The sequence below is a fragment of the Lissotriton vulgaris genome, chromosome 7 (assembly GCF_964263255.1).
Source record: "Lissotriton vulgaris chromosome 7, aLisVul1.2, whole genome shotgun sequence".
In the NCBI taxonomy this organism is placed as follows: Eukaryota; Metazoa; Chordata; class Amphibia; order Caudata; family Salamandridae; genus Lissotriton; species Lissotriton vulgaris.
Genome location: NC_141695.1, coordinates 924,058,588 through 924,346,945, shown reverse-complemented (window position 1 = coordinate 924,346,945; position 288,358 = coordinate 924,058,588).

Here is a 288,358-nt window from a genome sequence, read left to right as displayed (position 1 = left end):
TAGTCCCTGCTAGATTTTAAAAGAAGCCTGAATTAAGAGGCAAACCAGAGGAGCTACTGGATAGCCAGCCTACAGGACAGGCATTGGGGGACTCTAGTGGCAGCATTGTAGCAGCAGTAACTGTTGCAGATGATAGTGCTGTGAATGTAGCAGTGGATTTGAACAAAGTCTTGAGCAGTGCCACTGTAGCAAATTCTGGGAATCCCACAGAGGAAATACTGAATGAACTGGAGTAAACTGGCTCTGGTGGGAAGTTCTATTCTATGTCTGATGTCTCTAACTTTTCAAAGAATGATATTGAGAGCGCAGTAGGTGATTGGGCTGATGAAATCAATTATCAGCAGGAGGAAGATTACCCTAGCTCTGATCTCTCTATGAATCAAGAAAGAGTATGAAAGACACAAGATTCTGGTAATCCTCTTTTGAAAGAGGATTCCGATTCCTGTTCCTGTTGGCCAACCTATTTGGAACCACTCACCCACATCTCATCCTGATGGTGAAGATGCTGGTGCTAGTTCTGGCCTAATGCTTGATGGTGACAGTGAAATTACGCTCAACTCCATATATAGGGTGATAATGGCTCAAGGGGAGGAAACTAAGGCTGAAAGCTTGCGGACCCAGGGTGCTGTCCGGAAGCTGCAGAATACGGTGCAGCAAATTGCTAAGTCATGCACAGAAATTTCAACAAGGATTATTGAGGTGAGGCAGAAGAAAGGATTTCTGCTTTGGAAGATCAGTTAGTTCAACAGAAGACAACAATTACAGTATTACAAAAAAATAAGGAGGACACTGATTGGAAACTAACTGACCTTGAAAATCAATCCAGACGGAACAATCTTTGCGTCTTGGGGTCCCAGAAGGCAGGGAGGGGAAGGATGTGAGACAATACATTACAGAACTGTTTACCGAGGCCTTCCCTGATTTAAAACAGTGGAACTGGGAGATCGAGATTATTAGAGCACACAGATTTCCTTTTGTCCAGAGAGGGACAGCAGGAGGGTCTAAGGAAAAACCTAGGGCAATATTGATCTGCCTGAACAACTATTTGTAATGTGAAGCCTTATATGATCTAGCAAGGCCAGATAGTAGGAGGTCTGCTAAGGGGTGTGATTTCTTTGTACGCCCAGATTTCTGGCAGGTTACAGTCCAACAGAGGTGGAGATAATGTCAGTTGATTTCAGCTTTTCAGGTTAAAGGGGGGCAGGTGTTCCTTTTGAATCCTGCAAAGTTAAAAGTGGTATATAAAGGGAAGACTCATTTCTTTGTATCAGAGATCGTGGCAGAAGAGTTTCTCAAGACAATGTTAAGTTAACATGTATTTAATCATTTTTTTCTGGGCTGTTCAGTACTGTCAGTATTGTTTATCATGGGTCATCGTGAGAAAAGAAGGCTTTTGGGAGGATCAGGGGGGGTCGCGGGGGTGTGCACTTCACAACTTTCTTTCCATCATTGAGGACATGGTCCTTATTCCTCATTTGGGGGGGCTTTGGGGGGTGAGGAAGCAGAGCTGGCAGGGTGGGGAGGGAGGGGAGGTGGGCACTGTGGACTGGTGTCGGGTGAGGTTGAGTAGAGGGGTTATGACTATGACATTACTTTGTTTTAGAGAGGAAATACTTTGTTATAGTTTGACGTGGCTTGAAAAAAATAGGTAAAATCTCTTGAATGAATACAGATGGGACGCTTCTTATTCTGCACATGGAACATCTGTGGGTTAAACGATAAAAGAAAAAGAGGTCTCAGGGGTATGATCTGTTATGCTTACAGGAAACCCATATAGCTTGGAATAATCGTAAAGTGCTACGAGATTTGGGAATGGATCTGTTAGGCTGCACTAAGCAAGGCTCTAATATTAGAGGGGTAGCAATTCTTATGAGATATGGCATAGGAGTGAAGAGGCGGGTAAAAGAGGACAGTTATGGATGGTGGGTCATTGTGGAACTGGCTATCAATGGCTTCCCAGTGACAGTTGGCGCTGTCTATGGACCTAATTTCGATGATCCGGAAGTTTTACATTATTTAAGTATTGAACTAGCAGAGTGGCCAACCCTTTTAATTCTATGTGGGAACTTTAATATTCATTTGGATTGGAATGTGGATATGGGGAGTAACCGTCCTTACATGGGGAAAAAGCCCAAAATCTTTAAAGCTATCAAAAGTTTAATTAGAGAGCTAGACTTGGTCGACAAATGGGCAAATCAAAAGACCAGCGACCCAGGGTATACATTCTATTCTGCTCCCCATAAGAAGTACGTCCGTTTAGATATTTTTTTTATTTCGAGGGAGTTGGCGGTGAATTCTAAAATAGAGATATTGCCGAGAATTATTTTGGATCACAATCCTGTGGTAATGGACTGTGGTTTAAAAGTCCAGCACCAGTTTAAATCATGGACCTTTGAACGTAATTTGCTGCTTGATCTGGAGTACTGTGAATACATGTGTATTTGGATTCCAGATTTCTTTAGAATAAATCAGGGCACAGTCTCAGTCTCGATTGTCTGGGACGCATTTAAAGCAGGTGTTAGGGGCGTAACAATGAGTTATTTAATTGGGAAGCAATGCAAAATAAATAAAGAAATTAAAGACCGAATGACGCAACTTAGGCCCTTAGAGATACAGCTTTCGGCTGAACTCTCCCATCAGCTGAGAATAGACAATACCCTAAAGGTAATATCTATTATGAACATGAGAATTCACCAACAGTTTTTAGAAAAAATGGCTAGTAAGTTATCTATCTATAAAGCGCAGGTTTATGAATTGGGTGAAGACGCCGGTAAGATACTAGCAAAAAGAATGCATCAAAGGGAAAGTATGAATGGGATATCTAAGATATGTGATCGAGGATAAGGTTGTGGAGTCGCCAACTTACATTTTTGGAGTTTTTGGTAGATTTTATACTGCATTATACACAGAGGACAAAACAACTAATACAGAAGGATATATGGAGGAATTCTGTATGAATGTAGGAACTAATAAAGTTTCAGAGGAGGACAATGTGGCTTTAGCAGCAGATGTTACATGGGAGGAGGTGGAATTGGCGATTTTAACACTAGCTAGGGGCAAAGCAGTGGGGCCTGATGGAATTCCCCTGGAATTTTATAGAACGTTTTGAAGGTAGAGCTTACGACTTTGTTTTGAAATGCCCAGCAAGGGTTGGCACAAGACTCATGGAGGAAAACTACGATAGTTGTTTTTTAAAAAAAGGGGAAGCCTGAGTTGTCACTCTCTTCGTACTGACTTATTTCGCTAATTAATTCTGACAGCAAAATATACTCCAAAATTCTTGCTTTACGTTTTGTGACAATTATTTCCCTGTTAGTAGCTAGTGTACAGCACGGCTTTATCCCAGGACGGGACACTGCAGACCATGTCAGAAGGGTTATTACCCTCCTGGATTGGGCACAAGCAACGGACTCTGCGCTAGGGGTGATCATGTTGGACGCAGAAAAGGCGTTCAACAGGGTCTCCTGGGGCTATTTATGGGAGGTCCTGCGGTGGAAAGGGCGTTGTCCAGTATTTATTCAAGCTGTTAAGACGTTATATATAAATCCTGTGGCATCAATATGGATTTCAGGGTTGTTGCCTGGCGAATGTTATATTAGTCGTGGCAAACGTCGAGGGTGCCCGTGCTCTCCCCTTTTATTTTCTTTATATATTGATTTATTTTTGTGTAAAGTTAATAGCCATGAAGATATTAAACCAATTAGAGTTAGCGGAGCAGAATATAGAGCGTTGGCATATGCCGATGATATTCTTGTAGTATCTGGGGATTTGGCGGTTGCTCTGTCAGTAATTAGAACGTTAGCAGCCCAGTTTGGCTCTTTTTCGGGGTATAACCTCAATGTTGGAAAGACGCAAATGCTGTATTCTAGGCCAGATCCCCCGGCCAGTGTGGTGGTTGTGTCAGAGGCTACTTATCTAGGAATCAAACTTACTCCTAAGGTGGACGAGATTCCAGCCCTGAACATCCTACCTGTCATAGAAAAGGTCAATACCACTCTGGAACGCTGAATCATTTGCATCTTTCTTTGCATGGCAGATGCAATGTTCTGAAGATGCTCGTCCTTCCCAAATTTTTGTACATGTTTCAGACTATCCCTTTGGAATTTTCAAGTTCAGTGTTTTTAAAATTAGACAGAGTATGTGCAAGATTTTTGTGGGGGTATCGTACAACAAGAAGGGCCCATAGGAAAATGATTCTTCCAAGAAATCAGGGAGGCTGGGGTGTCCCGCATTTTGTAATTTACTATTGGGCAGCCATGCTTCAGATTATGGGGCCATTGATTCTCGGTGATAAAGCACCTATTTTCTCATTTCACAGACCGTTAATCTATTATGGGTGAGCAAGCTAATGGCCTCGTAGTGACTATCGTAGAACCATCGTATTATAAGAAAACAAGATTTAAGACTCTTCAGCAGTTCACCGAGTGTGGGAACAAATTAAACTGGTATGTAAAATCCCAAAAGTGAATTTTTACACTCCATTTAAGGCTACAGGTCTTCTTCCTTCAATTTTCAGGGATCAGGTTATTTTTAAATGGGACAGAAAGGGCATTTCTTGTTTAGTCGATCTAATGGATCAAGGGGAATTGATGGTCTTTTCTGAGCTCAAAGAAAATTTGTTTTGGATAGGGGAGACTTTGTAAAATATCTGCAAATTCGGAGTTTTCTGGCTAAATACGGTTCGGATAGGGGATTGCAGTTTGGCAAAATTGAGTTAATTGAGAAAATGAGGAAGTAGACCCGGTTAGGGTAATATTATCAGTAAATGGTTGCTAACCTCCCAGATGATCTGTCAACTCAAATGGGAGCAAAAATTAGGGGTGGTTGGCCTTAATATTAATAGATCCCTGGAACTTGCTGATAGTGTTTTGGTTACAGGTAGACATCGCAGCCAGTATTATATGGCTTTGTGGGATTTATATTATTCACCTAGGAAGGTGTCTCGGTGGGAAAAAAAAGGCGGAGATAAGTGTAACCGCTGTGGGTTGCTGGCGGCCGACTCTATCCATATGTTTTTTTCATGCCCAAAACTGATCGGGCTTTTTCAGGATTCTAACTCTAATAGGGAAATTGTGATTTTGGGGGTGCGTTTGGAGGACTGTTCTACTGTAATGAGTAATGCTGAAATTGCACTTTTGTTTATGATGATGGCATTACTTGCGAGTGGATTAGCTCTGAGCCCCCAACCTTTTTGAATTGGAGAGCAAGATTGTTGGCTATGTTCAGTTTGAGACAGTAATTTAAAGAAGTAAAGGGAGGAGGAAGAGAAGACTTGGGGCTAAAATCTGGGCGCCTATACGAGAATGGATGTTGGGTGGGGCAGACGGGCTAAATAGTGGTTAGGTGAGGTCTGGGAACTACATATAATCTAAGGGTCTGAAAGTAATAAGTACAGTTAAAAAAAAGACGAGCTGGTCTTCACTTGTTTATGCTTATTTGCTGATTTCTTTATTGTAATTTTACTGCGACTTTCTTTTTCTTTTTGTTGATGCTCCATGTCTCTCTCTTCTCTCTTTCTTAACAACTAGTATATATCCATCAGGGTTTTTTGATCTTCCTCTCTGTTCTAATTTTTTTTATTTTTTTTGATAAATAATGTGTCATAGTCATCTCGATTTGATTGATATGTACAGTTCTCAATGTAGGGTTGTGGAGATGTTGTCGTTGTTGTTGTTCTCAAGGTGAAAGTTCCGGTCTCAGAGGAGGATGTAGTCGGTGGAGGTTAGGGCATGCGTGCTGATCAAGTCGGCGATTGAGTCGCTGTACTGAGGGCGGGGTCTGGGGGGGTCGGTAGACTAGGGTGCCTCTGAGGGTGGAATTAAGGTCTGTGTAGATCTGGAAATGCATGTGTTCGGCGGTGCTGATCCCGTCGTCGGTGCTAGTCGAGATGCTGATGCTGTTCTTGTGGACGATGGCGATTACTCCTCCGACTCCGTTGGTGCGGTCTCTGCAGGTGATCTTGTAACCGTCTGGGATGGCTATGGTGATGTTGGCTGCGGAGGAGTCGTTCTGTCGAGCAGGTCCCAGTGCTCGACGGCATGCTTGCGTGCGGAGCGGGTGTTCATTAGTATGCAACGGCGGTGGTTGGGGTCTTTCTTGGCGGGTGGTTTGTCGGCTCTGAGGCTGGTGTAGCTGCAGTTTTGGCAGGTGAAGGGACCGCGTGTGCGTTTTTGGGTGGCCTTGAAGCAGGTGTGGCTCCATCCGGAGTTGAGAGCGTGCAGAGTGCTGGCATCATAGTAGTGGAGGTCGTCGTGGCGGGTGCGGGGGCCAGGGGCTCTGGCGCTGGGTGCGGTCCAGGTGCGGAAGGGCGCAGACGAGCTCGCCTTAGGCGTGCCTTCGGTGCACCAGCAGCGCGGCCGCGCGGCGGCTGGCATATATGGGGAGGTGGGAGGGAGGAGGAGGTGGGAGGCGGGAGGCGGGAGGCGGGGGCAGCGAACGGGCAGTGGGCAGTCAGGGGGCAGGGCCGCAGGGATGCAGCAGCGAGGGTGGTGAGGGACAACGAAGGTACCAGGAGGAAGAAAGGGGCACAAAAATCTAGGGTAAAACGAGTGGCACCGAAGGCAAAAGGGCACAAAAAAACGAGTGGAACAGAAGGCAAAAGGGGCACAGAAACAAGGAAAAAACGAGTGGCACAGAGGGCAGAAGGGCACAAAAAACGAGTGGAACGGAGGGCAGAAGGGCACAAAAAACGTGGGTAAAACGAGTGCAGCAGAGGGCAGAAAGGCACAAAAAATGGGGGGAAAATGAGTGGAACAGAGGGCAGAAAGGCACAAAAAAACGAGGGAAAAATGTGTGAAACAGAGGATAGAAAAGCACAAAAAACGATGGAAAACGAGTGGAACAGAGGGCAGAAGGGCACAAAAAAATGAGTGGAACAGAGGGCAGAAGGGCACAAAAACCGAGGGAAAAACGAGTGGCACAGAGGGCAGAAAGGCACAAAAAATGAGGGAAAAAATGAGTGGAACAGAGGGCGAAAGGCATAAACAATGAGTGAAAATGAGTGGAACAGAGGGCAGTAAGGCACAAAAAACGAAGGAAAAATGAGTGGCACAGAGGGCAGAAGGGCACAAAAAGATGAGTGGAACAGAGGGCACAAGGGCACAAACAAAACAAGGGAAAAATGAGTGGAACAGAGGGCAGAAAGGCACAAAATATGAGGGAAAAATGAGTGTAACAGAGGGCAGAAAGGCACAAAAAATGAGGGAAAAACGAATGGCACAGAGGGCGGAGAGGCACAAAAAACGAGGGAAAAACTAGTGGAACAGAGAGCAGAACGGGCAGAGTGGCAGGGGGGCAGCGAGGGGAACAGAAGGGAAAAACCGGGCAGAGACACAGGGCAGCGAGGGGTACAGAAGGAAAGACCGGGCAGAGAGAGCAAGGGGACAGCAAGGGAAACAGAGGGAAGACAAAGGGGCACGGACCAGGTACAGGCAGCGGGGGAAGACAGACAACAGCAGTCACAGACACAAAAATGAAAATAAAGGGAATACAATAAAATCAATAAAGCGGAGGATGCACAAACCTACCTACGGCCTACCACTTGCCACCAGGGATGAGGCGCAGGTGACAGTTGCGGGTGGTGGAGGGCCTCGAACGTCCTCAGCAGCGGCAGCTGGGACAGGGAGGCACAGGCGATGCTGTGCGGACCTACCTGGTGGGGTCAAGGGTCACGAAGAGACTAAAACGTGGTTTAATGAGAGTAAAACTTGGTTTTGGACAGATAGTATTAGACATATTAAGAGCTATTTTTCCATCATAGGTTTGACTATGTATGATGTGAAACTTAGGTTTGTCAATGCTTGTGTGACGGCTTACTTCTTACTTCACTGGTGCTTTAAGCAAGATTATTTGTGAGTTAATCATGATGTGGGTGACATTTATGCAAAACTGTTTTACACTAAATATCTTCATGTAAAGGAAGGCAATAGTTGCGAGGCACTAAAGGTAAAATACTGCTCTACCTGATAAAAGTAGGGTTATTAATGCATATGTAAATTATTTTGCTAACATCTCTTGTAAAGTCCAAGCTTTAGAAGAGCATGGCTTGTGGAAAACAGTAGGTTTCTGGGTTAGTAAAATAGGGAAGTGTACTAGCAAGGTTAGTGAATGGTTTGATAGTCTGGGAGATAGGATCCAAAGACTAATTTCAAACCGTGTGTGAGACACTGGCTCAGTATATGATGTACACTTATGTAAGTGGACACCTTGCTCTGATCCAGACAACCCTTATGGTGATTTTAGCGGTCAACCTTAAATAGCTCTCTAAGTGGTAGCTGTGGAGAACTGCCTTAAGGCTTAGTCCAGAAGGAGGGTAAAGCAGCTTGTATAACAAGAACACAATCTTAAAGGTATAGATTAAGTGAAAATGAACCACACAGGGTAGTTATAAAAATATGTATTTATTATAAGACACTCACTAACAAATACAGATATCTCCTAGCCGGAGTTACACACAATGCAAACAATACTATGCAATAGAAACATATAAGTAGCACAGAATACATAGTGGTCACCAGGGGAGGGCCAAACCATATACTAAAATAGAGGTATGTGAACCATGACTTGAGTCAAGACAATAGTCAGAGGATGTAGAAGTGCTGGGGACTCAAGTAACCACCCATGGTGAGTATCTATGAGCCCCACAGAGGTTGTGTGCAATATAGGAACACAACTGTGATCTCCGCACAAATCAACGTGTAAGTCGTGGTTGCAATTTTAAAGAAGAAGGTTCCTTCCCAGTGGACCCTGAAGAAGCCACCCCACCCGAGGTTACCTTAGGAACCAGGATACCTGCACCAGGAGAGCCAGATGCATAGGTGCAAAATGTCAACGGAAACCATCGTCAAAACCAATGGAGGACTTCAGGAAGATGCCACCGCTGGAGAAGGTGAAAGTGTCCGGCATAACCCAAAGGTGGATTCAAGATGAGAAGTAGCTGAAAGCAGGGGGGACAGAATCTATGCCACTTGGAAGTGACTAGGAGGAACAGAAGATGAATGCCCACCAATGTCGGGTGTTGCAAGAGAGTTGACAGTGCCCTTGGAATTGCACCTGTGAGGACAGGCAAAGCTGTGGAAGCCCAGGATATACGTTCATGAGCTATCCCATGTTGGATGTCGAGAGTTGAGGGATCGATGTCTGGCAGGAGCACCAACAAGCCTTGGCAACTACAAACAATGTGGAAGTAGAAGAAGGAGCAATGTTGGAACCAGCAAGGCCCAGGAGACTCGCCACAAGCAGGGGAGTCAGGGTAGGGCCCGAGAAAACAGGGGAGCCCAAAAGTATTCAAAAGTGACCCTCAAGAGGACCCACAGGCCGAAAGCACTGGAGTCGCAGAGGACCTTGTTCAGCTCACCAAAGATGCAACCCCACGGTGAAAATGATGTGGTGAGGATGAAGATCTTTGTTGCTGGAGATGATTGAGGTTGGGGCTACTTAGAGCCCAAAGATATTGGTGGAAGGAAGCCAACAAGCCTTTGCAACTACAAGTCAATGCTGTGCACAGGAGTTCAGTTCCTGCAGCTCCAACGAGGAATACTGGCCTCAAACTTGGTGAGACAGCAGGGCAGGTCTCAAGGAATGTGGAGAACTACAACCTGTGTTGCTGAGCCTTTTGGAGTTTGTACGAGCCAGAATCAGCAGACCAATCAGCTTGGTTGCGGTGCCTGCAGATGAAGGGCGGTGACTCCTTCACTTCAAAGGAGATTCCTTCAGTTGTCTCGGATGTCCACAGGCCCTAAATAGGTTCCTGTATGGAGCACAGGCATGGACATTGCAGCAGACGAGAAGGGCAAAGAGATCAGGAGCAGCAGGAGTCTTCCCGGTTGCAGTCTTGATGCCCAGAGCAAAGTCCAGAGAAGTTGAGAGCTCCTAGACTGTCTAGGTTGAAGTGGTCTCTGAATTGTATTGTGTCCCACGACAAATCTAGGGACCCACCCACAGGTAAGCCCTTAAACATCCTACTGAAAGGTTGGGACAATCCAGGGGTCCCTCCCTAAGAAGGGGCTGGACAAGGGGGAGAATACTCTCCTGTCCTTTGTCCAGTTATGCTCAAGAGCAGGAGTAAATATGAGGGATAAAAACATGCTTGTTTGCCTCCCCTGATTTGCAGGGCGTCGGGGTGTCTCATGAGAGAAGAGAAAAAACAGCATCATAGGTGCCAAAGACGAAAGGAGAAAACCTGATTTGAGTACTCTGCCAGTGACAACATTAAATTCTGAATACATACTTACCAAAAGGTAACCTATTAATGATTGATGTGGGTGACACGCGATGAATTAGTTAAGGATATATGATATAAAGATATAACGGACAAAAAGAGATAAGCATAATAATATATATCTAATTTGGTTTCTGATAGGAATTTGCCAAAGGAAAAGTTTTTAATTTGCCAGTTTTGGAGGTTGCTGATAACGATGCAGTGATTGCACGTAAAAGCATATATCTTGGTAGGTTTAAAGATCTATCTTAGTGTTGAGAATAAAGCTGAATAAGGAATATGAGACCCAGAAGGATATTCTCTGTTTTTGTATTTATTAAAAAATAGGAGCTATCCTGAGTGAAGCCCTCCTGAAGATTTTAGTTTGGAGATTTCTTCCCCGTATCAACACCATACGCCCAGATCACGGTGGGTGGTTATTGTTATGAGTGTATATGCTAGAGTATAAATTGGTATATGAATGGACTAAGATGAGGCAGATTGATAATATAGAACACAAATATACGCTCAGGCAGAAAGAGATTTTTGTGTGGAGGACTATCCCCATTTTATAAACAAAAAAGTGTGTGTTCATTTAGAATAGCCTTAACTGTGATTATTAGAAGGACAGAGTAAATGGGTCCTGTAGGATGATGTCCATTTGAACGAATCAAGGGGGATAAACAAGGAGTGCCAAGTTTTGGAGTGGTATCCCCCTTTTGAGTATACAGATGTTGTGTGATACAGGAGTGGTGTGAGTTCTATAAAGCCAACAATCTAAATGTTTATGTTTATCTATTTATTGAGTATGTTTACTAAATGGTTTTTAATATAAAAATTGTAAAAATATTAATGTGTATGATTACACACACATATATACATATATATATATATATATATATATATATATATATATATATATATATATATATATATATATATATATATATATATATATATAAACAGAATATCCAGCTCCTGTGAAGAAAAACTCCGTGGAAGAAGGCACAGCACAAAGTGGTTTCAGGATTCGGCATCAATTTATTGCATCATGTCGCCCTCAATCCCAGGTGCAAGAAACGTTTCAGCCTTCACAGAGGCCTTTCTCAATCTAGTTTAGCGCCATTGATTGTGTATGTTAAATAGCCCTTCCCACTGGACCTCCCACTGGACCTTGCAATGGACATAGAAAACACCTTTTGGTGTGACCAATCGTCCCATAGCCCAACAAATGCAAGTGTGTATGACAGTACAATACAGCTGAATGATTGCAACATGTCAGATAAAACATCAGTTTCCTGCCGCTAAAGCGACGATAATTTTAACGCCGTTCCTTGATAATATTCCCCTTGTTTAATGCCTAACCACAATGTTCTATTAAAAAAAAACTATTAAAATAGCTTGACCTCAGAATGCTCAGTAACTCTCTGGCTTCATTTCTGTTCATAGTTTTAGCACTATGGGGCATATTATCAAGAAACAGAGTTAAGATTATCGCCGCTTTAGCGGCAGGAAACTGCCGCTAAAGCGGCGATAATGGGCTTGATAATATGCCCTTGTGAATTCCCATAGAAGCCCATGTTCTTGTGTGAACATGGGCTTCTATTGGAATTTTCTAGGGCATATTATCAAGCTCATTATCACAGCTTTAGCGGCAGTTTCCTGCCGCTACAGCAGCGATAATCTTAACTCCGTTCTTGATAATAAACTCCTATATTTTTCCATATGGCAAGACAAAGAATTATAGGCGGGTGATTGGGAATTACTTGGATGTTTTTCACTAAGAGCTCTTGAGTGACATTAAATAGTAAAGAGTGTACCTCACTGAATCGGCTGCCTCAGATTCCATCAAACATGAAGGGGCAAAGATTGAGGTAGACTTATGGAATATGTAACAAAAAGTGTATTAAAAAATCCTGGCCTCCTGCCACAAACCCCACCAGTTTCAACATATACCCTCTCCAAATAAAATAATTATATATGTCTGGACTCCTGACAACCACCCCACCATCCTTTGCGCAAACCCACCCCCTCCCAACCGAAAGCTGTGCTCCTTTCTCTTTCAATATGAGAAGAGACATGCCTCCGCCCTGACAGTGGGCTGTTTTTCATAACGGCTTAATTTCCACGCTCAGGTTAGGTCTGCATAGACCTGCGCTGACATGGGAGAAAGCAGCTGGCGGAGGCACAGCGCCGCCCATGTTCTCCCATCTCTCTCATGTCTCTGGAGCATTGGGATATGTAGGAGAAGCAAATGCTATTCCGCTACCATGCTTGGGTCTCTGGAGACCCAGGTGCTGCTAAAGAACAAAGGGAAAGCAAGCTCTTCACCTGGATGACTTTACTGCAGTGACAAACTGTATTCCGTTCCAGTAATTCACGACAGAATCTCCAATGGAATTCATATAAAACAAATAGCTCTTGTTTTAAAAACAACAACTTTGACTTGTCAATCAAGTTATTTAATGAAACTGCTATCTTGTGCGATAGCAGAGTTTGAAAACTTTGTGTAAGCGCAAGTTATCACTCGGATAATGTCAAGGAATATGCTTAATTCACCACATCCTTGTCAGGTGGTAGGACCCAATAGTGTTAGAATCCAGGGGCCTCATTTATGAAAAGTGACGCATCGCTGCGTGAAAACAGCGATGCGTCACTTTTCACTGCGCACTCCTTGCGACACCAATGATGCGTCATATTTAATGTATGACGCATCATGTCGCAAGGACTTACAGCTACGTCAGTATTTCTGACGCATCTGTAAGCGCAAAAGTGATGCATTGCTGGAGTGTGTCACAAAAGTGACGCATCTTCAGCAATGCGTCCTTTCACATGGGGAAAGCCCCATGTGAAAGGGCTTGCGTCAGTCTTACGCCTGCTGTGAGGCAGGCGCAAGATTTTGACGCAACCGCATCCTAAAAGTGACGCAGTGAAATCTCATAGATTTCACTGCGTCACTATTACGAGGCTTTTTGCGGGGGAACGCCCCCTTTGCATACATTATACCTGACGCAGGCATAATGTGGCGCAGGGGTTTAAAAAGTGACGCATCTACCTAGATGCGTCACTTTTTAAATATGGCGCAACAAGGCGCATGTTTTACGCCGCCGATGCGTCACAAAAAGTGACGCATCCGCAGCGCAAAACTGATGCAAGGCCTCATAAATGAGGCCCCAGGAGTGAGTTACAAATTTGGGTGTGTGGAATTCGCAAAATTTGCTTTTGTATACGTTTTAAAAATGTTTGCAAAATTATGCGAAAAGCAAAGCGGTCCTTTTGTTCTATATACATTAGCAAAAATTGCATTCTTGCGTCCATTCTTGTTGATGGGAGCACTTATTTGGGGCTAAAAATTGTGCAAAAAACTAACAACACCACGAACGACAGCTGCAGGTATTCTGTTGTTTCCATGCATTTGTAGCAAGTTGAATGATGCATTTTACCCAAGATTCTTGATGTAAATAACCAGTAATAAGCCAAATTACACCAGAGGTATTTAACCTTCACCCAGGCATAGTTAAAATTAAAACATTCTGCTTCAAATACTTACAGCCAGATTTCTAATTAAAGAGACACTACAACAACATCCCCCTTGTCCCACAAGACTTAACCTAACATAGAAAGACGACACACCAATTAGAGAATGGGAAAATGACAACCTACCAGGGTGGCTCCAAGATATAAGTGAAGCAAAATGAAACTACAAATGATAGACTATACTACTCTGTACAGAACTGTCTCAGTTTTCTTTAAATCCTCAAGCCATGACCTTTACACACTTAATCAATCCTTTACCAACACTTCTGGTAATCTTCCATCCCCTAATGGTTTGTGATTGCTCACATCGTGAGATCCAGGCTGTATTTTAACCACTCTCCTCATATTCAATCAGTCTCTTCCTTTTACATTGACAGCATTGCCTCTAGTGGCTTCGACCCTTATGGATGGCCTTAACCTAAACCGTCATTTCACCACATGAGAAGGATTGTTAATCTTCATTTATCTCTATCCTTCGGTTCACTTACACATTCCTTCACACAATGTCTGCTCTCAAATTCTTGTTTGAGCTTGTACAGGTATTTTTCTGCCCATTGTCCAATCACACTTCCCTAAGCCTTCTCGTGTTCCAATTTCTACCTCCATTATCTCAGCCAAGACAGACACATCCTTCACCACACCATCCTTCCTCACAGTACCCCAAGAGGGCTTTTGCTCTTCACTTTATTACGTGTGGTCCAGTAGGACAGTAGCATACCATACAATTCTTCCTGGACTTAAAATCATTTTTAGATACACTTGACCAAAGTACGGTTCATATGTTAAACTAAACTATTACCCTGGATGTTTTACAATGAAGTTCTATGAGGCTTTAAACTGTCTTGGCTAAAAGATCAATACATTTCTTTAGAAACAAATTAAACTCCATTGACTGATACCATCTCTTTGGGGATTCCTCTTTCATCAATACCTTCTCAAAACATTTGATGGCAGATCTTGTAGTGGGCTTGGGTAATATTTTAACTTCTAACCATTTACTATAGTCACCCAACAATACTACAGCAAATCTGTATTTGTTGGAAATTCATTAAAAGGTCCGATAAAATTAACAGATAATCCAGCAACTCTATCGGCTATAAAGGAGAAGTGCTGTTTTTAAAATGCTTTTCAGTTCTTAACATATCACGGTCACCAAAAAACAGCACATACTTTCCTTTGAGAACTAGTTTGATTATGATTACCCCCATGTTCAGATTCAATTATCCTTTCTTTCATCTATCTCTCACGTCTCATCAGCATTCTGTCTCTTTCCAGGGATAACTTCCCAGCAACTTTGTAGAAAGGCTAATTACTTGCAGGAACAGATCTCTCCTTTGGTCACTGTCTCCCCAATGACAATTTTCTATCTGCACAAGCTATAACACTGGCCTTCTTTCAAAACTTGAAACCACATCTCTTCAGAAAATCCACTTACATTACCTGCATCCAGTGCAGTGATCAAACACTCATCATCGTCATTGGGACATCACCCTCAGTCAATGCCACAGGTGATCTCTGAACCAGTAGCCTGCCCTGATATTCGTCGCATTAGGAATGTGTTGAATCTCAAAATTGTATTGAAGAAGCTGAAACTATGGGGGTCATTATGATCGTGGTCCGCGACCATAGAGGAGGAGGGAACCTCCGAATGGCCTGCGGAGTTCCCTCCTGTGCAATTACGATGTGATCGCCACCCCGGCGGTCACATCCTCTATTTTTAACATTGCGGCGGGTGAAAGCTGTGCATTTGCATGCACAAAGCGTCAGGCACCGCGCGGTGCCTGCCGCTCTGTGCACGGAAATGCAGGGGGGTACCATAGGTACCCCTCATGTGACCCCCCACTGCCCCCTGCACCCCTGGTGGCCCGCAACGACCCCCAAACAAGAATCCCTATGCCTTTGCACGGCGGACATGCCGCTGTGTAAAGGCATTGAAATTCAGACATCCTAATATGGCTGGCGGTGTCTGAGAGACACCGCCACCATATTAGGCCTTTTCCGCCGCATTTGTAAGCCAACCGCGGCGGAAAAGCAGCGGACGTAAACCAGGACCCACCGGCCATCCTAATGTGGCGGTAGGTCAGCAGAGGATTTTCCACATCCGCCGGGCCGGCGGTGGCTTCCGCTGGCCCGGAGGATGCGGAAAATCCTCCATCATAATATGCCCCTAAGTCTTGTGTTCAAGGGGATCCAATCTTTGAACGGACACCAATGGCTTATGGGCTGTCATAAGAATGAATTTCCTTCCCCAGCCAGGAAAGACACCAACAGCGTATGGTCAGTCATAACAGTGAATTTCCTTTCCCATAAAAAACACTCCTATCTTTAAATTACCCACAGCACTCCAAAAGGTCATTTTCAACAAAATGCTGTCAGAAGCCTGCAGGTACTCCGGTCCTGCCTAGTTCGCTGGTCTTGCGGGGCTACTCCAGTCCCTACATACTTTTTAAAATCTGATTGTGGTAGGCTGTGATTCTTTTAATATTTCCTCCGACGCCCACGCATTCTGAAAGGTGACTGTGATGTGCTGTTATTTGAACTTTTAAACTTGCTACCTTACATTTTAATTTGTGTTGTTTCTGCTCACCTGACTTCCAGGAAGCCTTTGTTTGTTGCGCACCCCGGTCCACCGTGGTTTTTACCGTTTGTGTGGAGGGTGCTTAGGTGGAGCCATTTGCTCCTCGGCCGGCTGGTCGAGGGCCGGAGACTGGGGGGTTAGCTCTCTAGTGCGCGGCCATTTCCCTCTATTTTAGCTGCATCCCCTGGGCTCCGCGCAGCGGACGAGCCGCCGGCGTGCCGAAGGCGCGCCAAAGGAAAGCACGTCTGCACCCGTTCATGACAAGTCAGTGCCGGGGGCCGGGGATGCTGCCTCTTTGCTACCAGAGCATGAGCCCAAATTAAGGTACTGAAGGGGGGATCAGGGAAGAGAAATTCGCCTCTTTGTATACACATCTTGAAAGAAGAAACGCTGGTCAAGAAAGGACCCTTCTTATGTTATTTGTGTGGGCTTTGCCTTAAGGGGCGAGAAGAGATTAGCCCCTCGTCTTTGCCCATCAAAGCCCCTTGCACGCAAAGGCAGATGTCGCTGCAGGACTTCCTCCTCAACACCAGGTCCCTGATTAAGAACAATATCGCCTTTAAAGACTTTGTCCTCCAGCACGCCCCTGACTGGGTTTTCCTCACAGAAACCTGGGCTAATGACTCTTCTGGCCCTGAGCTGGAAGAGGCTATTCCGTTGGGTTACTGCCTCACCAGACTGGACAGGGAGGGTCAACGCGGGGGTGGCCTTGGTATCCTGATTAAAGATACTTTCTCCTGTCGGTCAGAACCGCTGACCTCAGCTCTGAACCCCTATCAGGCACTATATTTCTCTATAAATTCCACTCCCACCGAAAGTTTCTCTGGGATTCTGTGCCACAGGCAACCTGGCCCAAGGGCTTCGTTTAGCTATGAGCTCAGCAACCTTTTAGAACCTTACCTTGAGCATATGAATTTCACGCTGCTCAGTGATTTTAATTTTCATCTAGAAAAGTACAAGAACCATGACACCTATACTTTGCTAGAATGTATGAGTGGCTGTGGCTTTCCACAATTAGTGAATTCCCCTACTCATATTGCTGGCCACACCCTTGACGGGATCTTTTTGAATGACGACCGAATCCTGGTGGGCGCGCCTCTTCCACTTTCATGGTCAGACCACTTTGCAGTACCGTTTGAACTGAGGGCCACTACCTTGGGTAGCCTTCATAGTGCGGTGTTGAAAACGGCTGAAAAACGAAATCTCAGCTTGATTACAAACAAAGCAGTCGCCACTGCTTTTGCAAATTTTCAGCAATCGGACCTTCATAATGTAGATATGGCTGCGGGAAACCTTTCCAAAAAAATTACTGCTATGATGGACTCTCTTGCATAACATACCCTTTGTTTGTACTCGCTGATTCCTATTGGACCCTATTATGTAAGCATAGCGCCGGGGCCCCCCGACTGTCAATAAAAGGGCGATTTAGTTTCGTGATCAAATGATAAGTAAGGCAAGTTTTGTATGACAATAAGGTATGAGTACTCCGGAAACAAAAGGTCAACGATGTATCACATTCTTGAAGGAAGAACCAAACAGGGTTACCATGAGCTGGCTCTCGTCGGGATCCAAGCATTCAATAGTATGTAAGCAGGAAGCATTACCAGCAAGACACTTCCACGAAATGAGCTAAATGCCCCAAGAATAATCGCCCCCTGTACGAGCGCGAAGATGGCACTCACCAATGGGGGGCAATGCAAATTAGTAAATCGGCTGACAACGCCGATCGGAAAAGAAAAGAACCGTTCCCTGCACGAGTACACCCTGCGTACTCACCAACGGGGGGCAGAATCCGATTCGGCCGACAATGCCGATCAGATAGGTATAACAGGAAGCTCCTTCTCCCGCACAAGCACCAAGACGGGCTCACCAATGGGAGATGGACGAGAAACACATTGGCCGAAAATGCTGATCGAAGAAAGCACAAAGCCGTCCTCTGCACAGACTCCTGGCCAGGAGCCCACCAACAGAGGGCAGAAACAGGAGGCGGCCGACAATGCCGCCCGAGCACCAACAGGACAAAGATCCCAGCACATGAACGTGAGGAAAAATCCTACGGCATTTCCTGTAAGGCGTCCGACTTTATGGGACGCCGTCGCACTCAACTGGTGCAATAGTCATGGGAATTTTAGTTTTGGCATGGGAGGAAGCCGAAATCTTCTCGAACGAGGGTGCTGTCAGCCACGTGTTGCGCACCACTGAACAGTTAACAGTACATCCCCCCACCCCCTCACCGAGGGCGCAACACAGGGCCAGGTTTGAAGGGGCTCTTCCTATGGAAAGAAGACACCGAGCCCGGCGCGTGGATACCCGAAGCGGGTTCCCAGGAGTTCTTTCTCCTCAGGGCCATATCCTTTCCATGCCACCAGATACCACAGCTTGCGGCCACGCCACTTGGAGTCACGTATACCCTTCACCTCATATTCTAAAACGTCTTTGACCAGAAGAGGAGGAGGTAATCTTTTCGCCAAGGACACTAAGAGTTTCAACAATAACACGTGGAATACATGATGAATACGCAAGTGGGATGGCAGCCTCAACCCCATGGACCCAGGTCTAAGTCATTGCACAATCTGATAGGGTCCGATATATCTGGGGTTGAATACACTGTGCCTACGGAAGAGTATATTCTTTGTAGACAACCAGACAGAATCCCCCTTGCGGTAAAGCGATCCCAGATGCCTATGTTTATCTGCCGTGGCTTTATAGGTGTCCTTCGCTTTCCTCAGAATGTCTTGCACATGCAGCAAGGTTTCCTTAATGTGCGCAACTCGCCTGGACACCTCAGGTAGTTGAGCGTCCTGCACCGGAAGAAGAAAAGGAAGAAAACGAGGATGAAGACCGTAGTTGCAGTAAAACGGAGATGCTCTTGTGGATCTGTGTGTAGCGTTGTTATAAGCCACTTCTGCCAACCATAGTAGATCCACCCACTCCTCCCGGCTATGGTCCACATAACATCTCAGATACTGCTTTAATGTCTGATTGAGAGGTTCCATTTGACCGTCTGTCTGCGGGTGGAAACTGGTTGACAGAGCTGTTGACACGTGTAACGAGGAACACCATTTCTTCCAGAACTGTGCTGTGAATTGTGAACCCCTATCTGAAACGATAACGTTAGGAATCCCATGTAAACATACCACATGAATCAGTAACAGTTTAGCCAGTTGACCGGCTGTGGGCACTTGTTCACAGGCGATAAAATGCCCCATCTTGGTGAGAACATCTATAGCAACGAGGATAGTGGGGCACCATTGATCCATTGGCAATCCTACTACGAAATCCAATCAAATGTTTTCCCACTGTAAGGAAGGGGTTGGAACAGGGTGTAACAACCTCTGGGGTTTTTTCAGTGATCCGATTTCATCATGGCACAGATATCACATTTGGAAACCCACTCCTTCACGTTAACTCTCAATGAAGGCCACCAGAATTGCCTATTGATGCAGTCAATCGTTTTTACAACTCCAAGGTGTCCAGCACAGGGTGATTCATGACACCACCGAAACACCTGTCTAGGGAGCTGCAACGTGGGTATCAACAACCGACGGTTGTTCATGGGAAAGCCGTTTTTCAGACACCATTCCTGGTGGCTTTGCAGCCAAGTCTTCCAATCAAAGGTATTGACTCCTTTCAAAATGCCATGAAGGAAAGCCTCAGGCTGTTTCACCCCTAGCACCCTGGAAGGGTGAATTATAGCACTAGTGGGTGAGGAAACTGGATCCTTTGTAGAGGACTGACAGGAGGGGGCATCAGCTTTCCTATTCTCTGCCCCTGGCCGGTACATGATGATGACATGGAAGCCGGAAAAGAAAAGCATCCACCTAAGCTGGCAGGGTGTGAGATGCTGTGCTGTCGTCATGAATTGGAGTTTCCGATGGTCCGTGTAAACAGTGACCATATGTCTGGCCCCCATCAAGAAATGCCTCCATTCCGTAAATGCCTCCTTTATCGCCAGTAGTTCCTTTTCCGCGATATGATAATTCCGTTCCGCTTCGTTCAATTTCTTAGACATAAAAGCCACGGGATGTAATTGTCCCGTGGTGGGATGTCTCTTTGACAGGATGGCTCCTAAGGCCACATCAGAAGCATCAGCTTCCACGATGTAGGGTTTCTCTGGATCCGGGTGAGACAAGACCGGTGTGGTCACAAAGGCAGCCTTCAAAGCCAAAAAGGCCTCCTTAGCATCAGGGTTCCACTCGAATTTCTGGGATTTTCTCAGCAACTGTGTGATGGTAGCCACAAGTTTAGAAAACTGATCAATGAAGCGCCTATAAAAATTGGCAAAGCCAATAAAGCATTACATGTCACGAACATTCTGAGGAGGCGGCCAATCCTTGATAGCAGCGATCTTTCAGCCATTTCCTGACCAGAAGGACTCAACATGACTCCCAGGAACTCGACAGATGTTACGTGAAAGTTGTATTTACTTAATTTGCAGAATAAGTGGTTCCTCTGCAGGATCTGGAGCATGGAGGTTACGTGTTTCATGTGTGCTTCCTCTGTTTCAGAATAGATGTGTATATCATCGATAAACACTATCACGTAGTGATCAAAGATTTCGCGTAAAACATCATTGAGAAGGCATTGGAACACCGCAGGGGCATTACATAGCCCAAAAGGCATCACCAAATACTCAAACAGGCCGAAGCTGTCTTCCATTCTTCCCCGCTCCTCATGCGTACCAAGTGATATGCACCCTTTAGATCAAGCTTTGTGTAGATCTTCACTTTTTTCACCTGTTCTAACAACACAATGATAAGAGGCAAGGGGTACCGGTTTTTAACTGTAATGGCATTCAATGCCCTGAAGTCCACACATGCCCTCAATTCGCCATTGGCCTTTGGAATAAAAAAAAAGCGGCGAGGCAGCAGGCGACTTGGAGGGGCAAATGAACCCAATCTTTAGGAGTTTGTCCAGATATTACTGCAAATGGAGATTCTCAGGTTCAGTCAAAGCATAAAGCCTACCTCTAGGAACAACAGCCCCTGGAACCAGGTCAATCTGGCAGTCATACTGCCTATGGGGGGGGGAGTTCTTCGGCCTGTATGTCATTGAACACACCCTCAAATCCTTTATAGGTAGAGGGTAGGTGCACCATATTTTCAGCCGCTGTGGCCACGCTTATACCCCCTTTCATAGTTATAGTTGGTAGTGGTATGCATATGATGCAGTGTTCCAAACAAAAAGGTGAGTTCATCACCACTGTCCTGGTGGCCCAATTGATTTCCGGGTTGTGTTGTTGTAGCCATGGCAACCTCAAAATGATTCTGTATTGTGGGGCTCTTATGCTGTTAAACGAGATAGATTCTTGGTGCCAGGGGTTTTACAATACTGGGACCTCCTCTGTATTATATCATATTGGTCCCGTGACTAGTTTCCTGCCATCAATAGCATACACATCTTCAGGTGTGTCTTTGGGTATCAAACTAATACCCAAATGCTTGGATACCCCAAAATCCATAAACACACCGGTAGCCCCTGAATCTACCATGGCAACCATAGGGACCCATTTGGTTTGGATCATCAACAACACATCTATGAATAGTTGACTGTGTTCCAAGTTATGAGTAGAAATAAAGAAGGGATATAAAATGGACTCCAAGAAGCCCCTTTGCTGTTCTTAGAGTCATCTAGTTTTCCGATTCCTTGTTCAAAGAAGTTGATGAGATTTTGCTGCTGCAGAAACGATTGGTCTTTGGTTTCACAGGACACTCTCTTACATAATGTCCCTTTTTACTACAGTAAAGACAGAGGCCCTGTTTACGGCGGGATGCTTTTTCAGCCCCAGTCAAGGCTGTCTTAATTGTTCCTACATCCATGGGTTCAGACCCTGACGAGGGAGGTGAGTCAGAGGTTTTTTGGTATGCAGAAGAAGGGAGGCCCTTATCCTTTTTCTTATGATCCCCCTTACTCTCAGTCTATGATCAAGATGAAGCACCAGATTAATCAACCTTTCGCAGGTGGTAGGCTGGGGATCAATCTGAGCTATTATGTCCTTTAATTCTTCTCTTAGCCCTTGATGAAACAGGGCGGCCTGTTTGGATTCTGGCCATTTGGTTTCAGCCACCAAACGCCGAAAATAATTCAAATACACTAGAAGTTCCCTGTTCCCCTGAAGGAGCTCTAACAATTCCCCATCAGCAGTATAAGAATCGGCCCATCTATCAAACACCCTCAAAAACCCAGCCTGAAATGCGTCCCAATCGTGGAGGAGAGGATCATCTCTGTTGACTAGAGGGACCGCCCACTGAGCTGCGTCCCCTGCCAAGTATGATATCAGAAAAGCCACCCTCGCCTGGTTAGTAGGGAAGGACTTTGGTTTGCATGAAAAATGCAATGTGATCTGTGTCAAAAACACCTGTACCGTGCTGGAATCCCCATGGTACCTTTCAGGGGTGGCCAAGGGTATAGACACCGGCATTTCCACCACGACTGCACCAGGAGGGGTAGAGGCTGACGCCCCTGCACTAAATGGGTTTCTCTGCAAGCCATCCAGCCTAGCCCCCAAATCAGCTGTTTCCTGTCTAGATCTGCTAACTCGACTTGCACAGTGGCAAGTGCAGCCAATACATCATGAAGAGTGGCAATTCTGCGCACACCGCGATCGGGAGGACCGTATATCGTGGGTCGGATTTTTTGTTACGTCGTTGGTCCTCAGGATCGGTGTGATGGCAGAAATGTCCACCTCTTGATCTAGCCAAGCGACCTGAAGCAACAAAGAAGAACCTATAAGTACCAAATACTCTATAATGACAATTTCCACTATATTAAATCATATGCTCTCATAGTACCTGTAAATAAACCAAAAAGCAGACAACTGTGCCTGAGCCCTGTTGCAGGCAATGCTATGATCCAAAGTAAAATTTTGAATGTAGAGGGAAAACATGAACACAAACATACATAAGTATCGTAATATCTATATGGTCTTACTCTTATACCCCCATAGATAAAAGAAGCCTGCATAACATACCCTTTGTTTGTACTCGCTGATTCCTATTGGACACTTTTATGTAAGCATAGCGCCAGGGCCCCCAACTGTCAATAAAAGGGCGATTTAGTTCTGTGATCAAATGATGATTAAGGCAAGTTGTGTCTAATAATAAGGTATGAGTACTCCAGAAACACAACAGGGTTAACATGAGCTTGAACTCGTCGGGATCCGAGACTTAAATAGTATGTAAGCAGGAAGCATTACCAGCAAGACACTTCCACAAAATGAGCTAAATGCCCCAAGAATAATCGCCCGCACGAGCGTGAAGATGGCACTCACCAAAGGGGGGTAATGCAAATGAGTAAATCGGCCGACAATGCCGATCGGAAAAGAAAAGAACTGTCCCCCGCACGAGTACACCCTGCGCACTCACCAATGGGGGTCAGACTCCGATTTGTCTGACAATGCCGATTGGATAGGTATAACAGGAAGCTCCTTCTCCCGCACGAGCACCAAGACGTGCTCACCAACGGGAGATGGACGAGAACCACATCGGCCAAAAATGCTGATCGAAGAAAGCACAAAGCCGTCCTCTGCACGGACTCCTGGCCAGGAGCCCACCAAAAGGACAAAGATCCCAGAACAAGAACGTGAGGAAAAATCCGATGGCGTTTCCTGTAAGGCGTCTGACTTAATGGTATGCCGTCACACTCAACTGGTGCAAGTAGTCATGAGAATTGTAGTTTCGGCATGGGAGGAAGCCAAAATCTTCTCGAACGAGGGTGCTGTCAGCACGTGTTGAGCACCACTGAACATGTAACAGTCTGTAGGCTCATCTGTACAGAGCGCCTTGATGCCCTTGGGCTTAGTTTGAACTTTACAAATTCCCATTCATTCATTCATTCATTCATCAATGAAATATGCTCTCTCATTTTGATGCAATGTCCTTGGCACAATCCCACCATACTTTCATGATTATCAATTCTTGAAAAACTAAAGCTCTCAAACCACACATACTGGAATCAACAGTCATTATGCATCCTTTACTAAGGACTAATGGGTACAACAATTTTCAAATGTGGTCTCATCCTTCCATGGCCTACATTTAGGGTCACACAAATCATACAGCATAAAAGCTTTCTATTTCTTTCAGCAAAGATCTTAAATTCTCTATCTTGTTGCAAAATGTTTAATACACCAGAGACCGTATTAATTAGGTGCCATTGTGCCTGATTTGTGCACCCTGGGGCACTTTGGTATTACTGAAGGGTCAGCAGACGCTTGTGCCGCCCCTTCTGCAATATCAATAGCGCTGGTGCACATTAAGCACCAGCGCTATTTTCAGAGGGCGTTCCCTCATTTGCATAGGGCCGTGCCCAATGCAAATGAGGGAATGCATTTGCCTCTGTGCTTCTGCTGTATTACAGACCCAGAGGCAAAAAGCTGGGGGCAGCGCATTCCATGTAATAGTGCACACTTTTCCTGTTTGCGCCTTGCACACCAGTTTAAGACGGGCCAGACCCAAACAGGGAAATTGCGCCCTTTACCTAATAGGGCCCGTGGAGTAAAATCCACACACCCCCCAGAAAGATGTCACCTGTTCTTTATCAATAGGTATAGGTGTCTGGACAATAGTGTCAACTTCGCAATCGCTGGTTCCACCCTTTTCGGATATTTTCAATGCTCCATACATACAATTGATGTTTTGGCAAAGTCTTATTCTTCTCTGTTTTCAAAATTACCAGCTTCACTCTATCTAAAAAGCTACATTTTTGATATCCCATCATTACATCAGTGTAATTGTTAGACATTGTCCTTTTTTCAGGGTGCTCCTTTTTGTTGGCTGTAGGACTCTGCACAATTTACCACTGCTAATTAGTGCTAAAGTGCTTGTGATCTCTGCTTAAAACAAGTGAAATTGGCTTATACCCAATTGGCATATTAAATGTACTTGTTAGTCCTTAGTAAAGTGCATTCCATATACCCAGGACATGTGAATTAAATGCTACTAGTGGGCCTGCAGCCCTGAGTGTGCCATCCACTTAAGTAACACCTTAATAATCTAAGGCTTACCATTACAGAGCTTGTGTGTGCAGTTTTAAACTGCCATTTCGACTGGGCAAAATAAACCTTTTAATACATATATCACCCATAAGGTAGGACCTGCACATCCCTGAGGCCCATGTGCACTGTATTAAAAAAAAGTGGGACATTTACTATAAAGTTTTACATCTCCTGGTAGTGAAAACTCTTGAATTTGTATCTCACTACCCTACTGGAAGGCCCACTTCTGCTCTAGGATAACTTTGGAGTTACTTTATTAAGTCTTATACATCTAATTTACAAATGGAAACCGATAACAAGTTCCTGTTTGGGGTCTCTGGAATCCTACTTTAAAATCTTAACTTATGGTGAAGTCGAATTTTAAATTGCAGTTCTGCAAATGCTACTTTTAGAAAGTTATAGCAATATACTGATTCGACTCAATAACCCTATGAAACAGGGTGATATTACTATATAAAAATCGAAGGTTAACTCTGGAGAAACAAAAAAAAAGATTAGAAAAGCAACCCAAGGGAAGCCGAAAAAGTGTAGGTATACAAAGAATAATGTTCCCTTGCAAAATGACTTCACACACACTGCAACCGTTTTTAAAATAAGGGCGTATTTGAATATACCAAAGGGTAATTATTCAAAGTTTCAAAATTTGTAAAAATGTTAAGCAAAAGAATCAAACAATAATCTAGACAATCAAGACAATAATATTATTATTTATTTTAGACAATCAAGACATTCTGGTGCAATTAAGACAGATTGTTATACAATATAGAATAATAGGCTGTGGTAATAGACTAAAACAAAATGATGTCCAATGATCTATGGCAAATATCACATATTCAATTGAGGATGTGCAGTTGTAGCTTAAACTAATTCAAACAGTCCATATAATGTGAAAGAAAGTCGTAGTTTCAACCCAAAGGTAAACTTGACTAGGACCATCATCAGGACATTGTGTCACAACGACATTTAGTAGAAAACATCCTAAGTAGTTCCATTGAGGATAAAAGAAAAATTATAATAGAAAGTTATAAGCCGAGGATAGGTCATGAAATTGCAGTGAACAATCACACAATAGAAAGCATCCATACAATGGTCAAGTCTATATCTAATTGTATTGTTCCAGAGCAACCTGGTAATGAGTCACTTGTATATAGAGGGTCCCTGACTGGTTCCCGGGTTGCCCTGCTACCCCAATTTTTCTGAGCACTTGCAGGTCTCCTTTGAGGTCCCTTCCATTGTTTGAGGCTCATTCTTCGTGGACTGGATTTAGATACCGTCCAGCAGAAATTCTTTATATTGAATCCCAAGTACTATTAGATTGTGGCTTGTTCTTTGGATGGACAATCACACATCTTCAATTGAATATCTGATATTTTAAATTGATCATTGGACATCATTTTGTTTTAGTCTGTCACTGCAGCATATTAGTCTGTATTGTGTATATTAGTATGTCTTGATTGCACCAATATTTCTTGATTTTCCAGATTATTGTTTTATTCATTTGCTTTAAATTTGTATTAATTTCGATATTTTGAATAATTATACTTACTTATATTGAAATAATCTCTTATGTTTTTTAAACAGTTGGTGTGTGTAAAGTCAGTTTACAAGGGAATATTAGTCTTCATGTGGGTACACTTTTTTGACTTACCTTGGGTTGGTTTTCTAATCTTTGTTATTTTTTTATATTTCCCCAGTGTACCTGTTTTTGATATAGTACTTTTAGAAAGTTGCCATTTTCTTGCCTTAGCCGTTTGGTCCTGCAGCCTTTCTCTGGTTACATGACTGGGTAAAATTGACAGGTGGGTTTTTTGTTTTCTTCCTATACATCCACACACTATGGGAGGTTAGGTGTGACTGGATGGGCCATCACTGACCTTGTGGGGGAGGAGCCGGGCCCAGCCTCATCTAAACCTGAAAATTCCCCACACAAAGGGCTGCATACCTCCTGTACTGAGACTTGAGCCACGGCCAGGAAGGCACGGCATCTGTGCACTTCAATCGCATGCCTCTAGATGCTACTCCCCACTTCAAAGACACAATTGTTTATAAAAGAAGGACCTCAGACACCACCACTTCAGTACACTTTTGGACCTGTGGATACTCTCCCAGGAAGAAGGACTGCTGCACTGCTACAAGGACTGTCACTCTGCTGAACTGCTGCTCTTATGGAACTGCTGCCTTGCTCTGCAGACCTGCTGCCTTCTGCCCTCTTGCCTGAACAAGAAGAACTGGACCTGCACCTAGGACCCCAGAGTGGCTCAATGGGCTAGTATACAGGCCTCCTGATCTTAGCCTCAGGGACATAAAAGACCACCCAACCATCTCCTGCATACAGCTGCAGCACGTTCCTGGCCTCCAAGGGGTGCCCCTAAGTTTATAGACCCTTGGTGTGACTCCGTGGGCTCTTAAAGAAAGCTTTTGGACTCGTTGTGACCACGAATGGGCCCGCTTGCAAAGGAAAAAGGTATTCCAAGAAATTCAGCGTGAGCTGCTGGAAGCCTATCTCTTTGGAGAGCAAGCATCGATCAACTCGGGAGGACAGTGAAGCTCCTGCCTGCCCATGACACCTGACATGAAACCTGACATGACACCGGACATGCTCTTCATAACAATGCCTACCACCACCCAGGACGCTCTACTTGCTCCCTGCGAACTGATCAAACAATTTGCTTTGAACTGAACTAATTCTTCCATTTGAAAGTCATATTTTTATTACTGTATTGTGGATTTTTGTTGCTTTGGTCTTGCTTGATTAAGATAAAGATTACTTATTTTTCTAAAGTAGTGTGGTGTCCATTTGTTACAGTGTTTTCACTGTATTACTGTATGTGTTCATAAATGCTTTACACACTGCCTCTGAGATAAGCCTGTCTACTGGTGCCAAGGGTGTGAGCCCAGGTTATTTTAGAAGTGTATCCCCCTTACGCTGACTAGTAAGAAGTGTCCCTACTTGGACAAAGGTACCTACCTCACTGGCATGCCTTACTTCGAGTCAATATTGTACTCTATTTGCCCTTATCTCCTGGCCAGCTCCTTTCTTGATTGCTATAAGGAGGTCACAAGAATTAAAATAGCAAGAGGAAGGGCTTTCTGCCTCTCCACATCCAAATTGTGGAGCTCATTTCCCAACCATCTTAGAGCTCAGCCTAATCTCATAAAATTTAGAAGATATCTAAAACTTGGCTTTTGTTTTTGCTCCTCTATCTAAATTCCCCACTTTGGCTTCACAATTTTTCTGTCATAACTGTCACTAGCATAAAGACACAAATTGGCATTCATATGCTTTACAAAACTATTAACATTGACATTTCTATTAGCCTCTCTGCAACACTGTGTAAACCACCCATTCACAGAACACCTCATAGGTGCCCTCTTGAAGTCTGAGAGAAAAAACCTTTAAACCCATCAAATAATTTGGAGTGCTCACCTACAACAATTTATTTTGTTGTTTGCCTAGTTGTTGAACATAAACTACATGTGCGAGTACAAATGAGAAAGTACCTTGGGCGAAGACCATATCGCCTCCCACTTCACATTTGCTTGATTATTCGTCGCCTCCAATTGTTGATCTTGCAGCTGAAGAAAATTGGATGAAAAGTGGAGGATCAACTCCTTCATAGTTCATACTTGGGTGTTATGATAGCTCTCGTCTCTCTCAAACATGTTCATATCATCCATTAGCCTCCATAGTTTAACATTTGAAATGATATAATCAATAGAGCTTACATATAACCGTCTTCTTATGTGGAAATAGGGATAGCATCAGAAGGTGAGGGACCATTGCAGGCTCTCTCAATCTATGGGCTAGAGTGAGGTCTGCTACTTGAAGATCAGCCCTTGTAAGGTTCCTCTCCACTGGTGATGTTATTTCAGTGAATCCCCACACTAGGCCCTCTTCTTGGCACAGGTCCTACGTTTTGCCATTGTATTTATATGGGAAATTTAAGTCATCTTCCATGATAACATGACAGGAATCTGAATGATGGGCCAAAAAGTCATCCAACAAACAAAGGGGTTTCTTGCCAATGACCAAAATTCTGATTATACAATTTAATTAACAGCTGAGATGTGCCCTTAGAGAAGAAGAAAATGTACCCTTGGATATCTGTCGATCCTGTTTGATATTCTACTACAGAGCAGAAAAGTGTGGTATTCACCCAGACAAGCAACCCATCAGATGTGCACCCTGCTAGGGACCTAATTGCAGGGAAAACAAAAAACTCTCGAAACTAATTCTGTGTACACGCTCAGTCGCTCAGGTTTCCTGGAGGAGACAGATGGCATTGTTGTAAATTGGCCCCATGCAGAATCATCAAGCTATGGTTTAATACCAGCAATGTTCCAAATAAGAACAGCTACGAAATTGGCTACCAAACTAGCAGAGGAAGTACAATTTTTAGGTAAAACCAGTGGCTGCTGGTCTAGGTTATCCAATTAAAGTCCAACAGTACCTGCAACCTGGGTACTCCAGTGGTTAATCAGTGATATTGCCCAATGACTGCTGATCGACTGCCTTGCTGTCCTTTATGTGTTAGTACTTTTTATTTTTAAAATGTATCTCTTTCAAAGTCTTTGGTTTCTGTTCCTTTTGTGAATCACCGCTTTGCTGTTGTCGAAACTTTCGACTTTACATATTTTTTCAACCGTGTCCTTTTATTTCTACATCTCATCTGTGCTCCCCTTGGATTTCTGCCCTTACTATTATTGTGAGGGATTCAGGAAGATCTCCAGCGAGGTGACGGTGTCAGAAGCATTGAATATCAAGCCTGTCAATCTATTGTCTGTCTTGAAAGTTTGGTATGACTCAGTGAAGAGAGTTTCAATAATGGGGTTAACTAATTCAGTTATGAATGTCTTTTTTGCTCGCTGAGACTCAATGCTCTGTGTAATTGAGCAGATTATTTTTGCATTCTGATTTATTTGACACGGTGTCTGCTAAATCCTTCTTTTTCCCATAAATGATGAAGTGTAATGCACGTTTTTTGAATGGTGATCATGAGTTCCTCAACCCCCTAGTTTACACAGACTATGGGGTATACATACAAGAATTGCCGCTAACTAACACTAACGTTAGTTATCAGCATTTTTCTTACTCCCACGTACCGCTGAAAACAATCTCAATGGTACTGACGTATTTACAATACGTTGCTATATGGCGATAGTTTTTCAAAGCAGTGGGTATTGATGACGTTAAGACCAGCGTCACAGTCTTTGGGATCCCACTCAGTTTAGGAAAAAACTCAAAATCTTCCTATTCAACTGAGTTGGTTCCACAGTCTTTTTTTCTGTTCGGTTTCTCTTGGGCTCGTGCCGGGACACTCTTCTGAGTAGCTGTGCGTGTTATAAATCGATGATAACATAACATAACAGCAGTAGACCAGTTGCCCCGGCTCTCATGATCTATGATGGTAAAGCTCTACCTCAAGCACTTTATGGGTCGGAATTATGGGGGTTTGAGAACATCAGTGACCTGGAGAAATCAGAGAATAAATTCTATAGAGGTTTGGTTTCTCTTCCGCTTTCTACCCCACTGATACCACTTCGTAAGGACCTGGGAAAGCGTTCCATCAAAAACATTGCAAGATTACGCCCGTTACCCTTCTGGGTTCGCTTGAAAAGCACCCCTGAATTGGCCATCTATGCCGCTGCATTGGATGAGATCATCAATTTAGATACAGGTAATAAGATCAAATGGATCTGTAAATTAAAGCAGTTGATTACATAAATTGGTTATGGGGAGGCATGGGCTAGCCAGTTTCCACCAGCAAAGCAAGTCATCGAAAAAGCATACTGGGACTGGGTGAAAGGAGAGGAAGGCCGCAAACGCAACTGAGGGATCCTTACTGAACAGTTCTTGAAGCACAAGCTTGATGACAAACTAGAGCAGTATCTCAACTTTATATAATCTCCACGAGATAGAATGCTCTATTTGAAGTTCAGGTTAGGTACCCTCCAGCTCAATGTCTTGGTAGCAGGCTGGAAAAAAACAAAGCGCAACATCCGCTAACTGCCCTGGGTGCCAGGCCCCCGAAGAATCCATTCCCCATTTCCTCTTTGCTTTCCCGGTTTATTGGGTTGCAAGGAGGAAATGGCGCAGACCAATTTGTAGAAATCTGGGTTTTGTGGATTACAGGGTGGTGGTACGTACTTTTATAACTGATGCCTCCTCCCTCGCCATGGTCTGTGGGGTAGCCAAATTTCTGGGGTGCGCCTGGTTGACGCGTACCAAGCTGCTAAAGCATAGTAAGAGTTAGGCCACTTAATGACCAATGCTGTATTGGTTCTGCTTTTATAGGAGGTGTGTATTATATGGTTTTTATTGTAAATAGCTTTTTAATGTATATTTCTATATTGCCACTTGTTGTATATAATGATGGATTTTGCTTTATTGATGAACTAAGCATGATCGTACTATTATGATATTTTATATCGAATACAGTATATACAACATAACATAACAGCAATACAAATGTCACCACTAACGTGAAAAAAGTGATGGCCGGCCAGTCAGCGGGCAGAAAACTATGGGCTACATGAACAAGCAAAGGGGCATATAGACTGGAGAGGTGTCAGAGTGTTGCATTAGCCTCCTTGGCTCAACACCACATTTAGCCAATTTGGAGACACAGGGCAGCATCTCATTGAGTTGAAGATTGTACATGTGCATGAAGGGGAAACTTACTGCACATACACAATCTTCCCCACAACACAGGCACCCCTGCACAATGGTGCAAGTGTGCATGCATCAGTGGTGGCCTTCTAACTTTTGCCCCAGAGCAGGGTGGTTTACGGGGCTGCATCATATTGTTGTCAATGAGATGCTGTTTCAAATTCCCAATTTGGCTGAATATGATGTTGAGCCAAGGAAGCTAATGTAACACTCTGCAACCTCTCCATTCAATATGCCACTTTGTTGTTTAAGAGATGCAGACCTCTGTTCCCAAAGTGACAAAGCATGGTGTGAGTCTTCTTGGCTTAAACACATGCATCACTTCTCCATTGTAAACATTCCCCTTGTGTCTAAAAGGTGCACATTCCATATTATCAAAAATGAACATACTGAAGGGCAAATGTGCTGTATGAGCAGAAGGGATGTGCAAAAGTATAGTGTAAGGACTCTGTACATCAGGAATGTGTCCCCTAAAACAACAATGTTTGTTCTGTGTGCCATGCTCACAGAACCACACATTCCCTGTTGTGTGCACGTCAAGTGAAGTATGACAATGAGCACTATTTTCAATGTTGCACTAATGCATGTCATTTTGCTACATGTCACCTTCAACCTATACATCAAAATGCAGTCATTTACATCAAAGTTTCTACATGTATTGTACAGTTGCCAGTATTGCATTGCTATCATGGTCCAGGTGTGGGATGTCCAAGACACATTGACATGCTTGGAAACTGGTCCTCAGGTAAAGTCAACAGTGGCAGTGAACACATGCATAGTCAGTGATGTCTGTAAATATCCTTACACAAACAAAGGCATCCAATTACCCTGAGTAGAGCAGCATGTATCATCTATGTGTCCAACAGAGGGGCATATTTACAAGCCCCCATCACCATGCCAATGTCACTTGCAGTGATCTTTGGATGGTGTTAGCCCTGGGGGTCTCTAATTGACTGAGGTAGGTACCTTAGTCCCATATAGGGATCCTTGCTTCTAGCCAGGGAAAGGAGGGACACACTCTTAGATAACCCCTGCTCACACTCCTGTAGCTTGACATGAGCAGCCAGGCTTATCTCCAAGGCAATGTGTTAAGAATTTGCAACCACAGTCCCAGAAACACAGTGATAACACCACAATCATTTAGGAAAATAGCGGTATCTTTATCAAGAAGAAATACGATGAGACCAAACAATAAAAATATCCAGCATATGCGTACTCGTAATATTTCACAGGGCTGGTTATTTGGCCAACAATCACTTGGAGCTTCTTGCGGTATTAATGAGCATTTCACAATGATCTAATGCAGTCCTATTGCAATGCTATGCCGTTCATAATGCAGTTCGTAATGTAGAAATAGGACAGTCCTAAATGCAAGTACTAATGCTGTTCATAACACAGGAATAATGCAGTTCATAATGCAAGAATAATGCAGTTGGTAATGCAAGAATAATGCGGTTCCTAATGCAAGAATAATGCAGTTCGTAATGCAAGAATAATGAAGTTCGTAATGCAAGAATAATGCAGTTCGTAATGCAAAAATAATGCTATAAGCCAATCTGCGCAATCAGCTCCAGCACCACTAGACCCCAACAACAGAGACAACGGTCGTAAACTTAAAGGGGAGGCCCAGGTACTGCTGAACAGGTACATGCCGCTCAGGGACTCAGCACGTCTAACGCGGTGCAGTGGGCGAGAGATCGCAGCACTCCTGTACTCCTCCTGCACACCTCCAAAGGCCAGTCACGCTTGTGGCTCCTGACCGGAGTCCAAGCCTTACCTGGGAGGGTGCCTGCATCTCTTTCTCTATCCCCCTACTCGTCAGATATCCTGCTGGGTGGTCCCGATGACGTTGCAGCTCTGGTGCTTGGCGACGCTGTAGCCAGACGGGTTATGGCGCTGCCTTCTCCTTCGTTGACGATCTTAGGCAGATTCCTCTTGGCTAACAACAATCACGATCCCTTTCACTCTGCAGCTTCCTTGGCTTCCAAAAATCCTTTAGCACGTTGTGGCTCGGGCCGGCGGCAGCGATCCTTACTCACAGCCTCAGTTACGATGACGGCTCGGGCCACAAACATCAATGCAGCAGCGTGGACAATGTTTGACGATGCGGTCACGGGGCACCTCCTAAACAGTACCACCACACGGCAGTCTCAGGTGTGCAAAAGCACCACACACCAACCGTCACTGAGACACGGTTGGAAACTTTGATGTGCCTGAGTTTCCACAGCAGGGGACCAGCTCTCCTCGGGCCCTTGGAGACAAGTTACTTCAGGGCACAGTACACAGCAAATTCCTTTCAAGCAGGGGGATACAACACACAGGGACCCTTGTCCTCCCTTAGTCAAATCAGCAAACTACAGGCCAGCCCTAGAACACACAACAAGGGCAGTCCTTCTCTTCTGTCTCTTCAGCTGTTCTTCTTTGGCAGAGGTTCCCCTTGGTCACAAAGTAGTTTCAATCTTTTTTCAGGCTTGAGTTCAGGAATTTCAGCTCTCACATTGCTACCCCTAAATGCCTTTGAAGTCTTTGTGTTAAGGTGGCTCTGAGCCCGGGACAAACCAGCCCTGGGTGTCTTCCTGCCAGTGCACACCCTCTTCCTTAGATAGTGAGGGTGAGGGTCTGGGCCCCAGACGCTCCGCAGGAGGTGGAACCATCCTTTTGTGGCAGCAACACAGCCCTCTTCACATCTAGGGGGCTACTCCTCCCCCACATCAAATGCAGGCCAGCCACTTGCTGTCTCACCTACTCCTCCCTGGGGTCAGGACACTTCCCAGACAGTCAATACACAACCAGGCAGAGGCATGCAGGATGGTTAGAACAAGAAACCAGCCACTTCTAAAAGCGTGGTTTCTAAACACACAATTCAAAAACCATCTTCACAAAAAGATGTGTTATTAAATTCTGAGTTCAGGCACACTAAAATCCATCTCTCCATCCTATGCCTATGGGTAGTTATGCTGGAAACCTGTGACACCGCCTTCCCCATTCTGGCCTATGGGCAAGATGGCCTTGCAACAGTGAAAAACAAATTTGGCAGTATTTCACTGTTAGGACGTAGTACACACCTCAGAAAATGTGTTCCTTTCACATACACTGCACTCTGCCCAGGGGGGTACCTTGGGCCTGCTATAGGGGTGTCTGATGTGCCTAAAAAGAGACGGGTAAGGACTGGCAAGTAGGAGCACTTGTCAGGACAACAAGGCAGTTAAACTACATGCAGGCACTACAGTGGCAGGCCTGAGATCTCTTTTTCTGGCTACTTTTGTGGGTGGCACATCTAGTGCTGCAGGCCCACTAGTAGCGTTTGCATTACCAGCCCTGGCACACATAGGGCACTTTACTAGGGACTTTACTAGTAAGACAAACATACCAATTATGGACAATCAATTACCATAACACTTTATACAGGGAGCACTTGCACTTTGACACTGATCAGCAGTGGCAAAGTGGCCAAAGCATCTAAGTAGGCAACATCATGTTAGAGAAAGTTCTAGGAGGAAGGCAAAACGTTTCAATAACTTTAGCGAAAAAGGGCCAAGTCCAACACCCCACTTACAAGCCAGTGTAAAGTGCTTCCTTGCAATCAAGGACCACTAACACACTTCACTTGGTGTAAAAGGGGAGGGTAATTGGTGTTGCGTTGGGTGTCCCCTCGCAACACCCATTGAAAAACACCCTGCCCTATATTCACAAGGGTGCTGTAAATGGGAGGCTGTTTAAAAATTAAGCCCAGAAAAAACATAATCTCAAACAGTCAAACAAATAGAAATGCTTCTTTTCTCATCAGTTTTGCTGCTGTTTCCATGTGTACTGCACTGTGCAGCACACATAGAAACAGCAAATTCTCATTCATAGTTAATGTGCCTGAAACAATCTTCCCCTGAACCCAGCCACACTTGCACTATGTTGCAAAGTTGCCTGTGTTGGCGCCACTTTGATAAGCTAAGCGCTAGTGCAAACTGAAACGCAGGGCTGCACCATAATCTTTTACCTATAGTGCAGGTCTGTGTAACTGAAGTGGAGTTGTGCGGTGTTAATCCCGTAAGGAGAAGGCCTCACTCTGTCACTTCATTGCAACTATGCCCTCTGTGATGCATGACAAGCGTATGCAGTGCAATAGGTGCCTAAAGGTTAGGCTGCGTTATCTGCGCTTCAAGGATTGCGCGTTTCTGCGCTTACGCGGTGATTTTAATACTGCTTATATAGCGCTGCTTTCTTTTCTTCGTGTATTTTAAAATTGAATTTACATCTACCTTGTTTACCTTAGCGCTTCGCCTGGCCCCTCACTTGCACGTAAAATTACCTTAGCACCGCTGTTTTGCGGGCCCGGTTCTGGGGTGGTGAGGGAGCGCCATATTGGTGTAGCAAAGGAAGCCTGACGCCGCCATATTGGTGCGGGTCGTGGCGCCTGATTCTGTTCACTTCCGCCGGCCTACTTAAGGCGGAACCTGCTCGACGGATCCTCCTGGCAACAGGTGCCTAAAGGTTAGGCTGCGTTATCTGCGCTTCAAGGATTGCGCGTTTCTGCGCTTACGCGGTGATTTTAATACTGCTTATATAGCGCTGCTTTCTTTTCTTCGTGTATTTTAAAATTCAATTTGCATCTACCTTGTTTACCTTAGCGCTTCGCCTGGCCCCTCACTTGCACGTAAAATTACCTTAGCACCGCTGTTTTGCGGGCCCGGTTCTGGGGTGGTGAGGGAGCGCCATATTGGTGTAGCAAAGGAAGCCTGATGCCGCCATATTGGTGCGGGTCGTGGCGCCTGATTCTGTTCACTTCCGCCGGCCTACTTAAGGCGGAACCTGCTCGACGGATCCTCCTGGCAATAGGTGCCTAAAGGTTAGGCTGCGTTATCTGCGCTTCAAGGATTGCGCGTTTCTGCGCTTACGCGGTGATTTTAATACTGCTTATATAGCGCTGCTTTCTTTTCTTCGTGTATTTTAAAATTCAATTTGCATCTACCTTGTTTACCTTAGCGCTTCGCCTGGCCCCTCACTTGCACGTAAAATTACCTTAGCACCGCTGTTTTGCGGGCCCGGTTCTGGGGTGGTGAGGGAGCGCCATATTGGTGTAGCAAAGGAAGCCTGACGCCGCCATATTGGTGCGGGTCGTGGCGCCTGATTCTGTTCACTTCCGCCGGCCTACTTAAGGCGGAACCTGCTCGACGGATCCTCCTGGCAATAGGTGCCTAAAGGTTAGGCTGCGTTATCTGCGCTTCAAGGATTGCGCGTTTCTGCGCTTACGCGGTGATTTTAATACTGCTTATATAGCGCTGCTTTCTTTTCTTCGTGTATTTTAAAATTCAATTTGCATCTACCTTGTTTACCTTAGCGCTTCGCCTGGCCCCTCACTTGCACGTAAAATTACCTTAGCACCGCTGTTTTGCGGGCCCGGTTCTGGGGTGGTGAGGGAGCGCCATATTGGTGTAGCAAAGGAAGCCTGACGCAGCCATATTGGTGCGGGTCGTGGCGCCTGATTCTGTTCACTTCCGCCGGCCTACTTAAGGCGGAACCTGCTCGACGGATCCTCCTGGCAATAGGTGCCTAAAGGTTAGGCTGCGTTATCTGCGCTTCAAGGATTGCGCGTTTCTGCGCTTACGCGGTGATTTTAATACTGCTTATATAGCGCTGCTTTCTTTTCTTCGTGTATTTTAAAATTCAATTTGCATCTACCTTGTTTACCTTAGCTCTTCGCCTGGCCCCTCACTTGCACGTAAAATTACCTTAGCACCGCTGTTTTGCGGGCCCGGTTCTGGGGTGATGAGGGAGCGCCATATTGGTGTAGCCAAGGAAGCCTGACGCCGCCATATTGGTGCCGGTCGTGGCGCCTGGTTCTGTTCACTTCCGCCGGCCTACTTAAAGCTCCACCTTTTTCAACGCGCAGCGGTGACGCGCAGGGTGGCGCCTTCTCTGTGCCTGAGTCGTGCCAGAGTCCTGCCCGTCTGCGCCCGTCAGCGTTCCGGCAGCAGACGGGGCAGAATGGCTGGCTGGCACTCTCTATTGGTTGGTACCTTACTTTTCTCAACTTTAGCTATGTGTTTCTCTTATTCGTCTGAGACCCTCTTAAATCTCCGCCCTCCGGTAGGTCGCTGCCACTCTGTCTTCCCGGGCCGTCGCGTCCTTAGAAAAGGTTGCACTGCTTGTGGTTGGCGCGTTCCTTTATGCAACAAGCCGAATTTGATCCATCAACCGATCACTACCACCTGCCTACTCCTTATTACACGCTCTCTAGGCTGTCACGCGCTTGATATATGGAATTTGCTTGATAATTCTGATATATCCTGCCTTTTTCTCACTGAAACATGGCTCAGTGATACCTCGGCCCCTGACTTGGTCAACGCCATCCCACCTAATTATTCCATCATTAGGAGGGATAGAACATCTGGGCGCCGGGGTGGTGTGGCTATTATAGTTAACAACCAGCTGCACTGCACTACCTTCCCGATTGACAATATTCAGGATACCGAGGCGCTCGGCTTCACTCTCCATTTGTCTCCCCATCAAGCATGTACCGGTATTCTTGCATATAGAACTCCCGGTCCCTTAGGCTCTTTCCTGGATGAATTACAGGTAGCACTTTCAGTCCCATGTCTTAAATCTGAACATTGTCTACTTCTAGGCGATTTAAACATACACATGGACGAGGCTACAAATCCTGACACAATGAAACTCATGGAGGTCACAACAACATTAGGACTCACTCCTTTCATTCATGATTCCACGCACAATAAGGGCCATATTTTGGACCAAGTCTTTTCCACCGTTCCCATTAATGTACTTGCTCCTCAGCCGGTACTCTGGTCGGATCATTATTTAATCACTTTTATTTTATCAAGCGTCCCTCCCCCTAGATCTAATCACACTTCCTCTGCTAAACGACTTTCCAGGCCTTTTCATCTGCTCTCTAATGAGTTGCTACTACAGGCCATGGCACGTTCACCTTGCACGCTGTTAGGTAATGTGGAAATCGATCTAGCTCATTACACTGAATGGCTCACAACTTTCTTGGCGGATCTCGTGCCTGAGAAAGCCGCCAAATCCGGATATAAACGTCCTTCCGCACCTTAGTTCACATCTCAGCTTAGAGAAGCCCGTCAAAACTGCAAGAGAGCAGAAAGAACCTGGAGGAAAGACTACAATCCTCTTGAGAAAGAAAAGTTTAAAAACTTAACTAGATCCTACCACAAGTTGATTTGGAGTGGAAAAAAATCCTATCTTGAACGTCGAATAGACGAATCTGAAAATTCCTGTAAGGAAATTTTTAAAATTGTTAAGGACTTCACTTCTCCGTCCCTAGGCATCTCCGCTCAGTCTCACTCCGAACCTTGGCTGAATGAACTTGCACATTATTTTGTAGACAAAATAACATCTATTCAAGCTTCTCTTTCTACTTATTCCAAACAGCCTCAGGATGCTGATCTTGATGCCCTCTCCTTTTCACAACCCACCCTCCGGGAATTCCCACAGCTAAGCCTTGCTGCTTCATTAGACCATCTGACAGGCTTGAAATCGGGCTCTCCTTTAGATCCTTGCCCGGTCTCCTGCCTCAACAAAATAGCCCCTGTGCTAAATGGCCCCATCAACTCCATTCTCAATTCCTCACTGTCTTCTGGCGTAGTCCCTCAGGCTCGGAAGAGCGCTCTCATCCTTCCACTAATAAAAAAACCAACTCTGGATCCCATCATACACGCCAACTATAGGCCTATCTCTCTCCTCCCTGCTCTGGCGAAGGTGGCGGAAAGACATGTGCACAGATCTATCTCTGACTTCATCGAGAATAATAACCTGTTGCACACTTCTCAATCTGGGTTTCGTGCGAATTATAGCACAGAGACCGCGCTACTTGAAGTCACCACCGCCATCAGGGAGGTCTTAGACACTGGAGGAAAGGCCATGTTGGTCATGTTGGATCTGTCGGCGGCGTTCGACACCGTTCCCCACGATACCCTCCTAACTCGACTCTGGGATTGTGGCCTCCGGAGGACGGTGTGGAACTGGCTTAAATCATTTCTAGCCAGCCGTCGACAAACGATCTGGGCGCCACCTCACTCCGCAGCTATGGCAACTCTGGAAGTGGGGGTCCCTCAGGGGTCTATCCTTAGCCCCCTGCTCTTCAACATCTTTATGGCCCCCCTTGCAGAGGTTGCGGAGTCGTTTGGCGCTCAGATCGTGTCTTACGCTGACGACACCCAGCTCTTGTTTACTTACAACAAGAATGAGGTGTTCGATGGGATCCGTATCAGAGGCTGCTTAGAAGCAGTCTTTGAGTGGTTCAAGAGACACGGCTTGAAATGCAACTCCGATAAATCGGAGCTGCTTTTTTTTGGATGTGTCTCTGAACCAAATTGGAAGAGTTGGTGGCCTCAAGACCTGTTTCCCCCTGCTAATGCTAGTACCAAGGCTAAAAATTTAGGTATCATTGTGGACAATGAGCTAACTTTTGGGCCCCAAATAGCCTGTCTTTTGGGGAAATGCTTTGGAATCCTGCGGATGCTCAGGAAATTCCTCCCCTTGATTTCTGTCAACCGTCGAAGGGTCATTGTCCAAGCGCTTGTCGGGTCGCGCTTGGACTATGCAAATGCCCTCTATCTAGGACTCCCTAAATATCTTGTGAGGAGACTTCAGGTAGTCCAAAATTCAGCCGCCAGGGCTATTTATGGACTCCCTAGACGAGCTAGTGCCTCTAACTTGTTGAAGGAACTGCACTGGCTCCCTATAGCCAAGAGGGTTCTCTTCAAAAGCCTGACGTTGACCTACAAGGCCCTTCATGACTCAGGCCCTAGGTACATTAGGAAGCGCCTTGCTCTCTACAAGCCGAGCAGAGCGCTGCGATCTGCTTCCTTGTCTAAAATGGTCGTTCCGTCCATCAAGCGAACCAGACAAGGGGGGCGTTCTTTTCACTACCTGGCCCTGCGCGCTTGGAATGAACTTCCTATTTCTCTTAGACAGGCCCCTAGTCTGATGTCTTTCAGAAAGGCATTAAAAACCTGGCTTTTTACTAGTTAATTTTGCTGTTTCCTTTTTTTTCTGCAGTTATGTTTCCTTTCCTTAAAGGACTTCTTCGCCAAAGCACCGGGACACTCCTATTGGAGTAGCCGTTGCGCTATAGAAGAACCCAAATAACATAACATAACAAGTGCAACAATGCACAAGTTTCATAAGCCTGACTAAGGGTCATATGTCCTCTGGCTTGCAACATATCACCATTGACAATGCACCAAAGCGCAAGGGTGACTGGGAAGAGGGAATAAAGGGCAATAAACAAGAAGATGTCCCCTCCCTGCATATCAACAAACATCAATGTGAATGACGTGTCAATGTGATTAGGCCACCTTCAAATACATAGACACTTGTCGGAGCATGGCAAATCAAGCACATCTACTTGTGATATCATGGGATACATCACATCAACCCTGATTTCAAGTGCATGATTGCCCTCCTCATGCCACACTAACAATTATGTGGCAGTACCATCATCAAGGTGGAGTGCCATCCAATCTACACCTCTAAAAGAAATTAATAAAAACATGTAAACTTGACTGAATAGGGGAAACTCACATGAATCAGATCTAATCAGCATTGTCAATAAGGTCATACAACCTACACCACTGTCACTACTGAACAGAGGATATAACAGGTGCAGTATATGTGTAGAAACAGGCCCCTCACAGTTGGCATACAGGGAAACTGCCAACAAACATTTCCAACCCAATTGTCACTTCAGTGATGTTGCAAAATGATTTACAAACCTACTTGTAATATGGGTAGCTCTTTAAAATAGTGCATGGATATTGTAATGCAGTCTGCCTGTAAACTGTTTGAATGCCTGACCAGAGTTGAGCTACACATACAACAGCATCTCACCTTTTCATTGCAGAAGAAGAAACATCACTTCCTGTTTGGAAGCCTGTCCCACTATTCAATGATAAAGAGGAAGAAGAAGACATCTCAACCATCGACCAAAACACACTCCAGGAGCTGCTCAACTTCATTGGCAGTCCATCTCCGTAAGCATAGCCATACAGCAGCGTCTTGGTTGCTCCACCAGCTGCTCAAAACACCCAGCAGCAAGCGACTACCACTGTAGATGTCTCCCAGGACTTTTAGGACCCACTGTTAGCATTTCAATGTAGTGGGGTAGAAGACCAGCATGAGATGGCTGGTCAGGTGCAGGAGGGCTTTGACAGTCCTGCAGGCAAAATGGATGGGATCCATGGGTGTCGCAGTCCAATTAGGGACCATCTACAGTCCATCAGAAGCACCTACAGCCTGCTTCATGGTCTCCAGAACTCCATGGCTGACATCGCTGGAGTACTAACTCATAGACAACAACAACTGTCCAGTCAAAGTGGTTCCAGATATGTCACCAAGGAGTTGTGTGAAATGTAAAAGATCATGGAGAGCATGGAGTGGATGCAGGTTTCACACTTTGCTGCCATGGCTGCCTACCACAGAGACGTTGATGGAGTATTGCAAGCTCTGCAGCTTATCATCACGGCAGTGATGCCTCATCATTTGGCACTGATGAATGCTGCCGCACCTTCAATATCCACCTCCTACCACATGATGTGTCACTGCCTCACAGTACTCCTGCCAATCGGCCATCAGGCACACAGGATGCACATGACACAACAGAGGAGGAAAATGTGGATGAATCAACATTCAAGTGAAAAGGTCAGCAGTATCATTCATCTGTGTGAAATGGACAGTTTCTGCTTGGAACATCAGCTTCCACTGTCCTCTAAATGACTCTGCTACACTCACCTTGGACTTTAGTACAGACTGTTAACTTTGGCCTTGTTCCAAATGACACTACAATCAGCCTGCTGACTGAACTATGCCTCTTCCTCAACATATCTCCGGACATGTTCCTCCCAAAGGACTCTGTCATGTCCTCCACTGGACATGTACACACTCGGGTTTTGTTGTTGTACAAAGAATTGGGCCAGTCTGATCCCTCAGTTAATGCACATGTAAATAAACTAACTTATGTCACTAAGATGTGTGTTGCCTGTGACCGTTTACATTTAAATGTGCCAACAATGCATGGTCAGTTTAGTCATCACTACATATCAAGGGACCTTTGGAAAATGGAATATGCGATGTCTGTGTCCCTGATAATGAATTTGGAAGGGCAGCTGCACTCTTTTCAATGAGTTTTAGGACGTTAATTCGGTATGTGTGCTGTGCTGGTATGTAGCCTGCAAACTATAAAGTATGAAGTATGTTTGGCCTGGTTGAGAACCAGGACACCAGTACGCACTACTCAATTTGTGTTTGAACGTTAGTACATTTATTTGGATTTTCATCGAAAAATCAACTTAAATCAGCATGACATTCATATTCATGTTTCATTTGTTAAAGCGCATGTTCATTTGCCAACATATACATGACTGTCTTCAAGCATATATCATACATCACAATGACAATACATTTAGGGCCATATGTAGGTGGCCAAATACCGGTCGGTAACGGCCGATTTCGGCCGTTACCGACTGGTATTCGTAATTCCAGATGTAGGGGGCCTGAAAATTACCGATTCTGTATATTTACCGAATCGGTAATTTTACCGAATCGGTAAAGTACCGAATCGGTAAATGTACAGAATCGGTAATTTGGGATGTAGGTGGCACTGGAAACAGTGCCACAGGCCCTTAGAAATTCGTTATTTACCATGAAATACAATGGCATCGTAAATAACGAATTTCTGTGTACATGCACATCTGTGCATGTACACCTGTGCCATGTGGCACACATACATGCCCTGAGGGCATGTATGTGTGTCACATTGCACACAAGCCAAAATCAGGGGTACAACAGGGTGTCAAAGTGACACCCTGTCCCCCTTGACAAATCGGTAAAATTACCGAATCGGTATTTACCGATTCGGTAATTACCGCATATTACCGATTCGGTAATATTTACAGAATAATTACCTACATGGCATTTACCGAATTGTAAATACCGAATCAGTAAAATTCGGTATTTACGATTCGGTAAATGCCTTTTACCTACATATGGCCCTTAATGTCCACCCAATGCATTTCGGGGCGCGAGCCCCTTCGTCAGGGGTCTGTATGTAGATAAAAAGAAGAAAAAGAAGAAAAAGGAATCTTATTACTATTGATGCACTGTCATAAATAAGAATAGATCTCTACGTTGTGTATGTATCTTACCGTGAACTAGGTGGAGTGTATTGAAAATTACACTTCTGGTTGGGTATTGATGTGATCTACGTAAAGGGGAGAACTACGTATAAGCATGGTGGGTTAATTAAACCGGAGTTATGTATTAAGAAACTCTAAATGGAGATTAGTGTTACCTGTGCGCTTGAGTTGATAGAGTCTGTGGGGACAACAAAGTGGTAGAAGGCGAGATTAGGGGTAAAGAGGGAGTGGGGAGTTTACATTGCATAAGCATAAAGCTGAATTAGTCATGAAGTTGTCATATATACGTAAGTCCTCACCTCATGTGTGCTGACTTTAAATCTAGGAGCCTATATGGGAACAAATAAGATTCCGATCAGTGGTGCGAAAAAAGCAAGAATGGCGGTAAGTGAAGACTCCATGAAGTATTGGAGTTTACCTGAGAGTCCTACCAGATAAACATCGGACTCAACGAGTGCTCGAGGAGGTAGTGTGATCTGCCAAGAAAATAAAGATAATATATCTTAAGGTGCTGGCCAGCGTGCGATTTGTTCAAGTCGCAGTTCAATTAAAAAGCTATATGGATGGTTAAGAGAAGATCCTTACAGGAGCAGAGTGCTCAGAGATCCCGTCTCGGCGTCTTTACGAGCGTCCTTGATAGGCATTGAGAAGCTCGGACAGGGGTGACTCTATAAAATGTTCAGATCTCTAACAGAACACTTTTTCAGCACCATAAAAACACTCTATACTCAGGAAGTTGATCATGACTTGGAACAATAATCAAGTCAGTATCAAGCCACATGAAAACAAAGAATACTCAGAACATGATCTCATTGTCAATGTGGTGGACCATGGTTGAATAGATGAGTGTCATGCCATGACACATGTGAAGATTGTTCCCTCAACATGTTACATATAACAACAAAGCTATCTAGTTGTAAGAAGAGGAATGGTGTAGGATAGCATATGTCAAAGTGTGTTTCTGGATCAAACCCTAGCACTGTTGTGCTGTAATGCACATCACAACACTCCTTGTCCTATACTTGTATGCAAAATAATTTCCAGTGTTGTCCACAATGTACAAGGCTTTGTTGAAATATGTGCAGAGGCGTTAGGATGAGTAGTAAATAATAGAAAACACATATCCCCTACACTCCCACATGGAAAGTGAAACTGTTGTGGGGGCCGGTGTTATCAAAGATGCCCCTAAGTATCCTAACAACCAACCTACAGCATGTAACCAATGCTGTGTGAGCACAATGCCTACAGTGCATCATGTGTATATCTGTACTTGCAAAATAGTCTTAAATGGATACTAATTCCGCAGACTACTCCAAAATATTCTTTAAAATTAACTTTGCTTCCCTACATATCAATCAGGTTGATTTACTCACATTCAAAATGTAGATTGACAGCAGCTTGTCCATTGAAGATGTTGTAATCACATTGGTAGACATTCAAATTGATTTTGTGGTTGATGCATCTATTGTAGCCAACTACAAATTCGACAGTAGATGTCAACAATCATAGACAGCCCAAACCATTACCAGTAGGAATTTAGTTTTTACAAAATACACACTTATCAAACTAAACTAAACATAATGACTTATCCTAAACTACACTAACCTAACTTGCACTAACATTAATCTAGACTAAACTAACTAGCTTACCTAAGACTATACACATAACAACATATAATATACATTAACCCACCTCTCCCTTAAGGCAAATCTAGGGATGTGGCAAAGGCATATTATCCAATACATGAACTAACTTAGCATACATACTAGACATATATATATTGTTTTCATTTTTATTATTATAACAAGTCCAAAATCACATTAACCCCCCCCACCCTAAGGAAAAGGAAACGTAATTAAAAGTACTAAGTAAAGAATCTGAAAAATCTACGAACTAACTACACCTAACACTATACTAGCCCTACACTAAAACTGCACTTATTACCAAATAAAAAAATATTGTCCAAAATTGATGGAAACTGGGTGAAGGAAAATGGGGGACTTTACAGATGAGCCCCAGGGCCCCCTTAATGTCCATGAGGTGTCCCTTGAATTTGTCATGGTCACGTTCCAGACGGGCCACTCAAACATTCAAATTGTACAGTAACCTCTAATCCCTCTATGTCAGGACTGACATCTGTTGGTGTCCTGCAGGTCTCAATGATGTGCCTGGTTGAGCACTCTGGGATGGGGCAACAATGGGTTGACTAGAGGTGGGTGCAGCACATTAAGCATGTGTGGATGGACCTGGAACTGTCGATGGTTGTGGATGTGTGCCACTATGTTGTACACCTGAAGGGCCAGGGATTGGCTGTGTCTGACTCTGGTGTGTTGAGGAGGCAGGCATAGTTGCATGGTTCTTGCTGCCTTTTTTGGTGTTGTCAGTAATCGACATCCACTTGCCAGAAACCCTCTCCTCGCGGTACCTTCGTGCCATGTCTTGAAAGCCCTTTGCCACACACCTAATGTGTAGGTACCGTTCCTTATGCAGTAGGAACTGCCCCTGTTCCTCCGGTGACGTGTTGCCTGAAAACAAAGAGAACATGTCATGTTCACTGACTCCCAAACAATTATGGCATTCTGCATAATTGGTGCAAACAAAAATCTCATAATATGTTCTCCAAACACCACCAGAACAATCAAGGTACATCACACATGCCCTGACAAATCCTAAGTAAATAATACCAGTAATCCTAATCTGATGTTGATGTTTGACTCCTGGGATGGGACAAAGCAAGCGCAGAGTGCAGTAACAACAGTTGTGGAATAGCTGTTTGCTATTATGCTGTGGCCACAAACAACGATTGAGTCCAACAGGGGAAGCTCAGTAAGGATTAAGTTTAACAGGCCTATAGCATACCATGAACATTACAACTACACAGAGACAGTAGACTGAACTGACAGCATTCATGGCAGACGACTAACCACAACATTGGTAGTTATGAAGGACATTTCAAGAAATTGAATTTCATTGTATTAGGAACACTTTGGAGGTGTCAACACAGCTACACATCCATAATAGATGATGTATACAATTAGTAGCAAATCTGTGTAAGCATGCACATAAATTTTAATTAATGCAATTAAAGAGGGCATATGTTGCATAAATCATTGTGTGGTGGTTTTAGCCTGCTCTGCACCTTGCTGTGCTATGACACAATGTAAGTAAGTAAGTAAGTAAGGTTTATTGTACAGTTAATAAAAACTCACAATGTAAAACATACAAATGTATAAAAATACAACCACGGTTACACTTGAAATATAAAAAGAGCAAGTAGGCTTGCTCATGAGATCATAAAAGTCACGCATAGAGATTAAAAGAACAAAGAACTCCAAGGGGCTTAGCACAGCTTTGGGTTAGCTAGTGCTTTTGGTGAGCCATATGTCCGTTTCATGAGTCTTATGGCCACTATATCCAAAAAATGTGTTAGTCTGCAGTATAACTGAGTTTCTACGGGATTAAAACACAGCATCAAGGCCTGCCTGCAACTTGTTATGCCCTTCTGGTTCCATAGGGCCCGGAGTGGAGATCTCCTTATATCCATAAGGTTTGAGCAGATACAGATTATATGAATAAGGTCCTCTTTTCCTGATGAGCAGGGTCTGCAGCTGTTAGCTGAGCTTTCCCTTTACCAAGGTGCCAAGTGCAGTAATATGGGTATGATACCAAAGCGTATGTTTAAGAACATATATTTTGTTGTCTATGACACAATGGGACAGCAAAGCTGCTGCATTTCCACATCAAAATTGAGCTGTACTGCTTTTTAACTAGTGACAATGTGAACCCCTTCATGGTAGTGCAAAAGAATACATCCTTGCTCAACAGTGCTATGGTGTTTGACTTGAGCCGATGATAGTAAATGTGATGGAAGGATCACTGTCAGGTACTTGATCAATCATTGAACTTTAGTGTTTTTCATGTGTGTCGCACTCAGATAAACAACTCGGAATATATGCATTGATGAACTGTTGAGCATTTCACATTTTATTTACAGTCTAAATTATTACGCACTCCACAATATTCAAGGTGCTCCTGTTGAAATGTTTCTGTGTGAAAATGAATGGGCTTAGCAGTGTAAAAATGCCCACCCTTCATCCCCTAAATGTTGTGTGAAAGGGTGTCTAATGCATGAGTTGACGTTGTCCTACATTGAGTTGATTATCACTGCTTTGGCACTGAGGCTGAGACAGTCTTGCCAAGACAATGTTGTGCCACAAAACTTTGCATTGGCCTTGGGATTTACATCAACATGGAAATGAATCACGAGAATCATTATCAAAATTGTAAGTAACATTTGGAACATATTTAGGTTACCTCAATCTGTGTTAATTTGGACAAGATTATTTTGCCAAAGTTGTTAAAGTTTTCTCATGTCAGTCAGCCATTTGTGAGACGTACTCACGTTGCAATTGTGGTTATGAGACCTGCTCTTTGGAGAACTAACTGTCAATGACAACTGTGACTCTAAAATAAACGACAAATGCCGACAGGCACATCAGTGTTGGGTGCCAATGGATTCCATGTCTGGTCATACACATCAACAACATTACTGAAATGTATCTTCTTAAGTATGTACACTCTAAAATGTACCTGCAATAGCTGGAGTGATGTACACATTTTGTATTAATGGGATCAGAAATACTGTATCTGAAACCATACAAAATATGACAAATAATCCCATGCTCAGTAAACATATCTATCTTGATGTAGCAGTGGACATGCAACATGTCCCAAGCTGACCTGTACACATTATACCATGTCAATGAGCCATTAACATTTGTAGATTTGGATGAGAATGCGCACAATACACCACAAAGGTGCTTGGCCATTGTTTACAACTGACATATTCCATTCAACATGACATGAGTACCCACAGCAACAGCTTACATTAAATCATTGAGTTCTGGTGACAAAGTTTTTACCATGGGGGAAAACATAATTTGGGACTGGATGTTCATAGCCAAAGTATGTAAATAAGGCTGCATTTTCATGTTTCTCCCAAGGTCATGTCAAGATTTTACAGCATGTAGCAAATGATACTCAACAACAGATGTGACATGATCAGGGGTAGAAACTTATCATCATGTACAACAGTCTACACTTGCAATGGCCAGCCCCACATTTCCCCCCTTGCGCAATCATGTCAGGGTGCATAGATGTTTGGGACGCTGCATGATCGGCTCAATGACATTGCAATGAAATCATCAAAATCATGGACTGTTTGCTTGTACGTGGCTGGGATTTTGTGAATCATGTGAGGAGTTGCAATATCAAGTCAAGAAGGGCAATGCTGTCTTCCATCAGCCCATGATGCTGATGTGCATAACTCTTGACTTGGTGCTGCATCATCACTCTAGAGGTGAGGTCCATGTGATGCACATCCAGACAGTGTATGACAACATACAGGGCCTGTGGCATGACATATATATGTCAAAACATGCAATTAAAAGGTATGGTCAATGCACTAACCACTTGTGGGTGCATGAAGGCAACCATCTCCCTGTGTGATCAAGGGTCTTGCAGCTGTGGAAAATGCATGGAAAGGAAGATAAATATCATTAACATCACATTTCACATGACTCACATACATCATTGAGGTCTTCTTGATTCAATTTCATTCACTGTAACAGTCAGGTTTGTGTCCATGTTAAATATATGTTGCAATGTGCTTTGCCTGTCTGACACCTAGCACATGTCAAGTTAAGCCAGGTGGCCTAATGGACATCCCTGACAGGATCAGTGGGACAAAACAGACTACAACTTGTTCCACAGGTTCATGAGTAACTTTTTCATCAACAACGTCAATAGACGTGAAGTTGTTAGGTCAAATGGGTCCATTTTACTCCTCACAGGAGTATCACAACCCTTGACATGTTGATAACCCACACTGTGTATCTCACAGAGCGTGACACTGACAGCCAGTTAATCATTTGAAGTGTACCAATATCAATACATGTAGTGATGGACATTAAACCTTGTGCAAGCAACATTTTAAAATCAGTCTAGCATACAGCAACAAGCATATAGTAGCTGGAGCCAAGGCCGCTGCACGTAAGAGCGGTGGGGCCGGCTGGGGGGAAGGGTATTTCGACAGATGACCACAAGAGAAAATTAAATAAATAATGAATTTTCTCTCCTGGTCGAAAAAACCCCAAGCTTGCCCCACCGCTCCTACCTGCAGCAGCAGGGGCTGAGTAGCTGTTATGGACAATGATTACAGCTGGACAGATATCAGTACAATATTATTGATGTTAGTGTGCCATCCCCTATTCTTTATCCCATACGGGCTACAAGAGCCTACAGGGACAACTCAGATAATGCATCGTTAAATGTGTGTGACAGATATCGGAATGGAGCCACCTACTCAAAATTATGCATAGGTCAACAAGCCCCACTGAGCCACGTACAAACATGTTGAAGAACCAGATTCACAGGTGAACATGATATTTTTCCTTTGGAACAGCAAAGCAGCACTTTGCATGTTACAAATAAGGCTGGTTGTAGTGGGCGTAGTGGGGCTAGGCGAGTGCCAAGGAGCTGAGAAAAAAATCTGTGAGGCTCCGCTTAGCTCCGCTACGCAACCTGCCTCCCACCTGTACGATTTACAATTAATACAACTTTTAGAAAACACCTATAAAATAAATCAAAATAACCTTACCTTAAGCTCCAGCATCCCCTGCAGCCCTTCTTGTCTTCATTGCGTTCTCGGCGAAAACTGTGCATGCGCGATGAAGACAAGGAGGGCTGCCCGGGTTCAATGCAGCTTAAGGTAAGGTTATTTTATAGGCATTTTTTAAAAGTTGAATTAATTGAAATAGGGCGGGTGGAAGGCGGGGGCTGGCCAGCTCCTCTCCGCCGCGGAGTGTGCAGAGATTTGCCTACTCGCTTTTTCTGCGAAATGCGGAGTAAGTATATCTCCGCACACTCTGTGGGCGGAGCGGAGCTCTCCGCCCACAGTTAGTTACAATCCTTGCAACTTCAAAGCTAGCGATGCCTGAAAGCACAAACAGTACGCATGGCCTGGAGACCATGCTGTAGTTTGGTATGATGTAATATCTACAATGGTTCTGTCGGGTTCACAACCTGATTTCTTAAAGTTCTGATTAAATCACTTTACATTTCATTCCATCATATAGGTAATCAGACCAGAGCTGCAACCATTCGAGCTCAATTCAAAGCAAATCCACAATATACAAAGGAGATTTCTAAATAGGGGTAAACATCCGTTTTTTAATTCATCAATTAATTATTCATTATTATTATTATTAAAGGGGTTTGTAAAGCGTCTGGTGACGCCTCCCGGCGTGTCCCCGCGCTTTGGAGAGAGAATGATGGGAGGATAGAACAGGACCACTACGAAGTAAATAAATGGGTTTTCAACATCTTTCTAAAAGAGGCCTCATTCGTTTCTAGCCTAATGTTCATGGGGAGGAGATTCCAGTTCTTGGCTGCCAGTGAGCGGAAGGACTTGCCTCCCATTCTGGCTTTTTTGGGGCGCGATGTTCTGAGCAAGCCCACTCCTTTGGATCTAAGGGATCTATTCGGCTCATACAAAGATGCAAGATCCGATAGATAGGACGGAGCTTTTTGGTAAATGATCCTGTGGCACCAGAGGAGTGCTTTGAATAAGATCCTCTTGTTAATAGGTAACCAGTGGAGGGAGGCCAAAGAGGGTCCGGAGGGGCTCTGCGGGGGAGTCTCAACACCAGGCGTGCTGCTGAATTCTGCAGGACTTGTAGCCTTCTGATGTTTTTTGCAGAAGTGCCCAGGAGCAACACATTCCCATAATCAATACGGGATGTGATAAGTGCCTGAGTCATGGTACGCCTGGAATTCAGAGGAAGCAAGTCCAGGGTACGATTGAGCGTTTTCATTACCCCGAAGCACTTACCGACTGTTTTCTTGATATGGCTGTCAAAAGATAGCTTATTGTCTACCCAGACACCTAAGTTTTTTGCTTCCAGGTTGGGAGTAGGTAAGGGACCTAGACAACTGGGCCACCATTCTTTCGTCCATTTTGTCTCATTTCCCCCTATAATAAGTACCTCCGTTTTTGTGCCATTCAATTTAAGACAGTGCTCTGTCATCCATGTGGCAAGCTTGCACATGCAAGCATTGAAATTGGCAGCTTCCAGGGAGGGGGCTTGTGACAGTGATATAAGAAGTTGAGTGTCGTCGGCGTAAGAGACAAGCTCTACGCCGAACGATTGCACTACTTCTGCCAGGGGAGCCATGTATAAATTAAACAGGGTGGGGCTCAGGGCAGAGCCCTGGGGCACTCCCTGTTCTAGCATCACACTGTCAGAGAGAAAAGTCCCTCTTTGGACTTGAAAGCTCCTGTTGATAAGAAAGGCGTTCAACCATCCCAGTGCCTTTTTGATGACCCCCGCTCTGTTTAGACACTGTAGCAGGATGGAATGCGCTACAGTGTCAAACGCGGCACTGAGGTCCAGCATGATGAGAGCCATGGTCTTGCCCTCATCAGCTCCCTCCCGTAGGGTTTCAGTAGCCCTCAGGAGCGCTGCCTCTGTAGAGAAGCATGATCTGAAGCCAGATTGAGATTTATGAAAAGCATTTTGGGCTTCTAGGTGGGCCATAAGTTGGACATTCGCAACTTTCTCGGCTAATTTTGCAAGATAAGGTAGCAAAGAGATTGGGCGAAGATTCTCCAATGTGTCCTGACTCATATTCGGCTTTTTTTTAATTGGTAGCACTATCGCTTGTTTCCATTCAGTGGGTAAGGTGTGTATCACTTACAACGCAACTATTACAACGTAATGCTGTTACAACGCAGCTATTACAACGCGGGATCCATTACATCGGATGCCATTACAACGCATGGCATTACATAGCAGATGGTATTACAACGCATACCATTACATCGTAAGTTTTGGTAAGTATATATATATTTTTTATTTTATTTAATATTATAAAATTGTTTTAATTATTATTAATTATAAATAAAAATATTTATTTAGGTTTTTAAATATTATAAATTAAATATATTATTTTAAGTAATTTTTAAATAAGTATGAGTATAGGAGTATATGTTTTGGGGTTTTGATGTATATGTTTTGGGGTGTTTGGGTATTTTTAGGTTTTAGGGCAGGGTTTGGGTTTTGGGGTACAGGGGTGTTTTTAGGTTTTAGGGCAAGGTTTGGGGTTTGGGGTACAGGGGTGTTTTTAGGTTTTAGGGCAGGGTTTGGGTTTTGGGGTACAGGGGTGTTTTTAGGTTTTAGGGCTGGGTTTGGGTTTTGGGGTACAGGGGTGTTTTTAGGTTTTAGGGCAGGGTTTGGGTTTTGGGGTACAGGGGTGTTTTTAGGTTTTAGGGCTGGGTTTGGGTTTTGGGGTACAGGGGTGTTTTTAGGTTTTAGGGCAGGGTTTGGGTTTTGGGGTACAGGGGTGTTTTTAGGTTTTAGGGCAAGGTTTGGGTTTTGGGGTACAGGGGTGTTTTGGGGTTTTAGGGCAGGGTTTGGGTTTTGGGGTACAGGGGTGTTTTTAGGTTTTAGGGCTGGGTTTGGGTTTTGGGGTATAGGGGTGTTTTTAGGTTTTAGGGCAGGGTTTGGGTTTTGGGGTACAGGGGTGTTTTTAGGTTTTAGGGCAGGGTTTGGGTTTTGGGGTACAGGGGTGTTTTTAGGTTTTAGGGCTGGGTTTGGGTTTTGGGGTACAAGGGTGTTTTTAGGTTTTAGGGCAGGGTTTGGGTTTTGGGGTACAGGGGTGTTTTTAGGTTTTAGGGCAAGGTTTGGGTTTGGGGTACAGGGGTGTTTTTAGGTTTTAGGGCAGGGTTTGGGTTTTGGGGTACAGGGGTGTTTTTAGGTTTTAGGGCTGGGTTTGGGTTTTGGGGTACAGGGGTGTTTTTAGGTTTTAGGGCAGGGTTTGGGTTTTGGGGTACAGGGGTGTTTTTAGGTTTTAGGGCAGGGTTTGGGTTTTGGGGTACAGGGGTTTGTGTTTTGGGTTAATTAAATTATATTTACCATTTTTAAATTAATTAAAATATATTTAATAAATTAAATTAATTTTATTTCATTAATTACTTTTTTAAATTAAATTAATTAAATTAAATAAATTATTTCAATTAATTTAATTTATTATCAATTATAAAAATATGTACTTTAAGTTAATTTTATTACTTTAATTCAATTTAATTATTCCCATTTTTTATTAAAATTACATTTATTAAATAGATATTATTTTATTAAATTAAACTAATGGCTATTTTAAAATGTATTTTATTTAATTTTATTAAATTAAATTAATTAAATTAACTTAATAACATTTTTTAAAAAAGGTATACTTACCTATACTTACGATGTAATGCCATGCGTTGTAATACCATCTGCTATGTAATGCCATGCGTTGTAATGGCATCCGATGTAACGGATCCTGCGTTGTAATAATTCCGTTGTAACGGAATGCAATGTAATATTTCGCGTTGTACTGACACCAATCCGTGGATAAGCAAGCCGTGGAGAAGGAAACTTGAAGCATGTGTCTAAAATGGGGTTCTAGTACAGAGAACGCTTCAGCTAGAATTTTAGGTGGTGCAGGATCTCGAGGAGAACCCGATTTAATGCTTTTGCACATTTTAGCCCGTGTTTCAGGGGGAGGAACAGAGAATGAGCCTAAGCATACTAGAGTATTTGTGAGGTCTTCATTCTCAGTAAATTCAGTTCCCGACTTTATATTGGTGGAAAAGCTGGCATAGATGTTAGTAATCTTTCCTGAGAAATATTTGGCAATGTTATTACAAGTTTCCACAGAATCACTTTGAGAGGAGGGGTTAGAGTCAATTATAGATATTTCTTTATAGATTTGATAAAGCTCCTTAGAGGAGTTTTCCGCTTCCAAAATACGGTTGTTGTAGTGAGCTCCCTTGGACAAGCGTAATTTTTTGTTATATTCTCTTTGCGCTACTTTATACTGGGCTTTGATTTCTGGGCAAAATTTTTGGCGCCATGCCCTTTCAAGTTTTTTACAAGCCGTCTTCATGAATTGTAGTTCTTGACTAAACCAGGGAGCTGTTTTTTTTGTTCTCATAGCATTAGTCATAGTGCGAATGGGGGCTGTAATGTCAAGGGCCTTAGTGAGGCAGTTATTCAAATGCTTATGTGCTGTCTCACAATCAGTTCCGCTAGGGGGACCTGCATCCTGAACAATTTTGATGAAAGACTCTACTGAGAAATTCTTCCATTTCCTGCATTTGTAGCGTAGAGATTGATGATGATAGTGCTCAGTTCTATCAAGTTGAATTCTTACAGGGATGATATAATGATCAGACCAGGGTATGGGCAGGGGAGATAAGGTTTGGACTCCCTTCCAGTTCCCAAAAACAGGGTCTAACAGATGTCCTAATTGATGTGACGGCTCATTATTTTTTATTTCTAGCTGTATAGAGAGTAGCTCAGATTTAATATCAGTCGCATCCTTGTCTAAGGGGTCTTCAAAGTGGGCATTTAAATCTCCTAGCACTATTAAGCGAGATTTTCTTAGTGCTAGGTGGGTTATGGCTTCCATGAGAGTGGGAGTAAAGTCATATAGCCTTCCAGGAGGCCGATATATCAGGACACCAGTGACGGAGTGGGTGGGACCGGTGTTAATAGTAAAAGCGCCAGCTTCACTATGGTCGACCAAGATGGGAGATAAGGTACATGTTAGAGGGACTTTAGTTGCGATGGCAATGCCACCACCTCTGCCGTCTTTCCTGTCCAGTCTGGAAAGGGAGTATCCGGTGGGGAGGGCCTGAATGATATCTGGATCTGAGTATTCATCCAGCCATGTTTCCGTAAGAAACAGGATGTTGAAATCATGATCCTCAAGTAGATGGAAGATTTCTATACAGTGCTTACGTAAGGATCTACAATTAAGCAAGGCTGCTTTAATGGTATTACTCGTACTCGTACTGGTGGCGGGGGCAGGATTGAACGGGACAAAAGTACATAAGGTGCACTCTTTTAGCAACAGGGGATTCATAGAATGTTTGCAGCATGCTGGCGTGTCGGATTGAATATCAAGCAATTCTTGTCTGCTATATCTTACGGTGGTAGAAGTGGGAGAGCCAGGGTTTATGGCCCCATGCCCCGTCCGGCCGCGGACGGGCGCAGACGGGCTGGACTTTGGCTCGACTTCGGCGCGCTTCCGGCGCGCCCGCTGCACGAGTCCGCTGCGCGGTCGCTGACTAAAGCACATTTATAGTAGTGGGAGGGGTCGCTAGAGCGCTGACCTGTGCTCCCTGAGCCCGGAAGTGCAAGGCTCCTCCTCGCCCTCTGCATCAAACGTCCATGATTGGACGCGGCGGACCGGGGCGGGAGTGGGAGAAAGACTGAGCAGCTGAAGTGTATTACAGCGAGTACAAGATGTTATCAGGTATAACCTACACTGAACGTTTTAAAATAGCCTAGATCGCTAAATAAAAACAGTCGCTATGATAACAGCGCGAGCAGTGCAGTTATAAAAAATTAAAGCGCTAAGTGAATGGAGGCTGCCTCTGCCACCGGCAACACTCTTCTCCACAGCGCGATAGAAGCCCAGCTGATCTTAAGTAGACTTTTCCCTTCAGCGTCGCTAGAGCGCTGACCTGTGCTCCCTGAGCCCGGAAGTGCAAGGCTCCTCCTCGCCCTCCGCATCAAACGCCCATGATTGGACGCGGCGGACCGGGGCGGGAGTGGGAGAAAGACTGAGCAGCTGAAGTGTATTACAGCGAGTACAAGATGTTATCAGGTATAACCTACACTGAACGTTTTAAAATAGCCTAGATCACTAAATAAAAACAGTCGCTATGATAACAGCGCGAGCAGTGCAGTTATAAACAATTAAAGCGCTAAGTGAATGGAAGCTGCCTCTGCCACCGGCAACACTCTTCTTGATAAATACATACCCTATCCATACATGAGAAACACTTCATTTAAATTAATGTCATCAATAGTGTAATACAACGGCGCATTAGAAAGAGAAGGTGATTAAAGTGTGACATAAAGTGCAAAAGTGACATTTAAAGTGTACTTACTAAACAGTGAATCTGAGAAGGAAATGGAAAAGCAAGCAAAAGTTTTATGGCCAGTTTCAACATTAACATAGGATCATTCTAGTTGGATTGTTTTATAGCTGGAAGTCCTATACTGGTCCAATCATTAAAAATCGACGACGTTTCGACCCTCTGGACACCTTAGTTGTGGGTCTAGGTCGGGTCTTCTTCAGGACATAAAATAGAAGTGTAGCGCCTGAAGGGTCAGAGACATAAATAATCAATGTGGATTTGCAAATTTAAGACTAAGCGTGAGTGAGAATTAATTGCACGTCCACTCATCACAAGAAGTCTTTCTAAACTTTGACCTGGGATGCGGTAATGGTAGTAGATTTAAACAAATCTGTAAAATCAGTAAGCGTATGAGACTATTAGTATACATCGCCTTAAGAGGGCTGTTTTGATTTCCTTAAAGTTTAAAATAGAGCTTTCAGATCGATAACTGAATTGCACTTACCCAAGTGCTGTCTATAGTTATTCAGCCAGACAGGTATTGTAAGTCCGACAATGTTGCGGAGGCTTAGGCAAGTTAAGAGTCGCCACGTCACTTGTGCGACCTAAGAAGTAATGGGTAGGAATGATTAGCGTTTGTTAATGAAGCAATTAGTGTTGAGTACTGGACGTTATGGGGGACCTCATACGCGTCATACCTAAAGGAACAGATTCAGTCCTTTTTATTTGTTGGAGTCCGGCGGTAACGGTCCGCTCCAGTACAGAAGAGGGAGATACACGCGGGGCAATTCCCGAGTCAGATTCTACCAACCAGAAACTCAATGGAAAGAGGAAACAGGGATAACAGGAGGGCTAATTGGCCCCCAGAGACACTCAGGAGGCCAGGGCACTTCATCCCCCAACCAAGAGCACGCCAGGAGGTACATTTGCAGAGTGGTGGAGAAAGGGAGCATGACCTGTATCCATCTCTCAGCAATCTGAGTCAGGCTTACTGGAGGTAGAGGCTTGTTGAAACCTATGGACCCCCCTAGCAGCGAAGGGGACTTCAATCTCCATCCAAGAGCATGCCAGGGAGCACGTTTGCAGATTGGTGGGCAAAGGGGACATGTCCTGCTATGAGAACTAGCAACCCTGCTGTGTGGGACTTACTGGAGGTAATAGGAGGGGTAGTTGGCCCGAAGGATGTCCTTGGGGGACAACTACCCCTCTTGTTACCTCCAGTAAGACTCACAAAGTGGGATTGCTAAGAGGTCTTTGCAGGCCATGCCCCACTTTCTCCTCCACTCTGCCAACACGCCTCCTAACACACTACTAGTTGAGGGATGAAGTCCACTTTATTCCTGAGAGACTTTGAGTGCCAAGAATCCCGCCTGGTACCCCCTGTAAGTCCTATTCAGCGGAATTCCTGAGCACTGGTGGGAGGCCCTACCCCCTTTCTCTACCACTCTGCAAATGCGACTACTAGTTAAAGAAGCATTTGCAATGTAGTAGGTCACGCATTCGCGAGAGTTAGGGCTATTGACGTTATACATGTAAACGTTTTTTACTATTATTTTTTTGGAGTGGAGTGCATGTACATTGTGTGTAGGGAAATTATGTGGTAAGTTGAGCAGTGAAATTATGTGGAAAGAAAGTATTTGCTATTTAGTGTATAGGAATTATGTAGAGTGGGATTATGTGTTATGGAGAGGAATTATTTGGTATGGTAGTCTGTGTTGTGGAGTGGAAACCTCAGGTTTGGTCTTCCTCATTTCCATAGAAGCTAAACCATAAACTCAATGAGACAAAAAAAAGAAGGAACCACTGAGGAGCACTTATGACCTAGTAGGAGGTATCAGCAGGGCCACTGGAATTATGGGACTGTTTGGCTGCACTGACTTTCGCACAATTATACAATTTGTGCATTTGCCACATAATCCATCATCTGCTGCATATTCTGCAGATCTGAAGAAAAAAAACTTGTTTCTGGCTCAAACTGCTCAAACACTACCAAAAATGCAGTGACAAGTCTTACAGCGTGGTGAAAGAACCTTTGCAAACCCAGAATGGTCACCGGTTACTTATTGCTAAATGTGTGTGTTAACTTGGTACTAATGGTGTGCAAACCACTGTTGTGTTGCATAGCATTTTAGGACCCTAGTGTAATTTTCCCGATTCATGCCCTTATATAGGTATAAATCGCCATATCCTTATATAGGCATAGAAATCTTAACCATATTTATACATAGCTCATGCAGTCCAAATACGTCATGGTTACTTCCACTAGTTCCAAAAATCCACAAAGATTTCTTGGAAAACTCGGCTTCAGCAGTTAGGGACTCCCCCTTGCTTGAATATTGATTTATCCAAGAACTAATGGAGTTTTCAATGAACTGAGACTCTTTTATGACGTTATTATGTCCACCTTTACATCAAACTCAGCACCTTCAAAGTATAAATATGCCCTCACTTGGCCAAGCAAACACACAGTGGTTTGGAGCAATTCGAATATCTACTTGCCCAATGCATCTCGCTACAGCAAGTGCCGAAGGAAGCCGACCCCCCCAGCAGACACACTGAGAGAGACGCTGTCTTTTCTCTGGCCGAGAAATCCAGCTCCAGTGTTTCCATGCTACCCTTGCGGGTTGTTGGGAAATCGAGTCCTGAGACAGAGATATACCAGACCTCTTTCATTCTAAACCAAGGTACGGAGCTGATTAGACCCTAAGAGAAATCTTGGATAGATTCTTGGCAATGAATACAAAATTAATGCTACACCTCACTTACTTCTTCCCTCGTAAGGCACTTAGGTTAGGTACATCGGGGTGGGCGTATTTTAGAAGCACCAGTTAAGTAATTTTTAGCCTTTGAAATGTATGTATGTATTTATTTATGGTCTAGGAACCATACAATGCTTTTACAGTAATATTATATAATACTCTTCTTACTGTACGCATTATACTTTGCAACCAGTATCACGATTGTAGCGGTTCATTTCTTCTGCTTGAGAAATAAGACTGTTCAATAAATACTTTTATTGAAAACGCTCGTCTCCCTATTTATCTGCACCTCTGGTGAAACGAAGCGTGCACGAATAACTGAGTAAAATATCTATCTATTGTTTCCACGACTCTGAAGATCAGTTTTATCTTGGGAAACAAAGTTATCATGTTTATGCAGTTGTCAGAAACGAAATCCCTTCTTGTAAATTCGAGAAAGTTTCTAGGGACCTCTGAGCTAGCTGGCACTCACAATTAAGTGTAATATATTCGATAGCGACCTAGTAGACATAAGTCCTAAGTCACATCTATAGGATATATAATTCCAATGTTCAGAGCCTATTGCGAACATAGGAACTTCACTGCAGTTGCTTCTTTTTGTGCCTCTCTTGCCACTTGCTTCATTTCTGTTGCTTATTTCTGCACTTTTCTTTTTCTGTACCTCTTTTGCCTCTTTCTGCTCATTTCTTCCACTTTATGAACCTCTCTTGCCTCTTTCTGCATCTCTGTTGCTTCTTTCTGCACCTCACTTGCTTCTTCATGTACCCCTCTTGTCTTTTTCTGCCCCCTGTTCCCTCTTTATGCACCTCTCCTGCCTGTTGCTGCACTTCTCTTACCTCTTTATTCACTTCTCTTGCCTCTTTTTGCACCTCTGTTGCTTCTTTCTGCACTTCTATTGCCTCTTTCTACACCACTCTTGCCTCCTTCTGAACCTCTTTTGCTTCTTTCTTCACGTCTCTTGCTTCTTTCTGCACCTCAGTTGTTTCTTTCTGTACCCCACTTGCCTCTTTCTGTACCCGTCCTACCTCTTTCTTCACCTTTCTTGCCTCAGTCTGGCCACCTGTTCACTCTGTTTCTGCAACTCTTTGCCTCTTTCTGCAGTTCTCTTGCTTCCTTCTGCACCTCACTTGCCTCTTTCTGCAACTCTCTTGCCTCATTCTGCAGTTCTCTTGCCTCATTCTGCACCTCTCTTGCTTCTTTCAATACTCATCTTGCCTGTTTCTGTACCTCTCATGCCTCTTTCTGTACCTCTTGTGCCTCTTTCTGTACCTCTCTTGCCTCTTTCTGTACCTCACTTGCTTCTTTCTGCACCCCTTATGCCTGTTTCTGCACCCCTCTTCCCTCTTTGTGTAACCCTCATGCCTCTTTCTACATCTCTATTTCCTCTTTCTGCACCACTCTTGCCTCTTTCTTTAACTCTGTTGCTTTTTTCTGCACTTATCTTGTCTCTTTATGCACCCTTTGTGCCTCTTTCGGCACCTCTGTTGCTTCTTTATGCATTTCTCTTCCTTCTTTCTGCACCCCTCCTGCTTCCTTCTGTACACCTCTTGCCTCTTTGTGAACCTCTCCTACCCCTTTCTGCACCCCTCTTGCCTCTATTTGCACCTTTGTTGGTGTTTTCTGCACCTCTTTTGCTCCTTTTTGCACTTTACTTGGCTCTTTCTATACCCCTCTTGCCTCTTTCTGTTGGTTCTCTCTGCACTGCTCTCGCTTCTTTCTGCACTGCTCTTGTTTCTTTCTGCATCTCTGTTCTAAATTTCTGCATCCCTCTTGTCTTTTTCTGTGCCACTCTTCTCTCTTTCTGTGCCTCACTTGCTTCAGTCTTCCCACTTGTTCCCTTTTTGCACCCCATTTTCCTGTTTCTGCAACTCTCTTGCCTCTTTATGCAGTTCTCTTACCTCCTTCTGTATCCCACGTGCCTCTTTTTGCACCTCTGTTGGTAGCTTTGCTTCTTTCTGTACCTCTCTTGCAATTTTCTGTACCCTTCTTGTCTCTTTCTGCACCTCTCTTGCTTCTGTCTGCACCCATGTTCCCTCTTTCTGAACCTCCTTTGCCTGTTTCTGCAACCCTCTTGCCTTTCTGCAGTTCTCATGCCTCCTTCTGCAACTCTGTTGCTTCTTTATGCACTTTTCTTTCCTATTTCTGCACCCCTGTTGCTTCATTCTGCACTTCCCATGCTTCTTTCTGTACCTATCTTGCTTCTTTCTGTACCCCTAATGTCTCTTTCTGCCCCAATCTTCCCTCCTTCTGCACCGCTCTGGCCTCTTTTAGCACCTCACTTGCTTCTTTCTGCACTTCTCTTGCTTCTTTCTACACCTCTGTTGCTTCTTTCTGCAATTCTCTTGCTTCTTTCTGTACTTCTCTGACCAGTTTCTGTACCTCTCTTGCCTCTTTCTGCACCTCTCTTGCCTCTTTCTACACCTCTTTTCCCTCTTTCTGGACCACTCTTGCCTCTTTCTGCACCTCACTTGCCTCTTTCTGCACTTACTTATTTTTCTTCTTTCTACACCCCTGTTGCTTCTTTCAGCAATCCTCTTGCCTCTTTCTGAACTTCTCTTGCCTGTTTCTGCACCTCTCTTGCAAATTTCTGTAGCCCTCTTGCCAATTTCTGCACCTCACTTTCTTCTATCTGTACCCTTCTTGCCTCTTTCTGCACCCCTCTTCACATTTTCTGCAACTCTCTTGCCTCTTTATATACCTCTCTTCCCTCTTTCTGCACAACTCTTGCCTCTTTCTGTACCTCTGTTGCTTCTGTTATATTCCATATAGGTACCCCATATAGGTGCAGGTAAACACTGCAACCTTTCACCTATGTCCTTCCCTACATTTCATACATAACGGTTCATAGGTACTGACCTTTTACCTAGATACAACACTGCATTCAGAACGTGGGTTTTTTCCTGGTTCGATGCTCATACATTATGCACAAGGCTTCTTGGAAGCACAGAAGGACTCGCAGAAGGATGAACATCTCCTGTATAATATCTATGTTAAAGTTCAAGCTCAACGTATTTCTTTAGGCCGTCACAGTTACACAGCAAGGTAGAACCCCGGGGAGACCTGTGGGCAAATATACATCATGTCTTACTTAGACACTCAGAGGAGCCTGCGCCTCCCGGCTGACACACTGACCAGAGACTCTGAGGTTCCTGCATGCAGACGCTCCAGCTAGCAATGGTCTAGCATTCCTCATGGGGTATCCAACTTGAGACTAGGATGGGGTCCCATATTCTGTCCTTAGTCAGGTAATGGGGTTGACTAAACCTTAGAGGGATTCTTGGCATAACGCATAACACCTAATCCAATGCTAGGTACATTTAGGCACATCTAGTTAGGGAGGCATCATAGTAGAACACACTTATTATCATGTATTTTATGTACTTGTGTATAGTCATAATTACTACCAGATGGTAGAGCTTTACCTTCCCTTTACTTTCAAGTACTGCTAATCATATATCTCTGCCACTGTCTAATGGTTGTTACAGCAAATTTACTCTACACTAGATTACCAACTGTTCAATACATTCTTATTGAAACTCCCAGACTGTTTATTATGTTTATCTCTGAGACAAATGAAATAAGCACGAGTGACTGAGCGAAAAGTAGTATATTGTTTCCACGATCCTGAGGGATCATTATTGTCATGTTCTAGGGCAGCCAGAAACTATTCTCTCCCCGATAAGAGGAGATTCTTGGGGCACTGTGAGCTAGCCTAGGCAAAACAGGTTAACATATCCGTTGAGGGTGCTCGGAACCAGTCTGCCACCAAACCCACAATTTATGTTATCCGAACGTGCAGATCCTGTATAGGACATATAGGAACTTCATGACATGGCGCCGCCAACATTGGTTGGGTACTTATTTAACAATAGAGTCTGAGTAGTTCAGTCGTGCTATTCTCAGAGACCCCTACTCACAAAACACCAGAGATGTCTGGAGTGGATGGGCACAAACTCCACCACAGCTGAGTACGCAAAAAATCTGATTTATTAGCTGTTGGTTAATCAAGCTGAAAGGACACAGTGTTCCTAAAAGTGTGCACTAAAAACCTTATCTTAATTCCCTTAAACAAACTTCTTCTTTACACAAATGACTGAGGACAGAGATGACCCAGCATTAGATCTCCACGTCTCAGCCGGAGAAGAAGATGCAAACGCAATAAAAATTGCACCAAAGTTCAGAAATTCAGTAGCTCGGAGACTACTAGAGAATGGTTTATCAGCCTAGGGTGGCTTGGTAGTTTTCGTGATTGAGGCACACAAATCAAACAAAACAGAGGTATTTTATTTGTGGGTTATACTCCCAGCAGCAGATGCAAGAACACAGACATTTCACTACTATACAGAAGGAGATGCACCAGTGAAATATGGTCCGTTCAAGGACATAGAGATTCCACTCACATACCAGGAACACCTATACTGGTTTACAGGTGCACTACCACATTTAAGAAGAAGAGTAAGATTAGGAGCACTCGGAGGAGAAGGGGCAACATGGCCAATATTAGCAGCCTACATGCCACATCCAGAAATTAAAACAACGCCACAAGGACACTTACTCATACAACACAAAGATTGAATTAAAATCTACAGAAACAGGACGCAATTCGTCATGAGGATTTTCACGGTCCAACTTGCAAGAGTTGCAACAAATGGTACTGATTCTCATGGAACAACAACCAACATTACTCCACAAACATTACATGCAGTAATGGGCAAGATGCCCACAAATGCGAACAAATGCCATTCTGGGTAGGTCAGAAACTAACACAGTTAGAGGCAGTTTTCCTGAATACTACTCCGTATAAAAACACAGAATGCTAACAATATGCTTGCCCATGGGGATAACACCACAAGTAGGGGATTGTACCACTTGGGGTATAGTCTTTGCTGCCATATATACACATTCCTCTCATTCTTTTCAGGGTTCATCGAAAAAATCTGATAGAGAAGGATGGTCAGAAAGACAAGAAGAGCGTACAAAGTCCAGAGACACGCAGCACACTCAAGATTACACTTCCAAAAAAGAAGGGAAGCCAAAACAAAAGCCACAGTTCAAAAAGAAGAAGTTTGCAGGTCTAAATACTAGACATGCCCAGAATTCTGAGACTCGACTACTTAACGGGGATTGGGCTCTGACAATGCTAGACAGTGCAGCAGGTGGAAAAACCTGATACTAGGGTAAGTGTCCCTCATCAATTGTATGAAATAACGCTCCAAATGGAAGGGACAAGTGTAGAAAAGTTAGAAGTCTCTTTTGGGAGAGCTTTACGTTTGGCTTTAACATTCTGTTAGCTGAACAAGATTGGCCGCCTGCATTCTTCATGGATTGCCCTAGAGGGAAAACGGTAATTATGCATTCTCAGATCATATTCCCAGGCACTTGCAATACACCTATGCACAGGGGTGGACAGTAGCCCAAGCTCCCGCATTATATAAAACACATGTTGGATGGGTTGAGGATTCAACCCATCACATGATTCCTATAAAAAACACTCCAACTCCACAGAGGCAGTATCCATAAAGCAAGAAGTTAAAAAGCAGGTCAGGGAGATCATAGATCAACTTGAATACCAGGGGGTGATTGAAACATGCATCTCTCAAATGAACAATCCTTTGTTTCCAGTCATGAAACCCGACAATACATATCGTCTAGTTTTAGATTACAGACATTTAAACACTTGCACTAAGACATTTACAGTTTGGAATGCACATAGTGCTGCATTAATGAATACAATTGTGCAGAAAAAAATACAAAACAACACTGGATATCTCAAATGGATTTTTCAGCCTAAATAAATGCCTTAAAGCAGGTATTTACCAGCATTCTCAGCACTAGGGTCCCAGTGCAATTTCAGCAAATTCCTCGGGGGTATAAGAAAGAACAGCCCAGGGTTGTTTTTGGCCAGAGTAATTGAGTTACTTCAAAAATTGGATGAAAAGGCATTGTCCTATGTGGATGATATTTATCTAATGGACGATGACCTAGAGGAACACTTGAACAGGGTAAAGACTATAGTCTTGGGCTTTGCATCTGAGGGCTGCAAATTTAACTTAAAAAAACAAAAATAACCCACCTCAGTGTCCTGTTTTTAGGATATGAGCTTTCAAGTAAAGGAAAAAGCCTGGCAGCCATTTTTTTAGAAAAATGTGCGCTTCTCCAACCTCCAAAATCATTGAGAAATTTACAATCAATGTTTGGATTCCTAAAGTTAGGTCGAACATATATTTTGGATTACGCAGAAAGAGTAAAACCTTTCTACGACTTAATTAAACCTCATTTCTCAGCAAGAAATTGGACACAGGAACACACAGATACACTATGTTCCTTGCAAGCTTACATGATAGCTTCCAAACACACATAAACTTACGCCACCTGGTGATCCGTACAATTGCGGGTCAATATGGGTACACCTATCTCACATACAATGAAGGTGAAACAGTACCAATTGCATACAAATCAAACCTGTACACAAACGCAGAGATGTGTTTTACATCAACAGGGAGAATTCTAACAGCAGTACAAACCGCTGTAGCAAGAGAAAGAGCACTAGCTCGGGGAAAACGCATAGTTGTCGTGAGCGTGGTACGAGCCTTAGAGGCTGTTACGAAGGCTAGCATTCCTAATGTAAAAGCATTACATCCGAGATGGATACAATGGGCTAATTCCATTACTGCAATAAATGTTGAATATAAGTTCAACCCTAACTTAAAGACACAAGCATTTCTGCAATACGAACAAGAAAATCCTCTACCAAATGAAATCATGCCTCTGGATCAGTATGAATATATAATTTACACTGATGGATCTGATCAACCGACCATAGAAAGTAAGCAACAGTATAGCGTGGCTTGCACACATGTTGCAATTAGACCAAATACAGATGTCTTTTGTCAACATTCCTCGACAAGAGCAAAATGTGATGTAATCAAATCCTGATGCAATTCCAACAATTGATTGAACGCTTCTGGCTACTTTATAAACTTTGATACATTTTCTTTGGATCCAAGTCAACCTGAAATGACGTCAGTCCAAAAATCACGTAAGAAGTACATTAAAACCTTTCAGAACTTTCTTAGAAAACTTGCCTGGTATCACCATGGGGAGAACTATGGATATCTCCCGGGATTCTTTCTTTTCTTTCTTTTCTGGTTAAGCCTAGTGATAGTTTTTACCATGCTTATTAGTGGACAATACATTTGGCAGAGCTCTGTTGCCCAAGAAGTGAACTTAATTTTGAAACCACATCAATCATCCCATCGAGAACAAAGAGACATGTCATCAGTGAACATTACAGCCGTTCCTGTACCAGATGCAATAGTGTGGACAAGGTTGATTTCAACATATTAGGCCTAACTGAACATTTAAAAGTTCCACATTTATTTAAAATATTGAGTGATATCATTACCTCATACATTTCCCAATGGTTGTTAATAAAATTTTGTCTGATTGAGAAAAATCTGCTGCATTTTCTAATAATGAAATATTGGAGAGCTCAGCAGACTATGAATCTATGTATTGTTATCAACAATATGGTCATCATTTTTTGCATAAATCTGCTACAGTGGGAACATTGTCCAACACCGCTGAAGGTCAGTTTAAAAACATTTGCATAAAAGTTTCCTTATTTTTCGGGGTTCAATAAGTCTGACCCAGCCTCATATTATAATAAGGTTGCACCAACATCAGCACAGAAAAATATGTCAACAAACAGCAAACAAACTTACTCTGCATCCTTTATTGCCCAGTAGTCTGAACAAGGTTATGACTTATTTAAAGACACCGTAGACTTAAAATCGGTCTGGGGTACTAGAGAATGGCAAATGCAGGGAACTAAAGCTTTATTTAGAGCATGCCTTATCCCTCAACAAATATTGTTTTATTGTTTTTGAACAAGACAGTGTAACAGAAATTGTGCATTGGCCTAGCCAAAAGCAAGGACTTGAGCACACCTCGGATGCCAACACCATCAGTAGCCAAGGGTAATGAAACATCACAAGAAGGGGTTACATTAGATGACATCAAACAATACAACAGATCAGACCCCGATTGGAAGAAAGGTTTGATTTGGCCCACAGACACCAATAGCTGTCAATCTAGAATCTTGGGTGGGACGGAAGGGTTCAGTATCTATAAGCCAGATCCGTGCTATGTACAGAGACAACATCCAGGGGTAGTGACATCCTACAGTGTTGGGAAGTTGTGCCTTAATTGGCTAGAAACCTCAACACCCAAATAAGTGAAACAACACATATCCTTACTCACACAGGACATGGATCGTAGAGATTTTTCAATAGGTCCCAGTAAGCCACATCAGAAACTTTTCATATATGCTAGCATTTATGCTGCCTTCAATGAAATTTGGAAAATATCCCAACAAGAGTCCAGAGAGATTACGGGAAATAGACCATATTAAATTAGAGAAATCTCTAACAGTGGTAGAAAATGGGTTAACTACATTGACCTCCAGGATACATTCCATAGGCAACATTGTATCTTCTGCGATAGACATCCTAGAACAAGATTTGACCATATTACAACACCGGCAATCTCAGTTATGTTCTATCATGTTATGAGCTGGACGCTGCAATCTTTGCATGCAGGCGTCTCTGTTTTCTGTATACAATCGAACAGATAAATAGATAGAAATGGCACAGCAGGGAGCAAAATATACAATGCTGCATATTGAAAAACTGGATAGTTTACCGTTCACAGTGGCAGAATTATCACACACAGAATGGCTAATCCATGGCCACATAACTCTACCAGTCACTGCTTTTCAATTTCAATATTGACTTTAACAAAAGGATGCAGGCAAATATGAAAAAATGGGCAAGGATTACATTAAGGAATCTTGGGAATTACCATACAGATTTCGATGAAAGTCATGCTTTTACAGAAGTCTGTGCCTTTAACCTCCGCTGGAGAGACTTTGGAACTCAAGATTGCAAGGTCTTCAGCTGAGATACAGACGCTTATTAATACCAACTGCCCTTTCCATTTCCACTTTTGGCCCTAGGGACCCATCCACCGCAGCCTAGCCTCACTGGGACTGCGGGGGAGCCCCAGTGCCCCCCGGTCCCAGCCAGCTCCCTGCTTCCTGCGGGAGCCGGCATTGCTTTTGGACAAGGGGAGCTGCTAATATGCAGCTCCCCTTGTCCAAAAGCAATACTGCTTTGCTTCTTGGAAGCGAGAGTAGGTCTCCTGCTCTCGCTATGGCAGGGCTGGAGCCATGCTCCCACCCTGCCACAGCAAATGGCAATGTTACTGGGGCGAGCACCCGGGAAATTGCAGGAGCCAGCCCTGGGGGTGGCGGTCACCAGGGCCATAGATGGCTCGAGGCGGGGGACCGTGCGACCCACTCCCATCATTCGCACAGCCCCGGAGAGCTAGTGGTCCCCAGATTCGGGGATCCGCAACGGCCGCCTATATTTAAATAAAGTGCGCCCGGGGAGGTGGTGGTCCCCGTGGCAGTGTGCGAGGGTCTATCAGCCCACATAGATTTTTTAATTATAGCCCCGGGGAGATGGCGGTGTATGGGGCTTTGAGGTGGCTGCATGACAGCATGGCAGCATATAGCCCCGGGGAGGCGTTGGTCCCCGGGGCTTGGGGGGGCCCACAAGGTCCCCCTCCCTAAAATATTAAATTCTGCAGGGAGGTGGCAATTCCCGGGGCTGTTTGGAGGGGAAGGAGCACCCCCACGCATTATAATAACAAGGCCCTGGGTAAGTGGCGGGCCCCGGGCTACGGGGGGTCGGGTGCCGCTATGCACTGTTATTAAAGCCCCGGGGAGGTGGCAGTCCCTGGGGCTGCGGAGGACCCCATGGGCCCCCACACCATAATAAAACATTGGCCACTGGACCTGGCCCACCCAGGGGCTTAAAGAAACGAAGCGTGGGGAACTGCATTTTTTAATTTTATTTTGTCCGCGAGATTCAGAGAGGGTCCACGAAAACCACCTAAATATTTTACAAAATATGCTTTTTTTGGCACTGAGGGGGTCCCTGTGTGACCCCCTGAACTGGCCGAGGGGGTCATGGTGTTTCTACCCTGCCCCCTTTTCTTCATTTTTAACTTTTGTTTTTCTTTTTCTTGCGACTCGATTCTACGCTTTTCCTATGGAAACTAGGTCCTAATTATAACTACCTACTGGCGACCGCCAGTAGGTAATATATATGTATTTATAGCCATCTAAAACAGTCCGAACTGCAATTTTAATATTCTGGCATTTGAGAGAGGAAGATGTTATTTCCAAAACACATCATGCCACAGAAGCAAATACACCTGCCTACCTTGCTCTGCTGTGCCTCTTCCATCCTTTCATGAATGGGAAGATGTTGTGTGCATTTTAGCATGTCTTGCCTTCGGCGCGCAAGAGGGACCCTTCCGTGAAGCGCTCGCAGTAACTAAGGCAACAGTGGTAATACTATCAAATTTCCGAGAGTTCGGCAACTGCGAGCCGCCACCCGACCCACGTGGGAAACGAAACTGCTGTTCAAGACAGTCCTGCACTGATAGGAGAGGCATGGTCACTGTGCCGGTGCCTCCAGTTGTGCCCGCAGTGGGAAAGTGTGGCTGGAAGTAGGGGCAAGTAAGTCAGTTTGTAGGACATCTGGGTTGCCTTCCACAATGAACCCATGCTCCTAATTGGCCTTCCAAACAGTGTGGACAATTAAATGCAGGTCATCAAACACCTCCCGCCCAAGCCTACCATAGTGCTGCATTGTGGGAAATGGAGTGTTTCATCTTAAGCTGCAGGGGAGGTGCCGAAGACACAAGAGTCAGGTGTGTGTACTTCAAATGAAGGAGAGCATGGACTATTTATAGCCATATAAAACAGTCCAAACTGCAATTTTAATATTCTGGCTTTTGAGAAAGGAAGATGTTATTTCCAAAACACGTCATGCCACAGAAGCAAATAAAGCTGCCTACCTTGGTCCGCTGTGTCCCTTCTATCCTTTCGTGAATGGGAAGATGTTGTGTGCATTTTAGCGTGACTTGCCTTCGGCGTGCAGGAGGGACCCTTCCATGAAGCGCTCACAGTAACTAAGGCAACAGTGGTAACACTATCAAATTTCCGAGTGATCGGTAACTGCGAGTCACCACCCGACCCACGAGGGAAACGAAACTGCTGTTCAAGACAGTCCTGCACTGATAGGAGAGGCATGGTCCCTGTTCCGGTGCCTCCAGTTGTGCCCGCAGTGGGAAAGTGTGGCTGGAAGTAGGGGCAAGTAAGGCAGTTTGTTGGACATCTGGGTTGCCTTCCACACCGAACCCATACTCCCAATTGGCCTTCCAAATACCGTGGACAATTAAATCCAGGCCATAAAACACCTCCCGCCCAAGCCTACCATTGTGCTGCATAGTGGGAAATGCAGTGTTTCATCTTAAGCTGCAGCGGAGGTGACGAAGCACACAAAGAGTCAGGTGTGTGTACTTCAAATGAAGGAGAGGCTGGACTATTTATAGTCATCTAATACAGTCCGAACTTCAGTCAGGCCAGGCTCCAGGAATTTTTATTTAGGTGGGCCAAGGGCGCATTCGGGTGGGCCACTGTGGGCCCAATTTATTGCTTCTAGAGGTAGCCTACAAGGCCTGATTACATCATTTGTACTTGCAAACGGGCAGCATGATACAACGGATTGCCTCTGTGTGTACAGAGAGCATGTGGAGAGTTATTTGAAAGTAAGACCAAGGTTTGGACCTAACTGCAAAACCTTGGATTCCGGCTGGCCAGGCAGTGAGAGCAATGTGTGGACTTAACTGAAAACCCTGGAATTCCAGCAGGCCAGATTTCAACACAAGTACTTGAATGCTAAGCATATTATAAAGCGTTCAAGATTATGGAAGTCCATATTACTAAATCAAATCAAATCATACAAATTTGCAAAGGGAGCTACTCACCCGTTAGGGTCTCAAGGCGCTGGGAAGGGGGTAGTCTCTACTGCTCGAACAGCCATGTCTTGAGTTGTTTTCTGAAGGAGAGGTGGTCCTGGGTCAGCCGTAGGTGGGTGGGGAGGGAGTTCCAGCTCTTGGCCGCCTGGTAGGAGAAGGATCTTCCTCTGGCGGTGGCTTTGCGAATTCGTGGGACGGAGGCAAGGGCGAGGCTGGCGGATCAGAGCTGGTGGTGGGTGTGTAGAATGTGAGGCGGTTGTTGAGGTATTTGGGGCCCATGTTGTGGAGAGCCTTGTTGACGGGGAGCCAGGGCAGGTCTTTCAGATGGGCAGAGATTTAGCTGTGACGGGGGATGTCCAGGATGAGTCGTGCCGAGGCGTTCTGTATGCGCTGGAGTCTTTTCTGGAGTTTGGCTGTGGTTCCAGCGTAGAGGGTGTTCCCGTAGCCCAGACGGCTGGTGACGAGGACCTGGGTGACCGTCTTCCTAGTTTTGGTGGGGATCCACCGGAAGATCTTTCGGAGCATGCGCAGGGTGTTGAAGCAGGATGATGAGACGGCGTTGACTTGCTTGATCATCGTGAAGGAGGAGTCCAGGATGAAGCCCAGGATGAAGCCCAGGTTGCGTGCATGGTCCGTTGGCTTGGGGGCGGTGCCAAGGGCCGGGGGCCACCAGGAGTCATCCCAGGCGGAGGGGGATGGTCCCAGGATGAGGACGTCCGTATTGTCTGAGTTCAGTTTCAGACGGCTGAGCTTCATCCATTCCGCGACGTCTTTCATTCCTTCCTGGAGGCTGGTTCTGGCGGTGGTGCCCCTCATCACTCCAAAGTACCTCCCTCTCATGACCTCCTCCTTGGATTTCCTCATTGCCATCCTCCAACACTGTCCTTCATCTCACCGTAGCCTCTTCCCCTCATGACCTCCTCCTCAGACTCCCTCCCTACCACCCTCCACCAGTTCCCCTCATCTCTCCATAGCCCCTCCCCCATGACCTCCTCCTCAGACTCCCTCCCTACCTCCCTCCACCAGTGCCCCTCATCACTCCAAAGCCCCTCCTCATGACCACCTCCTCAGACTCCCTCACAAACAACCTCCACCAGTGCCCTTCATCTCTCAGTAGCTGCCCCCATTAACTCCTCCTCAGATTCCCTCATTGCCACCCTCCACCGGTGCCCCTCAGCGCTCCATAGCCCCTCCCCCCATGATGTCCCCCTCGAATTCCCTCATAGCCAGCCTCCAACAGTACCCATCACCTCTCCGTAGCCCCTCTCTCGTATGCATTTCATTTGTTGTCTAGTGCTACGCGTAGTGTAGGGTGTCAGAGTACTTTACATCACGCACACATTATGCAGAGACAATGAATCACACAAGTATGTAAATCAGTCTACAGGGAATGTCACATAGGCTAATGAGGATTACCAGGTGTAGGAATCACATGTCATCCATGCTGCTGAGCAATATGTTTTAAGAGGGTTAGGTCTGGAGAAGCACAGACGCAGATTTAAAGCATACCCCAGTGGTTGGGGGTTGGCTTAACTGATTAGAATGTATAATGCCCAAACAAACTCTTTATTGCAACATTAGAATTATGAAAGACTAGGAAAATGTGAACTAACAAGCAACACAAACAAAATATAATTATACCATTCTGGTTTGAATGCAGGTCTTTGATGACAGTTCAAAGGTCACTGTCCTATGTTAGGTTTGTAACTTCTGAACTGTAAGTAATCAAAGGATCTCTGTGACAAAGGCAGTAACCCACTGAGCTATCCACGTTAACTACAGTTTTTCTGCATTTAAAAACTACAAACAGACAAAAGATTGCTCTCCAGCAAGATCATTAATCCCCAGAGTTATCTGGACATTTTAATAGTTGTCGTGCCTCCTTGGCAGAACAAGTCATGATAATGATACTAACGATTTAAACAAACGATTTAAATAAAATATACACAGCACACAAAGTATGTCTTGCTCACAGATGAAAAAACGCAACAATCGCCACACATTCTCTTACCTGCTCCTTACAAACTCTGTCAGAGCCCAATCTGATAAGCAGCTCAAGGGGTCAGGAAAATGAACCCGCATAAACAAACTCTTCACCAGCAATGAAAAGAATGAAATATATACACACAGCAGGACGGTACATAAATCCAGTGCCAACGAACGAGTGGGCAGGGACACCGTGCACCTAATAGGAGGTGCAGATACGTGATTGGGAGAGGGAGCCCAGACCCAATCACGCAACTCCTAAGGAAAGAAGAAAAATAACGTTCAGAGAACGTTTTAAATTGCAGTGGCCGTTTTCTGTTGGCCTTGCTGATGTCACTGCCAGTGCCAAGGTTTATGTTTGGGTGAGCCAGGCTCATGTTTGGGTGGGCCTGGCCCACCCGGCCCACCCTCTAGAACTGGGCCTGACTTCAGTTTTAATATTCTGGCATTTGAGAAAGGAATATGTTATTTCCGAAACGCGTCATGCCACAGAAGCACATAAAGCTGCCTACCTTGCTCCGCTGTGTCCCTTCCATCCTTTCATGAATGGGAAGATGTTGTGTGCATTTCAGCATGTCTTGCCTTCGGCGCGCAAGAGGGACCCTTCCGTGAAGCGCTCGTAGTAACTAAGGCAACCGTGGTAACACTATCAAATTTCCGAGTGATCGGCAACTGCGAGCCGCCACCCGACTCACGAGGGAAACGAAACTGCTGCTCAAGACAGTCCTGCACTGATAGGAGAGGCATGGTCACTGTGCCGGTACCTGCAGTGGGAAAGAGTGGCTGGAAGTAGGGGCATGTAAGGCAGTTTGTTGGACATCTGGGTTGCCTTCCACACCGAACCCATGCTCCCAATTGGCCTTCCAAGCACCGTGGACAATTAAATCCAGGCCATCAAACACCTCCCGCTCAAGCCTACCATCGTGCTGCATTGTGGGAAATGCATTGTTTCATCTTAATCTGCAGGGGAGGAGCCAAAGCGCACGAGAGTCAGGTGTGTGTACTTCAAATGAAGGAGAGGCTGGACTATTTATAGCCATCTAAAACAGTCCGAACTGCAATTTTAATATTCTGGCATTTGAGGAAGGAAGATGTTATTTCCGAAACGTGTCATGCCACAGAAGCAAAAAAGCTGCCTACCTTGCTCCGCTGTGTCCCTTCCATCCTTTCGTGAATTGGAAGATGTTGTGTGTATATATATATATATATATATATATATTTACATATATAGATATATCCCAAACTCATTTCTCCTTCTGGAACTGTGGGACCCATGGAAAGTGGCACGCTTGCTGGCAGAGCTCACTGGCTTGCCATCATTATTTCAACAAGTTCAGTAAGCAAGCTCTCAGGATGCAGCACAAATAGATCCGCTTGTAGCAGGAAAATGTTTAATCACACAACGTGTTTCCGCTGCCCCGCATCCTTGGTCACATGTGCTTACACGACCACTGAGGAGTCCTTAAAAATCCATGATGAACATATAGGACGGACACAAGAGGATTAAGGTTGGGCGGAAAATCCGTTCCGCTCGCGGATTTCGCGGATTTTCGGTAAATCCGCAATCGGCGAACTCCCGCGAATTTACCGAAAATCCGCGAATCCGCGAGCGGCGGATTCGGGGGGCAAAAGTTCAAGCCTTCAAGCTTGAACTTGTAACTATTTTAGGATAGCGCCGGCAAGCTGCCAACACCATCCTAAAATAGTTACTAAGTTAGCTTCAACAAGAAGCACTAATAGATAAAATAAAGCAGGTGCTCGAGCACCTGCTTTATTTTATCTATTAGTGCTTCCTGATGAAGCTAATTTAGTAACTATTTTAGGATGGCTCTGGCAGCTTGCCGGCGCCATCCTAAAATAGATATAGGATGATGGACAGCTCACTCAAGGGACCCCTGCGCACATTGGTGCGATTGTATAGTAAAGCACACGTGGTCGCTGGAACTAGTTGAAGCTCAAAATCAGTGACTCATTCATCAGCCCAAAAACAATCGTGAGCATCGTCGAGGCTGGGGAGGTGTGCCTTCTTCCCAAATCTACCATCGAAAATCAGCTGTGATGCTGGATAGAGGCCTTTGTATCCTTGACTTTCACGAGCGCAATCCTCGTGCTGTTCCTCTGACCAGGAGCTTCTTTCTCTTCATCTGCTGCTCTGATCAGTCTCTGACCAGTTATACTCACAAGAGGCACTTGAACTCGCACAGAAGACCCCCCCCATTTAAAAACCCCGCAAAATCCACGAATCCGCAAATTCGCAAATTCTGCGGATTGCGAGTTCGGAAATCCGCAAATTTGCGAATTGCGAATTCGCAAAATTCGCCCATGCTTAAAGAGGATCAAAAATGTCGGCCATATTAGAATGGTGTAGGTCTAGTCAGAGAAATAGTATAAAAACCATAACATGTTGCAAATACAATCCACAAAGTAACATATTAAAGGAAATTCAAACATGATTGCCACAAATGTACACTTAATAGCAAATTGGCACAAAAGTGGTACAATGCGTGTGGCATTCAAAAACAACTTGAGGCCATGTACTTAAAGGCAGTGCTGACATAATGCCAAAACCTGGACCCAAAAACAACATACAAACGGCCTATTGGTCTACCAATTTGCTATTAAGTGTAAATTTGTTGCAATCATGTTTGAATTTACTTTGATATGTTACTTTATGGATTGTTTTTGCACCATGCAAGGCTGTGGCTTCCTCTTTGGCGGAAGCTTGGGTTAGGTTTTTTATTCTTTTGCAAGTGAAATTCTTCAGTGTAGATATCAGCTGACATTCCTTTTCTGCCTCAATGGATGCTTATGGTTTCTCTAATATGTTTGGGCTCTGCTTCCCAGGCGGTCTGCTCTGGCATTTATCCTTTGGCACGAGTCCTTATTCTTTATAATTGGACTTTCATTTCGACCCAGCTTCCTCCTGTTTGGGACCTTAGTTCCAAGGCTACTTAAGATCATTGTAGATGGGTCTTTTTGTCTTTCATGCTTGGTTATGTTTTTTTTCTGTGGTCCGGTGCCATTATTCAGCCTGGTGCTGTTCTTCAGATTGGGGAGTTTGGTTCAATACCTCTAAAGTCATAGGTCAGTTAGTGGGTCCTTCAATTGAGACACAGTTGGATTTGGCTGGGGTGTTCCTCATTTTGTGGTTTTGTTACATGTGTTTGTCTCTATATTATTTTTGGAGGTTTATTGCTGAATGTCAAAATATTTGTGTTCGGATTCTGTTGATTGTCACTTTCGGGAGGGTTTCCACCTTGGACTGAGTTGCAGGCCTGGGGGCTGTTTGCATACATTAGACTTTGATGGGCTCATACTTTCACTCTCGGAAGGCTGCTCATAATCAGGGTCATAGTGGTTTTTACAGTTCTTGTACTTTGTACGAAGATCATATATTGGGTGTCTCCATGCGTGATTCCCTCTTAGTTTGGAGGCTTGCTTGCATAGGGTGAGAAAGGTCATTTCTTGGTATCGTACTTTTCAAGGTCATCTTAATCAGTTTGAAGTTGTACAATTGGGGGCTAGTAACGTGTTGTACTCTTTTCAGTATGTGGGCATTTTTGTTACAACAGCATTCTTGCATTGGTTATTATATAATGAATGGAAAGGGCAGTGGGCCAGGAGGCAACGGTTTCATTATTTCCAGGTAATATAACTACTTTGAGTCCGTTCGTCCTCTTTCTACTCATTGGACCTACAGCCCAACATACAAATGGAGTACTTTTCTGATCTGCTGGTGCTGTTAGGAAACACAGAAGGAACTCTGAGGGCACACAACCATTGCTCTTACAGGGGCTTTATCTCCTCTAAAACCCAATTAAACAATTTGATGTTGAATACATGATTGGAAATAGATTCTTAGATAATCATGCTACTGCTGTTATGCATCAGCAAGGACAAGGTTCCTCTGCCCGCATTATAAACACTCATCACCAGGGCTCATTGTGATCAACACCAAACACCATTTAGATTATCTGCTTGGGGAAAGAGTCTGCCCTTGCTCCCAAATGAGATACTTTATTTAGTGGAATATCACTTGTATGTATAAATCTTTATGCATTGGACTCCAGTCCAGGATTGGGGCAAGCTCTGAAACATCGGTCCTATGGAAGAGACCTGGCTACTTTTTGGTGGGAACTAACTAGATTTGAATTCATTTTACATAGAAAATTATTGATGACAGAAAGCCAAGATTTAAATCTGAGGCTAGCAATGTTATGGTATTGCACAGAAACATCCTAATAATACACACAACTAATCTGCATGTTGAGGCCAGTACCCCTGCCCACTTCATCCAGTGGTCCATAAATGGTGGCTGTGAAAAATGGCAGAGACAGAAGCAATGTGTCCTTCAAGAATCGAAAACACACACTTTAGGAAAATCTCAATCAATTATCTCCCATATGTTAGCATACAATCTTTATATGCAAAACACATGAAAAGCTAGAGGTACTACCCCACTCACCCAGTCCATATCCTTCAACGCAATCGACATACCCCCTAAATAATACAGACCAGATAGATGTGCATTACGCCATCTGCATCTAACCCTAGGTACATAGTTGTTGGGTAGACAAGCAGAAACTGTGGAAGACAAAGGTTGCAATATCCTCTGAGAGGCTTTGACAGTCGAAGAAGTGGTTGAAGTGCAGTAGGTGTGTTGAAGTGTAAGCGTGTTAAAACTTTTATTATTTTGCTTACTCTTCTTACTACTCTAACCATACTGGGCCCTTTACAATTAGATAGACGGCATTTCATCATTTAAACACATAGGCAATGATCCTCTGACAAATCTTTCTTCATCGATAGGAGGGGTGGAAATTAGGGTAACCAAATACCACATTAGCTGTCCAAGGAGGGCCATTTATTGACAGCCAACTCAGAAGTTTTTGATTAGATTTAGATACAGAATCTTTTTTATTAAACAAGCTCATGAGGTTACATATACTGTAAGATGAGCACATACATTCAAATGTTCAAATATATGATGACAAATTACATGTTTACAGGATCAGTACACCATTATCATTTCAGCCTAAATGGGGTAAGTTGCCACCCAGTTAGGTCTGAACCAATTAAATAGTCAGTTTGGCCTCATGTCTTCTTCATTCACGGGCCAAGCTTGCACCCCACGACTCACATACTGTTGATTCCTCGCCCTTGTTTCTGTATGCCTCCCAAAGGGAGAATATTTCATTGCATTTTTTTTTACAACCTCTGCAGTCATATATAACCTTTTCCGCTTGGTGGAACCAATCAAGATCGGTCTCCCATTCTGCCACCGTTGGGGGGATGTTTGACCCCCCCACCTGCACGCTATGTTACGTTTTGCCACTCTGATGGCCAAGGCCAGCCAGGGTCTTGTGTGTTTAGACTAGTCTTACTCCCCTTAATCATCAGTGAAAGACCCTTAGCATCTACAGGTACCTCTTCTCCCGTGACCCTTGACATTATTGCCTCCACTCCCTGCCAAAAACGGTTGATCAGTGGACATTGCGATATGATATGGAAGAAGGGTCCCTCCGCCTGGAAGCCTCTTATGCAGTGCGACAACTGTACTTTTCTCCATCTGCACAACAGTGTGCGGGGGAGTATGAGTGGTGCAGGAGCCTGAGTTGTATCAGTCTGAATCTTGACCTAATCGCTATCTCTCTAGGACCCTGCAACGCATCAATCCACTCTTAGTCATCTATATTGCTTTAATTAGCCACCCAGGGTGCTCGTATGGAGGTCAGGGGGTCTGGTGGGTTGTATATTAGTTTTTTTTATATATTGTAGAGGTGTCTTTGTCCAGTATGGGGTCTGCTATTAGTCAGTCTTCCAAGACGGGTTGTCTCTCCTCATTTTATATGTCTGTGTGTAGGGAAAGACCTGGGTAGGTGCTGGTGTAAATTCATTTTTCAAGTCTGCGAAAGGCTTCAGTGCTGTTCTCCTCCATTTGTCCCCCAGTTGGTCAATACCTATGGCAATCCACCCCGAGAAGCCTGCCAAGGTTGTTACTTCCCTCAGTTGGTCTCCCCCCACAGTGGTGTTATCGCTGTCAAACGGCCATGCCATCCTAAATATTTGTTTGCTTCAGACCAGCATTCTACTACTGTTGCCGTATGAGCCGGAAGATCTCGTGAAGGCTTTAGGGCATATAGAAGGGCTTCATGATTCTCGTTGGGCATTGCCTCTCTATCCATTTTGTAGGCCAGTTCTTCTCTTTCAGTATATATCCACTCATTTATAACCATCAGCTGTGAGGCCCAATAGTACAGTCTAGCGTTGGGGATCGCAAACCCACCATCATAGACTCCTCTTTGCAATTTAGTCAACACTATTCTAGGTGTTCCTCCCTGTCATATTACGATATATAAGCTATCTGTCTAAAAAAGGCATCCGGAACCAGGTAGGGTGTGTTTTGTTACACGTAGAGGAGGCACTGAAGAGTCATCATTTTGTCTAGTGCTGCTCTTCCCATCAAAGACAGAGGGGGCACACGCCAATGTCTCGTATCTGTGGAGAATCTTTGTAATAAGGGATAGAGATTTTCCTGTAGAAATGACTGAGAGTTTTGGGTTATGTATAGGCCTAGATATATGAAGCCTTCGAAATTCAGCAGGAAGATTGGCCTGTACGAGCTACAGCTCTCTGGGGCTTTCCCGGCCTCATGTATCACCACTATCGTAGCCAAACATTGATATTCCGGCAGCGTGACCAGTTCCCTGGCCTCTTCGAACATGTCCAATAATGGAGTGATTTTAAAAGCCAAGGCTTTGAATAACTCGACCAGGAGGCCATTTGGGCTCATGGCCTTCCCGGATCTTAGGGATCTCAACACCAGCACTTCTTCAATCATGTCAGCTTCTAGGGTGTTGCTCATTTCCTCAGTGAGCGTTGGGAGCGAAAAGTCGGCCAAAAGTTCTACACAATCCTGGTCTGATCTTGGACTCCCTGGGGAATATAGAGTTTCATAGTAGGACGCAAATGCCTCAGCGATTTGGACATTTGTTGCGTAAATGGCACCTCCCCCATCTCTGATTCCTGTGACCCACGGTCTTTCTTTGTCTCATTTGTCTAGCCAAGCTAGTAGCTTGGAGGCTTTATCTCCTACATCGTAGATCCTGCATTGTGTGGCCAATGCATGCGCCCCTGCTGCATTGTTGGCCAGCACGCGCAGCTCATGTTGTTGCAGAGTTAATCTGTGACTGAGTTCTGAACTTCCACCATCAATCACCTCCTGTTCCAATTTTATTATTTCTCACTCCAAAGTGTGGATTTTGGAGGCTTCTTCTTTCTTTTTCCTCACGACTGGGGCCTGTGCCTGCCCCGCAGTACTGTCTTAAACACTTCCCAAAGAATCAGGTGGGAATACACCATTCCTTCATTTTCTGTAAAATACATTTCCATTCTCCCCTCAAGTTTCTCCCTCAGCTCAGGGTCTTGGAGGTGTCAGATGTCTATCCTAGGGAAACCTATTTTGTTAATATTTGGCCTCATGAGGGTGGCACATGGGGGAGTGGTCTGACTTACGCCTAGCCATGTGTGTTGAACACTCAGAGCTCCCCATTTGGTCTTGTTGCGTAATCATGTAGTTTGTTCTAGAGAATGACCCGTGGCAGGCCGAATAATATGTGAATTTTTTTTTGTGGGTTATGGGCCCTCCATATGTTCACCAACATCATTGCCATTGAGAAGTCTGGCAAAAACTGCCCCCAGGGTGCTCCCCCACATTGCTCTACAGATCCAACTCTTGATCCATTACTGCCTTAGCATCCATTCCCATCAGAAGTACTCCCAGTGGAAGCACCAGCAGCAGCTCCCCTTTTTTTGGGAAATATGACAGAGTGAAGCCTGGGCGGTACATACGTGGAACAGAGGATAACCTTGGTAACCACCTGCCAGAGCCGCCCTGTAGCCTGCGTCATCGCGCACAACCTTGTGAATTGTTAGGGGCAAAGAGTTGCACACCAGGATGCCTACCCCTCCACAACAAACCGAGTATCGTGAGTAGGCTGCCAGCTTATAGCCGAAGCGATCTAAAGCTGTGTATTGGTTAGACTCCAGGTGTGTCTCCTGAAGCAGCATGACGTCCTGGGCATGGCGTTTATTGTGTTAGAGGACCAGTGTGTGCTTAATCTTATTCCCAAGGCCATTCACATTCCAGGAGCATATGCGGACACTGGCCAATGGTCACTTTGTTTAAGTCATACCCAATTGTGTTTTGTGACCCTATTACTTCACGTGCTGTCTCTCGTCTGTGTATATGCTCAATATTGATTATTGTATTCATGAGCATCCAAAACAATAAACCAACATTACAAAATAAACCCCTTTCCTCCCCCCTCCCTGCTAGGTGAGTTACAAACCCTCCACCACCCCACCGTGCAAACTGCCTGTCACCCAAATAATACCTTCATTACAATGAAACAATGAGGGGGCAGCCAGTACCAACTGCTTTAGAAATTCCAGAGCACAATACGGATATGTTAGTGTCCCCAATTCTATATAGAGGAACGTCTGGTTTGGGCTTGCATTAAAACGGGGTGCATGCTCCAGATGACTTCTCCAGTCTTTTATGGAGGTTTAGTGTCTAATTAGCTAGGGCCTCTGCCCCTTACCTCAGTCTCATCAAGCCCCGGAGCCCAAGGGTCCAGAAACCTGCACCCGTTTGAGTTTCCCTTGGATCCCAATGTCACTTATCTGTTTCACGTTGTCAAAGTTGCTTTCCTTGAATGCACAGGAACAGAACGCAGCTAGTTCCCAATGCCTCACCAAGAACCCTCAGCAATCAGCAAGTGTTAGCACGAATGTCAAAAGGGGCCTCAGTGGGGAAAGTGGATGGGATAGAGAAGAGACTGTCACTCTGTGTCTGATTCTTTCTTCAGCTTCAGACGAGTTCTTTTTCTGTCTTCTTTGGCTTGACTGGCTTGTATTTAACTGTAAAGGAATTTACTCATTAATATCTATCAAATCCTCAATTTCTTCTAAAATTTCATTATGACTCCTTTTTCTACCTACCCTGTCTTGCTGTGCCTTATGCTCCTCTTCTGTTAGTTTAATTTGGTCTCTATATGCTGTAAACTAAAATTAAAGAGTGTTATTTATCTAAACTGGATATTCCTTATTAATCTACTTTTCCTTTAATATGTTTCAGGTCCTCTCACCTATTGATTGTACAGCTGTTGCGTATAAGCACTCTGTGTGGCTAAGTATTTGCATGTGCTGTCTCTGTCTTGCTACACCAAAAACTGTCTTCTTATCTTTTCTTTAACTCTCTATATTTTTTCTTGCCACTACTTCTTATTCATAGTGTCTCTGTACATAAGGCAAATCTCTGGTAGTTATGTCACTCTAGTGTTGTGCCTTCTCTAAATTGTTCACGGTTTGCTAATTACTTTTTAGCCTCTCTGAATTCTGCTGTTGTCAGTATGCCGACATAAACTTGTGCTGACTCTACTTTTGGTTCACTCGGGAATGCGCTTCACAATGAGCATGCTCTGTTTTCCCGAACACTACTCTACTGCACAAGACTCTGAGAGTTATGACTCCACTACCGTCAATTGTGCATGCCTCAAAACATGAGTTAACAAAACACTGAACGGTCTTACTTGAATTCTCAGGTATCTCCGACGGCTCTCCTTCGGTAAGAAACTTTATTTAGTAGTCGCAACGCCAAATTCCCTGACTAACTTCGCAGCGGCTGTTCTCATGCGACCGTTGCTCCTCCAGTTCCCGGTGAAGTGCGCCACAACGCTGTTCGGACACCTAAAACTCCGCAATTGCATTTGAAAGCTGAAGCACTGACTGCGCTGAAAATAACCTCTCCTATTGACCATCTTAGATTTCGCCTGAGCCGACTTCTTGAATTGCCTCAGTGATTTATTTGTACCAAAATGAGTTTTATACACTATTGTGTTTACCTGATGCCCGCTGCTAATGTGTGACCTGACAGCCTTTGCCTTATGCCCTTTGCTGCAGTGTGATCTAGCCGCCCTTGTCTGGTGCTCTTTACTACAATGTAACCTGATAATCCTGACACACTTTGATTGACTTTGCCAGGCTGGGTGGGCAGGCCCTGGATTTTCTTCAGGTGGTCATTTTGGATGGGCGATTGTGCATGGTTCCTGTCTCGGCTAACAGTCCTCCAGCTCTCCAGCAAGTCCCACGCCGTTTCGGGAGACATGAAGAAGTGCGATTTTCCATCTCGCAACACTTTCAGTTTTGCAGGGAATAACATCATATATTTTAAATTTCTTTCCCTCAGGGTCCTTTTCATTGAGTCCCTCCTCTGTCGCTGCACTTGTGGTGTAAAGTCCGGAAAAATCGGATTGTGGCATTTTCAAATTGGATGTCAGCTCGTGTTTGAGAAGCTTGTAGAATGGCATCACTATCCCTATAGTTGAGGATACAGGCCACTAATGTGCGTGAGTGGGGTGCCCCGGAATGTGGCCGCGGGCCCAGCGCACGGTACGCTCGCTCCACTGAGAAGACATTTGACAAACTCATTGGCTTGAGGATGTGAGTGATCAGGTGTCGCAGGAGGAGGTCCACGGTCGGTCCCTATGCCCTCTCTGGCACCCCAGCGACTCGCATGTTATTATGCCGGGTCCTGCCCTCTTGATCCTCCAGTTGGGCCACAATGTTTGTGTGTTGCTTTGTGAGGATTGTAACCTTTTCTTCTAAGTATTTAGTCTTCGCCTGTAGGTTTCCAATGTTCACCTAAGTTGTTGTCGTTTTTTTCCTCAGTTTTCTTAGGTCCACCCTAAGCAGGTTCACCTCTTCCGTGACGGAGTCCAGTTTCAGTTCAAGGGTGTTTCTGAGGCATGCTATCATCCTTGTGATGTCTTTTAGGAATGTATCCGGAGCCTTGCTCCTCCTGTTCTTGCGGCGGAACGGCCTCCTACGCTCCTCAGTCTCAACTCTTCACAACTGTGTATTTATCAATTTGGTTCACTTGTCTTAGGCCCTTATAGTGCCCGATTATGATGTCAACCACCCCATCACTAGGGGGCTTGTGTCCTCCCAGTAAGCCTAGGGGGGTTCTCGGCGGCGATGCGTGGACTAGGATTTGTACTGTAGCCCCTATGCCCTGGATGATCTTTTGAATGGGACTGCACCTATCAGCCGAGGAACCCTTACTGTTTGGATTAGGGAGGGGGATGATGAAAAGACCTCCGACTCGCACCCTTTGTTCAGGTCGCTGTACCAGTCACCAACCCGGCCCAGGGTGTGTGATGTTGTCTCTGGGCCCCTGGGCTGCCCACCAGCTCAGAGAAGGGTGGGAACACCAGCAGGACCATCGGGTATTTCTGCTCCGGGGCAGGCCCTCTCTTCACCCTCGTGATTAATCTGGGGTCTGTCTAAACCGTTTTAGGCTGCTTTCCCTGATTTCTTTTAAGTTTCCAGTCTCATGCTTGGTATTTTTGAAGGTGTGGCCTTGAGTGTCTCCCAAGCTTGAAAATCTAGTCCAGGGCCCGCGTGCCCTCACACAGCTGTGGTTACAATTTTAAAATGTCTCTCACTTACGGAGCTATGTGTAGGAGCTAATGCTTTTTCGCACCGGATGACGGTCGGTGCGCACCGCCAAGACTCTGTGCCAGGCCCGGGCGTATCCAGGTGATCTTAGAGGCCACTCCGTGCTTTTCCCCAGTGGCCGCAGTGCTCCAGCGCAGCTGGGAATTCTTTCTGGGCCGCTGTGCCCGTCGCTGTGTCACAGGCAGCTACACGCACTCACCTTATCTGCTGTAGTGCTTGGGTTGCCGCGTAGGTACGCAAAGTGCACTTCGCACTACGTGAGCTACGTGTAGCACTGCGCGAACTGAAAAGTAGCATGTTTGGGGATGATTGCACAGTGCTGGATGCTTGTCCGCACTGTGCAATCATTGAAAACGGCATCTCGCACAGTCCAAGCTGTTGTTTTCTGCCGCTCGAGTAGATTTTCACTCGAGCAGCAGCTTTCTCAATGCGGACTGGTAGTTTCTCATCGCGAGCAGTCACGAGCATGCGCGACCACTTGCAATGAGAAACCTGACCTCCCCGCATTGAGAATCTCACCTGGAGGTTTATTTTCCACGCTCGCGATCGGCAACTTGATGTTGCTGATCGCAAACGAGGAAAAAGTCTTGCCGGGTTGTCATTTTGAATGCTCGCGGTGGCCAACTTGATGTTGAGGACCGCGAGCAAGCAAAAAATGACCGCTGCACTACGCTAAGCTACGCTATGCTTGTTTGTACTGTGCTACGTGCAATGCGCGTAGTGCGAAGTAGTGCAAACTTTGCAAACTACGCTAGCGTAGTTGTCCGCCCAGGCCTACTCACTGCTTCATCTACCCGCCGTTTCTCGAGGGCCGCATCCTGCAGGTCTGCTCCAGGTGTTTCACTGCTGGCGGCTCCTCTCAGGGCACGGTTGGTGCCATCCTGTAGTGCGATCGTGGCCTTTTCCCCTCTCACTGATAGCGCTCTGTTATGCGCCGGACGGGCCATCTTCCTATCGCGCACCACTGTCGCTGCGATCTCAGCCCTTCAACGCTCCCCTTTTGAATGGATTGTGTTGGATTTAGATGGAGAAACTGCTGATGGCTATAGGAGGGCACTCAGTGTGCGGCCATCTTAGTCGGGAGATACACCACTCTTAAAACCATGCTGTAGAAATACAGAGAAGCAACAGGAAGACCCAACCTCCTGAAGTTAAGTTGAGTTAGGATTATGCAGAGCAATAGCTCTGCAACAGCAATGCAAAACAAAAGAAGTAACGCTTGATGTTCTGTCAAAGCTTGCTGATTCTCCCTACAATACTTTTAAATCATTAGTAAACAGCACAGTTAACTTGGAAGAATCAACAGGATTCAATGATAGTTTCAGTCAGAGATTAGATTAATTTGATTATTGCATTTAAGATTTAATGCTCCTTGTCACAAGCAATTTCTTAAAAGGTTCAGTTAAGAGTATCACAGCTTTTATAACCGTGCCAGTCCATCAGCTACCGACTGTAGCATCAGCAAGGCAGTCCAAAAATAAGAGAAATGTTCATTAGAAATTGGTCAGCATAGCATCCTCTATCACGGGGAAAAGCGAAAGTATGACATTGCTCCTCTGGGGTTTCTTCTTTTATAAAGTCTCTCGAGCACTTTCCAGTGATGTGGCATCATACCACCATTGGCAGACCATCTTATGTTTGTATTCACATAATGTCGCCTTGGACGCTTGCAACAATGAGAAAGTTTCCCAAGAGAAATGAAAGATTGAGAGTTCACATAGGCTCAGTATTGGTAAAAGAGATACAAAGTAATCATCTGTAGTAATAGCGGAAATTCTGTTCTCACAGGAATATTTCACTGTGCATATTGAAGAAACATTCATGAATGTCAGGGTGTAGACATGCACAGGACAAATAAGCTACATTTCACTTTTAGAACATGAACAATTCCATTAAGACGGGGAAAGGTCAGCACTGGAGAAACATATTTGAAAGAGCCTTTAAGTCAGCATATCATGTTTAAATTAAGGGTGGGCGGAGCTGGCATAGTGCCTCTACCTGTGGCTCCAAGGAGTTTGAAAAAAACTATGTGGAGCTCCGCTTCGCTCCATTCCGCTCCCTCCCCCTCCCAAATTCTTTAAAAATGATAAACGAAGGCACTTACCTTTGTGTCTGCCCCCTCCCCTGCCTGGCCGCTCTCTTTCCTGCTCTTCGCATCCTTCTTCGTTGAACAAAAACATTACATTGTATGTCTTGCGTGTGCGCATGTGCACTTGCAAGACGTACAATATAGTGTTTTTTTTAATGAAGAGGGATGCGAGAGGAGCAGGAAGGAGAGCGGCCAGGCAGGGTAGGCGGCAGACACACAGGTAAGTGTCTTCTTTTATCATTTTTAAAGAATTTGGGAGGGGGAGGGAGCAGCAAACTCCGCTCCGCCACTGAGGCAGAGTTTTGCCTGCCTCCATGTTCGCAACTGAGCGCGGAGTCGGAAAATCTCCACAAACAGAGCTCTTAGAGAGGAGTTACCCGCCCAGGGTTACTTTAAATTAAATGAGCTTTAAATCAATATTACATATGTATTTAAATCAGTTCCAATGAAGAAGATATAGAACTTTCACAAATCATTATTACATGAAAATAACTAATGTTAAAAAATACCCTGTACCACAATTTTCCTCAACATTCATATGTGTATAATTTTCTAAAGCCACATCAAAAAAATTGTTTTCCATTTTTCAAAAACTTTAAAATCTCTAGTATTATTATGTCTTCATCTCTACACATTTTTGCACCGACTTTTCTAAACGGTGCAGGCTGACAGAAAGCATCAACAACACTAGGCCATTTTACTTAACATAAAAAATTCATCAGTATATGTTAATAAGCAACATGTGCATAAGAAATGCATTAGTGCCACTTAATTTATATATACTAGTATTACTTTATATGTGTGTTTTTGTTAACTTTTAAAGCACGCCTTTACGGTGCTTCTACTACACTTGTCTCAATTTCATGTGTCTAATGTGTGCAATGGATAATTTTGGCTTTTCGTTTCTTCAATCAATATATGTGTGGAGTATTATGATTTCTAAAAACCTTCTGCATCAGGTACAAGGTCTAAAACCTTTTGCTGTCTATGTTCTACTACTTTTGCCAACTTCTGTCTGCCACATGCCTTGTGACCCAGAAGCTGCTTGAGTGTATTGCAAAAGGCTGAGGTGCACTCAGTGGAGGGCCAAAGAGCGAAGGGACTTCCCCTGCCAGCACATTGCTTAATTGTGCTGGTACTCATTTTGGAAAGGATGCCTTCTGTGGGTTCGAAACCAGCCAGTGGTGAACCTACACAAACTAAAATAAGATCATGCTACTTCTTTGGTGAAAATGACTTACAGTCACCTATATTTTTCATAGAAATCTGCTGATTACAGAAATGCCTGATTAGCATTGTTATGACATAATAGTATTGCTTAGAATCCTTAGAAGGACATGAACCACATGATATGTCACTTAAATATGAAAAACTCACCTGCAGCTTAAATTCTGTGTGAGGGCACCGAAACCTACCTAAGGCATACGTTGAGTAGACACTCCTGGCTAATGGTATAAAATCCTACATTCTTTGTCAAGACCTGTCACCCTCGACCTCCATACATTCTGTTGAAAATAAATGGTGGTTTTGTTAGTTGTGAAGCAATGGGCCTCTTGCAACCACGAGCACAGCGAGCCACACCGTAGCATAAACTGTCACAAAAGTATTCATCCTCCCTATCTAATTATGCAATATTTTATGCATACAATTTGAAAATCAATTGTACTGCCCTGAAATAAAGGCAATCTTGGTCACCGGTCATGGAAGTATCTTGTCAAGGGAAAAATCACCTTTCATGAAAGTCAGTGCTAATCTGATAGATATCACTTGACTGTAGAAAAATAATCATCCTGGGATTACAAGGGTCGATAACCCCTGATTTATGTTATGAGCATACCGTCCAGGCAGTTTTTGGCTAGGCCTATTGGTGGTTCTTCATAACAAAAATGAGTAAATCCATTTGACCTCTATGACCGGTAGCCCCACACAAAGGGAAATCTTCTACACCATTATTCTTAGTAACGCCTGCTGGAGCCAGATGCTCTTCCCTGAAATGTGCTCCTTTTAGACTAATCCAATGATGCTGCCACCTCTTTCTAGAAGTGATATGGATCAAAGCCTCCCCACTAAGAAAAATGTGAAAGAATGTGATGATTGTAAGATTCTCTCAGAGTGTTGAAACAGGGTAGAAAGTGGAAAGGCTTGGTACCTTGTGCTGTCATGCATTTTAGACGCCCCTTTAGATTTGGCCTGTTCCGCCGCTGCAAGCGCTTGAACCCAGAAGCTGCTGATTGGCTACAAATCAGGCTTAAGTATTGTGGTGCACAATTTCTTAGGTATGGCCAAATTGCTCAGGGATTTCTCATGCCGTGATCTTGTCTAAATGCACAGCTTCCTATTCTTAGGAAGCATATTTTGTAACCAAGTCAGGGACTTCTAAAACTTTCTTACAACACCTGTAAACAATCATGGCAGTACACTGAAGCACGGTTGTGGGATTTACATGAGAAGCCATAGGGATGAAACTTATTAGTGATAGTTGGGAGTAGCATAAGGAAGCTTGCAATAGAAGCTTAGTCGATGCTTGAGAAGGGGAAGGTTCCATTCCTCAACACAATTATGTAAGGCTTAAGACTGAGTCATTAGAACTATTCAGTAAAGTCAGAACATTTGCTGGAGATTAAGGAGGGTCTATTTCAGCAAACAGGAAAATTGATCCCATTAGACAGGATTGGAGGTGCAATTTTATCTTCAGTCAATATCACTGTATCCATCACAGCGCCATATTACCTGATGGTAACATGCATATCACACCACGTGATCAGTCAATAAAACTATGTCTGCACCAGGTGAACTCACAAAGACATTTCTCTTACACAAAATAATTGAGCTCCAATAATTTGATATTTTTAGGAGTGAGCAAAATTCTCGTAATTTACTTTAGAGTGATCAGCAAAATGTCTGGTAAAATGACACTAGTTATAATCTCAAATCCTGACTCATGCGTCCTGGTATTGAGAAGGCTCCCAAAACCCCACTTTATCAGACTTTGCTTTTCAAAATTACAACTGCTTCCCCTTTATCCAGGTTTTTGCCATGATGTGCACTGTTTAACACTTGCTCCGGTAATTCCTGTTGGTATCTGATCTTTTTGTTATCCTAGTTACTGCACTATGTATGTTCACTAGGGTCTTGTACTAATGTGTCTCTGACAAATTTTGTGATTCCCAAAAGGGTTGCAAATTACCTGCCTCATCAATTTTAATGAGGTAGGTTGCAATTTGCGGCCCATTGGGAATGGGCAATAACATAGGGATGCAGGACTGCTCCGGAGACATCAAATCAGTCCCTCGTTCCTTTTTTAAGAGCAGGTTGTGGTCACTCAGACCACTACCAGCTCTTCAAAAATGTATTCTCTGCAAATCACATAGGGGAAGGCATCTCCTGGGTACCCGTTCCTGCTTGCGAGTGGTTTACCACTTACTTGAAGTAGGTGGTAAACTGCGATTGGTTTGCGACTGCATTCCAGTTGCAAAAAATCATAGGGACCCTGCAACTCACTATTAGGAAGGGATGCCCATGGAACCCCTCTTCCCAAAAGCGGCTACTAGGTTACGGGCTCGCAAAATTGGGCTGATACATGCTACAACCTTTATCATGGTGTCAAACCAGTTAGCTTTGGATTGTAAGTAGCCCATGATGAACAGCAGTGGGTTCTCCCCAGAAACCTTGTCTACAAGGGACGCCATCAGGAGAGCCGGAATAATGAGTGCACATGATTGAGGAGACGTTGTCCAATCCCGCTGGCCTGGAACCTCCTCCCTGCAGGGCTGGCAGAGCATCACTCAGCACCCGGGGACTCCAAAGGCAATTTCGAACTGTCACCACCGCAGGAGTAATTTGGAATTCTGTTTGACAGGGCTTTTTTTGTAGTTCTTAAATAAAAACTCACAGGTGGGATATTGTGCATGGAGATTATGAGTATTAATTACTAACTGCTTGGAGACCTCGGCTGGGATCTCCTTCGCAGCTTTTCTTGACACTTTTCTTTCAGTGACTTTCACTTGAGTGATGGCGCCTTGGAAGTGGCTATAAATGTCACTGTATCAGCAGCACGCCACAGCTGTATCTGGCGCAGGGAGACACTTCTTGAGGGAGTCCTCTTGTGTCACAGCAAGTGCCTATTCGTGTCAGGTGAGTGGGCATTACTGAAGGCCGGAGGTTGTATATTATTCATAAATTATCAATAAGAGCAGGAAGCCAGGCTCCTTTAGAAGTCGAATGGAAGTATTACCTCGTGTCCTGATTTGAGCTCACCGCCGTGCTGCTTCTTATTGACACATTTTTTCTCTGGAACAATTACCTAGTGTGAGACTCGCACTTAAACCTTAATGTTCTTCCCTGCTGTTTATATCCTCCTGAAACTTTTGTGATTTTATGCAATTTTTCATCTGTTTGAGATAGAAACTGATTTTTTGGGGGGCTGCAAATTATGCAGCCGATTGCAAGAGTAGCAATTTCATACGTATACAGAAATACCTGCTGCTGCATAAATATATTTCCAATTCACCTGAAAAAAACATAACATGACACACCATATTCTAACAATATAATATGCAACACATCAGGAGGAGCCAGTATTCCAGATATCTAGGACAAAATAACCGGGAATCAAGGCAAGATATTTTGTCACAGAGGTCAACCACCATTGTGTGAACCTGTAAGTGAATCACAAATTATTGCACAAGATATGTGACCCAAAACGCGAGTCCCTTCACCACCTTTAGGTTTAGGGAAACCGAGCACACTGAAAGAGTAAATAGCGTGAGTGCTCTGTGCAAAAGCAAACATGAGTGGAAGGCCTCAATGTGGAAACAGGAGTGCTCTGTGCAAAACTGAAGGGATCTAGGTGAAAATCTGAGGGGCATATTAGCAAGGGTGTTTATCTCCGCTTTTTTGGCTTTAAAAGCGAAGAAAGCGGAGATAAAATGATCTCCCTACTACCTAGCTGTCGCTAACACCAGTTAGCGACAGCTAGTAGGAGATAGCGACCATCTTGGGCCCCGCTTTGCATGTCAGTGATATTTATCACTAATGACATGCAAAGTGGGTGTGCCAAGATGTTAGCAACTGGAAACAGTCGCTAACATCGCTATCTCCTATTACCAACTTTTGGAGATATTCGCGCTAAGCGTGAATATCTCCAAAAGCTAATCCAATGGGAGGTGGATAACATGGCTAAGAGCATTAGCTCGGTAATGCATGAATATCGCAGACTTTTCAGCGATATTCATGCATGTCGGCCGATTTTTATCGCTTAGGAGACAAACCTTGATAATAGCAAGGTTCCTAAGCGATAAAAACCGCCGCAGCTCGGCGATAAAAATATCACCGCTAAACCAACATAGCGATAATTAACGCTAGTTGTTGGTAATATGCCCCTGAGTGATTTGTGAAAAATTGTAATGGCTCAGTGCAGAGGTATAAGTGCTCTGTGAGCAATTGTGTCAAGTGAAAGACGACAAATTAAAATGAGATTGGTTCAGGTGCTTTTTTAACATGCCTGCGCTCAGGAGTGGGGCCTGCGGTTTACAGTTCCCTCCTTTTGTTGCGGATGTTTCCTTTTACCAGCAGGCGTTTTCTTTGTTGACTGTAATTCTAATCTTACTAGTATATTTCATTTGATGTTGGCGTGTTCCTCTTCTGCTATGGGTGCTTCCTCTTGCTAACTGGTGGTTTCATGCTGTTCAAGGTGATATATTTTGCTGGTGGTGGTGTGGTTTCGTTGTTATTAATGGTCCACGGTTAACGTTTCTCAATTGAATTTCGTGGTTTCTTCTGCTCTTTGTGGTTACTTCTCTCCTTTGATGGTTAACTTACTGCCAATAGTAATTGTGATTGCTTTACCTGTTTTGTCACCTTTTTCCTGCTACTTGCCAGCTGTTGTGAATTACTAAACGTGTTTCTGTCACACTATTGCTGCATCTCTATTGATGTAGGTTGTGTTCTCCCAATGTTTCCCTTCTTATGTTTTGTTGTTTACTCTTGCTTATAGTTTCTGTTTGTTTTGCTAACGGTCCCGGTTAGTATTAGTGGTTACTTCATTGTGTTGCTTGTGGTTTCCTCTTGCTGCTGCAGTCCATGATCTGCTCTTGCTGCTGTAAGAACCTATGTGGGGTGGGTTGATTCTTCTTGCATCCAGTACTTTGTGCTTGATAATCAGATGTTACCTAATGTTGAAGATTTGTTTGCAAGTTATTGTTGAGCATCCTGTTACTGTTGGCTGCTTCACGCCACTGCTAGTCTTGCTGCTGTTCTTACAATTTCTGTTTAAAGATCCCTCTTGCTCTGGCCCTCTTGGTATTGGTAGTTATCTTTTGTCATTTGTGGCACCCCCTTGCTTGTAAATTATGTTTTCGTTTTGCGTTTGAACGGTCCCTTTTACTATTTACACTTCCCTCTCGCTGTTTTTGGTTCCTGGTTTCTGATAATATTCACTGTTTCTTAAAAAGCGTCTTTATGAGCGAAGACTACTGCTGTTATATTACTCTTGCCATTAAAAGAAGCCCTTTGCTGCTGTGCTTGGCTCTCTGTTATTGTGAGCAGAGTCATACTGTGGAGAGCAGCCTTCGATTGGGAATGCACCCTGCTTGTTTGCAGATTCTTCTTACATTGTCTTTGTGTTGTGAGCACTGTCATGCTGTTGTATGTACTGTCTTGCTTTTGTGAATAACGTTTTGCTGTCAGAAAAATATTCTTGCTGTCAAACTCTCTGAAGTAGTGCGAGCACTTCCCTACTGTTGGGAATCTGATTGCTCTATTTGTCGAATGGTCTTATCCCCTACACATCCTTGCTAATAGAAATGTTATGCTAAAGAGAGCCTTCTTGTGTGATTTGCATCTCATTCTTGCTAATGGAAGCCGTGTTAGCTATATGGACTTGTTCCCTTTCAATGCTGAGAACACCAATTTGATTGACTAATTTTCATTTAATTTTGGAGAGGGTTCTGTCTACTGTTAGACTTTCTTCTTTTATATTGAGAGTTTGTTGGAGATAATCTTTTTCTGTGTGGTCAGCCCAGATTGTTCGCCTGTTGCTAGACTATATTTTTTCTGGCTTTAGAACTCGGTGCACTTTACCCGCGCTAACCAGTAGTAAAATGCCAGTTTTTCCCCTTTAAACATGGTTCAATTGGCATATTACTATATGGTATATTTATCTTCCCAATAATTCTCTAGTATATAATACAAATTGGACCCACGTGCCTAGTAGTTAAATACCACCAGTAGACGACAGCATTTATTGTGCTGTCCACTATAGTGGCCGTGCAAACATGGCTTTAGGCCTACTACTGTAACCTGACTGTAACAGTAACTCCACTAAATGATACCTATGAGCTGTTAAATAATTTTTTACAGGTAAAAACCTCCCTTTGTATATTATATTAGGTCACCCCTATGAAAGCCTAGTCGCTCACAAGGCAGTTTGGATAGTATTTAAAGGTGGGACCTGTAGAAGGGTAATGTTACTACGTCCCTATAGTGTAAATATCCTAAAAGCCATTTCACTGTGTTATGCCTAGCTGTCTGTCCTATGTAGAAAACCTGAGTACTGATTGAAATACTAGTACTATATCTTGGAATGGCCCAGCTAGAAAAATAATTAAACAATTATATTAAATAGTTATTAAAAATGTAATTCCATGGTGAATTAGGACCTTCAAGAATTACTACATAACATTTACTGTTAGAAAATGACTTTTTCCCCGCCTAAAATTCATGTAGGGTATTTGCATTGTCTCTTCAGCTTCTCTCAGCTAGTGTTTAGCTTTAACACCTTGGCTGCTGTGGTTATTTTTCCCCTGTGCTGAAAAATGTAATCACCAATGTTACATGACGAGCTCAGCTCGTCATCAGCACACGACCACCGTGGCTGATGACGAGCTGAGCTCGTCATCAGCATCGAAAGGGTTAAATAGATGGCAAATACCTCCCCAGAGCAAACAATAAGCTGACCTGAATGGACAAAGTTGACATGTCTGAATGCCACAGAATATGGCAGGTGGGCAGCGGGTAGAATCTTTCACACTATAGAGTCAAATCTGGCTTGACTGGCTTTCTGGGTTCACTTATAAAAAGTGGAGTGCACTCGAAAGGGTGAGAACAGGATAGAGACACCATTGTTGTAGCCCTGATGCCTGACTGCTGAAGTAGCCTGCTTAAGTCCTATCAGACATTTGGCTCTGGGTTTACATAGAACACTTGGGGCACACTTGAGAGGGGCAGAACAGGTTGCCAATGTAATTCTTAAATATTCACTTTCGGGTTGCTGAAGTACCTTGTTTTATTCCTACCAGACTTTCAACTCTGGGTTTGTTCCCAGTAGAGTACCAGCTTCAAACTAGATTTTAGTGTTTTTTGTTTCATTATTTCATTGGTATTCTACAGCAGTCCATTCATAGATAAACCCTGTTGAGTACTAACATGTACATTAAAATATTTCTATTGGGAATGGCCAGGCTACCCATCAAACTGAGTAAGTTACAAAAACATATGAAAGTAGTATAGGTGGCTGATATCTCCCTCACATAGCCTCTGACTACTTTGTACTTTATCTGTTGCAACTAGTTTGTTTCCTACCCAGTTAAAGTGAGTCTCTCTTTGGGCTAAATTGGAAAGTGTTTTAGGACCTTTGAGGATCTGCCACTGGCCTAAACTCTAAACATAAACAGATTTGATCAAAGCGCTGTCAAGACAGGTTGAGTTCCAATTCTGAGCGCATGCATGGAAGCAGGCTGCTTCTATCTGTCGTCAATCACGAAAAGGCCATACTTTTTTCATATGGAGTGTGAGAATATTCTCAGTTTGCTGTCTCTTATGGAGAATGAATCAACTGCAGCCTGTGGCAATACTTCCAAGTAGCAAGACAACGTGTGTCTGTCAGCGCTTTGATTGTGCCATCTTCCACACACGTGGATCCTTACATTGTGTGCATTCATGTAAAAGCCTGCTCACCACCCAGCTCACACTTGGTCTCCCGGCTGGGATCCATGTGAATATCCCTTTCTTATCCTTTGCACGGTGCCACACCAGCCGGTCTATTACCCTTCAGGTGTCCCTACGATCATAGGCCCTGAAGAGACCCTATGCTGTACAAAGGGTCGAAACAGCATCGACAAGTTGCATAAACAAACCATTCTTCACCAGCACTGATCACTGTATCTAGTGCTGTATACTGTACATATATATGTAATTGGTCGTTTATATGAAGCATTGGAAACCTTGTATATAATTCATATATATGTCACTAATTTTCTACGTTCTGTTTTTCACTGGTACACCTTTCACTCAGAACTATATTTTCAAATGTGTTACTTTTTTAACAGTATTTAATTTCAAGAATTATATAAATATTTGTGATTCAAAAACAAATCAGAGGTGTATTTGCTTCCTTCTCTCTCCAATGTCACTATAACCCAATATATTGTCATTGTGCACATTGAGATTACTTCATTAAGTGTCCACAGGAGTTAATTGTCATAAAACTCTCCATACCTATTCTGGAGTTTCTGTCAACTGCTGTGTGTTTCATCTTTCTGTTCCCACTGTATTAAATACTGTTTCTACTTTTTGTCATAGTGCTACTTAAGCATCAATTGGGAAAGTCGATCAGATGGGTACCTTTAAACAAATGTGCTGCAACCCTGTAGCTGGGTGGGTCCTTCATCCTTGCTTTTCCAAATAAATTCGGTGTCGCTCATTCCCATAAACCGGGTGGCCAGATTATTGTATGTCGAAATTCAGGCTTAGCTGGAAGCAGCATGTCGGCCATGTTGGCAAAGCAGTTGAAGGTGTGATTGTCCCTTGTGCGCAATGAGTGTATGTACCTGTTCAGAATTTCCTTTGAGAGCACAATCTTCCTTTGAGTCAATCTTGTTTCTATGATAAACCAGACAAGGTCATATTGCTCCTGTCAGCTAGTCATTGGCTGTTGGCTGCTCGAAGTGCATATTCCATTGTTACAATATTTCGCTGCTGCATTTCTCCATTTTCAGCCATTGGCCGGGCTCCAGTAACATCAACACAGACAACTTTTGCTGACGCATCAGGCCAGATGCAGATACCAGTTAATGGGGTTGATGCTTTCAAGGAGATTGATGCTTGCTTGATTGAGGCTTCCTAATGTTATGTGCAGTCTGACCCCAAGCAGCATGTACCTCTGATAGTCGTCATACCAGTGTCTCGAGCTTTACCACCCCCAGTCCATCTTCCCAAGAGCTTTGTGGCCACCCACAACTACCGTTCCTTCTGTGTGCTAGCCTTGGGCTGATCTTGTTGGCTATGGCATGACCGCCCTTCTCCTGCTAACCACAACTCGCTGGGGGTGCCTCTGCTTTACTGTTGAAGCATGTGCTGTAACTGTCGTGTGTGTGAGGCTTGCTTGCTACAGAGGCTTTGCTGGACGCTGAGGAAAAGGTTGTACTGCTGGTGTTTTCAATGACCTGTTGCACTGCTGGTAACCATGTGGTATCAGGAGGACATTTTCACTCTACAGCAGACAAAACAACTGGCAGTAGAAGTGCGTAATTTAGCTTTTGCTCATGGTGATGATTTACTCTTTTCGATATGCTAGTTGGAATCATTCTGATGGAACAGAATTGGCACTAAACACAGGGTTTGTGAGAAGGGCTGAAGAGTGTTGAGGGCATGCGTGACGTTGGATTCAGGCTTATTTTTGTTATTTTTTGGGCTGTTTATGGGCCAATACCTAATCTAATGGGCCGATCTTTTAGTAGATTTCCCTGATATTAAAACAAATTGTACTTGTAGCAGCCTCAAATCCATGCAGTCTTTCATACCTTGCAAAACACTTATACAGCGAGCCTCTCCAAGATAACAATGTCCCAATTTGCAAATATGGCACACTTTTTTTAGGTATCTAGGGGCATATTATCAAGCCTGTGCGCTAAAATTATCACCGATTTATCGGCCGAAAACGGCCGATAAAGCGGCGATAATGGGCTTGATAATATGCTCTATGGAATTCCAATCGAAGCACATGTTAGATGTGAAGACATCTAACATGGGCTTCGATTGGAATTCCACAGAGCATATTATCAAGCCCATTATCGCCGCTTTATCGGCCGTTTTCGGCCGATAAAGCGGCGATAATTTTAGCGCACAGGCTTGATAATATGCCCCTAATTCACTAATGGGGGCCGCTTTTCTTTTGGTGCCGGGCCTCTTTCCTGTCCAGGTCCTACCCTGGAGTAGGCCTCAATGGAGCGCAGGGCTGGGTTTCCTCCAGCAGCCCGGTTGTGATGAGCTGCACCTCTCAGCCGCCTTCATTTGCATGTGCTCCTTCTTCTCTGCTCGCCGCAGACGCTGCTGTCTGTTATTTGTGACTGCGTCTGATGCACTGACTGGAAGAAGCGAGTGTGATCTGCCTGTCACTGGCAGGTGTATAGGTGGGCGGGAAAGACTCATCGCCTGCCTGACGGGTGCGCATTGCCTTCTGTGGGGGAGTGACACTACGTCTCTGGAGAGGGACAGGTACAGAACATTCTTATTTTTGTTTTCGGAATTTATATTACTTTTTCTTTCTTTCAACATATTTTATTTGTCAGCTGTGTGCTGTCAATGATGGCAGGCTGACAGTGCGGGGAAGTGACGCTCTCTGTTTATCCACAGCTCAGTAGTAGTGGTGATGCAGTCCTGTCCTTCACTCCTCATCAGTGTACATCTAGACTGGAATGGAGGGAAGACAATAACGGAGGAGGGAAGGGGAGGGGGCTGAGTGACACAGAGAAGAGCCACACTGCAGAGCTGGAACTGCAGATTTATTTAATGCACGCAGACACCGTAAACATTGAGGATAGGTGAACAGAAACTGAATCAAGAACCTGCTGGTACTAAATAGTCTAAAGAATCAATATATTGTTCTCAAATGAGATAGAACCAAGGGGGCATATTTACAAGCCCCTATCGCCACCAAAACGTCACTTTTAGTGACGTTGTGGTGGTGATACTGGCTTAGGCCTTATTCAATGGGTGTTGGAGTGGAAGTTCCACTGCAACACCCATTGATTTTGAAGCTGCCCCATATTGACAAGAGTGGCTTATATATGGGGCAGCGCTAAAATTAAGACAAAAAAAACATAGGGCCTCATTTATGAAAAGTGACGCATCGCTGCGTGAAAACAGCGATGCGTCACTTTTCACTGCGTCCTCCTTGCGACACCAATGATGCGTCATATTAACTTTATGACGCATCATAGCGCAAGGAGTTACAGATATGCCAGTATTTCTGACGTATCTGTATGGGGCAAAAGTGATGTATTGCTGGAGTGTGTCACAAAAGTAATGCAACTCCAGCAATGTATCCTTTCACATGGGGCAAGCCCCATGTGAAAGGGCCTGCGTCAGTCTTACGCCTGCTGTGAGGCAGGCGTAAGAAATTGACACATTGAGTCCTAGAAGTGGCGCAGTGAAATCTTATAGATTTCACTGCGTCACGTCCATGACCCTTTCTTGCGTCAGAACGCCCCCCTGCATACATTATACCTGGCATACGTATAATGTAGCGCAGGGGTTTACAAAGTGACGCATCTACGTAGATGCGTCACTTTGTAAATATGGTGCAACAAGGCACATTTTTTATGCTGCTGGTGCGTCACAAAAAGTGGAGGCATGGAGGATAAAGGGATATGTGTTGCAAAGTTCACACCCGAGCACTCCACCCTGAGCCCTAAAAACTACCTCAACCTCCTCTAACCCTGAAAATGATCCCGCCCCCAAGACATTAAAACTAACCTGACTACCCTGAGTCTTAAAAATTACCCCAACCCCCAGCCCTAAGAAGTACTCTGTTCCCAAAGCCCAAAAACTACCTTTAGAAAGAGCTTTTCCTCCCTGAGCAATGCTAGTAATGTAGATACCAAATTTCACAAAAGTATAAAGTTCATGAACAATTAATTGTCAAACAAAGTCAATTTAAATTCTCATATGGTCCCAATGTCGGTGTTGTTCAAATTAAGTTCATCCAGTCCTTCTTGTTCAATTTTTCTTTATTCCAATTCCAACAACGAAAATAATGGAAGATGAATACACATGTTTCGTCAAGCATAAGTCTTTGCAATCGACTTCATCAGGGCTTCATAAACAAAAGAATATGGGCCCCATTAGGATGGCGGGCGGGCTTTGCCTGCCCGCCATCCTATCGGAAATCGGGACCGTCCGCCCTAAGGGCGGGGGTCCCGCACGCAGCATTAGGATGTGCCCGCCACTGTGGCGGGCACATCCTGTATTTTTAGTATTGTGGCGGGCGGAGCTCTGTGCTCCGCCCGCCACAATACTAAAAATGCTGTGCAGCATTTACATAATCAAAGCGGCAGGCACCGCGCGGTGCCTATCGCTTTGATTATGTAAATGCAGGGGGGTACCACAGGTACCCCCCGTGTGCCACCCCCCTTTGGCCTTCACTCTGGGGGCCCACAGGGGTCCCCCAGAGTGAACACCGCATGCCTTTGTGGCGGCAATGCCGCCACGGAAAGGCATTGTAAAATGCCCATTGTAATAATACGGGCGGTGTCTGACAGACACCGCCTGCATGTTACTCGTTTTCCGCCCCGGCCGCAAGGCGACCGGGGCGGAAAAGTGGCGGGCGGGTTTTGCTCCGCCGTGGTCCAACCCCGCCATTCTAATATGGCGGGGGGAATACAGGGAAGGATGGCGGGTGGATTTTCCCCGCCAGGCTGGCGGTGGCTACCGCCAGCCTGGCGGGGTCAATCCGCCCGCCATCCTAATGGGGCCCCAAGTGTCCAATATCCAAGTCGCTCAGCAGTATCAGTCATTCCTAATCTCCGCCGGAGATTAGGAATGACTGATACGGTCTGTCGGGGTCGGGACAGTGCATAAAGATAACACCCCGTTAGAGACGCTTAAAGCTTGCGGGGTATATACTCGTCATATGTGAGGATAACACTTTGAGGTTTACATGTTATATAATGATATATTCCTACTGACCAGGATTGAATGTTCAGTAGTTTTGATCTTATTCAATTTATGCTGATTGCATGGGAATCAGATTTCTCTCAAGAGTGGATTTTTCTTCTCTGGGATAAAATTTGAAATAAACTACATAAGACCTCTAGAGCTGCTAATAATACCCAAACGTTATATTTTTTGTATAACAGAATTTTATTTACCCCACTTGCACTCTCACATTTTTTACCAGACTCTCCTCCTACTTGCTGGTCCTGCCCTTGCCCTTCTGCAGACTTAAAACACATGTTGTTTGATTGTCCTCCCATATCCGGGTTTTGGAAATTAGTTTGGACTCAAATACAAAAGATTTTTCAGTTTCAGATTTCTTTTTCCCCATCTCATAATTTTCTAGGCTCTCTCTCCCCTGTCCTCCCCCAATCTCCACATCATTACCTGCTCCTTGACCTTTTGATTGCTGTTGCTTTTCATGTCATAACTTCTAATTGGAAGCAAACGGCAACTGTTTCCTACCGCTCCTGCTGGAATGCAGTTTGTTTTCATCACCGATTAGATACCAACTATGTAGCCCCCATTTCCCTGGCAATTAAGAGAGATTTGATTTGGCTTCCTTTGGTAACTTATCTTTCGTCTTCTGCCCCAGTAAGCACTTCTCCGACTCCTGATATAGTTGAGGTGCGCAAACCACTGTAACTTTCCTATTGCCTTTTTATTCAACATGCTAATTCTAAGGTAATTTATTGTGATTTTGATTCATACGTATTTTCTTTGTTCATTTAACTAGCATGCTCATTGTATACGTGCCTTTCATGAGATTTTATTGTAATATTTCACTCCTGTCTGTATTTTAAGCTTGCTAATATTCTCCATTAGATTATGCTTTTATTGTCATATGCATTTTCCTGTTTTTTCCTTTTCCTCTTCCCCTCATCCCCCTTCTTTCTTCCTTCAATAAAATCAAACTTAGAAAAAAAAGCACAAGGGATTGAATTATTTATTTGAAACCTTGATTGGGAGTAAAAGCTTTCATGGAGGTGACCACGTTGGGAAGGTCCTTCATTTGTCATTATTTGAGGGTTGCTATAAGCTCAAGAAAGTCCTAGAAGAAGCCAAAAGATTTGGAACACTCCACAAGGGAGGGCTTACAGTTTAAAACCAGAAGTGAGTTAAGCCGCATTTGGATTGGAATGGGGCAATTAAGTAGGGCCAGTCAGAAGGAATTCAGGGGCATATTACCAACAAGTAGCGATATTTATCGCTAAATAGGCTTAGCAGCGATTTTTTTATCGCTGCCTATCGCTGGATATGTTAGCGGAGAAAACATGCTATTAGCAACATTTTTCTCCATTGTGCTAAAATATCCAGCGATAGCGGCGAAATGCGTGAATATCGCTGAGAATACAGCAATATTCACGCATTAGCAACAAAATGCTCTTAGCCAGGTTATCCACCTCCCATTTACTAACATGGCTAAGAACTGGTCTGAGCCGGCGTTAGTTTTTGGCGATAGCAGGAATATTTCCATCGCTACGCCTGCCTTGCTAATACGCGATAGCGACGTTAGCGACTGCTTTCAGTCGCTAACAGGTTGGGTAAGCCCACTTTGCATGTCATTAGCGATAAATATCGCTGACATGCACAGCGGGCCCCAAACTGCTCGCTATCGCCTAAAAACTGTTGCTAACATCAGTTAGCGACAGCTTGCTAATAGAGCAATAGAATTATCACCGCTTAGCGGCCGAAAACGGCCGCTAAACCGGCGATAATTGCCTATCGCCCCCCTTGGTAATATGCCCCTCTGTTTTCAGTGGGTTAAACTTAAGAGGTGGCATGACAACCAGGTGATAATGTTTTAAAGAGCTTAGGCATGAATTCAGGAATACTACAGAAATACACAACATTTTGAAAAAGTTTTAAAAAGGATGGTGATGCACTCACTGTATTAAATACTACACAGATGTATAACGGAAATAACATGTAGCTAGTCTGAACATGGTCAATGTAGCCCTATTCCGTGATCCTATGAGATGATATATGCATCTCTCATTCATTGGCATAGGGTGCAGGCATCAACACTGTTCTTTAAGAGCTCATTGCACAGCAGCACAGCAAAGAGGTTTTAAATCTCACCTTGGAAAGAGTGTCTGTGAAAGCATGTCCATGTGCCAATCATGTCAAGGGGCACATGCATGCCAGTGATAGCAAATCTCAAGGCATGTGTTATTGGTGTTCTCCTCTTACCACAACTAACTTGTCACACTGTAGTAGTGTGAATATGAAAATACGCAGTGAATATAGTTGTAGTGGATATCTATGAACCAATCAAGCATATTCTTATTATATTAATATAGCCAAAACTGTGTCAATAATGGTCACTCCTTTAAAAAGATGCTTATTATATTCTTAACACAGTACATACGAATAATCAAAGTGCAGATGGTGAGGTGCTTGTGGTGGTAAGAATTATGTACAACTTGACATAAAATCATAGCAACATTCGGGGGTTGTATATTCAATAGTGGTAACTTGGAAGACCTTGTGTAATTCATAGGACTGATCCTGGTGTAGTTTCTATGCATGACAACTATAGATGTAACATTGACGTTTCAACCTAACCTTATTTATGTGGGTCACATCAGGACCATGCCATCTGCCGTTTGCATTCCCCTAAATTAATTGTGGGTGGTACAATGGTTAATGTCTTCGAATGTTGTGCACTTCTGCTGAATTACCGCTAGGGTATTATTTATATAGAAGTTTTGTATAGCGCCGGCTGGACCCAGAGGTATCAGAGCGGTTTACAGGGGTAGGTGAGAGGTAATATTATGGCACAAAAAATAAACAGTAAAACCAAACAACAAGTAATTAAAGTCAAAATTACAGAGCACCAAAAGAAAGAGATTGGGCAATATACATCATGAATATCAAGATGTGGGTGATCATGTTTAGAATTGAGCTGTGAAACAGGGGGGAAAGGTAGGTGAACAGTTGGGGGTGATAGGATTGGACGATTAGACAGGAGGGAGAGAGTCAAAAGGGGAAGCTTAGGAAGGGAGGGACAAGAGAGAAAGAGAACTGAGAGAGATAGAGGAGGAGGGTAGGAGAAAAACAGCGACAAAATGCTGCGGGGGCAAGTGGATGGGAGGGGGGAAATTGGAACAAGTCGCAAGTTAGTCACCCCAATATTTATAGAGGAGGTGTAATTTGGAATCTATGACAAAATATTGAATACAAAAATATCTACCTACAAAAAAATTGCAACAAAAATATCGATTACAATAATATCGACATCCTATCTCTAACAAGGTAAGTACAAAAATATCGAAAAAAAATATAGATGTCAAAAATATCGCTTTTTTAAAAATATCGTTTTTTTAAAATAAAAAAATTTAATATTAACAAAATAATACTTATAAATGTAATAAACATAGTTAAAAATATATTATAATATTTAAAATTGATAAAAAATGTAATAAAAACAAATAATAAAGATATACTACATAGTATATACTTCATTAATAATAACTCTAAAAAATGATATTAATGACTTATAAATAAATGAAAATATAATAAATTACAAATACAATTACATACATAAAATAATAATATAAATAACAATTAATTAAAATGTAATACAAATTAAAAAAAGTAAGTAAATGTTGGATAGTGTACGGGTAAAAATTACTATTCCCACTTCAGAGAGTGCAACAGTAGGGAAAGTGTTGGATAGCTAGTTGTAAAAATTACTATTCCAACTCCAGAGAGTGCAACAGTAGGGAAAGTGTTGGATAGCGTAGGTGTAAAAATTACTATTCCAACTCCAGAGAGTGCAACAGTAGGGAAAGTGTTGGATTGCGTAGGGGTAACAATTACTATTCCCTCTCCAGAGAGTGCAACATTAGGGAAAGTGTTGGATAGCGTAGGGGTAAAAATTAATATTCCAACTCCAGAGTGCAACAGTAGGGAAAGTGTTGGATAGCATAGGGGTAACAATTAGTATTCCAACTCCAGAGAGTGCAACACTAGGGAAAGTGTTAGATAGCGTAGGGGTAAAAATTACTATTCCAACTCCAGAGAGTGCAACAGTAGGGAAAGTGTTGGATAGCATAGGGGTAAACATTACTATTCCAACTCCAGAGAATGCAAAAGTAGGGATAGTGTGGTGTAGCGTAGGGGTAAAAATTACTATTCCAACTCCAGAGAATGCAACAGTAGGGATAGTGTGGTGTAGCGTAGGGGTAAAAATTACTATTCCAACTCCAGAGAATGCAACAGTAGGGAAAGTGTTGGATAGCGTAGGGGTAACAATTACTATTCCACCTCCAGAGAGTGCAACAGTAGGGCAAGTGTTGGATAGCGTAGGGGTAAAAATTACTATTCCAACTCCAGAGAGTGCAACAGTAGGGAAGGTGTTGGATAGCATAGGGCTAACAATTACTATTCCCACTCCAGAGAGTGCAACAGTACGGAAAGTCTTGGATAGCGTAGGGGTAAAAATAAACATACTTATAAATAAATGTATTTTTTAAATAATAAAAAACTATTAAATAAATATAAACCATTTACAAATACCAATACATAATTATTAACAACATGATTAGCAATAAATAATACCTAAAAAATTAAATTAAAAATTACCATTTAGTAATATTTAATTACGAATCAATAATTAATGAACAATTATATAATTAACAAAACAATTATTTAAAAAAAATTATTACTTAATTAAATTTAAATTACTTCCCACCCTATTCCCCTATAAATCCACAACCCGCTACAGAACATAATTATCAATTAATCAATTATGAAAATTAATTACCAATTAATTAAAATTAATTACCAAATAATTAAAATTATTTATAATTCCTACTAATTAATAATTAATTTAGTATAATTAAATTACTTCCCACCCTATTCCCCTATAAACCCACATCCCGCTACAGTACTTAATACAACATTTAATTAAATTACATAAAAATAAATTAAAAACATAATGAATACATAATAATATACATAAAATTAATTTAAATCGATAGTAGTAACATCGAAATTATTAACATCGATATTACTAACATCGATATTTAAAACATCGATATTACTAATATCGATATTAAAATCTATCGATATTACTTACCTTCTATATTATGTCCCTTCAATATTTAAACTCCGATATTATTGTATATCGATATTTAAATATCAATATTTTGTCTGCATACCGTAATTTGAGATCTTTTTTTAAGCTGGAGTAAGAGGGGTTACAACGTAGGTCTTTTGGAAGGGAATTCCAGATGATTGGGGCGTTTACTGTAAAGGAGCGAGACTCAGTGCATTTTTTTTTTGTAGGGGAGGGACTAGGAGGTTAGGGGTTTTGTGTTGCCGCTTTGTGGATTTTGTTGGTGAGTTATGTTGGAGAATTTTGGTGGAGGACTTTAAGTGTGATGCAAGCAGTTTTGTAGGTGGACCTGCCTTCGATGGGGAGACATTTAAGGGATTTGAGGGCAGGGGAGATATGGTCAAAGCGTTTTCAGTTGGTAACAAGCCTTGCAGCCAGGTTGAGCACAGATTTAAGTGGCGCAAGGTGGATTTTGGGGATTCCGGTGAGGATGGAGTTGCCATAATCAATGCGCAATAGGACAAGGGATTGGACAACTAGTTTAAAATCTTCAGTGGGGATGAAGGGTTTAATCTTTTTTTAGATGATGGAGGGTAAAGAGGGTTCCTTTAGCAGAGTTTTTGATGTGACCACTGAGGTTTAGTTTAGTGTCAAGGGAGATACCCAAGGATTTTACTGAGTTGGCAAGGGATACGGAGCAGTTGAGGGGATTGAGGTCGGAGATTCAGTATTGAATGGGGAGGAGGTTGTTTTTGGGGGAGAAGAGAATGATTTCAGTTTTTTGGGGGTTAAGCTTGAGATAATTAAGTTAGAACCAGGATTGAATCTTGGTGAGTGTGTTGTTGAGGTGTAGGATATCTGCGTGGGTTTTGATCTTGTGGTAGATTTGAGTATCATCGGCATAAAGGTGGTAGTTGATCCCAGCTTCTTTAAGTATGAGGTTGAGTGATTCCATAAACAGGTTAAAGAGCGATGGAGAGATGATAGATCCTTGGGGAACTCCGAGGGAGACCGTAGTGGGGTTGGATAGGCAGTTGTGTATTTTAATTTGTTGTGATCGGTGCTGGAGGTAGGAGATGAACCATTTATGAGCCATGCCATTAAGGCCGAAGCGATCTCTGTGAACATTAAGTAGAACCGCATAGTTGACAGTATTGAATGCAGCTGAGAGATCAAGGAGAGATAAGTAGGCAGGTCTCACCTTTGTCAAGGGAGTGGTGTATGTCGTCGACAATGTTGAGCATAGTGGTTTCAGTGCTGCAGCCTTTCCTAAAGCCAGATTGTAGGGGCTACATGAAAGTTGAATTTAGCAATGTGCTTATCTAACTGGAGTAGGACCCATTTTTCAAGTGCTTTGGAAAGCAAGGGGAGGTTAGAGATGGGGCGGATATTATTAAGGTCATTGGGGTCAGCCATAGGGTTTTTAAGAATGGGGAGATGTGTCCTAGTTGAAGGGAGGTGGGGACACAACCTGATACCAAGGAGGTATTAATGATTGCGGTCCAGGACAGCCGCGGCCCGTGGAGGGAGTTTGGTGGGGCAGGGAGGAGGTGTGGGGGTGGGCAGGGTGGGGGAGATAAACAACGGAATATGGATAATTGCAGGTAAATAAACAATTTAATAAATATAACGAATTTCGTAGCGCGCGCTACATTGCATTTTGCGATGCAGGGTGTGCTACGAAATTTGTTTCATTTATTAAATTGTTTACTTACCTGAAATTATCCATATTCCATTGTTTACCACCCCCCACCCTGCCCCTCCCCCGCACGGCCTCCCTGCCCCATCGAACTCCCTCCACGAGCCGCGGCTGGTCCAGGATGGGGTAATTATGTGTTTTAGGTCTTGGACTAGGTTAGAGGGAAGGGGGTCTTTGGTGTGGGAGGAAGGTTTAAGTTTAGGAATGATGTTAAAAAAGACATCATGTTCAAAAAGCTGGGTGGAAATGATGCCAGGAGGAATTGTTTTTGAGTTGTGAGTTATTCAGATTGGTTTCAGGAGGAATGGAAATGGATAAATGTGTGGAGAGATTATGGCCAAGTATTATTGAAGAAGTGTGTAAGGGAAGATGAGAGAGGGGAGAAGAAGTAGGCTGGTAAGAGGTGTGAGTATTATGGTCTGGGGGTGCGGGTAATGGGGAGAGGGTTATAGAGAGGATGTCTGGAAAAATTTGGATGGTTGAAGGGATCAGAGCGGGGAGGAAGGAGTGCTCAATCTTCGCGATTTTATCCAAAAAGAAATGAGTAATTTCTTCACATCTAGTGGTCGTAGCCAATGGTATTGGTGGTGTGGAAGAAGTTTGGTTACGAACAATGTTGAACAGTTCTCTGGGTCTGTTCTTTGCCCAATCGAGTTGGGATCGGAAGAAGGATGATTTTTTCAATAAAAATATGTTTCTTGTAGGATGATCTGGCTAGTCTGAGTAGATCCAGATGTGTGGGAGATGGATGTTGTCTCCAGGGTCTTTCGGTCAGTCTAAGCGTTTGTCTTTCTTTGTTAAGCTCAGTGTTAAACCATGATTTAGATGGGATGATTCTTTGATTTCTTAGTTTCATCGGGGCCAGTTGGTCAAGGGTATCTGTGACTGCTTTATTAAAGTGCTCAGTAAGCTCATTTGCGTTTTTGAGGGGGGATAAGTAGAAGTTGATCATAGAGTTTGGGCCCTAGTACTTTAGGGGGAATGAGGTTAGGATTTCTGGTCAGTTTCCTAGGTTTTATGGTTTTGATGGGGAGGGGAGATGCCATAGCAGCTATGGTGAACAGGACAAGCTGATGGTCCGACCAGTCTATATGTACAATATTAGATAAAAAGGCCAGGTCCTTGTTAGTGATGATAGCGTCAAGGATGGCTCCTTTGGAGTGAGTTGGGGATTTACATAGTTGTACGAGGTGATTGATCTCGAGGAGATTGTTGAGGAGGGTGCTAGAGGGATCGTCAGAATCATTCCAATGGAGGTTAAGATCTCCAAGAAAGAGATTATTGGAGTTATAAATTGAGGATTGTGTTAGAAGGTTGGATAGCTCATCGACAAAGGGAAGAGGGTCCCCAGGAGGGTGGTAGATATTATGTAGGCAAATTGAGAGGGAGCCTTGGACTTTAACCACATGCGTGCGGGGGTTATTTTTGCGCTACGTGGCTTTTTTCCAAAAGCCGCGTTACATGACGAGCTCAGCTCGTCATCCGCACACGACCACAGTGGCTGATGACGAGCTGAGCTCGTCATCAGCATCGAAGGGGTTAAGTTGAGCTTCAAGATATTCAAATGTGGGGTGTTTAGAGTTGTTAACAAGAGAGATCGGAATATTATCTTTGAATATGATTGCTAGACCAACACCCATTCTGTCAGTTCTATCTTTCCTAATAAAAGAATATCCTGGAGGGGAGAGGAAGTCCAGGATGCTCGTAGAATGATTGCTAAGCCAGGTTTCCGTTAGGAACGCAATGTCGATGGATTCACTAAGAATAGTTTCAGAAATTTTGGTGGTGTGACAGACAGCGGAACGACAGTTAACAAGCATACATGTGAGGAGATTGGGGTTACATTTGGGAGGGGGACAGGAGTGGATGGTAGTTAGTTGAGGCGGTGGTCTGGGGGAGCCGGGAGAGAGGGAAGTTCTTTTGGTCCCTATTATGACGGGGATGTTGGAATAGGGGGGCGACAGTTTAATGATTGGAGATTTGGGGGGGTAGGAGTTGCGTAGGTCGTTGAAGTCGGCCAGGGAGAGATGGCAGGAGGTGTAAATGTCAGTGCAGAGGAGTTGTTTTTCCCGGTTTGTCGTTAGGGGAGTTTTTTTGGCCAGTCCAGAGGGCTGGCCAAATTGGGATATAAGAGTGAGATGGGACATAATCGGAAGGGAGGGGGATGATGGGTGAGATCATAGTTTGCTTTGGGAGTGGATTTGGTAATAGGCATTGGTGGGAGGTTCGAAGAGGGGGCAGGCGGAGAGCTAAGGTTGGAGGCTACGAAAGGAAGTGTGCCACAGGCAGGAGATCCAAGACCCTAGGGGGCGAGTGAACTGAGGTTAGGAGAGTAGGACTGGTAAGGAGCAGGAACTCTTTAGAGGTAGGCGAGAATTTCTGTGGGTGAGAACCAGTTATCGGAAGGGGAAGTGGAGGGGCTGGAGGAGGAATAGAAGAGGAAGGGGGTACGGTGAGGAGAGGTGTGTATTGATGTTGGGGAGAAAGAAAGGGAGGCGGAGGGAAGGGAGTCGGGGTAATAGGGGAGGGGGAGGAAGGGAAGTTGGAGTGTGTTCGGAATTTGGGGGCAAGCATGAGTGGAAGGAGTGGTAGGAAGAGAAGAGGACTGAGGGGAGAGTGGAGGAAAGGAGGACAGCGAAAGAGAGACATTTGGAGGGGAGATATCAGTGGAGGGGGAGAGTGGGGCAAGTGAGTGGAGGGTGGTGTAATCTGGGTGGGAGGAAAGAGGGGGGATGAGGGGTGTGAGATGCATGGGAGTGGCTGTTAGGGCAGTTGTTGGATGAGAGGAGGGAAGTTTCATAGCGGATTTGTAAAGGTTGAGGGTTAAAGAGCTGAAGTGGTTTTCAAAAGTGGTGAGGTTGGATTCCTCGGCTTGGTTGAGGATAATTTCCCGGTTTAAAGATGGAGATGTCGATTTCACCCGGAAAGGCAGGTGGGGGGGGAAGTTGTAGATAATTTGAAGCCATATGGATTTTTAATAGAGTAGGTGACAGGGAGATGATGTAAAAAGATGATTTTCCATTTGGAGGGGCGTTTATAGTAAAAGGTGTTGTTGGTTTTGATGTGGGAAGTGAGGCTGAAGTAATTATCAATGATAAGAATTTCTGGGTTTCGGATAAGTCATTTGTGTTTAAAGTTTTTCTTGGCATTTTTTTATTGATTCGGGGGGTAAAGAATGTACCAAGAGTTAGGGCCGTGATTGGAGAGAAAGGGGTCTTGGGAGCTGGGGATATGATTGATGGGGGCATGTTGATGGGGTGTAGGAGAGGGAAGATGTAAGGGATGGGGAGGGAGTACCTGATGGCAGTGTGTAGAGATGTTAGGGGACGGAGGTGAGGCAAGCATAGAGAGGGAGATGTTTGGGCAGGTGTGGGGGAAAGGGGGGAGGAGTGGGAAGAAGAGGTAAGTGATGGAGCAGGAGTCCCTGGTGGCAGTGTGTGGAGAGGTTATGGGACGTAGGTGAGGTGACCATAGAGAGGGAGATGTTTGTGCAGATGTGGAGGGGGAAGGGGCAAGAGGGAATAGTGTCAGAGAAGGAGAAGGGGTCAGTGCAAGGAAGGAGAGGTGGGTGATAGCATGAGAGGAGAGGGGTATAAGACAGTGCAGATGGAATGAGATTGGGAGGGGAAAAGGCAATCTTCAAAGGTCTTAAGGAGACAAAAAAATGTGGTGACGGGGAATAGATGAAAGTACTGGGGGAGATTGGGAATGATAGAAGGAGGAATACTGGACCAAATCTCAAAGCAATACAAATTAAATAAACATAGAGAATACAATAGACTAGAGCTGTAGGTGATAAAACAATATCCAAATACCTCGTAAATTAAATAAACATATAAAGTACAATAAACTTGAGCAGTAGGAGAGTAACAGTACGAGATAGACAAATTGAATAAACATAGAGAATACAATAGACTAGAGCTGTAGGTGATGGAACAATATCCAAATACCATGTGAATTAAATAAACATATAAAATACAATAAACTTGAGCTGTAGTAGAGTAACCGTACGAAATATAAGATGGAATAAGCATGGAAGACTAGCTAAATAGATACATGGGTAAATTAGTGCCTGAGCAGGAATGGTGTAAGATTGAAGATGGAATAAACATAGAAAACTAAATAAGTAGACATATAGGTAATTAGTTAGTCCCCAAGCAGGATAGGTGCTGAGGTTATCCCCCTGTAGTTAGGGCATGTGGGGGGTTGTCCCAGTTCAGAGGTCAAACCTCATGTCATAGCAATCGTCATGGGTTTAATCTCGTAGGTTAATGCTGGCAGGGGAGCAGGGAAGTAATAAGTACACCCAAGGAGTCATAGATAAAGATAAGGTGCCTTATTGATTGAGGGAGCATAGAAGGCAGCCCGTGAGATAATGAAGGCGGTAGGATAAGAGATAAACAAGGGTTACCATTTTGAATCTTACGACCCCTGGGTACTAGTAGGAGGCGGAAGGAGAGGAGTTAGATAAGGGAAGCCATTTTATGTCATGCGATCCCCGGAAGCGAAATCTCCCTAGTAGGGGAGCAGTGTGATATCAGGCGCACACACCCATGAGGGCTTACATCAGGCAGAAAGCAGCAGATGGGACTAGTCAGCAGCTCCAAGGCCCAGCACCACAATGTAGGCGGAGGGCTCATGCAGCACAGGTCAAGAGACACAATGTCAGGCAAACACCTGTACTAGCGCGAAGCAACGCAGCCCCCAATACACAAGCGAACAGGGAGGCATGTACAACTGGAGGCCTAGGGAGCACCCAGTCTCTGTTACTTCTAAGTGACATGGTCTCCAGTTTCTAGCACAATCTGCCCCTTTAGAAATGAGCCTGAATAACTGCGTCAAACATGTAGCAGTTTGAAGAGCAATTTGCTGACACTGCTTCAAACTAAGCCACTGTTTAGTGGAGTGAAACATTGTAGCAGCACATAGTCTCATGTGCATGCTGTCAACACGAGGAGCTCCCAGTCCTAGTCATTGCGAAGATAACTAATACGAACAAAGCCATATTTCTGTGTAAATATCATTTTGACTAAAATGGAAGTCATCTCTGTGACTTATTCAGTGGTTTCCCCCTTTACGCCCTCACTCTCCCACAAGCTCTGCAGCACACAGTCAAGATTAAATATATTATGATAGTTTCATTGTTATTTTTGTTCTGCTCATGATGAACTTTCTCTTGCTGGGATGTAATTTGCAACAAGTTACCAAATTTATGTTTCTCACTGAGACCTTTTCATTCAAATAGTGTGACATTCAGCAGCGGCCGGTGCAGGTAAGCGCGGTTGGGCAGGGGGGCTGTGCGCAGATGACGGAATAGGGCAAATTAGATAAATACAGAACGCCTATTTTGGGGTCTGTCGACATCCCTCCCACAGCATCCGCCCGCCCCACCTTCTCACCCTGCTTACCTGCACAGGGTGCTGCTAATGACACTGTAATTGTATCGTCTTTGTTCGAACATCTCCGGACGATATTAGCTAGAGGGTCCTGAATAGTTATAAATGCATTGGGTCACAGCTTAGGTGTTAAAGTCATGTGATATTTATTTTTAATGTCCTCTGATTTGCCGAATAAATTATACATAGGCTCTCACAAAGATTATTCTGAAAAACGTTTTATCTTCTTTGCAAGAATTATGTATAAAAAGCCCTTGATTTTGGGGGTGTCAGTGATTTGGAGAAAGCATTTCTGTTCTTCTATGGACGATGTCCGATTTTATTTCTAATTTTGCTGCCCATTGGGATTCAGAATATTTTCTGATTTGACAGCCTTCATGGCATTTACTCTGACCGCTTTTTTTATTTTAAACAAAATTGTAATACCATTTTTTTTATCATGTCATTAAACTAGAACACGGTTATTAGTTGGGGTACTAGATTTCTATTCAACCTCAATTAATGAATTTTTTAAAATTAATTTTGATGTTTTTGGTGGCGCCTTATCACGGGACATATTTCATTATGAAATTTAGGTTAACATCATCGCCGATCTTGTAAATTGTGAGAAATTTGACTAAGGTAAAATTGGGCTTTCTCAATTTTGGGATATCCTTTTTTGTTCCCACAGCTGAAAGGGGACAGACACACATTGAGGTGCACAGTTCATACAGCCACTCACTGATGCCTTATGGTAATCACAGCATCTTCATGTGGTGCTCTAGGCATGACATGTACGCACACATACATGAACATGCAGAAGTGCTTGCTTTCTTCTATGCTAGCTCACGGGGCTCAGAAAGGCCCAGAAGTCCTGCCATCCTTAATTGTACCTGCTATTCCCAGTTAATGTAGGCAGTCTAACAACACAGTAATGGACACCAAATTGATGTTGAGAGCTGCATGTTTCATCCATAGGCACGCAGTTCAGGTGCAATGACAAATAGTCTCGATGTCTTTTGGCAGGCACAATGAAAGCCCTCGGTGAACTCGCGTAGATAAACCTCGTTTCTACTGTTACAAAAAAGTAACATAAATAAGAGCTGGAAACAAGGATTTGTTATTGTCACATAAACCAGGAAGGAGGTCGGAAGCACAGCAAATGACGCAATGGTCCTGTCATCTCTCCCTGGTTTCAAGCAAAGGATTCTCTCGGACCACTTAAGCACAGGTGATATAAGGCCAGCAAACTCAGCATCGAATAAAACGTAAGATGTTAGGTTATACAAGAGTGTCACAATTATTATTCAAATGCTTTTTTAAATTAAGTTATGAAAATGGGAAATGGAAAAGGAAAAGAAAGACCAGACTATCAGGAGTGAAGAGGCCTCGAGCTCTGTCTTTCAGGATCCTGCTCATTAGGCCGGAGGGAGTCAGATGGGCTGTGATTTTGTGGCGCCAGGAATCTGTTTTTGAAGAGTCTGCGAAGAGCCATGAAAGAAATCGAGACAATTGCATATGTCCTCAAATAGCTTCAGTGGCCCTGCGTTTCTGTCAAGAGTGAAAGAACTATTTGAATCTGCAATGATAAGGAAAGGTAAGTCTTTTAGAGAGCGAGGGCGCAACGGTATAGGCAGTGAATGGACTGGGCCTTGCAAGCTGAGAAGCTCTTTATTCTGTGCATCATGCTTCTATCAAGGATAAGAACTGCTCTGCAATTAACCACGAATACTCTGAAGTCTCAGTGTTCCAGTGGGCCTCTGGCACCAGCAGCCAGGACAAACTTTTCAGCACGTGGAGTTGAAGTGAGACTAAGAGATGTGAAAGGCTAGTGACAATGTCAACGATGAACGATCCAGTAAAGGATGGCACGAATTAAAATTATACAACAAAAGAGCAAGGTCAAATGCAATGTTGAAACATAGAGGAATAGGCTCAAACCATACTTGAGATAGGATGCAATACAGTCCTGGAGCATGGTCTAAAACAGTGAACAACCAAGCAAAGCTCAGCACAACCAAGAAAACATATTGTACTGGTACTTCATGTACAAATAATAGCAGGAAAGATATGGGGCATATTACCAAGCAATAGCGATAATTATCGCTATTGCTTGGTTAGCATGAAAAAATTATCGCCGAGCTGCAGCGATTTTTATCGCAGATAATCCTTGGTATTACCAAGGTTTATCGCAAATGCGATAAAAATCGGCCGCAATGCATGAATATCGCTGAAAAGTCAGCGATATTCATGCATTAGCGAGCTAATGCTCTTAGCCATGTTATCCACCTCCCATTGGGTAACATGGCTAAGAACTGCTCAGGGCAGGTGTTAGCTTTTGGAGTTATTTGCGCTTAGCGCGAATATCTCCAAAAGTTGGTAATAGGAGATAGCGATGTTAGCGACTGTTTCCAGTCGCTAACATCTTGGCACGCCCACTTTGCATGTCATTAGTGATAAATATCACTGATTTGCAAAGTGGGGCCCAAGATGGTCGCTATCTCCTACTAGCTGTCGCTAACTGGTGTTAGCGACAGCTAGGTAATAGGGAGATAATTTTATCTCCGCTCTCTTGGCTTTTAAAGCCAAAAAAGCGGAGATAAACCCCCTTGATAATATGCCCCATGGATATTTCTTTCACTGTGCCAACTTGGTGCAAACTCGAATCTCTGCAAGTCCACTGGGATGGACCTTTATCTTGACCTGAAGCTAAATTCATAAGTTCAGCAATTTTTCAATGGCAGTAAAACAGATTTTATCACACAAGAATGACAAAGAAGGGTACTTTTGCCAACCTTGAAGGTTTATTAACAAATTAGCAAGCTTCATTCTCGAAATCAGTTAGGCATAAATCGGTAGTCGGCTGAACACAGCATGTATGAATATAATCCATGCAATCCAATTTGGTAAATGCAAGCACAGCTTATAAAAACAGTAGATGCAAAGTTAGATAAATTATGTTCCCTAATGCAAAGCAAAGTAGAACAAAATGAAAGTTTCGATTGAGAAAAAAAGCCATGTACTCAGTCTAGAAAGCAAGTCTATGAACAGAAATGTCCATGAATGGCCAGCGCGAGCAAGGAAAATCTTACTCCAGACCACCTCCGAGCATGATTTCACAATGCGGGTGGTTGCAGATGGCCATTACTGCTCATGCTGAGAAAAGTTCCGTTTGCATTGTGGAAGCTGCCACTTGATTAGAAAATCTACTCAAGCAGCAGAAAGAAGAAGCACCCTCTTGCACTGTGCATGGTGCAATATGTGCTAATTTTCAAGTGCAGGACAAAGATCTGGCACTAATAATCAGTGTGAACCTGCGCATAGCGCAGCAGAGCTTTTGGGTCACTTTGTGGCGTTCCATTTAGTGGAACTCTGCGAACTCCGCCCAGGGCGAACTCCACCCAGGGCTAGTAGGAATTCAGAGCCATAAGCTCTCCTAGACGGATCAAGAGTTCTATTACTGTTCACTTCAGTATGTATTTCGTTGGTAGTCAAAATACAAGTGTTGTTAGGGGTGATAGTTTGAGTAAGGAATGTTCAGTAGTGGTCAAAATCCTAGTTTAGGATTTCATTTTGGAATGGAATTCCAGCAGGTTGGGACCCATTACCTACTGCTATCTCCAAGATAAAGAATCTTGGAGTATTTTTGCGATGACCAGCTCAGTTTTTCCAAACAGCTCATGCATATTTCTTCCTCTTGTTTTTGTATTTTCAGATTACTTAGAAAAGTTTTATCCCTCTGGACCTAAAAAAAAGTCATGGTCACTCTCATCCTTTCTAGGATTGAACATTGCAATTCTTTGTATTTAGGTATAATGAAAGCTCTTTAGCGAAACTACAATCATTGTAAAATGCTGCAGCTCGGCTGCTCTTGAAAGCGCCTGAATCCAGTTCCATCACTAAGGAACTACAGGACTTTCACTGATTACCGGTAGTAGATGGGGTTAGATTCAAATCTCTCTGCATTGTTCACAACGCTCTGTATGAAGGGGTTCCTCACTATCATTGAAAAAATGTCTTTTGGCACTGTCCTCAACAGGCTCTACAGTCTGCATCAGACTATTTGACAAAAGTCCCTAAGATATAGACATCTAGATGGGGGCATGGGTCTGCACTATCTTGGCTGTAAACTTTGGAACTCCCTTGCATTGGCCTTAAAGAGCTCATTCCAGCTTGCTCCAAACTTCGATTTGGGTTTGCCAAATCCGATCCGGAACCCTTGATGCTGACCGAATCGTACACAGTACTCAACGACCAATTACGATACCTGAAAACCAGTAGGGCTGTCCGAATCGGTTCCAAAAGGATTTCGGACAGGTCTTGCATTTCGGATCTGAATCGTAAAGCTCTATGGACTTGGTTTCCGAGTGAGCAAGTACGATGACCGATTCGGACACCAGTTCTGATTTGGTTTCTCCAGAATGAATCGTCTGCCAGAATCTGTTTTTGGGGGCCCATAGCATGCCCCCTTTCACTGAGGCAAAAAGAACAATTGCTGGACAGAATGCAGAACAATGTCATACATTCACCCCAGTACAGAGAACTGGGCCTGATTTGCATAGGGCTGGGTCCTAACTTGGGTGGCGTAGTGGGCAAAAGAATGATGGATTTAACCCAGATCTTTTGACTGGGGGAGAATGTTTGCATTGTCAGCATTCCATCCATCATTTGTTTGCTGTAACCCCTACACCAAGGGCCTGCCGAATCGGGCCCGTAGGGGTACCAAAGGGACCCCGCCTTCCCAATCATGCATAGTGTGGCAGGCACAATGGGGTGCCTGCCACGGGGTGCAAGGTGTTCCCCAGACACTTCTTTCTTCAATGGATTTTGTATTTTCGTTCGGAACACAGGCGCCCATTGAAGTCAATGAAAGTCCGGCCGAATCAAGTCTGAAAGCATCCGGATACATCCAAATTGCTCAGTTGGACTCTGAGTCGTCCGCAAAGCATTCCAGGACCGATTCAGTAGGAATGCTTTCCGAACGACATCAGAATCGACCCCTAAAAGTGAAAGGAGCACTTGATTGCTGCTAGCCAGTTTCTGTGGTTAGGCTAAGACACTCTGTATTTGTGCGCTTAATAACATTTTTACTTGCTCAATTGCAGGGACTGTACTTGTTTTTCTCTTTTCTGCATGTGAAAATGATCTATATCTGTATTTGTGAAAGTTAAAATTGATGTGGAAAATATTCTTCATTTAAAAAAAAAATACCTTTATTGAATGTAGTTACAGAGGAAATAGATACATACCAGGGCCTACAACCCGTCGGGCCGGCCGCCTCCGACGTATTCAACCTCCAAATTGTTCACTAGTACACAGCCTTAAGGCCGACAACCCTGGGGTCCGGCGGCGTATCAAATAGTCATTACGTACATATCATCCTCTAAATCGTGTTTAACAGTTATTAGGCCTTATCATTTTTTAACATTGAACATAACTCAAAACTGCGGCTCAAATAGTTATTTGCATCCAAAGTCCATTTCCATGCCTGCCTCCATCCACTGCTAATGCCTTCGTATACCTTGATGTAACCACTAGTCACGCCCCATTCACAGTTACTCTCTTAGACCTTCTGTGTGCCGTGTCGCCCACCCGCGCCCTCTATACATCCTCCTCGTCCTCATCCGAGCTCATTTCGTCAACCTCAGATAAAGGTTCACATAACTCTCCTTTGTACTTATTCCAAGCGGACCACACTTTGTTCCATTTACGGGGGCAGGCTCTAAGCACATATACCGCCCTCTCGGTAAACATCAATAAGTCCATATTCCTACTCCACGTGGAAGTCGTGGGTATTTCTGCAGCTCCCCATTTTTGTGCAATGTCTCTTTTTGCCACCATGATAGCTAACGTGGCCCATATGAGTCCATGTCTATTTAGATCGTTCGGTTCCCAAATGTTTAATAGGCATTTGCGTGGTTCAGGGATGAGGGATATTTGTAGTGTTTGTGAGATGGTACGCATGACCTGTCGCCAAAATTCTACTATATGAGGACATTCCCAAAGTGTGTGGTACAGTGTACCCTCTTCTCCACAGCATGAAGACAGAAGGGGTGTGGTGCTCTATGTATCTTGGGTACAGAGCAGGAATATCGTCGTAAAAATATCGACTAACCTAAATATCGCTGCAAACATATCTACAGGAAGAAATATCGATGACAAAAATATCGTCTGACCAGAATATCGACAGACAGGTAAGTAATATCGTTAACATTAATATAGTTGTAATAAATATCGTTTACAAAAACATAGTTTAAAATAATATCGTTTTTAAAATATTTATAAGTAATGTAGTGTTTTTAATGAATATTTGTAGTCAAAGTAGTATTTTTAGTAGTATATTATTATTTAATAATGTATTTTCAGTTGAATTTAGTATTAATAGTTCCGTAGCGGGTTGTGGGTTTATAGGGGAGTAGGGTGGGAAGTAATTTAAATATAATGAAATAATACATTAATTAATGTTTTAAATGAATATAAATAGTGTAATAAATAATAGTTAATTAATTTCAATTAGTTAATTGAATAATAATTATGTAATTAATTATGTTAATTTTTTAATTAATTTTAGGTGTGTGTACAGGATTTTTTAGTGAAATTTTTTTTTTGGGGTAAAGGGGTATTTTTAGGGTTCAGGGTCAGATTTCAGTTTTTGGGTAAAGGGGTATTTTTAGGGTTCAGGGTCAGTTTTCAGTTTTTGGGTAAAGGGGTATTTTTAGGGTTCAGGGTCAGTTTTCAGTTTTTGGGTAAAGGGGTATTTTTAGGGTTCAGGGTCAGTTATCAGTTTTTGGGTAAAGGGGTATTTTTAGGGTTCAGGGTCAGTTTTCTCTTCTTTTGTAAAGGGTTATTTTTTGGGTTCAGGGTCAGTTTTCAGTTTTTGGGTAAAGGGGTATTTTTAGGGTTCAGGGTCAGTTTGGGGTTTTTGGGTAAAGGGGTATTTTAATTATATGTATGTATTATTGTTGTTATATAAAGTAATGTGTAAAATCATTTTATATGTCCACATTTATTAAGTTTGTAATTAAAAAGTGTAGTAAATTTTTTTGAAATAGTTAAAAAATAAAAGTAATGTAATGTATTTTGTTAATAGTACTTATATTTATTTATTATTTAATGTAATTTTAATTATTTTAAAAAGTCGATATTTTTTACATCTATATTAATTACAACGATATTTTGGAGTCAATATTTATGTACTTACCTGTTTAAGTATAGGGTGTCGATACTTTTGTAAACGATATTTTTACAACGATATTTATGTCAGCTATATTTTTGTAATCGATATTTTAACACCCTACCGTATCTTGTGTAGCATGCACTGTGTGTAGTACATGCGGTGTAGGATTTTGAGCTGCACTAGTCTGAATTTCGCCGATATGCCCACTTCCTTAGGGGAGGCTAGCGTTTCATTCCATTCTGAGTCGTCAATATCTCCTACGTATCCCACCCATTTTTCCTGCAACGCTTCTGTGGGGTCCTTCAGATTGTTAATCAATTTCTTATAGGTGAGTGAGGTAGCTCCCTGCTGCATGTAGTCAGTAAGTAACCTATCCTCCAGTGGCGGTGAGTCTGGTACTTCAGTGCCCAACGGTATCGCTTGAAGTAACCCGTGCCTAATTTGGATGTACCTATAGGTTTTGTTCGGGCCTAGTCCATATTGTTGTTGTAGCTGTGCGAACGTGATTACATTGTCTTTTCCCCATAAGTTTCCCACCGTGGAAATACCGATATTATCCCACTGCGTAAATCCCTCACTGTGTCTCAATTGCCCAAGGGCCTTCGTGTCCCAGAGAGGAGTTAATTTGGTAATTTTCCCCTTCCACCCCAGCTCGCCTGCTCTGCACGCCATAAAGTGATCGTGTGTTTTGGGGGCCCTAACAGTCGCGAGACTTGTTGTTTATTGTACAGCGGTGATAGCATACAGTCCGTTCCTAGCTGCGCCCAATCAGCTCTATATGCAGGGTCATTTCTTGGCACGTGCACCCACTGGTTCTCAATTTTGAGCTGTGCCGCCCAGTAGTATAAATGTATATCTAACAAGGCAATGCCCCCCTCGTACCAGCTTCTTGTCAATTTATCATGTGCGATGCGTGCCGGCCCATTACTCCGCAACAAGTTGGACACTAACGCTCTTATTTGCTTAAAGTACCGCAGCAGGACCAGATATGGTGTGTTCTCCAGGGTGTACAAAAGTCTTAGAGATGCCATCATCTTATATAGAGCCGCGCGCCCAAGGATGGTCAACGGTAGGGTTGCCCAGTGCCTGACATCTGTTCGGAGACGTTCCAAGGGGGGTTTCAGGTTTTTGTCGAAGAAGTCTGTGGCGCTGTCTGAGATATGTATACCTAGATATTTAAAGGAGTCCGATGTCAGTGCAAGGGGGCAGTCAGGCGTCAACACCGGCCTCGGACCTTTCAGCACGTAAATCACTGATTTTGCCCAATTCAGTGTGTAGCCCGACGTCTTTCCGTGCATGTCGCATAGCGCTAAGAGCACTGGGATGCTTCTTTCGGGATTCGTTAAGTAAATAAGCATGTCGTCTGCACAGAGGGACACTCGGTCCTCCCAGCCTTCCACCCATCCTATCCCTTTCAGCAATGGTGTCATCCTAATAAGTATCGCCAACAGCTCCAGTACTAAGGCAAAGAGCAAAGGGGACAGCGGGCAGCCCTGTCGAGTTCCCCGTGCCAGCGGAACGTTTGCGAGATGTGACCATTGGCGATTACTTGAGCAACAGGTTTGGTATACAGTAGTTTGACTCAGGAAATGTACTTAGGTCCAAAGCCCATACGGGCCAGGACAGCAAATAGGTATTCCCACTCCACCAGATCAAACGCCATCTTGGCATTTAGGGAAAGGATCACCGCTGCTTCCGTTAGGGAGTGATCCAGGCCATTACTCCATGTACTCTAAGATTAAGGGCCGTGCTCCGGTGGGGCGTGAAGCCCGATTTATCCGGGTTGATCAACAGTTGCAAGTGGTTCAACAGTCTGCTAGCCAGTAGCTTCACTAGAATCTTTCCTTCTACGTTAAGTAGGGATATGGGGTGCTATGTGGAGCATTCTACCGGTGGTTTTCCAGGCTTTGGTATGGCTACGATCGTCGCGGTGCGTTGGTCTAATGTAAGTTCCGCCCTTTCCAGGCTGTCTACGTACATTGCCAATAGGGGCTCACTAAGGGTCTCTGACATGCTTTTATACCACTCTATGGGTATCCCGTTGGGTCCCAGTGCCTTCCCCGATTGGATCGCCTGGATTGCTCTTTGCATTTCCTCACCCGTCCGATCTGCCTCAAGGTCTTGGACTGCCTCTGGCGGAAGTGTGGGAATCTCTACGTTATTAAGGGACTCCATTGCTGCCTGTGCCGTGACTTCCTGTTCTAGGGTGTACACTTCCTGAAAATGTTCCGCCAGAGTGTGCACTATATCCTCTGGGTGTGTTTGTAGCTGCCTCTATCGAGTATGCAGGTGTTGTATGTCTCTGCTACCACTTCTTCTCTTGTCTAGCCACGCCAGCATTTTCCCTGCCTTGTCCCCGACGTCATATATCCTACGCGCAGTGTTAGAAATGTTATCCCTGACTTTCGACTCGAGGTGGGCTCAGTATTGTTGTTGGCACAATTTCAGTATGTGTGCAGTCTCCGTTGTGGGATTCGCCATGTGCGTCATGTCAGCCTCTTGGAGCGCCAGCTCCAGCTCCGAGAGCTCTTGCTGGTATGCTCTGTTATGTCCCGCCACTGATGCAATTGCGCGCCCCCGCATGACCGTTTTATACGCCTCCCACAGAATCGAGGGGGAGGACACTGACGTTGTGTTTTCTGCAAAGTAGTATTTGGTCGCTATTTTAACCCTTTCGATGCTGATGACGAGCTCAGCTCGTCATCACCCACGGGTGTCGTGTGCTGATGACAAGCTGAGCTCGTCATGACACCAGCAAAATGGCAATTTGCAGCACAGCGCAAATATCACCGCAGCAGCGATGCGGTTAAGGTCTTTTTTGATCTGGGGGATCATGAGATAATTGGGATGTATGGGATAGATTCTCGCACGCTTCTTCTCTTTAGTGGTAAGGGATAGCAATACAGGAGAGTGGTCTGAAATTCCTCTTGGCAGTATGGTTATGGTGTCCACGCCTCTCATCCCATCACCGAGGAGCAAAAAATAATCTAGACGGGATAGACTATTGTGTACCTGAGAGTGATATGTGTACTGTGTCGCTGTGGGGTGGATATGGGGGCAGGCATCTTTCAGCCCCAATGCCTCTATGAAACCTGGGAAGGCAGCGGAGCCCAATGCACGTGTCCTGATGGGAAGCGTGTCCAGCGCTGGGTCTACGATGGCGTTAAAGTCCCCTCCTATGATCGTATCTCCCGTTGGGAGATTCAAAAGGAATTCCCCTAGTGCCGGCAGAGTTATGGAGTGAAGTGGTGGAGGAATATATATGGACACTACATTCCAGAGTTTACCCTCCCATTGCCCATGGACAGCTGCAAAGCGGCCTTGGTCATCTACCTTGTGTTGTAACACAATGAAGGGGGAAGAGTTTTTCACTAAAATACCCGTCCCTCGTGACCCCGTTGTAAACTCGGCATGTGCCGCCATTTTGTAGCCTTGTCTGTCGAGTGAACGGCCTGCTGTCCCCGTGAGGTGTGTTTCCTGTAGTAATATTATCGCGGGGCTTTAGCGCTTAATCGCCTGTAGGACCAGTCCTCTCTTTATTTTGTCCCCTAATCCTCTAACATTCCATGTGAGTATTCGAAGGGGGGGAACCGCACTGGAGCGCGTCACATCGTCAGTGACTGTTGTGTGGGGTTGGTGAGACATCCCGTGGTCTTAGGATCATGTCTAGCCGTCGCACCAACTGTGGCGACTTGTGTCTGCTGCCGTCTGGGTATCCGCATGGATAGAATGTGACATGGTGTACCATAGAGTGCAAAGTTTGAGCCAAAGTCAACAAAACTAAAATCCCCCCACTACCCCCTTCCTAGTGTGACTAACTGTGTGTTCAGTTTTAACTTGCAGTTTGTGCTTAACAACTAAACAACCCCCCCATGCCTCCCCCCTCCCTGCCTCCCTGCTTAACGGACCTGAAACTGCCCGCCCCCCCAACTCAGCAGAGTGCTTTACCCATCCCATAAACAGTTACTTGCTTGCTGGGGTGAAGTGTACCCCTGAGCAGGCGATTCCCCTGCCCTCTCCGGTCTCACCCGGGTCAGTGTCCAAGCTCAGTCTCGCCGGTAGAGTCTCTTTAAAGTGTCACCATGTGCTGTGCCGGGAGTTCACTATTCCACTCCGTCCTCTGTGTCAAGGTGTTCATGTGCAGGTGACCGGGCAGAGCCATGTCTGCCTGAGGCCTGTGATCTCGGTTGGCTGTCTCCTCGTTGGTTCTGGTTAGTCCTATGAGAGCGGCGGGTCAACGATACTTGTCTCCATCCCTCCAGCCAGTCACAGGCCGACTCTGGTGTGTCAAAGAACCAGACCTTACTGTCTGCAACCACTCTCAGTCGTGCTGGAAACAGCATAGAATGCGGCAGTTCCTTATCTCTCAGCTCCTTCTTGACTTCAAGGAAGGTCCTCCTCCGACGCAATACTTCTGCAGTATAATCTGGGAAGAAGGCGAGTGTGGAGTTTTGAATCTGTATTGGTGTGGCCACTCTTGCCGCTTGCAGGATAGCATCGCGATCCCGAAAGTTGAAGAGCCTCGCCAGTATTGGTCTTGGGGGATCCCGGTTTAGGCTTTCCCCCCAGGGGACTCTATGCGCTCGTTCTACGGAGAAGAATTGCGATAGTCCCTTTGGTTTGAGTTGCGTCTTGATCAGGTCCTCCACATACAAGTCCATGGCATGGGTGCCTTCCGATTCCGGCACCCCAATAAATCTTACGTTGTTTCTTCTGGAGCACCCTGCCTGATCATCCAGTTTTACCTTTAGTGCCTTATTCTCCATCGCAACATGCTCCATCGCTATTTGTAGTTCCTATACATCCTCCACTAAGGATTTCGTGACCACTTCGACCTGCTTCATTCTCTCGCCCATTTTTTGAAAGTCAGCACACAGCAGGGAGACTTTTGTGGCTGTGGACCCCACCGTCGCTTGTACCTGCGCCAGTGCCTTCATTACGTCTTCAAGCGTTTCTTTCTTGGCTCCCTCACCCTCCGGTGTTTTCCCGGTGGACGTGCGAGGCTCCGAGTGAGTGGGGGCATGTTTGTCAAAGGCGAATTTTTCTAATCTGGACTGTGATGCATTGCTTCTCAGGCCTTTGCCTGCCATGGTTCTTCCAGGGGTGCCTGTTGGCCACTGTCTCCGCGGCTTGTTTTTCAGGGGGCGCCTTTTCTAGTTCAATTCCAGGCTGTATCGCAGGTCTAATGCCTACTTCCCACCCCAACGCATGGAAATCCGGACTACCGGTGGTGGAGCAGGCTGTTATTGGTGTCCGGCGACGCAGGTCTCGCCCGCCCTTTCGTTTTTATGTTCTCTGGCCGCAGTCTCCCGCCTCACCGGGGTTGGTCAAGGACTCTTCCTTAATTAATGCTGTCGGAATTGCCCATGTCCCGTGGGCTCTCTCCACCTCTGTCCTGCTCCGGTCATTGGATAGGCTTGCAGGCTCCCCTTCCGCTTCTGGGCACCCCAAGCCCTGTCCACCTCGCTCGTGCCCTTCCGCTCCGAGCCCGTACAATCTCTGCGTCTTCTTGTGCTTTTTACTACTCGGGCGTGGGCCAGGGCGAAGTTCTGCTGCCCAAGAATGTCGTGTGGTGCTTTCACAATAGTGTGGTATGGCTCGCCACCTGTCCCCTGTTGCTGTGTGAGGGGTCGGGGTCAGTACTTAACGCAGGTCTCTATGCCCCCTTTCTCCGGAGTCCGGAGCAGTAAAGTGCCCTGTGCGGTCCACCGTAGTTCTCAGCGGTAAAGGTGAAACTTCTTGCCGGCTTTTTCCACCAGGTCGGGGGGTTTACCTTTATTCCCCCGTCGCTGCTGCGATGTGTCAGGAGCGCAGGTTATTGCGCTGTCCGATAAGCCTTACTTCAAGCACTTCTCCGCTGCCCGCTTCCGTCAGTGTATCCCGCTTTGGTGTCGTTAGGGTTTAGAAGGCACTTGAGAGGAGTGAGGGAGGATTCTGGTTTTCTTCTTCGCCGAGGTGCATCGGGAGTATTTTAGCCAGCGCGGGCTTCCAGTCGCCTTTTGCCACTCCACCCACACTTCCGCCCGGGCTCCACTGGTACTGGTGCGCGGTGTGTCAGCCCGTTGAAGGCCCTCAGCAGACGGAGTCCACAGCGTCACTTCCTGGCACCCGATTTTAACCAAGGTTTCGTCGGGCGGACTCCGCTCGGTCCTGGACCCAGGTTCCTCCTGTTAAAGGCTTCAATTTGGCAGATAAATGCACGCATTTCAGTGGGGAAGCCGCCTCACTCTCAGAGCTTCACGGCTATGCTACCGCCATGTTTAGCTGCTAGCCACGCCCCCCCAAAATAGTCTTCATTTTAATGTGTTTCAGTTTCTGATTCCAAGTGTTCTTCTCTTTTTATATATTTTATATTTTATTATTTTGGTGACCGTGAAAGTTTTGTCTCCTCACATTACTGTGATTATTATTATTTAAAAGTTAATGGACCATTTCTTTCTGATCCACACAGAAGCCACTATTGCCAGAAAGCTCATACAGCCTGATTCATCAAAGACCCGTTTTGCGAGTCTATAATAGCGATTCATAAGGAATCGCTATTACAGACTCGCAAAACGGGATTCATGTAGGAATCGCAAAAAGAATTGTGATTCCTACACATTCCTTATTTGCGATTAGCAAATTGCTAATCGGAAATAAGGAATAACTCCCCATTCATTCCTATGGGCCAAAAGGCCCATAGGAATGAATGGGGAGTATTCCTTATTTGCGATTAGCAATTAGCTAATCGCAAATAAGATAGCGATTTAAAGGGTGCCAGGGGTGTCCAAAGGACACCCTGTAGCACCCCTTAAATGCAAATTGAAACAGGTGTTGCGCACACACATGTCCAAAGGACATGTGTGTGTGCACCATGCAACTTAGAAAAATGCTTTTAAAAGCATTTTTCTAAGTTTTCGCTATTTAACACGAGGTTTGACCTTGCGGTAAATAGCGGGCAGAAATTGCGAATTCGCAATTTTTAAATGGATGGTGAATTGCATTTAAGGAATCTCAAATAGAGATTCCTTAAATGTAATTCCTCGCTAAATAGCGAAATCGCTATTACCGATTTTTGCATTTGGGATGATGAATCCCAAATGCAAAAATAGAGCTCGCAAAGGGCCAGATTCTCAGAATCTGGTCCTTTGCGAGCTGATTTCGGCTTGATGAATCAGGCTGTTAGTCTTCAACATTGACTACATGAATCATCTCTTGATTCGCACATTAAAGAGGACTGTCCTTAGATTATAATTCATTCAAGCTTGGCAATTTGGTATGTGACAGACCATACCATGGAGATAGCTTGTCACTCCAGAACAGGCTTTAATCCTAGCTCCCATTAAAAGCAACAGTGAAATTCAAGGATTGTTGGAGGGGCCCGTTATCTCGATGACCAGTGCTAGTGCGCTGGAGTCAGGCACATTTCGAAAGCTGGCAGCAGCACTGTTGCTGCCCAGTCTGTGCGTCAGGAGCCCCCGCGCCGCCGCTCTGTGGCTATGCCTAAGCTCCACGACTGCCCGACCCCAGTGGCACAGAGAGACAGGAAGCGGGGGGCGAATTTCAATCAATAAGCACATCCGTGGATGCAGCAGCATGGCACAGCACGGCAGGTAATCAAGGTCCGGGCCGAAGATAAGAGCAGCGTCTACCCGGCGTTCACGTATCGTGTGGTCCGGCACACAAAATTGGATACTGAGGACTTCTCACTCACTCCAGTGGGGGGGTCAGACCTTTGTTAGCGTTCCCATAAACGACGCTGGAAAATCCCTAGAAAAACGCTGTCTAAGCCATGCAATGCAGCGATACACCGGAGGAGCTGCCAGGACCCGCGCACCACTCTAGCCAGTGGCCGCCATGTATTCCATCGAGATAACGGAACCCCCCAGCAATCCAGGAAGCTCAGCGCTGGATCCGGACACTGTGAGTAGGCGAGAGGGGGAGGCAGGGGATGCTGATTTTTGTCCCGCGGATACCAGCTTTAAAGTAACAAACAAGAAGCTAACTCCCAAGCAGATCACCAGAGTTCAAGGCCAGCAGAAGCAAAGAAAGAATCAGAAAGCTGGTAAAAAACAACAAGTCCCAGAATGCACTGTCAATGAAGGGAAAAGCCCGCGCAAAGCAGCAGAGAGTGCTAGTGCTACTGGGTCGGCTGAGAGGGTAAAAAAGAGTGGGGGGCCCTGGGCTCACCAGAAGAGTAATAGCAATAGCAATAGTAAAAACATTAAATACAGTAAGGAGGCGGGCAAGGGTGTAAAGGCCAGAGGTCAGAGCAGTACGACAAGGGTGACCCCCTTCCTGCGCTCCTTTTTCAAGGTGTTACCCCTGGTCTTGGACCTTCTGCCAGCCTCAGACTCTCGTGCTTTAACACCAGCATCATCACCTTCAGTAGCATCAGTTGCATCATTAGCTACAGCTACATCCGCGTTTGTACCCGCACAGCCCGGGATGGCGGAAGTATCTCCCATTCCAGAAGCAGAAGGGAACTTAGGCTCCCAAGTGAAGGCACCAATAGTGTCGGCGGGGGCAGATAATGCAGGAAGTGCAGCAGGCAAAGCAACAGAAGGGGGTGAGGAGGCTGAGGAGGTGGGGGCCATCAATGGAAATAGTGTTGGGAATACGCTGGAGGCTCTTGTGGCGTCCATAGCCTCAATGAGGGAGAAGATTAGAAACGATTTTGTTGTTTCCAAGGCTAACCAGAATGATATAAGGTCCTCATGTGAGATCTTGGAGAGGAAGGTGGATGGCCTATATGAAAGAACAGAGGAGCTGGAAGGGGCAGTGGGCTTATTGAAATCCAGTCAGGGGATCGCTGAATCTTAAATTCAGAGCCTGAGGCGAGAGGGAGACGCCGTGCGGGAGAGGGTCGAATCATTAGAAAATTATTCACGGAGAAATAATGTTCGGCTCTTGAAGATCCCCGAAGGAAAAGAGGGAGGAGATGTAAAGGCATTCGTCATTAAGATACTTAAGGACTCCCTTGACCTTGAAGAGTCAGTGGAGGAGCTTGAGTAGGACATTCAACGGATTCACCGTGACCCCTTCCGTCTAAACCCAGGGAGAACCAAAGCCAGAAAAATATTGGCTAACTTTCTCAGCAATTCCCTGAAGGAAAACATTTTAAAACTGGCCTTAAAGGCAAAGTCATTGAAGGGCCCAGACTTCTCGTTCGAGATACGATCAGACCTGTCAAAGACTACACTGGACAGACAGTGGGAGCTAGGCCAGAGAATGGACAAGTTTAGGACTCTCGGGCCACGGTCCAGATGCGGTCCATGCGTTCCTACGCGTGATGTACAATAATAAGATGCATAATGTTTGATCACTAGTGGAGGCAGATGAGCTTTGGGAATGCATTAATAATCACTCTCAGGGGGGGGTGTAGGTAGAAGATCTGGTTTTTGTTCTAGCCTCCACCCGGTCTGCATATGTAGGATAAAATGCACAAAAAATTTTTCGCCAGGGAGCGTAAGTGAGAGTGGGAGAATCCTTAAATATGTCTTCCCCGGCATTATAAAAAAAAAAATTGGGGGGGATCCAGGGGTCTGACACCTTAATAAAAAAAAGAAAAAAAGAAAAAGGGTTTAATCAAAAAAAAAAAAATAAATAAGGGGTCTTTTGCACATAAAAGGGGAGTGTGGGGAGCACTTCATAGCAAAAGGGAAAAAAACAATGAGAAACTGAGAGTAAATTCGTAGCAAAAGGAAAAAAAAACAATGAGAAACAGAGTAAATAAAAAAAAATTAAAATTAAATAAAATATCGTAATTAGATCAAGCACTGGGGTATGAGGGTGTTAGTTTGCCTTTTACACTGGGGCGGGTTTAGGTAAAGTCTCCTGATGGTTAATTCTTTGCAAGCCGCTAGGCCTAGCTAGTTCTGGGCGGTACGGAGAGGGGGAGCTGTCAGAGGACGCATATCCGGCTTCACATCTAGTCAGAGTAAGTATGGGTGGGTTTTCAGGGGTGGGGGTGAGTCGGGGAGAGGGGAAAAATGATAAAAAATCCTAATAAGGTTGTTCTCCATAAGAAAGGTCAGTATTTTAGTTGGGTAGTCACTTATCTTCAGGGCAGAAGGTTAGGCAAGAGGGAGCATAAAGGGGGGGAGTGGAAATTCATATGTTGATGTCAGTCCAGTTCCTGTCCTGGAACGTCAATGGTCTGCGGGTGGGGAGCAGAAGAGAACAAATTTTGCAATATCTAAGGGACTCCCCCGCGCAGATCATTGTGTTGCAGGAGACACATCTTTTGAAGGCTGAGGCTAATGGCTTATTAAAAAAACACAGCTGGATAGATAGTCTTTATAGTACGGACCATAATGCAAATATTAGAGGGATCATTTTTATTTTTAAAAAAATCTGATTTTGGATTCTAAGGAGGACCAAAGCGGGAGATGGCTACTGCTGAGAATCTCAGTGGATGGCTGGATCTGCACAATGGTCGGTTACTATGGCCCTAACTCGGATGATGCAACATTCCTTGATATTATTAGCAATCACTTGATTTCATCGCAAGATCCTATGGTGTGGGTGGGAGACTTCAATATTGTGCTCAACCCCAAATTGGATAAAACACCAAGCTCCAAAGCCAGTGTATCTTCAAAGTCGAGGCAGTCGCTCATTGCAGCAATGCTGCAACTTGGGTTGGCAGATCTGTGGAGTGGAAGGGCTGGCAATAAACTAGGGGTCTCCTTCCGTAACTTGAAATATAAACATAAATCAAGGATTGATTATGCTTTGTTTACTTGTGGCCTTAAGGACTCACTAATCACCATAGAATATCTCCCGTCCCATCTTTCGGACCATTCAGCTTTAAGGTTTATTCTCAAGTTAGAATCTCAGTCGAAACATCCTTCCTGGTCATTTGACCGAACCCTACTGCTGGAAGCAGAGGAAGTGGACTTCCTAGTATCCGAACCTAGATCTTTTTTGCAGATCAACTTAGATTCTGCAGCAATAGCAATAGTCCGGGAAACTTTAAAAGCTTTTCTCAGAGGTTGTATAACAAACAGAGCTTCTTACAGGAGATAAAGCTGGAGACTCCATTGGGTCTCTGGAGGAACAAAAACAATTAGGAACATTGAAAAGACAATTGGAAAATATCCTCCAGGAAAGGGTGGCGAAAAGGTGGGAGGTTTGTAAGATCTCGCACTTCGAGTTCGGAGAAGCGGCTGGAAGGATCTTGGCTTGGAAAGTCAAGGCGGAACAAGCTAAGAATTACATTAGAGAGATAAGGGTGGAGGGAGAACCCTTGGTAAGGACCTCTAAGCAGGAGATAGGGCAGGCATTCTTTGAATTCTTTGAGGAGATTTATAGGGAAGACACTCCGAATGATGTGGCCAAAAGAGATACATGGCTCGGTAACATCTCACTGCCTACTCTTTCAATAGTACAGAGGAACTGTTTGGAGATGACCATTTCGGAGTCTGAAGTCAGAAGGGCCATAGGGCAATTAAAGCAAGGGAAGTCGGCCGGCCCGGATGGCCTACCAGGAGAGTTATATTGAGTCCTGGGCGCCGCAGTTGTTCCTATATTGACGGCCCTCTTCAATGGAATATTAAGGAAGGGGGAAGCCCCTCCAAAATCTTGGGGGGAGGCGACTATAGTCTTAATCCCCAAGCCAGGGAAAGATTTAACTGACTGCGGATCTTATAGACCAATCTCGCTCTTAAATAATGACTACAAGATCTTTGCGTCCATCATGTCTGCGAGATTGGGGGCCATTATTGGAGAAATTATACAACAAGATCAGAAGGGGTTTATCAAAGGGAGGCAGCTATCTGACCTAACATATGACTTGGTAGGGTCAATTGACATCGCCTCAACCTTTTCTCTCCCTCTGGCCACTCTCATCTTAGACGCGACAAAGGCCTTTGACAGGGTCAATTGATTTTATCTGGAGGCAGTGTTGAAAAAGTTTGGCTTTGGCAAGGGTTTTTGTCGTGTCATCTCTCTGATGTATAGTGCTCCATCGGTAAGGCTTATGATAAATAGAGTCCTGACAGAACTCTTTAAAATCTCGAGGGGAACGAGGCAGGGCTGCCCGCTTTCTCCCCTTCTCTTCGATTTGTACATCGAGCCATTTGCTCAGACTTTGTGGGGGAATGAAAATATCCCACCGTTTAAATTCGGAGAGTGGGAGAGGCGGGTTGCACTGTATGCGGACGACATTTTAGTTTTTACGTCAGATCCAGTTAAAGCATTTCCCGAGGTAATAAAGCGGGCCGAGGAGTTTGGGCATATATCGGGGTACGAGATTAACGCCAGCAAAACTGAGATCATGGCGTGGATCATCCCCAACTTACATCTTGGAGTGAAAACATCAATGAGGTACATAGGTATATGGGTGGTACAGAAGATAAGGGACATTGCCCGAGTCAATTTGGAGCGGATACAAAATGAGTGTAAGAAGCTAATGAGATCGTGGACTCACCTCCCTATAACAATTTTGTGTAGGATTAACCTAATCAAGATGTCTATCCTGCCTAAATTTACTTTAATTTTTAATACCATCCCATTGACCTCTGATGTTAAATTACTGGACAAATGTCAGCGAGAAATCAACTCCTTTGTATGGAATTATAGGTCCACCCGGCTAGCGTGGAAAAAGTTGAGGAGGAGGAGGGAGAAAGGGGGGCTCGCCTTGCCGGACCTGCAGTACTATGCATGGGCTTTTCAGTTGTCCCACATAAGAATGCTCTTAAAAACACCACTGGGTACATCTTCTGGGACAATGTTTAAAGCCATGCTGACTGGAGCGGACCTGTCAATGGACAGGTTCGTATTTAAAGTTGGGGCCCAGAAATTATTTAAAAAGGTCAAATAAAAAATATTAGCATCTCTGGGGTCAGCCTGGTCTCAGATTAGGAAGAGAATAGGACTGTCCCATTATTCCAACTGTGCACCGGTATGGGACTCCCCCGGGTTACCATTATGCTTACAAGATAGATTGTCCATTCCGGTGAGAGACGCTGAGGTGGTAAGATGGGGGAGCTTGTGGCTGTATGGAGTTGAGGGCCTGGAAGGATCTACGAGAGTTGGTAGGCTGGGCTTCTCTAGATTTAAATATCTACAGATAGAAAGCTGGGCCAAGATGTTGACCAGGAAGGGGGTTCCTTTGGGATAGATATCCAGCCTGGAACAGCAGCTGGTGGAGCGGTCAGGGGGGGGGCAAGGAGGTAGCCCTATGGTATTGGAGTATGTTGGAGGAGGCTGATGGGGACCTTGTTCTCCCTGATGAACTGTGGAAGGAAGAGATGGGGTTCCCTTGTGAGGAGATATGGTTAAAATCTTTTACCCTCCTTTATAAAATCGTGAAGCCTGCCTGGCTCAGGCGAAATCATCTGTTCACATTGCACCGGGCCTATCTTTCGCCCCTGAAATTGTCGAAATTCATCCCAGGAAGAAATGTAACAAATGTAACTACAGTGAAGCATCTGATGTTCATATGTTCATGGACTGTCCCCACATCGCCAGGTTCTGGGGTGAAGTAATAAGGTCTCTAAATTCTATCTTAAACATTTCGCTGTCTCTCACGTTGCCCTTGATTATCTTGGGCTTCGAGACAGGCATAACTGGCCGGGCTAGGTCTTTTTTGTTCTATGCGATTCTTCTGGCCAGGAGGCAAATTTGTAAAGTTTGGATGGAGAATACAGCCCCCTTACACTCGGGTTGGTTAACATTGTTCTACGAAACATCTAAAGTGGATCTCGCTAGACCTGGTAATAAAAGAAATTTGGCCTTTTGGGACTTGTTGGTTCAGTGGAGATGAAGGCCCCAGGTTTTTTATGTTGTTTTTTTTCTTTTTCCCCGGGTCCAATGATTATGCCTAGTTTGACTCCATGGACCTAGGCTAAGGGCCCCCTTCGAAATACTGTTGGTCCTGCAGGTTGAAAAACACTGAGATGTAGTTGGAGTTATAGCATGCTTGCATCCTATCCTCCTCCCTCTATACTTTTGGGATGCTCCTTCCACCAGTAATATCAATTTGTGTCTTGAAACGGGAGAAGGCAAAGATTTGAAGTCTTCTGGCAGGCGACACGCAAGGTGGTTGGCGATTCTGAAAGGAGGGCAAGGCAAATGAGGACAAAAAAAAGCAGTGAAATTCAAAGCTCCAACTCTGATTCACAAAGCCATCTACTTCACTAGCCCTGATCTTTGAATGGAACACTAAACTTTATACATTGTCTGCTATTTGCTGGCAAAAGGTAAGTTACTTCTGGAAGCCACAAGAAATTGAGGGGTAGTTTATCCTCTGTTGTACATACATTTGCTTAGGAAACTCTTTCCAGTCACTGGCAGGAATCCTGCTATCTTGCTGTGTTTAGGAATACAAAAATATACTGTTTTACTCCATATGCCCTTGGAACCTTTTTTTACATCTGGATGTCCTTTTTGGGATACTATTAGGTCTATATAAAAAAATGTCCTTATTTTTTCAAGTTCTCCATTCATAAAGGGAAATGGAAAATATGAGTCAAAATACAAAAAAGTAACAATCATTGTGAAAGTCAATAGTTTTTGCTTCTGATACAGTGCAGTTTACATACCATCAAGGGAGTAGCCTAAGAGGTAAATTACCACCCTCTTCAACTATGTAACAACTTGTATTAAGAGAGTGAGCACATCATGCTACCTTCCCTCCCGGGGTGTCTTTCTTTGTATCTGTATTATTTCTTTCTCACATATTTATCAATTTTTCATTCTGTCTCAACTTCTTTTTACTCCTCAATTCCATATTTCTTAAAGTTTTTCCTTACTTATATATTTACATATTTTCTTTTCTTCTTTCTTTCCATGTAACAAAACAGCATTGGCTGGAAGGAAACTGTTTCCCAGAAGTTTTAAGGAATGCGCAAAGTGGACAATTGCCCAGGCCCCCCATCTTCCAATGGGCTCCTTGGGAAAGTAAACTTTCTTTCTAACTCACCACTGTGTATATCTGTATTTTAATCTTTTATTCTTTAATGTATACTTTTATATTGTTAGGCAACATAGGGCGTAAATTAGCAAACAAATGTATAATAAAATTTAAAGCTGTTGCAAACAGAGGCCCAAAATATGACTGGCCAGGACACTCAAAATCCTTTAAAGAGGGCTTTGGGAGGGGCGGCCGACCGGAGGGGTTTTGGGGGCCCGGGGGGGGGGGTAGTAGCCAGGACTGGCTGGTGGGGCCAGAGGGGGGACGAGCATGCGGAGGGGGGCAGGACAACAGAATGGAGGTGCCGCCCGGAGGGGGCGGGGCGGAGCGCGGCCAGACGAGGGGAGGGTCAGCGGGGAGGGTGCTGGGGCCGGGCTGGGGTGCTGGGTGTGTGGGGGTGTGGGGGAGTGGAATGGGGGAACAGGGTCTGGGGGAATGGGGGGTGGGGGGAGGAAGCCTGTGGATGGGAGGGAGGCTCAGGGGGATGGTTGGGGGTTGGGGGGTGGGTGTGGGGTGTGGGTTGTGGGGTGAGGGGACGGGACGGCGCGGCAGGGGGGACATTCGGGGGGAGAGGGCCGGTGTATGAGAGGGGGTGGAGGGGCGTGGGGGGCCCGGGTGGGACGGGGGTCGTGTTTACCCCGGTATGCTGGACTCCACCTCTTTTTTTCGACAGGATCGCTGGTGTAGGCGCTCGGGAGAGCAGCATGCGGCTCCGCTCCACCGAGGGGATGGGCCGGTTCTGCCTTTTACGGGCGGTCGCTCTACAATGAGGGACCTGTCGGCGGCGCACGCAGGGTGGCGGGGTGCTAGGTCCCCACTAGCCCCATCCCGAAGGGTCGAGACGGCCGCCGGGGTCGGGCGAGGGTCAGGAGCTGCGGATTCCGAGCTGGAGTAATATCACGGGGATGAGAGGAGAAGGAGTGAGGATTTAGAGGAGTTGTTGCATCAGTGCCGCAGTAAGGTAGGTTTGAGCAGGATGGAGCCTGAGACCATGGGGGGCAGGGGTGTGGAGGTGGGGGTGCAGGATGTGGAGCAAGGTGAGATGCTGCAGTTGGATTGCGAGGAGGAGTCTCTGGAGGAATGGGAAATTATGGAGGGGTTGGGGGTGTTTTACAGGAACGCCCTCGGCAAGGAGCCCCCCTGCTCCTCTGGTTAGGTGGCGGGATCCAGTGCGGACGCCAGCCTTGAAGCCAGAGAGGGTTGAGTACAGCCTGGCGTGTGGATGTGTCAGTGGAGACGGAGGCGCGGGGGGGATTTGGCGGTGAGTCTGAGTAAGGAACGGTATGTGGTTGACGCGGGTGTTGGCCCAGACGAGTCGAGTGTTGATTGGTCGGGGGCAGAGAAGGCAGTCCGGGAAGGCGTTGGCAGGGCCGGGGCAGACAAGGTGAGCAAGGGCACCGACTGCAGGAAAGGGGGAAGGAGAACTGTGATGTCCCAGTGCATAAACTTCCATACATGGGCGTCACGAAGCCGCTGAGGGCACACCTGTCTCTGGTGACGAAGGAGAAGATTTGGAAGGGAGAGTATGTGGAGATCTTCAAGCTCCTGCACAGAGAGCTGACAGCGAAGGAGGGGTCAAAGGAGGAAGAGCAGGAGCTGGCGCGGCGTCCTAAGGTGCCCGTGACATGCGGAGGGGGGCAGGACAACAGAATGGAGGTGCCGCCCGGAGGGGGCGGGGCGGAGCGCGGCCGGACGAGGGGAGGGTCAGCGGGGAGGGTGCTGGGGCCGGGCTGGGGTGCTGGGTGTGTGGGGGTGTGGGGGAGTGGAATGGGGGAACAGGGTCTGGGGGAATGGGGTGTGGGGGGAGGAAGCCTGTGGATGGGAGGGAGGCTCAGGGGGATGGTCGGGGTTGGGGGGTGGGTGTGGGGTGTGGGTTGTGGGGTGAGGGGACGGGACGGCGCGGCAGGGGGGACATTCGGGGGGAGAGGGCCGGTGTATGAGAGGGGGTAGAGGGGCGTGGGGGGCCCGGGTGGGACGGGGGTCGTGTTTACCCCGGTATGCTGGACTCCACCTCTTTTTTTCGACAGGATCGCTGGTGTAGGCGCTCGGGAGAGCAGCATGCGGCTCCGCTCCACCGAGGGGATGGGCCGGTTCTGCCTTTTACGGGCGGTCGCTCTACAATGAGGGACCTGTCGGCGGCGCACGCAGGGTGGCGGGGTGCTAGGTCCCCACTAGCCCCACCCCGAAGGGTCGAGACGGCCGCCGGGGTCGGGCGAGGGTCAGGAGCTGCGGATTCCGAGCTGGAGTAATATCACGGGGATGAGAGGAGAAGGAGTGAGGATTTAGAGGAGTTGTTGCATCAGTGCAGCAGTAAGGTAGGTTTGAGCAGGATGGAGCCTGAGACCATGGGGGGCAGGGGTGTGGAGGTGGGGGTGCAGGATGTGGAGCAAGGTGAGATGCTGCAGTTGGATTACGAGGAGGAGTCTCTGGAGGAATGGGAAATTATGGAGGGGTTGGGGGTGTTTTACAGGAACGCCCTCGGCAAGGAGCCCCCCTGCTCCTCTGGTTAGGTGGCGGGATCCAGTGCGGACGCCAGCCTTGAAGCCAGAGAGGGTTGAGTACAGCCTGGCGTGTGGATGTGTCAGTGGAGACGGAGGCGCGGGGGGGATTTGGCGGTGAGGCTGAGTAAGGAACGGTATGTGGTTGACGCGGGTGTTGGCCCAGACGAGTCGAGTGTTGATTGGTCGGGGGCAGAGAAGGCAGTCCGGGAAGGCGTTGGCAGGGCCGGGGCAGACAAGGTGAGCAAGGGCACCGACTGCAGGAAAGGGGGAAGGAGAACTGTGATGTCCCAGTGCATAAACTTCCATACATGGGCGTCACAAAGCCGCTGAGGGCACACCTGTCTCTGGTGACGAAGGAGAAGATTTGGAAGGGAGAGTATGTGGAGATCTTCAAGCTCCTGCACAGAGAGCTGACAGCGAAGGAGGGGTCAAAGGAGGAAGAGCAGGAGCTGGCGCGGCGTCCTAAGGTGCCTGTGACATGCGGAGGGGGGCAGGACAACAGAATGGAGGTGCCGCCCGGAGGGGGCGGGGCGGAGCGCGGCCGGACGAGGGGAGGGTCAGCGGGGAGGGTGCTGGGGCCGGGCTGGGGTGCTGGGTGTGTGGGGGTGTGGGGGAGTGGAATGGGGGAACAGGGTCTGGGGGAATGGGGGGTGGGGGGTGGGGGGTGGGGGGAGGAAGCCTGTGGATGGGAGGGAGGCTCAGGGGGATGGTCGGGGGTTGGGGGGTGGGTGTGGGGTGTGGGTTGTGGGGTGAGGGGACGGGACGGCGCGGCAGGGGGGACATTCGGGGGGAGAGGGCCGGTGTATGAGAGGGGGTAGAGGGGCGTGGGGGGCCCGGGTGGGACGGGGGTCGTGTTTACCCCGGTATGCTGGACTCCACCTCTTTTTTTCGACAGGATCGCTGGTGTAGGCGCTCGGGAGAGCAGCATGCGGCTCCGCTCCACCGAGGGGATGGGCCGGTTCTGCCTTTTACGGGCGGTCGCTCTACAATGAGGGACCTGTCGGCGGCGCACGCAGGGTGGCGGGGTGCTAGGTCCCCACTAGCCCCACCCCGAAGGGTCGAGACGGCCGCCGGGGTCGGGCGAGGGTCAGGAGCTGCGGATTCTGAGCTGGAGTAATATCACGGGGATGAGAGGAGAAGGAGTGAGGATTTAGAGGAGTTGTTGCATCAGTGCAGCAGTAAGGTAGGTTTGAGCAGGATGGAGCCTGAGACCATGGGGGGCAGGGGTGTGGAGGTGGGGGTGCAGGATGTGGATCAAGGTGAGATGCTGCAGTTGGATTACGAGGAGGAGTCTCTGGAGGAATGGGAAATTATGGAGGGGTTGGGGGTGTTTTACAGGAACGCCCTCGGCAAGGAGCCCCCCTGCTCCTCTGGTTAGGTGGCGGGATCCAGTGCGGACGCCAGCCTTGAAGCCAGAGAGGGTTGAGTACAGCCTGGCGTGTGGATGTGTCAGTGGAGACGGAGGCGCGGGGGGGATTTGGCGGTGAGGCTGAGTAAGGAACGGTATGTGGTTGACACGGGTGTTGGCCCAGACGAGTCGAGTGTTGATTGGTCGGGGGCAGAGAAGGGAGTCCGGGAAGGCGTTGGCAGGGCCGGGGCAGACAAGGTGAGCAAGGGCACCGACTGCAGGAAAGGGGGAAGGAGAACTGTGATGTCCCAGTGCATAAACTTCCATACATGGGCGTCACGAAGCCGCTGAGGGCACACCTGTCTCTGGTGACGAAGGAGAAGATTTGGAAGGGAGAGTATGTGGAGATCTTCAAGCTCCTGCACAGAGAGCTGACAGCGAAGGAGGGGTCAAAGGAGGAAGAGCAGGAGCTGGGGAGGCGTCCTAAGGTGCCCGTGACATGCCGAGGGGGGCAGGACAACAGAATGGAGGTGCCGCCCGGAGGGGGCGGGGCGGAGCGCGGCCGGACGAGGGGAGGGTCAGCGGGGAGGGTGCTGGGGCCGGGCTGGGGAGCTGGGTGTGTGGGGGTGTGGGGGAGTGGAATGGGGGAACAGGGTCTGGGGGAATGGGGGGTGGGGGGAGGAAGCCTGTGGATGGGAGGGAGGCTCAGGGGGATGGTCGGGGGTTGGGGGGTGGGTGTGGGGTGTGGGTTGTGGGGTGAGGGGACGGGACGGCGCGGCAGGGGGGACATTCGGGGGAGAGGGCCGGTGTATGAGAGGGGGTAGAGGGGCGTGGGGGGCCCGGGTGGGACGGGGGTCGTGTTTACCCCGGTATGCTGGACTCCACCTCTTTTTTTCGACAGGATCGCTGGTGTAGGCGCTCGGGAGAGCAGCATGCAGCTCCGCTCCACCGAGGGGATGGGCCGGTTCTGCCTTTTACGGGCGGTCGCTCTACAATGAGGGACCTGTCGGCGGCGCACGCAGGGTGGCGGGGTGCTAGGTCCCCACTAGCCCCACCCCGAAGGGTCGAGACGGCCGCCGGGGTCGGGCGAGGGTCAGGAGCTGCGGATTCCGAGCTGGAGTAATATCACGGGGATGAGAGGAGAAGGAGTGAGGATTTAGAGGAGTTGTTGCATCAGTGCAGCAGTAAGGTAGGTTTGAGCAGGATGGAGCCTGAGACCATGGGGGGCAGGGGTGTGGAGGTGGGGGTGCAGGATGTGGAGCAAGGTGAGATGCTGCAGTTGGATTACGAGGAGGAGTCTCTGGAGGAATGGGAAATTATGGAGGGGTTGGGGGAGAGAGGCGTAATGATGTTTGTAGTGTTTTACAGGAACGCCCTCGGCAAGGAGCTGCGAGAGTGACAGCCCCCCTGCTCCTCTGGTTAGGTGGCGGGATCCAGTGCGGACGCCAGCCTTGAAGCCAGAGAGGGTTGAGTACAGCCTGGCGTGTGGATGTGTCAGTGGAGACGGAGGCGCGGGGGGGATTTGGGGGTGAGGCTGAGTAAGGAACAGTATGTGGTTGACGCGGGTGTTGGCCCAGACGAGTCGAGTGTTGATTGGTCGGGGGCAGAGAAGGCAGTCCGGGAAGGCGTCGGCAGGGCCGGGGCAGACAAGGTGAGCAAGGGCACCGACTGCAGGAAAGGGGGAAGGAGAACTGTGATGTCCAAGTGCATAAACTTCCATACATGGGCGTCACGAAGCCGCTGAGGGCACACCTGTCTCTGGTGACGAAGGAGAAGATTTGGAAGGGAGAGTATGTGGAGATCTTCAAGCTCCTGCACAGAGAGCTGACAGCGAAGGAGGGGTCAAAGGAGGAAGAGCAGGAGCTGGCGCGGCGTCCTAAGGTGCCCGTGACTATAGACAACTGGTCAGCGGCCTTTTTGATTTTCGCTAGCATTACTGCGAGAAGTAACCGGAACGGGCGGTGGCTATTTTTAAGTATATGGACATGGTGCGGCGGGCGCATGTCACGTACGGGGGGTACGCCTGGTCGCATTACGACGAGGAGTTCCGGGCTCGATTGGCGGCAGATCCCGGGGCGAATTGGGCGAGCTCGATTCAGACCTGTATCAGCAAACTATGGGTGGGGCGAAGTTCAGACGGACGATTTATACGGCTAGCGGCTTACCGCTGACTTCGCCCCCCTTTTCAGTGCATCCCACCCACGGGGGCACCTGTTGGGATTTCAACAAAGGCGCCTGCGGAAGACAGTATTGCCGTTTTCGGCATGAGTGCTCAAAATGTGGAAGGAGGCACCCAGTGGTGCGCTGCTGGGGGATGGGGGGCAATCCTCAAGCACAGGGGGGTCAGGGACTTTGGGAAAAGGCTCATACGCCGGTTGAGTTGGAGTGGCTGGAGCCCTTCCTGGAGGCTTACCCACGGGTGGACGAGGCGGACACGTTGCAGCGGGGTTTTCGGGAAGGTTTCCAGCTGGGCTATGAGGGCCCGCGGATCGCCAGGTGGGAAGAGAATCTTAAGTCGGTGAATGCGCATAAGGTGGTGGTACGGGAAAAGTTGTTCAAGGAGGTGCATGACCTTTTCTCGAGGTTCCAATGCCGGACTTGATCATTTCACCTATCGGTGTGGTGCCTAAGAAGGACGCGGGCAGTTTCGGCTCATACAGCACTTGTCGTGGCCGGAGGGGTCGTCGGTGAACGACTACATATCCTCGGAGATAGCGTCGGTGTCATACGCATCGGTGGATGTGGCACGGCGGTTGGTGGCAGCGGTAGGAGCTGGAGCACTCATGGCAAAATGCACTGTCAAGTCTGCCTTCAGGCTGCTTCCGGTAAAACCGGTGGATCATCAATTGTTGGGGATCCAATTCGACGGGGCATTGCCCATCGGATGCTACACGTCATGCGCGCTGTTTGAGCGTTTTAGCTCTTTTCTGCAGTGGGATTTTTCCTGGCACTCAGGCTCACATGCGATGACACACTATCTGTTTGACTTCTTCCAGGTGGGAAGGCCTGGTTCAATGGACTGCCAGCAGCAACTGGACTGTTTCACCGAACTCATGGGCTACTTCGGGGTGCCCTTAGTGCCAGAGAAGACGTACGGTCCCAGTACAGTGCTGTTGTTTTTAGGAATTGAGCTAGACTCAGTGGCCATGGAAGCACGCCTGCCGGAGGACAAGGGAACGAAGATGCTGGCCTTGGTGGGGTGCATGTTGGGCAAGCAGAAAGTGATGGTGCGGGACGTACAGGTGTTGCTGGGACACTTGAACTTCGCGTGTCGTGTGGTGAGAGCAGGGCGTACATTCTGCAGGAGACTGGGGCTGGCGCTCTCGGGTTTGACACTGCCGCATCACCATGTGCGCTTGTCGGTGTGGACGAAGGAGGACTTGCGTATGTGGTGGGCCTTTTTGCAGCGTTTCAATGGTGTGCCCATGGCGCCTCCAGAAGACTGGGTGTGGTACGTCACCATGTTGTAGGACGCAGCGGGGGTAGGTGGTTTCAGTTTGTATTGGGAAGGCAGGTGGTGTGAGGAGCAATGGTCGCGGCACTGGCAGGGCGGGGGGTGGAGCATCGCTTTCTTGGAGCTTTTTACACTGGTGGTGGCAGTCTCCATCTGGGCGCGGAAGTTGGCACACAAGAGGGTGTTGTTTAAGGTGGACAATATGGCAGTGGTGCAGGTGGTGAATAGGCAGTCGGCCAGGGACCCACAGATGTTGAAATTGATGAGAGTCTTTGTGATGCGCTGTTTAGAGCATGACATACTGTTTCAAGATCGGCAAGTGCCAGGGGTGGACAATGGCATTGCGGATGCTTTGTCTCGTCACAGTGGTGGAGGTTCCATGGGCTAGCCACGGAGGCGGGCGACTGCAAGATGCCAGTACCAGCGGAATTGTAGGCGGCAGGAGAAGCCGGGTCGTACAGCTGGTAAGAGCGTTGGTGGCCGTGTCTACGTGGAGGGCGTATGAGCTGGCTTGGGGTGAGTTTTTGGAAGGAGGGGCCGTTCCACAGCCAGGGTGTTGGTGTTGGGAAGAGCAAGCCGTGCAATTTATGCTGAGCATGATGGATAAGGGTTTGGCTCACTGGTTAGAGCAGGCAGACCCTGAAGCAGAGGTCAGACCCGGGACCAGGGTTCAATTCCCGACGCGGCAGGGTCTTGAGCTCAAATGTCCACGGACTCGATAATTCTCGCTTCGGTGCCTGACCTAATCATGGGTTCACACTCTGCAAATCTGGGCTTTAAGCTTGCTTAATCTCCACAACGGCCCCTCGCGGCGGGATGCCTGGCTTTCACCTTGGGGATGCCCTGAAGGGGCTATCTCACAGGGAAAAGCCAGGTCTGGTTCCCAAGGCAAGCGCTCAGAGACCCCTAGGTGATAAGCGCTATATAAATCCAATATACAATACAATACAATACAATTGTCGAAGGGGACGATTGGGGGAAAATTGTCGGCAGGGGCCTTCATGGGCAATATATGGTGGGGGTACACATGGTGGGGGTATACACCGTTCGCGGGGGAGCTGGGGGCGCAGCTTTTAGAGGGATGGGCAAGGGAAAAAGGGGCAAAGGTTAAACAGCGTAGGCCGGTTACGGAAAGCATGCTTGTGGGTCTGTTGCGGACGTTGCCAGCGGTTTGTCGGGACCAGGGTGAGACTTTGTTGTTTTCCACGCTTACGTCATGGATATTTTTTGGAGCTTTCAGAGTTTTGGAGCTGCTGAGGGGAAGTGGGAGGTCGGTGATCCTGTGGGGGGAGGTGGACAGGAGAGAGACAGAGGTAGCGGTGCTTCTGAGGTGTTCGAAAATGGATCAGCGCAGTGTTGGTATATGGGTGGTGATGGGTCTGGTGGCGTCACAAGCGGTCTGCCCGGCAGCGTGGGGACGGTTGTTGGCGTCGGATCAGCGGTCGAGGTCAGGGGAAGTATTTGCAAGGATGTATAGGGGCCAGGTGACGGCAGCTCAGTTGTTGTGGGTCCTGCGGCACGCCCTACGGATCATAGGTGAGGACCCAGCGGTTTTTGGAACACATTTGTTCCCAATCAGGGCCGCAACGGAGTTGGCGAGCGCGGTTGGGGGGCGGCAGATCTGATGCGTCTGGGGCGTTGGCGGTCCGATTGTTACAAGAAATATGTCAGGTTGTGGGGATAGGGGAGGAACAATGAGAAAAAATGCCTTTTTGCTTTCTTACATCTGTGTCTTTTCAGGTGCGGTGGCGGGGCCAGCTGTGGCAGTCATGGAGATTTGCATAATAGGACATTCTTTTGTGAAGCGTGCAGAGAGGGCAGAGTGGGAGAAACTACACAATTTGAACTTGGAATTGGACCCTAGGAGGTTTCACTGTGATTGGCAGGTAAAAGGATGCATGAGGTGGCACGAACTGTTGCTGGCGTTGAACAAAGTTGTAAAAGGAGGGGTGTGCCCAGATGTAGTCGTGATCCATTTGGGGGAAAATTATTTGGTCCAGTGCAAGGGGATCGCCCTAATGAAGCAAATGAACGGGTACCTTTTGGAGATAAAAGGAAGGAGTCAGGTCCTGATCGGGACTGAGGGGGGCTGGACCATACTATATTAAAGGGAAGATAGGAAGTGCCCACACCTCATGAAATAAACAGTTATTCAAAGAAGCACGTGTAACTAAATGACACATGTGAAGGTACATTTATTTATACCAACGACTGATATTTTTTTGATTTTTCAACAAAATATTTTTTGAAAAGCAGAAAAAGGGGTAAACCCACACAATCAACACAGTGATTATATACAAATACATACAGTTATTGACAATAATAGAAAACAACAATTAATGAAAAACATAAGAACACAGAACAAAAATATTAGCACGTTTGATGATTCATGGTTACATATGAATGCCTATTTTATAACCACCAAAGCAAAGTGAAAAAAGGGGGGGGCAAGAGCTTGCACAATGTTCATTAGCACAAATACATTTAATGTATTACTACGCTCTTGCACAATGCCGACGCGTTTCAGGTTCGAGCAGAGCGTAATCGAACCCTCATCAGGGCTTTGTAAGACAATTTACAAAAAATATTTTGTTGAAAAAGTTTTGTTCGGCACAAGCCAAGGGTTTTCAATTGTGAGGTGCACCTGCTTCCAATAAAGCGGCCTTTGTCACACCTAATTGGAGTCTGTGTCGGTGCTGTTCCCCCCTCTCTGGTGGGCCCCATAAGGGCTTTGGGAGGGGCGGCCGACCGGAGGGAGGCCTGTTCCTCCTGGGGGGTTTTGGGTGCCCGGGGAGGGGGGGTAGTAGCCAGCACTGTAGGTGGGCTGCTTTTGGGCTGGGGAGTGTGTATTGGGCTGCTTTAGGCTAGGTCTTGGGCTGCTTTTGGGCTAGAAGCCATAAAACCGGCCATTTTAGGTCACTGTCCACCATTTAGGTGGCAGTGCCACACAAGCCCACTTGTGGACTGTGTGGGGCGCTGAATTTCTTTTCCCACCTGTCCACCCTTTATGGGTGGCAGAAGAGGGATGTAGGGGATTTTTGGTTTAGGTTTTTTTTTTGGGGTTGAGGACAGGTGGACGGTTTTTTGGGAGCTGGTGCATCAGGGTTTTTTTTTCTGTACGGGGTTTGTCACTGGAACAGGTGCTGGTGTGTGGTTTAATCTACAGTTGGCGGTTTCTCCCTAAGGGCTGGGTAAATTTAGGAGGTCTGTTTCTTGAAGGGAGAGGGGGATAAGTGTAGGGAGGCAAGTTACGTTGGCTAAATTGTTCATGTTTTGGTTTGGGGAACCATGTTTAGGGGAGGGGTGGGGGGTCCGGTTAGGAAGTTGTTATTTAGCGAGGCATAGTTTTGTTCCGCACAGGCAAGGGTTTTCAATTGTGAGATGCACCTGCTTCCAATAAAGCGGCCTTTGTCACACCTACTTGGAGTCTGTGTCAGTGCTGTTCCCCCCCACCTGGTGGGCCCCAAAACTCTGTGCTGCCCCCACTGCAGTTGCCAACGCTGATGTCTCACTATGACCTTGCATACAGTTCAGAAAGAGGCACCGAATGGGTACCACAGGTCAAGTAAAGTGCAAGTTTCCCTCACACATGGAGCAGGCAATTCTTATGGACTGACGACTCCCTTACACACTGACCACAGGTGCAGCATGGGAAGAAACAGTGCAACCTTTGCTGACTACAGACACAGAGGGGCCGATTCACAGAACTAACTTAAGACAAAATCCTAAACTTACTACTTTTGGTATTCACAGAAGTTAGGATTTTGTCTTAAGTTTGTCCTAAGTTAAACTTAAGACAGACTTAAGACAAAATCTTAACTTAAGTCTGTCTTAAGTCTGTCTTAAGACAAACTTAAAACAAAATCCTAACTTCTGTGAATACCAAAAGTAGTAAGTTTAGGATTTTGTCTTAAGTTAGTTCCGTGAATCGGGTCCATACAGCCTGATACACATGCACGCACAAAAGCACATTCACCTTGCTCAGACTGGCCCAGGGCATTGCAACCTTCCTTTACATATCTAATACTAGCGCATCCTTCGCAGAAGCAGCAGTGCATGCTTACCTCAAAGAGAACAAGGACTGCAAGGTACCTCTAATGCATGCCTTCTTGGATCTCTTGGAATATCAGCAGGATACCGGAGGCCTCATGAACAAACCCCTTTGCAGTCACACACAGGGTTTGCAACTGCAAAGGGGCTTATTACTAGTTACTTATCTGCTTTTGTGATTCAGATAAGCCTTTCTGAATTTCAAAAAGTTGATTGCGACTGATTCTGAATTGCGATAAATGGGACATGAAGGGTTCATACACTCCTATTTGCAATTCCCAATTAGACATATCACTGGTTTGTGACAAAGACTGTGGTCACCAGCCATTAAAGAGTTACCAAAAGCGCAAAGACAGCAACTCATTTGCAAAGGGACAGCTTTTCCACTTGGATAGCTTTCGCATTGGGAAGTTTACCTGGCAGTGCCAGAAAAAATAGAAAGTCTATCATGGTTGAGTGGTTGTTCACCAAAGATGAAAACATTTTGTAAGGTATGACCTGTCCCTTTAATGGTTACAGGCTGCTCCCCCCAAAAGATTTTGCTCTTTGGGAATGCAACCCCACAGATGGAAGTCTTCTGTTCCATCCTGCCCATCAACTCTGTTCTCATAACCATTAATGGGGGTGGGGGGGCAGCACCAACAGTGACCTGACTCATTTATGTTAACCCCCTGTAAATGGGGGTAATCAGACAAAATATCGAAAAAAAAATATCGGAAAGACAAAATATCGAAGTAAAAATATCGAAGGTCAAAAATATAGGTAAGCAAAAATATCGGATACAAAAATATCGTAATAGGTAAGTATGAAAAAATATCGAAAAAAAAAATATCGTGTGACAAAATATCGTAAAAAAATAAATATTGTGTAGTCATGGAAATAATCAATAGTATAGGAAAAAGTAAAATAATTGTATATAAAATGTATTAAAAAAGGTGTATTATTATAAATAAAACAATTATAAATAAATTATTTAAAAAAACATATCTATGTTTAGGAGCGGGTTATTGGGTTTATAGGGGATAAGGGTGTGAAGTAATTTATTAATAATTAATTAATATATGTCATTAAATAATACTAAATTATACCTAGTTGTTAATTAATTATAATTAATTAGTTAATTAATTAAGATCATATAGTCTATATTATTAATTACTAATTAATTGGTAATTAATTAATATTAATTAAGAAATCATAATTATATACTTAAATAATTTAATGTACATACATGTTTATTTAGTATTTCTAAATTTATTTAAAATTGTTTTTTTTAAAATAACATTTCTAGGTTTAGGAGCGGGTTATTGGGTTTATAGGGGATAAGGGTGGGAAGTAATTTAATAATTAATTCATTAATTAATAATTGTAATTAAATATTTCTACATTATACCTAATTGGAAATTAATTATTATTAATTAGTTAATTAATTAATATTATATAGTCAAAATTATTAATTACTAATTAATTGGTAATTAATTAATTTGTATTTTAATAAATTATAATAATGTACTTAATTTTTTTTGGTTAAAGGGGTATTTGTTGGGTTCAGGGTCAGTTTTCAGTTTTTGGTTAAAGGGGTATTTGTTGGGTTCAGGGTCAGTTTTCAGTTTTTGGGTAAAGGGGTAGTTTGTTGGGTTCAGGGTCAGTTTTCAGTTTTTGGGTAAAGGGGTATTTTTTGGGTTCAGGGTCAGTTTTTAGTTTTTTGGTAAAGGCCTGTTTGTTGGGTTCTGGGTCAGTTTTTAGTTTTTGGGGACAGGGGTTTTTGTTGGGTTTAGGGTTAGTTTTTAGTTTTTGGGTTAAGGGGTATTTGTTGGGTTCTGGGTCAGTTTTCAGTTTTTGGATAAAGGGGTATTTGTTGGGTTCTGGGTCAGTTTTCAGTTTTTGGATAAAGGGGTATTTGTTGGGTTCAGGGTCAGTTTTCAGTTTTTGGGTAAAGGGCTAATTTTAGGGTTCAGGGTTAGTTTTTAGTTTTTGGGTAAAGGGGTATTTTTAGAGTTCTGGGTCAGTTTTTAGTTTTTGGCTAAAGGGGTATTTTTTAGGGTTCAGGGTCAGTTTTGAGTTTTTGGGTAAAGGGGTATTTGTTGGGTTCTGGGTCAGTTTTCAGTTTTTGGGTAAAGGGGTATTTGTTGAGTTAAGGGTCAGTTTTTAGTTTTTGGGTAAAGGGGTATTTGTTGGGTTCAGGGTCAGTTTTCAGTTTTTGGGTAAAGGGGTATTTGTTGGGTTCAGGGTCAGTTTTCAGTTTTTGGGTAAAGGCATATTTTTAGGGCTCAGGGTCAGTTTTTTGGGTAAAGGGGTATTTGTTGAGTTCAGGGTCAGTTTTTAGTTTTTGGGTAAAGGGGTATTTGTTGGGTTCAGGGTCAGTTTTTAGTTTTTGGGTAAAGGGGTATTTGTTGGGTTCAGGGTCAGTTTTCAGTTTGTGGGTAAAGGGGTCATTGTTGGGTTCTGGGTCAGTTTTCAGTTTTTAGGTAAAGGTATATTTTTGGGGTTCTGGGTCAGTGTTCTGATTTTGGGTAAAGGAGTGTTTGTAGGGTTCAGGGTCAATTTTGTGTTTTTGGTACCTAGTTCTACAGGATAAAAATATAATTATTTTACATTTAATCAATTAAAGGAAATTATACATATATAACATTACACCAACTCAAATTTACTGTAGACTACAGTTGGAATAATCTATTCTAATTAATTAGTGTACAGCACATATTAACATTTTATGTAGAATGCAGTAGGAATATTAATTCTTATGTTATTAGTGTGCAACACCTACTCTAATTTAATGTACACTGGATTTGGTATATGAATCATTACATTTTTAGAGTCCAACATATACTCACATGTAATATACAGTTAAAAATGTTTTATTACATTGATACTTTTTAGTTAGATAATAATACAAATTATTCACCATGATTGTATAAACTTTTATTTTATTAACGTTTTAACAAATAAAATAAATTCATAATAACATTTTTTTATTTACATTTCATTTGAAAAATACTTTTATAAACACACTTAAAAACAACTATATAGAACCATTATTATTTTTCATTTTTTTCATATGAAATTAACATTCTTTATTATCTCTTTTACATATTGTTATGTCAGAAAAGAAATGTAAATATCACAAATATTTTTATGTTAAGCTTTTTTCTGCTTCATTTGTGAAGATCAAATTTTTATAATATAAAAAAAAAAATTCCTCTTTTTTACTTTTTTTCATTTTGTGACAATGTACTTACATTTTTTTACATTGTTAACATAAACATTATTGTTTTAATCATATTAAATTATTACATTCATGTACATTTTTTTAATGATTTCTTTGTAGGATAAAAAAAAACAATTTTTCACTATAACATAAATTAATACATTTTTTTTTACCATTTGGTTCTGTATAGATATTATATTTTATACTTGGGACTATTTTATTGATTTTTGGTGCTTTCTTTTGTAACCGGGTTAGGTCGTTTTGGGTTATTTGCAGTAGCGGTCGGCAGTAGGTGTTTCTATAGGGCGGTGACGTGGGCAGGAGGAGGGGCAGGGTGGGGGGAAATAATGTATGGATTACGGAGTTTTACAGGTAAGTAAACATTTAAATACATAAAACGAATTTCGTTGCGCACACTGCATCACCAAATGTGATGCAGTGCGCGCAACGAAATTCAGGCCAGATCTGTGGAGTCTGCCTACCCAGGTGTCTTCAAAGTAATCGAGAAAAGGAGTTAATCTAGCTTCGTTTTGTTTGTAGAATGGACTGTCTATAATAATATTGTAATGTTCAGCTACATCTGTTGTAGGGACATAGGCAAGTGCAATAAGTTTTTTGATTTGAAAAGCAAATGATGAATTTGTAGCATATTCGACACTTAGGGTAGTTTTTTGAAGGTGTCGCCATAAACACTGGTTGAAATTATAATAGCAGCCTTGAATGGAGGTATGGGGGTGGATTTTTAGAATAGTTGAGAGCATTGCATGCTCAAAATCAAGAATGATTTTTTCAGGAGAGAAATCATTCGTTTTTTGTTTCATGACATTTAATAATTCCATATATGTAGAATTGTTTTTGTTAGGCAATAGTGCATATAACAAAGGGATGTTGCAGTTGTGATAGAGGCCATGTATTGTGTATAATTGGAAGAATGGTTTGGGACAGATGTTAAATGTCCCATCCATCATCCAATATTGGCTTTGCTGCAGTTTCACTAAATTCATACTGGTACCAAAAATTATAAGCCTATTCTCATTGCTTTCGTTGTCATAAACTATAAAGGGTTGTTTATTTAAAGTTATTATTTCGTTAGCAGTAAAATTAATATCCTGATATGTTCTGGGACATGGTGTTGAAGAAGTTGTAGCTTTTTTGGTTCGTGCTATAGTTCTTTTTAATGATAGGATATTTGGCATTTGGGTTGTGGCTGTTTTGGGAATTTTAGGAATGGCTTCTTTTAAAATGACATTAGTTTGCTTTTGGGATCCGGTACTAGCTTCTTTTATACTTTCCATAGCTGTTCTAACTTCTATTTCTGTAATATTAGGTGGATGATTATGTTCCCTAGTATATAGTACTGTAGCTTCTTTTGTTGTTGCTCTGCCATAGCACTTGTTCGAATAATATTTGCAACATTTCCAATTCACTTTCATGCCATATTGTTTTTCCTGTGTGTACGTGTAACCCATGTAGCATAGTAATAATTTTCCTTTTTGGCTGGTCACAAATTCGGCTCCTTCGGTCATTTTGTACTTTGTATATCTATAAAATATATATATAATAGTTAATGTCAATTTAAATGTGATCAATAATCTATGTTAGTGATAAGTAGGAATGTTTAGACTTACGTGTTTTAGAATGTACAGCAAAACTTAGGAGTTTCTTGCTTCTTTAGTTGAGGATAAATGGTTGTGATGTTGTTGTAGCTGTTATGAGAAACATGAAAGTAGTATATTATTAATTAATGTTTAGGTAAATTAGCAATTTTAGAGCTCATTTTTACTACAAAAGTGTATCTTCATGATTCACATTGTGAAGATACTTACATATTTTTTGTGGTTGGTATTTGGCAGTATAATTGTTTCTTCAGCTTCTGTAGAATAGTTTGTAGTGTTATCTTTAAAAAATAAGGAACATATGAGTTAGTTTAATCACCATGTTGGTAGGTTTTTTAAACATGTGGTAAATATGTTATTTAATATACTTACTTAGTGCTTTGTATTACTATTGTTTAGAATGTGAAGTTCTGTATGTAGTCTGTATATCTATTCACTGTGTTTGCTCTGTAAATAAACAATATCTCATAGAAATGTATTAGAACAGTTATAAATGTTTGTATTGTTTTTCCACATTTATTGCAGTTGCATAATACTTACTTACTAAAATGTATTTTAGAAATAGTACTGAGGTCCTTAGTTAATTAGTAGTGCAGTTTTCAGTAGTCGAATCTAGAGAGAAAAAAATATATGTTGAGCACAACTGATTATTTTTGTGTGTTTAGATTTTTGAGCACATAATTAAACAATGTGATCTAACTTACATAGTTATTCGATTCTGTATTCCTATGCTTTGTTCACAGTTAGTTTGAGCAGAATATTCAGTTGTCGTAGTATCTAAAAAAATAATAATATGTTATTATTTAGCATGTTAAGTAGTATGAATAGCAAAGGGCCACTGGGTATTTAGCAGGAAAATAATTAGTAGTACTAAATTATGCAGTTTCTATTTTATGTACTTACTTAGGAAAAAGTATTGTAGAAATAGTTCTGATGTTCTTAGTTCAGTAGTAGAGCAGATTTTAGTAGTATAATCTATAGAAAATAATAAATATGTGGGGGACAAATGATTATTTCAGTGTGTTTAGATTTATGTGGACATAATGAAACAATGTGAAATTACTTACATATATTTTTGAATCTGTATTCCTATGCTTTGTTCACAGTTATTTTGAGTAGAATATTCAGTTCTCGTAGTATCTTAAACAAATAGTTGTAGATAATTATTTAGCATGTTAACTGCAATGAATAGCAAAGGGGTACTGGGTATTTAGCAGGTAATTAAGTATTACTAGCAAATAAAGCAGTTTCTATTTTATTTACTTACTTAGTAAAAAGTATTGTAGATGTAGTACTGATGTCCTTAGTTCAGTAGTAGTGCAGTTTTCAGTAGTAGAATCTACAGAAAAATAAAAAGATGGTGTGCAAAAGTCATTATTTCTGTGTGTTTAGATTAATGTGCACATAATGAAACAATGTCAAATTACTTACATAGTTTTCAGAATCTGTATTCCTATGTTTTGTTCACAATTATTTGGAGTAGAATTATCAGTAGTGGTAGTATCTAAAAAAAATATTTTTATATCATTATTTAGAATGTTAAGTAGTATGAATAGCAAAGGGGCACTGGGTATTTAGCAGGTAAGTAAATACAATTAGCAAATAATGCACTATCTATTTTATTTACTTACTTAGAAGATGTAATAGTAGGTTTATAGTCTGGTTCTTCTAGTTGTTGTGCAGCAATTCGGATAGAGATGAGTCTCCTTCTGTGACTTTTGGCAAGTAGTTTGTGCTTACGTTTTCATTGCTTATATAGGGGAGTGTCTGTAGTAATTACTTTACTATTGGTTCATTAAAAAAATTAGGGTTGTGATTGGTTAGTTAGTAGATTTGAATTTCTGTTGAGATTAATTAGTATTAGAATTGAAAAACCAACAATAATTATAAAAGTATACAAAGTAGCATAGAATATTTTTATATGTGTAGGTGACATTTTTTTTACCAATATTAAAAATTATATGAATTTATAGTGTGTGTATAGTAGAAATTAAAGTGTTGTATGTTATTTTTGATGTGAAAACATATAAAGCGTTAATTAATTATGAAAAGAAATGCTTTAAAAAAGTCGATATAGTTTATAATCCGATATTTATGTGCACGATATATTTGATGTCGATATTTTTGTAAATGTCATTATTTTTTGCAGATTGCGATATTTTTGTCTTCCGATATTAATGTAGTCGATATCACAGTAAACGATGTTTTTGTATATCGATATTAAAAAATCGATATTTGTGTAGATATATAGTTAAGTATAGGATCCCGATATTTTTGACATCGATAATTTTGTTCCGATATTTTTGTACATCGATATTCTAGTTTTCGATATTTTGTCAGACATTCGTAAATGGGCATTTTGTGACACATCCTAATAGGACATATGTTGCATCCAGTGCCTAATTTACATTTTAAAGTAAAAATAACAGCAGAGGCGTGCAACATTTAATTAGGATAATTAAGAGGTAGTCACTTTGGGAGAACCCACATCCACCATGGCACAAGCAGTGCTTAATTTATAATTTGTTAAAACAAAATAATTGCAGGGGCCTAAAGCTTTTTCTTAATACACACAACCAGTAATACTGAATGCAGGAGTTATCAAATACTAACATTGCTTCATTTTGATTCCACTGCATGCCTTCTTCTTCCACCACCCTAGAGTTCCTGCCTTTTTGTCTTCATCTTGGAGGCTCTTTTTCAATCCTGTTTTCTTCATTTGTCACTGTTTTTGCCCTTTTATGCTTTTGACTCAGTTGTTCTGGGTCTAGGTCGGATAATGAAAAATAAATCTTGGTCCCCAGAAATAAGTTCCAGTGCACATGACTATTGACTAACAGCAGAAACTAAGCCTTGTGAAGGGGGGTGTTGGGCATTGGGATATTGAACTTAATGTAGCCTTAAAAAATATAGTAATGAAAGAAAGGGTGCTCATCAGGGAGATTATGCAAAAAGAACAAATGATGGATGAAATGCTGAACAATTTCAAACACTCCCCCCAAGTACAGAGATCAGGGCCTAAATCTATCATTATTTAACTCACCATGCAATTCAAGTTTGGACCCAGCCATATGCAAATCAGGCTTGACCCTGCTCCCATTAGGAACAGTCCAGCCTGAACTGCTAGGTCAGACCCTCCCTGGACTGTAAACAAGCATCCCAGGATTGGTTTTGGGGTATGAAGAAAAGAAACAATGGACAGATCTCTATCCTGGGCGTGAGTGTTTGATATTGTTCAGTATTCCGTCCATCATTTGATGGCTTTTCCGCAGGGAGATTATGGCACTTGTAGTTGGTGCTTCAGCCAGATGCTAATGAACTTACCTTATGTGTGACTGATTCATTGCCAGCCCTATTGGGCTTACATATTCTCTTGCCCATCCAAATATGCATTCCTTAAAGCAATCATTCTTAACCTATGGTCCTTAGACCTCCAGGGATCTGCGCACCTGCTCAGGGGGACTGCAACTGTTCAGAAAATTAAATGTAATAATTTAGGATGTCATGAGTGATGTCACTGACCATGTCATGAGTGATGCAATATGTGACGTCATCAGCAGTGCATTGCGGGCGCGCGAGTTATAGTTAGCTGAACTAACTATAACGTCGGAATTTCAATTAGTTTTGTATGAGTGAACTGTCCAGCTAACTATAACATGTGTGAAACCTATGTTTTTTTCAGTGAATTGTTAAGGTTTTTTAAATGCTAATTCCTAACTATAACGTGGCTGAAACCTATGTTTTTTCAGTGAATATATATATATATACACACTGACGAAGTCTCACGCCGAAACGCGTCTGTGCTTACCCGTTCCCCTTGATTAAAGACTTTTGCTTGAATCTTGGACTGCGAGTGCTGCATTCTTCCTGTGTAACTAGAGGAGTTTTGAGCGTATATATATATATATATATATATATATATATATATATATATATATATATATATACAAAAAAGCAGAATGTAAAATTATGAATTGTATAAAAGTCTGTGAATGTGAAGGAGTTTGAAGTTGAATGTTAAAAGTTAATAAGCTTGTAATGCTTAGGTTTGCGGAAGCAGCGCAAGTGCAGGAAAAAGAATTTAATGTAGCCACTTGCTGGCCACAACAAAAGCACTGGTAGTCCTTGAGAAACTATGAAGCATGCACTCAGAGCAAAAAAGACAAAGTGTTTGACATTCTGATGTATAGTAAATAAAAACAGATTTTAAAAAGCTTCATTATTTCCATTGAAATTAAAGATTTTTTTTTTTTTTTTTGTTTGTGAATTAAATTATAGCATAATTTGTGCATTTGTTAGATCCACACTTGTTTCTGCCTTTCTATTCTTTTGACTTTAAAATTGTAGATGTTTCTGATTTAGTAAATCAGTGGGTGTCCCCAGAAGTCAAAAGATTAAGAACCAGTACGGTAGAGTCCATAATACAGAGCTACCAAATTTGAGACATTTTATCATCTTTCCAGAGTTCTGATGTCATTAGCCACTGAAATAATAGCACTTTTTTATTTTTTCAAGGTTTTCTATGTCATTTTGTAAAAAAAGGAAAAAAACAGTGAGTGCATCTTCATTGGTACCCCATAAACAGCTGATTACACAAAGGTGCTTAGTATGCAAGGGAAATGCGTTAATAAATTCCAAATAACTACCATCCCTACCTCAGTTTAGCCAGGTCCTGCAACAACATAATTGATGCTAGCCAATTGGCATTGAACAGGTCAGGAACCATCTTTAATAATTAGTCTTTATATCTCTTGGTTCTCTACATCGCGAGATCCAGTCGGTAGCCTATGATATTTTGAAGGACAAGCAACTCCTCGCTCCGCCCCTGCCCTAGAAATTACACGTCATTGGTTCAAACACCCAGCTTTGAACTCTTCTAATAGTTGGAATTTGCCCAACCTTTGATTCTTATGAGGTTGATAAGGTGAAATAAGTATCCTGGAGATGGCCATTAAATGCCAGTTCAGGTAATTCAGGTGGTGGCGCATATATTCTAAATGGCTACTGCTATTATTAGTGGTATAAATAATACGACTGTTGTTCTAATTTGTGTTTTCATGATATCATTTTAACAACTGGTCTTCAGAACTTTACATGAATGCATTGTGTTTGGAATATTGTGACTGACCTATGGGTTTATTTATTCTTTTTGCTGTCTAATGCGATCTGTATTAAAGTAGCGGAAGCCTGTCCGCTTACATTATGTATTTTTTTTTTAAATCATTGATGGGTTACTATATCTCTGAGATCCGAGATGTGTGGGATTGCTTTGATAAAATACACTTAGTTGTATGGCAACATAACACATTAACTGATAATGTCTTTCTTTGCATGCCAGTAACTGTTTTAAGATATCTGATTTAAAATATGCTGGATGTATCCGTTAAAAGAGGGACTTAATTGGTGTAGAAAAAAATAGATTCTTCGCAAAAGGAGTGAAAAATGTTTTTCCAGCAAGGGCTGGCCGTTACAAATTCGTATTTAGTAAAGAGAAAAATATTTTTTTTAAGTCATTATTAGGCCAATTGCTATGCATGTCAACTAGAAGAGGGGCATTTTTATTTATTTATGCTGGCATTTTCACAATTTCATGTTACTGTTGTTTCACAAAATGTTTGAGATTATGCCCCCTCGCATATTTTAGGTATTGGTTTAGTGAAAATCCTTTCACAGGAAGAATGAGAACAATTTGAATGTGAGTGGCGGTTAGCATGATTTTATAAAAGTAAAATGTAGAAAATGTATCCTAGTGTCCAAACTAGACATAAGGATGCATTTTGAGTTACAAATTAGCACACAGTACGAGACAGATATGCTTAATTTCACATAAATTGTTGAGATTTGCACTTATTTCTGCAAACAAAAAAAAACACACATTTCAACCAGGTCTAATTATATAAAAAATGTTTTTACCAAATTGCACTATCTTTTGCAAATTACAAATTCCTCTGGTGCCTCCTATGTTACCTAGTAGAAACACTGGGGGATATGTGCAAGCCCTTGTCGCCATTCAAACGTTACTCTTTTCGACATTCCAATGGCAGTTGGGACTCTGCCTTATATACAAGGCAGCGTTAAGCCACTTAACGTGGCTTAACGCTGCCTTGCAAATAAGGCCCCCTTGCGGTCCATGCTTAGCATAAAAGGGGAGGGCGATGGGTGTTGCAGTGGCCATTCCACCTAAACACTCATTGATTCTGATGCTGCATCCTATTTACAAGGGAGGTGTAAAAGGAGACAGCGCCAGAATTAAGACCAGGGAAAACCTGGTCGTAACCTGACGAAGCGAGGAGAAATGTTTAATTTCTTGTTGTTTTTGCTGTTTTCATGTGTGCAGCACAGATGAAAACAGCTAAAGGCCAATGATTGTTTAAGTACAAGAAGGTCCCGCTTCCAGCACATAAACAATAATTTTGCAGCTTCTTTGTGTGCTGCATTAAGCAGCACACATAGAAGTTACAAAACAGCACTTCAAGATTGTTTATGTGCAGGAAGGGAGACCTGCCTGTACATAAACAATCTTCCCCTGCACGCAGAGCCCATTGCACTATGGTGTAAGGGTGCCTGCGTTGGCGCTAAGCTGCTAAACTTAGCAGCAAAGCAGGGGAAACGCAGGGCTGCACCATATTCTTGTAAATATGGTTCTTCCCTGCATTTTAGAAGTGGCGGAGCATATCGTTAAACCAAGGAGACTAACAAAATGCTTTGCCACTTCCCCTGTACATATGCCCCACGGCTCACTGATCGACAGCTTTATATGCAGAAGCAGAGATGATCATTTATGAGGCGTGATACAGGAAGTGAAAAGTGTAAGCACATCTATAGCTAGTGGAACAGAGTGACCACAAAGTGTTTGTGCGATTACCTGTGTAGGTGCTCACACTAGTCCACAGCTCTAGAAGTTGCATTCCTAGTACTGACCACAACTAGGAAGGTGAAACATTTTACAATATGTGTTTTTTTAATCGGATTCTCCTTGTTCATATCTAATTGATCTGTAACATTTTTACCTGAAATGTGTTTCTTTTGGTCTGGGTTTCAATGTAATCTGAGGACCAGCCACTAGGGCAGCAGTCATGCTCATGAGCAGGCCGGCACCAACGCTCATTTCCCTTACCACCTTGCTGTGGTATCATCTCGGGCGTAGACTCAGGACACAGCATATGCTGGGGATACAGGGGAAGGCAACCTGTTCTAACAACCAGCAGCATTACATACTACAGGGGGTGACCCGATTGGCCCTTTTAAGACTTGGGTATTGCAATAAAATTAATGAAAATACTGAGTTTTGAGGCATGAATATCTTTTGGTTTGTGTCTGCAATAATATCTTAAATATTACTTAAGTTAGTCTATTCTTTAGCAAAACATATTCTATTATATCAATCAATCCAAACACTTTTATAATGTAGCTGTAGATCAAATTTTTAATACATGTTATGAAGCAAATTTGATAATAACACATACACATATACAACAGGAAACACACTGTCCTCACATAAAATCTTATTATGTATAGGTGGCACAGAAAAAATAACCTTCTGTGTTTTATCCATCCTAAGATAGTCCACTAGTAAATAAAATGATGCAGTTGCCTAATGTCCATATGTTGCACTTGTAATGTGATTACTCTGGTCATCCTTGTATCAAAATTTCTTTTTACTCTTTCCATGTGAATTTATACAATGCAGGTGCTGTACACAGAACCAAATCTTCATGCACATAGGTGTAAAAATCTGTCCAATGATGACTGATTGCGGATACCATGCACCAGGTACCTGTTGGGGCTACTTGTAGGTCCTGGACATATTAAATTACCTGGAGTATGTGTAAGGAGTGACCTTTCATTGGCCACCCTGGCTGTGAGGATGTCAGTGAGTGTTTGTCCCATGTTATTGCAAACATCTCTAAAGCTTTCCAGTACAGGTTGCAATTTCACATGACGTGCATGGAGTATGATATGGTATCAGAAGTGGGCGAGAAGTGTCTAGTCCATGTGATACTAAATATTAGATAGTGGGCACAAATGCGTGTGCATGATGGTCCAACAACATGGACCATACCTGTATTTAAAAAAAAAACCAATAAATAGCGGTCTCAAGGAGTTGGCCTAGTGATGAAACATCACACTCTTGACTGATACCTGGGGTTCTCTCTGCAGGGGACACATGTTTTTGCTTTATTGTAAAGGCACAAGACTATGGAGAACTCGCAAGAAAAGTTGAAAAGGCACGTAATATATCAAATGCCTGGTAGGTGCCACATGTTACTTACAGTTATGTTGTTGTCCTCAATGCATGCATGAAAGGCTCTTGTCTCGCCTAGGCTTATGGCATTTCCATCAGGATGCCAATGCCAGTTCGGAGCTGGGGGATTACGGCAGCGGCTATCCGGAAGTGAGGTTTGTTGCTTTTCAGCCAGATTATGGGAGAACTAGACTGCCTTCAAGTAAAGTTCACTGCATATTCTAGCAGGCTCCATATTGGAGTGGTAATCCTGCAGTGTACATGTTAAATAATCCCATAAATTTATATTTATGTCCCTCATAGCCCAGATCCTTGTCAATTACTTAAACAAACAACAATTATAATAATCTTTAGTTGGTAAAGCGGGACTCTGCAATCTCTTGCTATAGAGCCCAAAACATTCAAGTTATATGCTTGGGCGCCTTCAAGGAATGGGGGGCACGTGTATCTGTGCGAGTGAATCTGAAGGCAACTCCTTTGATAGATAAATAGTGTAACCCTCATAAGGTGTTATTTCCGGACTGAATGGTATCTGTGGTTGGTCTTGGAGTCTGAATAATGTTCATACTGTGCACAAATATTACAAAGTTGTTAAGCAAAAATAGGAGAACAAATCAAGTGAATTAAAATACAGAAAAACATGGACACAGCATCAAATGAATTTACATGCAAACTACCATAATTATCGCCACTGGTGTTGTGGCTGAATACTTTGTTCTAAAACAGTTATCTTTTAAAACTAGCTTACCTCATGTTCCAGTGTGCATTGATTGATTCCCATACTTCATAATGTTCATTGAGACCTTGGATCGCTGTATGACATCATTCAATAAGACAAGCTACACCTCTCAATCGGGTTCTCTCGATAGATTCTGCTCTGGCCCCTTTAGGTGTCACGAGACTGTCCATTATATATCATTTTGTGCCTGTCCTGATGTTTCATAGTGATGAACCAGAGGGGGCTCCATGTACTTTACACCTCACTCGTGACCTGTGTTGTAAAATCCGTTTTTTCACAGGTTGGATCATCTGTAGGATTGAGCAGAAATCGTGGAGTTTTTCTCCGTAGAATTCTGCAGAGCTACAAAAAAAGTCTGTGAAGTTTTGCTCACCTCTAACTTTTGCATCTCAGTGCATGCTCAGTTCTCCCACAGGACTTTGCAAGTACATCCTCAGCATGCTCCAAAGGGTACCACAGATTCTGCTCACCAGCACTGTCTGGAATTATTGTCAGTAGCACTATCTAGCATAAATAGCAAATCAGTCTGACCCTGTGCCTCATGGGAACAGTCCAGCCCGAACTGCCAAGCCATGTCTTCCCTGGACCGGAAACAAGCTTCCGAGGACCGGTTTCTGGCATTCCAGCTGTCTTCAGCCCGGCTTGCTTGAATCCAGTGGCAAAGTGAGCAAGGGACTCACGTCTGAAGCTTGTTTCCGGTCCAGGGAAGACATGACTTGGCAGTTAGGGCTGGACTGTTCGCATGAGGCACAGGGTCAGACTGATTTGCATATGGCCATGTCTGAACTGGGGTGGCAGAGTGGGCTAAAGAACGGTGATGGATTAAACCCAGATCTTTTGACTGGGTGTGAGTGTTTGATTGATTCAGATGCTCCGTCCATCACCACCCCCTTTTGTACCGCTTTTGGCCACCATAAGTGTGGCAGGGCATGCTCAGATGTGAGTCCCTTGCTCACTTTGCCACTGGATTCAAGCAAGCCGGGCTGAAGACGGCTGGAATGCCAGAAACCGGTCCTCGGAAGCTTGTTTCCGGTCCAGGGAAGACATGGCTTGGCAGTTCGGGCTGGACTGTTCCCATGAGGCACAGGGTCAGACTGATTTGCATATAGCCATGTCTGAACTGGGGTGGCAGAGTGGGTTAGAGAACAGTGATGGATTAAACCCAGATCTTTTGACTGGGTGTGAGGGTTTGATTGATTCAGATGCTCCGTCCATCACCACCCCCTTTTGTACCGCTTTTGGCCGCCATAAGTGTGGCAGGGCATGCTCAGACGTGAGTCCCTTGCTCACTTTGCCACCGGATTCAAGCAAGCCGGGCTGAAGACGGCTGGAATGCCAGAAACCGGTCCTCGGAAGCTTGTTTCCGGTCCAGGGAAGACATGGCTTGGCAGTTCGGGCTGGACTGTTCCCATGAGGCACAGGGTCAGACTGATTTGCATATGGCCATGTATGAACTGGGGTGGCAGAGTGGGCTAAAGAACGGTGATGGATTAAACCCAGATCTTTTGACTGGGTGTAAGTGTTTGATTGATTCAGATGCTCCGTCCATCACCACCCCCTTTTGTATGTTGGTGCTAGGCAACAATTTGTGGGCCAACACAAGGGGAAAAGACAGGAAAGCACGGGATTTCATAAGTATGGTGCATTCCTGCTCTTTCACATTGGCGTCGGGCAGTGCAACAAGTAGATTTGCAGTGCTGCCCTACGCCAGTTCCTCATAAATGAGGCCCTTTGCTTTTAGCTACACCTCTGGCCACCCCTCCACGCTCACTGACCTTTTGTCGGCTAAACACTGTTTAATATTACTTCCCAACTGTAAAAAGGATTTTCTGTGAGAATTGAGGGTGTTTATGGTTGTCAATGACAAAGAGTACCTTGTTCTAGAGATTTTTATCTGGAGAGGGTCCTTACGCCTAAAAGATTTTGTTCCCGTTTTAGCTATAGTGCCTGTTTGGGGCTGAATACAAATTGCCTTCGCTTCTACTGTGCTCACGTACATGCCACCAGGTGGTAGCTAGTGCTAAAGGCATGCTCAGAAAGACAAACAAGCGAGCTCGAATCATCCGCTCAGGCAGTGTGCATTCATTGATTTATTTCTTGATACGTTGTATCTCGATCGCAAGAGGAATCAGATTACATGTCATGATATAGGCAGACAATTTCTACTAGTGGGGGCCATTATTTGCTCTATTAGCAAAACCCACTTGCACCACATTGGTGTTTGCTGTACTTGTGGTTCTGAAAGCGTGCTTAGTGTCGTTTTCTAGGTTTTCACAAAACATTATTAAGAGTTTGTTCAAGTGGCTTGAAGTTAAACTACATATATTCTGCATCACCTCTTTGTCTATGTACCCTTCCTGTGCGCACACTGCCCACACCCGCGTCTTCAAGGTTTTAAAGCATTGCGCCCTGATATTGTGGAGTTGCCTGTATCTTGTTTTTCATCATATTCTTTCATATTGTACAGTCGACCTATTGTGAACAGTTTTGCTGTGTTTTTCTGAAAGGTACACTTATAACAGTGTCCGCCGCTGCTGTACAACACTGCTAGGTAGAAGGAGAAACAAAAGTACATGGTTAGTCATTCGTTCTACCTGTTCTTAAGCTATAGAAAATACTGCCATAGGAGGGGTTCCAGGGGTCACGATGCTAGCACAGAAAATGGGCCTCCAGCACCGTGGCAGGGAAGGGAAAGGCTATCTATAATTGGATTGCAGTGACTGCTTCTCACTTAGAGGTTCTTCTGTCACTGCATTTGCGGCACTGTTTATAACTACATCATTGATAATGCAGCAATTCAGAAATATTGAAATCTGTAAGGACAATTTCCAATTCTCTGAAGTACCCAGTGAAACATTGTTTTATTACTTAACAATTATAAATCGTCATATTTTTCTGCCTGCTGTGTTTTATCTGTGGATGGTTTTTTTTGTAAACTGGTGCACCTGTTGGTATTTCTACTCTTGTTGTCAATTTTTTATTAAACGTTTTGTCTTTGTACCTACACTCTTGTTTTTTTTTACTTAGCAAGGTTTCTTTTATAGTCCATACAGTAAAAGTATAACAAGCACTGGCATCAACAATAGGTCTCACTTTTGGGACCTTATAAGTACTTAGTTATGCAGCACTATATCCTTGGTGCAACAACATCAACGGTTGAATGGCTAAACACTAATAAGGTCCTAAAGGCGAGACCTGTTGGCTATGCCAATGCTTGTTTTAACGTGCTGTAAAATGCACCAACTAGCCCTGATTTTTATGCCAATATTTCCTCGAAAGTGAGAAGACTCCTGGAGCCTCTGAATGTAAGCTGGTTGTGCACTTTTGTTCGGACTAATTCAGGGAAGGTATTTACACCCCATCATGTCCAAAGTTTACCAGTCACCACTGGATTTCTCCCAGGGCAGAATTAACTGCCTTGTCTGCGCTGTATGATTTACGTTGCTCTGCAGACTCATACATCTCAGCCACCCTGATCTATGTGATCTCTTGGTGGCTTTTGACATAGTGAGCCACCATTTTATTCTGACCGCGCTGTCTGACTTAGGGATAAAAGACCTGGGTCTGTCACTGTTTTCAAGCTTTATATCCAAGAGACCTTTCCAAACCTTGCTTCCACTTTTTGCTTGTTCTGTTAGGCCATGTATCTGGGATGTTCCCCAACGTTCCATTTTGTCACTACTGATGTTTAACCTGTATAGGATCTTAATAGCACATTTAATTTAGTATGTTGATTTCTGTCTTTTCTTTAACGCAGATGATACCCTTAATACTGTTATCAGGGAATCTTTGCTCTGTCGCACACCGATTGCATGACTTCATCCAACAATGGATAGGCTTCAAATGTTTAAAACCAATGAAACCATTGACTCTTTGGTCCACTTGCTTGGGATTCCTGCCCACCCCTGTCTGGTGCCTCGAACATCTTGGTATAAACATAGGGGCATATTATCAAGGGGGTTTATCTCCGCTTTTTTGGCTTTACACGCCAAGAAAGCGGAGATAAAATTATCTCCCTATTACCTAGCTGTCGCTAACACCAGTTAGCGACAGCTAGTAGGAGATAGCGACCATCTTGGGCCCCACTTTGCATTTCAGTGATATTTATCACTAATGACATGCAAAGTGGGCGTGCCAAGATGTTAGCGACTGAAAACAGTTGCTAACATCACTCTCTCCTATTACCAACTTTTGGAGATATTCGCGCTAAGCGCAAATATCTCCAAAAGCTAACACCTGCCCTGAGCAGTTCTTAGCCATGTTATCCAATGGGAGGTGGATTACATGGCTAAGAGCATTAGCTCGGTAATGCATGAATATCGCTGACTTTTCAGCGATATTCATGCATTGCGGCGATTTTTATCGCATTTGCGATAAACCTTGGTAATACCAAGGTTTATTTGCGGTAAAAATCGCCGCAGCTCAGCGGTAAATTTTTGTCTCTAACCAAGCAATAGCGATAATTATCACTATTGCTTGGTAATATGCCCCATAGAGCCTTCTCTTACAATGAGGTCTCTTCAGTTATGAAACCCACTTTTTTCTTAAAGCGTGATCTTTATCTTTTTTTCTTCTACCACAAGATCCAGATCTTGGATCCTTTTGAATCAGCTCGATTGGATTACTGCAACTGCATCAACATTGACCTTTCATCATCAGATTCATACAATGCAGTAAATTCAGAATTATGTTTTGAGACGTCTACTAAGCCTCTGCACCTTGGACCATATTTCCCTGTCCCTTGCCATGTTGCACTGCCTGCCAGTAAAAGACCTGTTTTTTTTCAATGTATTTGTTTGGAGCAAAAATTTGTTTCCACACATAACTAATCCCCTTTACAGCACTGGCTTCTCTGGTATTCCATTAGCCACATATTGAGATCCAAAAACGAATTTCTTTGGGACATCCCAAAATGTTATCCAGAGACTGTGGGAGGTAGGACTTTTTTCCATAGCAGCCACCATTTTATGGAATTTCCCGCCATTACACCATTGCCAAGAATCCAATCTGTATACAGTCAGTAAACTGTCGTACACATGGCTGCTTCTATCTCCTTGTTAATCAAAGGCACACTATTCCTGTATGCTCTACTACTTTCTCTAGTGCGTCAGTTCGGTAGTGTGAATTTTGGGTTTTTAGTGCCAAGATGCCCGATGTAGGGAGTTTGTTGAGCAATTTAAATGCCTACCATAATTAGCATATGCCGGAGTGTCCACCGCAAACCTCAACCAACATTGATTGCACCAAGGCAGACAACCAAGACCCGCACAATGGTCTGTGCGTACCCCTGGGAACCCAAAGCAGCCCTGGCAATTTTGTCGGACCTGCCCTCACTCGGGAGGGCGGTGCAAGTGTGAAGCACTGCTGCTTGAGAAAAGGGGTCTGATATTGCTGAATCACTGCAAAACCGGCCCCCAGTAACACAACCTGCCCCCACTGCTACAAAACCGGCCACCACCCTTCCAGCCTCCCGGGGAAATGCCTGATACCCGCTATGGCCTGTCTGGTCCTGTTGAGAGTGACCGCAGATGAACCACAAGCCAGTCATTTTGCACTCACTTTTACTGTTACAACACATTAGTATTGCCAATAAATGAAAAAAACAGTATTCACAAAGATGACAGGCAGAAACAATACAGTGAGTCTCCTTCCCGCACACCTGGATTCATGAGGCATATATGCTTTGTGCAAGAAGATCTTAAGCAGATAAAAACTAACCATGGACGAACTTAACCCGTAAATTAAAAGCACGTGGTGAAGCAAACGGGAATAGGAGGTCAGCAAACATAATGAACGGCGGCAAGACGCCTGCTTGTCTGTGAAGCCGAAAGCAGCGGGTCCTTCCGCCTAATAACGACTCTGTCCTCATTCACAGCGGCAGGAAAACGTCCAGCTGACAACCGGTGACCGGGACACAGCATCCTTAATTAGGACCACGAGACTCGGGGGGTCGGGACGTGGCTCCCAATCCAGGTGTTAACCAGCAGGCCTGTGCTCGAGTCACGCCATTAAACCGAACGTCATGCTGGTCCCTAATGAGAACTAACAAGGTGATGTACCAAATGTCACCCAGCGTCACGATGCATCCAACATGTGGTTGTAGGTAATTACACTCACCAGAGCTTTAGAAGGTGGCTGGGCACATGGACCTGGCATTGTCATGGCCGAAATTAAGCTAGGAGACCAGGAGCTGCACGCAAAGACAATACCTGGACTGAACCCTAAGTGATGCAAGGTCGATGCATACATACGCACCGGACGCAGCATCTGCAGATTCGGACAAAAACAATGAATTTGGTTCAAGTTCATGCAGTACTGTACAATCTTTAATGGACGTCGGAGCATGCAAGCAAAGGTCGGTACACTTGAAAACACGCGTTATATTCTGTTTTTGAATAGTAACACTATTTGTTCTGTGCTCCGTTGATAACCTTTGTCAAACTGAACAAGCATTTGCAATGCAATAGTTCTTGCATTAATTAAGTTTGAGATATTTGGCATTGCTAAATATTGGAACACTAATTGCAACAAAAGTCTATAAATTGTAAGCCAAAAAAATGTGTATTTATTTTTGTAGCAATGGTGGCATGCTGCTCTTTAGATGAATATGTTTAAAAGTAAAGTGTGCCATACTGCGATCGCTGCAATAGTTAATTGTGGATGCGTTAACAATTGATGTGTGCACTGATGGCTGGTGGTGTGTGTGTATGTAGAAATTGTGCACTGATGGCTGGTGGTGTGTGTGCCTGGTGGAAGTGTGCACTGCCGGCTGGTGATGTGTGTGCGTGGTGGAAGCATGCACTGACAGCTGGTGGTGTGTGTGTGCCTGGTGAAAGCATGCACTGATGGCTGGTGGTATATGTGTGCCTGGTGAAAGCGTGCACTGACGGCTGGTGGTGTGTGGGTGACTGGTGAAAGCGTGCACTGACGTCTGGTGGTGTGTGCCTGGTGGAAGCATGCACTGACGGCAGGTGGTGTTTGTGCCCGGTGAAAGCGTGCTCTGACGGCTTGTGGTGTTTGTGCCCGGTGAAAGCGTACACCGACGACTGATGGTGTTTGCGTCTGGTGAAAGTGTGCACTGATGGTGTGGTTGTGTGTGTGTGTGTGTGGTTGTGCGTGTGTGGTGTGGTTGTGTGTGTGGATGTGTGTGTGTTTGTATGTGTGGTTGTGTGTGTGTTTGTCTGTGTGGTTGCGTGTGTGTGGTTGTGTGTGTGTGTGGTTGTGTGTGTGGTTGAGGTTGTGTGTGTGGGTGTATGTGTGGTTGTGGGTGTGTGGTTGTGTGTGTTGTGTCTGTGGTTGTGTGTGTGGTTGTGTGTGTGCTTGTGTGTATGGTTGCTTGTGTGGTTGTGGTTGTGTGTGTGTGAGGTTGTGTGTGTTTACGTGTGTGTGGCTGGTGCTGTCATGTTCTCTGTCTCCCAACCGTCTACATGGACCTTCAGTAGATTGGGATTTCTATCATACTCATCATCAAGCCATTGTAACAGCCACTGAAAGCACTATGCCTGCTCACTTCACTCTCACAGAGAACAGAAGCACAGCCCTCATAAAGGAAGGAGGAGACACACCCGGACAGAAGTGGGTATGAGGCAGGAGCTACCTCAGATATATCTCAACGTTCTGGGAGGTGTATGGTGATTAAAGAGGAGCCACAGATGGACTTTCGAAAAAAGAAGGAAGGAAATGGTAGAGGAGAAGACTAAAAAAACACGAGCCCCCGTGCCTCAGTGCTAAGAGAGCCGCAAAATGAAATTGAAAAAAAAGCGATTTGTGCGCACGCTCATTGGGTATTTCCGCTCACAGACAGAACTCACTCACAAAAGTGAACAACTGACCAATCATATGGGTTGCCTGCAGTGGTCATAATAGAGGCAGAGGCAAAATGAAGTTTATTTAAAGGAACGGAGGGGGTAGCCATTCACAAAATGGGAAGCAGCAACAAACTACCACTGTGGAAATGCATGCAATTTATTTAATAAAATGTTTGATTAATGGCATCTCTAAAGTGGGAAAGAACCAGTCACACCTGCTCGGATGTCAGACACTAGCGAGCCTCGGTTTTCACTCAGAGTGAAAAGCCCCCGTGCCTCAGTGCTACGAGTCCCACGAAATGAACTAATAAAAAAAGACGCGATTTGTGCACACGCGCGCGCGATGAAAGAAAGTGCTGTCATCGTCACGCGTGCTTGTGTGCAAGAGACGTCTATCAGATTACACAGGATATCATCAATGCGGCGTGTTTGTGAGTACAATCAGTCAAGTGAATGGCATCTGGAAGCCGTATGAACTTGAACATTTTAAAAAAGCAATAAAAATTGGTTATTTGCCTTACTCACGGCTCGTGCAGAAGGCTCTGCTCGTGATTGACTCTACGGGGGAAAGTACAGATGCACATGTGCACATGTTTACAGATGAACATACAGTGGATCAGTGACAGAATACATCATTGTTTGCCTCCCCGCCCCGTTGCTAAAAACCCAGATAGAAATTACTGTCAACCAGTTGCAAATGAATTGTGATTGATCCTAGTGGTGGAATAGAGGGTTTTGGAAGCCCACTGCAATGAAATTGGAAACATTCACATTAATTCCAGGTTGATCTATACACTGTGTTGTAGTGCTTCATGGTTGTTATTGGTTTGAGTTACTACTTTTATCTGATGAGTAAAATTTGTATGGCTTTTTTCAGTGAGATATATATGATTGTTATCAGGTCTTTAAGTGGGATGAAAAAACTGGGGGGGTGTCTCAAAGGGTCATGGCCGATGCAATTAAGGGCGTGGCTTAGAAACACATGAGCTAAAAATCTGTGTTTAGCATAGTGGGCCGCCCAACAGGAATTCTGCTGCTTCGGTCATTGCATCCAGATATATAAAACAACAAGTAATATTACACTTACAATAAGCCAGGACTATTGCCTTTGTCAGTGTATGTTAGTTGCATATGATAAATAAGCAACAACTAAGGCTTAATTTTATAACATTGAAAATGATTCAGTTCTGACATGTTGAGACTATGAAACAAATATAACAAGTCTCTTTGAAGTTACCTCAAAGGCGTGACTGATGGCACTGCTGCAGAGTTCAGATTTTTCTACCTGAAGGTAAGGGCAAAAATGCTTGTTCTGGTGGTAAGGCTTTGGTGTGAGCTCACATGTTTACAAATATCGCTCTGGTGAGACGTCTTCTTTCATTGTTCACATACTGAGTCAGTTCGCCACGCTTTGCATGCAGACCACCCTCCTTTCTCGCCTGTTGCCTGCTAGCGTTCATAGAGCGTTACGTATAAAGTATGAATGCAATTAAAGGAATATATACTCCACTGTCCCTATAAAACCTATATGGAACGTATTTAATTGTGTAAATGTTGTTCTATACGTACGAACAATGATATTCCAACCTTACAGAAATCCATGACACTGTTGTACGTAGAAAGCAGATATTCTGTTTTGTAGTCACTGCCCCGTGTTTCAGTTCGAAATGCTTTGTGGGATGAGCGGGGGGAGTTTATAAACATAGAAAGGAAGGAGAGATTTGAAGGAATTAATCTGACAGTTTAAAGGGAGGGGACAGGAGTCATTTTGGGGAGGGTCGTGGGGGGTGTGTCTGAAGGAAAGAGGCGGGAGAAGTTTATAGAGAAGGGTTAATGTGGGATATAAGTGCTATACGGGAGGTTTAAAAGACCTTTGAGGCCGTATTTATATTTATATTATTTCAGAAAGGCTGGGTCGGGGAGGATGACATGTTTTAAAAGGGAGCGTGGTCTGGAAAGCTTGATAGAGACTTGCGGGAAGAAGTTCTGAGGCAATTCGAGAGGGGTAACTAGGGCGAAAGGTATCTGAGGGCGGGTTGAAAGATATTGTTCTCCGGGGCAGTTGGTGAATGGTTAATGCCTGTGCTCTCCCACTCCGAGGTTGGACTTGGCAGCCCTGCATTGCGTGTGTTTATAAAAGGAGGCGGAATGCAAGGTTTTGTTCCATGCCTTCTCTTTGTGCCTGCTTGTGCTGGCTTGGCAGCGCTGCCTAGGACATGCCGGGGAGGGCTGCGGCAGGCCTGTCGAGAGTGTTTAAAATAACTTTTTGCCATTTCCAGGGACTGAGACAAGCTCGGCGATGTAACTTTGTAGCTGTGCGTGTCCTTGAAAACCAGTGGAATTATATGTTTGTGTAAGCAGGATAGTGGCCGTGTAGCTCTCGAAGGCGCCAGGAAAGACGCAGAGGCACTATGAGGCAGGGAACGCAAGCGTAAAATTATGTGTTTGTAGGGCAACCCCCCTGTAGTGCTCGGAGGTGCACAGGAAAGACGTTGAGGCTCTAAGAAGAAACGTCACAACGTAGCTGCAAGTGGGCGTCGGTAATGGGTAACAAACCCGGGAGTGGGAAATAAAAACTAGAGGCAAAGCATAGCGGATGTAGCATTGCAGCTAGCAAGTCGATTGTTTTCAAGCTGAGTGTCCCTAGAGAGATGGCAACACAGCAACAGCATTTGAGGAGCAAGGCTACTGTAAACAAGCAAGGTAGGCTTTCACTTTCATCCAGAAACAAGCTCTTGGCATTGCTGTGGGTGGAGGGGAGGAGCAGCAGCCTTTGAAGTCTGATGCCGAGGCACAGACAAATGGTGGTGCACGATGTGCACGCGGGGGTGCGGGGGAGCGGCAGCCTTTGAAGTCTGATGCCGAGGCACAGACAAATGGTGGTGTGTTATGTGGCTGACGTGCACGCGCATAGATCACATGAACTGTATGCGATCCGCAGCCGTTTTGGTAGACTGTTTTTTTCTGCTTACTATAATCTTGCCAGAGCAATGCGCAAGCGAATTGGCTCAGCGAGACCTAAAAATGTAGACTTGTATTAACATTGTTTGCAAAGTTGGACTTCGTGACAAGAGCAGTTTAGCATAAGGCAATATTTTGAATAAGCTATGGAATTTATTTGATGTAAGCTATCATCAGTGCAGCTGTTGCTAGTGTGTCTGGACCAAAAGTTCGAAGCATGGTGCAGGCTCCAAGTCCAGAAAAAAAAACACGTGTCGTCCATTGCTAACCCCCTTAAGCTCAAGAATGATTTGCATGTACCTAACTCAAGGAAAGCCAAGGCAAAACAAATGAGAATTAATTTTTTTTCTATTAGGAGTAAATTATCCTTGTAATCTTCCAGTTCCGTTCTGATTACTAGAAAGTTCAAAATTTCTGCCCAAGATATGTGAAGTTTCATGCTCTCGTTAGCTCCTCAAATTATATCATTTTGTTGATTAACTCCTCGTTGTTTAACCGGGCAAGGACCGCAGCCCCAGACTCCATCAGGATTTGCTGCACCCGGGCCGCGTCATCCCTTTCACGTCAGAAGGCGCTTAATTGAAGCTCAAGAGCCCCGCTGCACGGGACGCGACCAGGCAAAGCATGGGCCAAGCGTGGGCACGTCCTGCACCCATCAGCAACAGGAAGAGGCAGGGCAGGGCCACCCCCTTGGCTCAACGCTTGGACCCCATTGGACTCCTGGAGGCACGCTTGCGGTCGGCGGAGGAGGTCTGTGGCGCCTTCTGTTCATGCTATGTACATTTGTAGATTTTATACAAGCACCACGAGATAGAGCACTCTATATACAGTTCAGGGTAGGTTCACTCCCGGTTCGAGAGCTAACTGCAAAATGGAGCGCCCCATACCAAACACCAGTGGGGTGTCCCTGCTGCAAAGCACCGACTGAGAGCGTAGCCCATCTTACGTTTGCCTGCCCTGCCTACAAAAATGCAAGAACGAGATGGCTAAAGCCCATTTGCAGACATTTGGGCATACATGAACATTGCACTGCTGTACGTATTTTAAAGTCAGATGCATGGACCCTTTTTGCCAGCGGTGTGGCCAAGTACCTTGGCCCTGTCTGGATAATAAGGTTCAAATTTCTGCGTGGGGCATCCCAATGAACTACTATGTTTTTATGTTATCTTTTAGCCTAAATAAACGCACAGCTCATATTGCACTGTCACTTTTATATTGCTGCCCTCCTTTTATAAAATAATATCAAAGGTAAAAAAAAAAAATGTTTATATTATATGGGGAGGGGTGGAGTCGATTTTAGTTCTAGCAGTGTCTCAAGTTGTTTCTGTTACAGTTTGCGTCTGTCATTCTTTGGGTAGTGAGGATTTAATTAATTTAATGAACTAACAGATTTTTATACTGTAAATTGGTGCTTTTTGATAACTTGTATTGTTTTTATATATTGGTGAATGTAAGATTGTTAATGCTTTTAAGATACCTGTTATCGAATACAGCTTTTTTGATTAACATTTGTAGTTGCCATTGACTTTCTTTGGATCTTACCAGTGTTTTATCAGGCCATTTGTAACTGTAACTCCTAGGGGAGAGATTTGTTGTTCACTGTGTCAAGACTTTTTTTGATTGTGTAAGGGTGTTAATTATGGTGTAGAGGAAACAGCCAGGAGGGGTGTTGGTTAAATCACCCGCCTCAGCCTGACCATCGTCCTCTATTTTGAATTATATTACTGGGGTCATGGGGACGATTGAAAGCAGATTATGAACATGGAGGAGTCTGTAGCCATTTTTACTGCGGAGAATCTAGGGCAGAGTGTGACTAAGGGAGATCAAAATTCCTCTGCCAAACCTGGGAATCAGTCAGGTAGCATACTGCCAGGAGAGATGGATTTGCATGAGAGCATTGATATGTCCTCCTCTCCCAGCCTCCTAGCAACACAACCAACAAGGAAGCAATCTAAAACCCTGTCTAATGCCCTCACCCTGACCTCCTTACTTTTTAGTTCTCGCCTGAGCTAGCACATGCGTTGCTCTGCGAGACAATTAGTAAGTGGGTTTTTCAAAGTGCTACCACACGCTTTTGCTTGCCTAGCGCTTGCGGTTAAGTGTGCGTGCATGCACGCAGCCAACAGCTTTCACCACCCGAGGTGCCATCTGGAGCACGATCACTTTAACTTCTGCTGCGCGCGCACCACTCACATGGCTTTTTTTTAACTTGAGCTGCGGGCGCGAACTCATTTCCGCTCTTGACTCCAATCCTTTCCCTCTCCTCCCCAGACCGGTCCCTGCCACATCTTTGGCGAGGTCCTCCGAGCCTTGCCGCTTAAGGAAGTTTCTGGGCGTGAAGGTTTTTGTGGGCTCTGATTGGCTTGACTCTGTCACGCACCGCTCGCATGCTTTTTTGAATTTGAGGCGCGCGCGCAATCTCATTTCTGCCCCTGACTCCCTTACTTTCCCTATTCTCCCCAGGCCGGTCGCCGCCAAATCTTTTGCAATGTCCTCAGAGCCTTGTCGATAAATGGAGTTTCTGGGCATGAAGGCTTTTGTGGGCTCTGATTGGCTTGAGTCTGTCCGGCACCACTCGTGTGCTTTTTTTAACTTGAGGCACGCGCACAATCTCATTGCTGGTCCTGACTCCCTTCCTTTCCCTCTCCTCCCCAGAGTGGTCTCCGCCACACCTTTTGTGAGGTCCTCCGAGACTTGGCGCTTAATTGAGTTTCTGAGCATGGAGGCTTTTTTGGGCTCTGATTGGCTTGATTCTGTTCACATAAGAATCCCCCGCTTTATTGTTGTGGTCACATGTTAAAAGTAAGGGTGAAATAGGAATAAAAAAGTGATTTCTCTTGCTGCTTTTAACGTTTAAACTTTACATTATGAACTTTTTGAAGAGGGAAGAGTTTTTAGCTCTTTAGACAACGGGCCAAATTTAATTTCTAATAATACATGTCAGATGCGTAACAGAAAATGCCCCCCCCGCAGACTATGATGAGAGGCTTACGAGACGGTCAGGTTTGCACAGATATTTATTCGTGTTGAGATGAATAGATGAATGACCACCCCCCACCCCCCAGAGTTGTGGGAGTCTCCCGCCACCGCAGGGGAGAATGTGTGACACCCCTGATACACTAATGCCACATTATTACATGACCAGTGGTATACCTGTGTGTTCTTCCGGGGTCCTTTGAATTTTAACTTCTACAGAGCAGCATTTTGGTATCCTTCGATCCCAAGGAGGCCACATTCAACAGCCAACGAGAGAAAAAACAACACAGACAAAAGCAACAAATTACACCCTAGCCTGGTGCTCATAGCGACAGCCACCTGAAAACTACCAACCTCAAATGTTGATGAAAAAAAATCGAGATTGAATTCAGCCATCTTCTTGAACATAATACCATGAAAAGATGCGTATGGAGCTTGCCAGGCCCCTGTCCTCACTGGGTTATTATTTGAAGACCTGCCACGTGGCTTTCTCTGCCATTTAGCCCTTCTCCTGCTGAACTCTGTAATCTGGACATGCTTCATAATCCTTTGAGGCAACCCCTGTACTCATGGAAAAAGAATACCAAGTGATTCATCCATGGCAGGTAAGCTACACCCACTCTCCTGCAACCCTTTTTCCTGACAATAGTGTTTATGGGAAACCCGTTCTTCATCTTAACTGGAAGCGCATGCTTACTTGAGTGACAGCCACGCACCACGGGGAGTGGAACTTCCTGGGGCGGCAAAGCAATGGAGAATACCTGTTAGACATCCAGAATGTGCTGCAACAACCAACCTGGCGGCTCAACGGGAGAAATGCAGACACCTGACCGCTAACACACATCCATGGCTGACTTCTGTACACTGACTGTGCCTACAAACTACTTACACACACACACATCCATACTTGACTTCTGTACACTGACTGTGCCTACATACTACTTACACACACATCCATACCTGACTTTCGTACATTGATTGTGCCCACAAACTACTTACACCCACACACACACACACACACACACATACATCCATACCTGACTTCTGTACATTGGCTGTGTCTACAAACTTCTTATACACAACACATCCATACCTGACTACTGTACACTGCCTGTGCCTACAAACTACTTACACACACACATCCATACTTGACTTCTCTACACTGACTGTGCCTACAAACTACTTACACACACAGAGACACAGACACACAAACATACATACCTAACTTCTGTAACTTGACTGTGCCTACAAACTACTTACCCACACACACATTCACATACACATCCATATCTGGCTTCTGTACATTGACTGTGCCTACAAACTACTTATACACACACACACACCCATGCACGACATCTGTACATTCTGTGCCTACAAACTACTTCCACACACACACACACATCCATACCTGACTTCAGTGCATTGACTGCACCTACAAATGACTTACACACACATATCCATACCTGAATTCTGTACATTGACTGTCCCTACAAATTACGTACACACACACACACACACACACACACAAACACACACACACACATCCCAACCTGACTTCTGCACATTGACTGTGCCTACACACTACTTACACACACTCCATACCTGACTTCTGTACATTGACTATGCCTACAAACTACTTACACACACACACATCCATACCTGACTTCTGTACATTGACTGTGCCTACCAACTCCTTACACACATATCAATAACTCCACACACATCTATGCGGTACAAACATCGCTATACTCAAACAAGCGGGAATCACAGCAAAAGTGCCTTGAATACACAGATCACCACGCTACTAACCTTGCTCTGTCTACTGACCTCCCCTGTCACACCCACAATACAAACACCAGAGCTCCACACACACTCTTCACACCAGTACAACTCAAGCTACAGTGAAACTTCCCAGCACGCCACCCCTGGGTGTGGAAAGGAATCCGTGTTGCATAAAGATGAGCATAAGGGGCACTTGCGTCACACTAGCAGCCCCAGATTTTCACACTACGGAGCAGCAACAGTCACAAGTCCTAAAAATGCACAATTGCACACCACAATTAACAGTCTGTTTTCAATTACGTGCAGGACCCACCTCACACAAACACATTGGCTAGAAATACCACCACAACTCAAGATGGGCTCAAGTCCTTGGTCAGGAGCATATGTGTTCCGAACACTCACATATGTGCAAAGCGTGCAGGACATTAGTGTCCTAATTCCTAAACACAAAATGGACAGAAATATTTAGATATGGGCGAGCCATTGACTACTCAAGACTGAAGCGTGACTCTGGCTAAGCTCGAAGTCCTGTTGGGGCCTGGAGCCGAGCTTTTATATGGCTTCTGCCTGCCTTCCTCCCTCTATCCGTGATGTGGCCTTGGGGCTAGGACTGGGGAACTGGGGTCCCAGGTTTGAGTCTCTCTCTACCCCTCTCTCTACCCACCTCTCTCTACCCACACCTCTCTACACACCTCTCTCTACCCACCTCTCTCTACACAGCTCTCTCTCTCTCTCTACACACCTCCCCCTCTCTCTGTCTGCACACCCTCTATCTCTACCTCTAAGTGGCAGCCAGAGCCTGATAGCACTGCTTGTCTTTTTTAAAAGAAAAAAAGCATTGGCATAGCCAATAGGTCTCGCCTTCGGGACCTTAAAAGTATTAAACCAGACAACAGTTAATGTTGTTGCACCAAGGATATTGTGCTGCATAACTAAATTCTTAGAAGGTCCCAAAAGCGAGACCTATTGGCTATGCCAATGCCAGTTCAAGATGGAGGGAGGCACGCAAAGGTAACTACCCCCACAATCGAACATCAAGAAATCCGGCAATAAGCTTGCAAATCCCTCATTAAACCCTCCACCTGTACTCTTAGAGGATCCTTCCTGCCTGGAAGTGTCAATCCAGGCCCTCTCGCACTTGATCAGGCTCTCCTTTAGCGCTCTTACTGAACGCCTAAATGTCATGGAGAAAAGTGTTAAATCAGGCTTGGATCAGATGGGGAAGGGCAATTTGTCATCTCCCCGGGCTCTCCCAGTTAGGGATGATGCGCAGCATCCTACTGGGCCTAACACTCAGTTATTGGCCCGAGCTGAGCCCTCCTCAACTTTTATAGATCCTGTTATTGCCCCAGCTGCACTTTCTTCTAATATATTTCCCCCTAGGACAGTTTACAACAGACGTAGTCTCAACCCCTCTTCCCGGGATTGTCAACCCCACATCGAGTCTAGCAACCATTCCAGTATACCACGTGGCACCTATCCTAATTCATTATTAATTAAGGATGTTAATAACTCATCCATACCTATTTGTAAATTTGAACGCTTGAAATGCCCTCCGTCAGCCAGACCCTATGTGGTAATCCTAGCTAACATCCCTATTGCCCCCATTTCTGTACCTGAATCATGGGTTTCATTAAGGAACACATCCTTAAACTGGATAAATACGGGCTTTGGGCTAGATGGAATACTATTTTCAGATCTTAAGATGATCAGGAGGGTTAAATGGACTTGGTCAGGGAACAAAACAATGAAGTGCGATTGTGTGGTGCTTTCCTTTACATCACCAAAGCTAGTTGAAACTACATTAGAGAGGGCCAGTTTCTTACCATGTGCCATGAACCAAATAGTAGTCTTAACTCTTGTTTTTTTCTATCGACCTATTGTCTTCCAAACCTCCTCCCAACAGATGGTTCAACTTAATCAGGCTCAGTTCACTGCACCTTTTCCTTCCTTAACAACTTACAATAGATTTGAATGTCTGTCTACTCTTAATGGAGTAGACTGACTGAAGGATTCTCCTATTTCAGGCAGTGACACTTAACGTGGGAGTTCTACCTTTTCGGACCCTGTTTTGGAGGCGTGCCCGGACGCAGATGTTGAGAGTGAAGTTTTTTCCCCCATTCCAATTCTAGCATGGCCCTTATGGGTAAACCGTCTCAACTACCTCAGGCTGCGCTTGCTGACCGCTCCTTTACGGCATTATTTTAGAATGTCACAAGGCTACGTGTGAAAAGCCCTACTTGTGAATGGGTTGCGTTTGTGTCCAGGTTTCACATCCTTTGCTAACAAGAAACATGGGCTGAGCACCCAATACATCTTTATGGCTTTAAAACTACACAACCCGGCAATCCCCTCGACTTGTGCGAGACCTAAAGGGGGATTATGCATTTATGTGTCTAATAAGAAGCTCTTACTGAATATTGTGACGATTGTGACCAGATTGTTTTATCACATGATCTCTATACAACTTAATCAAGTTTCTTCTCTGTTCATAATTAATTTATAAAACAATGCCCCCACCGGGACAAATTCCTAGAGCTCTTCGACAACTAGATGCTGACTTGGAATTAGCTGTCCCTATTGGGTGCATGGACCCCATTTTAATTTGGGGTGGCGATTTTAACTTACATACTTCTCCTCACCCATCCAATAAGGTATGTAGGCTAACAGCGATTGATAATGGCAATGGCACTCATTTTTCACATACAGAATATGGGGATACTTTAAATGATTTACTTTTCAAATATAATCTATCCTTCTGTAACAAGCCAGAGGGCTGCATAGTGTTATTGATTTGTTGCTGTTTCCCGTTATTCTGGAGATTGCCATTACTGAAACAGAAAGGGTAAACCATTTTTCTACTCTTTACTTAGACCAAGATGTCATGACTGCACCCTTTCCTAGCTCTACATTTGTGCATATAACCTCTTACATTGCCATGGAGTCTGATCATTCTTATCCCGTCTTTTCATTAAAGGAGGTAGAAATGGCCCTAAAAATGAGTAAAGGTGGGAAAGCACCAGGACCTGATGGGATTTCCATCGACCTGTTCAAATTATACGCTGATCTTTGGGCTACTCTATTAACTCTACTTTTTAGAGCATGTGGAAACAAAGCAACGGTTTTTTACATACCTGGCTAGGGTCCCTCATAGTTCCCATTTTTAAGAGAGGCAATCACAACAGCCCAGCCCAATATAGACCTATTTCCCTGTTGGACTAATTGATCAAAGTGGCGGGACGTATCTTCTAGGCAGACTGCAGTACTGGGCTGAATCCACAACTGTTAGTTCTGATCTACAGTATGGGTTCCCCCCAGGTCTGGTGACAACTGAACAGGCTATTAACTTAAATTTACTTATAGGGAAATACATGCTTATTAAACAAGCATTTGCAATGCAATAGGTCTCGCATTAGGAAAGTGTGAGCTATTGGTATTGTAAATGACAATTTTTTTAATATGTGTTGGCTCTGAAAATATATACATTAATAGCATTTTTATTCACAAAGCCAATAGCTTACACATTCCTAATGGGAGTCCTATTGGCTATGGCAATTCCTGTTGGTAACAAGCAAGGACAGTGCTGTTGTGGTGCTGAGTTATGATGTGGTTGGGCTGCGTGATGTGGTGGTGTCTGTGAGTGATGTGGTGGTGTCTGTGAGTGATGTGGTTGTGTTCCAGAGTGATTTGGTGGTGTCCCTGAGTGATGTGGTGGTGTTCCTGAGTGATGAGGGGGTGTCTGTGAGTGATGTGGTACAAGATTGATGGGGTGAAAGGAAAGGGAAAAGGCAAGAACCTCACACCTGTGAATGTTGTCCGAGGGTAGAATGGAACATGTGATGCGCCTATCAACAACCAAGGTGACACCACCCCCTTTCCCGCTGGCTCTGTCCTTTCTGAAGATAACATGGCTCTGGGGAATGGCATTGGCAATATCAGGTCCAGCACCCTCCCCCAGCCATGTTTCTGTCAGGAACAGACAGTCTGCTTTAGAGTCCATCAGGAGGTCGTGGACATCAACCCCATGTTTTCCCAGGGACCTGGTGTTGAGCAGCAAGCACCTTCTACTGTTAAGGAGGGACTAAGAGAAGAGACAATTCCCTTCCCTGGTAGCCAGCCTTAGGCCGGACATCTGTTACAGCCTCGCGGAGGGTTAGGGAAAACCCTATGACAAATGTTATGGGTGTTCTTAAGGGAGAACAGAGCATCCCTTGAATAGACAGTCATCCTAGCTCACCTGCCCAGCCCAGCCCGCGCCCGGCCGCCTCCGGGACGCTGACGGGCACAGACAGGGTTTCCTTTGGCGCTCCTTAGGCGGCTCCGCTGCACGCGTCCGCTGCGTGGAAAGAGCGGGCACCTAGTTCTAAGGCGTCGCTGGTGGCGTGAATCTGCACCACTAGACTGCCGCCTCGCGAGCCAACCTACCCCCAAGATGGCCACCACAGCACAGCGCGCCCGCAGGTCCCTGAATACCCTTCAGCACCTCAATGTACCGGCTGAATGGGTAGGGAGACTGCGGGTCAAGCAGCACGACACACACAGAGGTGAGTAGGAGTAAGGAGAGACTCAAAGTGCAGAGAGGCCTAAGGTCACCCGGCTTTCCGCCTCAGGTGCCTGTAATAAAGAGAAAGTGCAAAGTGCCGAGGATAGAGCAGCAGAGCAAAGAGCTAGAAATCAGCTCCTAAAATAATGAAATTATCAGCAGCAACAGTTAAAACAATACATCAGGTTATTTTTAAAATCAATATTTCTGGAATTCGCTCGTAATCAGCGCAATGTTGCGCACTCTCCCCCACCCGGCATCCGCCACGAGTGGTATTAGGGAAGTGAAGATCCAGCCAGGTATTCAGTGCCCTTCTGAATTTTAATAAGTCAGAGTGAGATCTTAATGCAGCTGGTAATTTGTTCCATATCTGAGCTGCATTTGAGGTAAAAGCACTTCCTCCATGTTGGACTTTGTGGAATCTGAGTTCTTGGACATAGTCGCCTGTGGCCGATCAGAGGTGTCTGCCAGGAGTTTATTTTATTGGTTTGGCTTGTAAGGGTTTTGGGGCCAGATGTAGGTAAAATAGATTTACCGATTTTTAATTACCGAATTTTACCGATTCGGTAATTAAAAATCTGTAAATCTAAGGGGTGGATATGTAGGTATTCCAGATGTGCTGGAATACCGAATCGGAAGAATTCGGTATTTACTAATTCGGTAGAAGCCCATAGGAATGAATGGGCATTACCATTCGGTATTTACCGAATCGGTAAATACCGATTTTCACAAGGGTGCAGGGGGTGTCACTTTGACACCCTCTGGCACCCCAAAACAGGCTCGGGTGCCATGTGGCAGGCATACATGCCCTAAGGGCAGGTCTGCCTGTCACATGGCATAGGTGTGCATGCACACATGTGCATGCACACCGGAATCGGTATTTTACCATCAAATTGGATTTGATGGTAAAATACCGATTCCGTAAGGCCTCTGGGACTCTGAAGAGTCCCACCTACATCTGGGTGCCTCAGAATCGGTAAAATTACCAAAATCGGCCATTACCGCTCGGTAAATGGCCTCAAACGGCCACCTACATCTGGCCCTTGGTCCTTTGTTGTGTAGTGCCATATGTATCTGTACAATACAGAGAGATTTTAAAATGATCCTCTGTTTGATGGGTAGCCAGTGGAGGTCTTTCAGAGCCTTTGAGGCAGAAGAGTATTCAGGTCTGTTCAGTGTCAACTTTACTGTAATTATCTAAATGTGCTCCAGCTTCTTTAATAAATAGCTGTGAGTTCCTAAAAAAAGAGCATTGCAGTGGTCAAGTCTACTTAGTATTACACCTCTAGAGATCAGTGATCTGGATGGCAGGTCGAGCAGAGGATTTAGTTTCCTATGGGCCCGGTTCAGTGCGAAGCAAGTCCTGGTAAGTCAGTTCACTTGTTTTTCTCTCTCTCTCTCTCGAGAGAGACCTTCATCTATAATCACACCTAAAAGGGAAGAGCCCTGGGGAACACCATTTGATGTCATTCTAAATTTGGATAGAAAAGGGGGAAGAGATACCGCCTGACAGTGGCTGAATAGATAGGACTTTAGTCAGTTTAACATTTGGCCCCCCACACCCACTGCCGTAAGCCTGGACAGAAGAGTGTAGTGCTCCACCGTGTCAAATGCAGCGACAAATCCAGGAGGAACAGTATAACAGATTGTCCATTGTCTGTTATCCTCCGTATTTTATCAGTAGCACAAAACAGAGCAGTGTCAGTTCCATGACCATGCTGGAATCCAAATTGTTCTTCCTCTAGCCAGGCATAGTCCTCTAAGTATTGCAACAGTATTGAACTTACATGGCGCTCTAAAATTTTCATTGGAAAGGGAAGAAGGGAGATAGGTCTGAAATTAGCTAGATCTGAAGGGTCAGACAGGGCTTTTCTGAGTAATAGCGTTTTTCTAACAGTCAGGCGCATTCTCAGTTACAAGGGAATGGTTACAAAGCTGTAGGAGAGGGCCTGCCAACTCAGCTTCTCATTTTAGCCATTGCTGTGATGGAAACCCCTGATTTCATGGACCTATACAATGTTTTAAAAGACTCACCAGAGATAGGATCCAGTATAGTCAATGTCGCACAGTAAAATCTGAAAGGAGAGGCAGCCCAGATTGAGCGGGACTATTGGTGTGTAAAATAGTGCTTTTAATGCAGTGGGTTTATCAATCCCATCTAAAATTGTTTTGATCTTATTTTCAAAGTATTCCGAGAGATCGTCACATAGTTTCTGTGAGGGTTAATTTCTCGCTTACAACAGGATGTATTAGTGAAATGTTTTTTTTGCTTTATTAGGGGGTCAGTGAGACTGCTGACCCCTCCCCACTCTGTGATGAAGTGTTACTTATTGACACTGGCACCTGGGTACTTCATGGCTTAAAACTGAAGCTCCCAGTGCGCCCAGGTGCGAGGCAATCAGTGACGCAGTCCCTCGTCACTGTGGGGAGGCCTCAGGGACCTTTGCTAAGCTGGGGAAGTCACGCCCATGAAGTTTTTGTTTTTGAAGTCTGTCACCATAAATCGTGTATATTCTCTGTTACAATGCTTTTGCATCTGTTGTAGAATATGGAGCACAGTTGCTCAGCATTTCCCCTTGCATTTGGCTAACGTGACTGTTCTCATATGTTTTGAAGTGGAGCTGCAACACACCCAAGCCTCACATCCCTAAACTACAGGAAATTACTCTGTCACTTGTCATCCTACCCCTAGCAGTCCCTCACTCACATATGTTCATGCATGTACCTAATTGCCACCACAATGACCACAGCTGTTTCCACCTGACAGAGGGACAACCTAGAAACTGTTTCAATTACATTTTATTCACCTCCGAACAATTTTGGCTTTTCACATTTTATATTATCTCTGCACCCTTCCATCACCATCTCTGCTTAGGTAATAGAACTGCCCTTCCTCCCACAGCCCACTCCTCAAGATGACTATGGAAAACGTTACTTAATTTCTTAGCATCAGTGTATTATGGTAAACTGTCCAATGGGAAGGAGGATGTGCCTAACTCAATGTCTTTGGGGGTTGGTTTTTTGACAGTATCAGACTCGGAATCTGTAACAGTGCCATACCCCATACACATTCATTAACTTTGTAAATATAACACATACACTAATAGGATCAAGTTTTTGCCTGCTCAATTTGTGGCACGGGCAATTAAAACTCGGAAATGGGAATACAATATGAAATTGAAATTGTTAAAATCTCTACCCAAGGGACAGTCAAAGAGCGGACACACATCGGCTGAGCTGAGATCTGTTGAACATGAGCAGTTAAGGTTAACATTCCCTTATTTATTTATTTATTTATTGTAAAGTTTTGTATAGCGCGAACAAGACCCGTGGGTATCAGAGCGCTTCACATTATGAGGTCGGTTATGATTAACATATGTAATAACACTTTAAAATCAGTCAGAAAGTGAGGTAGATACTTATATGGCAATATGAGGTAGATACTTATATGGCATTTGAAAGTGACAGTAAATATAAATTTACATAACATGTGCGTTTACATTAAAAGTTAGGTTAAATACTAGTCTATATAGCCTACAGTTTAAAGCGCAAACAAATATGAGGTAGGTAATTATACCCCGGGCTCCTTTAAATCCTCGTGTGCTGAGGTTCAATAAGTTCATAGCAAAATTTGATTATTAAACTTCACGTTTTATTTCATCACTTATCCATCTAATGGATGACGTTTATCACTGGTCATTTTATTCATAACCCAATGTTTTCATTTCCATTATTGTGCTAAACATTTCATCTCTCCCAATGCATTTCAGCACGTCAAATGCCTTCTTCCAGGGGATATTTCTAAAAATCAAAAAAACGAAATAACGCAACATTTACCATTTGTTTCATAAGTCTATACACAATACATGAAAGAATCAACACTATTGACCCTAAAGCTTCCTTTGTTACTTCATAGGTCGTACCTTGCTGTCTAGACCTTAAATAAACCATGACAAAATCATCTGAAAACAATCTTTCATACGTAACTGAGGGTTCTCGTTTCAAGTGTCCGTGTGGGTGTGTTTGAACTTAATCTTCAAACGTGATATGTGTCAGTTAAGAATAAAACGATAGTTAAGTAAATTCGCTGTAAGAGTTCTGTGAACTAACTGCCAAAGTTTAAACCCTAATGTTCCTTAAAGAATGTTAGAGCTACGCTATGCTCGAGAATGCGGGCTTACCGTGAAATGTTTGTGTCTCCCGCGACCGTTCTCCTGAACCGGAAGTGTTTGGTGTACCGTTTCCGGAAACTCTAACTATGAAGGGCTATCGTTGCTAGGCAACGCTCAATAGTTGTGTACGAACTGTTGTACTCGTTGTGTGTAGTGAAGTGAGATCTAAGCTGATTCGTGTCTGTATTATCTAGGCGATAAGTTACCAAATAAAGTAGTGACAGAGTAAACGCGTAAAATGTGTATGAGTTACCGGACGTCTCAAATGAATTAAAGAAAGAATCCTAAGAGTTCTGAAAGGGTGTATAGTAAGGCGTAGTGTTGTGTGCAAACAGGATATTCGTGTGTGTGGTTCTGTGTTGAATCTATAGGATGTATGTGTATACGAAACTGCTATGTTTTAATTGCATAGTCACATGACGCATTAAAGGAACAACAAGCGTTTTTACAGATAACAGGTGAATTCCATACGGTCATTGAGGCCGTATGGGGTCATGCTGGTTAATAAAGAAATCCAATAATTTTCGCTTTGCAATAGTCTTTTTTTATGGTCTTGTCCTTCCCTTCTGTGTACATTCTCTAGAACACAGAATCTAAGTTGGCTGATGTTATGGTTCATTTCCACGAAATGTTGAGCCACTGTTGATTTTATCTGCTTAGTCCTGATGTTGGATTTGTGCTCGTTTAGTCTCGTTTTTATTTTACGATCAGTTTGACCCACATATGTCTTTCCACATGGACATTTCAGCATATACACTACGCTGGCAGAATCGCACGTCGCTGTTGCTCTTATGTGGATTTTATTGCCCTTCATGGGGTGATTAATAATTGTACCTTTGATTACACTATTGCAGTGGTTGCAATTCCAACAGGGGAGTGTCCCCTTATGTATCGTTGGCTCAATCTGTGATTGTTTCAGTCTTTCACCCAAGTTCTTGGCTCTTGGGTAGGCAAAGATGGGATCCTCATCGAAGATGTGTTGAAAATCTTGTTCAATTCTCAAAATTTCCCAATGTTAATGTTTCTATATTTTTTACTGGCTGTAGAATATTTGGAGACTACTGTAATTGATTCTTTGGTCTTTAGTTGTGTTTTAGTCATTAGTTCTGTTCTGGTTTATGTCTTAGCACGTTCTTGCGCCTGTTGGAGGATATGATCAGGATGCAACAGTTCGTACACAACTATCGAGCGTTGCCTAGCAACGATAGCCCTTCATATTTAGAGTTTCCGGAAACGGTACACCAAACACTTCCGGTTCAGGAGAACGGTTGCGGGAGACACAAACATTTCACGGTAAGCCCGCATTCTCGAGCATAGCGTAGCTCTAACATTCTTTAACACCTTGGCTGCTAGGGAGATTTTCCTCCTATGCTGGGCTTTGAGTTTCCCCATTGTTCATGACGAGCTCAGCTCGTCATAAGCACAGCTCAACCGTGCCTCATGACGAGCTGAGCACGTCATGAGCATCGAAGGGGTTAAGGAACATTAGGGTTTAAACTTTGGCAGTTAGTTCACAGAATTCTTACAGTGAATTTGCGTAACTATTGTTTTATTCTTAACTGACACATATCACGTTTGAAGATTTAGTTCAAACACACCCACACGGACACTCGAAACGAGAACCCTCAGTTACGTATGAAAGATTGTTTTCAGATGATTTTGTCATGGTTTATTTAAGGTCTAGACAGCAAGGTACGACCTATGAAGTAACAAAGGAAGCTTTAGGGTCAATAGTGTTGATTCTTTCATGTATTGTGTATAGACTTATGAAACAAATGGTAAATGTTGCGTTATTTCGTTTTTTTGATTTTTAGAAATATCCCCTGGAAGAAGGCATTTGATGTGCCGAAATGCATTGGGAGAGATGAAATGTTTAGCACAATAATGGAAATGAAAACATTGGTTTATGAATAAAATGACCAGTGATAAACGTCATCCATGAGATGGATAAGTTATGAAATAAAACGTGAAGTTTAATAATCAAATTTTGCTATGCACGAGGATTTAAAGGAGCCCGGGGGACATACCCCAAACACATGGGGGTGCAACCACATAACTACTAATTCACACTTGTAACGGAGAGTGATACCCCGGAGAACCACACAACTTTAAAGACAGTCAAAAAAAACGTAGTGCGCCTTTTTTCCCTTTTGAGTAGGTAATTATACGTCATTCAGGAGGTGCATATATAAGTGGATCACTGAAATAATATCGAGGGTCAAAATATCGACTTGCCAAAATATCGTTGACAAAATATCGACAGTCAAAATATCGAGTTTGTATCTACAAACAGGTAAGTACAAAAATATCGAGTACAAAATATCGTTAACAATAATATAGATGTAAAAAATATCGACTTTATTAAAAACAGTGTTAAATTAAATTAATATTAAATTTTAATTACTAAAATATACTTAAAAATACTTAAATTAAATTATAATAATTAAATAATAAATGAAAATAATACAAATAATTTTTTACAATCTTATTTGTTGACCCTGAACCCTAAAAATACCCCTTTACCCCAAAACCCAAAACTGACCCTGAACCCTAAAAATACCCCTTTACCCAAAAACTGAAAACTGACCCTGAACCCTAAAAATGCCCCTTTACCCAAAAACTGAAAACTGACCCTGAACCCTAAAAATACCCCTTTACCCAAGAACTGAAAACTGACCCTGAACCCTAAAAATACCCCTTTACCCATGAACTGAAAACTGACCCTGAACCCTAAAAATACCCCTTTACCCAAGAACTGAAAACTGACCCTGAACCCTAAAAATACCCCTTTACCCATGAACTGAAAACTGACCCTGAACCCTAAAAATACCCCTTTACCCATGAACTGAAAACTGACCCTGAACCCTAAAAATACCCCTTTACCCTAAAACTGAAAACTGACCCTGAACCCTAAAAATGCCCCTTTACCCAAAAACTGAAAACTGACCCTGAACCCCAAAAATACCCCTTTACCCTAAAACTGAACACTGACCCTGAACCCTAAAAATGCTCCTTTACCCAAAATGTATCAATATTATTTAATTACCAATTAATTATTAATTAACAATAACAATAAAGTAAATATATTAGCACATTAGCTGTAATTATTTTTATAATTAATATTATTTTTCCCAATTAATTACTTAAAAATAACACAAAATTATATATATTAAAAATTTACTCTAATTAATGTAATTAACTAATTACAATTAATTAATTACCAATTAATTACTAATACAAAACATGTTCAAAATTATATTAATTAATTAACTAATTAATATTAATTAATTATCAATTAATTATTAATTAAAAATATTAACAAACATATATTAATTAATTAATTATTATTAAATTACTTCCCACCCTATTCCCCTATAAACCCACAACCCGCTACAGAATTACATTACGCAAATATTATAAAAACAAAATTCATTTAATAACATATTTTATAACATTAATACACACTTTTCACACATATTATTACATAAAAATACACTATAAAATATTATATATTATTAAAAATTCGATATTTTTGCTATCTATATTTTATACAGTCGATATTACTTCACTTACCTGAAAAACGATATTTTTGTAGTCGATATTATGTCCAGTCGATATTTTGTCCAGTCTATATTTAAAACTCGATATTATGTCCAGTCGATATTTTGGAGTCGATATTTTGTCTGTATACCTACATAAGTATGAGTATTCATATTAGCATGAGCTAGCAGTAAGGATACAAGTCGGTCTCAGGAGAGACTCCTGTCCCGAATCATCGTTCCACATTGTCTTCATTCATATAGGCATCTTTCCCTTCCAGTTACATAGATGCTTTGTATTAGGACAACAAAAAATCTCATTTGTGATCAGAAGTCTTCGCTATGCGAGGTATTTACTCATCAATATGCTTTTCACTTCCCTCTTACAAGTTGTGTGACCACTGAGGGGGGGGCGGGATATTCACAAGAACGTGCAATAATCATCTCCAAAATCGGTTATTGCAATGTTTCATATCGCCATTGATCGCGGGAAAATAACTCTGTGTTAACGTCCTATTCACTCAAGAAAATATGTTTTCCTTTTCGGCTAACAGAGGTTGGTTTCCACCCAATTGGTGAACTACCCATATGTCCTTGGATGGGTTCTTTTGATCCATCATCCACTGATCCTTTTTGCTACACTTCGAACACATAAGAGGGTGAACCTAGCCCAATCCTCCTTCTCCCCTTGTTTTTGATTGATATTCAACAGCGCAATCTGTGGGAGTTCTTCCTCTAAACCCTTTGACACTCACACTACCGGACGACATGCACATACAACAACATCATGGCAGAAATAACTGACCTGACATTTACAGAGGAATAAGTAGGAAGGATTATATCCTCTATGACTCCCCTTGTAGATACACCAGAGACAGCAATGCAGCAGCCCAATGTTGGGATGAGTTAAAAGAACTCAAAACAAATCAGGAAAAAATGATCATTCATGGAGTCATGATGCCCGAGTATCTAAGGATAAATGCAGCCCCAAGGGGACTAATTGTGCGTAGTAAGCCATTTATTTTCCAGCAAGATAAGGCTTTCAAAAGAGACTGGTCGTTAATCTCTTGGCATTGAACAAGAGATTGGCTAGTACTCACTATTAAAACCGCAACATGCCTTTCACAAGAAATGGAGGAAGAAATACACCCTAGAGGTTAAACTTCCAGACACAGGCAGAATTGAAAAAGCGTTTAGATGAGCTAAACAAGACCATGACAGGATTTGAAATGACACTCAAAGAGACCAAATACCAAAAGTTCAAAAAAGATGGAAAAAATGTCCGCCACGAGAAGGCCTACCCTTACACCAGGGATGACTATCACCTTTCGGGGAGGAGTCCCGAATACAACACGGACATTGACGGGTCGGACACTAGCTAAAATGACTCTGATAGTAGTTCTGGACAAAGAAACAACTCAAGAGGCCGCCGAAATTTCAGAGGGAGGATGAGAAACAAAGGAGGCCAGGGAGGCTACCGATGGCCCCCTTACTAACCACCTCCATTCCCAGCCCCACCGTTCTTCTACGGGCCTCCACATTACCAACCACAACCGTATTCCTACTGGGAGTCATCCCCTCAAGCAGAATATTCACCAGCTCCTTTTTTAGGACAAGGCAGAGGGGTGCGAAGAGGCAAGACGAAAAGAGGACAACAGGTACAATGGGCACAACCACTAGAGTCATCACAAAGTCACACGAGGAGTATGGGCCTACCGAATCTACCAAGCACCAGCAACAACCGAGTCTAGTTGTAAACTGATCTGGAATTACATTATCCACAATACAACTAGCAGTTTTGGAGAAAGGACTGGGTTTTGTGCCGATCCCAACATTAGACAAATTCCTACTCAGCTGTGAGCTGAATGAATTCATCAGGAAAATAAAATGACGGGTGTTCTTCGAAAATAAATAAGGTTAGTGAGATCGGGAACGGAGACACTGGCCTACACCGGAAATCAATATTTACACCTCCTGCAGCCAACCTGCCGGTTGAACTACTGGCTTTTGAGAAAGCGTTCTTGAGAGAAGTGGGAGAAATGGACCCGACAACCCCAAAAACATTCCATCAATCAATCAATCAATACATTTATAGAGCACGCTACTCACCCGTGAGGGTCTCAAGGAGCTGAAGGGAGGGGGATGCTGTTACTGCTCGAAATAGCCAGGTCTTGACGTGCTTCCTGAAGGTGAGATGGTCCTAGGTCAGTCGTAGGTGTGCGGGGAGGGAGTTCCATGTCTTGGCGGCCAGGTAGGAGAACGATCTTCCTCCGGTTGTGGTTCTGCAGATCCGTGGGACGATGGCGAGGCTGGCGGAGCAGAGCTGGCGGGTGGAAGTGAAGAGCGAGTGGCGGTTGTTGAGGTATTCGGGCCCATGTCATGGAGCGCTTTGTGTGCATGGGTGAGGAGCCTGAACGTGATCCTCTTGCTGACGGGGAGCCAGTGCAGGTTTCTCAGGTGGGGTGTTATGTGGCTGCGGCGAGCGATGTCGAGGATGAGTCGTGCGGAGGCGTTCTGTATGCGCTGAAGTTGTTTCTGAAGTTTGTCTGTTGTTCCTGCGTACAGGGCGTTCCTGTAATCCAGTCGCTGGTGACGAGGGCCTGGGTGACTGTCTTTCTGGTTTCGGTGGGGATACACCGGAAGATCTTTCGGAGCATGCGCAGGGTTTTGAAGCATGACGATGAGATGGCGTTGACTTGTTTGGTCATCGTGAGGGAGGAGTCCAGGATGAATCCCAGGTTGCGTGCGTGGTCCGTGGGTGTCGGTGCGGTGCCCAGCGCCGTGGGCCACCAGGAATCATCCCAGGCGGATGGGGATTGTCTGAGGATGAGGACCTCTGTCTTCTTGTCTGAGTTGAGTTTCAGACGACTGAGCTTCATCCATTCTGCGACGTCTTTCATTCCATCCTGGAGGTTGGTTTTGGCGGTGGCTGGGTCTTTGGTGAAGGAGAGTATCAGCTGGGTGTCGTCGGCATAGGAGATGATGTTGAGGTTGTGATTGCGAGCGATGGTGGCGAGGGGGCTCATGTAGATATTAAAGAGGGTTGGGCTGAACAAGGAGCCTTGGGGTACACCGCAGATGATCTTGGTGGCCGTGGAGCGGAAGGGAGGGAGGCGGACTCTCTGGGTTCTGTCGGAGAGGAACAAGGTGATCCAGTCCAGGGCTTTTCCTTGGATCCCAGTGTTGTGAAGGCGGGTTATTAGGGTGCGGTGGCAGACGGTATCGAAGGCGGCCTAGAGGTCTAGGAGGATGAGAGGGGTTGTATCCCCGTTGTCCATCAGGGTACTGATGTCGTCGGTGGCTGCGATGAGGGTGGTCTCGGTGCTATGATTGGCTCGGAATCCGGACTAGGATGGGTCGAGCGAGTTGTTTGCTTCGAGGAATGCAGTCAGTTGTTTGTTGACGGTCTTCTTGGTGACTTTAGCCAGGAAGGGAAGGAGAGAGATGGGGCAAAATTTCTTGAGGTCTTTAGGGTCGGCTGTGGGTTTCTTCAGTAGGGCGTTGATCTCTGCGTGCTTCCAGCTTTCTGGGAAGGTGGCTGATGCAAAGGAGTTGTGTATGATGTTCCAGAGGTGGGGAGCGATGATGGTGTCGGCTTTGTTGAAGATGCGGTGAGGGCATGGGTCAGAGGGAGAGCCGGAGTGGATGGTGTTCATGACGTGGGTGGTGTCTTCAGTGCTGACGGGGGTCCAGGCGCTGAGGGTGGTGGTGTGATTTTTGGTTCAGTGGCTGGAGGCGGGGTTTGGGTGCTGAAGCTGTGATGTATGTCTGCGATCTTGCGGTAGAAGAACGTGGCGAGGGAGTTGCAGAGGTCTTGCGACGGTGCGATGTCGTTGTTGCTGGCCCGGGGGTTGGAGAGCTCTTTTACGAAGTTGAAGAGTTCCTTGTTGTTGTGGCTGTTGTTGTACAGCTGGTCTTTGAACGATGTCCTTTTGGGGGTGCGGGTCAGCTGGTGGTGTTTGCGAGTGGCGTTCTTGAGGGCTGTCATGTTTTCTGTTGTCCGTTCATGGCACCAGGTTTTTTCAACAAAACAGGAACACAAAGCCATTAAAATATTGGCCAACAATAGGGGCATTACCATAAAACCTGCAGACAAGGGTGGAGGTATTGTCTTACAAAGCACAGGAGCATACTGCCAAGAATGCCTCAGACTCTTGTCGGATGAAAGAAACTACAGATGCATCAGAAATTATCCCACTGAACGGATCAGGATTGGAATCATCAGCATGGTTGAAGACGCACTCACCCATGGCTGGGTAACAAAAAAGAGGGGGAGTTTATGATCAACACCCACCCGACAGTACCCTATTCCTACACAATCCCTAAGATACATAAATCAGTGGAGAATCCACCAGGACGACCTATTGTTTCCAGGATTGGATCCATCCTGGAACCACTTTCCAAGTCTGCAGATGCCTTCCTACGTCCACTGATATAAAACACTAACACCTACCTAAAAGACACAAAAGTAGTACTTGGCCTACTGAGGGACCTCCAGTTTGATCCTACATGCTATATCCTGATTGGCCTAGATGTGGAGAGTCTTTACACAAGCTTGCCACACAAAGAAACTATGGATATTCTTGAGGAAATCCTGTATGGGTCAACATGGCCCTACCATACACCACAGCATGTGGTCCTAGAATGCTGCAAATGGGCGCTGACAGACAACTACTTCAGTTTTGAAGAATCCCCTTTTCAACAACAACACGGTACCAGCATGGGTAGTACTTTTGCGCCGAGTGTGGCGGGATTGTACGTCCATCATCTAGAGAAACAAAAAATCCTATCAGACCAAAACCTACTTTGCCAGAAGATTGTGGAATGGTAGAGATATTTGATGACATCATGGTAATATGGAGGGGAGATGAAATAGGGGCCAACATCTTCCTGGAGTGGCTCAACCTACAAGACCCCTTTCTAAAGTTCACCCACACAATGAGTAGGTCTGAGTTAGTTTTTCTTGTCCTTAACATCTATGCAGTATAAGGTACACTCAAAACCTCAGCACACTTTAAAGTAACATTGAAAAACTGCCTCTTACTTTACGCCAGCTTTCATCCGCAACATCTATAAAATAATCCTCCTTTGGACAGTTCCTTAGAATTAGGAGAAACTGCACAGAAACATCGGATTATGATAAGCAGGCAAAGAACCTAGCAGAAAATCTAAAAAAATTAAAATACCCTTCCAAAATCATTGCAAAGGCAATGAAAAGGGCACAAAATAATCATAGGTACACTCTTCTGGAAACTTATGATAAACAAGAGAATGAAAAAGACAAAAGACCTATCTGTAATACTACCTTCAGTATAGCATCAGACAAAGTCTCCAAGCTAGTAAAAGAAATTGGAGTATTCTAAACAGTGGTAACTTGAACATACCAACACCAATGTTCTCACATAAGAGGGGCAAAAATCTGAAGGATATATTGGTACACACACGCCCGAAGCCAGAAAACAAAAGTAACCAATAGATAATCAGTACTTTCCCAACAGACCACCACCCATGTGGTAACTGTAGTGTATGCCATCTCACCGCAACTACCAAGAGGGTCACTTTCAATATCCCGCTTCGCTGCTCATGACGAGCTCAGCTCGTCATGAGGCACAGTTGAGCTGTGCTTATGACGAGCTGAGCTCGTCATGAATAGAGGGATTCATGGAATGTTAGCACAGGAGGGGAAAACCATTAGCAGCCAAGGTGATATAGGGAAATCATGGGAGTTGCAAAAAATTACCATTTGCAATACTATAGGAGTTGTATATCTGGTTAAGTGCTGCTGTGACCTACACTATGTGGGTATGACCACCAGGAAAGTGAGCACAAGAATTTGCCAACATTGGAGCAACATCTGATGCCATAGGGCAAGTACCAGAATGATATCTCATTTCAATAAGCATACACCCCAAATGACATGTGGTGGGTAGTGTTGGAACACATTAAACCCTATGATAACTTGGAACAGATGCTCTTAGAGAAGGAGCACAGATGGGTTTTCAAGTTATGCACCAACATCACTCGCTTGAATGAGAGTATACCATGGTGCCAATTCAAAAGATAAATGAACCCCGATACCTCAGACAGATGGCAATCTCAAATTTAAGATGAAACCTTATCAATTAACAAAACTTTCACCCAGCAAGCGTACAACCGTAGGACAATTGCTCAATATAAAACCTATCTTAAGACTAACAGACTGAAGTGATAGCTGTATTTTTGAAAGTAGGTTGTTTTGTAATAACCAAACTTATGTGTGAGAAAACATCCCCAGGCTGTCTATTGATGTACAACCACCCTAAAATAGCCAGTGTTTTTGAGACCCAAATTCATTTTTCTCTCGTGAAAAAATCCCTATCTGGCATATTCCTATACCTCAGACATGAGACCGCTCTACAAGAATAAAAAAATAAGGAACTTTGATATTTACACCTCATTCTTTTAAACTGGAAGCTGCATGAGGAACAGCATCTTGCTATTTATGACCACTCCAATGTGGCCGCCATTGTAGAGCCTCACAGTGTCCCTAAGACATGGCGTCAGTCTATAATTCGAAGGAGGAACTACTGTACATAATTAAATAATTTAGACATTCAGAGATTATTCAGTTTTTGCAGTAAGACAAGAAGAGACACAAAAATACTAGCAACATGGCGGACCATTTCTTAAACGAAACGAGACAAACACTAGTCTTTAACAGCATGAGGACATGACTCAGCTTTTTGAAGGATATTTCTACTGCTACAGAGACACAGACATGCTAAGATGCGGTCCACCCTGGGAACGAGTAGGTCGTATTTACGGAGGGTTGCTGAGCACAGTAAGACTTTTACTCCCTACAGGAAATTCAGAAACTCTTTTTCCCGTATTCTCACCACATTTCTTACAATTTTTCAGGATCTGTTCAAAGGATGCTTAAAAGAGAGGAATGGTTTGAAACACATCCCTATAATTGCACTTCTTTTTGTATTCTTCTTATTACAATCTAGGGTTCTACAGGCCCCTCCACCCAGACACACCATGAGGCGCAATATGGCCATAAAATAAGTATGTTGCAAAAAGAAATTGTTATTATGTTTCATGTTGTGTGTTTCCTGTTTTGTCCATGATCACAAGTGTTTTTAACATATTTTTAACCTTGCTTTCTCACAATAGTGATGTCAAGTGTTGTATATTAATACACACAGGATCTAAGCACTAATTACTGTTACTTTCAAGGGCACTTACAACATTTTATGAATTACCTTAATTTAGGCACAGCGGAATGCCATAACCTGCCTACAGGCGTGGTGGGCAAGAAGTATATATTAACTTGCATTTTGCTTAGATACTATGGGGCAGATTTACAAGCCCTCTGTGCCTCTTTTACACCGTCGTTGCGTCACTTTTGTGACGCAGCAGCGGCGCAAAAGATGAGCCATGGTGCGGGGTATTTACAACGTGATGCATCTCCCAGATGCATCACGTTGTAAAGCCCTGCACCAGAAGGAGGCGTTCCATCGCAGAGGGGGGCATTCCGGCGCAGGAACACCTCCCAAAAGTGGCTGAGTGAAATCTACAAGATTTCACTCAGTCACTTTTGGGACCATGCTGCGTCAAAACTCTGCGCCTGCTTGAAGCAGGCGTAAGGTTTGATGCAGCGTTGTAGAGATAGGGCCACCCAGAGCATTGCTGGAGCTGCGTCGCGCTTGCGACGCAACTCCAGAAATGCGCTGCTTTTACGGCACAGATGCGTGACGCATCTGTGCCGTTTTTGCCCCATGGTAAAATGACTGGCGCATCCCTGCTGATATGCAGGGATGCGCCAGTTATTGTAAATCTGCCCCTATGTGTTCAGAATCAACCGTATGTATTTTTTTGAAAATGCTCACACAATATATGTGCATTTATTATCTTTATTTTCACTTACCTATAGGTCCTGCACAGAGTGGTACACAAGGGGCTTGTCCCTTTGTTGTCCTGAAGAAGAAGTTTTTGTGATACCTCGGAACATGTTGATACAATACTAGGGATTATAATTACATAAAAGTTATTTTTCCCTTCTATTAACCCCTTTGTATCCTTGCTAACTGGGAGCATGAATAAAACATTGTCTCACAAGTTAGGTACATTTTTAAATATCACTTACACCACTCCCCCTACACTGCACTACACATATCCTCACAAAATAGTGCTCCTACATACCTCCACAAGTCGCAGCACGCCCCAAGCAGTAGATGCTTGGGATGGCCCCAATGATGCAACATGTCGCCTAGGGGCAACCCTGGGTGAGTGAGGGGACTCAAGAAAATACATTTTTCTTTTCGGCTAACAGAGGTTGGCTTCCACCCAATTGGTGAACCACCCGCATGTCCTTGGCTTGGTTCTTTTGATCCGTCATCCACGGATCCTTTTTGCTACACTTTGAACACATAGGAGGGTGAACCTAGCCCAATCCTCCTTCTCCCCCTGTTTTTGATTGAACGTCCTATTCACAACATGGCAGTAACATGCGACCTCGGGGTCAGGGAAGGGCAAGGAAAAGAAGAATAGAAGGTTGCAGTTCAGTCCGCAAGAAAACAGGATCCTGATAACGGAGGTGATAGAACACCATCAACTACTGTTCGTCACTTCCACTGTGTAATTGGCAACAAAAAATTGAATATGGCAGTCCATTGTGGACAAGGTGAATGCAGTCGGAGTGCTGAGGAGGATAATGGAAGAGGTCAAGAGGTGATGGAATTATGTGAAGCGCAAAACCAAGCTGAAACTCAGCAACAACCAGAAGGCAGCTATGCAGACTGAAGGTGGGAGTCCAGCCTCACAGGAGGAGCTCGATGAGATGGAATAAATGGTGTCCACAGTCATCAGTGTGGAGACAGTGGCAGGAGTGGGGGGACCGGACACTGCTCAACATGACCTGACACAACAGCACCAGGGTGAGTAACGACAAGGGACTGGTGGGACAGGGGAGATGGGCACAATGGCACACATGCACAATTAAGTATAGCATATCTGCAGACAAACCATGCCCCAGACCCCCAACTCACACCAATTGACCAATGTACCCAAGTATGCAACATCTCAACACTGTATAAGCACAGAAGTGAAAGGCACACCACATGAAAGGGATAAGGGGCAGCAAAATCAGAGCTGCAGGGGCGACTTTCCCAAAATGCAGCACACATAACATGCAGAGCACATCAACATTGACAACAATGTGGTAAAAACCACAACAAGTTCACAGCAGAACAGAGGACACAACTGGTGTTGCGTGTTTGTAGAAACTGGCCAATCACATGTGGCATTGCAGGGAAATGTGAGTTGACAATGTACAAGTACAAACACACATTTGTGATGTTGTCGAAATGTCCACTGTCCCCCATCAATAGGCAGCTCCTCCCAAACAGTCACAATGTACCATGTAATGCAGTCTGTATGTAAACATGTACAATGCGTCAACATACATGTGAACACAATGTTAAACTGCATCTCCCCTTCACATTTCAGAGGGAAAATCAACACCTCCTGCAGAGCAGACCGAACCTCTCTTCTTTGATGACAAAGAGGACCACCACACCTTCAACACACAGACGCCCTCCAAGAGTTCCTTGACAGCTATGTCAACCCACCTCCAAGAGCAGGGCAGCCCAGCTGCATCGAGGAGACCCCACCCCCTGCACAGATCACACATCAGGCAGCACCCACCACCACGGCTGCCTCCCGGGACCCCCACGAAGAATAAATGACCTTCCAACGCATTGTGTGTTTGGGTGCCAGGAGAAGCTGCCTGAACAGGTGCGTGTGGGGTGCTACTGCATGGCAGCCAAACTAGATGCCATATGTGGATGTCTAAGTCCCTAACAGACACCCATAGTCCACTCCATGCTATCCAATGGTCCATGCCTGACATCACTGGAGTCCTGACTCTGAGACAAGAACATCTGTCTAGTCAGAGTGGCTCCAGCGATATCACATGGGAGTTGGGCGGAGGATCATGGAGAACATGGAGCGGGCGCAGGCGGAAAGAGTGGCTGCCATGGGTGCACACCAGCGAGCGGTAACTGGGTTCCTCAATGCCCTAAAGACCCTCCTCATGGCATGGCTGCCACAAGTGGAAAATGTCCCCAGGATGCAATCAAGAGAACAATTTCAATAAAGTTCCGACAACTGTTTCTTGAATTTTCTATGTTGCATTTATTCAAGTTTTTTCTCTTCAACAATGATTGTATTCATCAAGTATTTCATATAATGCGCCCAATGCATTTTGCGTACTTAGTATTCATTATGTCTTGGTATTATCGGAATCGGGAGTCTTTCTTTCCCTTTTCGATCTTTCTTCCTCGTTATAGTCTATCCACTGTTTTTACCCAGTCACGCGAGACAGACCCGTAGAGGTTCAAATCAGCGTTTGTAAATGGTAGAACACCTACTTTGCGGGACCCGAGGAATCCTGCGTTTACAACACTCAGGGTAAGCACTTAATATTTCTCGCGATATATACGTCGCGTAGACGAGAAAGCCAGATGGATTAATTCACCCTATATCTTTTTATTAGACAGCTGACTCTGTGTCGAACTTGTAAAATTATGGGACACAACGAGCAGCAGAACACTACACCATGAGTTGTTCTTTTCAAAACGTCTTGAACTGACATCTAACTGCTGACATTCTTATGTTTCTATAGCAGTTTTCATATTATGTTTTAGGTTCCATACTGTCTAGTTTGGATATTACACTTTCCATGACATTCATGGACTAACGATTAAAAAGTGTAAGTAACCGGTTATTAAAGATTGAGTAATTTATTCTTGGTGGTGTTTTGACTGCTTTTTGATGATAACGTGAAGCACTGTTTATACTTGAATTCACTTTAAGTCGCACCGCGTTACTACTTCACCTATTTCTTGCATGACATATAAAATTGTTTTTTTCACCCAGTTCGTTTTCAATTCACACTCACTTTTGTATCAGATCATCTTCTTGCATCTTTCATCGTCTTATAATCTCGTTTCACAATTTCTTTACTCTTTCTTTTTTCAAAGAAAACTTTATTGGGTCACACGCAAGATCATTTAAATTTAAAGACCATCACAATGGATTTCGCACCACAGGGCTATAATGTTTCTTCCAGCAATTGAATGGTGAACTCTTTCCGACATTATATAATAATGGTATTGGCACTTAAATTGCAAAGTTGATGCTGTATGTTTAACATTTGCAGTAAATAAGTCTCCTGAAGAAGGGCAGGGCCCGAAATTAATTGAAAGCATTATTTGAAATACATGCAACAAAGAAAATTCAAGAAATAGTTGTTTTAACTTTATTGAAATTGTTCTTTTGAGTCCATCCTGGGGACGATTTCCACTGGAAGGGATAAGGCAAGCCTTGGCATAATTGTTACCCTCACACTCAGGAGGGTTTACCAGGTTGCACAGACCCACCTTCATCACACGATCTAACTTTACTTACCAGGAGTGCGAATGCTCTAAAATTGACTGGAAAGATTCCTGCCACAAGGCCTGGTGCGGATGAATGCTGCTGCTACCACTCCATCCACATCTCTGCCCCTTGAAGTGTCAGTGCCACACATGGGGGCAGACATTCCACCTCCGGCCCCTGAGGTATCACTGCCACACAGTGCTGGAGACAGAACACCACACCCACATGTGAGGCGCATGAAACAGCAAAGGTGGAGATGCGGATGATTCTGTCTTCGTGGTAAGAAGGATGCAGTAGCATTCTTCTCCGCCATATGGCCGGTTTCTGCTTGGTTTTGCCCTCTGCATCATCACTTTCCACTGTTCCCCGATACACTCCGCGGCACTCACCTAGGACCTCGATATGGACTGCCATATTCTGTTTGGTCTCCAATGACACAGCATCAGACTGCGGACTGAACTCTTCCTCTTCCGATGAACTAGTCATTCCCTATAGGACTCTGGCTGGCCCTCCACGGGCCAACAATGTAAAGTGGCGTTGGCATGGCCCAGTACAGCTCCAGCTAAAAAACTCAGCTGAATGTGCATCAAACATTGATATTCACATAGAAGTGTCATGTTTATGATCATTCAAGTGTGGAAGTATGGATGAATGTAGGGTCAGTGATTCCTCCTTACGTGCCATGGTGCTCATGTTGTGGGACTTGAGTCACAGGGTGACACATTGCCGATTGTGGACCGGGTGGCGCCGACACTACAACACAGACATACGCATTAGTTAATTCCTTGCCATCCCTAGACGGAACCACGCCCAGAGCCCCTGGGTCATTGTTCGCACCATTACTCTGGACTGGCATATGCCAGGCCAGCCCACTCCGCTTGCGCTCATGGGGGGGGGGGACAACACTACATGTCCCATGTCTCCTCTGTAGTGATCTACTGATCACAGGTCTAGTTGTCAGCATGCCACAGCCACTCCCTCATGGCTGGTTTACACCCACACCACACTCATCCAGCACATGCATCACAGGACATGTGACCCTGCCAATGAAAAGTGCCAGGTGCACATGCTCAACGCCATTTCCACTGTCTATCCTGGTGTACACGTGTGATTATTATTAATGCATGAGATCCTAGGGCCCTCCCACATCACAGTCCCCACTGCCGGAGGTGACATGATGGCGTCCGCACCACAAGACCTAATCATAAAGGGCCCATGACTTGCGTTGCACAGACTTGGTGGGACTGGATACACTGTGGCCGGTACGGGCCTACTGCCACGGGACGGTGACTTTCGGTGCACTGAGGTAGGTGCTCCTTAAGTGCTGAGCGGGTGTGTCGCCTGTGATGATGCCCCGTCCTGGCAGGCCGGATTGGTAAGGATTTGTGTGAGCCCTGCTGGACCGCAGTGTAGGCTTGAGCCAGCGGGCAGCACTGGCCTATCGCAACGTGGCATTGCCTCGCGGGTCACAGAGTTAGTGGCACCTAAGGAGCTGAGCAGGTGTGCACCCCTCGATGATGCCGTGTGTACTAATATGAGCTCTGCCATTGTGATATAAAGACACAGAATCAAGTGTGTGACCTGGTGGCCCGAGGTGCGGGCTGCATGATGTGGAGGCTGCCCAGGTCGCAGGCCCCGTGCTTGGAGCTTGCACCTGCAATTGGTGGGCCCTCTTGGAGACACATCAGTGGCGGAAGTTGAGCAGTGAGGCCGGAGTGCGCAGAGGCGGGCAGTCACCACTGGGAAGCTGGAGGGGCTGGGGTGCAGCAGCCTATGTGCCCAGGGGCAAGCAAGCAGTGATGGTGTGTGCAATTGTATGAACTCTGTAACATCAGGCGAATTGTTTTGTTCATGATTTTGTAAAGTTGATGTAGCATATCTTTGTCCAGACGGGAGGGGAGCCGGGGTGGTGGCGGGCCTGGGAGGTGTGGCGGTGAGTGTTGTGGCCCTCTTGGGTGTCCGAGCTGCATGATCGTTGGCTCCATGGCATCTGTTGTTTTTCAGGTGTGGCTCTGGGCTGGGCTCCCTTTTATGGTGCAGGTTGTCGTCCAACTTTACACCAATGAAGAGCAGGTGTTAAATCACTTCTGCTAACGTGTCTTATCGCCTGTTTTGGGATCTTATCGACGATCTGTCTGGTTGTTGAGAATGTTGCGAAGTGGTGTTGTCACCGGTTTTTACACGGGATCGCCTACTCCGCATCTCATTAGCGTTAGTTGCCGAGGTCATCTGTGGCTATGTTTTTTTGCAGCTGCTATAGCAGATAAACTGGTAATATTGGCTGCTAGCACCAGCTTGTGAATGGGGCGATAAATTTATCGACACTTTGGCTGTGATAAAGTGCCGATAACTCAGTGATAAGTCCTTGAGAATACGCCCCAGGGTTTCTTATTGTCTATTAGAAAGACCTTGGGAAGGAATCTTGACTGTGCTTCAGTGGGTCTTATACTGAACATGCATTGTACCTCGGGGGTCTGTTTTGTGCCAGAGGACGGGTTCACCATGTCAAAGTGACATCAGCTGTCTTCAAGCAGTATATAATGCACTGTCATTAATGCAGTATATACTGATTTATACATTTTTGTATAAAAAAATATGTAAGAGGGATATACAGTTGAGCCACTTCGATTTTGGATATTTTCAAAAAGTTGTAAATCTCTTGTTCTGTTCTTCTTCTATTGCACGCAGCGTGACGCAACTCCAGCAGTGCTCAAGGGCACCCTATACCTAACATGTTGCATCACTCCTTATGCCTGCTGTAAGCAGGCATAAGATTTTGACACAGCATGGATGTACAAGTGACTGTGTCACTTTTACGGGGCTTCCTTGCGATGGAACGCCCATCCTGCATACACTATACCTGACGCAGGTATAATGTAGCGCAGAGCTTTACAATGTGACGCATCTCACCAGATGCGTCACATTTTAAATCTGTCACATAGTGGCGCATTGCTTATCATGCCGCTGCGTCACTTCTGTGACGCAACGGTGTAGTAAAGATGATGCAAGGGGCTTGTAAAGCTACCCCTTAATGAGTACACTGGGAACTTTTCTTCCCCAGAAAGAACAAACACTGAGAGGAAAAATGTGCGCACGTCCTTCACAGGAACTATAATGAATGTATACGCCCTGAATACTCCTGCGCCAGTACGGGTTCCCAGGTCACGTTTTATCTCTACAATATTCATCTTTGACTCCCATCTTTTATAAAAGAAAGTTACATCTAAATATGTTACTACTGAAAAATGAGTGTCAGAATAAATGTTTCACAAACGTTTTAATTCAAACAAAAGAGAAATGTTGGGCAATGTAGCTAGATAGGAAACAGCCTCAAAACTGAACACACTCTTCCTTCAAGGCAGACAGCAGCACCTGTACCCGAGTATGCCACCTTGTGGAAGTTTCTTTAGTTTGCGTTTATAGAAGCCTAGGTTCAATACAATTACAATACAGTATCACATTGAGTACATTATTGTTAGAAATGGGGGTCTCTAGTTGGCAGAGGTAGGTACCTTTGTCCAAATAGGGACCTTTGCGTCTAGTCAGGGTAAGGGGGATACACTCCTAAAATAACCCCTACTCACCCCTTGGTAGCTTAGCACGAGCAGACAGTTTTATCTTAGAGGCAGTGAGTAAATCATTTGTGAGCACATACAGTAATATAGTGGAAACACTACAAAAGTGCACCACACCAGTTTAGAAACAAATGAGTAATCTTTATCTAAAACAAACAAGACCAAATGACATAAATACATAATACAGTAATATACATATGACTTTCAAATAGTAGAAATAGTTTAGTTCATAGCAAATTGCAGATGTGACACTTTTCTCACAAAGTACCTTGGATGTGTCATGCACACAAAGGGCCGTAGGGAAGGTGATGTATCGGTTCCTTACACTCAGGGAAGGTGATGCGTCAGTTCCTTGCTCCGGGGGATGTGATGGGTCAGTTTCTTACTGCTGCACAGGGGAGGTGATGTGCTGGTTTCCTACCAGAGAGGAGGTGATGGGTCGGTGTCTTAATGCAGCCGCACAGCACGGATTGCGTCAGAATCGTTGGGGTGATCTCAGACTTCGCAGATCGGTGAACTCAATGGGGAGTGCAGGAATTTCTCGAGTCGCTGGCAGGCGCTGCGAAGATTTCATCAGTGATGCATCGGAAACAGGTGCGGATTTCTCATGCTTCTCATTGTTGCTATGTTTTTCCAGCTCCCAACAGCATGAACAACCTCCAGAGGCCCAGAACAGCTACAGTCCCCTCTTGGCAGATCAGAACTCCCATCAAGGATGTTCAGGGGGTGAAGTCTTTGTGTCCCTGAGACTTTAGAACAGGAGGCAAGCTCAGTTGTTTCAAGCAGGGGACACAGCAAACAGCAAAGTCCTTTTGCCTTCCCTTGGCTGAAAGTAGCCACTGCAGGCCAGCCCCAGCCAGCAAACAGCACAGGATTCCTACTCAGTTTCTCCAGCTCTTCTCCTTGGCAAATATTACTCTTGATTCCCAGAAGTGATCTAAAGTTCTGGGGCCTGGGCCCCAATATTTATATAGCAAAATCCTTTGTTCTTTGAGAGATAAGCCCTGTGCTCAGTCAGAATCAGTTCTGTCTTCTCTGGTGTCCAGTTAACTGGCAGGAGGTGGACACAGCTTTGTGGAAGGCAGACCAGCTCATTCAGGTAAAAGGAAATCACCTCCCTGTACTCTAAATGCCGCCCAGGTTTATTCAGCCCAGCCCTGACCAATCCAGACTCTCTGGAGCCACTGCACATTCCCCAGCCTCTGTCACTCCAAAGCCAGACAGTCAATACACATCCTAGCAGAGGCATTATTGGATTGGTAAGCAAGAAAATACCTACTTCCTAAAAGTGGTATTTTCAAACACAGAAAGTTAAAATCACCCTCACTAAAAGATGCATTTTAACATTCTGAGTTCAGGCATACTAACCTTTATTTTCCTAACTTGTTCCCAGGGATAGTTATGTTGATAAGATGTTATAAGCAAACTCCCAATTCTATGCTATGGGAACAGGTAGACTTGCAATAGTGAAAAACGAAATTGGAAGTATTTCACTATCAGGACATGCCACACTCGCCAGGGCATGTCCTACCTTTCACACACACTACACCCTGCCCACTGGGGTACCTTTGGCCTACCTTAGGGTCACTAACATGTAAGAAAAGAGAAGGTTAGAGCCTGGCAAGTGGGTGCACTTGCCAAAGCGACATGGCAGTACCAGCCGGAGGGTGGCTAGGAGCCCAAGATGATGATAAGCGAATTGCTCCGGGCCTGGCAAGTAAATTCAAGCACCTCTCCCAGATCCCTGCCATCCTGGAAGCCTGCCAGGACGATGGATGGCTCCTGAGGCAGGATCAGGCCTTAATGAGCGGCGTGCAGCTGTGCTGTTAAATGCCATGAGTGTGGACCTCTCGTGATGCAAGACAGGCCTGCTGCTGTTGGTGTGGCCTGCGCGCCCACGAGCTTTTCTTAAACCGTACTCCGGGCTCGCACCATCCTCCTTGGTACGAAGGCTCATGTGAGTGCCCCGGATGTGGGCCTAGTGGAGGGACGGACAGCTGCAGCCCCTGGAGCAGCACTGGGGCCCCGGATGATCATAGTGTGGTGGGTGTCTCCCCCTCCTCCCATTGGCTGAGGGCATAAACTGCAAGAAGACAAATCAGAGGCGGCGGCACAGAGGATTGCATAGGACTCCTCAAGACCCATCACCATGACTCAAACAATTTCGACTGAGATGCCACATGAGCTCCCTGCAGGTTGTAGGCAATACCGTAGCTTCAGACCAGCGAGGCCCACATCAGTGAGTGCGGTTGAATTCCCCCCTGAGAGATGGCCAGCTACTGCAGGGAATCGCGGAGACCGGGCGAGTGCCTGCTGGGCAGATCCATGCATTGTTTGGGGGGGAAACCCCACTTTCCTATTTTTTCCTTCTTTTCTCCCCTTCCCTCCTCCTACCAGGACCATGGATGGTCCAGAGGGATGGAATGAACACTGCCTGAACTGTTATAGATGAAGTACTTGTAAGAAGCTAAAGGACTGGTGATACAGAGTCTGAGTCTGGGACTGTTGTGAAGGGGGCCCCCCACCGCTGGTGGTGTGCATGGTGGAGATGACAGGTGGGTGAGTGGGCCCAGTATAGTAGCCCCCCATTGCCAGATGTGTGGCCCCTATGAGGAAGGACTTTAGATCCATAAAAAGTATACAAGTCCTAGACACATTTAGGGGTGGATCCCCGATATATAACGGTTACAGTACCCTCCGAGTGAGTCGTGTGAAGACAAAAACTACAGCTGGGGCCAGGGCAGGGTACTGATCACTGCACTCTGAAACCTCCTCTGTGCGTTCTCGGCTGGAAGATGGTGGACCTCACCCCCCTGATAAACTGAACATGATACTCCTGGTCTGCAGTTGCGCAGCAACTGGGTACTATTTCTGCGGAGCTTAATTTGCTAAAAGACGATCACAGAAAATTGTCTCAGAACAGATGATGGACACCATGGTACCAAAGGTGAAAGAGCACGATGAACAACTCCAGCAAATGTCCCAGCAAATGGAATCCCTGCAAGCCCGTGCAGATGATGCAGAGGAATGGCCCGCCAAAATAACCTCACAATAGTAGGCCTTCCTGAGGGGTCGGAGGGTCCGTACCTGACAATGTTCAGTGAAGATTGTCTCAAGACCAAAGTGGCTCCCACAGGTCTATCTTCCTTTTTTATGGTGGAACGTGACCATGGGGTCCCTACTAGAAAGCCAATCCGGGTGCACATCCTAGACCAATTCTGGCCAAGATACTGAACTATAGAGACCAAGATCATATGTTGCAAGCAGCTTTTGACAATGGCCCGCTACAGTTCAAAAACACAAGAATTTCAATTTTCCCAGACTATTCTTTAGCGGTCCAGCGCAAGTGCTCCTCATTTACGGAGGTCAAGGCTTGAGTCCATGCAGCGAGCCTTGCGTTAGATCTTCTATTTCAGGCCAAGTTATAAGTCATCCACAACCAACGTTCCTTCTTCTTTGACATGCCAGAGAGTACATGGGACTGGCTGGACAGGAATTTCCCAAAAACTTTGAACACTGAAGACCGTGAGAGGTCACAGCAGAAACCACAGCGTCTTCCGTAAAGACACAGGAAGGAGGTCACAACACAGAGAATCATGACTAGTACCCCCTCTCCCCAGGTGGTATTGGAGGGCAGACAGGAAGCCCTCTGGTCAGCTTCTGCTTTGAGAACTGTCCATGCACCTATTAGCTCCAGTCCCTCGGAGGAGTTGACCTCAGACTCAGACTGTGGGGTAGTGTGGCGCTGTTTTCCTCAATGTTCACACAACTAAGTAATGACCCTCTGGGGTGAAAATGTTTAGTGAAGGATAAGGGGACACACATTAATCTCAGTTAATATACGCAAGCCCTGGAAATGTACTAACCCAACTGATAGGGCTTCAACCTGGCTTCTTTAAAATACTCTGTTATGGCGATACTTACTAAGGGATATGGCAGCAAATTAGGTTGTAAGATCCTGTGGCCCGGCCCATCCTGGGCTGAACCACCCACTGAAAATGGCATACACATCTTCCACGTCAAAAGCCTACCCCACAAGCGTAAGCACTTGTTATTGTATAGTTCACTATGTTACTGTTTAACATGCAGTTCGATCGACCGTAGTTTACTCGTTTTACTGCATATTGGGATTATGTTACTTTGTTTAATTTGTTGCTTGTCTGCTCGCTAACTTGCTGGAGGAGGGGGGTTGTGGGGGGATGGGGGACCGATGGTATCCATGGTTTTCATGAATGGCATCTGTAGTTAAACCATACACTACTATCTCCTGGATGGATGGGTTTGATTCACAAGCGGCACAGTATTGCCTGCTCAATTATACCATTGCCATGAAAAAATAGTATATCTGCAAGAGGCGCATTTAATACCATCCGAAACTCGTAAATTGCAAAGAAGATGGAGGGGCCAACTATTTGCAACAGCCTATTCTGCATTTTCGCGTGATGCAGCGATATGGATTCGTTCTGGGGTACTATTCCCACTGATCAATAGTAAAATAGATGACCACAGTAGATATGTGCTATTACAAGGCACTTTGGATGGTAGACGAGTGGTACTGGGGTCTCTCTACGCACCTAATATAGATCAGGAAGCCTTTCGGTACCACCTGTCGAATACCCTTTCGGGATGGATGCAATATCCATGGGTGGTGGGAGGAGATCTTAATGTGGTCCTTGACGTGGGGTTGGATCATTCTCACCCTCCTCTACTGGGAACAGTGGCGACATTTCAGGCTTAGATCCTATCTCGATGGGTAAGCGGGTGGAACTTACTAGATGTGTGGAGACTCCAACATAGCAACCACTGTGAATACTCCTTTTCTTCACACCCACATGGCCTACATACTCGTCTAGATCGATTCCTCTGCACACAGGACCTATTTCCATCTATCTCCCATAGCACTTACTTTGGGGAAACCATTACAGACCATAACTCATTCGAATTGCCAGTTAACTAGGACCGGACTCCCGCTCCAATTCCAACGACGCGCTTGCAGCCTTTATCATTTGAAGACCCAGTATTTAGAAACACCATAGCATCGTCCATCACCATGTTCTTTGCAGATAATGAGGGTACGGCTACAGCAAGGTCTATAGAGAGGGAGGCTTTTAAGATGTGAATTCGCGGGGTCTCAATGGGGACAGTGGTGGGTGCCAGACGTGAGATTAGTCGAGATCTTACAGACCTAGAGGCAACATTACAATTAGTAGAGGTGGCAGCCCAGACAGATGCAGGCGAAGTAGAGAAATAACAGGAGGCTAAAGTGAAGTATGCGGAATTACTGGAGCAACTGAGATTAGTTGATAAAATGCATATACCTTGATCTCGCATGCAGAGGCAGACAGATCCGGTACATTGTTAGCACGCTTGCTTAGACCACAACCATCACCCACACCTATACTGGCGGTATATGACAGATATCACACATTGTTTTTTTACCCAGGTAAAAATCAATGGGGCGCTTCAGGACTTATACGCATCTTTACGAGTCTCCACCTCAGAGTGCAGCTGAATCAACTGATGAATTCCTTTAGACCATAACACTTCCAGCTGTCTCAAGTGCAAGCGTTAAAGACTTGGCTGCTCCTCTTACCTCTGCCGAGATCCGTGGAGCGATAAAGGAACTCGCTCGTAATAAAACACCAGGCTTGGATGGGCTCCCCATCGAGTTCTAGTCCACTTTTGTGTCACAATTGGTCCCAAAGCTATTAAAGTTATATAATACTTCACTTGGGTAGGGGATCTTACTGCCCACAACCAGGGAGGCTATAGCAACTTCCTTATTAAAACTTGACAAATCTCCCACAGACCTTTCTTCCTCTTGGCTCCTATCTATTCTAAACATAGGAAATAAAATAATCAGTCAAGTTCTGGCATCATGGTTGCTTTTCCTGCTCACTGGGCTAGTACACACTGAACAGTGTGGCTTCATAGCCAGACATAGCACTTCTTCGCTTTAATGCATGCGGCTTAGGATCACATTCCAAATGCAGGCTGTTTCACGTTAGATATTAGGCAAGCTTTTGATACTCTTAGCTGGTCTTATATGCTTGCAACACTTACAAAGTTTGGAATCCCTTCCGCTTTTTGTCGTTGGATAAAGCTGCTCCACACCAGAACAACAGCGCGAGAAGAACAGGATCCAATATCTCCCCCACATATCAGGTCTACCAAGGGACGTGCCAGGACTGCCCCCTCTCACCACCATTATTGGCATTGGAACCCCTTGCTCAACATCTACGCCAAGTAATGAGGGCATACGGTATACCCAATGGTATGTTGCTATATTTTAAAGACGTGCACTTGGATTTACATCTCAAAGCTACCTTGCTGACTCAATTTGGGTCCATATCCGGCCTAATCTGAATGCCTCGAAGTCTATAGCATACTTCTTTTATAATAGTTGCAATCCGCCATCCCTACAGTTTGGTACACTGCAATTTAAGATGGAGCCGTTCACATTTAAGTACCTCGGTATCCAAATATATAGATCCTTTACTGATACAATAGACTGTAATTTGGTCCGTGCAATCACCTCCTTAAAGTCTCAAGTGGCCTTTTGGAATAGCCTGATGCTAACAACAGCTGGCAGGCTGGCAGTGGCCAAGATGGCCATGTTGCCCAGACTCCTGTATCGATTTGTGAATCTCCCAGCGGTGTTCCAGCATTGATCTTCAAAACCCTGGACACATTACTGTTAGACCTGACATCATTGGCTTGAGTCTCTCCTCCATTTTTTTTCTGTTTTGCCTCCTCTGTTTACAATGTTTTTGCTGGTATACTGCTTTGGGCACTGTGCCACTGCTGATCAGTGCCACAGTGCAAGTGCTCCCTATGTAAAATTGCTGTATTGATTGAATTCCATGTTTGGCTTATTTGGTTTACTGTCAGTCCCCAGTCTAGTGCACCAGGAGTGCCAGGGCTTGTAAATACAAATGCTGCTCGTGGGCTTGCAGCACATGTTGTGCCACCCACAAGAGCGGCCTAGTAAAAGTATGTCTGTCTGCCATTGCTAGACCTACGTGCAGTCTAGTGCTGTCACGCTGACTGCGCAAGTACACCTACTTGCCAGTCCCTAGACCTTCCCTTAACTTCATGTTAGTGACCCCTATGGTAGGCCCAAGGGCAGGGTGCATTGTAAGTATAAGGTAGGACAGGCCTGACCAAGTTGGCATGTCCTAATAGTGAATTACAGCCATATTCGTTTTTCACTATTGCGATGTAACCTGCTCTCCATTAGTTAGAATGGGCTGCCAGGATTATTAATGCTATAATCCTAGCTGGCTCGGGGAGCATGGTGCAATGTCGAGTTTGGTATCCCTGAACTCGGGGTTTAATAACGCATCCGTTTGTGTGGATGGTTTTTGGACTCTGGGTTTGAAAATAGCACTTTTGAAAGTGGCTATTTTCTTGTCTAACTATTTCTGGTTTCTGCTGGTTTGGTGTGTGTGTGACAGGAGCTGGGTGGCTCCAGAGGTCTGAGTGAGTCAGTGTGGGATGAGTGGGACATTTGCATTGAGAGTAGGGGGAGAGTAGTTCCTGATAGCCTGCCCTGCCTGATACAATGCTGGCTCCACCTCCTGCCAGGCGACTGATGGCTCTGTGCCTGCTATGGACGATGCTGGCCCCACCTCCTACCAGGAGGTTGATAGCTCTGCTCCTGCCAGTGACAGTGATGGCTCCACCTCCTGCTGGGCGTCTGAGGACCCAGCCCTGCTCAGTTAATAGGCCAGGTGCCTCTGCCTGGCTACACCCACAACAGACCCAGGATGTGGGGAAATTCCCCTGCATGGACAAAGGGATCAAAGCCAAAAAGGGGTATAAGAGAAGGACCCCTGAACCAAGAATTTAGATCACTTCTGACAAGGAAACCTGAACCAAGGACAAGAAGCCTGCTGATCCAAGGACTTGCCTACCCCTTCTGCCAGTGTGCTGTTCGCTGAGGGGAATCCTGCAGTTGCTTCATTATGTTTGCCAAGGAACCAGGAGAGAGGAACTTTGTGTGTACTCTCAAGCTTTGCTAAAGAAAATCTCCAAGGGCTGGAAGAGTGCCAGCCTCCTGTTGAAGTCACAGGGCTAAAGGACTTCATCTGCTAAAAGTGCTTGTTGCTGGAACTTGAGAATCCAGCACCTCTGAAAGAAACCAGCAATCTCGACGCCAACGGAAGTCGCCGAATCCAGCTCGACATCATGAGTAACGTCTCCAGTATCCCGCCTCATCGACGCCGGCCGCCGGGCCCGATCGACGCCAGCAGCAACGCCAGTCAGTAGCGAGTTCGGCTCCAGCTCCAAGTGACTTTGTGTCTGCACTGCTGCTGAACGCATCGACTTCGTGCCCTCTCGACGCCGTGAGCGCTGCTCACTCTTGCAACATCATCATCGACATCGACGACGACGCCGTATCCTGCTTCACCTCGTGAGCACTGCTCCTGCCTGACATCTGTCGACGCCGCTGTAGGTCGCCCAGACTCCGAGGCCGGATCGACGCCGAAGACGCGGCGCCTGACATCTCGACGCCGCTGATCATCGTGTGCTTCGCTTTTCCAAGGTACTGTGTTGTGGGGGTCTGTGCGACTCCGGGCTCGACGTAGCGCTCCTCGCGGTCGACGCCGAACCCTTTGGATTAACTTTGCCTCGACGTCGTGTGACTCCCGTGTGGGTTACATTGTTGCCAAGAACTGTGTTTTAAAGAAGAATAGTTGCTTTTGATACTAAAGACTTTGTGCTAAGAAGAAACTACACATGAACTATTATTTTTCCTTCCAAGAGTATTTATTAAGATTGTGGTATATTTTTGTCGTTATTTGGTCTTGTGCTAAGCCTTATATAAAAATCCTTATTTTTATAATACTACTGTGTCTTGTCCATTTGTAGTGTATTCACTTTATTACTGTATGTGGTCATAAATGCTTAACACACAGCCTCTGAGATAAGCCTGTCTGCTCTGCCAAGCTACCAAGGGGGTGAGCAGGGGTTATCAAATGGTGTGATCCCCTTGCCCTGACTAGAAAAGGTGTGTCCCTATTTGTCAGAAGTGCATACCTCTGCCAACTAGAGACAGCCGGTTCTAACAATTACTGACAGGTTTGATATGGGATTTGGCGTGTCACAGGATAGCCCTTGCTAAAATGCAGATGCTAAGTACTAAAGGAGGCATGGGGGCCTCAGATTTCAAGGCATACTGCATAGTCGGACAGTTGCAATGGTTGGCCTATTGGTTAACGGCCATGACTTGTTTGAAATTGGACACTCAACTGAGTGGCTAGGGCTTGGATCATTGCAGTCATTGCTTTGTCCTGGATCTAGAAGAATGAGGGATGCCCCTTTCCTTCTCCAGATGCTGCACTGTTAGAAATTAGCACTGAAATATCCCAAAGTATCTATTCCGTACGCTCCAAATGTCCCCCACAGTGGTTTGCTAACCCAGGCTGAGTTTGTGCGAGTTAATGCGGTACCTAATGCGCAGTTTTTGACCCACGCTGTGAAGTAGTGTGGCTCACTGGTTAGAGGCGGCAGACCCGAGAGCAGAGGATGGCCCGGGACCAGGGTTCGATTCCCGGCGCGGCAGGTTTCTGGACCAGGGTCAGCGGACTCGATAATTCTCTCGCCTCGGTGCCCACTCTGATCAGCGATCACACTCGGCAACTCTGGGCATTAGCTTGCCTCATCTTCACTAACGGCCCCACCAGACCGCCGGGGATGCCTGGTCTCACCCTGGAGATACCCATTAAGGGACCATCTCTCAGGGAAGCCAGGAAGGGTTTCGCAGCGGTCGAAGCGCCTTGGGACCCTACGGGTAAGTAGTGCGCTATATAAATGCCAATACATTTACATTTACATTTACGCTGGAATTACATATTTTATATGACGGCACTGGCTGGTGGAGCAGCAAGAGCCTCCCACTATTCACTTATTGCAGGCACGCCATGTAATGGGTCATGGAAGTCACTTGATCAGATGGTTGCACAGAGGATTGAGGGAACACTTAAACGTCCCATTGCTGTCCCTTAGTCAGAAGTGGGAGGGAGACATAGGCAGGGTACTCATGGACAGGGAGTGGGCAATGGTCCTAGACTATCCTAAACGAGTCTCTCGCAATGCCCGATTCAAACTCATACAACTTTTATTATTGCATAGGGCTTAATTAACTGCACATAAGATTAAAACAATGTACCTGACTGCTTCCTCGGGCTGTCCACAATGTCATGTGTCTGATGCTGACTTCAGTCATATGTTTTGGGCCTGTCCTTCCTTACAAGAGTATTGGAATGAAGTTACAGCGGGTCTAGCCCAAATCTCTGAGCGACCTTCATGGTCCACTATTGAAGCATGGCTAATGGGGCTTTCTCCACTCCCCCAAAAAGCAGTAGTATTGCGCTGTGTCACCAAGCTTTCCCTAATATTGGCCAAGAGATTGCTCGCACAACGTTGGAAATCCCACTCAGTGCCGCGTAGGAGAGCTTGGGGAGAGGAGGTTATCAGGTGGGCCACTGCAGAAGGGGAGGAACCACAGCGTGAGGAGTACAGAGGGCTTAGGAAAAAAACTATTTCAATGGAATGGCCCACTTAGTGGAACAATTCAAAATGAGATTCGTTATTGACCAGGGGGAATGAATACAGAGGCTCTCCCTAATGTCTCTGACCATATTGACTAAAATAGCACACAGTGGATTCATTACAATTTCTTGACTGGTTGTCTTTCCCTTCCTGGCCCACCCTCCCAGACTCCCTCTTTCCCTCTCTGTTGCCCCACATAGATGTATCACGCAAACAGATGACCAGACCACAGTAGCAAGTTTTAGTTGTTTTTTGTATTTGTTTTGGTTTTGCAAGGGGGGGGATCGAAGTTGAGCAAGTTGCTCGTCTAAAATGTGAATCCTGATACATGTATGTAATAATTGGTATGCAGTAACAGCTATAAAAATATAGTGCAATATTTCTATCCTAGTTATATATGTACAGGCTGTAAGATTGAATATGTAAAATCAAATACCAGTGTCTTTAAATCTATACTTTCCAAAGCATATAATGTACCACAAGTACACATAATTTGAAAACGAATAAAATATGTGTTAAAAAATGGCGGTACCAGACTGCTCACAGGCTCTGCAATGGCAGGCCTGAGTTAACTTTACATGTTCATTATCTGGGTGGCACAATCAGTGCTGCAGTCCTACTTACAGTATTTGATTTACTGGCCCTGGGCTCACACAGTGCACTGGACTAGGGACTGACTATATCGCCTTTAGCTCTATCAATCCATCAAACACAAGCAGCGGCAAGTATTTAAAGAAATACATCAAAAGGTAAAATTGCAGTTTGTGACAACAAATATATGTTGTATGGACACCGTATTTGACATAATTCCAAATTAGATGTGAGGAAAAGAGTTCCACTAGCAATTAAATAGTAATTGGTTTGGCCAAGATAGTCTGTGAGGGGCTGGTCTGCACTGTGCTCTAGTCTAGAATGGGCTCTGTTTGGGCTGTGCCAGGCACCTGGTACTTGTGGGGGCTGTGATGGGCAATAGATACGTTTGAGTTTAGTCGGGCAGCACTTAACAGATTATGTTATGGGATATGAGTTTAATAGATAGATATCCTTTATTGTTTCATTAATTAAAATCATACAATAAAACAAATTAATATAATAATCCATTATACAATTTAAATAGCAGCAAATCCTTAACATTCTGTAGATCTTTTAAATGAATTGTTTACAATAAAATTCATTACAATGTGTTTTTTTAAATGTAATAGTTATTAGTTATCTGTTTCTTGCTCTTCTAATTGTTTCCATACTTTTAAAAAATGTTTTACCAAAGCAGAATTCATGAGTATATCATCTGAGGAAAGACATAGAATCAATGCCTGTCTACATGTTCTTACCCCTCTTTCGTTAAATAGTGTCTTTAGTGTAGTTACTCTTTCATTTTTCAATTCAGTATAGAGACACAATAGGTGGATAATGTTTTCCTCCCCAGCTTTACACAGTCTACATAGTGTGTCCTTTTCAAGTTTTTTCCAAGGTGGTAAATGGCATAATCCTGGCAGTACCCCAAATCGTGCTTAATAAAAATGTGTTTGTTTTTCAGCGACCATGGCGTATCCAAGTATTGCTGTACCATCTTTTTTGAGAATCCATTTATCATGGGCCATGCATGTTTTCTTTTTACAAAAGTAGCTTTGTCACTTATCAATGATAAGTGATCTGTGTTTTTATTGATAGTTTTCTTAAATGATTCCTGCGTTATGGTAGAATCCCAAATCGACCTAACCTCAAATTCTTCCAAAGCCGCATCCAGATATTTCCAGGCAGATGATTTGCTATTTCCACTAATTTCTTTCCAAAGAAACTGGGACATTAGATTGTCATGGTCGTTTTTTATTTTGTTCCTGGCTTTAATTGCATGTCCTATTCGTGCGTACAGCTGATTATTCAGACTGAATTCCAGCCTAACTTGTGCTTGTGATGCATTATTAGGCAGATGAAAAAGGGTTATAAAGGTTTTTGAAGTAGCGTTGTTGATAATAACTGCGTCTTTTCCATTTAGGGCCTCACTGCCGTATGGGATATGAGATGACCTAGATTGGGCTTCATACTTTTCTGTGCGTGACTGACAGGGTATCTCAGTCTGTTCCGGTCCAGATAACATCTAAGTCCAGAAGAGTTTTCAGAAGCAACATATGCCCACCTATTATGGCATACCGGCAGAGGTCCCTTTTTGCCACTAAATACATCCGTTGATGGTGGTGATGAATTGTGCAGGCCATAATTTAAGTTAAGGCACACGGATATACTCCTCCCTCTGTGTGGCAAGGTCTTCTGTTGGTCAGGAAGGCACTGATTTGAGGCCAAGACTGCTGCACTGTATCATCTCTGTAGGAACTTTCAAGTTTTGAGACTTATTTGGAGTGAGAACTAATTAGTATAGATGATAACATCTCTTTCATCAAAGACAACATGAGAAAAGACTTCAGTGAAGTTACATGAAAACAAAATAAATGTAAAATAAAATGATTCAAGCACTTCATGAATTTAGACTCATTGTTTACAAAGGTAGAGGATCAGACTCTAATGTGTTCAGCGTGGAACTTCTTACTAACTGAAAAGGCCTCAAGGAAGACTTCCCTTGGTGACATTACTTCTAACCCTGGGCGAATCACTACGCTATGCTCTCGTAGTTTGCGAACTTTGCGCAACTTCGCACTACGCGAGCTGCATGTAGCACAGTGTGAACCCGCGTAGTGCAGTGTAGCGTAGTGCAGCGGTCATTTTTTGCTTGTTTGCGGTCCTCAACGTCATGTTCGCAACCGCGAGCAAGCAAAATGACATACTGGCGAGATTCGCAATGTGGGGAGGTCAGGTTTCTCATTGCGAGCGGTTGTGCATGCTCGCGACCGCTCGCAATGAGAAACTACCAGTTTGCTTTGAGAAAGCTGCAGCTCGAGTAAAAATCTACTCGAGCAGCAGAAAACTACAGCTCGCACTGTGCAAGATGCCGTTTTCAATGATTGCACAGTGCCGGAAACTTGTCCGCACTATGCAATCATTGAAAACGCATCTTGCACAGTGCGAACATGCTACTACGCAGCTCGTGTTGTGCTACGTGAAGTTCGCGTAGTGCGAAGTGCACTTTGCGTAGCTTCGCGTAGCGCTACTTCGCAAACTACGCCCACCCTTAAGTACTTCCTGATTTCTATACAGCTGCCAGGAGCTGTTCTCCACACAGTAGAGGTCAAAACAATTGTGTTTTTAACGTTCAGTTTCTATTCCTTCATCCTAGGTGTGACATAGCCAGTTGTGCTGACAGCTAAACCATAACTTCAAATTATGTAAGTTTCACTCAAAGGGCCATATTTATAAATAATCCACACAATGCAACTCAGCAAGCTTGATGCGCTGTGTGAAAGGGCAAGAATGCGCTTTATTTACAATTGACATTTGTGTATGCTCCTAGCGCTGGCGCACTTTTGGCTGCCCAGTTCCAATGTAGGCACTCTTGCATCATGTTGCAAGGAAGCCTGCTTTGCAGGCAAGATGCTTTTTGTGAAGAAAGGGCCCCCTTCCTTCACAAAAACAATCCTCAGAGTCATTTTCCTCTTTCTAAGTGTGCTGCAAAATGCAGCACACTCAGAAAGAGGATACAATGAGGAAAAATAAAGCTATTTCTCCTTGTTTTGCCTCTGGTGGGAAGGCATACAATTCTGATGCATTCCCAGGTCTACCAACGTCTGTCAGAATCCATAGGTGGATGTACGACAACACCCATGCTCCACCCATGGCATGCCTTCCTGCCACAGAGTAAAATAAGGCAGCAATTTGCATAGTCTTGCGTTAATCTAGATTTATCAAATCACTCAGGCTGCACAAGGTGCTACTTGTTAAATCAAATTTAGGATTTGCATTTCCCTTGCATCCCCGCAAGGGCAAATCAAGACCTTGATAAATATACCCCATTTTTTTTTGTTTACATTTTTTTATTGGGTTTTAGCATTCATTATGACAGTTATAGTTCAGTACATTAGTGCAATGCTGTGAAAGATACATTAACAAGAAGAACCAGATATATATTTCCATACATAAACATTGTGTTGTCTAACCGTTGCTGAGACCTTGATAAATATACCCCATAATATCTTAGATTGGAGGTCTCTTCCCTGTGAAACTTGGCCCATATCCATTCTGTCTCAGCTGCTCTGTTATGATGGGGTGGTAAATGATGTAGGGGGTGGGATTAGCATTGTCTACGCCTCCCAATCCAGATTTTGCAGCAACCACAGCACTAAGACCGTACTACTCGCCGCCACAGACGACATCCGCACTCTCCTCGACGAAGGACACACCTCAGCCCTGATCCTACTCGACCTCTCTGCAGCCTTCAACACCGTCTCCCACGGCACACTCACCACAGACTTCATGACGCCGGCATACAGGGAACCACCCTTGACTGGCTATGCTCCTTCTTCAAAAGCAGAAAACAAAGAATCAAACTTCTACCCTTCCTCTCCAAACCCACGGAAATCAACTGCGGAGTATCCCAAGGATCATCACTCTTCAATATCTACATGGCCTCCCTTGCCGCCATCGTCAGACAGCACGGACTCTGCATAGTACCCTACACCGATGACACCTAGCTCATTCTCTCCCTCACTAAGAACCCCATCACCACCAGACTAAACTTCCAGGAGGTAATGAAGGAAGTCCCATCCTGGATGAGCAGCAGCTGCCTGAATCTTAACTCAGAGAAGACAGAGGTCCTCATCCTCGGACCCTCTCCCTCTGCATGGGACAATACCTGGTGGCCCACCACCCTCAGCACCCCCCCCCCCCCCCCCAGGGACCAAGCCCAAACCCTCAGCATCGTACTTGTCTCCTCCCTCTCCATGACCCGACAGGTCAACGCTGTCGCCTCCACCTGGTTTAACAACCACCGCATCCTCTGAAAGACCTTCAAATGTATCCCTCCAAATAAAGGAAGATCGTCACCTATGCACTCATAAACCAGCAGACTGAACTACGGAAATGCCTTCTACGCCGGGATCAACAAGTTTCTGCTCCGCAAACTCCCGACCATACAAAACACCGCAGCCAGACTCGTCCTCGGCATCCCTCGACACAAACACATCACCCAACACCTGCTCCCCGTCGAGAAGACAGTAACTTTCAAGATACTAACCCAGGCCTACAAATGCCTCCACAACACCAGACCCCAATATCGCAACGATAGAATCTCTTTCCACGTACCCAAGAGGAAAATCTGATCCGCCAACCTCGCCCTCGCCGAACCCCCGCGCATCTGCAGAATGGGTGGAAGAACCTTCTCCTACATTGCGGCCAAGACCTGGACGAGCTCCTGATTGACATCTGATGCACCCCCACCCTGCCCATCTTCAGGGAGACCCTCAAGATCTGGCTCTTCGGCTGACCAGAGTTGCTCTGACCTCCCCCCGCATGCCTTCAGACCCTCCCGGGTGAGTGGTGCGCTTAAAACTCCCTGATTCATTGATTGATTGAGGTGAGTAGTGGGATTTCAGTGGACATGAGAAGCAGGAATCTGGGAGGGAGCAGTCATATGTGCCAGGATAAAGGACTCTCTCCAAAGGGTCAGGCAAGGCCCTGGTTGTGCTTGCCCGATCCTCCTGAGATGTTTACCGGCTGTGGCTACTGCTCTGCCCGATTGGTAATCTGACACATTGTATGGCCCTAAGAGTTAGAGAGACAGATAATCAGAGAGGAAGAAGTGACATCAAGCAAGACTAGAGCTGGCCAAAAAAAAATGTGTATATAGTAATACTATTTCCAGAGTATTATGATAATGATGTGATGTGTGCAGCTCCCCCCACTGTCTTGTGTCCAAAATTCCAGAATGCACCTCACCTCTCGCTGCCCTTCTGTGCACACACTGTTATGTCTCAAACTGCTCTCTATACATAGTGCTTTTAAATAAAACACTTCACATGGTACATTTAGGTATGAAATTACTACACAGCCTAATCTGATGGAACCAGCAACCCCTTTAATTGACCTCATGCAGATTAAAGTCTCTTTTGACCATGTCTGTATGTGAACCTGCAAACTACAGTGTCACAGTAAGACGGATTAAAGCAGTCAGTGCTTATCTCACTAAGCTTCATTAAAACCTAGGTGAAGGGTTTCAATTATTTGTTCAAAACAACTTCTCCTTTGCTCATCTATTTGTCAATTCAACATCTATCGTTGTTCATTATTATATAACGTCTCCAATTTAAGAAGTTTTTTTTCGATCTGGAGACGGCTGAGTGTGCAAAATATGTGTAATTTGCCACATATATAGTTAATTAAATAAAATTTTTGAACTTGTCTGTACAATGCACTTGCAAAATCCTTAGAGTTTCTGCTGCCTAGATTCTATAATTACAGTAACACTCATTCTCTGCTGTAAAAGACCGGTTTACATCGAAGAAATGGTATTGCAAGTAAAGAACATTTCCATCTTTATTAAAGTTGGAGTTTGATTCAGCTGTGGACAAGGAGCTGAAGACTAAACACTGAATTGAATTTTTCTAGTGCTGTTTCCTGGTACCAATCTTACAATGCTAAGATTGTGAGTACCAAAATTAGCCAAAGGTGTCCTTAATTTTGCAGACAAATGTTGGTGCTCTAAAAACAAAGTAAAGTATGAATGCATACAAATTAAGAGCTACCTCTGAAAATGTTTCTGATTGCAATATGTCTTGGGATTTTCAATACAATAGAAATGAAATGTGTCTCATGATCATTCATCTTAGTATGCGGTAGCACAGCTTGATGAAGCCTCCATATTTTTCATTACAATAAAATAAATAAACAGGTTCATTGAAACATAGCTAAAGGTTAACAACTCTCACAGGTATTCACAAGTCACATCTATTTACCTAGGTGAAGATTGAGGAACGTTATCTGTTCGCTATTCCATCCTCCCAAATAATGTATTCAACACAAAAAAGTCTAGTGGATGTAGCAGATATATGTCTATTTCATAGAAATACATTTCAATGCCTTTGTTGGAACGACTCAACCCTTTTATTTTGATCCATAACGGAAAAATTCATACAAATAGATCTGGTTGTGCACGTGCACGCCAGACATAATATGGCTATGAAGATACGTCCATAACACCATCTGTACACATTACTACGGACCACGTAAGAACAGGGGTCGGTTACTAAGGATCCGGAGCCGCACACACCAGGAGCCATTACATTTTGGTGTAATGTCACGTTCGGACGTCCTATCAGACCCAGAAGCACCGTTCTTACTTCTTCACTCTCAGCGTTGTCTTTGATCAAATTATGGGACAACTTAATTAGCATCTTTAATATGCAGATGTTCAGGGACAGGGGGCCGAACAGGTACACCTGCAGACTGATTTATTTGTCAAAGTAAGAGATTGAAAGGTTTACTTTGAAAAGGCTTTGACAGGTTTATCGATACTTAATGTAACAGGTATGACTGGATTCTGATAAGTACTATTCCGTTATATGTTTATAGAGTTTGAATATAGAGAGTAGTCTCCCACCCCATGCCCTTTGATATATATATATATATATATAGCCACATTCCCACGCGTAGGATGAGTTAGTCTAATTGTTTTGCATTAGGTTGTGTATTACACTATGCGATTTGCCGTGCAACCAACAGGTGAATTTTTGTCCTTCGGAATTTGAACAAAACACATTCTTTGAGATCTGTGTCAATATATTCTTGCTCATTTTGCCACTGGATTCAAGCAAGCCGGGCTGAAGACGGCTGGAATGCCAGAAAACGGTCCTCGGAAGCTTGTTTCCGGTCCAGGGAAGACATGGCTTGGCAGTTCGGGCTGGGCTGTTCCCATGAGGCACAGGGTCAGGCTGATTTGCATATAGCCATGTCTGAACTGGGGTGGCAGAGTGGGCTAAAGAACGGTGATGGATTAAACCCAGATCATTTGACTGGGTGTGAGTGTTTGATTGATTCAGATGCTCCTTCAATCACCACCCCCTTTTGTACAGCTTTTGGCCGCCATAAGTGTGGCAGGGTATGCTCAGACGTGAGTCCCTTGCTCACTTTGCCACTGGATTCAAGCAAGCCGGGCTGAAGACAGCTGGAATGCCAGAAACCGGTCCTTGGAAGCTTGTTTCGAGTCCAGGGAAGACATGGCTTGGCAGTTCGGGCTGGACTGTTCCCATGAGGCACAGGGTCAGACTGATTTGCATATAGCCATGTCTGAACTGGCGTGGCAGAGTGGGCTAAAGAACGGTGATGAATTAAACCCAGATCTTTTGACTGGGTGTGAGTGTTTGATTGATTCAGATGCTCCGTCCATCACCACCACCTTTTGTACCTCTTTTTGCCGCCATAAGTGTGGCAGGGTATGCTCAGACATGAGTCCCTTGCTCACTTTGCCACTGGATTCAAGCAAACCGGGCTGAAGATGGCTGGAATGCCAGAAACCGGTCCTCGGAAGCTTGTTTCCGGTCCAGGGAAGACATGGCTTGGCAGTTCGGGCTGGACTGTTCCAATGAGGCACAGGGTCAGACTGATTTGCATATAGCCATGTCTGAACTGGGGTGGCAGAGTGGGCTAAAGAACGGTGATGGATTAAACCCAGATCTTTTGACTGGGTGTGAGTGTTTGATTGATTCAGATGCTCCGTCCATCACCACCCCCTTTTGTACCGCTTTTGGCCGCCATAAGTGTGGCAGGGTTTGCTTAGACGTGAGTCCCTTGCTCACTTTGCCACTGGATTCAAGCAAGCCGGGCTAAAGATGGCTGGAATGCCAGAAACCGGTCCTCGGAAGCTTGTTTCTGGTCCAGGGAAGACATGGCTTGGCAGTTCAGGCTGGACTGTTCCCATGAGGCAAAGGGTCAGACTGCTTTGCACATAGCCATGTCTGAACTGGGGTGGCAGAGTGGGCTAAAGAACAATGATGGATTAAACCCAGATCTTTGGACTGTGTGTGAGTGTTTGATTGATTCAGATGCTCCGTCGATCACCACCCCCTTTTGTACCGCTTTTGGCTGCCATAAGTGTGGCAGGGTATGCTCAGACATAAGTCCCTTGCTCACTTTGCCACTGGATTCAAGCAAGCCGGGCTGAAGACGGCTGGAATGCCAGAAACCGGTCCTCGGAAGCTTGTTTCCGGTCCAGGGAAGACATGGCTTGGCAGTTTGAGCTGGACTGTTCCCATGAGGCAGAGGGTCAGACTGATTTGCATATAGCCATGTCTAAACTGGGTTGCAGAGTGGGCTAAAGAATGGTGATGGATTGAACCCAGATCTTTTGACTGGGTGTGAGTGTTTTATTGATTCAGATGCTCCGTCCATCACCACCCCCTTTTGTACCCCTTTTGGCCGCCATGAGTGTGGCAGGGTATGCTCAGACGTGAATCCCTTGCTCACTTTGCCAATGGATTCAAGCAAGCCGGGCTGAAGAAGGCTGGAATGCCAGAAACCAGGCCTCGGAAGCTTGTTTCCGGTCCAGGGAAGACATGGCTTGGCAGTTCGGGCTGGACTGTTCCCATGAGGCACAGGGTCAGGCTGATTTGCATATAGCCATGTCTGAACTGGGGTGGCAGAGTGGGCTAAAGAACGGTGATGGATTAAACCCAGATCATTTGACTGGGTGTGAGTGTTTGATTGATTCAGATGCTCCTTCCATCACCACCCCCTTTTGTACAGCTTTTGGCCGCCATAAGTGTGGCAGGGTATGCTCAGACGTGAGTCCCTCGCTCACTTTGCCACTGGAATCAAACAAGCCGGGCTGAAGACAGCTGGAATGCCAGAAACCGGTCCTCGGAAGCGCGTTTCCGGTCAAGGGAAGACATTGCTTGGCAGTTTGGGCTGGACTGTTCCCATGAGGCACAGGGTCAGACTGATTTGCATATAGCCATGTCTGAACTGGGGTTGCAGAGTGGGCTAAAGAACGGTGATGGATTAAACCCAGATCTTTTGACTGGGTGTGAGTGTTTGATTGATTCAGATGCTCCGTCCATCACCACCACCTTTTGTACCGATTTTGGCCGCCATAAGTGTGGCAGGGTATGCTCAGACATGAGTCCCTTGCTCACTTTGCCACTGGATTCAAGCAAGCCGGGCTGAAGACGGCTGGAATGCCAGAAACCGGTCCTCGAAAGCTTGTTTCCGGTCCAGGGAAGACATGGCTTGGCAGTTCGGGCTGGACTGTTCCAATGAGGCACAGGGTCAGACTTATTTGCAAATAGCCATGTCTGAACTGGGGTGGCAGAGTGGGCTAAAGAACGGTGATGGATTAAACCCAGATCTTTTGACTGGGTGTGAGTGTTTGATTGATTCAGATGCTCCGTCCATCACCACCCCCTTTTTTACCGCTTTTGGCCGCCATAGGTGTGGCAGGGTTTGCTTAGACGTGAGTCCCTTGCTCACTTTGACACTGGATTCAAGCAAGCCGGGCTAAAGATGGCTGGAATGCCAGAAACCGGTCCTCGGAAGCTTGTTTCTGGTCCAGGGAAGACATGGCTTGGCAGTTCAGGCTGGACTGTTCCCATGAGGCAAAGGGTCAGACTGCTTTGCACATAGCCATGTCTGAACTGGGGTGGCAGAGTGGGCTAAAGAACAATGATGGATTAAACCCAGATCTTTGGACTGTGTGTGAGTGTTTGATTGATTCAGATGCTCCGTCGATCACCACCCCCTTTTGTACCGCTTTTGGCCGCCATAAGTGTGGCAGGGTATGCTCAGACATAAGTCCCTTGCTCACTTTGCCACTGGATTCAAGCAAGCCGGGCTGAAGACGGCTGGAATGCCAGAAACCGGTCCTCGGAAGCTTGTTTCCGGTCCAGGGAAGACATGGCTTGGCAGTTTGAGCTGGACTGTTCCCATGAGGCAGAGGGTCAGACTGATTTGCATATAGCCATGTCTAAACTGGGTTGCAGAGTGGGCTAAAGAACGGTGATGGATTAAACCCAGATCATTTGACTGGGTGTGAGTGTTTGATTGATTCAGATGCTCCTTCCATCACCACCCCCTTTTGTACAGCTTTTGGCCGCCATAAGTGTGGCAGGGTATGCTCAGACGTGAGTCCCTCGCTCACTTTGCCACTGGATTCAAGCAAGCCGGGCTGAAGACAGCTGGAATGCCAGAAACCGGTCCTTGGAAGCTTGTTTCCGGTCCAGGGAAGACATGGCTTGGCAGTTCGGGCTGGACTGTTCCCATGAGGCACAGGGTCAGACTGATTTGCATATAGCCATGTCTGAACTGGGGTGGCAGATTGGGCTAAAGAACGGTGATGAATTAAACCCAGATCTTTTGACTGGGTGTGAGTGTTTGATTGATTCAGATGCTCCGTCCATCACCACCACCTTTTGTACCGCTTTTTGCCGCCATAAGTGTGGCAGGGTATGCTCAGACATGAGTCCCTTGCTCACTTTGCCACTGGATTCAAGCAAACCGGGCTGAAGATGGCTGGAATGCCAGAAACCGGTCCTCGGAAGCTTGTTTCCGGTCCAGGGAAGACATGGCTTGGCAGTTGGGGCTGGACTGTTCCAATGAGGCACAGGGTCAGACTGATTTGCATATAGCCATGTCTGAACTGGGGTGGCAGAGTGGGCTAAAGAACGGTGATGGATTAAACCCAGATCTTTTGACTGGGTGTGAGTGTTTGATTGATTCAGATGCTCCGTCCATCACCACCCCCTTTTGTACCGCTTTTGGCCGCCATAAGTGTGGCAGGGTTTGCTTAGACGTGAGTCCCTTGCTCACTTTGCCACTGGATTCAAGCAAGCCGGGCTAAAGATGGCTGGAATGCCAGAAACCGGTCCTCGGAAGCTTGTTTCTGGTCCAGGGAAGACATGGCTTGGCAGTTCAGGCTGGACTGTTCCCATGAGGCACAGGGTCAGACTGCTTTGCACATAGCCATGTCTGAACTGGGGTGGCAGAGTGGGCTAAAGAACAATGATGGATTAAACCCAGATCTTTGGACTGTGTGTGAGTGTTTGATTGATTCAGATGCTCCGTCGATCACCACCCCCTTTTGTACCGCTTTTGGCCGCCATAAGTGTGGCAGGGTATGCTCAGACATAAGTCCCTTGCTCACTTTGCCACTGGATTCAAGCAAGCCGGGCTGAAGACGGCTGGAATGCCAGAAACCGGTCCTCGGAAGCTTGTTTCCGGTCCAGGGAAGACATGGCTTGGCAGTTTGAGCTGGACTGTTCCCATGAGGCAGAGGGTCAGACTGATTTGCATATAGCCATGTCTAAACTGGGGTGGCAGAGTGGGCTAAAGAATGGTGATGGATTGAACCCAGATCTTTTGACTGGGTGTGAGTGTTTTATTGATTCAGATGCTCCGTCCATCACCACCCCCTTTTGTACCCCTTTTGGCCGCCATAAGTGTGGCAGGGTATGCTCAGACGTGAGTCCCTTGCTCACTTTGCCAATTGATTCAAGCAAGCCGGGCTGAAGAAGGCTGGAATGCCAGAAACCGGTCCTCGGAAGCTTGTTTCCGGTCCAGGGAAGACATGGCTTGGCAGTTCGGGCTGGACTGTTCCCATGAGGCACAGGGTCAGACTGATTTGCATATAGCCATGTCTGAACTGGGGTGGCAGAGTGAGCTAAAAGAACGATGATGGATTAAACCCAGATCTTTTGACTGGGTGTGAGTGTTTGATTGATTCAGATGCTCCATCCATCACCACCCTTTTTTGTAACGCTTTTGGCCACCATAGTGTGTCAGGGTATGCTCAGACGTGAGTCCCTTGCTCACTTTGCCACTGGATTCAAGCAAGCCGGCCTGCAGACGGCTGGAATGCCAGAAACAGGTCCTCGGAAGCTTGTTTCCAGTCCAGGGAAGACATGGCTTGGTGGTTCGGGCTGGACCTTTCCCATGAGGCACAGGGTCAAGCTGATTTGCAAATAGCCATGTCTGAACTGGGGTGGCAGAGTGGGCTAAAGAACGGTGATGGATTAAACCCAGATCTTTTGACTGGGTGTGAGTGTTTGATTGATTCAGATGCTCCGTCCATCACCACCCCCTTTTGTACCGCTTTTGGCCGCCATAAGTGTGGCAGGGTATGCTCAGACATGAGTCCTTTGCTCACTTTGCCACTGGATTCAAGCAAGCAGGCCTGAAGACGGCTGGAATGCCAGAACCCAGTCCTCGGAAGCTTGTTTCCGGTCCAGGGAAGACATGGCTTGGCAGTTCAGGCTGGACTGTTCCCATGAGGCACAGGGTCAGATTGATTTGCATATAGCCATGTCTGAACTGGGGTGGCAGAGTGGGCTAAAGAACGGTGATGGATTAAACCCAGATCTTTTGACTGGGTGTGAGTGTTTGATTGATTCAGATGCTCCGTCCATCACCACCCCCTTTTGTAGCGCTTTTGGCCGCCATAAGTGTGGCAGGGTATGCTCAGACGTGAGTCCCTTGCTCACTTTGCCACTGGATTCAAGCAAGCAGGCCTGAAGACGACTGGAATGCCAGAACCCAGTCCTCGGAAGCTTGTTTCCGGTCCAGGGAAGACATGGCTTGGCAGTTCGGGCTGGACTGTTCCCATGAGGCACAGGGTCAGACTGATTTGCATATAGCCATGTCTGAACTGGGGTGGCAGAGTGGGCTAAAGAACGGTGATGGATTAAACCCAGATATTTTGACTGGGTGTGAGTGTTTGATTGATTCAGATGCTCCGTCCATCACCACCCCCTTTTGAACCGCTTTTGGCCGCCATAAGTGTGGCAGGGTATGCTCAGACGTGAGTCCCTTGCTCACTTTGCCACTGGATTCAAGCAAGCCGGGCTGAAGACGGCTGGAATGCCAGACACCGGTCCTCGGAAGCATGTTTCCAGTCCAGGGAAGACATGGCTTGGCAGTTTGGGCTGGACTGTTCCCATGAGGCACAGGGTCAGACTGATTTGCATATAGCCATGTCTGAACTGGGGTGGCAGAGTGGACTAAAGAACGGTGATGGATTAAACCCAGATCTTTGAATGGGTGTGAGTGTTTTATTGATTCAGATGCTCCATCCATCACCACTCCCTTCTGTACCACTTTTGGCCGCCATACGTGTGGCAGGGTGTGCTCAGACGTGAGTCCCTTGCTCACTTTGCCACTGGATTCAAGCAAGCCAGGCTGAAGACAGCTGGAGTGCCAGAAACCGGTCCTCGGAAGCTTGTTTCCGGTCCAGGGAATACATGGCTTGGCAGTTCGGGCTGGACTGTTCCCATGAGGCACAGGGTCAGACTGATTTGCATATAGACATGTCTGAACTGGGGTGGCAGAGTGGGCTAAAGAAAGGTGATGGATTAAACCCAGATCATTTGACTGGGTGTGAGTGTTTGATTGATTCAGATGCTCCGTCCATCACCACCCCTTTTTGTCTAGCTTTTGGCCTTCATAAGTGTGGCAGGCTATGCTCAGGTGTGAGTCCCTTGCTCACTTTGCCACTGGAATCAAACAAGCCGGGCTGAAGACAGCTGGAATGCCAGAAACCGGTCCTCGGAAGCTCGTTTCCGGTCCAGGGAAGACATGGCTTGGCAGTTTGGGCTGGACTGTTCCCATGAGGCACAGGGTCAGACTGATTTGCATATAGCCATGTCTGAACTGGGGTTGCAGAATGGGCTAAAGAACGGTGATGGATTAAACCCAGATCTTTTGACTGGGTGTGAGTGTTTGATTGATTCAGATGCTCCGTCCATCACCACCACCTTTTGTACCGCTTTTTGCCGCCATAAGTGTGGCAGGGTATGCTCAGACATGAGTCCCTTGCTCACTTTGCGACTGGATTCAAGCAAACCGGGCTGAAGATGGCTGGAATGCCAGAAACCGGTCCTCGGAATCTTGTTTCCGGTCCAGGGAAGACATGGCTTGGCAGTTCGGGCTGGACTGTTCCAATGAGGCACAGGGTCAGACTGATTTGCATATAGCCATGTCTGAACTGGGGTGTCAGAGTGGGCTAAAGAACGGTGATGGATTAAACCCAGATCTTTTGACTGGGTGTGAGTGTTTGATTGATTCAGATGCTCCGTCCATCACCACCCCCTTTTGGACCGCTTTTGGCCGCCATAAGTGTGGCAGGGTTTGCTTAGACGTGAGTCCCTTGCTCACTTTACCACTGGAATCAAGCAAGCCGGGCTAAAGATGGCTGGAATGCCAGAAACCGGTCCTCGGAAGCTTGTTTCTGGTCCAGGGAAGACATGGCTTGGCAGTTCAGGCTGGACTGTTCCCATGAGGCACAGGGTCAGACTGCTTTGCACATAGCCATGTCTGAACTGGGGTGGCAGAGTGGGCTAAAGAACAATGATGGATTAAACCCAGATCTTTGGACTGTGTGTGAGTGTTTGATTGATTCAGATGCTCCGTCGATCACCACCCCCTTTTGTACCGCTTTTGGCCGCCATAAGTGTGGCAGGGTATGCTCAATCATAAGTCCCTTGCTCACTTTGCCACTGGATTCAAGCAAGCCGGGCTGAAGACGGTTGGAATGCCAGAAACCGGTCCTCGGAAGCTTGTTTCCGGTCCAGGGAAGACATGGCTTGGCAGTTTGAGCTGGACTGTTCCCATGAGGCAGAGGGTCAGACTGATTTGCATAAAGCCATGTCTAAACTGGGGTGGCAGAGTGGGCTAAAGAATGGTGATGGATTGAACCCAGATCTTTTGACTGGGTGTGAGTGTTTTATTGATTCAGATGCTCCGTCCATCACCACCCCCTTTTGTACCCCTTTTGGCCGCCATAAGTGTGGCAGGGTATGTTCAGACGTGAGTCCCTTGCTCACTTTGCCAATGGATTCAAGCAAGCCGGGCTGAAGAAGGCTGGAATGCCAGAAACCGGTCCTCGGAAGCTTGTTTCCGGTCCAGGGAAGACATGGCTTGGCAGTTCGGGCTGGACTGTTCCCATGAGGCACAGGGTCAGACTGATTTGCATATAGCCATGTCTGAACTGGGGTGGCAGAGTGAGCTAAAGAACGGTGATGGATTAAACCCAGATCTTTTGACTGGGTGTGAGTGTTTGATTGATTCAGATGCTCCATCCATCACCACCCTTTTTTGTAACGCTTTTGGCCACCATAGTGTGTCAGGGTATGCTCAGACGTGAGTCCCTTGCTCACTTTGCCACTGTATTCAAGCAAGCCGGGCTGCAGACGGCTGGAATGCCAGAAACAGGTCCTCGGAAGCTTGTTTCCGGTCCAGGGAAGACATGGCTTGGCAGTTCAGGCTGGACTGTTCCCATGAGGCACAGGGTCAGATTGATTTGCATATAGCCATGTCTGAACTGGGGTGGCAGAGTGGGCTAAAGAACGGTGATGGATTAAACCCAGATCTTTTGACTGGGTGTGAGTGTTTGATTGATTCAGATGCTCCGTCCATCACCACCACCTTTTGTACCGCTTTTTGCCGCCATAAGTGTGGCAGGGTATGCTCAGACATGAGTCCCTTGCTCACTTTGCCACTGGATTCAAGCAAACCGGGCTGAAGATGGCTGGAATGCCAGAAACCGGTCCTCGGAAGCTTGTTTCCGGTCCAGGGAAGACATGGCTTGGCAGTTCGGGCTGGACTGTTCCAATGAGGCACAGGGTCAGACTGATTTGCATATAGCCATGTCTGAACTGGGGTGGCAGAGTGGGCTAAAGAACGGTGATGGATTAAACCCAGATCTTTTGACTGGGTGTGAGTGTTTGATTGATTCAGATGCTCCGTCCATCACCACCCCCTTTTGTACCGCTTTTGGCCGCCATAAGTGTGGCAGGGTTTGCTTAGACGTGAGTCCCTTGCTCACTTTGCCACTGGATTCAAGCAAGCCGGGCTAAAGATGGCTGGAATGCCAGAAACCGGTCCTCGGAAGCTTGTTTCTGGTCCAGGGAAGACATGGCTTGGCAGTTCAGGCTGGACTGTTCCCATGAGGCACAGGGTCAGACTGCTTTGCACATAGCCATGTCTGAACTGGGGTGGCAGAGTGGGCTAAAGAACAATGATGGATTAAACCCAGATCTTTGGACTGTGTGTGAGTGTTTGATTGATTCAGATGCTCCGTCGATCACCACCCCCTTTTGTACCGCTTTTGGCCGCCATAAGTGTGGCAGGGTATGCTCAGACATAAGTCCCTTGCTCACTTTGCCACTGGATTCAAGCAAGCCGGGCTGAAGACGGCTGGAATGCCAGAAACCGGTCCTCGGAAGCTTGTTTCCGGTCCAGGGAAGACATGGCTTGGCAGTTTGAGCTGGACTGTTCCCATGAGGCAGAGGGTCAGACTGATTTGCATATAGCCATGTCTAAACTGGGGTGGCAGAGTGGGCTAAAGAATGGTGATGGATTGAACCCAGATCTTTTGACTGGGCGTGAGTGTTTTATTGATTCAGATGCTCCGTCCATCACCACCCCCTTTTGTACCCCTTTTGGCCGCCATAAGTGTGGCAGGGTATGCTCAGACGTGAGTCCCTTGCTCACTTTGCCAATGGATTCAAGCAAGCCGGGCTGAAGAAGGCTGGAATGCCAGAAACCGGTCCTCGGAAGCTTGTTTCCGGTCCAGGGAAGACATGGCTTGGCAGTTCGGGCTGGACTGTTCCCATGAGGCAGAGGGTCAGACTGATTTGCATATAGCCATGTCTGAACTGGGGTGGCAGAGTGGGCTAAAGAACAATGATGGATTAAACCCAGATCTTTGGACTGTGTGTGAGTGTTTGATTGATTCAGATGCTCCGTCGATCACCACCCCCTTTTGTACCGCTTTTGGCCGCCATAAGTGTGGCAGGGTATGCTCAGACATAAGTCCCTTGCTCACTTTGCCACTGGATTCAAGCAAGCCGGGCTGAAGACGGCTGGAATGCCAGAAACCGGTCCTCGGAAGCTTGTTTCCGGTCCAGGGAAGACATGGCTTGGCAGTTTGAGCTGGACTGTTCCCATGAGGCAGAGGGTCAGACTGATTTGCATATAGCCATGTCTAAACTGGGTTGCAGAGTGGGCTAAAGAATGGTGATGGATTGAACCCAGATCTTTTGACTGGGTGTGAGTGTTTTATTGATTCAGATGCTCCGTCCATCACCACCCCCTTTTGTACCCCTTTTGGCCGCCATAAGTGTGGCAGGGTATGCTCAGACGTGAGTCCCTTGCTCACTTTGCCAATGGATTCAAGCAAGCCGGGCTGAAGAAGGCTGGAATGCCAGAAACCGGTCCTCGGAAGCTTGTTTCCGGTCCAGGGAAGACATGGCTTGGCAGTTCGGGCTGGACTGTTCCCATGAGGCACAGGGTCAGGCTGATTTGCATATAGCCATGTCTGAACTGGGGTGGCAGAGTGGGCTAAAGAACGGTGATGGATTAAACCCAGATCATTTGACTGGGTGTGAGTGTTTGATTGATTCAGATGCTCCTTCCATCACCACCCCCTTTTGTACAGCTTTTGGCCGCCATAAGTGTGGCAGGGTATGCTCAGACGTGAGTCCCTCGCTCACTTTGCCACTGGATTCAAGCAAGCCGGGCTGAAGACAGCTGGAATGCCAGAAACCGGTCCTTGGAAGCTTGTTTCCGGTCCAGGGAAGACATGGCTTGGCAGTTCGGGCTGGACTGTTCCCATGAGGCACAGGGTCAGACTGATTTGCATATAGCCATGTCTGAACTGGGGTGGCAGAGTGGGCTAAAGAACGGTGATGAATTAAACCCAGATCTTTTGACTGGGTGTGAGTGTTTGATTGATTCAGATGCTCCGTCCATCACCACCACCTTTTGTACCGCTTTTTGCCGCCATAAGTGTGGCAGGGTATGCTCAGACATGAGTCCCTTGCTCACTTTGCCACTGGATTCAAGCAAACCGGGCTGAAGATGGCTGGAATGCCAGAAACCGGTCCTCGGAAGCTTGTTTCCGGTCCAGGGAAGACATGGCTTGGCAGTTCGGGCTGGACTGTTCCAATGAGGCACAGGGTCAGACTGATTTGCATATAGCCATGTCTGAACTGGGGTGGCAGAGTGGGCTAAAGAACGGTGATGGATTAAACCCAGATCTTTTGACTGGGTGTGAGTGTTTGATTGATTCAGATGCTCCGTCCATCACCACCCCCTTTTGTACCGCTTTTGGCCGCCATAAGTGTGGCAGGGTTTGCTTAGACGTGAGTCCCTTGCTCACTTTGCCACTGGATTCAAGCAAGCCGGGCTAAAGATGGCTGGAATGCCAGAAACCGGTCCTCGGAAGCTTGTTTCTGGTCCAGGGAAGACATGGCTTGGCAGTTCAGGCTGGACTGTTCCCATGAGGCACAGGGTCAGACTGCTTTGCACATAGCCATGTCTGAACTGGGGTGGCAGAGTGGGCTAAAGAACAATGATGGATTAAACCCAGATCTTTGGACTGTGTGTGAGTGTTTGATTGATTCAGATGCTCCGTCGATCACCACCCCCTTTTGTACCGCTTTTGGCCGCCATAAGTGTGGCAGGGTATGCTCAGACATAAGTCCCTTGCTCACTTTGCCACTGGATTCAAGCAAGCCGGGCTGAAGACGGCTGGAATGCCAGAAACCGGTCCTCGGAAGCTTGTTTCCGGTCCAGGGAAGACATGGCTTGGCAGTTTGAGCTGGACTGTTCCCATGAGGCAGAGGGTCAGACTGATTTGCATATAGCCATGTCTAAACTGGGGTGGCAGAGTGGGCTAAAGAATGGTGATGGATTGAACCCAGATCTTTTGACTGGGTGTGAGTGTTTTATTGATTCAGATGCTCCGTCCATCACTGTAGGAAGGTACATCCTGACTATGGTTGCCCCCAACTTTTTGCCCTGTGTTTTAGCTGGTTTTGGACATAGTCGACCTGGGACCCTGCCAATCAGGACCCCAGGCCTACTGCTCTCTCTTTAAAATGGATTCCATGTACCCTAGGTACATTTCCAATTGGTACTGGGCCACCTTATCAGACCCTGTAACTCAGGGCATAGGTGTACCCAGGGCTGCCAGGGGCTGCAGCAGGTATTATGCCACCCCTGGCTGGCCTCCTAAATTTGACACAACTGGCTGCATGACAGCTGGGGCAAAGTCGTGTAATCACCCCTTGCTGTAGGTGTAGTATACCTATACCTAACCCTAAAATGGACACACAGATTCCTATCAGTCACTCCTATGGCAGGCCTTGACAATCCTGAAGGCAGAGTGCTTGGAATCGTGTGAGATGGTGCTCTGGCATGAGCTGAGCCTGTCTGCAGCTTGCGGAACCAAGTCCTAATAGCTGTTCCATGATATCGCATACCATATACTCTTAAGTGCATTATAATCCTCGCGGTTAAATGCTAACTTTGGTATTGCTTTATCAAAACATGTCGAGTAAGGTGTCATACGAATTGGAATACTAACCCCTCGCCAATTCTGGCGACGGGGTTAGCATTCCACCCTTCTAGAGGGACACGACATGTATGTAACTGTGAACCCCGGTTAAAGTTAACTGAAGCCTCAGCTCCACAAAATGGATGCTGCCACCACAGACACGAGTCTGACCTCCTGCTGCTGGGAGTCCTTCCAGCGAGGGAGGCCTGGACAAAGGGTTTCCTGTCCGGGGCGGTGCTAGCACCGTCCCAGACATGGTTTTGTGTATCCTGGGTAGGCAGGGCTTTTCAGGAAGGTGACTGCTGAGTGGCACCCCGGTGCTCACTACGCATAGGCCAGTCAGAACCAGTTCCAGGGGCACACCAGCCCCTGGCCTGGGGAAGTCCGGCAGGGGAGAGGGGTGTAACCACCCCCCTCCTGGTCCCACCCATAGGCAGGACCTAGTCACCGGGTCAGCCCCCTTTTTTAGTATAAAGATAGGAGCGGGCCCCCTGTTCAAATTAGATCATCTTTGGAATCAAGATACCACTTTCTTCGAAAGGACTTCACGATTTCTTCTTCAAGATTCTCCCTTGTGGCTAAGGAGTAGTCACCCTGCATCAAGCGGGCACCATCCTAAAGAACACTGCGGTCAGCTGCAAGTCCTTCTTCACGAATCCGACGACCCAGCTCGACGAGACCCGGCTTCCCTGGCACCTCTGACCTCTACTCACCTCTACAGCCAAGCTGAGAACCGTGAGTGCGACGAGACCTCGAGGGACCGACGATCGCCAAGACTGCACGACATCTTTACTACAAGCCCACCGTGTCCTCCACTGGTGAGTGCTTTGGGGTCCGAGAAGCCCCGACCCTGCGCAGCTCCAGCACCCAAGGTCAGCCTCCCTGCATCTCCACGATCGGCGTGGGGCCCTTCTGCTGTTTGCTGTGCACCGCGTTGTTTGGCTACTAGCCGGCTGGCTTGTGGCCTTCTGAACGACGCCCGACGACAACTCTTCTGCTGGTCTGGTTGCTCCAGGCTGGCCCTTGCTTCCTTTTTCAAGAGAGGCACCCCGGACCCTCCTGGTCCACTCCAGACGCCATTTTAGGTCCACCGCGTGGGCTTGAATTTGCCAAGGCTTTGTTGCCCAATCCTGGGTCCAGCGACGCCGACAGCTTCTATCTTCGTGGGACAGCTCGATCCTCCATCCTGGTCGCCGACAACGCCTCCTGGTCCGTGAGATCTTCGAGTCAAGCGTCACCCACTCACCTTGTCGAGGTGGCTACCATCCGGTGCCCTCCTGGTGCCCACTGACTACTGGCTAGTAGTCTCGAACTTGGTCCCCTCTGCTTTCAGGTGTCATCTATCTTCGAGATCCAGGCTTGGATCCAACTGAACTTTCTTCACTGGTCACCGGCCAGCATCTTTTCTTCCGGCTCCTGGTCCGTCTACGAGGATTCCCGACGTCTTTTCAGACCTATGCAGCTGCAGCCCCTGGGCTAGGTAACTTCGGCATTTCGGTGCCCCAGCATAGCCTCACTATCCAAGGGTCAGAATCTATCTTCGTTTTCTCCCTACCAGGTCGGGTTCGCCCGAGAACTCTAACTCTCTATTTCCTAGCTACCATAGACTTTTGTCCGCATCTCGCGTGAGAGTGCACACACTGCACCCGAGTCCCCTAGGCCTCCTAGTCGTAATCTAACGATTCCCTAGTCAAGTCCTAGCGATTCCAAAAGCTATTAGTACTGTACTTACCTGCTAGGAATTTCACATTCCACTTTCAGAGTATATGGTTTTCCGTGCCCCTCGGGCATTTGTATATACTGTGCTAACTTAAGTATTTTTGTAAGAGTTTTGGTTTGTGCTTAGTACCCTGTCCTCATAAAGAGTACAGGGCTGTTGTGATCTTTAATAAATAACTGTTTATTTTCATAACACTTGTGTGGTGTCCTTTCACTGGGTATTCAAGGGGTATATGTGTGGTAAACAGCTGGCTTAACACGCCCTCTCGAGTCTTTAGCCTTAGACTGCTCGTATCCATGCTACTAGGATAGCTGGTCTATAAGGTTGACTTACAACCAATCATCAATAAGGGTTGCTGGACTGATACATAGTGGGCACTAGAATAGTGACCACTGCATATCAGGCCACCTTCTCACATTGGTGGCAGCGGTTGGGATTTGAGCTTGCTGTTGTTTTACCACACGTATCCTAAGAATATCTTGTTGAAAGATCACATAAGTACTGTTAGGTACATATAACTAAAGCTTAGAATACTCTGAGTTCTACTGAACCAGCTGTTGTAGCTCCTCAAGGCTTAGCACACCTTGGCTGCAACTCTAGCAAGGGATCAGTAGGTAACACATAGTGTAGGTAGGTGCATCACTTACACCACACTAGAATCAGCATGTCAGACAAAGGAGGAAACTCTGAGTATCCCCTTGTGTCAGTGGACCCTCCACAGGTCCTTACTTCAAAATATGCTGCTCTTAGCTTCCATGAGATGAGACAAGTGTGTACTCTCAGGAAACTAAAACAGGGGTCTAACCCCACCACTTCCTTTCTGATTGGTCTCTTAGAGGCTTATGATGCCAGTAGGGCTGGTAACCCAGACCCTTCTAATCCAGAAGGAAGTTTGCCCTCCTTACAGGGTCCCTTTGATATCCATCCCCTCCATGAGGCAGATGATGCTGAGGAGGAGGATGAGTTGTCTGGGGATGAGGCAGATAAGGGACAGGTAGAAGTCAGAAGACTAACCAGGTCCAACTTAAGCAGACATGAGATTGGTACTGGGGGACCCCTGGGCCCACTCTCAGGTCAGCTTAACATTGGGAATGGACGAGTTAGGTCTCTATCAAGAGGCTCTAACAGATCCTTTCGAACCAATGGCTCTCTCAACTCTTCTCACAGAGGAATGTCTTCCCCTAAGAGGAGAGTGTATGAAGCTGAAGAAAGGGCAATCAAACTGAGGATTGAAAAGGAAGAACTTGCCCTGGCCAAAGAGAGACTTGCCCTTGCTAGAGAGCAAGAATTATGTGGGCTACAGCCCACTGGTGGCAGCAATAATCCTAGCAATAGGGAAAGGAGTTTTGATAAAAAGCACCTGAATAAGATAGTGCCCCCCTTTAAAGAAGGGGATGACATCCACAAATGGATTACTGCTTTGGAGAGAGCCTGCACTGTGCAGGGTGTTCCCCAAAGTCAGTGGGCAGCTATCTTGTGGCTCTCCTTTGATGGTAAAGGGAGAGATAAGTTCCTCACCACAAGGGTGGAGGATGCTAACAATTACAAAATCTTGAAGAATGTACTGGTTGATGGGTTTGGTTTAACCACTGAACAATACAGGATGCTGTTCAGAGACACCCAGAAAACTCAGTCTCAAGATTGGACTGACTTTGTTGATTGTGCCACTAAGGCTTTTGAAGGCTGGCTACTGGGTAGTAAGGTTACTGATTTTAAAGGATTGTATAATCTAATTATGAGGGAGCAAATCTTAAATAATTGTCAGAACCAGTTATTACATCAGCACCTGGTAGACTCTGATCTGACCTCTCCACAGGAATTGGGTAAGAGGGCAGACAAATGGGTCAGAACCAGGGTTAGGCCTAAAAACCAGGGTGGTGACCAGAAAAAGGAATCAACCAAGCCTCAAGAGAAGGGTGGGGATAAATCCTCAGAGAAGACTTCCCAAGGGCCCCAAAACTCCAACAAGGGTGGTGGGTCCCAGAACACTCCTTCAGAACAAAAGAAACCTTATTGCCATACCTGTAAACAGGTGGGTCATTACAAAAGTGATGTCAGTTGCCCTAAAAATGGTAATAAGGGAAACATACCCCCAGGTAATACTCCTAAACCTCCTGTTACCACTAGTGGTAATCCCCCAGGTGGTGGGAGTGCCCCCAAGAATGTGGTGGGCATTACTTTGGGCACTCAGGAGGACTATGGCCTAGCCAGGTTCCCTGACCACACTCTTGTCTGTGAGACTGGCATGGGGTTTGCCAACTTCTCTACTGGACCCCACATATTGGGAAAGTATAGACAAGAAGTTTTAGTGAATGGTCAGAAAGTTGAGGCATTCAGAGACACAGGGGCCAGCCTCACCATGGTGAGTGACCATCTGGTCCCCTCTGCTCAACTGACCCCTGGTTTTACTTATCAGGTAACAGATATTCATGGAGTGAAGAGAAGGCATCCCATGGCAGTAATCAAGCTCAGCTGGGGTAATGTCACAGGGCCCATGAGAGTGGCAGTGACAGATAACCTACCTGTAGATTGCTTACTGGGGAACGACCTGGAACTCTCAGCATGGGCTGAGGTGGAGCAAGAAACTCACTCCAGAATGATAGGCCTATCCAGACAGGTTAGTGGGGCAGTAATAGATACAGCCCCAGTCCAAGCACCATTCCTCCCTGAAAAGGTTGGAAGGGCAGTGGTAGCCACTGCCCAGGCTCAGACAGACTTTCCAGAACAGGATAGGAGGGCTGTGACAGTCACAGCCCAAACACAAACTGAGTGCCCTCCTGAAAAGGTTGGCAAGGTTGAAATGGTCTCAGCCTCTACTCAAACAGATAGTGAGGTTGTGAAGCCTGAAACAATGGATCACTCCACTCAAACAGAGAGCATTGAGGAGGAAGAAAAGTCTTCCCCCTCCCAGACACTAGGTGAGAGCCAGGCTCCTCAGGGAACTGACTCTACCCCTGTTGAAGGAACTGCCCCAGAGGTAGTCAGGCCTAGCCTGGCAGAGCCCCTGATGGCAGTGGAACCTTCCCAGGTGGGACCCAGTCTGGAGCAGGTAACCTGCACCTCTCTACCCTGCCTCAGTCAGCCCAGGGCTGAAGAGGACAGGGAGGCCAGTGGTGGACCCAAAAGGGCCCCCTGTCCAAAAGAACCCCTTAATCAGCAGATTAGGATCACTGAAGCTGGTAAACCTAGCCAAGTGAAAATGGAACAGACTCCTGAGGGATCCCCCTTAAAAGTAGTTAGGGAACTCCCACAGCTGGACACTGTTGGGCACAGCCAAACATGGGGCCTAAAAACCCCAGACCTGACCTGTCCCTCCAGTAAGCCAAACAGAGGGACTCAGCCTCCAGTTTTAGGTAGCCAGAGGCTGACCCTGAGAGCTCAGTGCATCTCAGCTAAAGAAAGGAAGGCACACATGATGGATGGTGATTGGAGGAAGTTGAGCCCAAAGGTAGAGAAGCCTCACTTCAGCACTCCACCCCAGCATCAGCCTTCTTCTTTCCCAAGACACACCAGAGACAGAAATTCCCTATGGTGGAGACCCTCAGATACCCTTAGGGTGAGGGGTTGCCTAGTGGACCATGACACAGGGGGAAACCAAGCCAGAGCTGGTCCTTCCTTATATGGCCACTTAGGTAATAGAGGCTTACCTGGACAAGGATAGCCTTATCTCCTTTCGTTTGGGGGGGGGTTGTGTAGGAAGGTACATCCTGACTATGGTTGCCCCCAACTTTTTGCCCTGTGTTTTAGCTGGTTTTGGACATAGTCGACCTGGGACCCTGCCAATCAGGACCCCAGGCCTACTGCTCTCTCTTTAAAATGGATTCCATGTACCCTAGGTACATTTCCAATTGGTACTGGGCCACCTTATCAGACCCTGTAACTCAGGGCATAGGTGTACCCAGGGCTGCCAGGGGCTGCAGCATGTATTATGCCACCCCTGGCTGGCCTCCTAAATTTGACACAACTGGCTGCATGACAGCTGGGGCAAAGTCGTGTAATCACCCTTTGCTGTAGGTGTAGTATACCTATACCTAACCCTAAAATGGACACACAGATTCCTATCAGTCACTCCTATGGCAGGCCTTGACAATCCTGAAGGCAGAGTGCTTGGAATCGTGTGAGATGGTGCTCTGGCATGAGCTGAGCCTGTCTGCAGCTTGCGGAACCAAGTCCTAATAGCTGTTCCATGATATCGCATACCATATACTCTTAAGTGCATTATAATCCTCGCGGTTAAATGCTAACTTTGGTATTGCTTTATCAAAACATGTCGAGTAAGGTGTCATACGAATTGGAATACTAACCCCTCGCCAATTCTGGCGACGGGGTTAGCATTCCACCCTTCTAGAGGGACACGACATGTATGTAACTGTGAACCCCGGTTAAAGTTAACTGAAGCCTCAGCTCCACAAAATGGATGCTGCCACCACAGACACGAGTCTGACCTCCTGCTGCTGGGAGTCCTTCCAGCGAGGGAGGCCTGGACAAAGGGTTTCCTGTCCGGGGCGGTGCTAGCACCGTCCCAGACATGGTTTTGTGTATCCTGGGTAGGCAGGGCTTTTCAGGAAGGTGACTGCTGAGTGGCACCCCGGTGCTCACTACGCATAGGCCAGTCAGAACCAGTTCCAGGGGCACACCAGCCCCTGGCCTGGGGAAGTCCGGCAGGGGAGAGGGGTGTAACCACCCCCCTCCTGGTCCCACCCATAGGCAGGACCTAGTCACCGGGTCAGCCCCCTTTTTTAGTATAAAGATAGGAGCGGGCCCCCTGTTCAAATTAGATCATCTTTGGAATCAAGATACCACTTTCTTCGAAAGGACTTCACGATTTCTTCTTCAAGATTCTCCCTTGTGGCTAAGGAGTAGTCACCCTGCATCAAGCGGGCACCATCCTAAAGAACACTGCGGTCAGCTGCAAGTCCTTCTTCACGAATCCGACGACCCAGCTCGACGAGACCCGGCTTCCCTGGCACCTCTGACCTCTACTCACCTCTACAGCCAAGCTGAGAACCGTGAGTGCGACGAGACCTCGAGGGACCGACGATCGCCAAGACTGCACGACATCTTTACTACAAGCCCACCGTGTCCTCCACTGGTGAGTGCTTTGGGGTCCGAGAAGCCCCGACCCTGCGCAGCTCCAGCACCCAAGGTCAGCCTCCCTGCATCTCCACGATCGGCGTGGGGCCCTTCTGCTGTTTGCTGTGCACCGCGTTGTTTGGCTACTAGCCGGCTGGCTTGTGGCCTTCTGAACGACGCCCGACGACAACTCTTCTGCTGGTCTGGTTGCTCCAGGCTGGCCCTTGCTTCCTTTTTCAAGAGAGGCACCCCGGACCCTCCTGGTCCACTCCAGACGCCATTTTAGGTCCACCGCGTGGGCTTGAATTTGCCAAGGCTTTGTTGCCCAATCCTGGGTCCAGCGACGCCGACAGCTTCTATCTTCGTGGGACAGCTCGATCCTCCATCCTGGTCGCCGACAACGCCTCCTGGTCCGTGAGATCTTCGAGTCAAGCGTCACCCACTCACCTTGTCGAGGTGGCTACCATCCGGTGCCCTCCTGGTGCCCACTGACTACTGGCTAGTAGTCTCGAACTTGGTCCCCTCTGCTTTCAGGTGTCATCTATCTTCGAGATCCAGGCTTGGATCCAACTGAACTTTCTTCACTGGTCACCGGCCAGCATCTTTTCTTCCGGCTCCTGGTCCGTCTACGAGGATTCCCGACGTCTTTTCAGACCTATGCAGCTGCAGCCCCTGGGCTAGGTAACTTCGGCATTTCGGTGCCCCAGCATAGCCTCACTATCCAAGGGTCAGAATCTATCTTCGTTTTCTCCCTACCAGGTCGGGTTCGCCCGAGAACTCTAACTCTCTATTTCCTAGCTACCATAGACTTTTGTCCGCATCTCGCGTGAGAGTGCACACACTGCACCCGAGTCCCCTAGGCCTCCTAGTCGTAATCTAACGATTCCCTAGTCAAGTCCTAGCGATTCCAAAAGCTATTAGTACTGTACTTACCTGCTAGGAATTTCACATTCCACTTTCAGAGTATATGGTTTTCCGTGCCCCTCGGGCATTTGTATATACTGTGCTAACTTAAGTATTTTTGTAAGAGTTTTGGTTTGTGCTTAGTACCCTGTCCTCATAAAGAGTACAGGGCTGTTGTGATCTTTAATAAATAACTGTTTATTTTCATAACACTTGTGTGGTGTCCTTTCACTGGGTATTCAAGGGGTATATGTGTGGTAAACAGCTGGCTTAACACGCCCTCTCGAGTCTTTAGCCTTAGACTGCTCGTATCCATGCTACTAGGATAGCTGGTCTATAAGGTTGACTTACAACCAATCATCAATAAGGGTTGCTGGACTGATACATAGTGGGCACTAGAATAGTGACCACTGCATATCAGGCCACCTTCTCACAATCACCACCCCCTTTTGTACCCCTTTTGGCCGCCATAAGTGTGGCAGGGTATGCTCAGACGTGAGTCCCTTGCTCACTTTGCCAATGGATTCAAGCAAGCCGGGCTGAAGAAGGCTGGAATGCCAGAAACCGGTCCTTGGAAGCTTGTTTCCGGTCCAGGGAAGACATGGCTTGGCAGTTCGGGCTGGACTGTTCCCATGAGGCACAGGGTCAGACTGATTTGCATATAGCCATGTCTGAACTGGGGTGGCAGAGTGAGCTAAAGAACGGTGATGGATTAAACCCAGATCTTTTGACTGGGTGTGAGTGTTTGATTGATTCAGATGCTCCATCCATCACCACCCTTTTTTGTAACGCTTTTGGCCACCATAGTGTGTCAGGGTATGCTCAGACGTGAGTCCCTTGCTCACTTTGCCACTGGATTCAAGCAAGCCGGGCTGCAGACGGCTGGAATGCCAGAAACAGGTCCTCGGAAGCTTGTTTCCAGTCCAGGGAAGACATGGCTTGGTGGTTCGGGCTGGACCTTTCCCATGAGGCACAGGGTCAAGCTGATTTGCAAATAGCCATGTCTGAACTGGGGTGGCAGAGTGGGCTAAAGAACGGTGATGGATTAAACCCAGATCTTTTGACTGGGTGTGAGTGTTTGATTGATTCAGATGCTCCGTCCATCACCACCCCCTTTTGTACCGCTTTTGGCCGCCATAAGTGTGGCAGGGTATGCTCAGACATGAGTCCTTTGCTCACTTTGCCACTGGATTCAAGCAAGCAGGCCTGAAGACGGCTGGAATGCCAGAACCCAGTCCTCGGAAGCTTGTTTCCGGTCCAGGGAAGACATGGCTTGGCAGTTCAGGCTGGACTGTTCCCATGAGGCACAGGGTCAGATTGATTTGCATATAGCCATGTCTGAACTGGGGTGGCAGAGTGGGCTAAAGAACGGTGATGGATTAAACCCAGATCTTTTGACTGGGTGTGAGTGTTTGATTGATTCAGATGCTCCGTCCATCACCACCCCCTTTTGTAGCGCTTTTGGCCGCCATAAGTGTGGCAGGGTATGCTCAGACGTGAGTCCCTTGCTCACTTTGCCACTGGATTCAAGCAAGCAGGCCTGAAGACGACTGGAATGCCAGAACCCAGTCCTCGGAAGCTTGTTTCCGGTCCAGGGAAGACATGGCTTGGCAGTTCGGGCTGGACTGTTCCCATGAGGCACAGGGTCAGACTGATTTGCATATAGCCATGTCTGAACTGGGGTGGCAGAGTGGGCTAAAGAACGGTGATGGATTAAACCCAGATATTTTGACTGGGTGTGAGTGTTTGATTGATTCAGATGCTCCGTCCATCACCACCCCCTTTTGAACCGCTTTTGGCCGCCATAAGTGTGGCAGGGTATGCTCAGACGTGAGTCCCTTGCTCACTTTGCCACTGGATTCAAGCAAGCCGGGCTGAAGACGGCTGGAATGCCAGACACCGGTCCTCGGAAGCATGTTTCCAGTCCAGGGAAGACATGGCTTGGCAGTTTGGGCTGGACTGTTCCCATGAGGCACAGGGTCAGACTGATTTGCATATAGCCATGTCTGAACTGGGGTGGCAGAGTGGACTAAAGAACGGTGATGGATTAAACCCAGATCTTTGAATGGGTGTGAGTGTTTTATTGATTCAGATGCTCCATCCATCACCACTCCCTTCTGTACCACTTTTGGCCGCCATACGTGTGGCAGGGTGTGCTCAGACGTGAGTCCCTTGCTCACTTTGCCACTGGATTCAAGCAAGCCAGGCTGAAGACAGCTGGAGTGCCAGAAACCGGTCCTCGGAAGCTTGTTTCCGGTCCAGGGAATACATGGCTTGGCAGTTCGGGCTGGACTGTTCCCATGAGGCACAGGGTCAGACTGATTTGCATATAGACATGTCTGAACTGGGGTGGCAGAGTGGGCTAAAGAAAGGTGATGGATTAAACCCAGATCATTTGACTGGGTGTGAGTGTTTGATTGATTCAGATGCTCCGTCCATCACCACCCCTTTTTGTCCAGCTTTTGGCCTTCATAAGTGTGGCAGGCTATGCTCAGGTGTGAGTCCCTTGCTCACTTTGCCACTGGAATCAAACAAGCCGGGCTGAAGACAGCTGGAATGCCAGAAACTGGTCCTCGGAAGCTCGTTTCCGGTCCAGGGAAGACATGGCTTGGCAGTTTGGGCTGGACTGTTCCCATGAGGCACAGGGTCAGACTGATTTGCATATAGCCATGTCTGAACTGGGGTTGCAGAATGGGCTAAAGAACGGTGATGGATTAAACCCAGATCTTTTGACTGGGTGTGAGTGTTTGATTGATTCAGATGCTCCGTCGATCACCACCCCCTTTTGTACCGCTTTTGGCCGCCATAAGTGTGGCAGGGTATGCTCAGACATAAGTCCCTTGCTCACTTTGCCACTGGATTCAAGCAAGCCGGGCTGAAGACGGCTGGAATGCCAGAAACCGGTCCTCGGAAGCTTGTTTCCGGTCCAGGGAAGACATGGCTTGGCAGTTTGAGCTGGACTGTTCCCATGAGGCAGAGGGTCAGACTGATTTGCATATAGCCATGTCTAAACTGGGGTGGCAGAGTGGGCTAAAGAATGGTGATGGATTGAACCCAGATCTTTTGACTGGGTGTGAGTGTTTTATTGATTCAGATGCTCCGTCCATCACCACCCCCTTTTGTACCCCTTTTGGCCGCCATAAGTGTGGCAGGGTATGCTCAGACGTGAGTCCCTTGCTCACTTTGCCAATGGATTCAAGCAAGCCGGGCTGAAGAAGGCTGGAATGCCAGAAACCGGTCCTCGGAAGCTTGTTTCCGGTCCAGGGAAGACATGGCTTGGCAGTTCGGGCTGGACTGTTCCCATGAGGCACAGGGTCAGACTGATTTGCATATAGCCATGTCTGAACTGGGGTGGCAGAGTGAGCTAAAGAACGGTGATGGATTAAACCCAGATCTTTTGACTGGGTGTGAGTGTTTGATTGATTCAGATGCTCCATCCATCACCACCCTTTTTTGTAACGCTTTTGGCCACCATAGTGTGTCAGGGTATGCTCAGACGTGAGTCCCTTGCTCACTTTGCCACTGGATTCAAGCAAGCCGGGCTGCAGACGGCTGGAATGCCAGAAACAGGTCCTCGGAAGCTTGTTTCCAGTCCAGGGAAGACATGGCTTGGTGGTTCGGGCTGGACCTTTCCCATGAGGCACAGGGTCAAGCTGATTTGCAAATAGCCATGTCTGAACTGGGGTGGCAGAGTGGGCTAAAGAACGGTGATGGATTAAACCCAGATCTTTTGACTGGGTGTGAGTGTTTGATTGATTCAGATGCTCCGTCCATCACCACCCCCTTTTGTACCGCTTTTGGCCGCCATAAGTGTGGCAGGGTATGCTCAGACATGAGTCCTTTGCTCACTTTGCCACTGGATTCAAGCAAGCAGGCCTGAAGACGGCTGGAATGCCAGAACCCAGTCCTCGGAAGCTTGTTTCCGGTCCAGGGAAGACATGGCTTGGCAGTTCAGGCTGGACTGTTCCCATGAGGCACAGGGTCAGATTGATTTGCATATAGCCATGTCTGAACTGGGGTGGCAGAGTGGGCTAAAGAACAGTGATGGATTAAACCCAGATCTTTTGACTGGGTGTGAGTGTTTGATTGATTCAGATGCTCCGTCCATCACCACCCCCTTTTGAACCGCTTTTGGCCGCCATAAGTGTGGCAGGGTATGCTCAGACGTGAGTCCCTTGCTCACTTTGCCACTGGATTCAAGCAAGCCGGGCTGAAGACGGCTGGAATGCCAGACACCGGTCCTCGGAAGCTCGTTTCCGGTCCAGGGAAGACATGGCTTGGCAGTTTGGGCTGGACTGTTCCCATGAGGCACAGGGTCAGACTGATTTGCATATAGCCATGTCTGAACTGGGGTTGCAGAATGGGCTAAAGAACGGTGATGGATTAAACCCAGATCTTTTGACTGGGTGTGAGTGTTTGATTGATTCAGATGCTCCGTCCATCACCACCACCTTTTGTACCGCTTTTTGCCGCCATAAGTGTGGCAGGGTATGCTCAGACATGAGTCCCTTGCTCACTTTGCGACTGGATTCAAGCAAACCGGGCTGAAGATGGCTGGAATGCCAGAAACCGGTCCTCGGAATCTTGTTTCCGGTCCAGGGAAGACATGGCTTGGCAGTTCGGGCTGGACTGTTCCAATGAGGCACAGGGTCAGACTGATTTGCATATAGCCATGTCTGAACTGGGGTGTCAGAGTGGGCTAAAGAACGGTGATGGATTAAACCCAGATCTTTTGACTGGGTGTGAGTGTTTGATTGATTCAGATGCTCCGTCCATCACCACCCCCTTTTGGACCGCTTTTGGCCGCCATAAGTGTGGCAGGGTTTGCTTAGACGTGAGTCCCTTGCTCACTTTACCACTGGATTCAAGCAAGCCGGGCTAAAGATGGCTGGAATGCCAGAAACCGGTCCTCGGAAGCTTGTTTCTGGTCCAGGGAAGACATGGCTTGGCAGTTCAGGCTGGACTGTTCCCATGAGGCACAGGGTCAGACTGCTTTGCACATAGCCATGTCTGAACTGGGGTGGCAGAGTGGGCTAAAGAACAATGATGGATTAAACCCAGATCTTTGGACTGTGTGTGAGTGTTTGATTGATTCAGATGCTCCGTCGATCACCACCCCCTTTTGTACCGCTTTTGGCCGCCATAAGTGTGGCAGGGTATGCTCAATCATAAGTCCCTTGCTCACTTTGCCACTGGATTCAAGCAAGCCGGGCTGAAGACGGTTGGAATGCCAGAAACCGGTCCTCGGAAGCTTGTTTCCGGTCCAGGGAAGACATGGCTTGGCAGTTTGAGCTGGACTGTTCCCATGAGGCAGAGGGTCAGACTGATTTGCATATAGCCATGTCTAAACTGGGGTGGCAGAGTGGGCTAAAGAATGGTGATGGATTAAACCCAGATCTTTTGACTGGGTGTGAGTGTTTTATTGATTCAGATGCTCCGTCCATCACCACCCCCTTTTGTACCCCTTTTGGCCGCCATAAGTGTGGCAGGGTATGCTCAGACGTGAGTCCCTTGCTCACTTTGCCAATGGATTCAAGCAAGCCGGGCTGAAGAAGGCTGGAATGCCAGAAACCGGTCCTCGGAAGCTTGTTTCCGGTCCAGGGAAGACATGGCTTGGCAGTTCGGGCTGGACTGTTCCCATGAGGCACAGGGTCAGACTGATTTGCATATAGCCATGTCTGAACTGGGGTGGCAGAGTGAGCTAAAGAACGGTGATGGATTAAACCCAGATCTTTTGACTGGGTGTGAGTGTTTGATTGATTCAGATGCTCCATCCATCACCACCCTTTTTTGTAACGCTTTTGGCCATCATAGTGTGTCAGGGTATGCTCAGACGTGAGTCCCTTGCTCACTTTGCCACTGGATTCAAGCAAGCCGGGCTGCAGACGGCTGCAATGCCAGAAACAGGTCCTCGGAAGCTTGTTTCCGGTCCAGGGAAGACATGGCTTGGCAGTTCAGGCTGGACTGTTCCCATGAGGCACAGGGTCAGATTGATTTGCATATAGCCATGTCTGAACTGGGGTGGCAGAGTGGGCTAAAGAACGGTGATGGATTAAACCCAGATCTTTTGACTGGGTGTGAGTGTTTGATTGATTCAGATGCTCCGTCCATCACCACCACCTTTTGTACCGCTTTTTGCCGCCATAAGTGTGGCAGGGTATGCTCAGACATGAGTCCCTTGCTCACTTTGCCACTGGATTCAAGCAAACCGGGCTGAAGATGGCTGGAATGCCAGAAACCGGTCCTCGGAAGCTTGTTTCCGGTCCAGGGAAGACATGGCTTGGCAGTTCGGGCTGGACTGTTCCAATGAGGCACAGGGTCAGACTGATTTGCATATAGCCATGTCTGAACTGGGGTGGCAGAGTGGGCTAAAGAACGGTGATGGATTAAACCCAGATCTTTTGACTGGGTGTGAGTGTTTGATTGATTCAGATGCTCCGTCCATCACCACCCCCTTTTGTACCGCTTTTGGCCGCCATAAGTGTGGCAGGGTTTGCTTAGACGTGAGTCCCTTGCTCACTTTGCCACTGGATTCAAGCAAGCCGGGCTAAAGATGGCTGGAATGCCAGAAACCGGTCCTCGGAAGCTTGTTTCTGGTCCAGGGAAGACATGGCTTGGCAGTTCAGGCTGGACTGTTCCCATGAGGCACAGGGTCAGACTGCTTTGCACATAGCCATGTCTGAACTGGGGTGGCAGAGTGGGCTAAAGAACAATGATGGATTAAACCCAGATCTTTGGACTGTGTGTGAGTGTTTGATTGATTCAGATGCTCCGTCGATCACCACCCCCTTTTGTACCGCTTTTGGCCGCCATAAGTGTGGCAGGGTATGCTCAGACATAAGTCCCTTGCTCACTTTGCCACTGGATTCAAGCAAGCCGGGCTGAAGACGGCTGGAATGCCAGAAACCGGTCCTCGGAAGCTTGTTTCCGGTCCAGGGAAGACATGGCTTGGCAGTTTGAGCTGGACTGTTCCCATGAGGCAGAGGGTCAGACTGATTTGCATATAGCCATGTCTAAACTGGGGTGGCAGAGTGGGCTAAAGAATGGTGATGGATTGAACCCAGATCTTTTGACTGGGTGTGAGTGTTTTATTGATTCAGATGCTCCGTCCATCACCACCCCCTTTTGTACCCCTTTTGGCCGCCATAAGTGTGGCAGGGTATGCTCAGACGTGAGTCCCTTGCTCACTTTGCCAATGGATTCAAGCAAGCCGGGCTGAAGAAGGCTGGAATGCCAGAAACCGGTCCTCGGAAGCTTGTTTCCGGTCCAGGGAAGACATGGCTTGGCAGTTCGGGCTGGACTGTTCCCATGAGGCACAGGGTCAGATTGATTTGCATATAGCCATGTCTGAACTGGGGTGGCAGAGTGGGCTAAAGAACGGTGATGGATTAAACCCAGATCTTTTGACTGGGTGTGAGTGTTTGATTGATTCAGATGCTCCGTCCATCACCACCCCCTTTTGTAGCGCTTTTGGCCGCCATAAGTGTGGCAGGGTATGCTCAGACGTGAGTCCCTTGCTCACTTTGCCACTGGATTCAAGCAAGCAGGCCTGAAGACGACTGGAATGCCAGAACCCAGTCCTCGGAAGCTTGTTTCCGGTCCAGGGAAGACATGGCTTGGCAGTTCGGGCTGGACTGTTCCCATGAGGCACAGGGTCAGACTGATTTGCATATAGCCATGTCTGAACTGGGGTGGCAGAGTGGGCTAAAGAACGGTGATGGATTAAACCCAGATATTTTGACTGGGTGTGAGTGTTTGATTGATTCAGATGCTCCGTCCATCACCACCCCCTTTTGAACCGCTTTTGGCCGCCATAAGTGTGGCAGGGTATGCTCAGACGTGAGTCCCTTGCTCACTTTGCCACTGGATTCAAGCAAGCCGGGCTGAAGACGGCTGGAATGCCAGACACCGGTCCTCGGAAGCATGTTTCCAGTCCAGGGAAGACATGGCTTGGCAGTTTGGGCTGGACTGTTCCCATGAGGCACAGGGTCAGACTGATTTGCATATAGCCATGTCTGAACTGGGGTGGCAGAGTGGACTAAAGAACGGTGATGGATTAAACCCAGATCTTTGAATGGGTGTGAGTGTTTTATTGATTCAGATGCTCCATCCATCACCACTCCCTTCTGTACCACTTTTGGCCGCCATACGTGTGGCAGGGTGTGCTCAGACGTGAGTCCCTTGCTCACTTTGCCACTGGATTCAAGCAAGCCAGGCTGAAGACAGCTGGAGTGCCAGAAACCGGTCCTCGGAAGCTTGTTTCCGGTCCAGGGAATACATGGCTTGGCAGTTCGGGCTGGACTGTTCCCATGTTGCACAGGGTCAGACTGATTTGCATATAGACATGTCTGAACTGGGGTGGCAGAGTGGGCTAAAGAAAGGTGATGGATTAAACCCAGATCATTTGACTGGGTGTGAGTGTTTGATTGATTCAGATGCTCCGTCCATCACCACCCCCTTTTGTCCAGCTTTTGGCCTTCATAAGTGTGGCAGGCTATGCTCAGGTGTGAGTCCCTTGCTCACTTTGCCACTGGAATCAAACAAGCCGGGCTGAAGACAGCTGGAATGCCAGAAACCGGTCCTCGGAAACTCGTTTCCGGTCCAGGGAAGACATGGCTTGGCAGTTTGGGCTGGACTGTTCCCATGAGGCACAGGGTCAGACTGATTTGCATATAGCCATGTCTGAACTGGGGTTGCAGAATGGGCTAATGAACGGTGATGGATTAAACCCAGATCTTTTGACTGGGTGTGAGTGTTTGATTGATTCAGATGCTCCGTCCATCACCACCACCTTTTGTACCGCTTTTTGCCGCCATAAGTGTGGCAGGGTATGCTCAGACATGAGTCCCTTGCTCACTTTGCCACTGGATTCAAGCAAACCGGGCTGAAGATGGCTGGAATGCCAGAAACCGGTCCTCGGAAGCTTGTTTCCGGTCCAGGGAAGACATGGCTTGGCAGTTCGGGCTGGACTGTTCCAATGAGGCACAGGGTCAGACTGATTTGCATATAGCCATGTCTGAACTGGGGTGTCAGAGTGGGCTAAAGAACGGTGATGGATTAAACCCAGATCTTTTGACTGGGTGTGAGTGTTTGATTGATTCAGATGCTCCGTCCATCACCACCCCCTTTTGGACCGCTTTTGGCCGCCATAAGTGTGGCAGGGTTTGCTTAGACGTGAGTCCCTTGCTCACTTTACCACTGGATTCAAGCAAGCCGGGCTAAAGATGGCTGGAATGCCAGAAACCGGTCCTCGGAAGCTTGTTTCTGGTCCAGGGAAGACATGGCTTGGCAGTTCAGGCTGGACTGTTCCCATGAGGCACAGGGTCAGACTGCTTTGCACATAGCCATGTCTGAACTGGGGTGGCAGAGTGGGCTAAAGAACAATGATGGATTAAACCCAGATCTTTGGACTGTGTGTGAGTGTTTGATTGATTCAGATGCTCCGTCGATCACCACCCCCTTTTGTACCGCTTTTGGCCGCCATAAGTGTGGCAGGGTATGCTCAATCATAAGTCCCTTGCTCACTTTGCCACTGGATTCAAGCAAGCCGGGCTGAAGACGGTTGGAATGCCAGAAACCGGTCCTCGGAAGCTTGTTTCCGGTCCAGGGAAGACATGGCTTGGCAGTTTGAGCTGGACTGTTCCCATGAGGCAGAGGGTCAGACTGATTTGCATATAGCCATGTCTAAACTGGGGTGGCAGAGTGGGCTAAAGAATGGTGATGGATTGAACCAAGATCTTTTGACTGGGTGTGAGTGTTTTATTGATTCAGATGCTCCGTCCATCACCACCCCCTTTTGTACCCCTTTTGGCCGCCATAAGTGTGGCAGGGTATGCTCAGACGTGAGTCCCTTGCTCACTTTGCCAATGGATTCAAGCAAGCCGGGCTGAAGAAGGCTGGAATGCCAGAAACCGGTCCTCGGAAGCTTGTTTCCGGTCCAGGGAAGACATGGCTTGGCAGTTCGGGCTGGACTGTTCCCATGAGGCACAGGGTCAGACTGATTTGCATATAGCCATGTCTGAACTGGGGTGGCAGAGTGAGCTAAAGAACGGTGATGGATTAAACCCAGATCTTTTGACTGGGTGTGAGTGTTTGATTGATTCAGATGCTCCATCCATCACCACCCTTTTTTGTAACGCTTTTGGCCACCATAGTGTGTCAGGGTATGCTCAGACGTGAGTCCCTTGCTCACTTTGCCACTGGATTCAAGCAAGCCGGGCTGCAGACGGCTGGAATGCCAGAAACAGGTCCTCGGAAGCTTGTTTCCAGTCCAGGGAAGACATGGCTTGGTAGTTCGGGCTGGACCTTTCCCATGAGGCACAGGGTCAAGCTGATTTGCAAATAGCCATGTCTGAACTGGGATGGCAGAGTGGGCTAAAGAACGGTGATGGATTAAACCCAGATCTTTTGACTGGGTGTGAGTGTTTGATTGATTCAGATGCTCCGTCCATCACCACCCCCTTTTGTACCGCTTTTGGCCGCCATAAGTGTGGCAGGGTATGCTCAGACATGAGTCCTTTGCTCACTTTGCCACTGGATTCAAGCAAGCAGGCCTGAAGACGGCTGGAATGCCAGAACCCAGTCCTCGGAAGCTTGTTTCCGGTCCAGGGAAGACATGGCTTGGCAGTTCAGGCTGGACTGTTCCCATGAGGCACAGGGTCAGATTGATTTGCATATAGCCATGTCTGAACTGGGGTGGCAGAGTGGGCTAAAGAACGGTGATGGATTAAACCCAGATCTTTTGACTGGGTGTGAGTGTTTGATTGATTCAGATGCTCCGTCCATCACCACCCCCTTTTGTAGCGCTTTTGGCCGCCATAAGTGTGGCAGGGTATGCTCAGACGTGAGTCCCTTGCTCACTTTGCCACTGGATTCAAGCAAGCAGGCCTGAAGACGACTGGAATGCCAGAACCCAGTCCTCGGAAGCTTGTTTCCGGTCCAGGGAAGACATGGCTTGGCAGTTCGGGCTGGACTGTTCCCATGAGGCACAGGGTCAGACTGATTTGCATATAGCCATGTCTGAACTGGGGTGGCAGAGTGGGCTAAAGAACGGTGATGGATTAAACCCAGATATTTTGACTGGGTGTGAGTGTTTGATTGATTCAGATGCTCCGTCCATCACCACCCCCTTTTGAACCGCTTTTGGCCGCCATAAGTGTGGCAGGGTATGCTCAGACGTGAGTCCCTTGCTCACTTTGCCACTGGATTCAAGCAAGCCAGGCTGAAGACGGCTGGAATGCCAGACACCGGTCCTCGGAAGCATGTTTCCAGTCCAGGGAAGACATGGCTTGGCAGTTCGGGCTGGACTGTTCCCATGAGGCACAGGGTCAGACTGATTTGCATATAGCCATGTCTGAACTGGGGTGGCAGAGTGGACTAAAGAACGGTGATGGATTAAACCCAGATCTTTGAATGGGTGTGAGTGTTTTATTGATTCAGATGCTCCATCCATCACCACTCCCTTCTGTACCACTTTTGGCCGCCATACGTGTGGCAGGGTGTGCTCAGACGTGAGTCCCTTGCTCACTTTGCCACTGGATTCAAGCAAGCCAGGCTGAAGACAGCTGGAGTGCCAGAAACCGGTCCTCGGAAGCTTGTTTCCGGTCCAGGGAATACATGGCTTGGCAGTTCGGGCTGGACTGTTCCCATGAGGCACAGGGTCAGACTGATTTGCATATAGACATGTCTGAACTGGGGTGGCAGAGTGGGCTAAAGAACGGTGATGGATTAAACCCAGATCTCTTGACTCGGTGTGAGTGTTTGATTGGTTCAGATGCTCTGTCCATTACCACCCCCCTTTTGAACCGCTTTGTTCGCCATAATTTGGCAGGGTATGCTCAGACGTGAGTGCCTTGCTCACTTTGCCACTGGATTCAAGCAAGCCAGACTGAAGACGGCTGGAATGCCAGAAACCGGTCCTCGGAAGCTTGTTTACAGTCCAGGGAAGACATGGCATGGCAGTTCGGGCTGGACTGTTCCCATGAGGCACAGGGTCAGACTGATTTGCATATAGCCATGTCTGAACTGGGGTGGCAGAGTGGGCTAAAGAAAGGTGATGGATTAAACCCAGATCATTTGATTGGGTGTGAGTGTTTGATTGATTCAGATGCTCCGTCCATCACCACCCCCTTTTGTCCAGCTTTTGGCCGCCATAAGTGTGGCAGGGTATGCTCAGACATGAGTCCCTTGCTCACTTTGCCACTGGATTCAAGCAAGCCGGGCTGAAGACGGCTGGAATGCCAGAAACCGGTCCTCGAAAGCTTGTTTCCGGTCCAGGGAAGACATGGCTTGGCAGTTTGGGCTGGACTGTTCCAATGAGGCACAGGGTCAGACTGATTTGCATATAGCCATGTCTGAACTGGGGTGGCAGAGTGGGCTAAAGAACGGTGATGGATTAAACCCAGTTCTTTTGACTGGGTGTGAGTGTTTGATTGATTCAGATGCTCCGTCCATCACCACCCCCTTTGTACCGCTTTTGACTGCCATAAGTGTGGCAGGGTTTGCTTAGACGTGAGTCCCTTGCTCACTTTGCCACTGGATTCAAGCAAGCCGGGCTGAAGATGGCTGGAATGCCAGAAAAAGGTCCTCGGAAGCTTGTTTCCGGTCCAGGGAAGACATGACTTGGCAGTTCAGGCTGGACTGTTCCCATGAGGCACAGGGTCAGAATGCTTTGCACATAGCCATGTCTGAACTGGGGTGGCAGAGTGGGCTAAAGAACGGTGATGGATTAAACCCAGATCTTTTGACTGGGTGTGAGTGTTTGATTGATTCAGATGATCCGTCGATCACCACCCCCTTTTGTACCGCTTTTTGCCGCCATAAGTGTGGCAGGGTATGCTCAGACGTAAGTCCCTTGCTCACTTTGCCACTGGATTCAAGCAAGCCGGGCTGAAGGCGGCTGGAATGCCAGACACCGGTCCTCAGAGGCTTGTTTCCGGTCCAGGGAAGACATGGCTTGGCAGTTCGGGCTGGACTGTTCCCATGAGGCACAGGGTCAGACTGATTTGCATATAGCCATGTCTGAACTGGGGTGGCAGAGTGAGCTAAAGAACGGTGATGGATTAAACCCAGATCTTTTGACTGGGTGTGAGTGTTTGATTGATTCAGATGCTCCATCCATCACCACCCTTTTTTGTAACGCTTTTGGCCGCCATAAGTGTGTCAGGGTATGCTCAGACGTGAGTCCCTTGCTCACTTTGCCACTGGATTCAAGCAAGCCGGGCTGAAGAAGGCTGGAATGCCAGAAACCGGTCCTCGGAGGCTTGTTTCCGGTCCAGGGAAGACATGGCTTGGCAGTTCGGGCTGGGCTGTTCCCATGAGGCACAGGGTCAGGCTGATTTGCATATAGCCATGTCTGAACTGGGGTGGCAGAGTGGGCTAAAGAACGGTGATGGATTAAACCCAGATCATTTGACTGGGTGTGAGTGTTTGATTGATTCAGATGCTCCTTCAATCACCACCCCCTTTTGTACAGCTTTTGGCCGTCATAATTGTGGCAGGGTATGCTCAATCATAAGTCCCTTGCTCACTTTGCCACTGGATTCAAGCAAGCCGGGCTGAAGACGGTTGGAATGCCAGAAACCGGTCCTCGGAAGCTTGTTTCCGGTCCAGGGAAGACATGGCTTGGCAGTTTGAGCTGGACTGTTCCCATGAGGCAGAGGGTCAGACTGATTTGCATATAGCCATGTCTAAACTGGGGTGGCAGAGTGGGCTAAAGAATGGTGATGGATTGAACCCAGATCTTTTGACTGGGTGTGAGTGTTTTATTGATTCAGATGCTCCGTCCATCACCACCCCCTTTTGTACCCCTTTTGGCCGCCATAAGTGTGGCAGGGTATGCTCAGACGTGAGTCCCTTGCTCACTTTGCCAATGGATTCAAGCAAGCCGGGCTGAAGAAGGCTGGAATGCCAGAAACCGGTCCTCGGAAGCTTGTTTCCGGTCCAGGGAAGACATGGCTTGGCAGTTCGGGCTGGACTGTTCCCATGGGGCACAGGGTCAGACTGATTTGCATATAGCCATGTCTGAACTGGGGTGGCAGAGTGAGCTAAAGAACGGTGATGGATTAAACCCAGATCTTTTGACTGGGTGTGAGTGTTTGATTGATTCAGATGCTCCATCCATCACCACCTTTTTTTGTAACGCTTTTGGCCACCATAGTGTGTCAGGGTATGCTCAGACGTGAGTCCCTTGCTCACTTTGCCACTGGATTCAAGCAAGCCGGGCTGCAGACGGCTGGAATGCCAGAAACAGGTCCTCGGAAGCTTGTTTCCAGTCCAGGGAAGACATGGCTTGGTAGTTCGGGCTGGACTGTTCCCATGAGGCACAGGGTCAGATTGATTTGCATATGGCCATGTCTGAACTGGGGTGGCAGAGTGGGCTAAAGAACGGTGATGGATTAAACCCAGATCTTTTGACTGGGTGTGAGTGTTTGATTGATTCAGATGCTCCGTCCATCACCACCCCCTTTTGTACCGCTTTTGGCCGCCATAAGTGTGGCAGGGTATGCTCAGACATGAGTCCTTTGCTCACTTTGCCACTGGATTCAAGCAAGCAGGCCTGAAGACGGCTGGAATGCCAGAACCCAGTCCTCGGAAGCTTGTTTCCGGTCCAGGGAAGACATGGCTTGGCAGTTCAGGCTGGACTGTTCCCATGAGGCACAGGGTCAGATTGATTTGCATATAGCCATGTCTGAACTGGGGTGGCAGAGTGGGCTAAAGAACGGTGATGGATTAAACCCAGATCTTTTGACTGGGTGTGAGTGGTTGATTGATTCAGATGCTCCGTCCATCACCACCCCCTTTTGTAGCGCTTTTGGCCGCCATAAGTGTGGCAGGGTATGCTCAGACGTGAGTCCCTTGCTCACTTTGCCACTGTATTCAAGCAAGCAGGCCTGAAGACGACTGGAATGCCAGAACCCAGTCCTCGGAAGCTTGTTTCCGGTCCAGGGAAGACATGGCTTGGCAGTTCGGGCTGGACTGTTCCCATGAGGCACAGGGTCAGACTGATTTGCATATAGCCATGTCTGAACTGGGGTGGCAGAGTGGGCTAAAGAACGGTGATGGATTAAACCCAGATATTTTGACTGGGTGTGAGTGTTTGATTGATTCAGATGCTCCGTCCATCACCACCCCCTTTTGAACCGCTTTTGGCCGCCATAAGTGTGGCAGGGTATGCTCAGACGTGAGTCCCTTGCTCACTTTGCCACTGGATTCAAGCAAGCCAGGCTGAAGACGGCTGGAATGCCAGACACCGGTCCTCGGAAGCATGTTTCCAGTCCAGGGAAGACATGGCTTGGCAGTTCGGGCTGGACTGTTCCCATGAGGCACAGGGTCAGACTGATTTGCATATAGCCATGTCTGAACTGGGGTGGCAGAGTGGACTAAAGAACGGTGATGGATTAAACCCAGATCTTTGAATGGGTGTGAGTGTTTTATTGATTCAGATGCTCCATCCATCACCACTCCCTTCTGTACCACTTTTGGCCGCCATACGTGTGGCAGGGTGTGCTCAGACGTGAGTCCCTTGCTCACTTTGCCACTGGATTCAAGCAAGCCAGGCTGAAGACAGCTGGAGTGCCAGAAACCGGTCCTCGGAACCTTGTTTCCGGTCCAGGGAATACATGGCTTGGCAGTTCGGGCTGGACTGTTCCCATGAGGCACAGGGTCAGACTGATTTGCATATAGACATGTCTGAACTGGGGTGGCAGAGTGGGCTAAAGAACGGTGATGGATTAAACCCAGATCTCTTGACTCGGTGTGAGTGTTTGATTGGTTCAGATGCTCTGTCCATTACCACCCCCCTTTTGAACCGCTTTGTTCGCCATAATTTGGCAGGGTATGCTCAGACGTGAGTGCCTTGCTCACTTTGCCACTGGATTCAAGCAAGCCAGACTGAAGACGGCTGGAATGCCAGAAACCGGTCCTCGGAAGCTTGTTTACAGTCCAGGGAAGACATGGCATGGCAGTTCGGGCTGGACTGTTCCCATGAGGCACAGGGTCAGACTGATTTGCATATAGCCATGTCTGAACTGGGGTGGCAGAGTGGGCTAAAGAAAGGTGATGGATTAAACCCAGATCATTTGACTGGGTGTGAGTGTTTGATTGATTCAGATGCTCCGTCCATCACCACCCCCTTTTGTCCAGCTTTTGGCCGCCATAAGTGTGGCAGGGTATGCTCAGACATGAGTCCCTTGCTCACTTTGCCACTGGATTCAAGCAAGCTGGGCTGAAGACGGCTGGAATGCCAGAAACCGGTCCTCGAAAGCTTGTTTCCGGTCCAGGGAAGACATGGCTTGGCAGTTTGGGCTGGACTGTTCCAATGAGGCACAGGGTCAGACTGATTTGCATATAGCCATGTCTGAACTGGGGTGGCAGAGTTGGCTAAAGAACGGTGATGGATTAAACCCAGTTCTTTTGACTGGGTGTGAGTGTTTGATTGATTCAGATGCTCCGTCCATCACCACCCCCTTTGTACCGCTTTTGGCCGCCATAAGTGTGGCAGGGTTTGCTTAGACGTGAGTCCCTTGCTCACTTTGCCACTGGATTCAAGCAAGCCGGGCTGAAGATGGCTGGAATGCCAGAAAAAGGTCCTCGGAAGCTTGTTTCCGGTCCAGGGAAGACATGACTTGGCAGTTCAGGCTGGACTGTTCCCATGAGGCACAGGGTCAGAATGCTTTGCACATAGCCATGTCTGAACTGGGGTGGCAGAGTGGGCTAAAGAACGGTGATGGATTAAACCCAGATCTTTTGACTGGGTGTGAGTGTTTGATTGATTCAGATGATCCGTCGATCACCACCCCCTTTTGTACCGCTTTTTGCCGCCATAAGTGTGGCAGGGTATGCTCAGACGTAAGTCCCTTGCTCACTTTGCCACTGGATTCAAGCAAGCCGGGCTGAAGACGGCTGGAATGCCAGACACCGGTCCTCAGAGGCTTGTTTCCGGTCCAGGGAAGACATGGCTTGGCAGTTCGGGCTGGACTGTTCCCATGAGGCACAGGGTCAGACTGATTTGCATATAGCCATGTCTGAACTGGGGTGGCAGAGTGAGCTAAAGAACGGTGATGGATTAAACCCAGATCTTTTGACTGGGTGTGAGTGTTTGATTGATTCAGATGCTCCATCCATCACCACCCTTTTTTGTAACGCTTTTGGCCGCCATAAGTGTGTCAGGGTATGCTCAGACGTGAGTCCCTTGCTCACTTTGCCACTGGATTCAAGCAAGCCGGGCTGAAGAAGGCTGGAATGCCAGAAACCGGTCCTCGGAGGCTTGTTTCCGGTCCAGGGAAGACATGGCTTGGCAGTTCGGGCTGGGCTGTTCCCATGAGGCACAGGGTCAGGCTGATTTGCATATAGCCATGTCTGAACTGGGGTGGCAGAGTGGGCTAAAGAACGGTGATGGATTAAACCCAGATCATTTGACTGGGTGTGAGTGTTTGATTGATTCAGATGCTCCTTCAATCACCACCCCCTTTTGTACAGCTTTTGGCCGCCATAAGTTAGGCAGGGTATGCTCAATCATAAGTCCCTTGCTCACTTTGCCACTGGATTCAAGCAAGCCGGGCTGAAGACGGTTGGAATGCCAGAAACCGGTCCTCGGAAGCTTGTTTCCGGTCCAGGGAAGACATGGCTTGGCAGTTTGAGCTGGACTGTTCCCATGAGGCAGAGGGTCAGACTGATTTGCATATAGCCATGTCTAAACTGGGGTGGCAGAGTGGGCTAAAGAATGGTGATGGATTGAACCCAGATCTTTTGACTGGGTGTGAGTGTTTTATTGATTCAGATGCTCCGTCCATCACCACCCCCTTTTGTACCCCTTTTGGCCGCCATAAGTGTGGCAGGGTATGCTCAGACGTGAGTCCCTTGCTCACTTTGCCAATGGATTCAAGCAAGCCGGGCTGAAGAAGGCTGGAATGCCAGAAACCGGTCCTCGGAAGCTTGTTTCCGGTCCAGGGAAGACATGGCTTGGCACCCTTATCTCCTTGCTGCCCGTTTTTGGAGACTGTCCGCAGGAAGGGAAAGCCTGCATCACTAGAGGATTCCTGAGGATTTCGGAGCATTTTCGTCGTCACCCTTGACCCCGCAGCGCCTCGCACACAGGAGGCTGCAGACTCTGGAACAGCTGAGGACAGGAGGCGCGGGCAGGTGAGCAAGCCGGCGGGGCTGCGAGCACGCAGGCAGGGACTCCAATGACCAGGAGCCCCTGCACGCCCATCTAACACACCTGGGCTGCTCTCCCCGCTGGCCACGCCCCCCGCCCTCAGACCTGAAAAAGCGGCAGTTTGGTAAACAGAACGGAACCCTTATCTCCTTGCTGCCCGTTTTTGGAGACTGTCCGCAGGAAGGGAAAGCCTGCATCACTAGAGGATTCCTGAGGATTTCGGAGCATTTTCGTCGTCACCCTTGACCCCGCAGCGCCTCGCACACAGGAGGCTGCAGACTCTGGAACAGCTGAGGACAGGAGGCGCGGGCAGGTGAGCAAGCCGGCGGGGCTGCGAGCACGCAGGCAGGGACTCCAATGACCAGGAGCCCCTGCACGCCCATCTAACACACCTGGGCTGCTCTCCCCGCTGGCCACACCCCCCTGTACGCCAACCAATAAGCAAGAGCCCATAGGGTTTACATTGGACCATTGTCCCCGCTCAGCGGGAGCGAGCGGGAGCGCGCCGGGAGAAGCCCGGGCAAAGGGCGGGCCCTCTGTGGCCCTCAGAGGCCCGAGGAGCCTGGCCTGGGCCATAACCCCTGCTCGTTTTCATACCGCCCAAGGGACAATTGGACACATGAACTGTAAGTCGATTACAATCCCTGACTAGCGTTTGTGGACTGTTATTTATAAGTATCAGTTAACTGTTACATGTTTAGGATCTTTATCACCCTCTATTCTGTGCATTAAGGCCGCCTGAAAATCGGTGGTGGGGATTACCATGAACTGCCGGGAAACCCGGAGCATGGCAGTCGCAGAAGCAAAAAAATTGACTGGTACCCTAGATGCTTTTATTGTCCGCACACACGCACTGATTGACGAGGGTATAACACTAATGGACAGGAGGGTGTCGCAAGATCTGGCTATAGCCAGGAGATCTTCTCTAGGCCCAATTGCCCAGGCTTGTACGCCTAACCCCGAGAGCCGCCCTGTTAGCCTTGCCTTGGTACACAATCCTGGGGACACTGGGGATCTTGATGCCTTAAACTCGCAGCAGGATCTGGAGGCCACCCCCAACCTTGATCTTATAACAGTAAGCGTCCCAGACAGGATAGAGTTAGTCAACCCTACTGGGGCTAGTGATATTCACCAAAAGGGTCTAAAAGAAGGAGCAATCCCCAAGCAAAAGGTAAAAAAACCTACCTCTACTAAAGGGAAGAAATCACAAACGGTCAATAAGTGTTACAACCCCTTCATAGTCCCATCAAACACAAATGGGGCAGTTCGTGCAATTGACACTGGGGGGGCACATTCTACAAACACCGGCTTGCCTTTAAGCCTCCCAGACGACACCATCATAGACAAAAGTCTGGAGGAAATCATGGAAATAAGTGGAGAAATTACTAGCTCAGCTCAACATAGTCAGGAGGGGAGTGGGTCAAACATGTTTGACAATAATAATATCTTGAACATATTAAAATCTTTACTTGAACCCATGGAGGCTAGACTGCGCCGCATAGAAACCATCTTGACTAACATTCACAAAGACATCAGTGCCCCTAGCCTCACCTTGAACCCCAAAACATCTCACACCACTAACACAGCCACTAAGCCTTCTTCGGCTGGCAAAAAAGCTACTGTGGTTAGTAATAACTCTTCTAATAGCACAAGTAACACCCCTGCTGTGGAAGGCACTAAACCTAAAACCACAGTGTTAAAACAACCTGAGACTTCATCTACACCTAAGCCACCCCCCCAGGTTAAATCAAATGACCCTATTCCACCGACCCCAAACCCGGTACCGATAGCCGAACCCAAGGTAATGGCCCGTAGAAACATCCATCTTCCCCCAGATGCATGCCCCTACGTAGTGATTCTCACCGGGGTTAGTGTAATTTCACCTTTAGAAACTGAATCCAACCAGGCCCTAAAAAATAAAGTGTGCCACTGGCTCTCTAAAAATTATCCCTTACCGCCTAACATGCCTAGCAACATCTTAATGGTGGAAAGAACCCCATGGGTGGGAGGAAATAGGAAAAGTCTGCAAGGGGACTGCGTGGTGGTCACATTTGAGAACACACAGGTGGTAGATTTAATTTGTAGAGGGACCCCTAGATACCAAGCTAGTACTGTCACCGCCAGGCCCCTCTCTTATTTCTACCTACCTGGTAACCAAACAGATAACAGATGGAGCTGGTTAAGGGGCCCACAGGAGACCACATCAATTTACAGGCAAAACCACTCTTGGGAGGCACACCCTGCAGGCTGGGATGAAGGTGTCAATGCGGGTTGGAACTTGGCCAGGCCCAGAAGAGGAAGACCGCCTTATGGGGGCTCTGTGGCAGGGCCCTACAATAGCCACCCACCACACTACCAACAGTTTGCTCAGGGATATGATAATTTTTTCAATTTCCCCACCTCTAATCGTTATGATTATTTATCAACTTTAGATGGGACTGATTGACAAACACAGGTCTCCCCCCGTACAGAAAAACCTGAAAACAACCCCTCATTCTCTATGCAAATGGATAAGAGCATTTTGGACGGGCAGATGTCCTGTTCAACTACCATTAACCGTGAGGGTGGGGAAGGAGGAGATCCTCTCAATGTAAATACGGCTGGGCCATGGAGGGGCGAGGATTTGTCAATAGCAACCTGGAATATTGCGGGACTCAAAAATAAAGTGGACAATCCAATTTGGCGGGACCAAATAGGTTCCATGGACCTAATAGCCCTGCAGGAGACTTGGGATACTGAAAACCTACTGACTTTGGATGGGTTTTCCACCTTCTCAACTCCAGCAGTTGGATCCTCGAGGGGGGCGTGCCAGAGGGGGTTTGGTTACTTTGATTTCTGCCAAAATCCCTGGGACATACACGCAAGTAGCCACTGGTTGTCCTTACTGTGTTGCCGTTTTAATCTCCTATAGGAATCATCACAATGTCCTGGTCATAAATTTTTATAACTCATTTGACAGGGACAGCCCAGTAAGTAACTTGATGATGTTAAGTGCTTTTTTGGCCAATTTTAAAGAGTCGGCAGAGCATGACTGTACCATTTTGTTGATGGGAGATTTCAATATTCATAGATGTAAGGAAAACTGCCCTCCCAATGTGTTATTCGGTACCCCGGACGAAGAAAATACCCATTTTGAACACTCAGAGCAGGGTATCTTTCTGGAAATAATGTTGGCTGAACATGGGCTCATTTTACCAAAGGCGGATGATGAGGATATCCCCACTTTCACGGGCCATGGTAGTGGCTCTGTGATTGATTATATTTTTCTCTATAGTACTAATGGAGCCCAAAGCAGTAGTTACACAGTCTTAAGGTCCCATTTCAGTGATCATAACCTTGTGGTTTTAAAAGCAAAGAATATATTTGTCATCAAGGATAGCTGTAAAAATCTGACAGATAAGCATGATCTGCGGTTAACGGATCAAGCACGCAGAATCAGATGGTGTAGAGTAATCCCAGATGAGTTTTTTTGTAACTTGTGTGAGAGTAGTAGGGATGACCTGATGCTGTGTTTGGATGAATGGGCTGGGGATGGCGAAGTAATGGGGGCGTACAAAAAGGTCTGCATTGATATTCTCTCCAAATTGACTGTTCATGGTAAAAGTAGAACACAAGGGAATGACGGATGGTTCGATAAAAAATGTTCAGCAGCAAACCGTAAACTTAAGGCTGCTCTTAAATCAGAACCAGTTGACAGACGGTTAGTAGCTACCCTCAGGAGAGATTATAAAATAACAATTGATGAAAGGCGGCGTGAGATCAGGGAAGACGCTTGGGCTGATTTAACCTCTACAGAGGTATTAAAAAACAGCGCCAAGTTTTGGGCGGTGGTAAATCAACCTTACTTCTCGGATTCCAATAATAATGAATTGGATTGTGGTATCCAGGAAGAACGATGGCACACACACTTTAGTTCAGTTTATGAAGTTGAGACTCAGGTGGTAGAACGCCCGACCGCATTCCTTCAATTACCATACACCCTAACTGTGAATGAGGAGGAGGTGGCAGTGGCCATTGGCTTGATGACCAGTAACAAAGCCCCCGGGCCCGATGGCGTCCCCTCTGACCTTTTTAAAGCTGATACTTCATTTTGGTCCAAAGTTTTAACTAATGTTTTTAATAGAGTCTCTAAGACGGGCATCCCTGAGTCATGGTCACAGTCGGTAATCGTGCCAATTTACAAAAAAGGGGATAGGGGGGACCCTGGTAATTACCGACCCATATCCCTTATTGACTCTGCAGTTAAGGTTTTGGGGAGGGTGGTTTTAGGTAAACTGACCACCTGGCTAGAGGAGACAAACACACTTTCACCTCTACAGTACGGCTTCCGCAAGGGACGTGGCACAATTGACCAAAGCCTAAATTTACAGCTGCTAATTGGGAAGTACACCTTAGCTAAACCAGGTTCATTGTTTATTGCCTTTATGGATCTGTCCTCGGCGTTTGACCGGGTAAACAGATCTAAATTGTGGGACCAGCTCCTTAAGATCGGAACAGACCCCAATATAGTTTACTTTCTAGCTGATCTTCATAGGGATCTTACTGCAACAGTCCGCTATGATAGAAAGGGGAACTGTACGGAGAAAATTAGCATCATCAATGGCGTGAGACAGGGGTGCATTCTTGCTCCCCTGCTTTTCACACTATATATCAATGACCTTGGCAAAGCTTTGAGTGGAGCCTGTAAGGATATCCCGAAGGCTGGGAAATATTTACTGCCTGCCCTACTGTATGCGGATGACGCTGCACTTTTAGCTAGAACCCCATTAGGACTGCAAAGCTTGCTGAACTCTTTTTATGTCTTTATGGATAACCTTGACCTGAGTGTTAACTTTGGGAAGTCTCACGTCATGGTAGCAGGTCACAAAGCCAAGGCAAGGAAAAATGTGATGCCATTTTTTTGTAATAAACACAAGCTGTCGCGAGTCTCCAGATTTCCCTATTTGGGGGTGGTCTTCGATGAAGGCTCAACGTGGAACTCCCAACTGGTGGAGAAAAAAACCTCCTTGGCACGTTCAACCTCCGCAGTACTAAGATTCTCCCGTAAACTAGGAGTGAAACCCATTGAGGCAGTACTAAAAGTATACGCTTCTAAATGTATTGCAATTGCCACGTATGGGGCCGACCTGTGGGGTTTCAAAAATGTCTCATCGCTCCAAGTCTCAGAGGACAATTTCTTAAAAACTCTTCTTTCCTTGCCTAGCTCCACCGCAAACTACATAGTTCATCAGGAGTGTGGAGTGGGCTATTTGGAAGACAAAATTGCCCTGGCCCCCTTATTAAAATGGTTGGCAGTTTGGCTAAATCCAGAGCTTGACGTAAACCATGAAATCCTAAAAGATTGTCTAAGCCTGGATCATTGGGATAAAATCACCTGGCTGAAGTACGTGCAACATACGTGTGTAAAACTGGGACGTCCAGAATTGTTTGATAAACCTTCAAGCTTGGTGAAAGGGGATATAAAATGGGTCAAAAACACCTTCTTGCTGAATAGAGGAATGGACAGAGAGGGCAGGGAGCTGCTTAAATCTTCTGTCAGGTCCCATCAGCTGATTGTCTCACCCGACCCCGAACCGGAACTATACCTTAAAGTTGTGAATAACGCTAATCATAGGTACTTGTTAACAAGGTTCCGTCTGAATAAAATACATCTCTTAATTTCTGGCCGCCCCGCTTGGACCAGAAGTAAGGATTTAGTATTATGCACATGTGATGGTTGTTCAATTATGGATACGGCTCATTTCTTGTTTTTCTGTGACCACTTCAAAGGCATTAGATTTAAATTTATTATACCATTGCTAAAAGGAAAGGGTTTTAGGCAAGTGAAGCCAGCCTTGCTGTACCTGCAACTCTTGACAGAGATCTGGATCATTTTTAATGTGGCTAAATTTTTAACTATTGCAATGAGACTTAGCAAAAAGATTGCTTGGCCTTAGAGGACTTTGTATAAACATAAAATACCGTCCGAAACCTTAACCAAGGGCACTAATGTACATTTTGTTGTTTTTAAAAGGAAAAAACTTTACACTTTGTATATTTCTGTTTTTATCCATGTTAGCTGCTATATTTTTTTTATGGGCGGATGATGGATTGTTTTAATGCTTGTACACTTTTATGGTTTTTGTGATTTAAACCGAATAAAGTATCTTTTGAATTGAATTGAATTGACATGGCTTGGCAGTTCGGGCTGGACTGTTCCCATGAGGCACAGGGTCAGACTGATTTGCATATAGCCATGTCTGAACTGGGGTGGCAGAGTGAGCTAAAGAACGGTGATGGATTAAACCCAGATCTTTTGACTGGGTGTGAGTGTTTGATTGATTCACATGCTCCATCCATCACCACCCTTTTTTGTAACGCTTTTGGCCACCATAGTGTGTCAGGGTATGCTCAGACGTGAGTCCCTTGCTCACTTTGCCACTGGATTCAAGCAAGCCGGGCTGCAGACGGCTGGAATGCCAGAAACAGGTCCTCGGAAGCTTGTTTCCAGTCCAGGGAAGACATGGCTTGGTAGTTCGGGCTGGACCTTTCCCATGAGGCACAGGGTCAAGCTGATTTGCAAATAGCCATGTCTGAACTGGGGTGGCAGAGTGGGCTAAAGAACGGTGATGGATTAAACCCAGATCTTTTGACTGGGTGTGAGTGTTTGATTGATTCAGATGCTCCGTCCATCACCACCCCCTTTTGTACCGCTTTTGGCCGCCATAAGTGTGGCAGGGTATGCTCAGACATGAGTCCTTTGCTCACTTTGCCACTGGATTCAAGCAAGCAGGCCTGAAGACGGCTGGAATGCCAGAACCCAGTCCTCGGAAGCTTGTTTCCGGTCCAGGGAAGACATGGCTTGGCAGTTCAGGCTGGACTGTTCCCATGAGGCACAGGGTCAGATTGATTTGCATATAGCCATGTCTGAACTGGGGTGGCAGAGTGGGCTAAAGAACGGTGATGGATTAAACCCAGATCTTTTGACTGGGTGTGAGTGTTTGATTGATTCAGATGCTCCGTCCATCACCACCCCCTTTTGTAGCGCTTTTGGCCGCCATAAGTGTGGCAGGGTATGCTCAGACGTGAGTCCCTTGCTCACTTTGCCACTGTATTCAAGCAAGCAGGCCTGAAGACGACTGGAATGCCAGAACCCAGTCCTCGGAAGCTTGTTTCCGGTCCAGGGAAGACATGGCTTGGCAGTTCGGGCTGGACTGTTCCCATGAGGCACAGGGTCAGACTGATTTGCATATAGCCATGTCTGAACTGGGGTGGCAGAGTGGGCTAAAGAACGGTGATGGATTAAACCCAGATATTTTGACTGGGTGTGAGTGTTTGATTGATTCAGATGCTCCGTCCATCACCACCCCCTTTTGAACCGCTTTTGGCTGCCATAAGTTTGGCAGGGTATGCTCAGACGTGAGTCCCTTGCTCACTTTGCCACTGGATTCAAGCAAGCCAGGCTGAAGACGGCTGGAATGCCAGACACCGGTCCTCGGAAGCATGTTTCCAGTCCAGGGAAGACATGGCTTGGCAGTTCGGGCTGGACTGTTCCCATGAGGCACAGGGTCAGACTGATTTGCATATAGCCATGTCTGAACTGGGGTGGCAGAGTGGACTAAAGAACGGTGATGGATTAAACCCAGATCTTTGAATGGGTGTGAGTGTTTTATTGATTCAGATGCTCCATCCATCACCACTCCCTTCTGTACCACTTTTGGCCGCCATACGTGTGGCAGGGTGTGCTCAGACGTGAGTCCCTTGCTCACTTTGCCACTGGATTCAAGCAAGCCAGGCTGAAGACAGCTGGAGTGCCAGAAACCGGTCCTCGGAAGCTTGTTTCCGGTCCAGGGAATACATGGCTTGGCAGTTCGGGCTGGACTGTTCCCATGAGGCACAGGGTCAGACTGATTTGCATATAGACATGTCTGAACTGGGGTGGCAGAGTGGGCTAAAGAACGGTGATGGATTAAACCCAGATCTCTTGACTCGGTGTGAGTGTTTGATTGGTTCAGATGCTCTGTCCATTACCACCCCCCTTTTGAACCGCTTTGTTCGCCATAATTTGGCAGGGTATGCTCAGACGTGAGTGCCTTGCTCACTTTGCCACTGGATTCAAGCAAGCCAGACTGAAGACGGCTGGAATGCCAGAAACCGGTCCTCGGAAGCTTGTTTACAGTCCAGGGAAGACATGGCATGGCAGTTCGGGCTGGACTGTTCCCATGAGGCACAGGGTCAGACTGATTTGCATATAGCCATGTCTGAACTGGGGTGGCAGAGTGGGCTAAAGAAAGGTGATGGATTAAACCCAGATCATTTGACTGGGTGTGAGTGTTTGATTGATTCAGATGCTCCGTCCATCACCACCCCCTTTTGTCCAGCTTTTGGCCTCCATAAGTGTGGCAGGGTATGCTCAGACATGAGTCCCTTGCTCACTTTGCCACTGGATTCAAGCAAGCCGGGCTGAAGACGGCTGGAATGCCAGAAACCGGTCCTCGAAAGCTTGTTTCCGGTCCAGGGAAGACATGGCTTGGCAGTTTGGGCTGGACTGTTCCAATGAGGCACAGGGTCAGACTGATTTGCATATAGCCATGTCTGAACTGGGGTGGCAGAGTGGGCTAAAGAACGGTGATGGATTAAACCCAGTTCTTTTGACTGGGTGTGAGTGTTTGATTGATTCAGATGCTCCGTCCATCACCACCCCCTTTGTACCGCTTTTGGCCGCCATAAGTGTGGCAGGGTTTGCTTAGACGTGAGTCCCTTGCTCACTTTGCCACTGGATTCAAGCAAGCCGGGCTGAAGATGGCTGGAATGCCAGAAAAAGGTCCTCGGAAGCTTGTTTCCGGTCCAGGGAAGACATGACTTGGCAGTTCAGGCTGGACTGTTCCCATGAGGCACAGGGTCAGAATGCTTTGCACATAGCCATGTCTGAACTGGGGTGGCAGAGTGGGCTAAAGAACGGTGATGGATTAAACCCAGATCTTTTGACTGGGTGTGAGTGTTTGATTGATTCAGATGATCCGTCGATCACCACCCCCTTTTGTACCGCTTTTTGCCGCCATAAGTGTGGCAGGGTATGCTCAGACGTAAGTCCCTTGCTCACTTTGCCACTGGATTCAAGCAAGCCGGGCTGAAGACGGCTGGAATGCCAGACACCGGTCCTCAGAGGCTTGTTTCCGGTCCAGGGAAGACATGGCTTGGCAGTTCGGGCTGGACTGTTCCCATGAGGCACAGGGTCAGACTGATTTGCATATAGCCATGTCTGAACTGGGGTGGCAGAGTGAGCTAAAGAACGGTGATGGATTAAACCCAGATCTTTTGACTGGGTGTGAGTGTTTGATTGATTCAGATGCTCCATCCATCACCACCCTTTTTTGTAACGCTTTTGGCCGCCATAAGTGTGTCAGGGTATGCTCAGACGTGAGTCCCTTGCTCACTTTGCCACTGGATTCAAGCAAGCCGGGCTGAAGAAGGCTGGAATGCCAGATACCGGTCCTCGGAGGCTTGTTTCCGGTCCAGGGAAGACATGGCTTGGCAGTTCGGGCTGGGCTGTTCCCATGAGGCACAGGGTCAGGCTGATTTGCATATAGCCATGTCTGAACTGGGGTGGCAGAGTGGGCTAAAGAACGGTGATGGATTAAACCCAGATCATTTGACTGGGTGTGAGTGTTTGATTGATTCAGATGCTCCTTCAATCACCACCCCCTTTTGTACAGCTTTTGGCCGCCATAAGTGTGGCAGGGTATGCTCAGACGTGAGTCCCTTGCTCACTTTGCCACTGGATTCAAGCAAGCCGGGCTGAAGACAGCTGGAATGCCAGAAACCGGTCCTTGGAAGCTTGTTTCGAGTCCAGGGAAGACATGGCTTGGCAGTTCGGGCTGGACTGTTCCCATGAGGCACAGGGTCAGACTGATTTGCATATAGCCATGTCTGAACTGGCGTGGCAGAGTGGGCTAAAGAACGGTGATGAATTAAACCCAGATCTTTTGACTGGGTGTGAGTGTTTGATTGATTCAGATGCTCCGTCCATCACCACCACCTTTTGTACCTCTTTTTGCCGCCATAAGTGTGGCAGGGTATGCTCAGACATGAGTCCCTTGCTCACTTTGCCACTGGATTCAAGCAAACCGGGCTGAAGATGGCTGGAATGCCAGAAACCGGTCCTCGGAAGCTTGTTTCCGGTCCAGGGAAGACATGGCTTGGCAGTTCGGGCTGGACTGTTCCAATGAGGCACAGGGTCAGACTGATTTGCATATAGCCATGTCTGAACTGGGGTGGCAGAGTGGGCTAAAGAACGGTGATGGATTAAACCCAGATCTTTTGACTGGGTGTGAGTGTTTGATTGATTCAGATGCTCCGTCCATCACCACCCCCTTTTGTACCGCTTTTGGCCGCCATAAGTGTGGCAGGGTTTGCTTAGACGTGAGTCCCTTGCTCACTTTGCCACTGGATTCAAGCAAGCCGGGCTAAAGATGGCTGGAATGCCAGAAACCGGTCCTCGGAAGCTTGTTTCTGGTCCAGGGAAGACATGGCTTGGCAGTTCAGGCTGGACTGTTCCCATGAGGCAAAGGGTCAGACTGCTTTGCACATAGCCATGTCTGAACTGGGGTGGCAGAGTGGGCTAAAGAACAATGATGGATTAAACCCAGATCTTTGGACTGTGTGTGAGTGTTTGATTGATTCAGATGCTCCGTCGATCACCACCCCCTTTTGTACCGCTTTTGGCCGCCATAAGTGTGGCAGGGTATGCTCAGACATAAGTCCCTTGCTCACTTTGCCACTGGATTCAAGCAAGCCGGGCTGAAGACGGCTGGAATGCCAGAAACCGGTCCTCGGAAGCTTGTTTCCGGTCCAGGGAAGACATGGCTTGGCAGTTTGAGCTGGACTGTTCCCATGAGGCAGAGGGTCAGACTGATTTGCATATAGCCATGTCTAAACTGGGTTGCAGAGTGGGCTAAAGAATGGTGATGGATTGAACCCAGATCTTTTGACTGGGTGTGAGTGTTTTATTGATTCAGATGCTCCGTCCATCACCACCCCCTTTTGTACCCCTTTTGGCCGCCATAAGTGTGGCAGGGTATGCTCAGACGTGAGTCCCTTGCTCACTTTGCCAATGGATTCAAGCAAGCCGGGCTGAAGAAGGCTGGAATGCCAGAAACCGGTCCTCGGAAGCTTGTTTCCGGTCCAGGGAAGACATGGCTTGGCAGTTCGGGCTGGACTGTTCCCATGAGGCACAGGGTCAGGCTGATTTGCATATAGCCATGTCTGAACTGGGGTGGCAGAGTGGGCTAAAGAACGGTGATGGATTAAACCCAGATCATTTGACTGGGTGTGAGTGTTTGATTGATTCAGATGCCCCTTCCATCACCACCCCCTTTTGTACAGCTTTTGGCCGCCATAAGTGTGGCAGGGTATGCTCAGACGTGAGTCCCTCGCTCACTTTGCCACTGGAATGAAACAAGCCGGGCTGAAGACAGCTGGAATGCCAGAAACCGGTCCTCGGAAGCTCGTTTCCGGTCCAGGGAAGACATTGCTTGGCAGTTTGGGCTGGACTGTTCCCATGAGGCACAGGGTCAGACTGATTTGCATATAGCCATGTCTGAACTGGGGTTGCAGAGTGGGCTAAAGAACGGTGATGGATTAAACCCAGATCTTTTGACTGGGTGTGAGTGTTTGATTGATTCAGATGCTCCGTCCATCACCACCACCTTTTGTACCGATTTTGGCCGCCATAAGTGTGGCAGGGTATGCTCAGACATGAGTCCCTTGCTCACTTTGCCACTGGATTCAAGCAAGCCGGGCTGAAGACGGCTGGAATGCCAGAAACCGGTCCTCGAAAGCTTGTTTCCGGTCCAGGGAAGACATGGCTTGGCAGTTCGGGCTGGACTGTTCCAATGAGGCACAGGGTCAGACTGATTTGCATATAGCCATGTCTGAACTGGGGTGGCAGAGTGGGCTAAAGAACGGTGATGGATTAAACCCAGATCTTTTGACTGGGTGTGAGTGTTTGATTGATTCAGATGCTCCGTCCATCACCACCCCCTTTTGTACCGCTTTTGGCCGCCATAAGTGTGGCAGGGTTTGCTTAGACGTGAGTCCCTTGCTCACTTTGCCACTGGATTCAAGCAAGCCGGGCTAAAGATGGCTGGAATGCCAGAAACCGGTCCTCGGAAGCTTGTTTCTGGTCCAGGGAAGACATGGCTTGGCAGTTCAGGCTGGACTGTTCCCATGAGGCAAAGGGTCAGACTGCTTTGCTCATAGCCATGTCTGAACTGGGGTGGCAGAGTGGGCTAAAGAACAATGATGGATTAAACCCAGATCTTTGGACTGTGTGTGAGTGTTTGATTGATTCAGATGCTCCGTCGATCACCACCCCCTTTTGTACCGCTTTTGGCCGCCATAAGTGTGGCAGGGTATGCTCAGACATAAGTCCCTTGCTCACTTTGCCACTGGATTCAAGCAAGCCGGGCTGAAGACGGCTGGAATGCCAGAAACCGGTCCTCGGAAGCTTGTTTCCGGTCCAAGGAAGACATGGCTTGGCAGTTTGAGCTGGACTGTTCCCATGAGGCAGAGGGTCAGACTGATTTGCATATAGCCATGTCTAAACTGGGTTGCAGAGTGGGCTAAAGAATGGTGATGGATTGAACCCAGATCTTTTGACTGGGTGTGAGTGTTTTATTGATTCAGATGCTCCGTCCATCACCACCCCCTTTTGTACCCCTTTTGGCCGCCATAGGTGTGGCAGGGTATGCTCAGACGTGAGTCCCTTGCTCACTTTGCCAATGGATTCAAGCAAGCCGGGCTGAAGAAGGCTGGAATGCCAGAAACCGGTCCTCGGAAGCTTGTTTCCGGTCCAGGGAAGACATGGCTTGGCAGTTCGGGCTGGACTGTTCCCATGAGGCACAGGGTCAGGCTGATTTGCATATAGCCATGTCTGAACTGGGGTGGCAGAGTGGGCTAAAGAACGGTGATGGATTAAACCCAGATCATTTGACTGGGTGTGAGTGTTTGATTGATTCAGATGCTCCTTCCATCACCACCCCCTTTTGTACAGCTTTTGGCCGCCATAAGTGTGGCAGGGTATGCTCAGACGTGAGTCCCTCGCTCACTTTGCCACTGGATTCAAGCAAGCCGGGCTGAAGACAGCTGGAATGCCAGAAACCGGTCCTTGGAAGCTTGTTTCCGGTCCAGGGAAGACATGGCTTGGCAGTTCGGGCTGGACTGTTCCCATGAGGCACAGGGTCAGACTGATTTGCATATAGCCATGTCTGAACTGGGGTGGCAGAGTGGGCTAAAGAACGGTGATGAATTAAACCCAGATCTTTTGACTGGGTGTGAGTGTTTGATTGATTCAGATGCTCCGTCCATCACCACCACCTTTTGTACCGCTTTTTGCCGCCATAAGTGTGGCAGGGTATGCTCAGACATGAGTCCCTTGCTCACTTTGCCACTGGATTCAAGCAAACCGGGCTGAAGATGGCTGGAATGCCAGAAACCGGTTCTCGGAAGCTTGTTTCCGGTCCAGGGAAGACATGGCTTGGCAGTTCGGGCTGGACTGTTCCAATGAGGCACAGGGTCAGACTGATTTGCATATAGCCATGTCTGAACTGGGGTGGCAGAGTGGGCTAAAGAACGGTGATGGATTAAACCCAGATCTTTTGACTGGGTGTGAGTGTTTGATTGATTCAGATGCTCCGTCCATCACCACCCCCTTTTGTACCGCTTTTGGCCGCCATAAGTGTGGCAGGGTTTGCTTAGACGTGAGTCCCTTGCTCACTTTGCCACTGGATTCAAGCAAGCCGGGCTAAAGATGGCTGGAATGCCAGAAAACGGTCCTCGGAAGCTTGTTTCTGGTCCAGGGAAGACATGGCTTGGCAGTTCAGGCTGGACTGTTCCCATGAGGCACAGGGTCAGACTGCTTTGCACATAGCCATGTCTGAACTGGGGTGGCAGAGTGGGCTAAAGAACAATGATGGATTAAACCCAGATCTTTGGACTGTGTGTGAGTGTTTGATTGATTCAGATGCTCCGTCGATCACCACCCCCTTTTGTACCGCTTTTGGCCGCCATAAGTGTGGCAGGGTATGCTCAGACATAAGTCCCTTGCTCACTTTGCCACTGGATTCAAGCAAGCCGGGCTGAAGACGGCTGGAATGCCAGAAACCGGTCCTCGGAAGCTTGTTTCCGGTCCAGGGAAGACATGGCTTGGCAGTTTGAGCTGGACTGTTCCCATGAGGCAGAGGGTCAGACTGATTTGCATATAGCCATGTCTGAACTGGGGTGGCAGAGTGGGCTAAAGAACGGTGATGGATTAAACCCAGATCTTTTGACTGGGTGTGAGTGTTTGATTGATTCAGATGCTCCGTCCATCACCACCCCCTTTTGTACCGCTTTTGGCCGCCATAAGTGTGGCAGGGTTTGCTTAGACGTGAGTCCCTTGCTCACTTTGCCACTGGATTCAAGCAAGCCGGGCTAAAGATGGCTGGAATGCCAGAAACCGGTCCTCTGAAGCTTGTTTCTGGTCCAGGGAAGACATGGCTTGGCAGTTCAGGCTGGACTGTTCCCATGAGGCAAAGGGTCAGACTGCTTTGCTCATAGCCATGTCTGAACTGGGGTGGCAGAGTGGGCTAAAGAACAATGATGGATTAAACCCAGATCTTTGGACTGTGTGTGAGTGTTTGATTGATTCAGATGCTCCGTCGATCACCACCCCCTTTTGTATCGCTTTTGGCCGCCATAAGTGTGGCAGGGTATGCTCAGACATAAGTCCCTTGCTCACTTTGCCACTGGATTCAAGCAAGCCGGGCTGAAGACGGCTGGAATGCCAGAAACCGGTCCTCGGAAGCTTGTTTCCGGTCCAGGGAAGACATGGCTTGGCAGTTTGAGCTGGACTGTTCCCATGAGGCAGAGGGTCAGACTGATTTGCATATAGCCATGTCTAAACTGGGTTGCAGAGTGGGCTAAAGAATGGTGATGGATTGAACCCAGATCTTTTGACTGGGTGTGAGTGTTTTATTGATTCAGATGCTCCGTCCATCACCACCCCCTTTTGTACCCCTTTTGGCCGCCATAGGTGTGGCAGGGTATGCTCAGACGTGAGTCCCTTGCTCACTTTGCCAATGGATTCAAGCAAGCCGGGCTGAAGAAGGCTGGAATGCCAGAAACCGGTCCTCGGAAGCTTGTTTCCGGTCCAGGGAAGACATGGCTTGGCAGTTCGGGCTGGACTGTTCCCATGAGGCACAGGGTCAGGCTGATTTGCATATAGCCATGTCTGAACTGGGGTGGCAGAGTGGGCTAAAGAACGGTGATGGATTAAACCCAGATCATTTGACTGGGTGTGAGTGTTTGATTGATTCAGATGCTCCTTCCATCACCACCCCCTTTTGTACAGCTTTTGGCCGCCATAAGTGTGGCAGGGTATGCTCAGACGTGAGTCCCTCGCTCACTTTGCCACTGGATTCAAGCAAGCCGGGCTGAAGACAGCTGGAATGCCAGAAACCGGTCCTTGGAAGCTTGTTTCCGGTCCAGGGAAGACATGGCTTGGCAGTTCGGGCTGGACTGTTCCCATGAGGCACAGGGTCAGACTGATTTGCATATAGCCATGTCTGAACTGGGGTGGCAGAGTGGGCTAAAGAACGGTGATGAATTAAACCCAGATCTTTTGACTGGGTGTGAGTGTTTGATTGATTCAGATGCTCCGTCCATCACCACCACCTTTTGTACCGCTTTTTGCCGCCATAAGTGTGGCAGGGTATGCTCAGACATGAGTCCCTTGCTCACTTTGCCACTGGATTCAAGCAAACCGGGCTGAAGATGGCTGGAATGCCAGAAACCGGTTCTCGGAAGCTTGTTTCCGGTCCAGGGAAGACATGGCTTGGCAGTTCGGGCTGGACTGTTCCAATGAGGCACAGGGTCAGACTGATTTGCATATAGCCATGTCTGAACTGGGGTGGCAGAGTGGGCTAAAGAACGGTGATGGATTAAACCCAGATCTTTTGACTGGGTGTGAGTGTTTGATTGATTCAGATGCTCCGTCCATCACCACCCCCTTTTGTACCGCTTTTGGCCGCCATAAGTGTGGCAGGGTTTGCTTAGACGTGAGTCCCTTGCTCACTTTGCCACTGGATTCAAGCAAGCCGGGCTAAAGATGGCTGGAATGCCAGAAACCGGTCCTCGGAAGCTTGTTTCTGGTCCAGGGAAGACATGGCTTGGCAGTTCAGGCTGGACTGTTCCCATGAGGCACAGGGTCAGACTGCTTTGCACATAGCCATGTCTGAACTGGGGTGGCAGAGTGGGCTAAAGAACAATGATGGATTAAACCCAGATCTTTGGACTGTGTGTGAGTGTTTGATTGATTCAGATGCTCCGTCGATCACCACCCCCTTTTGTACCGCTTTTGGCCGCCATAAGTGTGGCAGGGTATGCTCAGACATAAGTCCCTTGCTCACTTTGCCACTGGATTCAAGCAAGCCGGGCTGAAGACGGCTGGAATGCCAGAAACCGGTCCTCGGAAGCTTGTTTCCGGTCCAGGGAAGACATGGCTTGGCAGTTTGAGCTGGACTGTTCCCATGAGGCAGAGGGTCAGACTGATTTGCATATAGCCATGTCTAAACTGGGGTGGCAGAGTGGGCTAAAGAATGGTGATGGATTGAACCCAGATCTTTTGACTGGGTGTGAGTGTTTTATTGATTCAGATGCTCCGTCCATCACCACCCCCTTTTGTACCCCTTTTGGCCGCCATAAGTGTGGCAGGGTATGCTCAGACATGAGTCCCTTGCTCACTTTGCCAATGGATTCAAGCAAGCCGGGCTGAAGAAGGCTGGAATGCCAGAAACCGGTCCTCGGAAGCTTGTTTCCGGTCCAGGGAAGACATGGCTTGGCAGTTCGGGCTGGACTGTTCCCATGAGGCACAGGGTCAGACTGATTTGCCACTGGATTCAAGCAAGCCGGGCTGAAGACGGCTGGAATGCCAGACACCGGTCCTCGGAAGCATGTTTCCAGTCCAGGGAAGACATGGCTTGGCAGTTTGGGCTGGACTGTTCCCATGAGGCAGAGGGTCAGACTGATTTGCATATAGCCATGTCTGAACTGGGGTGGCAGAGTGGACTAAAGAACGGTGATGGATTAAACCCAGATCTTTGAATGGGTGTGAGTGTTTTATTGATTCAGATGCTCCATCCATCACCACTCCCTTCTGTACCACTTTTGGCCGCCATACGTGTGGCAGGGTGTGCTCAGACGTGAGTCCCTTGCTCACTTTGCCACTGGATTCAAGCAAGCCGGGCTGAAGACGGCTGGAATGCCAGACACCGGTCCTCGGAAGCATGTTTCCAGTCCAGGGAAGACATGGCTTGGCAGTTTGGGCTGGACTGTTCCCATGAGGCACAGGGTCAGACTGATTTGCATATAGCCATGTCTGAACTGGGGTGGCAGAGTGGACTAAAGAACGGTGATGGATTAAACCCAGATCTTTTGACTGGGTGTGAGTGTTTGATTGATTCAGATGCTCCTTCAATCACCACCCCCTTTTGTACAGCTTTTGGCCGCCATAAGTGTGTCAGGGTATGCTCAGACGTGAGTCCCTTGCTCACTTTGCCACTGGATTCAAGCAAGCCGGGCTGAAGAAGGCTGGAATGCCAGATACCGGTCCTCGGAGGCTTGTTTCCGGTCCAGGGAAGACATGGCTTGGCAGTTCGGGCTGGGCTGTTCCCATGAGGCACAGGGTCAGGCTGATTTGCATATAGCCATGTCTGAACTGGGGTGGCAGAGTGGGCTAAAGAACGGTGATGGATTAAACCCAGATCATTTGACTGGGTGTGAGTGTTTGATTGATTCAGATGCTCCTTCAATCACCACCCCCTTTTGTACAGCTTTTGGCCGCCATAAGTGTGGCAGGGTATGCTCAGACGTGAGTCCCTTGCTCACTTTGCCACTGGATTCAAGCAAGCCGGGCTGAAGACAGCTGGAATGCCAGAAACCGGTCCTTGGAAGCTTGTTTCGAGTCCAGGGAAGACATGGCTTGGCAGTTCGGGCTGGACTGTTCCCATGAGGCACAGGGTCAGACTGATTTGCATATAGCCATGTCTGAACTGGCGTGGCAGAGTGGGCTAAAGAACGGTGATGAATTAAACCCAGATCTTTTGACTGGGTGTGAGTGTTTGATTGATTCAGATGCTCCGTCCATCACCACCACCTTTTGTACCTCTTTTTGCAGCCATAAGTGTGGCAGGGTATGCTCAGACATGAGTCCCTTGCTCACTTTGCCACTGGATTCAAGCAAACCGGGCTGAAGATGGCTGGAATGCCAGAAACCGGTCCTCGGAAGCTTGTTTCCGGTCCAGGGAAGACATGGCTTGGCAGTTCGGGCTGGACTGTTCCAATGAGGCACAGGGTCAGACTGATTTGCATATAGCCATGTCTGAACTGGGGTGGCAGAGTGGGCTAAAGAACGGTGATGGATTAAACCCAGATCTTTTGACTGGGTGTGAGTGTTTGATTGATTCAGATGCTCCGTCCATCACCACCCCCTTTTGTACCGCTTTTGGCCGCCATAAGTGTGGCAGGGTTTGCTTAGACGTGAGTCCCTTGCTCACTTTGCCACTGGATTCAAGCAAGCCGGGCTAAAGATGGCTGGAATGCCAGAAACCGGTCCTCGGAAGCTTGTTTCTGGTCCAGGGAAGACATGGCTTGGCAGTTCAGGCTGGACTGTTCCCATGAGGCAAAGGGTCAGACTGCTTTGCACATAGCCATGTCTGAACTGGGGTGGCAGAGTGGGCTAAAGAACAATGATGGATTAAACCCAGATCTTTGGACTGTGTGTGAGTGTTTGATTGATTCAGATGCTCCGTCGATCACCACCCCCTTTTGTACCGCTTTTGGCCGCCATAAGTGTGGCAGGGTATGCTCAGACATAAGTCCCTTGCTCACTTTGCCACTGGATTCAAGCAAGCCGGGCTGAAGACGGCTGGAATGCCAGAAACCGGTCCTCGGAAGCTTGTTTCCGGTCCAGGGAAGACATGGCTTGGCAGTTTGAGCTGGACTGTTCCCATGAGGCAGAGGGTCAGACTGATTTGCATATAGCCATGTCTAAACTGGGTTGCAGAGTGGGCTAAAGAATGGTGATGGATTGAACCCAGATCTTTTGACTGGGTGTGAGTGTTTTATTGATTCAGATGCTCCGTCCATCACCACCCCCTTTTGTACCCCTTTTGGCCGCCATAAGTGTGGCAGGGTATGCTCAGACGTGAGTCCCTTGCTCACTTTGCCAATGGATTCAAGCAAGCCGGGCTGAAGAAGGCTGGAATGCCAGAAACCGGTCCTCGGAAGCTTGTTTCCGGTCCAGGGAAGACATGGCTTGGCAGTTCGGGCTGGACTGTTCCCATGAGGCACAGAATCAGGCTGATTTGCATATAGCCATGTCTGAACTGGGGTGGCAGAGTGGGCTAAAGAACGGTGATGGATTAAACCCAGATCAGTTGACTGGGTGTGAGTGTTTGATTGATTCAGATGCTCCTTCCATCACCACCCCCTTTTGTACAGCTTTTGGCCGCCATAAGTGTGGCAGGGTATGCTCAGACGTGAGTCCCTCGCTCACTTTGCCACTGGAATCAAACAAGCCGGGCTGAAGACAGCTGGAATGCCAGAAACCGGTCCTCGGAAGCTCGTTTCCGGTCCAGGGAAGACATTGCTTGGCAGTTTGGGCTGGACTGTTCCCATGAGGCACAGGGTCAGACTGATTTGCATATAGCCATGTCTGAACTGGGGTTGCAGAGTGGGCTAAAGAACGGTGATGGATTAAACCCAGATCTTTTGACTGGGTGTGAGTGTTTGATTGATTCAGATGCTCCGTCCATCACCACCACCTTTTGTACCGATTTTGGCCGCCATAAGTGTGGCAGGGTATGCTCAGACATGAGTCCCTTGCTCACTTTGCCACTGGATTCAAGCAAGCCGGGCTGAAGACGGCTGGAATGCCAGAAACCGGTCCTCGAAAGCTTGTTTCCGGTCCAGGGAAGACATGGCTTGGCAGTTCGGGCTGGACTGTTCCAATGAGGCACAGGGTCAGACTGATTTGCATATAGCCATGTCTGAACTGGGGTGGCAGAGTGGGCTAAAGAACGGTGATGGATTAAACCCAGATCTTTTGACTGGGTGTGAGTGTTTGATTGATTCAGATGCTCCGTCCATCACCACCCCCATTTGTACCGCTTTTGGCCGCCATAAGTGTGGCAGGGTTTGCTTAGACGTGAGTCCCTTGCTCACTTTGCCACTGGATTCAAGCAAGCCGGGCTAAAGATGGCTGGAATGCCAGAAACCGGTCCTCGGAAGCTTGTTTCTGGTCCAGGGAAGACATGGCTTGGCAGTTCAGGCTGGACTGTTCCCATGAGGCAAAGGGTCAGACTGCTTTGCTCATAGCCATGTCTGAACTGGGGTGGCAGAGTGGGCTAAAGAACAATGATGGATTAAACCCAGATCTTTGGACTGTGTGTGAGTGTTTGATTGATTCAGATGCTCCGTCGATCACCACCCCCTTTTGTACCGCTTTTGGCCGCCATAAGTGTGGCAGGGTATGCTCAGACATAAGTCCCTTGCTCACTTTGCCACTGGATTCAAGCAAGCCGGGCTGAAGACGGCTGGAATGCCAGAAACCGGTCCTCGGAAGCTTGTTTCCGGTCCAAGGAAGACATGGCTTGGCAGTTTGAGCTGGACTGTTCCCATGAGGCAGAGGGTCAGACTGATTTGCATATAGCCATGTCTAAACTGGGTTGCAGAGTGGGCTAAAGAATGGTGATGGATTGAACCCAGATCTTTTGACTGGGTGTGAGTGTTTTATTGATTCAGATGCTCCGTCCATCACCACCCCCTTTTGTACCCCTTTTGGCCGCCATAGGTGTGGCAGGGTATGCTCAGACGTGAGTCCCTTGCTCACTTTGCCAATGGATTCAAGCAAGCCGGGCTGAAGAAGGCTGGAATGCCAGAAACCGGTCCTCGGAAGCTTGTTTCCGGTCCAGGGAAGACATGGCTTGGCAGTTCGGGCTGGACTGTTCCCATGAGGCACAGGGTCAGGCTGATTTGCATATAGCCATGTCTGAACTGGGGTGGCAGAGTGGGCTAAAGAACGGTGATGGATTAAACCCAGATCATTTGACTGGGTGTGAGTGTTTGATTGATTCAGATGCTCCTTCCATCACCACCCCCTTTTGTACAGCTTTTGGCCGCCATAAGTGTGGCAGGGTATGCTCAGACGTGAGTCCCTCGCTCACTTTGCCACTGGATTCAAGCAAGCCGGGCTGAAGACAGCTGGAATGCCAGAAACCGGTCCTTGGAAGCTTGTTTCCGGTCCAGGGAAGACATGGCTTGGCAGTTCGGGCTGGACTGTTCCCATGAGGCACAGGGTCAGACTGATTTGCATATAGCCATGTCTGAACTGGGGTGGCAGAGTGGGCTAAAGAACGGTGATGAATTAAACCCAGATCTTTTGACTGGGTGTGAGTGTTTGATTGATTCAGATGCTCCGTCCATCACCACCACCTTTTGTACCGCTTTTTGCCGCCATAAGTGTGGCAGGGTATGCTCAGACATGAGTCCCTTGCTCACTTTGCCACTGGATTCAAGCAAACCGGGCTGAAGATGGCTGGAATGCCAGAAACCGGTCCTCGGAAGCTTGTTTCCGGTCCAGGGAAGACATGGCTTGGCAGTTTGAGCTGGACTGTTCCCATGAGGCAGAGGGTCAGACTGATTTGCATATAGCCATGTCTGAACTGGGGTGGCAGAGTGGGCTAAAGAACGGTGATGGATTAAACCCAGATCTTTTGACTGGGTGTGAGTGTTTGATTGATTCAGATGCTCCGTCCATCACCACCCCCTTTTGTACCGCTTTTGGCCGCCATAAGTGTGGCAGGGTTTGCTTAGACGTGAGTCCCTTGCTCACTTTGCCACTGGATTCAAGCAAGCCGGGCTAAAGATGGCTGGAATGCCAGAAACCGGTCCTCTGAAGCTTGTTTCTGGTCCAGGGAAGACATGGCTTGGCAGTTCAGGCTGGACTGTTCCCATGAGGCAAAGGGTCAGACTGCTTTGCTCATAGCCATGTCTGAACTGGGGTGGCAGAGTGGGCTAAAGAACAATGATGGATTAAACCCAGATCTTTGGACTGTGTGTGAGTGTTTGATTGATTCAGATGCTCCGTCGATCACCACCCCCTTTTGTATCGCTTTTGGCCGCCATAAGTGTGGCAGGGTATGCTCAGACATAAGTCCCTTGCTCACTTTGCCACTGGATTCAAGCAAGCCGGGCTGAAGACGGCTGGAATGCCAGAAACCGGTCCTCGGAAGCTTGTTTCCGGTCCAGGGAAGACATGGCTTGGCAGTTTGAGCTGGACTGTTCCCATGAGGCAGAGGGTCAGACTGATTTGCATATAGCCATGTCTAAACTGGGTTGCAGAGTGGGCTAAAGAATGGTGATGGATTGAACCCAGATCTTTTGACTGGGTGTGAGTGTTTTATTGATTCAGATGCTCCGTCCATCACCACCCCCTTTTGTACCCCTTTTGGCCGCCATAGGTGTGGCAGGGTATGCTCAGACGTGAGTCCCTTGCTCACTTTGCCAATGGATTCAAGCAAGCCGGGCTGAAGAAGGCTGGAATGCCAGAAACCGGTCCTCGGAAGCTTGTTTCCGGTCCAGGGAAGACATGGCTTGGCAGTTCGGGCTGGACTGTTCCCATGAGGCACAGGGTCAGGCTGATTTGCATATAGCCATGTCTGAACTGGGGTGGCAGAGTGGGCTAAAGAACGGTGATGGATTAAACCCAGATCATTTGACTGGGTGTGAGTGTTTGATTGATTCAGATGCTCCTTCCATCACCACCCCCTTTTGTACAGCTTTTGGCCGCCATAAGTGTGGCAGGGTATGCTCAGACGTGAGTCCCTCGCTCACTTTGCCACTGGATTCAAGCAAGCCGGGCTGAAGACAGCTGGAATGCCAGAAACCGGTCCTTGGAAGCTTGTTTCCGGTCCAGGGAAGACATGGCTTGGCAGTTCGGGCTGGACTGTTCCCATGAGGCACAGGGTCAGACTGATTTGCATATAGCCATGTCTGAACTGGGGTGGCAGAGTGGGCTAAAGAACGGTGATGAATTAAACCCAGATCTTTTGACTGGGTGTGAGTGTTTGATTGATTCAGATGCTCCGTCCATCACCACCACCTTTTGTACCGCTTTTTGCCGCCATAAGTGTGGCAGGGTATGCTCAGACATGAGTCCCTTGCTCACTTTGCCACTGGATTCAAGCAAACCGGGCTGAAGATGGCTGGAATGCCAGAAACCGGTTCTCGGAAGCTTGTTTCCGGTCCAGGGAAGACATGGCTTGGCAGTTCGGGCTGGACTGTTCCAATGAGGCACAGGGTCAGACTGATTTGCATATAGCCATGTCTGAACTGGGGTGGCAGAGTGGGCTAAAGAACGGTGATGGATTAAACCCAGATCTTTTGACTGGGTGTGAGTGTTTGATTGATTCAGATGCTCCGTCCATCACCACCCCCTTTTGTACCGCTTTTGGCCGCCATAAGTGTGGCAGGGTTTGCTTAGACGTGAGTCCCTTGCTCACTTTGCCACTGGATTCAAGCAAGCCGGGCTAAAGATGGCTGGAATGCCAGAAACCGGTCCTCGGAAGCTTGTTTCTGGTCCAGGGAAGACATGGCTTGGCAGTTCAGGCTGGACTGTTCCCATGAGGCACAGGGTCAGACTGCTTTGCACATAGCCATGTCTGAACTGGGGTGGCAGAGTGGGCTAAAGAACAATGATGGATTAAACCCAGATCTTTGGACTGTGTGTGAGTGTTTGATTGATTCAGATGCTCCGTCGATCACCACCCCCTTTTGTACCGCTTTTGGCCGCCATAAGTGTGGCAGGGTATGCTCAGACATAAGTCCCTTGCTCACTTTGCCACTGGATTCAAGCAAGCCGGGCTGAAGACGGCTGGAATGCCAGAAACCGGTCCTCGGAAGCTTGTTTCCGGTCCAGGGAAGACATGGCTTGGCAGTTTGAGCTGGACTGTTCCCATGAGGCAGAGGGTCAGACTGATTTGCATATAGCCATGTCTAAACTGGGGTGGCAGAGTGGGCTAAAGAATGGTGATGGATTGAACCCAGATCTTTTGACTGGGTGTGAGTGTTTTATTGATTCAGATGCTCCGTCCATCACCACCCCCTTTTGTACCCCTTTTGGCCGCCATAAGTGTGGCAGGGTATGCTCAGACATGAGTCCCTTGCTCACTTTGCCAATGGATTCAAGCAAGCCGGGCTGAAGAAGGCTGGAATGCCAGAAACCGGTCCTCGGAAGCTTGTTTCCGGTCCAGGGAAGACATGGCTTGGCAGTTCGGGCTGGACTGTTCCCATGAGGCACAGGGTCAGACTGATTTGCCACTGGATTCAAGCAAGCCGGGCTGAAGACGGCTGGAATGCCAGACACCGGTCCTCGGAAGCATGTTTCCAGTCCAGGGAAGACATGGCTTGGCAGTTTGGGCTGGACTGTTCCCATGAGGCACAGGGTCAGACTGATTTGCATATAGCCATGTCTGAACTGGGGTGGCAGAGTGGACTAAAGAACGGTGATGGATTAAACCCAGATCTTTGAATGGGTGTGAGTGTTTTATTGATTCAGATGCTCCATCCATCACCACTCCCTTCTGTACCACTTTTGGCCGCCATACGTGTGGCAGGGTGTGCTCAGACGTGAGTCCCTTGCTCACTTTGCCACTGGATTCAAGCAAGCCGGGCTGAAGACGGCTGGAATGCCAGACACCGGTCCTCGGAAGCATGTTTCCAGTCCAGGGAAGACATGGCTTGGCAGTTTGGGCTGGACTGTTCCCATGAGGCACAGGGTCAGACTGATTTGCATATAGCCATGTCTGAACTGGGGTGGCAGAGTGGACTAAAGAACGGTGATGGATTAAACCCAGATCTTTTGACTGGGTGTGAGTGTTTGATTGATTCAGATGCTCCATCCATCACCACCCTTTTTTGTAACGCTTTTGGCCACCATAGTGTGTCAGGGTATGCTCAGACGTGAGTCCCTCGCTCACTTTGCCACTGGATTCAAGCAAGCCGGGCTGCAGACGGCTGGAATGCCAGAAACAGGTCCTCGGAAGCTTGTTTCCAGTCCAGGGAAGACATGGCTTGGTGGTTCGGGCTGGACCTTTCCCATGAGGCACAGGGTCAAGCTGATTTGCAAATAGCCATGTCTGAACTGGGGTGGCAGAGTGGGCTAAAGAACGGTGATGGATTAAACCCAGATCTTTTGACTGGGTGTGAGTGTTTGATTGATTCAGATGCTCCGTCCATCACCACCCCCTTTTGTAGCGCTTTTGGCCGCCATAAGTGTGGCAGGGTATGCTCAGACGTGAGTCCCTTGCTCACTTTGCCACTGGATTCAAGCAAGCAGGCCTGAAGACGACTGGAATGCCAGAACCCAGTCCTCGGAAGCTTGTTTCCGGTCCAGGGAAGACATGGCTTGGCAGTTCGGGCTGGACTGTTCCCATGAGGCACAGGGTCAGACTGATTTGCATATAGCCATGTCTGAACTGGGGTGGCAGAGTGGGCTAAAGAACGGTGATGGATTAAACCCAGATATTTTGACTGGGTGTGAGTGTTTGATTGATTCAGATGCTCCGTCCATCACCACCCCCTTTTGAACCGCTTTTGGCCGCCATAAGTGTGGCAGGGTATGCTCAGACGTGAGTCCCTTGCTCACTTTGCCACTGGATTCAAGCAAGCCGGGCTGAAGACGGCTGGAATGCCAGACACCGGTCCTCGGAAGCATGTTTCCAGTCCAGGGAAGACATGGCTTGGCAGTTTGGGCTGGACTGTTCCCATGAGGCACAGGGTCAGACTGATTTGCATATAGCCATGTCTGAACTGGGGTGGCAGAGTGGACTAAAGAACGGTGATGGATTAAACCCAGATCTTTGAATGGGTGTGAGTGTTTTATTGATTCAGATGCTCCATCCATCACCACTCCCTTCTGTACCACTTTTGGCCGCCATACGTGTGGCAGGGTGTGCTCAGACGTGAGTCCCTTGCTCACTTTGCCACTGGATTCAAGCAAGCCGGGCTGAAGACGGCTGGAATGCCAGACACCGGTCCTCGGAAGCATGTTTCCAGTCTAGGGAAGACATGGCTTAGCAGTTTGGGCTGGACTGTTCCCATGAGGCACAGGGTCAGACTGATTTGCATATAGCCATGTCTGAACTGGGGTGGCAGAGTGGACTAAAGAACGGTGATGGATTAAACCCAGATCTTTTGACTGGGTGTGAGTGTTTGATTGATTCAGATGCTCCGTCCATCACCACCCCCTTTTGTACCGCTTTTGGCCGCCATAAGTGTGGCAGGGTTTGCTTAGACGTGAGTCCCTTGCTCACTTTGCCACTGGATTCAAGCAAGCCGGGCTAAAGATGGCTGGAATGCCAGAAACCGGTCCTCGGAAGCTTGTTTCTGGTCCAGGGAAGACATGGCTTGGCAGTTCAGGCTGGACTGTTCCCATGAGGCACAGGGTCAGACTGCTTTGCACATAGCCATGTCTGAACTGGGGTGGCAGAGTGGGCTAAAGAACAATGATGGATTAAACCCAGATCTTTGGACTGTGTGTGAGTGTTTGATTGATTCAGATGCTCCGTCGATCACCACCCCCTTTTGTACCGCTTTTGGCCGCCATAAGTGTGGCAGGGTATGCTCAGACATAAGTCCCTTGCTCACTTTGCCACTGGATTCAAGCAAGCCGGGCTGAAGACGGCTGGAATGCCAGAAACCGGTCCTCGGAAGCTTGTTTCCGGTCCAGGGAAGACATGGCTTGGCAGTTTGAGCTGGACTGTTCCCATGAGGCAGAGGGTCAGACTGATTTGCATATAGCCATGTCTAAACTGGGGTGGCAGAGTGGGCTAAAGAACGGTGATGGATTAAACCCAGATCTTTTGACTGGGTGTGAGTGTTTGATTGATTCAGATGCTCCATCCATCACCACCCTTTTTTGTAACGCTTTTGGCCACCATAGTGTGTCAGGGTATGCTCAGACGTGAGTCCCTTGCTCACTTTGCCACTGGATTCAAGCAAGCCGGGCTGCAGACGGCTGGAATGCCAGAAACAGGTCCTCGGAAGCTTGTTTCCAGTCCAGGGAAGACATGGCTTGGTGGTTCGGGCTGGACCTTTCCCATGAGGCACAGGGTCAAGCTGATTTGCAAATAGCCATGTCTGAACTGGGGTGGCAGAGTGGGCTAAAGAACGGTGATGGATTAAACCCAGATCTTTTGACTGGGTGTGAGTGTTTGATTGATTCAGATGCTCCGTCCATCACCACCCCCTTTTGTAGCGCTTTTGGCCGCCATAAGTGTGGCAGGGTATGCTCAGACGTGAGTCCCTTGCTCACTTTGCCACTGGATTCAAGCAAGCAGGCCTGAAGACGACTGGAATGCCAGAACCCAGTCCTCGGAAGCTTGTTTCCGGTCCAGGGAAGACATGGCTTGGCAGTTCGGGCTGGACTGTTCCCATGAGGCACAGGGTCAGACTGATTTGCATATAGCCATGTCTGAACTGGGGTGGCAGAGTGGGCTAAAGAACGGTGATGGATTAAACCCAGATATTTTGACTGGGTGTGAGTGTTTGATTGATTCAGATGCTCCGTCCATCACCACCCCCTTTTGAACCGCTTTTGGCCGCCATAAGTGTGGCAGGGTATGCTCAGACGTGAGTCCCTTGCTCACTTTGCCACTGGATTCAAGCAAGCCGGGCTGAAGACGGCTGGAATGCCAGACACCGGTCCTCGGAAGCATGTTTCCAGTCCAGGGAAGACATGGCTTGGCAGTTTGGGCTGGACTGTTCCCATGAGGCACAGGGTCAGACTGATTTGCATATAGCCATGTCTGAACTGGGGTGGCAGAGTGGACTAAAGAACGGTGATGGATTAAACCCAGATCTTTGAATGGGTGTGAGTGTTTTATTGATTCAGATGCTCCATCCATCACCACTCCCTTCTGTACCACTTTTGGCCGCCATACGTGTGGCAGGGTGTGCTCAGACGTGAGTCCCTTGCTCACTTTGCCACTGGATTCAAGCAAGCCGGGCTGAAGACGGCTGGAATGCCAGACACCGGTCCTCGGAAGCATGTTTCCAGTCTAGGGAAGACATGGCTTGGCAGTTTGGGCTGGACTGTTCCCATGAGGCACAGGGTCAGACTGATTTGCATATAGCCATGTCTGAACTGGGGTGGCAGAGTGG